This window comes from Gobius niger, assembly GCF_951799975.1.
Source record: "Gobius niger genome assembly, chromosome: 15".
Lineage (NCBI taxonomy): Eukaryota > Metazoa > Chordata > Actinopteri > Gobiiformes > Gobiidae > Gobius > Gobius niger.
In genome coordinates this window covers 26,954,156-27,242,513 of record NC_136866.1, presented here as the reverse complement: position 1 = coordinate 27,242,513, position 288,358 = coordinate 26,954,156, and the positions used below count along the sequence as shown (strand labels likewise).

General features: G+C 42.3%; 13 protein-coding genes and 1 long non-coding RNA gene across 15 annotated transcripts in view; 5 read left to right on the top strand and 9 right to left on the bottom strand.

Moving 5' to 3' along the window:
* Positions 1–876, top strand: part of chga (chromogranin A) — a 26,748-nt gene extending 25,872 nt beyond the window's left edge. Inside the window, exon 9 of the mRNA XM_079572815.1 lies at positions 628–876. Coding sequence (XP_079428941.1) covers positions 628–729 — 102 coding nt within the window. The 3' untranslated portion in view covers positions 730–876. The remainder of the gene's footprint in view (positions 1–627) is intronic.
* Positions 877–8,780: 7,904 nt separating this feature from the next.
* On the bottom strand, positions 8,781–12,675 carry ccn2a (cellular communication network factor 2a). Its single transcript, XM_079572326.1, has 5 exons — positions 12,521–12,675; positions 12,216–12,432; positions 11,478–11,732; positions 10,301–10,512; positions 8,781–9,133 (listed from the first exon to the last, which is right to left on the bottom strand). Exons 1-5 carry the CDS (start codon positions 12,575–12,577, stop codon positions 8,837–8,839), a joined length of 1,038 nt encoding a protein of 345 aa, XP_079428452.1. The 5' UTR covers positions 12,578–12,675; the 3' UTR covers positions 8,781–8,836.
* A 72,294-nt stretch (positions 12,676–84,969) lies between these two features.
* Positions 84,970–87,858, top strand: LOC306975076 (jeltraxin-like; the record flags this gene model as incomplete). Its single annotated transcript, XM_079572496.1, has 3 exons — positions 84,970–85,016; positions 85,376–85,676; positions 87,646–87,858. The coding sequence occupies 3 exons, from the start codon at positions 84,970–84,972 to the stop codon at positions 87,856–87,858; spliced, it is 561 nt and encodes a 186-aa protein (XP_079428622.1).
* Positions 87,859–114,267: 26,409 nt separating this feature from the next.
* On the bottom strand, positions 114,268–130,071 carry LOC306975316 (syntaxin-7-like). Its single transcript, XM_079572833.1, has 10 exons — positions 130,028–130,071; positions 129,253–129,343; positions 126,762–126,831; positions 126,590–126,680; positions 124,547–124,699; positions 122,029–122,075; positions 121,870–121,960; positions 121,727–121,799; positions 119,380–119,462; positions 114,268–114,406 (listed from the first exon to the last, which is right to left on the bottom strand). Exons 2-10 carry the CDS (start codon positions 129,332–129,334, stop codon positions 114,305–114,307), a joined length of 792 nt encoding a protein of 263 aa, XP_079428959.1. The 5' UTR covers positions 129,335–129,343; positions 130,028–130,071; the 3' UTR covers positions 114,268–114,304.
* Positions 130,072–132,490: 2,419 nt separating this feature from the next.
* Positions 132,491–144,423, top strand: LOC306974840 (protein LEG1 homolog). The gene is made up of 8 exons (XM_079572234.1): positions 132,491–132,878; positions 134,653–134,736; positions 134,813–134,886; positions 135,235–135,339; positions 137,576–137,703; positions 140,812–140,953; positions 141,183–141,279; positions 144,233–144,423. Exons 1-8 carry the CDS (start codon positions 132,539–132,541, stop codon positions 144,397–144,399), a joined length of 1,137 nt encoding a protein of 378 aa, XP_079428360.1. The 5' UTR covers positions 132,491–132,538; the 3' UTR covers positions 144,400–144,423.
* A 4,832-nt stretch (positions 144,424–149,255) lies between these two features.
* Positions 149,256–149,765, bottom strand: LOC306974886. The gene is made up of 3 exons (XR_013793671.1): positions 149,728–149,765; positions 149,446–149,465; positions 149,256–149,330 (listed from the first exon to the last, which is right to left on the bottom strand). It is a non-coding gene; the product is annotated as an uncharacterized lncRNA (long non-coding RNA).
* A 443-nt stretch (positions 149,766–150,208) lies between these two features.
* dpf3 (double PHD fingers 3) lies at positions 150,209–213,867 on the bottom strand. 2 transcript variants are annotated; one of them, XM_079572791.1, is made up of 12 exons: positions 213,714–213,867; positions 192,347–192,507; positions 182,108–182,215; positions 166,965–167,095; positions 165,111–165,206; positions 164,928–165,000; positions 160,156–160,197; positions 155,258–155,395; positions 153,402–153,530; positions 152,576–152,688; positions 152,372–152,453; positions 150,209–150,741 (listed from the first exon to the last, which is right to left on the bottom strand). In XM_079572791.1, exons 1-12 carry the CDS (start codon positions 213,743–213,745, stop codon positions 150,674–150,676), a joined length of 1,173 nt encoding a protein of 390 aa, XP_079428917.1. In that variant the 5' UTR covers positions 213,746–213,867; the 3' UTR covers positions 150,209–150,673. The 2 variants fall into 2 exon arrangements, with proteins under 2 accessions (XP_079428917.1, XP_079428918.1); XM_079572792.1 differs by lacking the exon at positions 160,156–160,197 and having other exon boundaries at positions 150,210–150,741; positions 213,714–213,865.
* A 742-nt stretch (positions 213,868–214,609) lies between these two features.
* wdr21 (WD repeat domain 21) lies at positions 214,610–225,694 on the top strand. The gene is made up of 13 exons (XM_079572754.1): positions 214,610–214,991; positions 215,145–215,266; positions 216,396–216,553; positions 216,646–216,728; positions 217,933–218,035; positions 218,216–218,359; positions 218,521–218,570; positions 219,846–219,925; positions 220,000–220,092; positions 220,165–220,262; positions 220,976–221,152; positions 221,229–221,343; positions 225,392–225,694. Exons 1-13 carry the CDS (start codon positions 214,894–214,896, stop codon positions 225,613–225,615), a joined length of 1,545 nt encoding a protein of 514 aa, XP_079428880.1. The 5' UTR covers positions 214,610–214,893; the 3' UTR covers positions 225,616–225,694.
* A 5,343-nt stretch (positions 225,695–231,037) lies between these two features.
* zfyve1 (zinc finger, FYVE domain containing 1) lies at positions 231,038–244,226 on the bottom strand. Its single transcript, XM_079572705.1, has 13 exons — positions 243,766–244,226; positions 241,778–241,978; positions 241,415–241,658; positions 240,522–240,782; positions 237,858–238,072; positions 237,654–237,760; positions 237,471–237,579; positions 236,192–236,289; positions 235,813–235,930; positions 234,199–234,369; positions 233,139–233,319; positions 232,954–233,067; positions 231,038–231,459 (listed from the first exon to the last, which is right to left on the bottom strand). Exons 1-13 carry the CDS (start codon positions 244,045–244,047, stop codon positions 231,227–231,229), a joined length of 2,334 nt encoding a protein of 777 aa, XP_079428831.1. The 5' UTR covers positions 244,048–244,226; the 3' UTR covers positions 231,038–231,226.
* Positions 244,227–245,496: 1,270 nt separating this feature from the next.
* pigh (phosphatidylinositol glycan anchor biosynthesis, class H) lies at positions 245,497–247,523 on the top strand. Its single transcript, XM_079571677.1, has 4 exons — positions 245,497–245,920; positions 246,366–246,575; positions 247,235–247,318; positions 247,391–247,523. The coding sequence occupies exons 1-4, from the start codon at positions 245,744–245,746 to the stop codon at positions 247,463–247,465; spliced, it is 546 nt and encodes a 181-aa protein (XP_079427803.1). The 5' UTR covers positions 245,497–245,743; the 3' UTR covers positions 247,466–247,523.
* Positions 247,524–247,971: 448 nt separating this feature from the next.
* Positions 247,972–249,482, bottom strand: LOC306975075 (C-reactive protein-like; the record flags this gene model as incomplete). Its single annotated transcript, XM_079572495.1, has 2 exons — positions 247,972–248,381; positions 249,246–249,482. The coding sequence occupies 2 exons, from the start codon at positions 249,480–249,482 to the stop codon at positions 248,154–248,156; spliced, it is 465 nt and encodes a 154-aa protein (XP_079428621.1). The 3' UTR covers positions 247,972–248,153.
* Positions 249,483–259,482: 10,000 nt separating this feature from the next.
* Positions 259,483–280,532, bottom strand: LOC306975331 (serum amyloid P-component-like). The gene is made up of 6 exons (XM_079572851.1): positions 280,519–280,532; positions 280,426–280,443; positions 280,260–280,322; positions 262,492–262,594; positions 261,876–262,173; positions 259,483–259,808 (listed from the first exon to the last, which is right to left on the bottom strand). The coding sequence occupies exons 3-6, from the start codon at positions 280,300–280,302 to the stop codon at positions 259,581–259,583; spliced, it is 672 nt and encodes a 223-aa protein (XP_079428977.1). The 5' UTR covers positions 280,303–280,322; positions 280,426–280,443; positions 280,519–280,532; the 3' UTR covers positions 259,483–259,580.
* On the bottom strand, positions 270,518–272,971 carry LOC306975335 (serum amyloid P-component-like). The gene is made up of 6 exons (XM_079572855.1): positions 272,957–272,971; positions 272,860–272,877; positions 272,710–272,751; positions 272,465–272,567; positions 271,788–272,085; positions 270,518–270,920 (listed from the first exon to the last, which is right to left on the bottom strand). Exons 3-6 carry the CDS (start codon positions 272,723–272,725, stop codon positions 270,693–270,695), a joined length of 645 nt encoding a protein of 214 aa, XP_079428981.1. The 5' UTR covers positions 272,726–272,751; positions 272,860–272,877; positions 272,957–272,971; the 3' UTR covers positions 270,518–270,692.
* Positions 278,210–279,632, bottom strand: LOC306975343 (C-reactive protein-like). The gene is made up of 2 exons (XM_079572863.1): positions 279,316–279,632; positions 278,210–278,476 (listed from the first exon to the last, which is right to left on the bottom strand). Exons 1-2 carry the CDS (start codon positions 279,553–279,555, stop codon positions 278,249–278,251), a joined length of 468 nt encoding a protein of 155 aa, XP_079428989.1. The 5' UTR covers positions 279,556–279,632; the 3' UTR covers positions 278,210–278,248.
* Positions 280,533–288,358: the final 7,826 nt, after the last annotated feature.

Here is a 288,358-nt window from a genome sequence, read left to right as displayed (position 1 = left end):
TTTTACTAAAGTGTATAAACACTTCATTTTCTTGAATCTAATTCTTAAAATTACAGTTATTTTGGTTCTTGTGACTCAGTATGAGTTTAAAATAAAGCTATTTTAATATAATATGGGGTCAATATCCTATAAGTGAACAGTGTACGTTTAAGTCTTTACGATTTGTTTTTAACTGGTAGCCCTCGAACAACTGTATGCTCTTCAAGTAGCCCTCAGCTGAAATAAGGTTGGTGACCCCTGGTTTAGAGAGTTCTGTTTCCTCTAAAAGTGCGATGAAAAACGAGACGTTAAAAGGGATTGAAAACGAAAAAGCAACAAAAACGCAATAAAAATGTCACAAAAACCTGGCAAAAACTCAACAAAAACGTGACAAAATTGCGACAAAAACTCAACAAAAAAGTGCGGAAACAATGCGGTCTCGGCTTTCAAATGAGGCGTATAGGCTTTAAACTCCAGTCAAGAAGCTTTAAGATGGGTGGATTTGGGTAGAGCTGAACTTGAGAAAATGTGCCCGGTTAAGGTGGGGGGTAAGAGGTTAAAACTGCAAATCACGGCACTCATTTCAGCCCATGATTGTCTTTGTTGACCTTCCATGTGAACTGGTCTTTTCGATCTCTCTCTCTGTAGCTGGACATCGAGAGCCTGGCCACCATCGAGTCCGAGTTGGAGAGCGTGGCCCAGAAGCTGCACCAGCTGAGCCGGACAGACAGGGGGCAGCAGCGCGCCTGACCACTCCACTGAGGTCATCCCCAAACATAGACTGAGCTACATGAGTTTCAAAGACTTGGATTCAGGATAAGTCTCTGGGGAGAGGGTTGGGGAGGGGGGGGTCACCTGTGAGGTCCCGGGCCGACTCCCAGCTGTCCTCCTCTCCACCAGCCTCTTTTAGCACCTTTTAGCCCATCTTTAGTACTGGTTTAGCCCCTTTATAGCCTTAGTTTTAGCCCCTTTTTAGCCTCTCTATAGCCCCGGAGTAGCCCTGGTAAACCCCCTGTATCCCCTGGATTATCCCGTCTTTAGCACTGCTTTAGCTAATCATGTTTTAGCCCTAGTTTAGTCTCTCTTTAGCACTGTTTTAGCATCTATTCTATTAGCTCTTTTGCTCCTGGATTAGCTCCACTATACCTCTGGTTTAGACCCCCCTTTAGCCCCTCTTTAGCCCTAGTTCAGTCCATGTTTAGCCCTAGTTTAGTCCATGTTTAGCACTGTTTTAGCATCTCTTTTGCTCCTGGTTTAGCTCCACTATACCTCTGGTTTAGAACCTCCTTTATCCCCTCTTTAGCCCTAGTTTAGTCCATGTTTAGCCCTAGTTTAGGCCATCTTTAGCCCTGTTTTATCATCTCTTTTGTCCCTGGTTTAGCTTCATTATAGCTCCGGTTTAGAACCCCCTTTAGCCCCTCTTGTAACCCCTCTTTAGCCCTGTTGCAACCCCTCTTTAGCCCTGTTTTATCATCTCTTTTGCCCCTGGTTTAGCTCCACTATGGCTCCGGTTCAGAACCCCCTTTAGCCCCTCTTTAACCCCAGTTTAGCCCCTCTTTAGCCCTAGTTTAGCCCCTCTTTAGCACTATTTTAGCCAGTGTTTGGTGGTAACGTATTCCAAAAGCAACGAGTTACAAACATATATTACTTTTTTTCAGTAACTAAGGAATAAAACACATTAATTACAAAAAAAGGTCATATATTGTCCTTACAATTGACGTAACTCGATTTACAAGAACCTTTAAATGGAATAATAAGAAGAAGAAGAAGAAGAAGGAGAAGGAGAAGGAGAAGGAGGAGGAGAAGAAGAGAATGGAGAAGTAGGAGGAGGAGGAGGGGGGAAGAAGAAGAAGAAGAAGAAGAAGAATTATAGTTATAATAATAATAATAAAATGCAGCACCAAATCCAGTTGATGTACAGTGGGGAAAACAGTACTATATAATCCAATAGAAAGTCTATGGGGAACAAACCAAATACCTTTTTTTCTCCACTGTATAAGATCTGCAGTTGTTTGCAGCTAATGTCGCCAAAACAAAACACCAGAGAATGGAGCCATTATTACTATTTTCAATTTATATTGTGCAAAAAGTAACTCAGAAGTAACTCAAAGTGTAACTTAAACCTGTAACTTGCCCAACACTGGGTTTAGCCCCATTTACTCTGAGTTTTTGTTCTTCTTTCCACCCTCTCTAGTTCCCGACACAAAGAAAAATAAATCTTAATCACTTCCTGTTTCAAAGTTATGTGTGAAAGTCTTTAACGCTGTCAGAAAACTCAAGCTTACACCCTCGACTGTCACCTGGTTCGCCTATGCCCTCCTCTTCTGAATTCAGCTCTTTGTAACTCATGCAGCTCCGTCAGGTCCAGGTCTTGTGTCTCACCAGGGTAAACTCTCGCCTCGTGATGTTTAGATTAAGCCTCGAGAGCTAGATTAAAAGTGATTTTTTTAAACGCAGTATCAGGTAGCTATGGCCGACGACAGCAAACCTTATGTTCCGTTCCTGTTTTCTGTTCTGTAACTTCGAAGCTTCTAACTCTGCTAACTGTGTGGAGGATTTGTGCAGAAATCGTGCGGTCCTGTTGGAAAAACAAGCGTAGGAGATTAACCGCATGTGGAGACCAGTAGTTGCTTTTCTCACCGTAGACAGATTAACCCCTTAACTCCCACCTGAACCGAGCACATTTTCTCCAGTTTGGCTTCACCCCAGTCCAAAAGCTTCTGGAAAAAAGCTGTGAAAATTGCAACAAAACTGAGACAAAAACAATGATGGAAATGTGACAAAAAAGTGAGAAAACATTGACAAAAAAGTGAGGAAATATTGATGAAAAAGTGGCAAAAATGTCACAAAAATGTCACAAGAAATTGACAAAAAATTGACAAAGAAATGACAAAAATGTGACAAAATGTGACAAAAAAATTGCAAAAATTTGATAAAAAATGGACAAAAAAATGACAAAAATATGACAAAAAAGTGACAAAAAATTACAAAAAATTGCTTAAAAAATTGATGAAAAAATGACAAAAATGTGACAAAAATTTAATTAAAATCTGACAAGAAAATTACAAAAATGTGACAAGAAAGTGACGAAAAAATTGACGAAAAATTGACAAAAATGTAAATGACAAAAATGTAAATGACAAAAAATTGTGACAAAAAAATGACAATGAAAAAGATCCTCTCGGTTCAGGCGGGAGTTAAGAGGTTAATCTGAGGCAATAAACAGCTAGAGGATGAATAACAATCAAACTGTACAAATTCTATTAAATAAAAGGTTCTGTTTTGTTGAGAAATGTCTGTTGTGTTTTTGGATTTCTCTCTCATTGACATGTTAGGATGTTTGGTGCATCCGATATGAATCACCGTTATTCTGAAGGCCATTGTTCAGTCTGACGGCAGAGTGTGGGTGAACCGTGACTCATTCTGTACATTCGACAATAACTTCCTGTCGTCGTTCTTCCACAGAGACACCTACAGGAATAAAACTGGGTCAAACTGAGTCACACCTGCCGGGAAAACAACATGTACAAGAGTTAAAGGGATGTTTCAGGATTTTTGACATAGGGCCTCATGTCCTAGTTATCCAGAGTGTTGCTGATTTCTGGAGATATTTTTTGTTGTAATTCATGCAGTTCTTATATTTGAAGAGTTAGGTGGCGCTAGGCTAGTGCAAGGCTAGTGCATTTCTATGGTATCAGCTAGCTTGTATTAAAAACAGTGTGACCCGCTCCACAGAGCACCTGAGGCAAATCCCTTATAACACCAGACTAACCATATAAATGTCTGTGTCCATAGAGTAATGTTTGGAATATAACTGACCTGAATCACATGAACAATCGCATTTTGAGGGACTATTTTCTAGCAGATCACTCCACCGCCGCATAGCTTATACAACCACAAAGCTGATGCTGCTCAAATATAAGATATTTTAAATGCAAAATGGTTAAAATTACTCTATGGACACGAACATTTATATGGTGAGAAAGTGACAAAAGCTCAACAAAAATGTGACAAAAATTAAACAAAAATATGACAAAAACTCAACAAAAATTCAACAAAAATTCAACAAAAATTCAACAAAAAAGGGACAAAAATTCAACAAAGATGTGACAAAAACTCAACAAAAATGTGACAAAAATTCAACAAAAATCCAACAAAAATATGACAAAAACTCAACGAAAATGTGACAAAAATACAACAAAAATTCAACAAAAAATGAACAAAAATTCAACAAAAATATAACAAAAATTCAACAAAAATGTGACAAAAACTCAACAAAAATGTGACAAAAAAAAAAAAAAAAACATACAACAGGTGACACAACAGCAACAACGCGAGGAAAAATATCACTTTTGTGGGTCTTAGCTTTCAAATGAGGTGTTACACAGCCAAAAGAGGACAGAATGCATTTGGTTTAAGCGGGTGGTGAGAGGTTAAAGAGCTTTTGAGACTTTGGGTCCCTGACTACAATGATTCTATGGACACAGACATCTATATGGTTAGTCTGGTGTTATAAGTGATTTGCCTCAGGTGCTCTGTGGAGCGGGTCACACTGTTTTTAATGCAGGCTAGCTGATACCATAGACATGCACTAGCCTTGCATTAGCCTAGCGCCCTGAAACTCTTCAAACATAAGAACTGCATGAATTACAACAAAAAATATCTCCAGAAATCAGCAACACTCTGGAAAACTAGGAAATGAGGCCCTATGTCAAAATCCTGAAATGTCCCTTTAAGTAAACCTGAATGGGATTAGCAGCAAAGAGCAGTGGTTCCAAAACTTTTCACACGCCTCATTTCACCTTCTAAGTATGAGCTAATCCGGACTAAATCAGGTCTGAAATGGATCAGAAATGGATTGAATTAGGGTTAATCTGTGTGTAAACCAGTAAATGAAATGCTGGGCAAGACAGAAGCCTTCACCTCATCAGTAAAAGCTGTAAATAAAACTGCTCCTGATGCAAGAATACAGTCAGGAGGGAGGAGATGTGATGAATTATTGAAGAAGGCCAGCAGGGGGCGACATTTGACTGTGGCGCTTCCTCTGCAAAGGTGAGTCACATTGATGCTTTATAAAGAAAGTGTCTGGAAAAGGAAGGGCTCATAATGTACAAAACACATTTCTTGAAATAAAATCAGGTTATGTACGTAAGCAGATTCTGAGGATTTGTACTGTTCTTATTTTCACTTAACACACATTTGAAAAATATATATAATCCGTTCTATTCTACTTTCATAAAGGCCCCAAAGTAAAAAGTACATTTGGCCGTGTACATTTAAATAACGGCAGCCACAGTACTCGCAATACCTGTGAAATGAGCCAAAACATTATGACAGAGAAGCTTTTTACACAAACTACCCTCAGATCAATGGCAGGGCTAAACCAGGCCTAAACTGGGACTAAACCAGGTGTAAACTGGGGCTAAACCAGGCCCAAACTGGGACTAAACCAGGTGTAAACTGGGGCTAAACCAGGCCCAAACTGGGACTAAACCAGGTGTAAACTGGGGCTAAACCAGGCCTAAAATGGGGCTAAACCAGGCCTAAACTGGGGCTAAACCAGGTGTAAACTGGGACTAAACCAGGTCCAAACTGGGACTAAACCAGGCCTAAAATGGGACTAAACCAGGTCCAAACTGGGACTAAACCAGGTCCAAACTGGGACTAAACCAGGTGTAAACTGGGACTAAACCAGGCCTAAAATGGGACTAAACCAGGCCTAAACTGGGCTAAACCAGGCCTACACTGGTGCTAAACCAGGCCTACACTGGGACTAAACCAGGTCCAAACTGGGACTAAACCAGGCCTAAAATGGGACTAAACCAGGCCTAAACTGGGCTAAACCAGGCCTACACTGGTGCTAAACCAGGACTAAACTGGGACTAAACCAGGCCTAAACTGGGTCTAAACCAGGCCTAAACTGGGTCTAAACCAGGCCTAAACTGGGACTAAATCTGGCCTAAACTGGACCTAAACTGGGACTAAATTGGGACTAAACCAGGGCCTAAACTGGGACTATACCAGGCCTAAACTGGGACTAAACCAGGCCTAAACTGGGACTATACCAGGCCTAAACTGGGTCTAAACCAGGCCTAAACTGGGACTGAATCTGGCCTAAACTGGACCAAAACTGGGACTAAATTGGGACTAAACCAGGGCCTAAACTGGGACTATACCAGGCCTAAACTGGGACTAAACCAGGCCTAAACTGGGACTGGTTTGGTTCCAATTTAAAAGCTTTACAATCACTCTCCAGAACAGTAGGTGGCGCTGTCTAATGCCATTGTGTGAACAAAAATGGTTTGTTGCCATTATGTTTCCATAGAGAGGGGAACATTGGTGTAGTTGAAGCTGCAACAATGTTATGCACAACACTTCACAGAGTTTAAAAATGTTTAAACTAAGTATTTTCCTCCCCCTACATGTTCCTCCATGTCCTAATGTGTAGAATGAGCCCAGACCTGTTCACCACAACTGCCTCTAAAATCCTGCACTGTCAGAAAGGTGTTAATTCGGGTTTGAAGTGCCGTCATGCACGAGCTTAATATAGAAGCTGCAGTTACACGTATGACCTGAGGTGGCAGCAGTGAGTATAAAATGGCCAACTTGCATCCAGTCTCTTTAACTATAATCTTCAGCAAATGTGACCACCACATACTGGAAAAATGCCATCTTATCATTGAAAAAAAAAGTTTTAAAATGCATTAAGAACATTTATGCTCATTTTCAGAAGGTTTGAACCGTCTTAAAATAAGTCAAAGTCAAAGGCCAGAACAATCATTCTTGATCCATTGGCTGTAATTTAGTCCAAATCAGCACAAATCCCAATATGTGAAGCACTTTTGAGTCATTGTATCGAAAACAAGATAAACATTAGCATAACTTGGCACCACTTTTAAGTTTTAAAGTAATATCGTTCCATCACATTATGTAATAAAACTACAAAGGTACAGTTCAGGGACACAAAAATGTCGGTTTCTATTTGAAAATGATTGACACAGGAATAAAAAAGCATCAGGGCACAAGTTTGTATAAAAATATAACATTTTATTTCCAGCTACAAAGTGAAACATGTAACATTCTTGTCACATTTCTCAATAAAATAGTACAAAATACTGTCCAAAATACACTATCGGTACATTTAGGAAGCACAGGACGAAATTAAATTAACTTTACACATATTTACAGCATTTACAGAACACACAAAAACAAAGGAATGAACACACCATTCTTCCAGTTGTCTTTTTAGTTTTTTTTTTTCCTAAGGTTCTCTCTTTCAAACCTGAATCAGTTTTAAGTAAATTTATCTTCAGTGCCGTGGAAAAATGTCCACTGTGTACAATATTTCATAAAGCTGCTTCCTTTCGCTCTCCCTCGTCTCGATTCGGACGGAAAATCCAGGTCAGTAATAGTTTTAAAAGCTAATTTTAACTTCAGGTACCACCGTTTGGCTTCCCAGGACCAAACTTTGTCCATTTTGTGCTAAATCCACGACTGCACTGCAAAAAACAAATATCAATCATGGTTTAAATGACTTGAATTAGAATGTTAATCTTGTTTTGAGCTGTTTTCACTCATTTGACTTCATACGTTGCTGTTTCTTCACTGGTTTTAAGGTGAAGTCGCTTAAAGTGAAATAAAGTAGGGGAAACTTAATCGTAACTAGTCAAAACAACTCAAACAGATTAACATCCTGCATTTAAGACATTCAAGCACATCTAAATACTACTCCTTTGCCGTGAAACGGGGCTAAATCTGGTCCAAACCAGATCTAACCCTGGTCTAACCTGAGTCCCACCTCAAACCTCGGGGACAAGGCGAACATTCAGCGCTCACTCGTCCACACACTGAGCCCATTGAGCCCTGTTTGTGGGAGGGAGGGGTCCCGGCCTCACAGCTGTATTCATTTTACAGTTTACCCTCTTCAAACGCGGGGCGGGGGGTGTTTTCAGACACCTCGTTCACCCGGGTCACGGTTTAGATAAGGTTTAAAAAAACGGCATTCACGCTACAGAAAATGACACCTGTATGAGTTGAAAATGGCTCATTGAGTTGGCGTGACTAGTCCAATTAAGTTTCTTGAACTTGCTGTTTTTTTTTAGTGTGAACTAGGATTAAAGCATGGAAATCAGCTGCAAAAATGGGAAAAGTTTACAAAAAGGACTCATTTGGACAGGGTTTGGACGTTGAGATTCTTAAGAAACCCAGTCCAGATGAATGTTTTTTGAAAACTTTCGCCACATTGAGGACCGAGAGCTCACGCAAACGCCAAGAAAGGTCTAATAAAACCGTCCGACAAATCAAAATCTTTAAGTAAATAAGTCTGAACTAGTCATGAGTTCTCATAACAAGATCTTTTAAGTCGTGTCGATGTTTTTTGCAGTGCGGTCAACTGGACGGGTTTCATTGAAATGGCAGTAGGTTGTTCCAAAGTCAGATAGTGCAGAGTCTCTCGGAGCCGCGACGCAACTCTCTGTCTGAGTTTTAGCCGGAAAAACTCCAGCCGTACAAAACTTACGCTTAAACACGTAGCGCTTTTTGCTACTTTTACGCTGCAGCAAAACATTGAGTTAAAGCGACTTGAAATCTTGAGTTGGTTGGACTAGCGTAGATTGAATCAGGCCTAAATCATCTGACGGTTTTTGAGGTGTTTATTTCAAGCTAAAGTATCGTCTAATTGGAGGACGGTTTCTGTTTTTCCTTCAAGTGCAATATCTTCAAAAGCTCAAGTCCAAATTACTCATAAATTTCAAGTCGCTTAAAGTGATATCAAGCTGCAAACATGAGATGGTTTTCTCAGTTTTCAAGTCATAAGCTGCCCATTGTCTGCGTTTTTTTTTCTTCTTTCCCGTTTCCCTCACGCCATGTCGCCGAGCATCTTCTTGTAGTACATGGATTCGAAGATGTCGTTCTCCCCGGGGCAGTTGTGGTGGCAGGCGCACGACTTGACGAACATCATGTACTTCTTCATGACCTGTCCGTCGGGGCACTTGAACTCCATGGGCAGCGTGGTGGTTCGGTGAGGGGTGCAGCAGCGGCCGTCCAGGCACACGCCGCAGAACTTGGGCCGGTAGGACTTGGTGGTGGTGCAGCCGGAGATCTCGAACTTCATGGGCTTGGAGACCCGTGGCGTGCGGATGCATTTTTTACCTTTCTGTGGGGAAAAAAAAAGAAGACATAAGGTTGTTAGTCGGTGTTCATTTTGAGTACCAGAGACATTTCCTTTATTTGGTTGTACAAAGTTTCAATTAAATCAGAATATCGAGTTCTGTCAAAGTTCAAACACTGCAAAAAGTAACTAGGTAAGTATAATCATCTCAATTTGAGCATGATAATCCAAATTTTGGTTGTTTTGACTAGTTAAAGGGACTAGATGCAAGTTGGCCATAATATGCTCACTACTGCCACCTCAGGTCTTTTGTGTAACTGCAGGTTCTATATCATTTCTGACTCATTTCAATACATTTCGTCCTTATTTCAGTGTCCTCAAACAAGCAAAGTAAACAGGAAAAATGTCTAAATTGGTGAAAACCGCTCAAAACAAGATACATTTCCTCAATTCAAGTAATTTAAGGCAATGCTTGATGTTTACTTTTTTGCAGTGAAGTGGTTTCTGAGTATTTTATGAATCTCCAGTCAGCAAAGAATTGTTTCTTTTTCAAGTATTTACTTTCTTTTGACAATTTTCTCCATCCACAGATAGTTTGAAATAAGGTAGACTTTATTGCCTTATTATCCACTGCACTACAAAAAGTAAACATGAAGAACTGGCTTAAATGACTTGAACTGAGGAAATATATCTTTCACTCATTTAGACCTTTTTCCTGATCTGACCAAGATTATTTCTGCTAGTTTGAGGACATTTAAGATGGTTCTATGGTAAATCTTGCTTGAAATAAGAAAGTAAAACTGCCAATGGGACAAGACCATATTTCTTACCCCATTGGCAGAGAAACTTACTTGAAATAACGGCAAAATGTATTGAAACGAGTCAGAAACATTTCAGAACAAGTGAAATAATCTACATCTTAACTAATGAAAACAACAAAAAATTGGATTATTATGCTCCAATTGAGACATCTAAACTGATCTATTACTTTTTGCAGTGTGCATTTGCTATTATCTTTTTATGAGACAATATATTGATGTTTTGCTCGTCTTTCTTCTAGAACTTTCATGTTTTCGTCCAATATTAGGCCTAGTTTCGTCCTATAACAGACCAGGCTTTGATCTGGGTGGTATTTGATGAGAAAAGTCATAGCTACTCAAGATTCCTAGTTCATTCTAACTCCTACAGCTGTATTAGTGTTTAAGGACTCACCCTGATGCTCTGCTCCAGCTGGGACTCGCAGGGCCGCACCATGCACAGCCGGGTTTGCTTCTCCAGCCTGCAGTCGCGGTTGTCGTTGGTGACTCTGGTGGAAATGCCCAGGCCGCACGTTTTGGAGCAGGCGCTCCACTCGGTCGTCTGGATCAGGCAGTTCTCCCGCATCAGTGAAAGATCTGGGCCGTACGTCTCCTCCTGCCTGTAAGCTGCAATGAGAGGAGGAAACACGGTTAGTATCTATGTTTCTATCCACACTTCAGTTATGTAGTGGGTTTGCTTGTGAATCTTCAGTAGTTTCAACTTGTTTAGATTTGTTTCATCAGATTTCACTCCAATTCACTCTACTCTTCTTCACTCTTCTATCATTCTGGTTTTAATACCTTTAATAGTTTGCTCAACCGTTTGGTAGAGCAAACTTTATCGAATCATGTGCTGTTTCTAATTCTGCCGATCGCTACCATTCGGTTCAAGTTTGTAATACTCAAAAGATCTAGTATAAGTTGGGGTTAGAATAGTTTGGACTGGACTATGCTGGTTTAGATCAGGTTTGGGCCAGTTCCGACCTGTACTGGTTTAGACCAAGTTTGGACTGGTTTAGACCAGGTTTGTACTGGTTTAGACCAGGTTTGTACTGGTTTAGACCTGGTTTGGACTGGTTTAGACCAGGTTTGGACTGGTTTCGACCTAGTTGTACTGGTTTAGACCAAGTTTGGACTGGTTTAGACAAGGTTTGAACTGGTTTAGAGCAGGTTTGGACTGGTTTTGACAGATATAGAGCAGTTTTTTCCTGGTTTAGAGGAGTTGTCGATTGCTTTCGACCAGGTTTAGATCAGGTCTGGCTGGACTGGTTTGTGCTGGTTTAGATCAGGTTTGGACTGGTTTAATGCAGGTAACTCAGAGGTCTATAAAAAAAAAATGCTTATAAAATACAAAGAATGGTGTCGGGAGTAACATTAAAGGGTTAAACATTCTGGTTTAAACACATTTTGAATTCAAAAGGTTGATGAAAGAAGTCCTTGTGAAGTGCTTGAGAACCACCAGGGGGCCCCGTTGCACTTATGGTTGGGAAACACTGGCCTACTCTAGATTCTCATGTTTAATATTCACTTATGCCACATCTTCCATCAGTGTAATGCGACATCAGAAACAGAATATTGGAAATGAAACTCACCAGGCAGGACAGAACCCATGAAGGGGTCCAGGACCTTGGGGGTATCGCAGACCCACTCCTCGCAGCACTTCCCAGGCACTTTGATCCTGCGGGGCATGGGGCAGTCGGGGCTGGGCAGGCGCACGTCCATGGAGCAGAGGGGCACGCAGCCCACGCCGCCGTCCAGGCACGTGCACTGGTACTTGCAGCTGCTCTGGAAGCTCTCGCCGCTCTTGTAGACCATCCCGTTGAAGATGCAAGTGGCTCCTTCCCTGGCTGCATCGAGAAGAGGAGAAGAAGCCCAGCTTAGGGCAGGAAACTTGATGCGAATAAAGAAGGACTGAGTGGAGAGCCTTGTCGTGTCCCCTTACAAGTATTTTGCCTATAACTTTTTTCATTTTAGGCATAGGACAGTTGTTCTCCTGCTGTGGTACTTCTTTAGGTAGTGCTCACGGTTTGCAATTTTGCTATTCATTATAGTTTGGGATACTTTTCATCCTTCAGCATTTCATCTAAGTCATGATTTCTAGTTTATACAACCCAAGATTAGTCCCATTCAAGTTTCTTTTAGACCTGATTTTGTCCTAATTTGATCTAAGACTGGTGGTACTTGGATGGTCTCATGAGGTAGAATTTAGGTTAATGAGAGTCTAGTTTACAGATATAAGTGTCTACAAGATAATTTAGGTCGAAATAACAAAGAAAGTCTATCGAAGAGTACTTTTTGACGGCAAATATTTCAAAATCTTCCCAGCTTACCTGTGCAAACGCCGATCCTCCTGTTGATGGGGGATCCGAAGTCGCAGTAGAGGCCCTTGTGCGGGTCGCAGACGTCCTTGTCGGCGCACAGCTCGCCCATTTGCTTGGCGCACACCCTGCAGCACCCGCACCCGTCCAGGACGAGGCTCACCCCGGGCGGGCACTGAGGCGGCGCGGAGGGGCACGAGCACTGGCCGTTGCACTCCTGACCAGCAACCTTAGCATCGAAACAACAAAATGTAAGTTTGACGGTAATGGCAACAAACATCTAGAAGTCGTTTTGATAGAGATGTTTTCAGGCTTACCAGGTCGGACAGCGCGACGCACAGGAACGGCACCAAAATCCTTATCGCAGCAACCATCTTGTCTTGTCAATGAACTTCTCCTTTAAACCTTCTATGTAAAGTCGTTGGATAATCTCAATAAAAGCGAGGATTTCTTCTTCCGATCAATCTCTTGTCTCTTCGGGTCGGTCGTCCGGTGGTAGCTCCTGTTCCTGCTGGGGGTGAAAGCCGGACTCGAGCTCGTGTTGTTGCTTGTTCTGTTCTGAGCTGTGAGTGAGGAGCGTGCTTGCCTTTATACCCGAGCTCCGCGTGGAGGAGCCAGGGCTGGACAAACAGGGACATACTTGGCATTCTTTCCTGGCTTCCTGAACCCCCCCCCTCCTCATAACTCCCCCCCCACCCACCCCCACCCTCCCCCTTTACTCCAGACATCCCACATTCCAGCTGTCTGAGAGAGAAGGCCGCGCTGCCAAACAACACCACCCCGACCCCCGTCCACCCCTCCCTCTATGCTCCCCCTGTTTCCCTCCCCATCCCTCCCTGACTGCGAGAAAAAGATGCCTTGATGCGTTTGAATGACTTTGTAGTTTTATTTAAGTGATTTTGTCTTTTTAAGTTTAAAAAGACTGCTGGGGAAAGAGTGTTATTGCACTTGAAGTAAGAAAAATAAAGTCTAATTTCACATAATTCTAATTGCAAATAAGATACTATACATTCAAAAACAAACAAAAATATGTTTTTGGATTTACATTAAGAAAATCTATATTATCTAGATTTAAGGTTATTTTGCTCAAATCAAGGGACATCAAATCATTGATAATTTTGCTTACTTTTAGATTGCAGTGCTACTCTCTCTCCATTTCTCTCTCCATCTTTCTGCTCTCCCCCTCTCTTCAGTCTTCTCTCTCTCTCTACATCCTCTCTTTTCCACATTATCTTCTTCCCTCTCCTCACTCTTCCCTCTATCTCTATTCTTTCCTTTCTCCTCTCCCCCTCTCTTCGCTCTTCCCTCTCTCCATTTTACTCTCCAGTCTCTTTGCTCTTCTCTCTCCATTCTCTCCTTTCTCCTCTCCCCCCTCTCTTTGCTCTTCTCTCTCTCCTTTCTCCTCTCCCCCTCTCTTTACTCTTCTCTCTCCTTTCTCCTCTCCCCCTCTCTTTGCTCTTCTCTCTCCATTCTCTCCTTTCTCCTCTCCCCCCTCTCTTTGCTCTTCTCTCTCTCCTTTCTCCTCTCCCCCTCTCTTTGCTCTTCTCTCTCCTTTCTCCTCTCCCCCTCTCTTTGCTCTTCTCTCTCCTTTCTCCTCTCCCCCTCTCTTTGCTCTTCTCTCTCCTTTCTCCTCTCCCCCTCTTTGCTCTTCTCTCTCTCTTGCCTTTCTCTCCCCCTCTCTTTACTCCTCTCTCCTTTCTCCTCTCCCCCTCTCTTTGCTCTTCTCTCTCCTTTCTCCTCTCCCCCTCTTTGCTCTTCTCTCTCCTTTCTCCTCCCCCCTCTCTCTGCTCTTCTCTCTCCTTTCTCCTCTCCCCCTCTTTGCTCTTCTCTCTCCTTTCTCCTCCCCCCTCTCTCTGCTCTTCTCTCTCCTTTCTCCTCCCCCCTCTCTTTACTCTTCTCTCTCCTTTCTCCTCTCCCCCTCTCTTTGCTCTTCTCTCTCCTTTCTCTCCTTTCTCCTCTCCCCCCTCTCTTTGCTCTTCTCTCTCTCCTTTCTCCTCTCCCCCTCTCTTTACTCCTCTCTCCTTTCTCCTCTCCCCCTCTCTTTGCTCTTCTCTCTCCTTTCTCCTCTCCCCCTCTTTGCTCTTCTCTCTCTCTTGCCTTTCTCTCCCCCTCTCTTTACTCCTCTCTCCTTTCTCCTCTCCCCCTCTTTGCTCTTCTCTCTCCTTTCTCCTCTCCCCCTCTTTGCTCTTCTCTCTCCTTTCTCCTCCCCCCTCTCTCTGCTCTTCTCTCTCCTTTCTCCTCTCCCCCTCTTTGCTCTTCTCTCTCCTTTCTCCTCCCCCCTCTCTCTGCTCTTCTCTCTCCTTTCTCCTCTCCCCCTCTTTGCTCTTCTCTCTCCTTTCTCCTCCCCCCTCTCTCTGCTCTTCTCTCTCCTTTCTCCTCCCCCCTCTCTTTACTCTTCTCTCTCCTTTCTCCTCTCCCCCTCTCTTTGCTCTTCTCTCTCCTTTCTCTCCTTTCTCCTCTCCCCCCTCTCTTTGCTCTTCTCTCTCTCCTTTCTCCTCTCCCCCTCTCTTTACTCCTCTCTCCTTTCTCCTCTCCCCCTCTCTTTGCTCTTCTCTCTCCTTTCTCCTCTCCCCCCTTTGCTCTTCTCTCTCTCTTGCCTTTCTCTCCCCCTCTCTTTACTCCTCTCTCCTTTCTCCTCTCCCCCTCTCTTTGCTCTTCTCTCTCCTTTCTCCTCTCCCCCTCTTTGCTCTTCTCTCTCTCTTGCCTTTCTCTCCCCCTCTCTTTACTCCTCTCTCCTTTCTCCTCTCCCCCTCTCTTTGCTCTTCTCTCTCCTTTCTCCTCCCCCCTCTCTCTGCTCTTCTCTCTCCTTTCTCCTCTCCCCCTCTCTTTGCTCTTCTCTCTCCTTTCTCCTCTCCCCCTCTCTTTGCTCTTCTCTCTCCTTTCTCTCCTTTCTCCTCTCCCCCCTCTCTTTGCTCTTCTCTCTCTCCTTTCTCCTCTCCCCCTCTCTTTACTCCTCTCTCCTTTCTCCTCTCCCCCTCTCTTTGCTCTTCTCTCTCCTTTCTCCTCTCCCCCCTTTGCTCTTCTCTCTCTCTTGCCTTTCTCTCCCCCTCTCTTTACTCCTCTCTCCTTTCTCCTCTCCCCCTCTCTTTGCTCTTCTCTCTCCTTTCTCCTCTCCCCCTCTTTGCTCTTCTCTCTCTCTTGCCTTTCTCTCCCCCTCTCTTTACTCCTCTCTCCTTTCTCCTCTCCCCCTCTCTTTGCTCTTCTCTCTCCTTTCTCCTCCCCCCTCTCTCTGCTCTTCTCTCTCCTTTCTCCTCTCCCCCTCTCTTTGCTCTTCTCTCTCCTTTCTCCTCTCCCCCTCTCTTTGCTCTTCTCTCTCCTTTCTCCTCTCCCCCCTCTCTTTAATCTTCTCTCTCCTTTCTCCTCTCCCCCTCTCTTTACTCTTCTCTCTCCTTTCTCCTCTCCCCCTCTCTTTACTCTTCTCTCTCTCCTCTCCCCCTCTCTTTGCTCTTCTCTCTCCTTTCTCTCCTTTCTCCTCTCCCCCCTCTCTTTGCTCTTCTCTCTCTCCTTTCTCCTCTCCCCCTCTCTTTACTCCTCTCTCCTTTCTCCTCTCCCCCTCTCTTTGCTCTTCTCTCTCCTTTCTCCTCTCCCCCCTTTGCTCTTCTCTCTCTCTTGCCTTTCTCTCCCCCTCTCTTTACTTCTCTCTCCTTTCTCCTCTCCCCCTCTCTTTGCTCTTCTCTCTCCTTTCTCCTCTCCCCCTCTTTGCTCTTCTCTCTCTCTTGCCTTTCTCTCCCCCTCTCTTTACTCCTCTCTCCTTTCTCCTCTCCCCCTCTCTTTGCTCTTCTCTCTCCTTTCTCCTCCCCCCTCTCTCTGCTCTTCTCTCTCCTTTCTCCTCTCCCCCTCTCTTTGCTCTTCTCTCTCCTTTCTCCTCTCCCCCTCTCTTTGCTCTTCTCTCTCCTTTCTCCTCTCCCCCCTCTCTTTAATCTTCTCTCTCCTTTCTCCTCTCCCCCTCTCTTTACTCTTCTCTCTCCTTTCTCCTCTCCCCCTCTCTTTACTCTTCTCTCTCTCCTCTCCCCCTGTCTTTGCTCTTCTCTCTCTCCTTTCTCCTCTCCCCCTCTCTTTACTCTTCTCTCTCCTTTCTCCTCTCCCCCTCTCTTTACTCTTCTCTCTCTCCTTTCTCCTCTCCCCCCTCTCTTTACTCTTCTCTCTCCTTTCTCCTCTCCCCCTCTCTTTGCTCTTCTCTCTCCTTTCTCCTCTCCCCCTCTCTTTACTCTTCTCTCTCCTTTCTCCTCTCCCCCTCTCTTTACTCTTCTCTCTCTCCTCTCCCCCTGTCTTTGCTCTTCTCTCTCTCCTTTCTCCTCTCCCCCTCTCTTTACTCTTCTCTCTCCTTTCTCCTCTCCCCCTCTCTTTACTCTTCTCTCTCTCCTTTCTCCTCTCCCCCCTCTCTTTACTCTTCTCTCTCCTTTCTCCTCTCCCCCTCTCTTTGCTCTTCTCTCTCCTTTCTCCTCTCCCCCTCTCTCTGCTCTTCTCTCTCCTTTCTCCTCTCCCCCTCTCTCTGCTCTCCCCACTCTCCATCTTTCCTCCCACTTCCATCCCTCGGACCCCACACTGTGAATTCCTGCAGACTGACTTCACAAACCGACAGCCGGGGCCTATAAATAATATTTTCTTTTAAAAGCCGGCGGCGTCACAAGTGGCACAGTTCAAAGCGAACGCCGCGGCGCAGGTTACGGTAAAAAGCAGAGCCGTTAAAACAATGGCCGCTCTGTTGTAAAAGAAGTGAGAACAGGCATCAGGACAGGTGCAGCTGCCAAAACCTACACACAGCAGCAGCAGCAGTGGTCGAGCCGCTTCCCCCAGATGTAAGAACGTGATGCAAAGGTGGGTCAGTTTTACATTTTAGTCCAATCGTTACCAAGACGATAGTTAGGACTCTAAATCCAAAATCCCCTCTAAAAAAATCTTTGTAACTATTATGGCACAAAATAAAACCGCAAATTCAAACCTGGTTCTATCCACTCTTTATAAAGTTTAGAATCACTATTTGAGTCTGTTAAAGAGACTAGATGCAAGTTGGTCTCATTATACTCACTACTGCCACCTCAGGTCTTATGCGTAACTGCAGCTTCTATATTAACCCCTTAACTCCCACCTGAACCGAGCCAATTTTCTCCAGTTTGGCTTTACCCTAGTCCAAAAGCTTCTGGAAAAAAGCTGTGAAAATAGCGACAGAACTGAGATGAAAACAAGGATGAAGATGTGACAAAAAAGTGAGAAAAGTTTGACAAAATTTTTTTAAAAAGTGGCAAAAATGTCACAAAAATGACAAAAAAATGACAAAAAATTACCAAAAAAATGACAGAAATGTGACAAAAATTTGATATAAATTTGACCAAAAAATGACACAAAAAAGTGATAGAAAATGTATAAAAATTTGACAAAAAAGTAACAAAAAGAGTTTTCAAAAATTAGTTGAATACCCAACAAAAAAATGATGGAAAAAAAAATCTGATGACGTGAGGAAAAAGATCCTCTCGGTTCAGGCGGGAGTTAAGAGGTTAAAGGGACTATATGGAGTTTAAAAATGTTAAAATTAAGTATTTTCCTCCCCCTACATGTTCCAACAATGTCCTAATGTGTAGAAAGCGCTCCTGCACGAGCTTAACATAGAAGGTGCAGTTACACGTATGACCTGAGGTGGCAGTAGTGTGTATAAAATGGCCAACTTGCATCTAGCCCCTTTAAGCTCGTGCATGACGGATATTCGGACCCGAAGTAACAACTTTCTGAGTGACAGTGCAGGATTTTAGAGGCAGTTGTGGTGAACAGGTCTGAGCTCATTCTACACATTAGGACATGGAGGAACATGTAGGGGGAGGGAAATACTTACTTAAACTCTGTATAGTCCCTTTAAAATGACCAGCTGCTTTCATCATAATTTCAGTTTTTTTGGCTTATTTAGTGCTTATTTAACAATATTTGAGGAAAAGACAATCGTCGTTTTTAAGTCGTTTTTAAGTCATGGCTTGTCACCCCAGGGTGATTGTTGGTCCCGACGCCAAACTGGTTGAGACCCATTGATTAAAGGGTCTATCTCAGGGGCCAGGAGACTGATTGATTGATTGATTGATTGATTGATTGTTTATTCCGAGTTTGATATACATTACATACACACTATACAGAGTTCAAAAATGGTAAAATTGTCTAATTTCCTCCCCCCCCATGTTCCAGGCATGTGTAGAATGAGCCCAGACCTGTTCACCACGACTGCCTCTAAAATCTCTAAAAGTTGTTACTTCGGGTCCGAATTGACGTCATGCACAAGCTTAATATAGAAGCTGCAGTTACACGTATGACCTGAGGTGGCAGTAGTGAGTATTTAACATGCATTCATGACATTTCCACATGTTTCCATATACTATACTGTACAAAAACTCAAAAAGGAGTGGGAGGAAGTAAACTTACTTCCCTGTAAGTATCATAATTTCATTAATGTTATTGGATCCAGTAGCAGGGCCATTTCGACAACCTGACGGCAACAAACAGCACAACGACCCCGGCCAATCCCAACCACACGAGACCAGCTGGAGACTAGTTGGCCGGTCAAGTTGCCGCGGACTTTTTCAAGACGCTACTATTTGTTATCCAGTCCTCACCCTGTGGGACGTTTCGGTGACGTCCCGGCAAAGTCTCCGATACCTGTCGAACAACAAGGAGATCTGAAAGAGACTCCATACACTCTGAGGTCTCGGAGTTGCCACAGCTGCTTGAGACCTTGGAGACTCAGCTGAAATTGTTTGTTTTCACCGAGACCTGGAGACTCTCCTTATCTTCACGGGACCTCTCTACCGCACCCTATAGTAGATGTCATCACTGAAAATATAGGCAATTCTGACACTTTTTTTTACCCATACTTATGTCAGTAACCCAGCAACAGTTTCAAATTGATATCTTAGAATAAAAATGTTTCCCCCTATTCCCTTTCCCTGTGGTCATGTTTGATCCACTGCAAAAAATGGCCTCAGGAAATGACACGGGGAGGCTGTGGTGATGCTCCGTTTGTAATGCGTAGTTTGAAGGAGCAGTAATAATGTGCGACTGAGGGGTCTGTGCGTGTGAACATCATTCTTTGGCGCCGGCTTCAAAACCGCCTCGAATGTAAACAAGCGTTTGGCGGTTTTGCCAGTGGAACGTTCTGGGCTATCTCCCGCGCTGACGGCCTCTCTCCTCTGTCTTCCTCTGTCTGCCGCTCGTGTGGTAACGTCTGGGCGAAGGTAGGACATACTTTGGCCCTGACATCAGCGGAGCACAGGAGCAGCAGTGTACTGTAAAAGCACCCGCTGAACACGCTGTACCACCGACGGGCTGGGGGGGCTGGAGGGGCTGGGGGGGCTGGTGTTGTGGAAAACCTTTGGCTTTTGTTTTTGTTTTGACACAGGAGTTGTACTGTACGCAGAGGAAAGTTCTGCCAACAGCTGTCTCTCTCATTGAGGTCCACAGGAGTCATTCTCATTCAGTTTGTTCTTACGTAAAAGGTCCAGGCGTGGAGGTCATGGGTTTGATGTGTGTGTGTTGGTGTGAGTGGAGTGGAGTTGTTTTGTGTTTTGTTTTATTTCACTGGAAAATGTGAGAATGAAGTCTTGGCTTGTTTCAATTAGCATCTGTAATGTCAAAAGATCCAGCTTTATTCTTCACCAAGATCTTGTGTTACTGAAGGCTTAGGCTTCTCCAGCAAGAAGATTTTCTGTGGGGTTAAGGTCTGGAGACTGTGGCGGCCGATCCATCTCATGCTCCCTGAACCGCTCTTACATAATGTGAGTCTGAGGAATCCTGGCATTGTCTTCTTGGAATATGCCCGTTCCATGAGGGAAGAAGAAAAATATATTGAGGGAATGGAAGCTTACTTGTATAGAGCTTTTCCTTCATACTGGCCTGTTGTACATGTTTTTAGTGGTAGGGGAAACCAGAGTACCCGGAGGAAGCCTATGCAGACACGGGGAGAACATCCACTCCACATAGAATTGCCCCGTCCAGGTGGAAATCGAACCCGGGACCCTCTTGCTGTGAAGTGCCTCCCAGAGAGGGAGGGAATCCCATGTCATTGAGGATGTGGGATCTCATTCTTTGGGCACATAGTGTTGACGAACTGCAGCAAACCCAGATCATAACATGTGGGTTAAATGTTAGACTTTTGTTTGGGTCAGACAGTGAAGTCTTAATGTTCAGGGGAATCTGAAGCTCTGGTGAGTTCACAGAAAAAAGGATCTTTGTCCATAAGTGTTCCTTTAATGTGATGTGGCAGGAGTTTGTCTGATGGGACGAGAGCACAGAGTGAGGCCGATGGGCAACTGTTCACAAGGAGAGCTTCATGATCTGGCTAATGGCGGGGGCACACGGCGCGATTTTACGATACTGTACGATCACTAGTCGTGGGGAAAACCTTAGGTCGTAGCTGAAACTTGCAGGTCTAAGGTCGTAAAGTGAAACAAGGACAAAGATTTATAATAGAACCGTCGTACGACTGAAGACGAGCGTCGACCGTCATCAGATGGTATCTGATATTATAGAACACTCGTCGTAGAGCGAGCCTCCTCTCGCTGCAGAGAGGATCTCTGCCAGAGTCACGTCAACGCCGTCAGAGTCAGAGCAACAGAGGCCAGGCATGAGCGGGTCCAACTCTGCATTTCTACAGGACTTTCCCTGCACTTTTCCGAGGAAACAAACACCGCTAGCATGTGGCGCTCGCCTCAGCAAAAACGTCTGACGCCTGAAACTGCTACGACAAAACTTTGATCGAAGCTACGACTGTCTCTTTGAACAATTTTACCATCACCACATCTAAAAATCTGACACTAAAGGCTACACCAGCCATAAGAACCATGTTCTGGAAGGTCAAGGCACCAGAAGGACAGTACGACAAGGGGGAAACGCTACAGTATTGTTTGTAGATACAAGGGGTTAAACATGGGGGATTTATGTTCATGCTTTGGCTTTTGCATTGAACATAAGATATCTTTATGATACTATTAAGTATTTGACATTTACCTGGTTGTTCTCTGATTACACATTTTTCGGATTATTTGCACCTCTTTGTATTCATAAGAGCTGAACTCAACTTCCCCATGTCTATCTTATCTTTTCTTGTAAACAAAACCGTCAACATTTTGTACATTGACACATGGGTTGCCATTATTTACTCAGAGATCCAGTTGTTCCTGAAATGGTGAGATGTTCCGTCCTCTTTGATCAGACAGATTTACTTCTCCTTCTCAAGCGATGTCAAGACTCATGAGAACAGCAGGTGCTTCTCCAAGTGTTTACTTTTCCTTTTTTTTTCCACCAGAAAATCCCACTGAGATTCAGAATCTCTTTTTCAGACGTTTTCTGACCCCAGATCTGAACTTTTGTCCATGTTTTTTGCAGTCGGGGAAGCCAGAGCACCTAGAGGGATCATTAAACCCCACCTGCCCAAAGATCAAACCAAGAAGAACAAGAACAAAAGCATTTCTTGCAAGTTCAGGCTTTTCGTACGATAGGAACTCACTTGTTTAACTTCCACAAACCTGAAATACCAGAGTGAAGTTGTACAGAAGAGCGTAGTCTGAGGCCCTGTAGTGAAGTTTAGTCTGACTTGAAGCGTCCAGGTGCAGCGTGTCCTTGGCCCATTGACTCATTTCACTCCATCAAAACCAGGAGCGGAAAGCGGCGAGACGAGTCAGAGTTTTTCTTTCTCGGTGAATGGTGGGATCACATCGGGGCCAGCAGACGCTTATGAAAGACGGCCCTGCTCCTTCTGCAGCCGGGAAGAAAAACAAGCTCTGAGGTTTGCACGCGGCAAACAGACACGGCGTTTCCTCGACTGATCTGAGGCGACTGCGCCGAGTCTTCCACCGATTGAACTCAAATGTTTCATTCACTCTTTTGACATGTCACAAGTGTATATACTTGCAGATTAGTAAAGAGGCTCAGGGGTTTGAACAGTGTTTTGTAGTTTAGTTTATAGGAATCACTCTCCGCTTTTGACCAAATGACTCTCTGCGTTAAACCCAATGACTGTCTACGTTAAACCCAATGACTTTCTGCGTTAACCCAATGACGTTAAACCCAATGACTTTCTGCGTTAAACCCAATGACTTTCTGCGTTAAACCCAATGACTCTCTGCGTTAAACCCAATGACTCTCTGCGTTAAACCCAATGACTCTCTGCGTTAAACCCAATGACTTTCTGCGTTAAACCCAAAGACTTTCTGCGTTAAACCCAATGATTCTCTGCGTTAAACCCAATGACTCTCTGCGTTAAACCCAAGGACTCTCTGCGTTAAACCCAATGACTCTCTGCGTTAAACCCAATGACTTTCTGCGTTAACCCAATGACGTTAAACCCAATGACTTTCCGCGTTAAACCCTATGACTCTCTGCGTTAAACCCAATGACTTTCTGCGTTAAACCCAATGATTCTCTGCGTTAAACCCAATGACTCTCTGCGTTAAACCCAAGGACTCTCTGCGTTAAACCCAATGACTCTCTGCGTTAAACCCAATGACTCTCCACGTTTAACCCAATGACTCTCCGCGTTAAACCCAATGACTCTCTTCGTTACACTGAATAACTCTCCGCGTTAAACTAAACTAAACTAAAACTAAAAGTCTTGTATAGCGTTTTTCAAGGAAATCAAAGACGCTTTACAAATGAGAGGTTGTAGGTCAGCTGAAACAAGTGAGTTTTCAGCAGCTTTTTGTAGATGGTCTTTGAGTCCGAGTTTCTAATGTGGATGGGGAGTGAGTTGCAGAGGGTGGGGGCGGCAATGGCGAAGGCTCGGTCCTCCAAGGTTCTGTGCGTTGATTTGGTGATGGGTTTGAGAAGCCGGCAGAGCGGAGGTGGCGTTGTTGGAGGTCTGTGAGGTATGGAGGGGCCAGGTTGTTAAAGGGCTTTGTAGGTAATGAGCAGAACTTTGTAATGAATGTGCTTGAGCCAGTGAAGCTGTTGGAGGACGGCTTCACCGGAGTACCTGAAGGAAACCTACGCAGACACGGGGAGAACATGCAAACTCCACACAGAAAAGAGTTTGCATGTGGGAATCGAACCCGGACCTCCACTGTGGTACCGTACTGCCCAGTGTGTAGGGTTTGACAACAAGGTCGATTTCATATATTTTTAAATACTTACACTGGGGAAACAACCATCACATGAGATAAAGATCACTGTCTACTTATATTATGTAAGTATTTTCCTTGGCAAATACTTGATTATTAACCCCCTTTAGTTGTAAGTATTTGCTGTTTTCCTCCTTGTTTATGATGCTTTTTTCCAGAAGCTTTTACGTTTGGGTGAAGCCATGTTTAACCTCTTAACTCCCACCTGAACCGAGAGGATCTTTTTCCTCACGTCATCAGATTTTTTCCCATAATTTTTTGTTGGGTATTCAACTCGTTTTTTTTTTTTTTTTAATTAAACTTTTTTTGTCATTTTATTGTCATTTTTTCGTCCATTTTTTCATCACATTTTTTGGTCATTTTTTTGTCACATTTTTACCACATTTTTGTTATTTTTTTGTCACATTTTTTGTCATTTTTTTTGTCATTTTTTGTCACATTTTTGTCACATTTCTGTCATTTTTTTGTATTTTTTTTGTCAAAGTTTTGTCATTTTTTTGTCAATTTTTGTCAATTTCTTGTGACATTTTTGTGACATTTTTGCCACTTTTTCATCCATTTTTCATCACTTTTTTGTCAATTATTTCTCACTTTTTTGTCACATTTCCATCATTGTTTTTGTCTCAACAGTTTTGTTGCTATTTTCACAGCTTTTTCCAGAAGCTTTTGGACTGGGGTAAAGCCAAACTGGAGAAACTGCTCGGTTCAGGTGGGAGTTAAGGGGTTAAGAGGTTAACACAAACCATCGTTCCTGACTCTGGACAGAAGTCTAAAATGTTACATCATCCGAGACTCCGCAGTGGAATTCTTTGACATAATAACACGGGCATCTCAGCAAATAAAAGCTGCTTCCTCCTGATAAAGCTCCTGTTATTTCTCCCACAGTTATTTTGACAGACGCTCTGCAGAATGTGCTCTCTGCCGTTACTGTACTGAGCCAGCATTCACAGAAACATGGCCATATTTGGGGAAAGAACAGTCGGCCTTATTTGGAGAGACTTCCTGTTGTAACAGCTCTGTCTGCTTGGCTTCGGCCTCGCATTCCTCCGACAGCAGACTCTCGAGAAAAAAAAGAGAAGAAGAAAAGAAAAAAAGGTTAGTTTTTTCCCCCCCCTTTCCATTTCCGAATCGCAGAAGACGGACGAGAGAAAGAGCAGGGCCCGGCTTTCATAACAGTCTGCTGCGTGGCCTGTGTGTGATCCCTTAGAAATAAGTTTATTTACAGTAAATACAAGTATGGTTGTTTTTGCTTCAGCACCTGAAACTCACAGATGTTTTTAGCTGCAGTTCTCAAACTTTCATACAAAGTACCCACGTTTGTTAACTAACAGATGGCACCAATTCAAACCTCTGCAAGAATATTACCGACATCGTGAGTTGATGTGAAATAAATGGTGTTCCTTTGATACAACCTATCCCACTACCGGGGCCGGTTGTAACACATGATGGGGTGAGTTGTAGCAGTTTAACGAACAGGCCACCGTTTTTCCGTACTGAGATGTGTTCATACCTGAGCTTGTACGCATTTAGCCTCTCCCAGCATATTCCTATGGCTCCAAACGGGGGTAAAGTAAGAAGCGACCAAGCTCACTGCAAAATGTAATTAACTTGATTAGTATAAACATCTCAATTTGAGCATAATAATCCACATTTTAGTTGTTTTGACTCGGTAAGTTGTTTTGGGCATTTTTTGTCCTAGATTATTTCACTTGTTCTGAGATGTTTCTGACTCGTTTCAATACATTTCGTTCTTAAATCAGGTAATTTTCTTTGCAAATGGGGTGAGAAAATTGGTCTTATCTCACTGGCAATTTTACTTTCTTATTTCAAGCGAGATTGACCTTAGAACCAGTCTGAAATGTCCTCAAACAAGCAAAATAAACTTGGTCCGATAAGGAAAAATGTCTAAATTAGCCAAAAACGCTCAAAAAACAAGATATATTTCCTCAATTAAGTAATCTTCACTTTACTGCGCAGTAATCTTCACTTTACTGTGCGGATGCCAAATTACTCCTGGTATTATTACGCCTTACATTACAGTTCCCCCTTTTATCCGCTTAGAAAATCCACATTGTTTAATTTTGTGTAATTATACTTCGTAGTGTAGCTAAGGTAAGAACATATCTCAGCATGTAAAAACGGTGGCCTATTCCTTTAAGAACTTATACTTATACTACTACCCTCCACTACATTTGAAAGATGAATATAAACTTTCTACTCATTTCTCTAAAGCAGGGGTGTCCAAACTTTTTTCATGGGGGGCCGCATATTGAAGCGTACACGGGGTGAAGGGCCGTAGATCAGTAGTTAGTGCCGCAAAACCTTCGACTAGCAGAGGTTTAAATTGTGCCCCATACCTCTATTTAAGCTTAAAACCTTCATGCCAGCTCTGTCTCACAGTAAAATGTTAGTTGTTCGGCTAGAATTGTATAGAATTATTACATTTCAAATAAAAAGGTCCATCTCTGGTGATGTGTACCGATACAGCAAGAGGCCGACGGCCACCATAAATTGGTCTGAGGGCCGCACTTGGCCCCCGGGCCGCACTTTGGACACCCCTGCTCTAAAGGCTCCAAAGTAAAAAGCAAAATATTCCATGTGTTTTGTTTCTGTTGCACACTCAGTACTCGGCTACACAGCGGCTGCTTCTGCATAAATCCTGACCTGGAAAAGCTTTTACGCAGCGAGTGACGTCGTGGTTAAATTGGGCTATTATTAGTTTGTTTCCCTTTTCAGCCTGAAGCGACTGGTGTGAGTAAAACAGGAGCAAAGTGGAAAAAGTCGATCCGACCTGGTGTTATTCATGTCACTGTTACACTAGGTACAGTTAAAGTTTGTTTCCACACGAACAGCCGCCCGGATTATCCCCTCAGCTCTGACAGGACTTACATCACTGTTTCCCCACCGCAGGCTCATTAGTGTTTATTATAGACACTGTTGTACGTGTTTTGGTAGCACAGTGGTGATAGGATGAAAATAGAAGCTAACAGGAGCTCATGTGTGAGATGTTTTCCATTTCCCCCTTAACTTTATTTGTATTAGCCAATCAGACATTATACGTCAACTAAAGAGAAGTGTCTATGATCAATGTCCGAATATCGAAATCAAAGATGTGGACATAGTAATACGTTGGAACAAATGGCAGTTCTGGCGGCCATCTTGTGACTGGCCCTGCTAACCCTGTCCAATGTAATCAAATGGAAACACCACTTATTTCCTTCATATTGTTTTGATCTATTTTGAGTATATATCTGGCAAGAAAATAACGTTTTTGTAGTTTTTCTAATGTTATTCCAGTTCAATAGGAGGAACCGACTTTAGCTCCATTTGTTCCTTCAAATCACTCCTATCACTCCTATTTATATCAAATATAACATTTGTTTCCTACTTTAAAACAGTTTTTTTTTGTACTTTTTGAGTACCAAGACCAATATTTATGAAACACGGGACAGTGATCCTCTCCTGGAGCCGCCGCCTTAACGTGGTGGAGGGGTTTGAGCACCTGAAAGATCCTGGAGCTCTGTTGTCGGGGGCTTCGTGCCCCTGTAGGGTCTCCCAGGGCAAACAGGTCCTAAGTGACGGGTCAGACAGAGAGAGGTTCTGACGTCTCTTATGAGAGACCAACAGGCCCGGTGTGAACCATGAGGCCGTCCTTCTGTGGACCCACCACCTGCAGGAGGAGCCATAAGGGGCTGGTGCAATGTGATTTGGGCAGCTCCAACAGCTGACCCGGCAACGGACAAATGGAAGAAAATGGATGGATAGTTGGCTGGTGATACACTGAATGCTAATCACTGAACCCTGGGAATTTTCAAGAAGCTTTTCAATTTGGGTAAAGCCAAACCGGTTCAGGTGGAGGTTAAGAGGTTGATGGACAAAACAATGCTAATTTGAGGCAACTCCTACAGCAGGGGTCGGCAGGTGTGCTCGGTGGAGGGCCGGGTTTCTTCATTGTCAAAAGACCAAGGGCCGGACCCTCCAATTAGAGCAATTAGTAAAGCATCACTTTCTACATATGCCAGTGTTGTACATCACATACACTGGAAACATGTCCATCTTAAATTAGATAAATTACTAAAATTCACTTGAATAAAGTTTTTTTTTATGTTAAATTTGAGTCGGTTTGAACTCATCTAAGATCAGGTAAAAACACCAATGCTAATGGAACAAATATAAATCCAACTGGAAATCATACAAATTAACTTTACTGTATTTTTTTTAATTTATTTTTTACTTGAAATTATACAAAATAATCTGAATTAAGAAAAAACTTGTGCTTGTTCCAATGGCAAGAATAAGTTTCATCTGCTTTAAGGCCAGACCAAATCAGCTCAAGCTTTAGATTTAATCTCTTAATTCAAGTAGATTTAAGTCATTTCTTAGTATTCTTAGAGCATTCTTGTAGGATTATGGCCCAAAAGGGTGCTCTGCTGAGACATTTTAAGGAATTGACAGTATTTTTCACATTTCTAGAGTACTTTAACAGGCATTTGATCTTTGATTTGGGTCATGATATTTCTCAAAATCATCTCGAGGGCCAGGGTTTGATGATGGAGGGCCGGTTTTGGCCCCCGGGCCTGATGTTGCCTACCCCTGACACATACTCTGTGTCGTCAGGACTCACACATGACCGACAGAATCCTCAGCCAATCAAAATTCGACGTGCAGTGACAGTGCGTCCCCCCAGTCCCCGCTGTGTCTCAGCAGCGCGGGACTGCGAACGCCGAAAAAGCCTCCCACATAGCACCAAACTGTAAGACTTTGGATTTTGTGTTTGGGTTGATCTCCACTGTCTCGCTCTATCAACAAGACAAGTGTGTTTCTGCTGCTTTGGTTTGGTTGTTTTCTCCATCCTTTTCTACGCTCGAGTTAAGTGCGTCTGAGTGAGTGAACCCAGGTGGCTCCTGAAGGCCCTGCGAATGCTCGACCTTCTCCAATGTTGTTTTTCACCTGCCGGCTCGCTGCACAGACAAAGGGGAGATTCTTGAATGATCCGAACTTCAAGGTTTTCCAAAAGCATGAAGGATTTATGAGAAATATCGACCGCAAGAATGTGACTCCATGTCCAAGTCTGCTGCTCTGGCCCCACACAGTCAATTCATCCATGTCCCGCGTAATCCAAACCCGAGTATCCCTCATGGGCCGCGCCTGAGAAAGACCAAATTTCAAGCATTTTTCCAAACCCTGCGCTTTAAATAGACGCCGTTTCCATCGATCGACTGAAGGACATTGTAAAGTCTCGACAAATCATCCCATTCTTGCGATATTAGCTTTCACGGCTGGGTCTTTTTAACGGCGGAGCGCTCTATTGACTTTCCAACTCTTTGATCGCACGAGTGAGTGACCGGTCCCCAGCGAGCCGTAAAATGTCCAAAGATCGCAATGTTCCCCTTTAAAAAGTGTTACTGCGGGATCAGAGCGGCGCGGCATTCGCTTTGATTCTGAGGCGATACTGATATTTACTGTGTCATGCAGACATTAAGGTGGAAGGATCCTGGATAATCAAGGTTGTGGGCGCATTAGCATTGATAATATACATTAGAATTTTGTTTTTCGACCAGGAAGTATTCATGGTAGCAGAAGATATGCAAAATCACAATCTGTTTAAAGGTAAGGCACATACACAAAAACATCAAGATATGGGGAATACACAGTACACGAGGTCACGTGAAGGATTGGGGCGGGGCTAGGGAGGGGATGTGTATGCAGTTATTTGCATAGTCCTTGTAATGAATGTCATTACTGTTTAGATATTCAGTCACACGGCCACAGTCCTGATCTGGTTTAGGTCCATGTCTGTGAAGGACAGAAAACAGGTCCAGCTGCTTCAAACCCATCCCAGGAGGAAAATCATTTTTCTGGTAGTTCATAAATGTATAATGCATTAGCTTTTTCTTGGTCTCAGCATTTGTTCAGTTCTCCAGAGCAGGTAGTTCCCTCCACGGTTCTCTTCTTGTGATCCCCAACGAGGTCCCACCCCCAAAACCACTGGTCTACAGTCAATATCGAAATTGCTGTTTGGAAGATATTGAGTCGCTGCTCCTTCACGTCGAAAGGAGCAGCTGAGGTGGCTCGGGCATCTGTTCCGGATACCTCCTGGTCGCCTAATGCGGGAGGTGTTCCAGGCATGTCCTATCGGGAGGAGGCCTCGTGGAAGACCCAGGACACACTGGTGGGACGATGTCTCCGAGCTGGCCTGGTGTGGCCTCGGGGTCAGAACAGCTGGAGGAGGTGTGTGTGGATCGGGAAGTCTGGGCATCTCTGCTGAGACTGGAGCCCCCGCGAACCGGCCCCGGATACAGCGGAAGAAAATGGATGGATGGAAAATATTGAGTATATCAACAAAAAAGTGGCAAAAACTGCTCCTCTTTTGTAGTTTGTTGTTCAGTGGTGCAGCTGGTAGAGCGGGTCATCCAGTGTCTGCAGACTGATGTATGAATGAGAGTGAACGGGTGAGTGGTTCCTTGATGTAAAACACTTTAAGTCTCTAAAGCAGGTAGATCGGTGCTATACAGTAAATGTGACCATGTACCATTTTGTGCTACATATTTCTAAAAGTCCCCAAAGACACTGAGACGTTCGTTTTTGTCAACATTTCCCCGCCGGAGCTTAAACTCGTTTCTGCCACCTGCGTCTGTACAACTCTCAGACGCTCTTCAAGAAAAGGTCCGTTCCAGGCACATCCCGTTATTTGCTTCTGCTGCAGTTACTGGAACGACTCTCACACCCTTCAGACTCCCAATCCCTCGATTTTCCAAAACACCGCTCCATTAAACCCGCCGCCCGTTCATGTGGTGCGCCTCGGCCGCTGCAGCCGCGTCCAGGAGTTCAAAAAGCTGCAGAAATATTCAGAGGGAAGGCGGGGGGAAAAAGCGTTTTGATCCATGTTGGGTTTGCACATCAAGTCTACGGGCGAAAACCGCGGAACATTCCTCAAACGGGCTGCCAGGGACCGCTAATGGAATTAAGTGCGACGGACGGCTGACTGGAGGTAAGCGAGCGCCCAGACCGCGTTTAATGTGGGTGGAAACGGGGAAGACTGGGATGTTTTGATCGTTTTTACGCATACCTGGATCCCATCTGAACGCCCAGGACCGGCTTTCTGGGGCAAAAATCAAAGAGCGGAGCGCGGATTAGTCGGGTTGACTATTTTGGCGACGAGCTTCTGGACTAATATGCAGAGGGCAGGAGGCGAACGTCAAAACAGACCCGGGTTGTTCATGTGGTTCCAATGAGAAATGAATCGATCTGTGTAGACGTTTTAAATTAGGGATGCACCGATACCACTTTTTCTAAAACCGATACGAGTATTTCGATTTAAGTACTCGCCGATACCGAATACCGATACGAGTACATTTTCTTCAACATTCTTACTTTTTCACAGCAGATTGGTTTGTAATTAGTTAATTTACTCATTTACATTTCCTTAAGTAAAGTAGGCGACACTTTTAGAGCAGTTATATTAGAATTGTGCTGATGCCATTTATTTATTTATTTTAATTCTCATTCAATATAATTTTTAATTTTTATTGCTGTCCATCATAGACAGAAGAGCCCATGTCCTAAAGCTCCCCAATGCCTGTGCTTTATTCATTTATGTGTTTTTATTTAACGATAGTATTGAGATGTTACTTAAATGGTCTCTTTTCGTCTTTACTTCAGCTCCTGTAGATTTTCTCGTGCGTTTTCATTGTTCTGCTGCAGCTCATTTTGGCTCAATATAAACATGCTGTATCTCTTTATTTTGTATTTTCTGAGGACTCGCGGGGTTGTTTTTCAGAAGAACGCCCCTGGGCATAAAACGGCGTCAGAATGGCCAAAACTGTTAGCCGCGAGTTAGCAACGTTAGCCTGTATGTTGTAAACACTGCAGACGCTGCAGCACTAACAGCATTAAGCACATTTTTGTTGAGTTTTTGTCACATTTTTGTTGATTTTTTGTCACATTTTTGTTGAATTTTTGTCAATTTTTTGTCAAATTTTTGTAGAATTTTTGATGATTTTTTGTTGATTTTTTTGTCACTTTTTGGTTGAATTTTTGATGATTTTTTGTCACATTTTTGTTGATTTTTTGTCACATTTTTGTTGAGTTTTTGTTGATTTTTTTGTCACATTTTTGTTGAATTTATGTCACATTTTTATTGCGTTTACATCCTTGTTTTCTTCTCATTTTTTGTGGCTGTTTTGGTGCTTTTTTCCCCAAGAAGCTTTTTGATTAGGGTAAAGCCAAATTGGAGAAAATGGGATCCGTTCAGGTGGGAGCAGGTTAACAGGTTCTGGTGTTGAAAGTCGAAGCCTCGGAGGCCGGTGGTCTTATTACACATAAAACCTGCTCACACATTCTTTGCTTCTTGTTTTTAGCTCCTTTGATCTCCTCACAGATGGCCGGAGCAGATGCTTCGCTGTCTATTTTTGGAAAACTCTCAGACCTCTGCAGTTCAGAGGTCGATGGAACGTAACGTACACAGGGAGGACCACCTGACTCTGCAGCGGCGTGTGTGGCTCCGGAGATGAGCTCATGCTGCACATTCTCATCAGTGCTCTGAGTGTGTGTGGACTCCTCTGAGTGTATGTGGACCCCTCTGAGTACATGTGGACTCCTCTGAGTGTATGTGGACTCCTCTGAGTGTATGTGGACCCCTCTGAGTGTATGTGGACCCCTCTGAGTATATGTGGACCCCTCTGAGTGTATGTGGACCCCTCTGAGTGTATGTGGACTCCTCTGAATGTATGTGGACTCCTCTGAGTGTATGTGGACCCCTCTGAGTGTATGTGGACCCCTCTGAGTGTATGTGGACCCCTCTGAGTGTATGTGGACCCCTCTGAGTGTGCCCCCATCATACGGACTTCCTCTAGCACCTGCCCCACCTCCGGCAGTCCACCCCCACACCGGTCCCCCCCTCACTCCCCCCTCTCCATCACACCGGACCAGGTGAGGAGGGAGCTGAGGCGACTGAAGCGGGGGAAAGCTGCAGGACCAGATGGCATCAGTCCCAGGCTGCTGAGGACCTGCGCAGACCAGCTCTCCGAGGTCCTCTGCCACATCTACAACCTGAGCCTCAGCCTGGAGAAGGTCCCTGTCCTGTGGAAGACCTCCTGTCTGATTCCAGTTCCTAAAACAGCGCACGCCAGGGAACCGGCCCACTACAGACCAGTCGCCCTGACCTCCCACCTGATGAAGACGATGGAGCGGCTCATCCTCACCCACCTCCGCTCTGTGGTAAGCCCCACCCTTGACCCGCTGCAGTTTGCTTACAGACCCAACATCGGAGTGGAGGACGCTGTCATCTACCTGTCGGAGCGGGCGCTCACGCACCTGGAGCACGCCGGGAACGCTGTGAGGGTCATGTTCTTTGACTTCTCCAGTGCCTTCAACACCATCAGGCCGGCGCTGCTGCGGGGGAAGCTGGAGGACGCGGGAGTGGATGAACATCTCACCGCATGGACCATCGACTACCTCACGGACCGACCACAGTATGTGCGGCTGCGCAGCTGTGAGTCTGAGGTGGTCGTCTGCAGCACCGGGGCCCCTCAGGGCACCGTCCTCTCACCGTTTCTCTTCACCATCTATACATCGGACTTCACATACAACACGGACAGTTGTCATCTCCAGAAGTTCTCCGACGACTCCGCCATCGTGGGCTGTGTGTCTAAGGGGAACGACCTGGAGTACCGGTCAGTCATCATAGACTTTGTGGACTGGTGTGAGCGCAACCACCTGTGCTTGAACATCAGTAAGACGAAGGAGATGGTGATCGACTTCACGAGGAAGCCACTGCCGTACACACCGCTGAACATCCAGGGGGAGGACATTGAGGAGGTGGACAGTTTCAAGTACCTGGGTGTTCACCTCAACAATAAACTGGACTGGTCCCACAACACCAACGCCCTGTACAAGAAGGGCCAAAGTCGCCTCCACCTTCTGAGGAGACTGAGGTCGTTCGGAGTGAGCAGGCCTCTGCTCAGGACTTTTTATGACTCTGTGGTGGCCTCTGCTCTCCACTACGCTGCAATGTGCTGGGCCCCGGGCAGCACAGAGCGGGACAAGAACAGACTGAACAAGCTGGTCAGGAGGGCCAGCTCCGTCCTGGGCTGCCCCCTGGACTCTGTGGAGGAGGTGAGGGACAGGAGGGTGTTAGCCAAGCTCACCTCCATCATGGACAACACCTCCCACCCACTGCACGGGACTGTAGAAGAGCTGTGCAGCTCTCTCAGTGGCAGACTGAGACACCCTCAGTGCAGGACGGAGCGCTACCGCAAAGCCTTCATCCCCACTGCTGTCAGACTGTACAATAAGACTGTGAAGTAACGCCGACTGTAACAAGTGAATTTCTCCTTTGTGAGATGAATAAAGGTTTATCTTATCTTATCTTATCTTATCTTATGTGGACTCCTCTGAATGTATGTGGACCCCTCTGAATGTATGTGGACCCCTCTGAGTGTATGTGGACCCCTCTGAGTGTATGTGGACCCCTCTGAGTGTATGTGGACCCCTCTGAGTGTATGTGGACCCCTCTGAGTGTATGTGGACTCCTCTGAATGTATGTGGACCCCTCTGAGTGTATGTGGACTCCTCTGAATGTATGTGGACTCCTCTGAGTGTGTGTGGATCCCTCTGAGTAAATGTGGACCCCTCTGAGTGTATGTGGACCCCTCTGAGTGTATGTGGACCCCTCTGAGTGTATGTGGACCCCTCTGAGTAACTTGCTAAACTTCTGTAATAGAGATGGCAGAGCCGCGGTCTGAGCCAGGACTGAGCCAGGACTAAACCAGGACTGAATAAGAAACTTGAGCTTTTAGGCAAACTGAAAAGCGAAGGAGAGCAATGAAAAGAAAGACTCTTTACCTTTAGCGACAGACCTGGAGGCGGAGCTTACGTCAGCGAGAGGAATATCACAGATTGTTTGTGGAATAGTGAGCGCTCACTCTGTATTAGACATTGTTGGTCCAGTTTTGGTAAATTGTGAGAGTGAGCGCTCACACCATGTAAGGATCTTTGAGTGTGAAGTTGTTGTTGTGTTTAGAAAAGTTTATGATTTATTTCTTTGTTCTGAGCCAAAACAGTCACAACAGCAAAGGATTGAACTGAACCAGTCATATCATTCTGGTTTAGGTTCTATTTGTCATTTAAGTATTAATTTTAAATGTTGTTTATGTTTTTGATTTCACATTAACATTGTTTAATTAACCAGTTAAAGTAATATCATTTTAATTGACCAATTAATTATATAAAACAACCAGTTTTAGAAATGTATATTGATTGAAATACATTCACCCATATGAAATGACCAGTATCGGTATCGGTATCGACAAAAAAGACCCCAAAAGTATCGGTATCGGTATCGTATCGATTCCAAAAAATGTGGTATCGCCCATCCCTAATAAACGGTGCCTGATGTGGATCTGTCTCTGCAGCTCAGGAGGTAAAAGGAAAAAAAAAAACGAACGATTCCCATACCTAGATTCGAACCCTCGACCTTCCGATCATGAGACGACCCGCTCGACCAACTGTGCCAAACGCCCACAGCCCAGAAAGTGCTTTATTACAGTCCTTAACAATTGTAGCTGCATGTTTTTGATCATACACCACTTTTCTGCATGAATAGAATGTGAATCAAAAGTATTCTAAGTATTCAGAATGCAGTACTCTGACTCGACTAAAAGGCAGGTATTACATTTCCCGGATCCTTCCCCCCTTACAAAACTATGCCTCCATCATCTATAAAGGGGGAAAATGTGCTTCTATTTGAGCAGCCTGTACAGACAAACAGCTGACTCAGGCCTTCCACTTGCTACCAAAGAGCAAATAACTTGAAAGTCAGAGTGAGAGAGCATTTAGGGCCCCGGCCGTGCTAAAAGTGTCCGGTGAGAGTCTAAAAGGGTCTGCAGAAGGACGTGCCGTTCCTCTGGGCTCGCTGACCAGGCTTCACCGCGCGTTTGAAGTCCACCTTCCTGTTTGGGTTTGACGGATCCGCAGAGAGCGCGAGGGGAGCGTGACTGAGCGAACTGAATGTGCTCAGTGTCCGCTCGGCTTCAGGAACACACGGAAACATCTGCGGAGAACACAGGAGCTCAGTGTGGTGGAGTCTGGCAGCAGAAGAGGGATGTGTAAAAGTGTTCAGAGACAGAACCTTACACAATAAGGACTTCTCTGGGGTCAGGACTTCCCTTCACACACACTCTCCGGGTTTAAAAAGGCCACATAATCTGAAGGCAATAGGAGTCCAATCAAAGCACATTTCAAGACTCGGAGCTGACATTTTGTCCTTTAACCTCTTAACTCCCGCCTGAACCGAGAGCATTTTTTCCAGTTTGGCTTTACCCCAGTCCAAAAGCTTCTGGAAAAAAAGCTGTGAAAATAGCAACAAAACTGAGACGAAAACAATGATGGAAATGTGACAAAAAAGTGAGAAAATTGTGACAAAAAAATCTGATGACGTGAGGAAGAAGATCGTTTTAAGTTAATTAGACACTATTCCAAACCAGGCTGCCCTCTTGTACATGCACGCTATGATATTTTCACATATATCATACTGTATGACAGCATGGGCCCAGGCCACTCCCTCAGTCACTAAACGCATTGGATCTTTATACAATCAAACAATAAAAATCATGGACAAAAAAACAATCCGTTACCATCACTGCAATGTTCTCGAGAAGCATAAACTGCTAAACTTTGAAAACTTTGGCAAGTTGTGTCTTCTCAAACTAATATTCAAATGTGTCAATGATCTTGCACCTGAGCCACTCAGCTCATTTATACAGAGACAAAACAGTAATAGAGTCACCAGAGGCTCCATCAATCACAACTGTACCATTCCACACCGTAAAACTGCATTTGGTCAGTCTGCCATTTCCTTCTCTGGTCCGAAGCTGTGGAACTCACTACCCACAGAACTTAAAACCATATCTGAGTTTAAAATGTTCACTTCTAGGGTTAAGTCCTGGCTAAAAACAAACCAAAGGTGTACCCATTTGTAAATAGCACTGAGTCTGTGTGAATGTAGGCGTGAGCGTACACAGCGTGTATGAGTGTGACTGACAAAGTTTTATGCAAATGTTGTATTTATGTATTTTATTATTGTAAACTGTGTAGAAAGGCCCAACCAGGGACATGAGCTGCGAACTAGCACTAGCTACAAGCTCTTCATGCATCGCATCAGCTGCAAATATCAATTGTAACTATGTTGATTGTATCGTCCCTGATAAATAAATAAATAAATAAAATAAAATTGTTTTGAATGGAAAAGCTATTAACATTATATTTTGCCCCCCAGAAATGAAAACTATTATTTTTGTATTATAGCTTCATCTGAACTTTGAACAATTGATCACTCCAAAATATCTGGGGAACCTGAAATGCCACGAAAGGTCCAGGGATCCACAAAACCGAAAGTTATTTTTACCGGCGTTACTTTATGAGGTAAACTGGGCCCTCGCCGTCCCGGGAACGCCGCGGGAAAAAGCCTTCGCTGCCGAGCTCCGCCGTGTCCCCTCCCACGCACCAAAGTAGGAAACTCCTGAGCTGACAGCCATGAGGTCATGACGCTGCCGCTGCTGTATCTGAGCCATGCCAGCTATGCGGCCAATGCAGTATTTTTGCAGAGGAATGCAAAACATGTCGGGGTTAACTGGGACCGCGCGGGATCGGGAACGCCGGAGCTGCTAAACCCCCGTCCTGTCATCTCCCTGCGCCCCATAGATGGAGCCTCCAGCTGACAACGCAGTGAGGTCATGATGCCGAAACGAGAAATACGCGACGACTTCTGACACTGTGATACTGATGCAGCCCCTCGAGGACTTTAACCACGTTCCTGCGACACGGCGGGATCATCGGTATGTCTGACAGTGTTTAACTCACGGTGGGATAAATAAAGTTTGTAGTTTGTCCTGCCCCACCGTCCCCCCTCGCCCTGACAGACTCTCCCACCCCCATCTCCATCGTGGACTCCTTCACCATCACCCAGGACCTCAAATGGGAGCCAACCATCAGCTCCCTCATCAAGAAGGCCCAGCAGAGGATGTTCTCCCTGGGGCAGCTGAGGAAACCTATGCCGACCAAGATGCTGGTGCAGTTCTACACGGCCATCATCGAGTCCATCCCAGTTACTTCTTTTGTAATACATTACCCCAACACAGGTTGTATTATTCTAATTAGACTGATTCATGTCTCGGTATCTCAGTCAGAAACAGGTCATTTCTTTGAAACGTCTCGTTTTTTAGTTGTGTTGTTTAGCCGTGTTAATCAAGCAATGGTTTTATAGCCCCCCTCCTGGAACCGCCACCTTAACGTGGTGGAGGGGTTTGAGCGCCTGAATGATCCTGGGAGCTCTGTTGTCGGGGGTTTCGTGCCATAGGGTCTCCCAGGGCAAACAGATCCTATAGGTGACGGGTCAGACAAAGAGCGGGTCAGAAGCCCCGTATGAGAGACCAACAGGCCTGAGAACAGTGAGGCCGTCCTTCTGTGGACCCTCCACCTGCAGGAGGAGCCGTAGGGGCTGGTGCAATGGGATTTGTGCTCCAACAGCTGCTCCCACGACCCGGCAACGGACAAGTGGAAGAAAATGGATGTATGGATGGACTCATATATTTTAATGAAAAAAAACCGATTAAGTTCGCAACGTCATCAAGAGTCGACGCCTGCACCACCTCATGACATCAGCAGGTGATCCAGAGCATCGTGATCCAGAGCATCGTGAACCAGAGCATCATGATCCAGAGCATCGCTAACCAGAGCATCGTGAACCAGAGCATCGTGATCCAGAGCATCGTGAACCAGAGCATCGTGATCCAGAGCATCGTGATCCAGAGCATCGTGATCCAGAGCATCGCTAACCAGAGCATCGTGAACCAGAGCATCGTGATCCAGAGCATCGTGATCCAGAGCATCGTGATCCAGAGCATCGCTAACCAGAGCATCGTGATCCAGAGCATCGCTAACCAGAGCATCATGATCCAGAGCATCATGATCCAGAGCATCGTGATCCAGAGCGTCGTGATCCAGAGCATCGTGATCCAGAGCGTCGTGATCCAGAGCATCATGATCCAGAGCATCGTGATCCAGAGCGTCGTGATCCAGAGCATCATGATCCAGAGCGTCGTGATCCAGAGCATCGTGATCCAGAGCATCGTGATCCAGAGCATCATGATCCAGAGCATCGTGATCCAGAGCATCGTGATCCAGAGCGTCGTGATCCAGAGCATCATGATCCAGAGCATCGTGATCCAGAGCGTCGTGATCCAGAGTGTCGTGATCCAGAGCATCGTGAACCAGAGCATCGCTAACCAGAGCATCATGATCCAGAGCATCGTGATCCAGAGCATCGTGATCCAGAGCATCGCTAACCAGAGCATCGTGATCCAGAGCATCGTGATCCAGAGCGTCGTGATCCAGAGCATCGTGATCCAGAGCATCGTGATCCAGAGCGTCGTGATCCAGAGCATCGTGATCCAGAGCGTCGTGATCCAGAGCATCATGATCCAGAGCATCGTGATCCAGAGCGTCGTGATCCAGAGCATCATGATCCAGAGCATCGTGATCCAGAGCATCGTGATCCAGAGCATCATGATCCAGAGCATCGTGATCCAGAGCGTCGTGAACCAGAGCATCGCTAACCAGAGCATCATGATCCAGAGCATCGCTAACCAGAGCATCGTGATCCAGAGCATCGTGATCCAGAGCATCGCTAACCAGAGCATCGCTAACCTGAGCATCGTGATCCAGAGCATCGTGATCCAGAGCATCGTGATCCAGAGCATCGCTAACCAGAGCATCGTGATCCAGAGCATCGCTAACCTGAGCATCGCTAACCTGAGCATCATGATCCAGAGCATCGCTAACCAGAGCATCGTGATCCAGAGCATCGTGATCCAGAGCATCGTGATCCAGAGCATCGCTAACCAGAGCATCGCTAACCAGAGCATCATGATCCAGAGCATCGTGATCCAGAGCATCGTGATCCAGAGCATCGTGATCCAGAGCATCGCTAACCTGAGCATCGCTAACCTGAGCATCGTGATCCAGAGCATCGTGATCCAGAGCATCGTGACCCAGAGCATCGCTAACCAGAGCATCGCTAACCTGAGCATCGTGATCCAGAGCATTGTGATCCAGAGCATCGTGATCCAGAGCATCGTGATCCAGAGCATCGTGATCCAGAGCATCGTGATCCAGAGCATCGTGATCCAGAGCATCGTGATCCAGAGCATCGCTAACCAGAGCATCGCTAACCAGAGCATCATGATCCAGAGCATCATGATCCAGAGCATCACTAACCAGAGCATCGTGATCCAGAGCATCGTGATCCAGAGCATCGTGATCCAGAGCATCGCTAACCTGAGCATCGCTAACCTGAGCATCGTGATCCAGAGCATCGTGATCCAGAGCATCGTGATCCAGAGCATCGCTAACCAGAGCATCGCTAACCTGAGCATCGTGATCCAGAGCATCGTGATCCAGAGCATCGTGATCCAGAGCATCGTGATCCAGAGCATCGTGATCCAGAGCATCGTGATCCAGAGCATCGTGATCCAGAGCATCGTGATCCAGAGCATCGTGATCCAGAGCATCGTGATCCAGAGCATCGTGATCCAGAGCATCGTGATCCCTCACACTCGCAGGAGAGGCATGTTGAGGGAACGACGTAGTTAAAGCTCAAAGGGCTCGGCGCGGTGACTCAGAAATAGCTCCAGTTCCTGTAAAACGCCTCTGGAGTCGTCGAGGTCCGTTATGAGGTCGCGAGCTTTGACCCCGCAGATAAACTGACCTCTGCAGGTGTTTCTCTCCAAATATAGAACCCTCTTCTGCCAAAGCATGACAGCACGGGGCAAACAGCTACACATGCAGATGAAAGAGTGTTTATCCAGCGTGAGCTTTGGGGTTTTCTATGGTCACAATCATCCAAAAAGGAATGAGCCCCAGTTAGGAGTTGATTGGGGAGTAGTGCTGTAGGATTTTGATATACTTTAGGTCTTGTGACTGGAGGATCAGAGGTTCAAATGCATTGGTTTTATATAGCACTTTCCAAGACATTCAAAGACACTTTACATTGCAGTATTCATTCATTCCATACACGGTGGTCCACAGCTGCCCTGGGGTAGACTGACGGAAGTGAGGCGACCAGTCTGCGCCATCGGACCCTCCGACCACCACCAGCCACTCACTACATTCACAAAGGCCAAGTACCGACCAGGCCCTTCCCTGCTTAACCTCTTAACCCCCACCTGAACCCGGACCGAGCACATTCTCTCCAGTTCAGCTTTACCCAGATTTAAAAGCTGCTTGAAAGAAGTGTCAAAACAGCAACGAAAATGAGAATGAAAATGATGAAAAGCAATGAAAATCTCAACAAAATACAACACAAAAAGAGATGAAATCATGACTAAAGAGCGATGAAGATGCAACATAAAAGCGATGAAAAAGCAACAAAAAACGGCAACAACGTGACAAAAAAGTTCAGTTTTGCAGGTCTTAGCTTTCAAATGAGGCATTACACTGGTCAAGGTCTCCAGTGGAGAAGCTTAGGAAGACTTGGGTGAAGCCGAACTGGAGAAAATGCATTTAGTGAAAGCAGTACTAAGTAATTCCTGCCCCTAGAGGCCATAAACGCCACCGCAGGTTTCATAACATGTTACGGCTTTTTAACCTTTAATTGTCCGTGAGAGTAAATACTACGCTGACAGAAAAGACAAAGGGACAGAGGGATATTGTTCATCCAATATCCAAATACTGTTTAAGTGGCGCTAGCCCGCAGTTAGCTTTGCCCGTAAGCCTGTTAGCTTCTTCTTTGTGATTCCATTAGTGTGTATTGGAGACTCTGACCCAGTGGCAGTCAAGTTGCAAGCATGTTTTTTCTGGTCAGAGACACCAGGGGGAGATGAAAGACCCCCCAGCCATCCCATTAACCCCTTAACTCCCACCTGAACCGAGCACATTTTCTCCAGTTTGGCTTTACCCCAGTCCAAAAGCTTCTGGAAAAAAGCTGTGAAAATAGCAACAAAACTGGAACAATGATGGAAATGTGACAACAAAGTGAGAAAACATTGACAAAAAAAGTGACGAAAAATTGATGAAAAGTGGCAAAAATGTCACAAGAAATTGACAAAAAATGACGAAAATTTGATTAAAAAATGGACGAAAAAATGACAAAAATGTGACAAAAAATGACAAAAATGTGACAAAAAATGACAAAAAAGTTACAAAAATTAAAATGATGGAAAAAAAATCTGATGACGTGAGGAAAAAGATCCTCCCGGTTCAGGCGGGAGTGAAGAGGTTAACACTTGTATTACCCCCAGAGGGACTACGGAAAGGATTTATTAAGGTAAACAAGTTACTTAGTTCTGCTTTAAAGGGGTTAAGAGGTTAAAACACACCCAAACCGTGACCTGGAAAAGTCAAAAAGCCAATGAGACTCTAGCATCAAAACATTTGCCCATTCCTGTTAAAGACCTTCCATACCGTCATTATTCAGACTTCATTCCTTGTTGTTTTTCTTGTACAAAATAAAACTGGACGTTACATGGCGATTATATCTGAGAAAACCCCAAAATGCCTGAACTCCTCAGTATCAGACCCTGTGTCCGCTTGGCACACGACCACATACCGCGGCTAATTGGCTTCCTGAAAACCTCCTGGCTCCAAACGCCGGCTTTAATCAAGTGCATGCTTTGTGCCGCCCCGCTGCCAAGGTAAACGCGCCTTCAGTGATGGGAAAAGGGCGACGTGTTTAAACCTCCCCGACAGGTGCGGGTCGTGCTCGTGCTCCGGTGTAAAGGCTGTTTTTGTAGAACGGGACTTTGAAGGGCCTTTGATTGGGATTGAGGCGTGTGTTTCTTCGAGGAGGCAGCTGCTGGTCGTCCCGGGACGCGGCGGACACAGTGTACCTGCTGTGTGCTGGGATGTCCCGCGCTGTAATGTGAAACAGCTGCGAGTGAGTGAACGCCAGGCACAGGGTCATGTGATGTCATTACTGTCACCGAGAGTTTGAACTGACGAGTGTGGGCAGGAGATGTTTGTGTCAACATTTCCAAAACATGTCCGAGCTGCGTCCATTTGAGGTTAACCTTTATATATATAAATATAATAATGTTGATTTATTCACACAAACAAAAACATGTTGCTCGATGTAAATGCTGATTACAGTTAAAGTGCATTTGACACATTAGACACAATTTTTGCTGAAACATAGTTTACACAATTATATTTGTTTTGATTGTATTGGCCACCATTTTTGTGATGATTATTGACCTTTATTTAACCAGGATAGTCCCACTGAGATTAAGAATGTCTATTTTAGGGGAGTCCTGGCCCCAGAGGGGAATCTATTGTACATGTTTTTAGTGGTAGGGGAAACCGGAGCACCCCCGCAGACACGGGGAGAACATGCAAACTCCACACAGAAAGGCCCCGTCCAGGTGGGAATCGAACCCGGGACCTTATAGCTGTGAGGCGTGAGCGCTAACTGCTGTGACACTGTGCCGCCCAGATTATAGTTTCACTTCCTTATTGGACACCGACAGGAAGTGACATAGATACAGACGGCATATCGTCATAGAAGGGGGCGTGGCTTCGCCGAGGGGGGAAATAGAATCTTTAGAGAAACACAATTTCCACTCTTTTTAGCCATTTTCTTGGTGGAATATACACTTATTTATCACATAAATAAAGTCAAGTGTAAATCAGACCCATATGGATATTTTCTCACATCAGATTGTTCAGTAGAAGTGAAAAAAATGCAGTTGTAGCAAGAGCTAGCTAACCGCTAGCATTAGCCCGATGCTAACATGTAGCATCAAGTTAGCATTCTCCGTTATTTGTGTATTTATGGGCTGTTGAACCACTTTGCTCCTCTCCATGTCTTTGTATCATTATTTAGTAGGAAACTATGTTCATAATTCAGCATTTGTTACAGTAGTTTTTGAATAATCAAAGAAAGTTTAGATTTTTCTCCAGATTGTTTTCCCCCTTAACTGTTTTCAAAAATGACCATATATGGGCGATAAATAAAGATACAAAGACATGGAGAGGAGCAAAATGGTACAACAGCCCATAAAAACATAAATAACGGATTGCGCTAATGCTAACTAGCGCTAGACTGTCGTTTTTCACTTCTGCTGAACAATCTACTGTGAATAAACATCCATATGGACCCGGTTTACACTTGACTTTATAAAGAAGTTTATATTTTGCCAGAATTGATAAAAAGAGTGAAAAATTGTGTTTCCCTAAAGATTCTGTTTTCCCCCCCGGCGAGGCCACGCCCCTTTCTACAACGAGATACCGTCTGTATAGATAGAGGTAAACCATTTTAAACTGTTGCCGTGCCGACCATGGGATTAAATTACGTTTCTGCCCAACATTTTTTTTTAATTAGTCATATTTTCAAAAGCATTAAAACCAGTCATATGCACTTAAAGGCACTTCATGTATAAAAATTGCATTTATGTTCAGCAGCAAAACCTAAATAATGGATCAAGTTGCAATTCATGGTTTCCTTTTGTTGATACATTAGTAAGAAATTTCAAAATGGATTTGGGATCTTGTTTGGCTTTTGAATGAGGCATTTATAATTGAAAAAAAGGAAAAAAAATCTAATGTTGCTGTCTTTTTGGGGGGTTCAAAGCTCAATACATGTGTGAATAATGGGCTTATGGGGCAATAACATAATCATAAAGAGTGAATCATCTTTGAGTGAGAGCTGCTGCTTTTGCCAAACCCCGTCCCGCCTCGTGTCTACAAACAAAACTCCCCCAAAATGTCAAACTCCCGCTCGGCACCAGCTCCTCACACGTCAGACACAGAGCGAGGGGAAAGTGCAAACAAACTTTCTCCAAACTCTATAGAACGTGAGAAAACACACAGCGACCCGAGCGTTGTCGAAGAATGTACGAAAACCCCGAGGCTGAGGCGACCCAGAGCCTTCAGTCCTTCGGTCCAGATTCCTGCGGTTTGGGAGAAGCGAGTGAAGTTTCAGCGTTTAACGGCGAGCAGCAGGAGACGCCATTAAGAGGAGCTTTACGAGGACAGTTTAGCTCCGATAATCTGAAGAAGAAGAACGTTCTCTTCCTCCGAGGACTGTTTGTCATCCTGTCCAACGTGAAACTCGTATTAGAGCTTTAAGATACCAAAATGTTTGCTCATGTGCAAAACAAGAAGTGGATGAGCAGGAGAGTCATTTGTGTATTTTTTTATCCACACTGCATTGTCTCATTTACATTTCCTGTTTGGTTAACGTTACTCTTAAAGGGATAGTTCAGGATTTTTGACATCGGGCCTCATTTCCTCGTTATCCAGAGTGTTGCTGATTTCTGGAGATATATTTTTTTTGTAATTCATGCAGTTCTTATATTTTAAGAGTTTCGTGGTGCTAGGCTAATGCAGGGCTAGTGCATGTCTATGGTATCAGCTAGCCTGGATTAAAAACAGTGTGACCCGCTCCACAGAGCACCTGAGGCAAATCACTTATAACACAAGACTTACCATATAAATGTCTGTGTCCATAGAGTAATGTTTGGAATATAACTGACCTTGCATCACATGAATGATCGCATTTTGAGGGACTATTTTCTAGCAGATCACTCCGCCGCCGCGTAGCTTATATAACCACAAAGCTGATGCTGCTCAAATATAAGGTATTTTGGTTAAAATGATTCTATAGACACAAACATTTATATGGTTAGTCTGGTGTTATAAGTGATATGGCTACTAGTTACCATAGACATGCACTAGCCTAGCATTAGCCTAGCACCACTAAACTCTTCAAATACAAGGAATGCATGAATTAAAAAAAAAAAAAAAACATCTCTGGATAACTAGGAAATGAGGCCCTATGTCAAAAACCCTGAAACATCCCTTTAAGACATCTCCCCAAACCGGGGTTCGATCCCTGGACGGGGCCTTTCTGTGTGGATAAAACCTCTGACCCCAAAGAGATTTTTTTTTTATTCTGTATTATAATTTTTTGTTTCTAGCTCTCACAATCCCTGTGTATCCGAATTGTTGAAAGAATTTTATTATATACACGTTAGAATCATTTTTGGAATACAGCTGACCTTGCATCACACGAATGACCGCATTTTGAGGGACTATTTTCTAGCAGATCACTCCGCCGCTGCGTAGCTTATACAACCACGAAGCTGATGCTGCTCAAATATAAGTTATTTTAAATGCAAAATGGTAAAAATGATTCTATTACCACAGACATTTATATGGTTAGTCTGGTGTTATGTTGTCCCACTTTATGATATGACATTGTCCCACTTTATATGATATTGTCCCACTTTATGATATGATATTGTCTCACTTTATATGATATTGTCCCACTTTATGATATGATATTGTCTCACTTTATGATATGACATTTACCCACTTTATGATATGACATTGTCCCACTTTATGATATGATCTTGCCCCACTTTATGATATGATCTTGTCCCACTTTATGATATGACATTGTCCCGCTTTATGATATGACATTGTCCCACTTTATGATATGACATTGTCTCACTTTATGATATGACATTGTCTCACTTTATATGATATTGTCTCACTTTATGATATGATATTGTCCCACTTTATGATATGATATTGTCCCACTTTATGATATGATATTGTCCCACTTTATGATATGATATTGTCCCACTTTATGATATGACATTGTCCCACTTTATGATATGACATTGTCCCACTTTATGATATGACATTGTCTCACTTTATGATATGACATTGTCTCACTTTATATGATATTGTCTCACTTTATGATATGATATTGTCCCACTTTATGATATGATATTGTCCCACTTTATGATATGATATTGTCCCACTTTATGATATGATATTGTCCCACTTTATGATATGACATTGTCCCACTTTATGATATGACATTGTCCCACTTTATGATATGATCTTGTCCCACTTTATTCCTCCATCCTCACCACAGTCATGTGACCTCAGGATCATCACATCCTCCTCTGAATCTCAGCGTTTCCATTCCTTCCTGTAACGGGACAGTCCTCCCCCTGTTCGCCGAGTCGTCCCCGTGACGTGTTGTTTTTGAGCCGGGCCGTGCGGGCCTGGCCTCGCTCCCTCGGCCCGGACGGAGGTGTGAAGTCTGGGTCGTCTGCTGAGCGTTTGACACCTGCCTGATCATCTGCGTCACGGCTTCCTCCTCACCGCGCGGAGGAACCGTCCGGGTTCCGTGTTTTTGTCCAAAAGGTGCAGAGGCAGAGTTTCCACCGAGCGTCTGGGAAAGTCTGACACGTGAGGAAAGCTGCCAACGGGGGAGGATTTACACCAGAGTCACTGATATTATGTGGAATGAAAAGCAGCTCCTCCAGGTCAGCCTCTAGGTCAGAGTAGCACCTCATTTGAAAGCTAAGACCAACAAAAGTCGTTGAAATGGATCTTTTGTCCTCGCGCCGTTGTCACTTTTATTTTGCTTTTTTGTTGGGTTTTCATCACATTTTATGCTCTTTTTTTTTTGCATTTTCATACCCGTTTTTGTCGCATTTCTTTCAAGACCCTTTTAGATTTGGGTAAAGCCAAACTGGAGAAAAAGTGCTCGGTTCAGGCGAGAGGTTACACCGAGCACAATTTCTTCAGTTTGGCTTTACCCAAATCTAAAAGATTCTTGAAAAAAAGGGTCAAAATAGCGACAAAAACAAGGATGAAAACATGACCAAAAAGTTAGAATCACTTTTGTAGGCCTTAGCTTTCAAATGAGGCGTTACACTGTTGCTCTCAAATCGAGAATCTTTTAGATTTGGGTAAAGCTGAACTGGAGAAAATGCCCTCGGTTCAGGATATGAGTTAATTGAGTCAATATTTTTATTTATTCTCTTTTATCATTATGATATGACATTGTCCCACTTTATGATATCATAATGTCCCACTTTATGATATGATATTGTCACACTGTATGATATGATGTTGTCCCACTTGATGATATGATATTGTCCCATTTTATGATATGATGTTGTCACACTGTATGATATGATGTTGTCCCACTTTATGATATGATATTGTCCCACTTTATGATATGATATTGTCCTATTTTATGATATGATGTTGTCCCACTTTATGATATGATATTGTCCCACTTTATGATATGATGTTGTCCCACTTTATGATATGATATTGTCCCACTTTATGATATGATATTGTCCCACTTTATGATATGATATTGTCCCACTTTATGATATGATATTGTGTAGCCTATTGATATGACAGGTTTTAATATTCTTGAAAATACGACTTATTTAGATGAATAACATCTGTTCTCATAACCACCATTTTATTCCAGTGAAGCAGCAGAAATGAAAAAAGAAAGCTGTTTTTATTTGAATTTTTAAGCCGCTGACAGGAAGTGACATAGATAAAGGTAAAGTTGACTTAACATGGTCGGCACGGCAACAGTTAAAATAGTTTGCCTTCGTCGATGTCACTTCCTGTTGGTGTCCAATAAGGAAGTGAAACTAAAAACATCACAAAGAAAAGAAAACTGGGAAGAATCTTTAGCAAAATCTTGTGTCTAGTTCTTGAAGGCTGTAGCACAAGTTACTTTTTTACTTGAGTAAAAGCAAATATACGCCCTTACAATGTTACTCAGGTAGAAGTAAAAAGTACTGAATGATATAACTACTCTGATAAGTACAGTGTGAGGGGGAACACAGCTCAGGTCTGTTTCTAGTGAGAGAACAACACAGTAACATGGTAAAGCGTAACACTTCTCCTTTAAATGACCTCAGTCTAATATTCAGTGACTGAACATGTAAGTCCACGGTCAGAACCTAAAGTCCAGGGTGAAACCAGGCTGTGCAGACGTCTCTGTGTCAGATCACACCTCAGACAGACTGACCTTCACAGCCCAGAGCGAGTTTACTGTACGTCCCGACTCAGACGGAGACAGGGAGGGGGGAAATCTGGAAACGATCAGACAGATGGGAAACCCCGAAAAGTGGAGCCGTGACCTGGATTCACAATATGAGATCTGATGAGTTTACACTTTCAGTTCTTCTCTGTTAGATGCAGCCGCAGGTCACGTTTAAAACATCGTAGTATTGATTCTGCTGAACTATACACAGATTTATCACACACACATAAAGCCAAAGTCAAAATCAGGTCGTTATGGATGTTTTCACACAGTAGATTGTTCAGTAGAGGCGAAAAACCGGTGCACAAAACTAGCATTAGCATGTAGCATGAAGCTAACGCTAGCTTCCTGGTTAGCGTTGTCCGTTTCTTCAGTATTTATGGGCTGTTGAACCACTTTACTCCCCTCCATGTCGCTGTATCTTTATTTAGTAGAAACATATTCATAATGTGGCGCTGTAAAAGTAGTTTGGGAGTAATTGGTGAAGAGTAAGATAGTTTTTAATTTTTTTCCCTGAGGCAGCTTTGAATCTAGTCCGGGATACTTTTAGCGTTAGCTTGCTCGATGTATTTTTTCCTATAGCATAAGTGTGTCTGAGGGAACGACCTGGAGGACCGGTCAGTTATCATGGACTTTGTGGACTGGTGTGAGCGCCACCACCTGGGCTTGAGCACCAGCAAGACGAAGGAGATGGTGATCGACTTCAGGAGGAAGCCACTACCGCACACACCGCTGAACATCCAGGGGGAGGACATGAGGAGGTGGACAGTTTCACCTGGGTGTTCACCTCAGTAAAAAACTGGACTGGTCCCACAACCAACGTCCTGTACAAGAAGGGCCAGAGTCACCTCCACCTTCTGAGGAGACTGGGGTCCTTTTGAGGAGACTGAGGTCCTTCTGAGGAGACTGAGGTCCTTCTGAGGAGACTGAGGCCCTTCTGAAGAGACTGAGGTCCTTCTGAGGAGACTGAGGCCCTTCTGAAGAGACTGAGGTCCTTCTGAAGAGACTGAGGTCCTTCTGAAGAGACTGAGGTCCTTCTGAGGAGAGTGAGGTCCTTCTGAGGAGACTGAGGTCCTTCTGAGGAGAGTGAGGTCCTTCTGAAGAGACTGAGGTCCTTCTGAGGAGAGTGAGGTCCTTCTGAGGAGACTGAGTTCCTTCTGAAGAGACTGAGGTCCTTCTGAGGAGACTGAGTTCCTTCTGAGGAGACTGAGTTCCTTCTGAGGAGACTGAGGTCCTTCTGAGGAGACTGAGGTCCTTCTGAAGAGACTGAGGTCCTTTTGAGGAGACTGAGGTCCTTCTGAGGAGACTGAGGTCCTTCTGAAGAGACTGAGGTCCTTCTGAGGAGAGTGAGGTCCTTCTGAGGAGAGTGAGGTCCTTCTGAGGAGAGTGAGGTCCTTCTGAAGAGACTGAGGTCCTTCTGAGGAGAGTGAGGTCCTTCTGAGGAGACTGAGGTCCTTCTGAGGAGAGTGAGGTCCTTCTGAGGAGAGTGAGGTCCTTCTGAGGAGAGTGAGGTCCTTCTGAGGAGACTGAGGTCCTTCTGAAGAGACTGAGGTCCTTCTGAGGAGAGTGAGGTCCTTCTGAGGAGACTGAGGTCCTTCTGAGGAGAGTGAGGTCCTTCTGAGGAGAGTGAGGTCCTTCTGAGGAGAGTGAGGTCCTTCTGAGGAGACTGAGGTCCTTCGGAGTGAGCCGGCCTCTTCTCTCCACTACGCTGCCATGTGCTGGGCCCCGGGCAGCACAGAGCGGGACAAGAACAGACTGAACAAGCGGGTCAGGAGGGCCAGCTCCGTCCTGGGCTGCCCCCTGGACTCTCCCACCCACTGCACGGGACTGTAGAGGAGCTGAGCAGCTCTTTCAGTGGCAGACTGAGGCCCCCTCAGGTCCTCCAGCCCCACTGTCAGACTGTACAACAAGACTGTAAAGTAACATGTGCAATAATCCTTGTATTTAAATCACTTCTGCGTCACTTTATCAACCACTTGCACCGTGATGTAAACCTGCACTGCCAACACTGACATTTATTTGACATTTATAGTCTGTTTACTTAATTATTTACTATTATACTTTTGTCCCCACAAAGTCCTTGGTAGTCATTGTACATAAGATACTACTATTTTACTATTTCATCGTTTTTTGTTTATTTTCTCACATTGTCTGCCTGTTTGAGTGTTTCTAAGATCTGAATGTAACAAGTACACTTCTCCATTGCGAGATCAATAAAGGCTTGTCTTATATTATTATTAAAAACATGCCATGAAAAGGACAAAACATACCAATTTGAACAGGTCTGGGCACTGCCAGCTAAAAAAATGTGCACATTTGCCGGAACAGGCTCAGATTCTACAGGCATTTCTATTATTTCTATGATTACAAAGATATCAACCAAAAACCAAGTCCGACAATCAGTCTTTTGACGGTTAATTACATTTTAAACTCTAGGCTAGACAATGATTGATCCCAGACTAAACACCTTTGTAGAGCGAGTGGTCTGACAGAGAGAGATCATGAGCCTGATCGCTGACGTAAGGGCTCTGTTTGGTCATTTGGCGACTTTAAGTTTGGATAATGGGTTTACACAGGTATCAGCAAGTCCGATTGAGAGTCTGAAACACATGTTCTTGTCTACACGGCAGCATAACTCCGCAAAGGATTAACGAAGAAGCGCTGAGTCTCGCTGGCCCGGTGTGATTTCTCTGTTTCTCACGCCTCGCTCTGTTGTCGTTTAAGCCCCGGTTTCTCCTCACGCCCAGCAGAAGGAAAGGCCTTGAGGAGCCATGTTTGCACAGCTGCTCGTGAGGAACGGGTCTCAGCTCTGATCCTTCACCAACGCCTTCCATCGGATTCGTCATCTCCAAAGAGGCACGTTCAGCGTTTCATCAAAGGCGGGACACGCACTCCTGCTGTCTCAGAAAACGCAAAAGAGAAGGGGATTTCTGTCAGAGGGAGCAGGTCACCAGCACCTCACAGTAAGAGGATCCAGGGCCACTTGAGGCTCTCCGAGGGTCTTGGGCTTCTACGCTTTTGTGCCGTTTCAACCAAATACTGGTGACTTTACAAGCAAAGTAGGAAGTAGAGCCGTTACCTACCAACCTCTTGTTTTATGGAGACAACTTGCAGCTTCCTGTGACAGTCTGAAAGTCTTTGCAGAGTCATTACTATCAAAAACTCGTTCCCTGGTGAATCCAACACAACGGGTCGTCTCATGATCGGAAGTTCAAGTCGGAAGTTCGAATCTCGGCTCCTGCAGATGCACATTGTTATTGTGTTCTTGCCTCCAGTGTCATTGGTGTATGAGTGTGAATGGGTGACTGGTTCCACTACTAATACATTGTGATTCATTTGGAACTTCCGTCCTCCTGTTTGTCACCCAATTTCTCTGTGTCCTTAGTGTCTGTTACAGGTAAAAAGTCTGTGTTCTCTTGAAAAATGTCACTATTTAACCTCTTAACCCCCACATTGACCAAACTAACAGATCTTTTTCCTCATGTTGTCGCTGTGTTGTCGTCACTTTTTTTAAACATTTTGTTTCATTGTGTTTTTGTCCAATTATTTGCCACATTTTTGTTGTGTTATTGTCACACTTTTCCGTCATGACATTTTCATGACTTTTTGTCACTTTTTCCTTTACTTTGCCATGACTTTTTGTCACCTTTAGATGACTTTTTCATGACTTTTCTGTCACTTTTTCCTTGACTTTTTCATGTCTTTTCAATTACTTTTTTGTCACTTTTTCATGACTTTGTCATGACTTTTTAATGACTTTTCTGTCACCTTTTCATAACTTTTTTGTCACTTTTCCCTTGACTTTTTCATTTCTTTTCAATGACTTTTTGTCACTTTTTCATGACTTTTTAAAATCACTTTTTCGTGACTTTTTAATGACTTTTCTGTCACTTTTTTATGACTTTTTTTGTCACTTTTCCTTGACTTTTTCATTTCTTTTCAATGACTTTTTGTCACTTTTTCATGACTTTTTCAAATCACTTTTTAATGACTTTTTAATGACTTTTTGGTCACTTTTCCAAGACATTCTGATGACATTCTCGTGACTTTTCCCATGACGTTTTTTGTCACTTTTCATGACTTTTGTTGCTTTTCTGACACTCTTTTCAAGAAGCTTTAAGATTTGGTTAAAGTCGAAATTGAGAAAATGTGCTCAGTTCAGGTGAGAGGTTCACCAATCCCCTCAAGACTTTCACATAGATACACCCTCTCACCCCTCCGTCTTCCTGCCATCTCAGCTCCTACACTCCCACCACCTCACATCCACCGCAGCAGCGCCTCCATCATCCTCCTCAACCTCTCCGTCACCCGCCACCCTTCAATCCCCAAAGTTTATCCACGCTAAAATGCAATTCAACAGACTTTCTAACCTCCTCGTCTGGCCTTTGTTGCTTTTGCCAGTGTTTTGACGAGGTTCCACTGGCTCCTCACTCACTCCACACTTTCCTAATAAGAACTCTCTGCGGCTCGGAGACTTTTACGTCCAGCGTCACATGCAATTCTGCGGATTTACGACACGGCCATGTTATTAGACCCATAAAGCGCTCACATTTAATCATGGAAGGGCTGCGGACGGGAGCGCGGGTCATTCGGGGGAAGGAACAGAGTGGAAAAACATTGTCTTACATAAAGTAGATACATGAGGGCTTATATACGGCGGGGTTACGCGTAAATCTGGAGCGGGGTTGTTTTCACAGGCGTAAATCTGTAAATCGGGATGTGAGCGTTGAAGAAACAGAACGGCTTTGTGCTCCTTACGGCGGAAAACCAACTGTACGGACTTTACATGCAGAGTGTAAAGTGCTTATGGTGAGAGTTTGAGCAGTACTTTGGACAGAAGACAAGTTTTAAAGGGTTATTAGCATAAAAAGGCCTTTAATCTTAAAGGCCTTAGAGCAGGGGGAGGCAAGTTTGCGTCATAGAAGCTGATTTGCATCATTGCCTAAACACCCAAGGGCCAAACCTCAACATAATAGCCTAAAGTAAAGAACTATTTTCTGCAAATGCCAATGTTTATCAGTTTATCAGTGTTTCCCAGGTGGCTTTGGGACCCACCATTACCCTCGGATGTCATTTGTCATATATCGTATAAAATATTGTATTTTCCACACAAGTTTTTGTTGAACAAGCAGTCGATATCCCTTTGAAACTGAAATTATGATCAAAACAACCCAATAACATTCATTTTAACAGACACAGTTAGTGTTTCCATGCAGTTTCAGGTGGAAAATATTGAATAAAAGTTCCCACTACTCACAACCCACTGAAAATGGTTCCATGACCCACTTTTAGGTCCCAACCCACCAGTAGAGAATCACTGTTTAACATTATATATGACCAAGCGGGATGTTCTGACAGGACATTTTTATAATACTGACACTATTTGTCACATTTTTAGACTATTTTAACAGGTATTTGATCTTTTATTTGCAAAATAATATTTCTCAAAATCATCTCAGGGGCCAGAGGTTCTGTGCTGGAGGGCCGGATTTGGCCCCCGGGCCTGACATTGCCTACCCCTGCCATAGAGGAACAGGCCACGTTTTTTCCATACTGAGACATGTTCTTACCTGAGCTTAGACGAGTTGATGTGTACCTGTCTGGTCTTTGTGTGTGCCCTCAGTCACGCACAAAGACCAGACATGTTGTTAGCATTTAGCCTCTTCTTGTATATCGTGTATAGCTAAATGCTAACATCATCTTTGGTCTATTTGCGTGACTGAGCGCACGCACAAAGACCAGACAGCTACATATCAACTCGTCTAAGCTCAGGTAAGAACATATCTCAGTGTGGAAAAACGGTGGCCTGTTCCTTTAAGATTCTATCAGATTTTATCAGAAGCAGAGCCAGGATTAAATATATGGTTTTATTTTGTTCCTATCTCAGACTCTTTGCAACTCCGACTGATTGCATACATACAAAGGGCCTATCTCACTTGCCTGGAGACTAGTTGGAGACTCGAGTCACGGAGATGTCTCTGAGACGTCCCTTGGAGATAAGGCGAGTCTCCAGGTAGTCTCTGTGAAAACGAACATGTTCAATATCAGGCACTGTTCATACAAAGTCAAGCTGAGGACCAAAGGCAAAGATATTTCATCAATCCAGTGTATCGTCCATACGCGCCTGGTGTTTTTTGGGGTCTGTAAACGGACATTTTCCAAACTAGGTTCCAGAGTGGAAAGATCTGAAAAAGCCGTTTACGTGGCTCCGTTGTTACGATGTCTCGATGACATCACAGCTCCAGAGTCTGTGATCCATAATCTACTGACCTTATAATGAGTTTTCCTCATGGATCTATGGTGGCTTGACTCCGCTCCTCTTTGCTCCACTGCCGTCCACAAGCCACAGGTGACAAGAAGAAGAACACGAGTCAGTCTGTGTTTCTGAACTGACAGTCAAAGTCACTGACTGAATAAACTCCTCGTCTCTTCTGTAGATCCTAAATCCTTCAATCAGTTTCATTTTCACTGTTTACATTCCACAAAGGTTTACTGCACCTGCGCCTCTACATCTTGTTCTATTATCTGTGTTAGATCACAGCGCCTCACACAGGCCTGGAGGATGAATCACACCGTTTTCACAGACCTGAGTCGACCCATGTGGACGCTCACGTTTACTGAGCTGCTTCAGGCTCACAAAGAAAGTTTTGTCTTGGTGTGGATATAGCCTTAGTGTAGTCTCCGAGAGGTCTACGTGGTCTCAAGCTGTTGTGGCAACATTGCAAACACTATTTGTTGTCCTCAACCTGTGAGATGATTCTGTGACGTCCCTTCAATGTCTCCGAGACCTGTCGGATACAAGGAGACCACGGAGACCTCACGGAGACCACGCTGAAATCAAACCTGTCCGTTTTCACCGAGAGTACCTGGAGGGGACGTCTCAGAGACATCTTTGTGACCAGCGGCGACTCGAGTCTCCAACTAGTCTCCAGGCCGGTGAGAAAAGCCCTTTAGCTACACATTTTGGAGTTATTAGTGGAAAAACTTCAAATGTTGCCTTGCTTTTTGTGCTTCAAAGCAAAAAAAAATATGTATTACACATACTATATAACATAATATAATATAACACATTACACCTGTGCTAAAGTCTCTCCATTGGCTTCCTGTTGAGTTTAGAATAAAATTTATAATCCTGCTCCTCACATTTAAATCCATAAAGGGTTTAGCTCCGCTCTATCTCCAAGACGCTGTCATTCCATATCAGCCAACCAGAGACTGCGCTCTCAAAACTCAGGGCAACTAGTAATTCCTCGAGTCTCCAAAATCACTGTAGGAGGCAAAGCCTTTAGGTACCAAGCTCCAGTTTTATGGAATAAACTCCCAGCCCACGTTAAAGAAGCAGACACAGTCCCTACATTTAAGACTAGGCTGAAAACGTACCTCTTCGAATTAGCTTATGATCAGGTCAGTTAGGTAAAGCTCTAACCCACAGTAAAGCTGCCTGAGGAGAAACACTGCTGTGGGAAGTACGGTCCACTGAGCGCTATCCTCTTCTTCTTACTGCACACTTTGTCTTATTATGATACAATATTCAATTTATCTGTAGTCTGTTCATCACTATTCACATGGTGATCCTGTCCCACTCCCCCTCGGGTCAAGATCGAAACAGAGGAACCCGGCTGAACGGAGGAACCCTGCATTCTGGAATCCGAGGACTGGACAGTCTGTGATCTTGGCCCGTCTGCTGAGGGATCCTTCGGCCCTGGGTCTCTATAGCCTGTCCGTCCATGGGAGTGGATCTCTCCTTCTGTGGTTCTCCCCAAGGTTTCTCTTTTCTCCTGCCGGGTTTTTGAGTTTTTCCTCGCCGTGCTGGAGAGTCTAAGGACGGGGGACACCCACGCCGCTCGTTGCTACCTGCTGCCGACGCTTATTGGACATTTATATTTGGATTCAGCTGAACTCATATTTATTGCTCTGTTTTATTGCCTTAAAGGAATAGGCCACCGTTTTTACATACTGAGGTACATAAAGGTTATTGACGGAAGTGAGCGGGGGAAGTCTTTAGGAGTTACTGCGCGGACGTTTTGCTCCTCGTATCATTACACCTCACAATATAGTCCCCCTTTTTATTTGCTTATAAAATCGACATGCTACATTTCTGTGTAAATATACTTTGCATGAAAACATTTCACGTAACTTTATTTAAATAGGGAACACGTGGAAGAGCTTGGTAGCTTCTATCGTGAGCTTTTTTGGAGCTATGTGACATGTGGGAGAGGCTGCGTATGTGCTCCGTTTGCCTGGCAGAGCACACGGACAAAGACCAGACGGGGATATATTAACTCGGCTAAAGTGAGGTAAGAGCATATCTCAGTTGGTAAAAACGGTGGCCTATTCCTTTAATGTTTGGTGCAGCCCTGTGAGGCGACTTCTGCTGTGATATTGGGCAATACAAAACCATTAATAAATTAATAAACTTAAACTGTATTGAAAAATCCCCACTAAAGTCAGCTGTCTCCCAGGAAGAAAATGACCATATTTGGATTTCAGAGTCATCGCGGTCGCCACAGATGGATACCAAACAGTATTGGTGAATGAATACGCGTGGGAAAAATCAGGGAGTGCCGCCATGTTGGAGCGATTTACTGGAAAACCTCGCCTAACAGGCAAAACGTCACAAACTAAACATTGTATATGGTGAGTTTTTTTTTTTTTTTTTGGTCTGAGATGATAAAGGAGAAAACCTGACGTTGGAGTTTGGGTCTTTATCTCTGAGCCACTGCCCTCCCGGTCAGCAACATCTGTGCAGACTCCGGTGATGTCAGGCCTGAAACAGCTGGACTGAAAAAAGCGCTGATGTCATTTGTTTGATGCGGCGAGGATGACGTGGATGATCGAGAGCCGATGTCTTGGCAGATACCTGTGATAGTTCTGCGAGTGCGTCACGGACTCTTCGCGTCCCGGAGATGAGCGGTTTATAAACAGGAGAAGAGCGGAGTCAGCCGGCGCATAGCTCAGAGATGAGGCAAACTGTCCTGGAACGGAATCATCGAGTAAACTGACTGAAGTGCTGGACTAAAGTAGAGTTTCTGAGGACCTGCACTTTACTTGAGTAGTATTTGTGAGTGAACGCCACTATATTTGAAAGATAAATACAACACTTTCTGCTCCACTACATATAAACACTCCAAAGTAAAGTACAAGTGTCCATGTGTCAATAATGCACACTCCAGAACAGTAGGTGGCGCTGTGGAACAAGGAATATGGCTGTAGAGATGTACTGTCAACAAGGAATAACCCTAACCCTTTTGAAGCTGCGAAGTTACAGTATAATTCCTAACACTGATCCGTACCTTTAACTTTAACTAATACTTAAGTAATTTTAACTTACCGCCTTTGCTCGGCCTGGTCCCGTCAGATCTCGAAGCTAAGCAGGAAGGCCTGGTTTGTAGATGGGAGACCGTTTGGGGAACACTAGGAAGCCTGGGTGAATTTAGTGTGCGTGTGTGTGTGTGTGTTCTTGTAATTACGACGTTGTGAGGACCAGTTTGAGTTTTTAACCAACAGAGTGAGGACATTTTTATAAAAGTGAGGACATTTTGGGTGGTCCTCACTTCTCTGAAGGACTGTTTGAGGGTCAAGATGTGGTTCTAGGGTTAGGGTTAGAATTGGGTTGGGATTAGGGTTAGAGTTAAAGGGGGGGTATTATGCAAAATCGACTTTTTCAATCTTTACATCATGTTACTATGTCATTCCCTCATTAAAAACATGCCTGAAGTGTTGCCTTGGCACATTCACGTATTTCTGAGTAATCTGTAAAAACTCTGATGGCGGCCATTTTAGGGATAGGTTTGCCTGAGTCCTCCTAGGAACGCCCCCACCTCCTGGAGACGCCTCCGAGCTTTCGTCACCAGCCGAGTAACCAACCACTGCTCCTCAGCAGAACCCCCTCCCCACTGATGCCACAGACAGCGTGTGGAGGGGGCGTGTCGGAAAGGCTCAGAGGGTCTTAAAGAGACAGAGGCCTATTTCAAGACATTCACTACAGCCATTTTGAGAGAGCAATTTTATACAAGGCAGTTATTCTAATTTACTGCATTTACAGACCAACAGAAGGTTTCGTCATCATTGTAGTGTGCTATAGACTGGTGCTATGTGATTGAAAAAAGCATAATACCCCCTCTTTAAGATTAAGGTTAGGAGCTTAGGGTTCAGGGTTAGGATTGTGCTCTGCCCAATCCCATCAGACCTTGGAAGCTAAGCAGGGAAGGGCCTGGTTGGTACTGGGATTGGAGAACGTTTGGGAACACCAGGAAGCCAAGCGAATGTAGTGAGTGAGTGTTTGGTGGTGGTCAGAGGGGCCGATGGCGCAGATGGCCTCGCTTCCGTCAGTCTACCCCAGGGCAGCTGTGGCTACAACAGCAGCTTACCACCACCAAGAATGGAGTGAATGAGTGCAATGAATAGTGTCCAGAAAATATTAATATTTCAGTACTTTCACTTAAAGCCACGCTGCGAAACATTTCACCCAATGAATAGGATTTATTGGGTGAAATGTGAAGCATTTATTTTATTACAGATATTTTTATTGTTGGAAAAACACCCCCAAAAATTTGAACAGAGATTTGTCTTTGCAGGAGGAGCTCAGGAACCCTGTCTTTCCCGGAAGCAGGACGTCTCCTGTTCGTTTCCATGGAGATGTCGACTAAAGGCAGCCAAATATGAGAATTAAATAGGCTAGGTAAGAGTTTAAATCTATTCTTCGATTACCCCCAATTTTCTATGTATAACTGGTCATTAGGCGCATGTTTTGTATTTGTAGCAAAGGTATGATCCAAAATGTTACACACAGCAACTTTTACTTTATTTGGAGTAATATTTGACTAATAGGATTCAGTACTTCAACTCAAGTAATGAAATCAAGTACTTTGACCGTGTTTGTGGGTGATATTTTACACAATGTGAGAAAATACATTTTGAGAGAGTGGACCTTGAAGATACAATAATCAAACAGATATAAAATGTAAAAATGTAGTGAGGTCAAAGTAAAAAGTACCTCAAACTTAAACTTTTTTCGATCCAAAGCCGTGTTTTCAGTGGACTCTGGACTTTCTGTGACCCCCCCTCGTTCCTCCCGCACCTCGACGTTTGAAATGGTTTTCACATTGGTGGATTTGCCTGTTTCTCTTGGACGTGGGCGCTCTCGGTTTCGTGCAAGTCGGACCTGCGTGACATTATTCCCCGTGGAGCTCTTCTCTTACACAGACTTCGCCGTGATTGAAGGCAGCGACAGTTATGTAACCCGGAGGTGCCTGGGATCCCCGCTCCAGACGGGGCTTTTGTAACGCACGGGCCAACTGGGACTGAACAAGGTCTAAACGGGGAGCGAGAACTTAACCCACTCATGTCCGTGACCCAGTCGTCTGCAACATCGCACAAGCCTCCTCTCTACCACCTGCACTGTAGTTACATCACAAATAAGATGTGGCTCACACCTTTTGTCAACACCCCATGGAAATATGCACTTCCTGTTGTGTGGTCAGATCTAGGTTCAGCAACACTATAGAATGAGATCAGCTGAACATCCTGAATGACCAGGTTATTCCATCAATAGATTTATTTATTTATTTATTTCACGTGGACATTGCACGACAAATGTGTTGCACAGACCGGATGGCTTACCTGAGCTTAGACGGGTTGATACGTACCTGTCTGGTCTTTGTGCCCGTGAAAGACCATGGTTTCAGCTTCTAACTTCACCACGTTTGGAGCCATAGGAATATACTGGGAGAGGCCAAATGCTAGCAACATCCTTGGTCTTTTTGCGTGACTGAGGGCACACAGTTCTTTCATACCGTGACATGTTCTTACCTGAGCTTAGACGACTTGATGTGTACCTGTCTGGTCTTTTTTTTGTGCCTGTGAAAGGGCGTGGCAGCTTCCAACTTCACCCCCATTTTGAGCTATGGGAATATAGCTCCAAATTCTAGCAACAATTAGTAACAACATCTTTGGTCGTTTTGCGTGACTGAGCGCACACAGAAAGACCAGACAGGTACGCATCAACTCGTCTAAGCTCAGGTAAGAACATATCTCAGTATGGAAAAACTGTGGCCTGTTCCTTTAAGAGTTCGTTCAAAATATAAAATACAGATCAGGCATCAACAAGAAGCACCGGCAGAAGGATCGCTGCAACTATAGACCAAATGCAAGACTGTAACTTGGTTATCTACATATTTGAAATATTCGAACATCTGAAAATACCATGATTACCAGGTTTGATGTTTCAACCATTTTGTTCTAGTTACCTTTAAAGTGTGCTACACACCCTCGAACTGTAAATGGAGAGTTCCACATCCCTTGAGCGTTGACAGAGAAACTTCTGTCCAAATGTTGAGGACTTAAAGTTGACTCTAGACGAGGCTCGTGTTGTTCTGAGTCCAGCTTCTTCACCAGATTTCTGATATTCCAAGACGACAATGCCAGGATTGATCAGGCCCACATTGTGAAAGAGCGGTTCAGGGAGTATGAGATGGATCGGCCTCCATAGACTCCAGACCTGAACCCCTTTGGGATGTGCTGGAGAAGACTTGGTGGTCACATCATCAAAACGAGATATTGGTGAAACATTTGATATTTTGACATGGCAGAAGCTTATTGTAACAAGGCCAGAGTGAATGTGTGCTGTAATCAAAGCTAACGGCGCTACAACCAAAAGATTAGAGCATGTGACCGTTATTTCTTATTGGTCAGGCCGTGTAAATTATTACTGTCAGTCTTCTGTTTGCAGGTCTACTTTGATGAGGTGGACAACTTCGGAAAATGGTGTGAGGAGCATCAGCGGCTTCTAAACACTGAAAAAAAAAACAAAGACATCATTTGATTTGAAATTGAACTCCATTAAGTTCTTCTTCGGCTTATGAAGGATGGAAAAATATCCAAACCAGGCCTAACCCGAGACTTCCATAACCCTCCGTGCCCTGTGAAGCCCTTTGACTTTAAAATGGGCTGTTTTTTCTGTCCGAGAGGCGCTTTGTGATCGTATGTCAGTCTAAAACCCTGTCTCACTGCTCCCACAGGTTCTTCCTCTTCGTCCCCGATGTTTCTGTGGGACTTCATTAGTTCCAGTTTCCAGATGTTTGATTTTCCACTAATCCTATAGGAGCGCTTGCTTTTTTTTCTCCTGTTTGCTTTTTCTGCTGATGGAGAACTCTGCCCGGCCTCTGTAATTGCAGCAAATGTAGGTCGACTGTAAAAACGAGTCCTTCACTAAATGTTTCTGTACCCATGTTGTAAAGCTCAGTGTCTCGCCTTCAGCTTTAAATGATTTGGGCTGAAAAGTTTGACAATAGAAAAAAACATGGGCCCGTCACATTTTCTGCTTCCTCTGCAATGAAACCCGTCCAAAACCCGCTGAGAAGGTCGAGCGTCTCTCCTTGAGCTGTCACCAGAACCTTCTGTGGTCCCCCCGCCTTCCCCTCCCCGGCCCTTTGACTTCGGCGCTGAGGAAATGCCTTCCGTGGGCTTGTCCCGCCGAGCTGCCACACAGAGGCCGGCCCTGGTTTAAGGCTTCGCTCTGAAAAAAGCCCCTCAAAGGGAAAAAATGTCCCACACCTGCAAAAACACGGGCGGCCAGGCACGTTAGCCGGGCACGCTAACGTTAGCCAGGCACGCTAACGCTAACGCACAAGGCCGAGCAGCAACAACAACATACCTGAGGAGAGGAGGTGGGACGTCCTGAACAGAGCAGAGGGGGAGGAGGAGGTATCTGGGAAGAACTGTGTATCTTTCAACATAAAAACTTGATTATTATTTTTTTCATATTAAACTTGATTTTTTGGGTGTTGTAGAATACATTTATTTTGACCACCTCAGAGTATGTTGTAAACACAGAAACACAGACCTTGTTGTATTGTCTTCACCTAAAGTTTACTGAGCAGTGGATGATAGAACTCTAATGTAATGAGTGTCATTTACCTTGGGGGTGTGGCCGCCACTGCTTCACTTTGTCACCTCTCAATGCTGTATGTGCATAATTACATTCTTTGAACAAGTTGAATACACAGGAGAGACTATGAGAGCTAGAAACAAGTTTGGGCCAAAACAAAAAATGTCACTGAACAGAAAAAATCATGTACTCCAGCTTTAAAACTATATTTTTTATTTAAGTGGACAAATCCTGCACATGGAGCTTTAAAGCTTATCATTTTATATGTTTAAGATAATAACTCTGAAACACAGGGGCCAGGACTGTTCAGGAGTTTGCGTAGAGCTCCCCCTGCAGACAGCAGTGGGAATAAGAGTTAGGAAATGGGATCTTTCTCCTGCCCTCTTTCGTTTGTATCACAGAGGATGGGAAAAACCAAACAAAAGGAGTAACAAGAAGAGGGCGCTTTTTGCCAAGTTCTGAATCTGTGTCCTCCCGATTGCACTGGGGCGGCCTGTACACCGCCCCATCACTAGGGGTGTGACAATACACCATACCATGGTGCACTGCGGTGCAAAAATTGGAAGATATGCATCATACAAAAGTGATGCGGCAAGTTTTAGTCTCTATTTCTTCATATTTAAGCTCCATGACGCGGGTCATGCGTGTGTGTGCACTCACATGTGTGTCCTCATCACTAACCGCTAAACTGAAGCCTGCAGACACTCAACACCTGCACAGTTACATCCTCCAAAAACTCATGAAATGAGTGTGGCTGTAAAGGTTTTTCCTGCAGACGACCAGACTGTGGTGAATGAGAGATCCAGTGCAGCGTCAGAGGTGCAGATCAATCTTGGTCGTGATCCGCCTCAAAAACACAAAGAGCCTCAAAACAGCTGTGCTGCTCTGTGCGCGTTTTAGCTGCGTCTATAAAGAAACCAAACTCTGTGTTGCTTTTTTTATTTTTAACTTGAGAACAATTTGTTTTCCATGTTGTTTTGTATTATAAAGCAGCTTTGCTTTAAAAGAATTGAAATCATTGCCAATTTTGCTCTGACTTGCACCGTGAGTGCAATAGCTGAACTGTTACCAATCACTATTCAGCAAAAAAGCATCACATCACGCCCCCTCCTCTGAAAAGCAGCTTCACACTTTAGCCAATCAGAGCCTGCATTTTCCAAGCAGAGCTTCACTAGGCTTCAATGGGATTTCCCAAAGAGCTTCCATGCAGCTTTTCGATGACAGAGGAACCTCCTCATGAAATGGAGCACATTCTTGCAGACTTTTAACAATGAACACACAGTCTTTGAGCCATGACACATTGATTTTGCTTGATGGGTCATTTTAATACCACAGAAATACAAAGTCCTGTCACTGCGGCCCCTAAACCGTACATGCAGAGTTTGTTGTGTTTTCCTGCAGACCCCAGTCGGCCGTAAATGCCGCTAATGCCGTAAAGGCGCGTGTGAATGGGCGTCTGTGCTGCGGGCGGCGCGTTAACACTGCCGACCTGTCCGAGGTGTTGTGCCTTATATAATGGGACCTTAATGCCAGGTCTGTGAGGCTTTACAGCTCCTGGAGTTGGTCTGAACGGGGCGGAGCTTCAGCAACAGGACTACAGTGGCTCAGTGGTTAGATAACTCATGCACAGATCTGGCCTAGACATTCCTCTGAGGTAGTACCTAAACTCATAACGGATTGTCGCCCATTCTTCTTTACAAAAGTATCCATTTATTCTCTTTCAGGTCCATCCACTGGTTTTCAATGATGTTTAGATCAGGAAACTAAAAGCCACGGAAAAAACTTCAGCCTGTGCCTCTTGAGAGTTTGTTGGAATTTCATTTAACCCATTCTACCGTATTACTTTAAGTGAAATTGCAAGTTCATCAGGAATTATCAGGGTAGAAGACAAACAACAAACAAGTTCATTATGTCTCTAAGAGGAAGTAAGTGAATAATTGCGTAGACCAGGGTTAGTCCAGAGCCGCTTTGAGCCGACCTGAGCAGCTTGTTTTTGGAGGTCAGGGAAACCGGAGTACGGGCTTCAGTCTCCCCTGGGTTTGTCCCTGTTTCAGAGCGTGGTGTCCTGCACTGGTCAGCTCCACCTCCTTCCTCTTACTCCTGCGTAGCTCCCTCCGCTCCACAACAGTCTTTCACCATCTTCTGGGAAGAGCAGAGCAGACGAATATAATCTGTCTTCTTCTCCAGTGAACGAACATTATCCAGAACAATAGGGATAGAAGAATTGTGTGGCTTAGCTGCGAGTCTTGCCCGGATACCTCCTTGCTTGTCCCTTTTTAGTTTCCTGTAGCTCCTCTTGTGATGCCTCCACTGGAGCCCCTTCATTGTTTCAGAAGAAGAAATATGTAGGTCTCAAATGTCTTTAGCTCATAAGCTAGCTTTGTGTTTACTTTTTAAAACCTTTATGGCTAATACGGTAGTAAGAAATCCATTGAATCGCACAAAAACACAGCAAAGATGTACAAAAGCATCCAGTCAAACCCTGCAGTACCAAGAGAGAGAGAGGTTGCTGCTTTTTTATGCGCCGCTATGACAAAACCTGCAAAAACTTTGTTGTTTAGACGTATCCAGCCGAGGACCATGGATTACAGATTTGGAAGTGCTGATTTTCATCTCACTTGGTTTCAAACGAAGAAGCCGATAGTCGACACTCACTTCTTGAATCAACCTGCAACGTTTTGACACAATAGTGAGTAAATAAGTACCTGTTTATTCATTTAACTTGACGGAAAGGCATCAAGTCAAGATGTTAAAGGGATATTCCAGGATTTTTGACATAGGGCCTCATTTCCTAGTTATGTTGCTGATTTCTGGAGATATTTTTCTTATATTTGAAGAGTTTCGTGGCGCTAGGCTAATGCAAGGCTAGTGCATGTCTATGGTATCAGCTAGCCTGCATTAAAAACAGTCTGACCCGCTCCACAGAGCACCTGAGGCAAATCACTTATAACACCAGACTAACCATATAAATGTCTGTGTCCATAGAGTAATTTTTGGAATATAACTGACCTTGTATCACATGAATGATCGCATTTTGAGGGACTATTTTCTGGCAGATCACTCCGCCGCTGCGTAGCTTAAACAACCAGGAAGCTGATGCTGCTCAAATATGAGGTATTTTAAATGCAAAATGGTTAAGATTACTCTATGGACACAGACATTTATATGGTTAGTCTGGTGTTATAAGTGATTTGCCTCAGGTGCTCTGTGGAGCGGGTCAGACTGTTTTTAATGCAGGCTAGCTGATACCATAGAAATGCACTAGCCTTGCATTAGCCTAGCGCCACCTAACTCTTCAAATATAAGAACTGCATGAATTACAAAAACAAAAAAAATCTCCAGAAATCAGCAACACTCTGGATAACGAGGAAATGAGGCCCTATGTCAGAAATCCTGAAATATCCCTTTAACAAGACAAGAAGTCAACGCCAAATATTTTCAATCTTTAGCTGCAAATTCTATCAGATATTGCAGAGCTCTGGGTAAATTTATAGCGAGTATGCAGATGATGTTCCGGTGCGCTCCCTCTGTCGGCCGTCCGTTGTGGAATGCGCTGTTGGACAAATTGCGCCGCCGGGGCTGGAATCCGAAGCAGCGCTGATAGAAAACATTCGTCTTGTCACTGGATCTGAGCGCCGAGCTCCACATAAAAATGCCTGCGATTCCTGGTTTTGCGATCAGAAAAACGCATTAAAATACCAGGACGGGGATCGCTGGTGCTGAGAGAAAATCCTCCGTCTGGGCTCGGCTAATAATCTGTGAACTGAAAAACAGGACCTGTGGCTGCGGAGCGCGGGTTCGTGTCCAACAGGCTTTTATCTGACCACTCAAGTTAAAGCCGCCTAAAGATATATTAGGAAATACAACATGGAGAACGTATTTCCACTGTTGCTCCAGAGTCTCTTTGTTAGCTTACTGTCCACTCTTGCACACGCTACATCACAGTTCATGTACTCTTGGCACTTTCTGCTCGAAGGTAATTTGATTGTTTCTAATGGGAGAACGTGGAGAACATAACATGGGACGAAACAAAAGAGGTCAAAGGGAAAAAGTTTCACTTCAGGATTATGATTCGAAAATATGGCTTCTGGTCATCATAAGCCATACTTTCACGTTCTTCCTGTTCAGCGGTCTGCTCAAAGTCAGTCCAGAAAATCATTCCCCGCACCTTTATTTAGGTCTAGACTAGAACATTAATGGACATATCATGCAAAACTCACTTTCTTGAAGTTTAAACCATGTTTTAACACTGTTCCTCGTCAAAAACAGACCTGGAGTTCACGCAGTTTTGAGTTAATGCTCGGACAAAGAAGAAGAAATTTACCGGTTTCTTCTTCTACGGTGTCAATGCCTCGCTCTGTACTTCCAGACTACACTCGCACCATTGCCAAAAACGGTCACTTTTAAAGCACATAATCCAATATTCTGTGCCGTACGCCCAACCTGGAAAATATGCCAGTGTCTTTTGTGTGCTGTTATACATGTTTTGTTTTCAGATTGTCATCCAAGAAGAAAAAAAAAATCATCTTAATTTTGCATTCTTAGCTTCCATTCTCAACATATTGTTTTTATAATTGATTTCTTTAAATTGAATTAAGGTTTTACTTTTAGCTCTTGGTCCGACTCACTCCACACATTAATACAGAAACAGAAACACAAAGTTGCTTTGCACTCGTTCTCACATGTGTTTTTCGGAAATTATAAACACCGGCTCGTGTTTCCCCAAACTTCTAGGCCATGGGTCATGAAATGATTCCTCTAGCTGCCAGCAGGAGGAGCCCTAGCCAAGATCTTCACCAGCTCTTTCACCTGCACTCCATAGTTAATATTTAATTCTTACAGAGACATACCATATACCAAAGTTGAGGCTCCAAAATCCGTTTTTTTAAAGAAGGGGTATTATGCTTTTTTCAATCACATAGCACCAGTCTATATCACACTACAATGATGACCAAACCTTCTGTTGGTCTGTAAATGCAGTAAATTAGAATAACTGCCTTGTATAAAATGTCTCTCTCAAAATGGCTGTAGTGAATGTCTTGAAATAGGCCTCTGTCTCTTTAAGAACCTCTGACCCTTTCAGACACGCCCCCTCCACACGCTGTCTGTGGCATCAGTGGGGAGGGGGTTCTGCTGAGGAGCAGTGGTTGGTTACTCGGCTGGTGACGAAAGCTCGGAGGCGTCTCCAGGAGGTGGGGGCGTTCCTAGGAGGACTCAGGCAAACCTATCCCTAAAATGGCCGCCATCAGAGTTTTTACAGATAACTCAAAAATACGTGAAGTACATGATGAAAAAATACATGATGTAAAGCTTGAAAAAGTCGATTTTGCATAATACTCCCCCTTTAAGTGTATTTTTAAGCTCTACATGCATGACATGCCCACTTTAAGAGATGTTGAAATCATTCCCACCTTTATTTAGGCCTAGAACCTTAATGCCAGTTTTGACCAACAACAAACTGTACTTTCTGAGGTTTGAACTGTGGGAAGTTACAGTATTAAACTTACAGTAAAAGGTCCCATTCCTGCCTCAGGGCTGCATCCGACCCTCAGGCCACACTTTGGACACCCCTGATTTAGACTTCATTCCTTTGACAGCGCTCTGCCCCGGCCCTGAGTGAGCCCTTTGGCCCAGACCGGTCCGAACCGCCCCCGTCCCGCCGCCGCAGCATCAAACAGTATTTTTAATCAAGCGGTCGGAGGCGGCGAGTGCACAAACATTCTAAAGTAGCTTAGGTCAACAGCGCTCCGTGTGCCGCTCTGTGGACAGGAATGCTCCGTAACACTGGCCTCTTTGTGCCGCGCTGGAATCCTGTTTGTTTTCCCTCACATTTCTCAGCCGGGCTCGGGCGCAGCAGCAGTGGACCGTGCGCGGCGGGACGGACAGTGGGCGTGTGTGCAGGCGCTCATAGTGGACGGACTGTAAACGCCAACTCATTATTGACGGGACACACGTAATCACACGCTTTTAGATCAGTTCAGCTGCTTTATCGGCAAATCCTACCACACAGAAAGCGGAGAGTCTAAACTGGGTTCACTTTTTTTTGCTAGGCTAGTGCTAGGCTAGTGCTAGGCTAGTGCATGTCTATGGTAGCAGCTAGCTCCACAGTGCACCTGAGGGAAATCACTTATAACACCAGACTACCCATATACAATTTAATGTCTGTGACGATAGAATAATTTTTGGAATATAACTGACCTGCATCACGTGAATTCCTGCATTTTGAGGGACTATTTTCTAGCAGATCACTCCGCCGCTGTAGCTTATACAACCAGGAAGCTGATGCTGCTCAAATATAAGTTCTTTTAACCTCTTAACTCCCACCAGAACGGATACCATTTTCTCCAGTTTGGCTTTACCCTAATCAAAAAGCTTCTTGGGGAAAAAAGCACCAAAACAGCCACAAAAAATGAGAAGAAAACAAGGATGTAAACGCAACAAAAAGTGACAAAAGCTCAACAAAGATGTGACAAAAATGTGACAAATACTCAACAAAAATGTGACAAAAATTCAACAAAAATGTGACAAAAACTCAACAAAAATGTGACAAAAATTCAACAAAAATTCAACAAAAATTCAACAAAAATTCAACAAAAATGTGACAAAAACTCAACAAAAATGTGATAAAAATTCAACAAAAATGTGACAAAAATTCAACAAAAATTTGACAAAAGCTCAACAAAAATGTGACAAAAATTCAACACAAAAATGACAAAAATTCAACAAAAATGTGACAAAAAATCAACAAAAATGTGACAAAAATTCAACCAAAATGACAAAAATTCAACAAAAATGTGACAAAAATTCAACAAAAATGACAAAAATTCAACAAAAATGTGACATAAATGTGACAAAAACTCAACAAAAATGGGGGGAAAAAAGAAAAGAAAAAAAACATACAAAAGGTGACACAACACAGCAACAGCGTGAGGAAAAAGATCAGTTTTGTGGGTCTTAGCTTTCAAATGAGGTGTTACACAGCCAAAAGAGGACAGAATGCATTTGGTTTAGGCGGGTGGTAAGAGGATAAATGCAAAATGGTTATATTTAAAACATTATTCAGTCGACACAGACATTTCTATGGTTAGTCTGGTGTTATAAGTGATTTGCCTCAGGTGCTCTGTGGAGCTAGCTGTTGCCATAGACATGCACTAGCCTAGCACTAGCCACTAAACTCTTCAAATATAAGAACTGCATGAATAAAATAAATAAAATATATCTCCAGAAATCAACAACACTGGATAACTAGGAAATTAGGCCCTATGTGAAAAATCCAGAAATGTCTCAAATATATTAAGGTGAACAATTCGAACCGGATCTAAAGTGTGAAAAGAGCCATATCTTATTAAGGTGTGCTCATGAAGTATTAGTAGTCATTTTAGGGTTAGGGTAAGGGTTGGCTATGAATAAGCGTATACTTAATGGCCTATTAGTATATTAACAGATAAAAGTGTATTAATACTTTACGAGCATATTATTAATCAATACTTAAAGAGCACACCTCAATATAAAGTGTTACCGATCTTTTTTTTTTTTTTTTCAGTTTTACCCAGAACAAGTGAAGCTTTTTACACTGAAGTCAAAGCTTCATCCACTAAGAAAGGATTTGTCAAACAGTTGCAGCCTTTTTTTAATAGTCGTGGTGCAAGATTTGATTCACAAACCCGTTTTTTCAAAGCTTTATTATCAGTCCCATTGTGATTTCGGATTATTTAAGTTTTTAAAAAGTGCCTTTTATTGATCACGTCTTAGACATTGTGAGTTTTCAGGCAGGCGAGGGGATTGTAAATCGACAGTGAGCGTTGATGTACGGATTGAAAAACTCAGGGATTTTATTCTGTAAAGCACTTTGTATTGCAATACTGTGTATGAAAAGCACTTCATAGACACTAAGTACTGTATTTAAGTATTGGTTTTGAGGATCTGTACTTGACAAGAGTAATATTTTTGTTGAGAACATATTATTTCCTCTGCTACACATCTATAAAGGCTCCAAAGTAAAAGTTAATTTGTCCAAGTGTTTTAAAACCCTCACTCCAGAACAGCAGGTGGCGCTGTGGTGATGTAGCTGTCAATGCCAATGACTCTCAATGAGGAAGAAGGTTTGTCCCCGTCGTGTTGCCGTACAAAGAGGATTTCCGGCAATTTTCTGTTGTTTTGAAGCCGCAAAGTTATTACTAGTGTTAGACTAAAACAAATTTGGATGGATTTACTTTCTACTTTGAATATTTGACTATTATGTACAGCAAATACTAAAGCAATTATTTGACCGAGCAGGTTTTCTCTCTTTGATGAACATCAGGTAGAATTTCAGCCGTTTCCCTTTGACGTTCCCTCAAGGCGAGACAAACCGATTTACGGGAAACTTAAAGTGAAGATGAACACTGTCTCTTCTAAAGCCGGTGTCCTTGTGGGTCTTTCACTGATGTCCAGGCGGGGCGGCCCGGGCTGTGGACGGATGAAAGGCCCGTGTGTGCGAGTGCAAACACGGCCGGGATAATTGCTGCAGAATCGGGGCAAACGTCTGGTTTTGATGTGGAGCCGAGTCAGTCTTTGAGGGTCAGAATCTGAATCTTTTTGAAGCACGGGAGACATTCATTAAGTTTACATCTAAAGTCTAGTCCGAGGAGGCTAAAGATTCAACTCTAAATCACTCTTTAGAGTCTGGGATTGTGAGTAGCTTTTGGGAGCAGCATGAGCGCTGGTTTGGAGCTAACTAGTTCCTCTGTAATGTCAAATCCGGCCCTCCAGCACAGAACCCTCAAGATCAATTTGAGAAACATTATGACACAAATCAGAAAGTACTTTAACATTTTTAGGGTTCAATGGGAGGAATACTGTTACTACACCCATATAGGTCATATTATGCACAACTCTGGCATTTATAGAAAGTGCACTGGAAAAAGAATAATAATTTTAAGGAAGAAATGACACCTACTTGAATTAACCTCTTAACTCCCGCCTGAACTGAGAGGATCTTTTTCCTCACGTCATCAGATTTTTTTTCCATAATTTTTTTGTTGGGTATTCAACTCATTTTTGTAACTTTTTTGTAATTTTTTGTCACATTTTTTGTCATTTTTTCGTCAATTTTTTCGTCATTTTTTTGTAATTTTTTGTCAAATTTTTATCAATTTTTTGTCTTTTTTTTTGTCACATTTTTGTCATTTTTTTGTCACATTTTGTCACATTTTTGTCATTTTTTTGTCACATTTTTGTCATTTTTCTGTTCATTTTTTGTCAATTTCTTGTGACATTTTTGCCACTCTTTCATACATTTTTCGTCACTTTTTGTCAATGTTTTCTCGCTTTTTTGTCACATTTCCATCATTGTTTTCGTCTCAGTTTTGTCGCTATTTTCACAGCTTTTTTCCAGAAGCTTTTGGACTGGGGTAAAGCCAAACTGGAGAAAATGTGCTCGGTTCAGGTGGGAGTTAAGGGGGTTAAGAGATTCAGTCTAAAGCTTGAGTAGATTTGGTCTTAGATCAGATAACACATCTTATCACCAATGGAACAAGTCATTATTCTCTAAATTCGGATTATATTGTATAATTTCAAGCTCAAATTCATTTGTCTGATTTCAAAGTGGGTTTTATGCTTGCTCAATTGACATCAGCATTTGTATCTTTATCTTAGATTAGTCCAAACATACAGTAAAGCAATTTTTAGTCATTTATCTCATTTAAGATGGTCATTTTTCCAGTGTGGTGCTTTACTTTGGCCTAAAATTGGCGGCTTCGGCCCTCGGTCTTTTTACAATGAAAAAATAGTCCGTCCGTTAAGAAAACTCGCCTCCGCCTGGGGTATATGATACTATGATATGATGTCATTAATGTGTGTATCATTGTAGTTTTACACATCTGATGACTGTTCTTAGCACAAAGAAAAAGAAAAGGGTCTGTTTTTTATTTGCTGAGTGTATCATAAACTACGTAACTTTTTTCAGGGCAGTTTTGTGCAGGGACTGACTGAAACCTGCAGGTGCTGAATCTGTATGTATTATGTATGAAGCCTATGGGACGTGGATCTGGGGCTGCACCTCCACAGCTCGACAGCGGGGATGGCCCTCCCTCCTGGAGCCTCTGATCTCTGTCCTCAGATCGCCTCATGACTCTGGGACGCCCTCGCACAGCTTCAGTGTAATCTTCATTCTCTGTATTTTAAACCCAATTCTAAATAACGGTCGATTAAATTCCGCCATTCATGCTCCTCTGTGTGCGGATGATGATGATAGTGAAGAGTCCATGCCATAGACGTCATAGATTTTTTTCCCATCAGAACATTCCTGTAAAGTCTGAATTCTCCGACACGAGCCGTAAACGCAGAAACAGAAACAGGTCTGACGACGGTGAAGTGGAAAAAGTGGCAGAAACGTGACGTACATGTCGCCCTGGTGCGAGACCAGGACGTGTTTGCTCAGGTCTGTGCCCCGGTGTCGAGGACTACAACTCCCATGATCCACGACCCCTGACCCCTATGACCCCCCCCCCCACAAAAATACTACAAAAGGGCATAATAATACACTTTCCACATTTTCCCCAATTTCTTTCATTTTATTTTCTCAATTTCCCCCGTATTTTTGTGCCAATGTTTTAACTTTTTTTTCTCCTACATTTTTCCCCCATTTTTTCTAAATTTTCCCAATTTGTTTCTAAATGTGTATGCCCATTTTTTATCTTTTTTTTTTCGAAAAAAAAAATCCCCAATTATTTCCTCAAAGTTCCCCCCATTATTATTATTTTTTTCCCAAATTTTTTCTGCCATTTTTCCTTATTTTTTTTCCCATATTTCTTGACATTGTCTCAATATTTGCATTTCATCCAAACAGCAAAGTTTGGAAAGTCCCAAAAAGAACAACAAAAGGGCATAATAATACACTTTCCACATTTTCCCCAATTTCTTTCATTTTATTTTCTCAATTTCCCCCAATATTTTTTGCCAATGTTTTAACTTTTTTTCCACCTACATTTTCCCCCCGATTTTTTTCTAAATTTTCCCAATTTGTTTCTAAATTTGCATGCCCATTTGTTGTCCTTATTAAAAATGATTATTTTCCCATTTTTTCTAAAAAAAAATCCCCAATTGTTGCCTCAAATTTCCCCCCATAAATATTTTTTTTCCCCCCACATTTTCTCTCCCATTTTTCCTTATTTCTTCACATATTTCTTGACATTGTCTCAATATTTGCATTTCCTCCAAACAGCAAAGTTTTGGAACTACAAAAGGGCATAATAATACACTTTCCACATTTTCCCCAATTTCTTTCAATTTATTTTCTCAATTTCCCCCAATATTACATTTTTTTTTTGCCAATGGTTTCACTTTTTTTCCAATATTTTCCCCTATTTTTTTCAAAATTTTCCACATTTGTTTCTAAATTTATATGCCAATTTTTTTGTATTTTTTTTTGCACTTTTGTTCCTTTTTTTGTTCCTTTTTTTTTCCTTTTCCGATTTGTCCCAAAAAATTCCCCCAATTGTTTCCTCAAATTTCCCCACAATTGTTTCTACTTTTGTATGCCCAATTTTTTTCATATTTTTCTCTTTTTTTTTCTTCTTATTTTCCCATTTTTTCCCAAATTTTCCCCCATTATTTAAAAAAAAAAAAAATCCTAATTTTTTCTCCCATTCTTCCTTATTTCTTCCCATATTTCTTGACATAGTCTCAATAATGTGCATATAGGATCTTGTCGCTGATGTATTTCCCACATCACATATAATTTGTGGACTTTACTTCATTTTTTGTCATATCTTCTTTGTTCAGACTCAACCCTCCTTTGCTGTTGTTAAAAATGCTCGACAAACTGGCCTCAGACTTTGTTTCATGAAGCACAAATGCGATGTAATACGTGCAGAAAAGCCGCTGCCAAAGCCCTGTGGAAAATCCCGTACCTTTGGCCTCTTAATTACTCCCAATTATGCGCGTCTTCTGTGAGCGGAAGCTTAAACCTTCAGGCATGTTTATCCCGGTTTATCCAAGTTCCCGTGAGCTACAGCAGGAACCGGACGCCGCGGCCAAAGCACTCTCCGTCCGAGCGTGGCGAGGTTTAATAAGAGTCACAGAGCCGGACTGTGCGTGCAACAATAACAGAGCGGCCGCGTGTGGTCTCGCCGGCCGCCACATCCTCGCCAAGATGGCCGACGACGAAGGAGACGCCCTCTCGCCCCTGACGTCCTGCCCTTTTCAACACCGGGATAAACTGTTGTGTGAGGTCGTGTGAGGTTCTCCCGGTTCAGGGAATGTGCCCGAACTGGTAATGCTTTATATTAAGGTGAGCTCATTAAAAATTCATGAGGTGTTAATGAGCATGAATAATAATAAGGTCATGAATAATATGCTTGTATAGATATTAATAATATGCTTTCTATTCTATTACCTAATATGCTTATTCATGGCTTACCCTAATTCTAAGCTTAACCCTAACCTTAAGCAGATTATTAATGCTTATTAAAACCTTATTAATACTTAACGAGCACACTTTAATATGAAGCAATGCCCTGACACTTTATACCTGAAATTTGTATTTTTGGCATATTTTCATGTTTTTTTTCTATTTCCTTCTTCTTCACAGCTAGCAGGTCCTGGGTTCGAGCCTTTCTGCCAAGGTTCCCTCTGGGTTCTCCAGTTTCCCCTACCACTAAAAACATGTACAACAGGTGAATCCTCCAGCCGTTTCTGACCACCCGCCTGGCGTCTGGAGGTCGAGGGATGGGTCAAATGCAGAGGACACATTTGGTTGTGCAGTTGTATGAATAAGCACCAGATCCCGGAAGCTCAGCACGAGGGGCCTGCCTGGGGAAGCACCCGGAAGCCAGGGGTGTTGAGTGAGTGTTGGTCGGAGGGGCCAATGGTGCAGATTCATTGCCGTGCTTCCGTCAGTCTACCCCAGGGCAGACTGCAGCTGTGGCTACATTAGGAGCTTTCCCCCACCAAGTATGGAGTCAATGAATAATGCAATATAAAGCGTCTTTGAGTACCCAGAAAAGCGCTTGATAAAACCAAAGCATTATTACTATTATTATTGGCGGCATTATTGGTTAGCCTTCAGGTCGGTGGGGAGTCCTTACCTCAAGTGGAGGAGTTCAAGTATCTCGGGGTCTTGTTCTCAGTGAGGGACGGATGGAGCGTGAGATCGATAGACGGATCGGTGCGGCGTCAGCAGTGATGCGGTCGCTGTATCGGTCTGTCGTGGTGAAGAGGGAGCTGAGTCGGGGCAAAGCTCTCGATTTACCGATCGATCTACGTTCCCACCCTCACCTATGGTCATGAGATTTGGGTCATGACCGAAAGGACAAGATCGCGAATACAAGCGGAGTGAGTTTCCTTCGCAGGGTGGCTGGGCGCACCCTCCGAGATCGGGTGAGGAGCTCAGTTACCCGGGAGGAGCTCGGAGTAGAGTCGCTGCTCCTTCACGTCGAAAGGAGCCAGCTGAGGTGGCTCGGGCATCTGTTCCGGATGCCTCCTGGTCGCCTCCTGCGGGAGGTGTTCCATGCATGTCCTAGTGGGACAAGGCCTCGTGGAAGGCCCAGGACACGGTGGTGGGACTATGTCTCCGAGCTGGCCTGGTGTGGCCTCGGGGTCCCCCCAGAACAGCTGGAGGAGGTGTGTGTGGATCGGGAAGGTTGGGCATCTCTGCTGAGACTGCTGCCCCCGCGACCCGGCCCCGGATAAAGCGGAAGAAAATGGATGGATGGTTAGCGCCTCCACTTCACAGCTAGAAGGTCCCAGGTTCGATTCCCACCTGGACGGGCCTTTCTGTATGGAGTTTGCATGTTCTCCCCATGTCTGCGTAGGTTTCCTCCGGGTACTCCGGTTTCCCCTACCACTAAAAACATGTACAATAGGTGAATCCTCCAGCCAGGTGATTCTGACCCTCAGCCTGGCTCCATATAATGGAGACGGGTCCCCGACTGAATTTATCAGTGCTTTTTGTTGGGGTAATGTTTCTGACTGTATCAAAAAGCATGAATTGTGTTCAGATTTGTTTCATCACTTCATCCTGGTCTTTAATGTGCATTTAACTTGTATGTATGGAATGTGTGGTTGATATCTGCAAAACAATTGTGTTGATGGCCCGTATGTAAATTGGTCTCTGCCACAGTCGTTCAGCAGTGATGCTGCCCACTGCTCCTTACGGGTCGCCCCAGCGGCATCGAAGGATGGGTCAAATGCAGGTGATAAATTTCCCTACGGGGACAATAAAGTAAACAAACAAACAAACAAACAAACAAACAAGCGTCTTTGAGTGTCCAGAAAAGCGCTTTATGAAACCAATGCATTATTACTACATTATTGTGCTGTTTTCTGATTTTTGATGACAAATGTTTTAGTGTAGGTATAAATAAGTATCATTTAAGTATCGTTATCAAAAACCAATCATGTTAAAGTACTGGTATAAAAAAAATGTTACGGAGACTCCATTTTTCCCCCTTGTGTCGGGTTAAAAATGGTTTAACCTCAAAAAAAGAAAATAACATCACAAAAACAAGTTGCAGTAGTTGTTTCTTTCAGAACATCTTGAACAAGTCATAAATCATAGGCTTAAAAGTCCAAAGTCCGTTCTTGTGTGTCGGTTCTTTCCTCCGGTGGGCGATAGAGCTGCTGACGTGGGACGCCTCGCTTCAGTTTGCTCGGCCTCGTTTCTTCCCAGCATCGACTCTCCTCTGAACAAACGGCCCCGTCGGACGGCCCGGCTGACATTTGCAGAGCACACACGTCTTTTAATGAGTTTACTCTGAGCTTTTGTGGCAGGACGAGGGAAGCGACTGCAATTAGTGTTTGTTTTCTTGTAAATTCACCGCCTTGGACATATTTTACGGCTCTCGGAAGCAGAAGGTTCCTTTAGAGGAGCGAGGAGGTCCGTGACGTGACTTCATTTCAGGAGAGAACGCGAAACCACGAGGTCAGACTGTGAAGGAACAGAGTGTCCGCCTAAGATCGTGAATTCACCTCCCGCCAGCGGAGATACCAGGCTATTTTCATCTGTGGACGTGGAAAAGGCCCACCCAGGATCATCCAAATACTGCGCTGGTGGTTTTAACTTCCATTTTTCATCAAACCAGAACCAGACGGAAATAAGGGGCTAAACTTAGACACGTTATTCTCTGACCTCCAGCACGTTCCTCAGACTGTAGAGCAGGAGATAAACAGAACATGGTCCAGTCGTGTGAGGTTTGAGGATCTCACGCTTGTTTTCGTCAATGATCCATCAGGATTTGGTTTATCAGACGATATCAGGGTTAATTTCTCTGGGGGCCAAAATAAGTCAGAAGTGTATTGTTGGGGTCCATAAACAAACTTATACTATAATGGAGAATGTAATCAGGAAAATTAGGGATTAGGCCAGGGATAGGCAAGTTTTCTTAACAGAGGGCCATTTTTTGTTCATTGTAAAATGACCGAGGCCCAAAGTAAAGCACTACACTGGAAAAAATACCATCTTAAATTAGATAAATGAGATAAATTGCTTGAATAAAGGTTCTTTATGTTGAATTTGAGTGTTTGGACTGATCTAAGATAAAGATACAAACGCTAATGCCAATGGGACAAGCATGAAATCCACTTTGAAATAAGACAAATTAACTTTTACTTTTAAAAAGATTTGTTTTTCACTTCAAATTATACAATATAATCTGAGTTAAGAGAATAATGACTTGTTCCATTGGTGATAAGATGTTTTATCTGATCTAAGACCAGACCAAATCTACTCAAACTTTAGATTGAATCTCTTCATTCAAGTAGGTTTCTGTCATTTCTTCTATAATTTTGTATCTATTTTTTTCCAGTGCACTTTCTACAAATGCCAGAGTTGTACATGGTATGACCTAATTGGGTGTATTGACAGTATTTCTCCCATTTAACCTTTAAAATGTTAAAGTACTTTGTGATTTGCGTCATAATATTTCTCAAAATCACCTTGAGGGCCAGAGGTTCTGCGCTGGAGGGCCGGATTTGGCCCCCGGGCCTGACGTTGCCTACCCCTGGATTAGGCTAAAACTAACTCAGCAACTGAATTCTCCAGGTTAAAGGAACAGACCACCGTTCTTCCATACTGATATGTTCCTACCTGAGCTTAGACGAGTTGATACGTACCTGCAGCTTCTAACTTCACCCCGTTTGGAGCCATAGGAATATACTGGGAGAGGCCAAATGCTAACAACACCTTTGGTTGTTTTGTATGACTGAGTGGACGCATAAAGACCAGACAGGTACACATCAACTCGTCTAAGCTCAGGTAAGAGCATATCTCAGTATGGAGAAAATGTGGCCTGTTCCTTTAAGAGCTTCAAAATGAGGCACAGCAAGTCCATATTCATGTATTGGTTCAGGATCGTGATGTCACAGCGCTAAGCATCATGGGATTTGCAGCAATAATAAACAAATGGAGATTTTAAACGGTAAAATAATGGAGTTATTGTTCACATTAAAACACTCAAACTCACCGTGGAGTCACAGTGAGTCATTATTGGTAAATACGTCTAATATTCACCTATGACTCAGCGGCAAACGGAGTTGTTCCATGGCTAAGCTAATGTTAGTGGACAATGTTTGCTAACAGTCACAAACATGGCGGATTTCCATGGTAACTGTGAATTTCCCCAAACTCTATTGGTTCAGAATAGATTTCAGAAAAATAACTGTTTTCAGCCTGGATTTGAACATTGTCAGAGTTGAGGCCTGTCTCACATCCTCGTGAAGACTGTTCCAGCCTCAGCGTGTTTAGTCCTGACTCTGGAACCACCGGGAGAAGATGGTTCATACACGGCTCTAACATGTCAGTGATGGACTTTGGTGCTAAACCATGATGTTTTAAATTCTATTCTCTGAGTGACAGGAAGCCGGTGCAGAGACCAGAGCACTGGACTAATATGGTCGTATTTCCTGGTTCTGGACGTTCTGCAGCCGTTACAGTCGTCTAACCTGCTGGAGACAAACACATGGATAAGTCTCTCTAAGTCTGCTTTTGACACTTTATGCTTTGATGTGGCTGTTTAAGTTCAGGTCCACGATCACTCCTAGATTTCTAGCCTGATTTTTCGGTTTTAACATCTTAACCCCCGCCACTGAGTGCATTTTTTTTAAAGTCAGCCTTACCCAAATCTAAAAACTTCTCAACTGAAGAGTTTACAGCCAGAGTAACACTTAATTTGAAAAGCTAAGACCTATACAACCCGAGACTTTTTTTTTTTTAATCACTTTTTCGTAATTTTTTCATCATTTTTTTTGTCATTTATTGTCACTTTTTTGATAACTTTTAAATAACTTTTTCATCATTTTTTGCCACTATTTTTTAATCACTTTTTCGTAATTTTTTCATCATTTTTTTTGTCATTTGTCACTTTTTTGATAACCTTTAAATATTTTTTTCATTATTTTTTTGTCATTTATTGTCACTTTTTTGATAACCTTTAAATTATTTTTTGATTATTTTTTTGTCATTTGTCACTTTTTTGATAACTTTTAAATAACTTTTTCATCATTTTTTTGTCATTTATTGTCACTTTTTTGATAACTTTTAAATAACTTTTTCATCATTTTTTTGTCATTTATTGTCACTTTTTTGATAACTTTTAAATACTTTTTTCATCATTTTTTGCCATTTATTGTCACTTTTTTGATAACTTTTAAATAACTTTTTCATCATTTTTTGTCATTTATTGTAACTTTTTTTAATAACTTTCAAATAACTTTTTCATCATTTTTTTTGTCATTTATTGTCACTTTTTTGATAACTTTTAAATAACTTTTTCATCATTTTTTTTTTGTCATTTATTGTCACTTTTTTGATAACTTTTAAATAACTTTTTCATCATTTTTTTTTGTCATTTATTGTCACTTTTTTGATAACTTTTAAATAACTTTTTCATCATTTTTTGTCATTTATTGTCACTTTTTTTATAACTTTTTCGTTATTTTTTTATCATTTTTTTGTCATTTATTGTCACTTTTTGATAACTTTTAAATAACTTTTTCATATTTTTTTATTTATTGTCACTGTTTTATAACTTTTAAATAACTTTTTCATCATTTTTTTATCCCTTATTCTTAATATTTTGTCATCTTTTTGTCTTTTTTTGTCACTTTTTTATCACTTTTTTGATAACTTTTTCATCATTTTTGTGTCATTTATTGTCACTTTTTTGATGATTTTTAAATAACTTTTTCCTCATTTTTTTGTCATTTATTGTCACTTTTTTTGCTATCTTTTAAATAACTTTTTCATCATTATTTATCATCTTTTTGTTAATTTTTTGTCATCTTTTTGTCTTTTTTTTGTGTCACTTTTTTAAAACTTAATACATTTTTCGTCATTTTTTAATCACTTTTTCTTCCTCGTTTTCGTCTTGTTTTTGTCGCTATTTTGACACTTTGTGCTGGGTTCAGGTGGGAGTCAGGAGGTTAAAGGAGAGAGACTCGAGGTGACCGACGACAACACTTTCTCTCTGTGTCTCCGAAACAATTTAATTTCAGTGACGCATCGTGGTCTGTATTGAACCCGTGTGGCATCACTGACATGACGCAGCAACACATCACCAGGAAAGCTCCGCAGTGTGGCTTTAAACTCCTCCTTACAGTCTGCTTTTGAACTAGATTAGACTTTACCTTTGGCCTCTTTCGTCTTACCCGACAGCCGGTTCAAACCTCGCACCAACCCTGTAAGACTCCATTCAGCGCGGCGTCCCCTCTGTAAACAACACATGCACTTCCACGTGAGCCGATTCAGAGGCCGCACATTAAGCCGCCCCCAAACATCGGCATTTATTTCAAACTGTAAAATATTTGTTGACATTTCTGCGCGGTGGATGTAAACAGGTGCACATTTCTGACTTTGAAAACCGACTTCCTCTTCGAAAAAAAACATCAATATTTACCCCGGGGAAGTGGAGCCGCGAGCGTTTTTTTAGTTGCGCTGCCAGCCGGTGTTCTCATCTTTATTCATGATGTGCTTTTTCACATGAATTCTTTCTTCAAACTTGCACGGAAAACATGTTTTGACGACAAACTCCTCGCATAGTTGTGAGCTGCAGGACGCCAAGGTAAAGTTGACACTTGCAGACAGCGGAGAGAGAATGCTGCAGGCTGGAGGAGCCCGGAGTCAGAGGGAGCAGCGGGCCGGCCTGGGGGGGGGGGCGGCCTGGGGGGGCTCAGATGAAAGGAATGGAGGTTTATGTGAGGCGTCCTGTTAGAGAGACGTCCACAGATACTGGTCAGACCTGGAGATGAGGTTATAATGTTTTCTAATGGCTCCTGTGCTGAATGTATTGGCGTTATCTGGGACAACGCTGCCTCCTGCTGGATGGAAGCGCAATGTGACGTTCATGACCGACCGACTCTTTTTGAACAGCTTTTCCAATCTCTTAACTCCCACCTGAGCCGAGCACATTTTCTCCAGTTTGGCTTGACCCCAGTCCAAAAGCTTCTGGAAAAAAGCTGTGAAAATAGCAACAAAACTGAGACGAAAACACTGATGGAAATGTGACAAAAAAGTGACAAAAAATGGATGAAAAAGTGGCAAAAATGTCACAAGAAATTGACAAAAAATGGACGAAAATATGACAAAAATGTGATAGAAAATTGACGAAAAAATGAAAAAAAATGTGACAAAAAATGACCAAAATGTAACAGAAAATTGAAAAAAATTTGATAAAAAGTTGGCGAGAAAATGAAAAAAAAAGTGACAAAAAATGACCAAAATGTAACAGAAAAATGACAAAAATTTGATTAAAAATTGACGAAAAAATAATTTAAAAAAAAGACAAAAATTTGACAAAAAACTTTACAAAGAATTTATGAAAAAAATGACAAAAAAGTTACAAAAATGAGTTGAATACCCAACAAAAAAATAATGGAAAAAAAATCTGATGAGGTGAGGAAAAAGATCCAAGTGCATTTTTTCCAGTTTGGCTTTACCCAAATCTAAAAGCTTCTTGAAAAAAAACCTTCAAAATAGCGACAAAAACAAAGATGAAAAGTGGCAAAAAGGTCCCTGAAAAGCAACAATAACAAAATAAAAAACACAACAAAAAAAGAGTAGAAACGCTTCAAAAAAATGGCATAAACGCGGTGACAACGCGACAAGAAAAATTACTACGATCCGTTTTGTGGTTCTTAGCTTTCAAATGAGGCGTTACTATAGGCCTATGGGCTGTGAGCTCTCCGGTAGAGAAGCTTTTAGATTTTACCCAGAAATCCCCCGAAGCTAAATGCACCAAAAATATTTGTCAGACAGTTGCAGACGAGATCACGGATGCAAGCGGCCGAAATGAGTTACCTGGGAGGAGCTCGGAGTAGAGTCACTGCTCCTTCATGTGGCTCGGGCATCTGTTCCGGATACCTCCTGGTCGCCTCTCTCGGGAGGTGTTCTAGACATGTCCTTAAAATAAATCGTACTGGAAAAGCAATGAAAAACAACAAAGAAACCTGCGAAAACACGACAAACAAAGAGACAAAAACGCTTAAAGAATGTGGCAAAAACGTGGCACAAAAAAGTTACTATCAGTTCTGTTGGTCTTAGTTTTCAAATGCGGCGTTACACTGGCTGCAAGATGTCCTGTACAGAAGCTTTGGGTAGAGCTGAACTGTAGAGAAGAGATTAAGGAGAAAGTATTTTAAATCAATGTAAATAAGTTTTATGAAAAATAACTTTGCAGCTTCAACAACATGAAAGTTGCGCCTGAATCCAGCCTCTCTACGGCAACACGTCAGGGACAAACCTTCTTCTTTGGTGCGAGTCTGAGGCATTGACAGTGCACCTGCACAGCGCCACCTACTGTTCATAAAGTGTGCAATTTTAGGCTTTTAAAATGAATAAAACACATGGACAAATTCAATATTTTCCTTTGGAGCCTTAGAATGTAGAGAAGTACAACAATTATATCTTTCAAATATATAATGTGGATATGTGGAGTAAAAATATAAAGTTCTCAGCACAAATAAGTACAGACCTTTGTAAACTGTGCTCAAGTACAGGACTTAAGTTAGTTTACTTTGTTACAGACTAACTCAGGTATTATATATACCGCGTTCCAAATTATTATGCAAATTGTATTTCAGTGTCAAAAAGGTGAAACTCATGGATGTGTCTCTTTGAATCACTGACATTAATCTCAGAGACCTGGGATGATTAGTTTTCAGGTTAAGCCCAGTGAAGGGAAAAACTACTGAAAAAGGACCTTCCACTTTATTAAGCAGATCATAATTTTCAAGCAATATGGGAAAGAAAAAGGGTCTCTCTGCTGATGAAAAGTGTGAAATAGTTGAATGCCTTTCCTGGTCTAGGTATGAAAACCTTCGATATTTCATGAAAGATTAAGCGTAATCATCACACACGGTTTCTGCCAGACAAACACATCAGATTAAGAGAACAGATGCTACAAAACAGCAGACAGGTATTTGAAGCTGCTGGTTCCTCTGGAGTCTCCCGAACATCAAGGTGCAGTTGTGCATAAACCTTCTCTCCGGCCTCCACTAAACTGTTCATTAAATGGCTGCAGTGGCTCAGAAATACACAAGGACTCATTTTCAAACAGTCTTGTTCACTGATCATCATGAAGGAAACGTTGACCTAAACCTAATAAACTATAATAAGTCAATAAAATGGTGGAAGCATTTTATTGACTTTTGAGAGAGCAGAGTAAGAACAAAATAGGAGAAATAAAAACCTTTTAAAGTTTAGAGATAAACTTGTTAAAGTTTAACAGTGTATGTTTTAGGGCGTGTGATCTCATGAACATAAAACTTAGTCATTAGATATTAGATAACGTAGGTCTCAACACTCAGACTCTTCAGACACTGCTGAGTCCGGACACAGGTGAGAACTTTCATTACATAAAGACATTGGAATAATAACAAACATTTGCTTTTTTATTGTAATCAACGAAGCTCTTCATTTAATTGCAACGTGTCGAGACGATGGAGTCAAGAACAGGAGAAAAACAACCATGCGGTAAATATAAGTTCTCTTTTTACTAGGATTTTTCCAAGTTACAAAGCTAAAGAAAAAAAAAAAGCTTGACAGTAATTCATAATTATGAATTTTAAAGACATAATTATTAGTTTTAAAGACACACGTCTTCTCAACCTCTTACCACCCGCCTAAACCAAATGCATTCTGTCCTCTTTGGCTATTATATAGGCCAGTGTAACACCTCATTTGAAAGCTAAGACTCACAAAACTGATCTTTTTTCTCGCGTTGTTGCTGTGTTGTGTCACATTTTGTATGTTTTTTTCTTTCTTTCTTTATTTCCATTTTTGTCATTTTTTGTTGAGTTTTTGTCACTTTTTGGTTGAGTTTTTTGTCACTTTTTTGTTGAATTTTTGTCACTTTTTGTTGAATTTTTGTCAGTTTTTTGTTGAATTTTTGTCATTTTTTTGTTGAGTTTTTGTCACTTTTTTGTTGAATTTTTGTCTTTTTTTGTTGAATTTTTGTCATTTTTTTGTTGAGTTTTTGTCACATTTGTTTTGAATTTTTGTCACTTTTTCGGTTGAGTTTTTTGTCTCATTTTTGTTGAATTTTTGTCACATTTTTGTTTGTTTACATCCTTGTTTTCTTCTCATTTTTTGTGGCTATTTTGGTGCTTTTGTCCCAAGAAACTTTTTGATTGACTGGAGAAAATGGGATGCGTTCAGGTGGGACTTGAGAGGTTAATTTTGAAATTATGACTTTCTTTCAACTTTTTATTTCATTATAAATGGGGTAAACAGGCCTCCATGACAAATTCATTTGCTCTTGGAAAGATTTAGTGAAATAAGAACGTGCAGAGTATATAATCATTAAGCTGGGTGTGGCCTGGCTCGCTGTAATTAAGACTTATGTTTTAAACACAAATACAGAGAGTAACGATCTCCTTCTTTATTCAGATATGTCAGGAAAAATGTTCATTTTCCCACAAGCGACCGTCACGGCTCACGTGAGAATGAGCCCGACTCAGGAGAACTTCACATCAGTGACCGTCTGCCACAGGTGAGCTCAGGGTTTCTATATTTGTCTTTGCAGATCGTTTGGTTGGGTTTATGGCTCATATCTCTGTAATGCCTGAACCTAATCAAAATGGAAACATAAAATCAGTCTCAAAGTTCACCGTCTTCTGCATCGGCACGTACGAGCTGAGATAATGCAATAATGATTAGGAAAAACATTGGAGATTTTCTGTTTGGAAATGAGTTATCTGAGACTATAACTTGAACCTCAACAAGATAATTATTCCTAAAAAAAAAAAGTATTTTGTTGGTTTGAGCTCCGGCGCCAAATTATGAACAAAGTAAGTTCCATCTTGTACCAGAGCATATACTTTCTTAGACCTCATTATTTTGTGTTTACAGAACTTTCACAGACCTCAAAAGACTCCACGCCATCTTTTCTCTGGCCACGCCCTCTTCAGTCGGTGGCAATGGCTTCCACACTTGGATGGATTACAAAAGGCAGTCACTTGCAGCCAGTATCCAGAATATCCCGGTTCATTTTGATGGAATCGCGTACGCACCCAATAAATGGCACTCCACCTGCACCACATGGGACTCGGCCACAGGACTGACCCAGATGTGGCTGGACGGGGAGCCGCTGACCATCAAATACAGCGCTGAGAAACCGCTCACTGGGAAGCCCATCGTCGCTCTGGGACAGGTATTGATGTATTGATGTACTGATGCCAACACATGTGTTCCCCAGAGGTGTCGTGATGTTTCTGTGATGTGTCCAGTTTTATGTACTGTTTACTTGTCTATTGTACATGTTCCCTGGGGTCTGTTCCCAAACGCACAGCTAGACTCTACCAGACTAACCAAAGACCCCTCCTGGAACCGCCACCTTAACGTGGTGAATCGTGAGGCCGTCCTTCTGTGGACCCACCACCTGCAAGAAGAGGCAGAGAGGCTGGTGCCATGTGATTTGGGCAGCTCCAACATCTGCCCCCGTGACCCGGCAACGGACAAGTGGAAGAAAATGGATGCATGGGTGGATGGACTAACCAAAGAAGAGAATTTACCCAGTAGTGCAACAGCATGACTACTTAAGGGAGCTCCTGGTTCTGGGATATTTCTGGGATTTCCTATCACGAAGAAGAAGGAGAAGAAGAAGGAGAAGGAGTAGAAGAAGAAGAAGAAGAAGAGAATGAGAAGAAAAAGGAGAAGAGAATAAGGAGAAGAAGGAGGTGGAGGAGAACGAGAAGAAGAAAAGGAGAAGAAGAAGGAGAAGAAGGAGAAGAAGGAGAAGAAGAAGAAGAAGAAGAAAAGGGAGAAGAAGGAGGAGTAGAAGAAGAGAATGAGAAGAAGGAGGAGAAGAAGAAGTGGAAGAAGAAGAAGAAGCAGAAGAAGAAGAAGGAGAAGAAGAAGGAGGAGAAGAGGAAGTGGAAGAAGAAGAAGAAGAAGGAGAAAAAGGAGAAGAAGGAGGAGAAGAAGAAGTAGAAGAAGGAGGAGAAGAAGAAGTAGAAGAAGGAGGAGAAGAAGAAGAAGAAGAAGAAGAAGAAGGAGGAGAAGAAGAAGTGGGAGAAGAAGGAGAAGGAGGAGAAGAAGAAGAAGGAGAAGGAGAAGGAGGAGAAGAAGAAGAAGAAAAAGGAGAAGAAGAGAATGAGGAGAAGGAGAAGAAAAGGAGGAGAACGAGAAGAAGAAAAGGAGAAGAAGAAGGAGAAGAAGGAGAAGAAGGAGAAGAAGAAGAAGAAGAAGAAAAGGGAGAAGAAGGAGGAGTAGAAGAAGAGAATGAGAAGAAGGAGGAGAAGAAGAAGTGGAAGAAGAAGAAGCAGAAGAAGAAGAAGGAGAAGAAGAAGGAGGAGAAGAGGAAGTGGAAGAAGAAGAAGAAGAAGGAGAAAAAGGAGAAGAAGGAGGAGAAGAAGAAGTAGAAGAAGGAGGAGAAGAAGAAGTAGAAGAAGGAGGAGAAGAAGAAGTGGGAGAAGAAGGAGAAGGAGGAGAAGAAGAAGAAGAAGAAGAAGAAGAAGAAGAAGAAGGAGGAGAAGAAGAAGTGGGAGAAGAAGGAGAAGGAGGAGAAGAAGAAGAAGGAGAAGGAGAAGGAGGAGAAGAAGAAGAAGAAAAAGGAGAAGAAGAGAATGAGGAGAAGGAGAAGAAAAGGAGGAGAAGGAGAAGAAGGAGGAGGAGAAGAGGAAGTGGAAGAAGAAGAAGAAGGAGAAAAAGGAGAAGAAGAAGTAGAAGAAGAAGGAGGAGAACGAGGAGAAGAAGGAGAAGAAGAAGAAGAAGAAGAAGAAGAAGAAAAAGGAGAAGAAGAAGAAAAAGGAGGAGAAGAAGAAGAGAATGAGAAGAACTTCATTTATATAGCAGCTTTCACAGACATGGTCACAAAGCGCTTTACAAGAGACAATTGTACATTCACTCCTCACTCGGTGGTGGTGAGATGCGTTTGTAGCTTCAGTTTCCCCTGGGGGAGACTGACTGAAGCACCAACGGTCCCTCTGACCACCATACATTCACTCACACATCATTCATCCTGGCCTATTGTACATGTTTTTTTGTTTTTTTAAATGGGACAACTCTGGCTACTTGGAGTGAAATCCTTCCCTTGTGTGAAAAGCACCACACAAATACGATTCCCTTCGGTGAAATGTTGATTCGGCTTTTTTAAATGTTTTTTTTGTCTGGTTTCTCAGGACCAGGACACTTACGGCGGAGGCTTCGATGCCAGCGCGTCCTTCGTGGGGATGATGACCGACGTGCACATGTGGGACTATGTGCTCTCGCCCTGTGAGATCCAGAGGTTCATGAGGGGCCAGAGCTTCAAACCGGGAAACGTGCTGAACTGGGCAGCGCTCGACTGTGACATTAAAGGCAGAGTCGTGATCGGAGGCACACAAACGAGCTGAGGATCTACTGTATGTGAAGGTGTTTCTAGTATGACGTCTTCAAACAGGATTAATCTGTGGGAGATGTAACAATATGTAATCCATATCTGATTATTTGATAACTGAGAGGATCCTCAATATATTAAATCATGAGTTGGAACAGAATAGTTTAGGTGTATATTCCCTACAGGCGTGCAAAGCCACTGCGGTGTACCTCAGGGATCAATGCTTGGCCCGAAGTTGTTTTTGCTGCACATGAATGATTTTTTTGAATGATTAAAAAATATATATATATATGGTGTGCATTCTTTGTTGATGAAACCACAACCTTGTATTTAGGAAAGAATCTGCAGCACATTTATATGGTTAGTCTGGGGTTATAAGTTATTTGCCTCAGGTCAGACTGTTTCTAATGCAGGCAACTAGTTACCATAGACATGCACTAGCCTTGCACTAGCCTAGCGCCACGTAGCTCTTCAAATATAAGAACTGCGTGAATTACAAAAAAAAATATATATATCTCCAGAAATCAGCAACACTCTGGATAACTAGGAAACGAGGCCCTATGTCAAAAATCCTGAAATATCCCTTTAACCCCTTAACTCCCACCTGAACCGAGCACATTTTCTCCAGTTTGGCTTTACCCCAGTCCAAAAGCTTCTGGAAAAAAGCTGTGAAAATAGCAACAAAACTGAGACGAAAGCAATGATGGAAATGTGACAAAAAAGTGAGAAAACATTGACAAAAAAGTGACGAAAAATGGATGAAAAAGTGGCAAAAATGTCACAAGAAATTGACAAAAAATGGAAGAAAAATGTGACCAAAAAATGACAAAATATGACCAAAAAATGACAAAAATGTGACAAAAATGTGCTAAAAAAATGGATTAGTTTTTAAGTCTTTGAAATATGTAGGCTATGCGTAATTACATTTTTATGTTTTGCTCTATGAAGCTTCTGCGCAGATTCAACCTGGAAGATCTGTCAGCTGCATTCACTCATCACCTTATAACCGCCAGCTCTTCTCCAATCATCCAATCACAGTGCCAGCCCAAGCCGTGCCTTGACGTCAGCCAATCATCAGTGTCTCACTCCTGCTCCAGCCACTCATCACCCAGGTTCCCCTTCTTAAGGTTCCTGGTCAATTTAAAGCTTTAACTTTGTCAGCTATAGTATAGATAATTCATTTACATTTTTGTGACATGTTGCAGCACATTTGTTCTGTGGTCAAATTAGGGGTGGGTAATATTGAAGAAATAGAATGATTGTGACTATACATTATTTTATATTGATAAATTATATATATATATATATATATATATATATATATATATATATATATATATATATATATATATATATATACAGTGCCTCTCGAAAGTATTCATACACCTTGAACTTTTGCACATTTTGTCATGTTTACAACCCTAAACATAAAAATGTTATTTTTATTTTTTTACTGAACGTTCACACACAAGTAACCGACAACTGTGAAGTGAAAGCAAAATGATACATGATTCTGTTATTTTTCAAAAAATAGAAAAGTGAAAAGTGGGGCGTGAATACTTTGTGGAACCCCCTTTTACTGCAATAACAGCAGCAAGTCTTTTGGGGTTTGACTCTACAAGATTTGCACATGTAGAGAGTGACATTTTAGCCCATTCCTCTTTACAAAACAACTCAAGCTCTGTCACATTAGAAGGAGAGCGTTTGTGAACAGCAGTTTTCAGATTATTCCACAGATTTTCAATAGGATTTAGGTCAGGACTTTGACTGGGCCATTCTAACACATTAATATGTTTGTCTTTAAACCATTCCATTGTAGATTTATCTTTGTGCTCCGGGTCATTGTCCTGCTGAAGGTGAATCTCCGCCCCAGCCTCAGTTCTCTTTCTGACTCCAGCAGGTTTTCCTCCAAAATATCCCTGTATTTGGCTCCATCCATGTTCCCAACTATTCTTACAGTCTCCCCAGTCCCCGCTGAGGAAAAGCAGCCCCACAGCATGATGCTCCCCCTGAATATTTAACACTGGGGATGGTGCACTCAGGACGATGAGCAGTGTTTGGTTTGCTCCATACATAACGTTTTGCATCTGAGCCAAAAAGTTACATTTTTGTCTCATCTGACCAAAGCACCTTCTTCCACATGGAGCTGTGTCCTCGATATGACTTCTAGCAAACTTCAAACGGTATTTTTTATGGCCTCCTTTCAATAATGGCTTTCTTCTTCCACTCGTCCATGAAGGCCAGATTTGTGTAGATACGACTTATAGTTGTCCCATGCACAGATTCCCCCAGCTCAGCGGCAGGACTTCACAGCTCCTCCAGAGTTATCTTGGGGCACTTGGTTGAATTTCTCACCAGTGCTCTCCTTGTTTGGTCTGTTAGTTTAGGTGAACATCCGTGTCTTGGTAAGTCTGCAGTGGTACTTTACTCTTTCCATTTCTGAATGATGGATTGAACAGTTGCTCCGGGAGATGTTTAAATCTTGGGAAATGTTTGTATAACTTAAGGCTGCTTTAAACTTCTCCAGAACTTTATCCCTGACCTCTCTGGTGCTCCTTGGCCTTCATGATGTTGTTTAGTGACCAATACACTCCAACCACAGCTCTGAGGGCCTAAAAGAACAGCTGAAATTAGAAGAAGAATTCTAATTTCATTGAAGAATAAAATCTTTATGTTTAGGGTTGTAAACATGACAATATATATATATATATATATATATATATATATATATATATATATATATATATATATATATATATATATATATATATATATATATATATATATATATATATAAAATACACATTGAACACAAAGTATATTCATAACTGTGATAATCTATAGTCAACTTGTATTGTAAATTTTCCATGTGAGCAAACACTGTGAAGATGATCCAAGTTTGTGTCTACAAGATGCCACCGACTTGACACCACCTCTGCGTAAAATGGTTAGTCTGATGCTTGCCGGTAGCCTCAGTCTTCTTCTCTCATCACAGAGGAAAACTTTGAATCTGCAGAAATGTGTCATATTTGACAGAAAGTGCCAAGGATGCTGTCCAACATGTACAGTTAAGCTATTAACCTAACCTTTACCTAATTCAAAGATGTAAACTGTTTGAGGAGTAGTATTCTTTGTTGATAAGTGGGAGAAATAGAAATGCGTTCACAACTTAAAAACTTTTATTACAAAAAATATATATATATAATGGGCATCAGGGCGGGGCCCTTGCATGACGTGGTTTGTGCTGCTCCAACAGTCCGACCCTCAGTTCCAGCTGTGTCAGGATATTGGCAACAGCAATGCATGGCATACACCCCTGAGAGCTGCAGAGGTGCGAGGAAAAGGCCGCAAGATTGTCAAAAGGCATGCCTACATTTATTATAAAAACAACATTAGACAAAACAGTAGGTGCTTTTTTAAATAAAAAAGGCCAAAAAGCCAGCTTCAAAGGCAGTGACAATGACCAGCATGTCAAGGCGTTTGAAGCAGGTCTTTAAGACAGACAACTAAACTATTTATGAAAATGTCATAACCCCTAGGGGAGAAATGAACTTGGTCTATGAAAAGCGCCTCATTGTCATGTCTAATGTCAGGGTGTGCAACAGTCACACCACCAACGTTTACAATAAATGTAGCCATAATGCTGTTGACAAACTTGCAGGCCTTCTCGAGCTTTGCCGGGTTTGCTCCAGCCCTATACCCGCGCCGCTGGGGTATAGCAGATAAAATAATCTGCATCCCAGGGTGCAGGCGATGGAGCTGGAGCAAGTCCTCCTTCATCGCATTGACGAGTTTGACACTGGACAAGTGGCCTGCTTGGTCAGCTCAGGATCTATACAATCCAGTACAAATACTTTGTTACTTCAACTGCACCATTTTTAATGCTAACAATATTCTCTATATTTTTAATGATTGTCATCATAAAACAATGACCAGAGATGCTTTACTTATGCTTGGGGCCAGGCAGGCGGCTTGTCCCAGGCTCGCCTGCGTGGGGTTGGGGGGGGACCAGCTCAGGTTGGCGGCCATCAGGGTCTGAACAATCCAGATGACTTTGTTACTTCAACTGCACCATTTTTAATGCTAACAATATTCTGTATATTTTCAATTATTGTTATAATAAAACAATGAACAGAGATGCTTTACTTACTTTACTTGGGGCCAGGCTGGCAGCTTGTCCCAGGCTCGCCTGCGTGGGGCTGGGGGACCAGCTTAGGTTGGCGGCCATCAGGGTCTGAACAAGAGTACTTCATTACCAATCTGTACCTCTTCTAAAATGCAGTATTCCTGGGCTCAAGCGTAAATGTACTTACTGTTTTTCTTCTGGTTAGTGTTCATGTCTGGAGAGTAGAATTTAAATCATTATTAAATTACAATTATTACTATATTACTTCATTCAGAGCGGCACACGCCAGAGGCACTTTCATTCACATGCCTTCTACAGTACACAGAACGCACTTTTCATACAGGGAATTTAATACTTGACATATTACACACATTTCAACATATTGCAGATTAGACGAGGCTAATACAAATCCCCCAATAGCCTTTACATACATTTTGTCTGACAGAACAACAGTCTGTACTTTTAGTGTTTTTTATCCAATTCTCTTCGATATCACATGGTGATAATTCAGTTTAAAATGCTATATTTCGTGGACTTTAGATATAGTAACACTACCTGTTAATAATCATGTCACGTTACGAGTTCTTACCTTTTGGTTTTTAAAGAGTTCCGCCGTCGGAGGAGCGTGTGGTGGTAGCAGTGGTAGCTGCTTCAAAAGCACGGGGCTATTAGCCTTTAGCTTAGCTTAGCTAGCCAAGTTTAGCATCAGAGCTAAAGCGCGGGAGCAGAATGGGCGCGATTACAACCGAAGTACACGCCCCACGAGGGCCGAGTCCACAGTGAAGATCCCTCTGATGTCCTTTTTAGGAACATGCTTCGTCAGAGCTGGGGAGGAGGAGTCTGTAAATCCTCCATGAATTCCCCCACGACCGTGGTCATTATAGTAAACGGGGAGGAGTGAGCATAATACGTCCATTTTTTTTACAGTCTATGGTCAGGGACCAGAGGTAAGAGAATGACACCATTTGCTATTTACCATTTTAAAAAGTGGGGGAAATAGACTAGTGCCGTCCTAAATACCAGTCTCACAGTGGTTTAGTGGTTAGTGGTTCTCACACATGGGGGCAGGGCCTGAATTGAGGTCTGTATGTTCCACTTCTGCCCTGCTCTGCTGCACAGTGGAACTGTTTTTGACCGTAAATGGATTCGCTCTTCGTCGAATAGCCATGGGACGCGCACTGTAGGGCCCCCGTGTGGATTTTTGCTTAGGGCCCCAGAAGGGCCAGCACCGGCTCTGGGGCTATCGTCCCGAGACCGTCCCGGGTAGGATCTCATCTCGTCCCGTGCATTTTTTTTTTCGTCCCCGGGAGACGGGACTATGTTAGTCTCGAGCCCTGGCAATAGGAATCAGCCGACCCACACGTCTCACAAGACGACCCGCCGATCCTCCGGCCGTGATTTGCATACATTAAGAGAAATACAGAAATAAAAAAATAAATACAAAAATAAATATATAAATAAATAAATGCACTTATTAAAATAAATGCATGCATTTCTTTGCAAATTTGATCTTTATTTTATTTTCATTTTTATATTTATATTTATATACAGCCACGGTCCTCCATAGCCACGGTCCTCCATATGCACGACTCTTTGGAGGAAAAAGATCATGCTGTCTACATTGTTATATTGCTATATTGCTTTTTTTAAATGTTGTGGTTACAGTAGTGACTGAGTGAAAGTTAATGAGACGTTCACTAAGATTAGATGAGATAGGATAAGCCTTTATTGATCTCACAATCGAGAAATTCACTTGTTAAATCAGCTCTCAAAAAAAGGCCGGAAATGTGCAATCAATTAAATAGTAAATACAGGTTTCTTATATACAATGAATACAAATAATAAAAAATAAAGTTAAAGCACACTATAAAATATATGTCAAGCATGTACTGTGTATAGGCTACATAATATATGTTTTACAATTTAGGATACAGTTCATACTATACAGAATAATTGTAATTTTTACAAATGTAATTTCAAGTTGAATTGGGCCTGTCCTGGACAGAAAGTCTCACCAGCTGTTCCAACCTTGGACTGACTTATTTCTATGGGAGAGGCTCATATGAGGTGGACATTCTTTAACTTCATGACTCACATTGAGGCTTTACAGCAGGGGTGTCAAACTCAAATACACAGTGGGCCAAAATGTAAAACTTGAACAAAGTCGCGGGCCACCATTGAACAAATGAACCTTTTAATATGGAATATGGAATATGGAACAAGCAACACTTATTACTATACAATATATAACTTAATAGTCCAGATATGCAAAATCTGAAAAAAAATGTATAATACCGGTGGGCCAGCTCGAGTAGTCATTTGGTATAGCCTCGCGGGCCAAATATAATTACATTGCGGGCCAAATTTGGCCCCCGGGCCAGAGTTTGACACGTATGCTTTACAGTACTGACATGTTATACATTTCCTGAATCCTCAGAGTCTAGAGAGTTACCCAGTATCAAACATTTGTGTCTGTGAAGAAACCGCGTTAAACCACTCACTCACTCACTCAGTCCATTCACCCAGGCTTCCTGGTGTTTCCAGTGTCTTATCCAAGTACAGACCAGGCCCTTCCCTGCTGAGCTTCCAAAGTCTGACAGGATCAGGCCGAGCAAAGGCCACAGTGTAATCCAACAAAAAGTGTTTTTTTATGTTGAAAATCAAGTCTCTAAGCCTAAAGTACCACATCTGAGTAAAGTCTTTGAGAAAGATTGCAGAATTTGAAGATATCCACAGAGGTTAAGTGGAGGCAACCTGACTCTCACCACAGTTCAGAAAACTCAACGGAGCAATTTTCTGTCATAGGTTTATTGTGAGTAGCTAATCGCGGCTTGTAGTTTGGTTTCAGCTGTGAACGGCTTGTGTTCCCACATAGTTTACATTACAGTCTACTTGCAAGCCGGTCATACCGGAAGGCTCATGGGACGGAGGAATAAATTCTATATCAGTCGAAGGGCAAGTGGCAATACAACTCTATGGGAGAGAAATTTAAAAGACACTTCCAAAAAGTGTAAGGAATCTGACCATATATGGGCAATTCCAAAGGTAGGCGCTTTAGAATTTTGTGCCCTGTTGCCGTGGTGACTGTCATGCATTTGCACAGAGTTCTCTGGACACATCACTTTCGAGGTGTTTTAAGATAAGATAATCCTTTATTGATCTCACAAAGGAGAACTTGTTACAGTCGGCGTTCAAGAAGATCACTCAGAGTTAATAACGTGCAGCTGATACAGAGATTACAGAGGCTATGACGCAAAGCATTGCAGATGTGAAAGACAAAATGTCAGCAGGCCTGCTGCGTGAGTTCAAAGGCGAACCAAGTACGAAAGAGGAAGCCATGAGGAAAGTTGTACAGAGGCAGCTGAATGCAAAACAGCTGCATCTACAGCAAGCACTGCAGTTTAGCAGAGATTACGCAGAGCAGAAGGCTTTGGAGAAACAATGCAACCCTCAGCGTCCTCAAGCTCAAGGAAACAAGGATGAAGTTTCACCAAAGACGCACGAACGCAATCTTTGCGCTTGGAACCTGGCCCAAAAGAACAAATGCATTGCAAAAGAGCATCACATTGATGCTCAGATAGAGGAGGACTCCATTCGTGCCAACGCTGACCGAAACGCTAAGTACAAAGCCCGGAATCTCCAAAAACAAGAGAAATTGGAGAGACACCAGAGTCGCAATGAGGCAGTTTCTAGAAATCTGTCTAAAGTCAAAGAGCAGATCGCGGCTAAAGCTGGCAGAGACAACCAGAAGCAGTCGGACCGAGTGATCGCAGAAAACATTTCCAAGCAGCAACAGAGAGAGAGAAAAGAAGCCATTAAAGATGCCGCTACTGAAGAAACCGTGGCATACTGGAACACACAGATGCAACACAGGGATGAGCTGATTGAAGCTGAGGAAAAAGAAAAGCTGCAGGAAAAACAGAAGAACATGGAGGATGACTTGCAAGGCAAACAAAAGCAGTGTCTGAAAGATGAGCAGAGGAGACAGGAGGCCATCCTCTGCACTCAGTTCAACGACAATTTCAGGAAAGAGAGACGCAAAGCGGCTGAGTACCGGACAATGGTGGAGCGGGTGGAGCAGTCGCAGCGAGAGCATAAGGAAACACATTCCCCAGGCATGGAGAAGATGATCATAATCCCTCAGCAAACTAAAAGAGAAGTTATGGAGGCAAAGGCAAAGCATGACCAAAAAATACAGGAAAAAAAGGACAGAAAGCCTGTCGATGCAAAAGAAGAAGTGTTTTACTGGGAGCAACAAAAGCAACATAAAGAACAGCTGAAAAAGGCCGAGCAAAACGAAAGTCAGCAGCTTCGATTGAGGCAGATGGAGGATGAGATGGTGTACCAGAAGGAAAAGCAGAAAGCTGAGAAGATGAGACAGGAGGCCATCCACCTCTGTCAGGCAAATGAAAAGCTCCTGAAACAGAGAGCTGAACGCCAGAGGGAGGAGCAAGAAAAAGAGAGAGAGGCAGACAGGCTAGTGAGCCAGGCATTGGTCGATAAGCGTGTCGTGTTAGGGAAGATGGGGAACCAAACTGATGACAGTTTGTACGTCATGAGACCAGGACACAGACAAGTGCCAAGAATCGCAACTCGCAAGGCAAGCTCCAGGTTCCCTCTGCTCAAGGACAAAGACGACAGAATGTACATTCTCAGAGGAGAGAAAATAGATTCATTGCCAAGAATGACGACTCAAGAAGCAAGGGGGAAAAAACATTTTGACCCAATGACGACTCGTGAAACGGAGCGTACAGAAGATCTTGACCAGCAGCAGCAGGAGTTTAACCCAGACGAGGCTCTTGTGGAAGAAATGTCCTATGAGGAAGAAGAGGGTATGAGCAGGGTTCCAAGTTCTAGAAGTGAATGCTCTTCAACATCCAACCATAAAGACAGTCTACGCTTGAAGAGATTAAGAGTGTCTCCCTGGGAGCAACAAAAGCAACACAAAGAACAGCTGGAAAAGGCCAAGCAAAACGAAAGTCAGGAGCTTCGATCGAGGCACATTGATGCTCAGATAGAGGAGGACTCCATTCGTGCCGACGCTGACCGAAACGCTAAGTACAAAGCCCGGAATCTCCAAAAACAAGAGAAATTGGAGAGACACCAGAGTCGCAATGAGGCAGTTTCTAAAAATCTGTCTAAAGTCAAAGAGCAGATCGCGGCTAAAGCTAGCAGAGACGACCAGAAGCAGTCGGACCAAGTGATCGCAGAAAACATTTCCAAGCAGCAACAGAGAGAGAGAAAAGAAGCCATTAAAGATGCCGCTACTGAAGAAACCGTGGCATACTGGCACACACAGATGCAACACAGGGATGAGCTGATTGAAGCTGAGGAAAAAGAAAAGCTGCAGGAAAAACAGAAGAACATGGAGGATGACTTGCAGGGCAAACAAAAGCAGCGTCTGAAAGATGAGCAGAGGAGACAGGAGGCCATCCTCTGCACTCAGTTCAACGACAATTTCAGGAAAGAGAGACGCAAAGCGGCTGAGTACCGGACAATGGTGGAGCGGGTGGAGCAGTCGCAGCAAGAGCATGAGGAAACAGATTCCCCAGGCATGGAGAAGATGATCATAATCCCTCAGCAAACTAAAAGAGAAGTTATGGAGGCAAAGGCAAAGCATGACCAAAAAATACAGGAAAAAAAGGACAGAAAGCCTGTCGATGCAAAAGAAGAAGTGTTTTACTGGGAGCAACAAAAGCAACACAAAGAACAGCTGGAAAAGGCCGGGCAAAACGAAAGTCAGGAGCTTCGATCGAGGCACATTGATGCTCAGATAGAGGAGGACTCCATTCGTGCCGACGCTGACCGAAACGCTAAGTACAAAGCCCGGAATCTCCAAAAACAAGAGAAATTGGAGAGACACCAGAGTCGCAATGAGGCAGTTTCTAAAAATCTGTCTAAAGTCAAAGAGCAGATCGCGGCTAAAGCTGGCAGAGACGACCTGAAGCAGTCGGACCGAGTGATCGCAGAAAACATTTCCAAGCAGCAACAGAGAGAGAGAAAAGAAGCCATTAAAGATGCCGCTACTGAAGAAACCGTGGCATACTGGCACACACAGATGCAACACAGGGATGAGCTGATTGAAGCTGAGGAAAAAGAAAAGCTGCAGGAAAAACAGAAGAACATGGAGGATGACTTGCAGGGCAAACAAAAGCAGCGTCTGAAAGATGAGCAGAGGAGACAGGAGGCCATCCTCTGCACTCAGTTCAACGACAATTTCAGGAAAGAGAGACGCAAAGCGGCTGAGTACCGGACAATGGTGGAGCGGGTGGAGCAGTCGCAGCGAGAGCATGAGGAAACACATTCCCCAGGTATGGAGAAGATGATCATAATCCCTCAGCAAACTAAAAGAGAAGTTATGGAGGCAAAGGCAAAGCATGACCAAAAAATACAGGAAAAAAAGGACAGAAAGCCTGTCGATGCAAAAGAAGAAGTGTTTTACTGGGAGCAACAAAAGCAACACAAAGAACAGCTGGAAAAGGCCGAGCAAAACGAAAGTCAGGAGCTTCGATCGAGGCACATTGATACTCAGATAGAGGAGGACTCCATTCGTGCCGACGCTGACCGAAACGCTAAGTACAAAGCCCGGAATCTCCAAAAACAAGAGAAATTGGAGAGACACCAGAGTCGCAATGAGGCAGTTTCTAGAAATCTGTCTAAAGTCAAAGAGCAGATCGCGGCTAAAGCTAGCAGAGACGACCAGAAGCAGTCGGAACGAGTGATCGCAGAAAACATTTCCAAGCAGCAACAGAGAGAGAGAAAAGAAGCCATTAAAGATGCCGCTACTGAAGAAACCGTGGCATACTGGCACACACAGATGCAACACAGGGATGAGCTGATTGAAGCTGAGGAAAAAGAAAAGCTGCAGGAAAAACAGAAGAACATGGAGGATGACTTGCAGGGCAAACAAAAGCAGCGTCTGAAAGATGAGCAGAGGAGACAGGAGGCCATCCTCTGCACTCAGTTCAACGACAATTTCAGGAAAGAGAGACGCAAAGCGGCTGAGTACCGGACAATGGTGGAGCGGGTGGAGCAGTCGCAGCAAGAGCATGAGGAAACACATTCCCCAGGCATGGAGAAGATGATCATAATCCCTCAGCAAACTAAAAGAGAAGTTATGGAGGCAAAGGCAAAGCATGACCAAAAAATACAGGAAAAAAAGGACAGAAAGCCTGTCGATGCAAAAGAAGAAGTGTTTTACTGGGAGCAACAAAAGCAACACAAAGAACAGCTGGAAAAGGCCGAGCAAAACGAAAGTCAGGAGCTTCGATCGAGGCACATTGATACTCAGATAGAGGAGGACTCCATTCGTGCCGACGCTGACCGAAACGCTAAGTACAAAGCCCGGAATCTCCAAAAACAAGAGAAATTGGAGAGACACCAGAGTCGCAATGAGGCAGTTTCTAGAAATCTGTCTAAAGTCAAAGAGCAGATCGCGGCTAAAGCTGGCAGAGACGACCAGAAGCAGTCGGAACGAGTGATCGCAGAAAACATTTCCAAGCAGCAACAGAGAGAGAGAAAAGAAGCCATTAAAGATGCCGCTACTGAAGAAACCGTGGCATACTGGCACACACAGATGCAACACAGGGATGAGCTGATTGAAGCTGAGGAAAAAGAAAAGCTGCAGGAAAAACAGAAGAACATGGAGGATGACTTGCAGGGCAAACAAAAGCAGCGTCTGAAAGATGAGCAGAGGAGACAGGAGGCCATCTTCTGCACTCAGTTCAACGACAATTTCAGGAAAGAGAGACGCAAAGTGGCTGAGTACCGCACAATGGTGGAGCGGGTGGAGCAGTCGCAGCGAGAGCATGAGGAAACACATTCCCCAGGCATGGAGAAGATGATCATAATCCCTCAGCAAACTAAAAGAGAAGTTATGGAGGCAAAGGCAAAGCATGACCAAAAAATACAGGAAAGGAAGGACAGAAAGCCTGTCGATGCAAAAGAAGAAGTGTTTTACTGGGAGCAACAAAAGCAACATAAAGAACAGCTGAAAAAGGCCGAGCAAAACGAAAGTCAGCAGCTTCGATTGAGGCAGATGGAGGATGAGATGGTGTACCAGAAGGAGGAAAAGCAGAAAGCTGAGAAGATGAGACAGGAGGCCATCCACCTCTGTCAGGCAAATGAAAAGCTCCTGAAACAGGAGGAGCAAGAAACAGAGAGAGAGGTAGACAGGCTAGTGAGCCAGGCATTGGCCGATAAGCAAGTCGTGTTTGGGAAGATGGGACACAGACAACTGCCAAGAATCGCAACTCGCAAGGCAAGCTCCAGGTTCCCTCTGCTTGAGGACAAAGACGACTATGAGGAAGAAGAGGGTGTGAGCAGGGTTCCAAGTTCTAGAAGTGAATGCTCTTCAACATCCAACCATAAAGACAGTCTACGCTTGAAGAGATTAAGAGTGTCTCCCAATCAGACCATTGCAGAGCATGCACCAAAACCCCCTAACCTCTCTCCTAAGAAAACACCATTGCGATTGTCCAGGGCTCCAGTTGCCCTTGAGGAACCAACTGAGCCTGCTGGCTTAAAGAAGACTCATGAAGTCCCTAAAGAGAAGGTCATCGTTCCACCGAGAGTCCCAAATGCAACGCCTGCTTTCAATCAGGCCTGTCCTGCTAAACTCACACCTAAATATGTGACCCTGCCTCCCATTGGGTCTGGATGTGTTCCTGTAATAGTGATGCCCCAAAACAGGCAGTCACTGACTCCTCAATCTATGAGGGATGGTACAGCCAAAACCTCTTCCCATCCCACAGACAAACCTCCAAGCAAAAGGCTTTCAAAGTACCTGACCAACCGCCCCATTCTCCCATGCATCGTGACCACCGTTGCAGCCAGTGATCCATGTAACGCTATGAAAATTACCCCCATCAAACACCAGCCGAGGTTTTAGATTAGCCTGTGAGAGAGTAAAAGTGAGCAGTAGACGTGGCCATCGGCAGACCCAGGCACTCACAAACGCAGATGCTTAGGTCCTTACAAGCACAGGGAAGGCTTATTTATAGCTAAACCCATCTATAGGTGGCGCTGTATGTGATAGTAGTTGAGCAATGGCCAAATCGACATGTGTATCTGGGCTATGCGCAAAGATGTGTAGTGTTGCTATGAAGCAGTTAGACTTTCAGAATGTGTAGCAGGACATATTCTAAAGGTACTGATTGCTGCATAGTGGCTCCCTAAACATGTTGACTTTGAACCACTTTTTAGAAGACTATCACAGACAGCCCTGGACGGATGTGGGTTTCTATCTTAAAGGAATAGGCCACCGTTTTTACATACTGACTTTACATATGTTCTTACCTTAGCTTTGACGAGTTCTTTAGGACCTGTCTGGTCTTCCCCCGTGCCTTCAGTCATGTAAACACAGCGCAGACGGCGTTAGCATTTAGCCTCTCCCTCTCTCCATTATAGCTCCAAAACAGGTCAAGATAGAAGCTACCAAGCTCTTCCACGCACAGTAATCTTCACTTTACTGTGCGGATGCCAAACTACTCCTGGTATTATTACGCCTTACAATAGAGTTCCCCCTTTTATCCGCTTAGAAAATCCACATTGTTTAATTTTGTGTAATTATACTTTGTAGCGTAACACTTCACATAACCATATTTAAATAGGGAAAACGTGGAGGAGCTTGGTAGCTTCTATCTTGACCTGTTTTGGAGCTATAGTGGAGGAGAGGCTAAATGCTAACGCCGTCTGCGCTGTGTTTACGTGATTGAAGGCACGGGGGAAGACCAGACAGGTCCTAAAGAACTCGTCAAAGCTAAGGTAAGAACATATCTCAGTATGTAAAAACGGCGGCCTATTCCTTTAAACAATCATCGAGCGCTTTCTCTTTGTACAATTAGCTCTTTATGCAAATGATAAAGTTGTAATTGGGTGTTGATGCTTATGGGCACGTCTACACTTTTCCTGTCACATATTTGGCCATACCACCTTTGCTCTGCCCAATCCCGTCAGACCTTGGAAGCTAAGCAGGAAGGGCCTGGTCGGTACTTTGATGGGGGACCGTTTGGAAAACACCAGGAAGCCTGGGTGAATGTAGTTAGTGAGTGAGTGAGTGGTTGGTGGTGATAGGAGGGCCCGATGGTGCAGTCTGGTTGCCTCGCTTCCATCAGTCTACCCCAGGGCAGCTGTGGCTACATACGTTGGTGACATCATGGGCGGCACGGTAGCACAGCGGTTAGTGCTTGTGCTTCACAGCTAGAAGGTCCGGGTTTGATTCCCACCAAGGACGGGGCCTTTCTGTGTGGAGTTGCATGTTCTCCCCGTGTCTGCGTAGGTTTCCCCTACCGCTAAAAACATGTACAATAGGCCAGGATGTATGAGAGTGTGTTTGAGAGTGCGCATGGGGGACGACGGATGAAAATCCGGTGTGGCTTGTTTATTAACTTGCATTGTCCCTACCAAATAAACCATAAATAAAATAAAATAAATCACAGCTCTACTTCCGGGGTCGTAGATGTGTGAGAAACTACAAAAAACTCTTTAATACCACAATCAATATTTCTGAAACTCAACAGAAAGTTACTGAACATACTTATTTATAAGGCCCAGCAGTCAAAAGTGCTGTACCTACTGCTAAAAAAGTAATATTTACCAAAATCGGTACTTCCGGTTAAGTGGAGAGAAATGCTAATGCCGCAGCAGCTACGCTAACCCCGGAAGTACCGACTTTAGTAAAAATTACTTTTATAGCAGTAGGTGCGGCATTTTTGGCTGATGAGTCTGAGAAATAAGTAGGTTCAGTCACTCCCCGTTGAGTTTCAGAAATATTGATTGTTGTACTAATTGTTGGGCGGCACGGTAGCGCAGCGGTTAGTGCTCTCGCTTCACAGCCAGAAGGTCCGGGTTCGATTCCCACCTGCCTTTCTGTGTGGAGTTTGCATGTTCGGCCTTTCTGTGTGGAGTTTGCATGTTCTCCCCGTGTCTGCGTAGGTTTCCCCTACCACTAAAAACATGCACAACAGGCCAGGATGAATGATGTGTGTGTGAGTGAATGTATGGTGGTGGTCAGAGGGTCTGTTGGCGCAGACGTGTGTAGTCGCGAAAGCGCCTCTGACAGTCTCCCCCAGGGGAAACTGGGGCTCTTTCCACCACTGAGTATGGAATGAATGTACAATTGTCTCATGTAAAGCGCTTTGTGACTATATGTCTGTGAAAGACGCTATATAAATAAAGATCTTCTTCTTCTTCTAAAGAGTTTTTAATGTTTAATGTTTTTCTCGGCGGTATGCTAGGACCCGGAAACGGAAGTCGTGACGTCACACTTAACAAACTTACTACCCTACTGACTGGCGCCTTCTCCAGGACGGTATCCCAGGTGTGGGATAAGGTGTACGCTCCCTCGTCCCGGTTCATAGATGTTGATGCACGTTTCCTGATCTCGATGGCTAGGTAAGCTCTCCCTAGTGACTGAAAAATCCATGTAAGCTGCCTACGACACGTCACCTCCACCACCAGGTGTCGCTTCTGAGGAAGATCACAGGAAGTGATCGAAACTAGTCAAGCAGGTAAAACTAAACCCTCTGTCTTACTAAAAGAAACAAAACTGTAATATAACACAGAGTTTAGCTAAAAAACTTTAAACTATAAGTACTAATGGTAAATGGTCTCAACTTATATAGCGCTTTTCCACCTACATTAGGCACTCAAAGCGCTTTACAGCAAGGATCCACTCACCTATTCACCCTCTCATTCATACACCAATGTACGCAGACACTGGGGGCAATGTGGAACCCCCGACCTTCCGATCACGAGATAACCCGCTCTACCATCTGCGCCACTGTCGCCCCTTAATACACATCATTCCATTGTGCCTGTAGAGGAGAACGGAGGAGAGAGAGGAGTTAATCAGAAAGGAGAGTGTTGCATAAACCATGCAATAACTCAATTTCTAGAAAAATAATCATTGATTTTTTTTATCAAAACTAGGCTCTGTAGGAACCTAGTTTGAGAGGCAGGAACTGTCGTGCCACGTAGAATTAAACTTCACCTACGGAGAACTTAGGGCCTCAGCTTTCAAACGAGCCATAGCATGTGCCCATAGCTATAACATAGAATATGTTGTAGTGCTACAAATCTCATGAAAAACACCTCACTCCACAATCAAGGATGAGAGAACAACCATTCACATGGTTTGACAAATAAAGAATCTTGAATCTCGGGGCGACAGTGGCACAGATGGTAGACTGGGTCGTCTCATGATCGGAAGGTCGGGGGTTCGAATCCCACCTCCTGAAAGTGCACATTGTCGTTGTGTCCTCGGGCAAGACACTTCACCTGAGCTTCAGCAGAACATTTCAAGATGCTGTCTCCAGTCAGGACCTACTTCACCTGAATAAAAGTACTCATTTAAAAAGACTCTATGAAGCTGTTCTCTGTCCTCATCATGGACATAAGGACAGGTGTTTCTTTATGAGAGTGAAATGTTGCTGCTTTTGGGACAAACTGATAAGAAATAAAGAACGAATGGTGCTATTTCTAGCAGAAAAATCCTTTGTTTAAAACTATGTTTTTTATTATACGATGAATTGATTAATTTATGTATATAATTGATGTAAATAATTGATGGACTAATCGATTACTAAAATAATCGATAGTTGCAGCCCTACACTAGAGGTCTGTGCGGGACAGATTTTTTATAAGGCACAGGAGGAGACAGAGCGGCCATTAAGGTTCACACAGGACTCAGGAACCTTTTCAATGAATGGGCTATCTATGATGAAAACACAATAAAAAAGCAACAAAAAATGCGATGGGGAAAAAACACAAATGTGACAACAATATGACAAAAATGCAAGGGAAAAAGCAAAGAAAAAAACAGTTTGTAAGTTTTACCTTTCAAATGAGGCATTACTCTGGCATATATACGCCCCATTTGAAAGCTAAGACTGATCTAAACTGATTGGCTGCCCTTTTTGATTTTTTTGTTCCTATTTTGTCTTGTTTTGTCGCTATTTTGACACTTTGGCTAAACCCAAATTTAAAAAGCTTTTGGAACAAACTGGAGAAAATGTGTTTGGTTCAGGTGGGGATAGGAGGTTAAGCAACATTGTGTAAAAAACAGGCTTAACAAAAAAAAAACACTAAATCAAGGCTAAAATGGAGCTAAATTAGAAAATCAACAAAATGTGTAAATCAGGTCAGATGGAAGACATTTTGGGTTCTTGGCGATTTGTATTGTGCTTTACAGTATTAAGGCGAGACAGCTGTAATTATGGGGCTCTTTTCTTTGTTATGCAATTATTTCTTTGTTATGCTAATAACGTGTAAACAAAATTATCATAATTAAATTATTTCACACCTCCCCAATCCACGTGGTGTCCTAGACGCGATGGCGCCACTGCAGATGCATGGCCACCGGTTCACACCTCAGCAGATACCTCTCCCCTCCCCTGTTGCATTCCATATTGAAATGATCTCGCTCCTCCATCCCACGTGACATCATAGTAGACAGCTATGCTTTAAGAGCTATGCTTCAATGTTTTATTTTATTAGTCTTAACTTAGTTATACTATCTAGTTTTGGCTATTCCAAAGTCATTTTTGATTGTTAGTTTGTAAGCAATAATAACAATAATAATAATAATAATAATAATAATAATAATAATAATAATAATAATAATTCTATGGACGTACGACATACAAGGACCGAGACGTCGCCCGGCATGGCGCAGCCGGGGCCCCACCCTGGAGCCAGACCTGGGGTTGGGGCCCGAACGCGAGCGTCTCGTGGCCGGGTCTCTGCCCACGGGGCCCGGCCGGGCAGAGCCCGAAGGGACGACGTGGGCCCGCCCTCCTGTGGACCCACCACCCGCAGAGGGATCCGTAGGGGTCGGGTGCGGAGAGGACTGGGTGGCAGTCAGAGGCAGGTGCCTCGACGACCTGGTCCACATGCGCAGCTTCTGGTGTTCGGGACTTGGAACGTCACCTCGCTGGGGGGGAAGGAGCCTGAGCTTGTGCGGGAGGTTGAGAGATACCGGCTAGATATAGTCGGGCTCACCTCCACGCACAGCTTGGGTTCCGGATCCCAACTCCTGGAGAGAGGCTGGACTCTCCATTTTTCTGGAGTTGCCCGCGGGGAGAGGCGGCGGGCTGGAGTGGGTTTGCTCATATCCCCCCAGCTCAGCCGTCACGTGTTGGAGTTCACCCCCGGTGGACGAGAGGGTCGCCTTCGGGTTGGGGACAGGTCTCTCACCGTTGTCTCGGCCTACGGGCCCAACATCGGTGCAGAGTACCCGGCCTTTTTGGAGTCCCTGGGAGGGGTACTAAATAGTGCTCCGACTGGGGACTCCATTGTTCTGCTGGGGGACTTCAACGCCCACGTGGGTAACGACAGTGACACCTGGGGGGGAGTGATTGGGAGGAACGGCCTCCCCGATCTGAACCCGAGTGGTGTTCTGTTGTTGGACTTCTGTGCTAGTCGCAGTTTGTCCATAACGAACACCATGTTCGAGCACAAGGGTGTCCATAAGTGCACGTGGCACCAGGACACCCTAGGCAGGAGGTCAATGATCGACTTTGTAGTTGTGTCGTCTGACCTCCGGCCGCGTGTCTCGGACACTCGGGTAAAGAGAGGGGCTGAGCTGTCAACTGATCACCACCTGGTGGTGAGCTGGATCCGCTGGCAGGGGAGGAAGCCGGTCAGACCTGGCAGGCCCAAGCGTGTTGTGAGGGTCTGCTGGGAACATCTGGTGGATCCCTTTGTCGGTGGGGTCTTCAACTCCCACCTCCGGAAGAGCTTCACCCAGATTCCGAGGGAGGCTGGGGACAAGGAGTCCGAGTGGACTCTGTTCTCCTCATCCATTGTCGATGCGGCTGCTCGTAGTTGTGGCCGTAAGGTCTCTGGTGCCTGTCGCGGCGGCAATCCCCGAACCCGGTGGTGGCGCCCGGAAGTAAGGGATGCCGTCAAGCTGAAGAAGGAGTCCTACCTGGCCTTGTTGGCTTGTGGGACTCCTGAGGCAGCTGAGAGGTACCGGCAGGCCAAGCGTGCTGCAGCTCGTGCGGTCGCGGAGGCTAAAACTCGGGTCTGGGAGGAGTTCGGGGAGGCCATGGAGGAAGACTATTGGTCGGCCTCGAAGAGATTTTGGCAAACCGTCCGGCGCCTCAGGAGGGGGAAGCGGTGCTTCACCAACACTGTTTACAGTGCGGGTGGGGGGCTGCTGACCTCGACTGGGGATGTCGTCGGACAGTGGAAGGAGTACTTCGAGGACCTCCTCAATTCCGTCGTCATGTCTTCCAATGAGGAAGCAGAGGCTGGGGACTCGGAGGTGGGCTCGTCCATCACCCAAGCTGAAGTCACCGAGGTGATGAGAAAGCTCCTCGGTGGCGGGGCTCCGGGGGTGGATGAAATTCGCCCTGAGTACCTTAAGTCTCTGGATGTTGTAGGACTGTCTTGGCTGACACGTCTCTGCAACATCGCGTGGCGGTCGGGGACAGTGCCCCTGGATTGGGAGACCGGGGTGGTGGTCCCTCTCTTTAAAAAGGGGGATCGGAGGGTGTGTTCCAATTACAGAGGAATCACCCTCCTTAGCCTCCCCGTTAAGGTCTACTCCAGGGTGCTGGAGAGGAGGATCCGGCCGATGGTTGAACCTCGGATCCAGGAGGAACAATGCGGTTTTCGTCCTGGTCGTGGCACACTGGACCAACTCTATACCCTTCATCGCGTGCTCGAGGGTTTGTGGGAGTTCGCCCAACCAGTCCACATGTGTTTTGTGGATCTGGAGAAAGCGTTCGACCGCGTCCCTCGTGGTGCCCTGTGGGGGGTGCTCCGGGAGTATGGGGTCCGGGGCCCTCTGTTAAGGGCAGTCCGTTCCCTGTATGACCGCAGCAGGAGCTTGGTTCGCATTGCCGGCAGTAAGTCAGACCTGTTCCCGGTGCGTGTTGGTCTCCGCCAGGGCTGCCCTTTGTCACCGGTTCTGTTCATTACCTTTATGGACAGAATTTCTAGGCGCAGCCAGGGGCCGGAGGGTGTCCGGTTTGGGAGCCTCAGGATCTCATCTCTGCTGTTTGCGGACGATGTTGTTCTGATGGCTTCAACGAACCAGGACCTTCAGCTGCTCTGGGGCGGTTTGCAGCCGAGTGTGTAGCGGCCGGGATGGGGATCAGCACCTCCAAATCTGAGGCCATGGTTCTCCACCGGAAAAAGGTGGCTTCCCCTCTACAGGTCGGTGGGGAGTCCTTGCCTCAAGTGGAGGAGTTCAAGTATCTCGGGGTCTCTTTTCACGAGTGAGGGACGGATGGAGCGTGAGATGGATAGACGGATCGGTGCGGCGTCAGCAGTGATGCGGTCGCTGTATCGGTCTGTCGTGGTGAAGAGGGAGCTGAGTCGGAGGGCAAAGCTCTCGATTTACCGATCGATCTACGTTCCCACCCTCACCTATGGTCATGAGATTTGGGTAATGACCGAAAGGACAAGATCGCGAATACAGACGGCCGAAATGAGTTTCCTTCGCAGGGTGGCTGGGCGCACCCTCCGAGATCGGGTGAGGAGCTCGGTTACCCGGGAGGAGCTCGGAGTAGAGTCGCTGCTCCTTCACGTCGAAAGGAGCCAGCTGAGGTGGCTCGGGCATCTGTTCCGGATGCCTCCTGGTCGCCTCCCGCGGGAGGTGTTCCAGGCATGTCCTAGTGGGACGAGGCCTCGTGGAAGGTCCAGGACACGGTGGTGGGACTATGTGTCCGAGCTGGCCTGGTGTCGCCTCGGGGTCCCCCCAGAACAGCTGGAGGAGGTGTGTGTGGACCGGGAAGTTGGGGCATCTCTGCTGAGACTGCTGCCCCCGCGACCCGGCCCCGGATAAAGCGGAAGAAAATGGATGGATGGATGTTTTTTTATTGATTTTTTATTGATTACCTTGTAAATTACCTTGTGTATGACTTGTGCCTTTATTGACCATCAGCTACACTACTTTTCAAAATGCATTGTTGGAAATTTTGAGTGCACTTTTTTGTCTCTGGACATTCGGATTCGGAGCCCATTTCTACAGATTTATTTCCATTTGAAAAATACTCTGTAAGTAAGTAAGTAAGTAAGTAATGTTTATTTATATAGCACCTTTCACAGACAAAAGTCACAAAGTGCTTCACAAAAATACAAAATATAAATACAAAGTACATTTACATTGACAGTCACAGAAAACTCTGATGGAATCCATGGAAACTAAAGTATATTTGCTTGTTTTATTTTAAAGTTTGTTACCACGGCAACGCATCTCTCTAACTGTTGTGAGTGAACAGCTGTTATTTCAGGAGATTTTACAGGTAAGCTTGTGTTTAATTGATCCCAAATGTTATATAAGAGTTTTTATCCTTGAGATTTGGATTTTGTGTGTTTGCTCTGTGTTGAATGATGGTATAACTGAAGAAACTAAGATTTTACAAACTGAAACACTGAAGTTCACACCGATGAACTGATATATATAATTTTTGCTAATAAACTATAGAGTTCAGGACTGTAATGTCACATGGCTAAGCAATAATAAACTAATGGAGATTTTAAAAGGTAAAATACTGGAGATATTGTTCACATTAAAACACTTGGACGTCACAGTGAGTTAGATGTTTTACCAATAGTGACTCAACATTTAACAGTTGTTCCTTTTATACAGTTTTTAGCTAAAGTTAGTTAGATAATGTTTACTAACAGCCACAAACATGGCTGGTCTCCATGGTAACAGTGGATTTTCCTGAACTCTACTTTTGTCAGTTTGTCTCCATCACTAATGGGTCGTCATGTCTTTGCAGTTAAATCTGATTGTTTCTGTGTCATCTCTGTCCAGGCTGAAGCTTCACCTGTTTGAGTTTGTGAAAATGTCTAAAGTCCAAACGCTCAGAGCTTTGGTGATCGAGCGTCTGGCGGCGGCTGAAGACATTTCTGCGCTGTTTGAAAGAGCCACAGCGGAGCATGAGGAGGAACTGTGTGTCTCTGAGGATGAGAACATGAGGACACAGCGGCTCCTGGACCAGGCTCTGAGGAGAAGAGTCCTGATGAACCCGGGTCTGAACCAGGACTTTACAGAGACTGCCTGGATTAAAGAGGAGCCAGAGGAGCAGAGCGTCTCTCAGGAGGAGGAGCAGCTGCCAGTGTAGGCTCCAACACTTTACAACACGTCACACTGATGTTTCACTCTGTGTTGCTTTAAATGATTTTCAGGTCTGTCCCAGAGTCCGGTGCTGTCAGAGTGAAGACTGAAGAGTCCTCAGAGCTTCAGCAAAGACACACTGAGCATCGAGAGGACGTCAGCTCAGAGACACATGTCCACCCAGAGACTGAGGGACACACTGAGGACTCGTCTGACACTGACGACGATGACGACTGGCCTCCCAGCTTTACAACGCTAAGAAGCACAAGCTTATATCCCAAATTCAAGTTTCCACAGAGACCACCGTCCACAAAGACGACTTGAAGTCTGTTGTTCAGTTTGTGACACTGCAATAAAGAATTGTCTGCATATTTTTGAGCCTCAGATTTCACTGTAATATTTTCTTGTTATTTTATGCAACTGTCGCAGCAAGAAGGTCCCGGGTTCGATTCCCACCTGGACGGGGCCTTTCTGTGTGGAGTTTGCACGTTCTCCCCGTGTCCGCGTCGGTTTCCCCCAACACTAAAACATGTACAATAAACTCCCCACTGGGGCCAGGGCTCCTCTGAAAAAAGTACTTTTGAAGAACACAACGACAGAAGGTTCGAGTCGGAGCCGTCTTAAAGTGATTTATTCTTCACATCGCAGCGATACTTTACAAATGTACATCATGGATAAATATTTGTGGAATGTACAGGACAAACTTTACCAGAGAGAATGTGGAAAACGTCGGCACGAACACCGTCACCAACAATCAAAATCAGTGACTAAAGTGATACATTACTAATAATCTGAGTTATATTGACCCTTCGATTCATTACAGTGACTTTCAACTTAAAAAAGAACAAAATGCAGCTGAAAGACATCGTTACAGAACAAATAATAAGTTCATTTCTCAGATTTCCATCGAACAAACTGTATTTAGTGCATATGATTAAAACTTCTGTTAAACTTCATTATTAGACAGTATTAGAACATGATTGTAATTGTCTGGAATATTGCAATAACTTTTAATAGATGTCTCTTAACCCCATCTGAACCGAGCACATTTTCTCCGCTTTGGTTTTACCCAAATCTAAAAGCTTCTTGAAAAAAAGTGTCCAAAAAAAGTGACGGATTCAAGGATGAAAACCAATGGGCGAGGAACGTGCTACTGTATGGTCCTTATGGTGGGGAGCTGACACTGCTGTAATACCGCCCCCTGGTGGTCAGGGGCGACTCCAAAAGACATTGGGAGCATTGATTCTAATGGGACTTCAAACACCCCAAGAACAGCTTAAAAGTCTGGCTCCAAAGAGTTTTTCTTTTTCTAAAAATCGCTATGACCCATGTGACCACGCTGGGGGAGGTGAAATATTTTTAACCACGCTCGTTTTTGTTTATCAGCCCGAAATTTGGAATCATTTTCAGTGCAGTGACTGGCTCCAGAGCTTGTCAATCAAGCTCTGTGGAGGCTCCGCCCACCCCTCGAGCGCAGGGCTTCCCGCCTTTTTGCCCTTTTAAGGCACAGGAGGAGACTGAGCGGCCATTAAGGTTCACACAGGAACCTTTTTCAATGAATGGGGCGGAATGGGACCCGCTCGTCTTTATTATATAATATCTATGATGAAAACACAACAAAAAAGCAACAAAAAATGCGATGGGGAAAAACCACAAAAGTGACCACAATATGACAAAAATGCAAGGGAAAAAGCGAACAAAAAATCAGTTTGTAGGTGTTAGCTTTCAAATGAGGCATCACTCTGGCATATATACTCGCCTCAATTGAAAGCTAAGACCTACAAAACTGATCTAAACTGATTTGTTGCCCTTTTTTGATTTTTTTGTTCCTCTTTTGTCTTGTTTTTGCGCTATTTTGACACTTTGGAAGTTTAAAACCTTTTGGAACAAACTGGAGAAAATGTGCTTGGTTCAGGTGGGGTTAGGAGGTTAAGCAACATTGTGTCGAGGCTTAAAAAAAACACTAAATCAAGGCTAAAATGGAGCTATATTAGAAAAACAACAAAATGTATAAATCCCGGTCAGATGGAAGACATTTTGGGTTCTTGGCGATTTGTATTGTGCTTTACAGTATTAAACAGTGCAGTGTAGGAAGAGTGTCTGTGCAGCCAGCTTTACTGTGATATAAAAATACAGATTAATATAGAGAAACCACGTCCCTTTAAGATCCAGATGAACAAATAAAATGCTTCACAATAAAGTGTTTAATTATTGCACTGATTCAACATTTCCCCAAAGATTTATCTGGGAATCCCTCGTGTCTAGAGGTCGACTGATGTGACGCGTCTATAATCCTCTTCTGAACTGTCACATGTGTCAGTGTTGAACTGTGACAGCAGGGGGCGCTAAAGGCATAAAGCTGAAGGAACTTCCCTGGCATTAACCTCTTAACTCCCGCCAGTTCAGCTTTACCCAAATCCTGTAGGCCAGTGTAACGCCTCATTTGAAAGCAAAGATCTACAAAAATCATCTAAATGGATATTTTTCCTCACGTCATCAGATTTTTTTCCCATCATTTTTTGGGGGGGTTTTCAACAAATTTTTTTAACTTTTTGGTAATTTTTTTGTCACTTTTTGTCACATGTTCATCATTTTTTTGGTAAATTTTTCGTCTTTTTTTTGTCCTTTTTTTGTCCGTTTTATGTCAGTTTTTTGTCACATCTTCATCATTATTTTCGTCTCAGTTCTGTCGCTATTTTCTCATCTTTTTTCCAGAAGCTTTTACATTTGGGTCAAGTCAAATTAGAGAAAATGTGCTCGGTTCAGGTGGGAGTTAAGGGGTTAACCTCTTACCCACCGCCTTTAACCGAGCACATTTTCTCCAGTTTGACTTGACCCAAATGTAAAAGCTTCTGGAACAAAGTGTCAAAATAGCGAGAAAAAAAAATGGGACGAAAAATGAGACGAAAAATAGGTAAAAACGAGGATGAAAACGCAACTAAAGAGCGACAAAAAAGTGACAAATGTGTTATAAAAAATGAAAAAAATGTCAATGTCAATGCTGTAAGCTCCAGTCGAATAGCTTTCAGATGTGGGTAAAGCTGGAGAAAATGGACTCGGTTTACAGCGGGGAGTAAGAAGTTAAAGAAATGCAAAAAAGATTTAGATATTACTGATGTGGGATATTTGATTTGAAGAAACATAAAAATTATTTGTAAAACTGAATATTTAGAAAGTTGGACATAAATATAATAAACAGACTGATACTTCAGAGGGAGCTTGTTTGAAAGTTTCTGTCTCGTACGGTTATGAAATATATCGTATTTTCCGGACTATAAGACGCACTAGCCATAAAATGAGAAAAAAAACAACAGGCTGAATAGGCGTAGGGTTTGCTAATGTAACAGTTCAGAAACTATAGCATAAAGAACAGACCACTGCACTGTTGACAAGCCTCTCCCGGCAGCAGGTTTTTCAATCTCTTATTTGTGAAGTCGTTCCCCTCGCTGATTAGCTTTGTTTTGTTTTCTTTATTGTGTTTTAAGAGGAACCTCTGCTTTCTCGCTCACTCCAATCTTTCTTTCTGCTGCTCGATTAGCCTGCAGCGCCCTCTAGCGGCATGTGAAATTATATATTTCTAGGAAGTTAACAATTTAGAAGTCTAGGAAGTTGTGGGAGGCTCATTTTAAGGCTCTGACTGAGAAGTAAAAAACATGAAGCGTCTGTCACTTTGGGTTCCGGAGATATCTGCCTTTTATCGGCATTATATCGGCCGATATCCGATATTGTAAAATACCCAAATACTGATGCGATATATCAGTCGACCTCGACTCGTGGCCACAAAATGTGCTCTTTGAGAAGCTCCAAACTTCCCGGTACTTTTTCAATCCTTTCTAATTCCTGCCTCGTTTATTGAGCTTTGAACAACCGATAAACAAGGGAAACATTATTTTTGACAGATTTTTTCATTTCATAAACAGCAAATTCACTCAAAAACTAATAGATCAACAACAACAAAAATCATAAATTTGAACCTAACTCTATTAATTCACATTTCATTGACAAAAACAAAGGCAATCTTGGCCATAGTTACGCATAGTCGATCTTATTTTAGTATGAAAATGTTAAATAACAGAAAACTTGCATATTTATGTGACTGATCTACAGCAAAGATTTTAAAATGCTATTTTCACTTTCAGAGTGAAAAAGTCCACAGCAAACACAAACTTTACCATCGTACTCGTGCAGTTGGAGTCCACACTCGTCTGGTTTCCGCTGCTGTGACGTCATCTGCATACCCTCCAGAGTGTTCCCGTCCTCCTAAAACTTGTTGGACACGGCGCCCCAGATGATGAGCCCGATGGCCACGGCCACCAGGACCCCGATGAGCACCAGGATGCAGATCTTCCTCCGCGAGCTGCTCTGGAGGAGGAAACACAAGACGACCAAGGGGTGAACGGGCAAATCCTCCAGCTCGGCTTTACCCAAATCTAAAACGTTACAACAGCCTATAGGCCAGAGTGACATCATTTCATTCGCTCATATGAAAAACCTACAAATTGTCAGGTTTTTGTTATTTTTTCAACACTTTTTTTTGGTCTTGTTTGTTGCATCTTATGTGTGGTTTTGTGGAGCTCTGTGATGAACAGAACTGAAATAAATGTATTTAATCACAACGGGGCAGAAATGACCACGGCCCTCGTTAGTTCATCATGTGTTTCCAAAGCTCTCCTATTTTATCTCAATATTTCAGCTCTATATTCTCTTAAAACAACATGAAACTCACGCCCAGACATTCTCAATAGTCAGTGTTCTTTTCTTAAGCTCCTGTTTTCAGCCAAAGCCCAGTGAAGAGAATGAAATGAGGGAGACAGTTGTGTTTCATAAAACACACAATAACTTCTTTTCTAGAAATACAATCTGTGATTTTGATCAAAACTAGCCTCTGTTAACCTAGGATTTCTCAGGAATCGAGGCACATAGAATTAAACTGTTTTCACCTACAGAGAGCTTAGAGCAGGGGTGTCAAACATACGGCCCGCGGGCCTGATCCGGCTCGCGAGATGATTTAATCCGGCCCCTGCCCTGTAGAGCATACATTCCAGAGTATGTAAGAAAAAAAAAAAAAGCCCATTCTTGAGCAGAGTTATACATTTTTATAGAATAAATGCTCACTCTAGCCACTAGGGGGCATTCAATTTTAAAAAAGGAAAGAGTTCCACACGTGTCCAGCAGAGGGCACTGACATAATAAGAGCTCAGGATATGAACAACACATTATATAGCCACATGGTAAATGGACAGTCTGCCCCAGGGTGGCTGTGGCTTCAATAACGCCTAATTATGACTAAAATCGCTTCCTGTTCGGAAACACGACGGGGACAAACGCTCTTCCTTGTGAGTCAGAGGCATTTGACAGTACGTCTGCACAGCGCCACCTACTGTTGTGGAGTGTGCGTTATCAGGCTTTTAATATGAACAAAACACATGGACAAATTAGATGTTTTACTTTGGATCCTAGAAAGTATTATATTTATCTTTAAAATGTAGTGGAGTAAAAGCAACAAGTTCTACCCTCGATAGTGATCATTTGCTGGTATATTACACACAGAAGCTCTGTGTTTTTTATAAGTGTAATCGTGACTCAGAGGCCGGTTTTAACCTTCTCCGTCAAACATACCACAGCAAACCTGACACGGCGGCGTTTGTAAAGCCGGTGTGGTCCTTAAAAAGCACAGCAAACACTGGGAAATGTTGCGCGGAGGAATCTTTCGTGTAATAAACCGAAATAAACCACAGTCTATTTAGCCTGAATGAGCTCTTACACGAGTCCCGTTGTGTCATCGGCTCCAGTGCCCTCACCTACCAACGGCTCAACAGCTCCTCCACAAACAAACACAAACAGCCACCATGCCAAACGTGAGTCACATCTGAAATTTGGAAAAAGGTTCACTCTAAACAGCAGGGGCGCCAGATCCACCATCAATAAAACTAGAAAAACACATGCAGAACACCATAAAATAAGCATCGTAAAGGGTGAGTCTGGTCTATTCTTCTGCCGACATCAAAGCTAAGATAAAGAAAAAAACGTTTACCCGGCAAATACTAAATATCCCTGGCTGCATCCGAAACCATCAAATTATGTCCTGATCCGAGCTTCTAATCCTTAACCTTTCATGGGGTCGACTGTTAGATCCCTATGCAGTTAGTGAACTAGAGCTTCAGCAGCATTTGTCCAATTCGACCGTACTTACACAGGGGAAGGGGAAGTGACATCACCAACAGCTGCTGTTCTTCTTCTTTAATGTTATTGGCAGACTGCAGGCAAACAAAAGCACATGCTGCCTCCTACTGTACTGCATATGCAACAACATAGTGCCCAAATAAAGACATTTAAGGAGAAAAAACAAGAAAAATCCAGATGAGCATCACATTTTCCTTTAGTGCTGTTTCATAAAGCTACAGTAAGTTTCTACTTAATGAAAGCAAAAGCACAAACTGTCTTCATTTAATCCGTTTACTGAGGCGGCTCTTTAACACACTGACATGTGACTGAGCTGTGATGACGACAACATATTTAGTAAAGTTTGGCTTGTGCAGAATCTTATTCCATATTTTTTTTATTAATGTGCTCCTGTCAATCAACAGTGGTTGCCAGGAATCACTCGAGGGTGGGGCCGAGAGGGGTGGGAGGATTGGCGGTGCAGTGGCTTATGGGATGGCACATAGCTCCTAATCACAGGTTAGTTAGCACCAAAGGTCCCTATGCTAAAGTGGCTATGATAGTTAGCATTGAGGCTCCTTTTCCTAACTCCTTCCTAACTGACAGCCTAAGTCGGGGGCTTCTTATCATGGCGGACGTTGACGAACATCCGGTTTGGCGTTAGACCTTTTACCAATCTGCTCGTTTTAAAAGGGGCCCCAGAGTCTCGAAGACGCCTTATTACGAGTAAAACATGTTCTGCAAATCCTGTAGTTTTTAGGGATGGCCGATATATCGGTGCCGCCGATATTATCGGCCGATATTTGTCCTTTTTTCCCATATCGGTATCGGTCCGATATGGGAAAATATCGGCCGATTTTTTTTTTCTTCTTTGAATTATTTACTACACCGTAATGTCATAGCGCACCTGAAAGCAGCAGCAGTGTAGACGGGCTGCACTGACCTGACTGGGGCAACAATTTATTCAAAATATCTCAAATAAACAGTGGCTCCTAAAAATAAAGAACCTCCAGCATAAATTCACACGTCTCCAAAAGAAAGTATGTTTTTACTAAGTTTAAACAAACTGGAGCGGACACTTGGACACCACAGAGATGCAGAGCCACAAGTTACTGCTGCAACAAACTGGACTAAAACTGCCTCCATGGACATGATTCTGAGTCAGGATTAACAGGAATCATTTTCTGATGGATTATTTGTCGCTACATCTGAGGTGAGTTTTGCAAAAGTTTCTCCGTCCTGACGCCAGATTTATAACTTTGTTTGTTAGCGCTAGCATAGCTGCTAACAGGCTAAAGGCTACGACACGTAAACATGACCTTTCTGTCATCTAACTACAGTAATGATAATGTCTGTATTCATGTTTACTCTGCCCACTTCTGTCATGTTAATGACCTGTGAAAACGAGGCGTTATGTCATGTCGCATTTTCGCGCATATTTAATTAGACGCATTTGCGATCGTTCGCGCATTTATCATTGAAAACAATGCAGTTCAAAGCTCATGCTAATCTTGTAAATCTACTGTTTGCTTTTTGCCAGCTCTAAACCAACTCTAAATATTCAGTCTGGCCTCATAAGTTCATATAAGGTGCTGTTAAAGTGACATTATGATATTTCCAACTCCAAAGCTTCATACAGAGCAATGTGTCCTTTATCAGATTTGTTTAAAGTTAAAACATGTAGCTTAAATAACATGGTAGGCTACATATTTTAATAAAAAATGCAATAAATAGTAGCCTAGCATATTCCCAGTGTCAGTGTTTCCCATTAATAGAGGACATGGGTGAAAGTATAATAATAAGTAGGTCTGAGTAAATATTTAGCCAAAAACAAAATGACATTTCACTCCAGCATTGCAATTGGTCTTTTTAATATTTTTCTAATAAAAAGGATTGTTTCATCCTGGTGTGTGAGATGTGTCCCAGGCATAAGCATAAGACATTCCAATAATGGAACAATTTACAAACTTTACCACATTTGAGTAAGCCTTTCTATTGATTTTTAACGTTGAAATAAATATCGGCAAATATCGGATATCGGCCACACCAGTGAGGCAAATATCGGATATCGGTATCGGCAGAAAATTTTCATATCGGACCATCCCTAGTAGTTTTCACAAAGTTATTCACTCAAGATGCCACAATGTATCGTATAATCACTGACAGAGATTTGTACATCTGTTTTGCAAAGAAATGCAGCCTAAAAATGTACATGGCAACATAAGAAACAATTTAGAACAATTACAGCTACAGCTTTTGGACCATATCGTTGTGTTTTTGACGAACCTTTGCAGCAAAAACTCACGCAGTATCCCTATTAGGGCTGAACGATGAATCGCATTTGCGATAATATCGCGATATTACACAACGCGATTTCGAAATCGCAGAGGCACGCGATTTCGGCCCATGCAGCTGATGCCGCGGCCCAAAGAAGTGAATGTAGTGGCGAGAGACGCCCGCTCCGCGCTCCACCGTGTGCTTTTGTTTACTTCTCCGTTTACTTAAGGTGCGCGGTAGATCGTGGATGTACTGTGAAAATATCAGCGTGTGTAATGCAGCCACTGCTAAGTACTATTGCTGTTTCCTCCGTTAGCATTGCGCTAGCTGCAGCGCTACACGCTCTGATGCTCTGATCACAGAAACTTTCCTCCGGATTCACACGTCTCGGCCTCCACAGAGATGAAGCTGAGCCTGAGCTGCTTGTTGAGAGTCCTGGCTCACTTTTGGAGGATTATGTTTGGGGATGTTTTGGATAAAGATAAGAACTTCACAACCATCTGACTAAAACACAGGAGCAAATAGCAAGACATTATTTAGGCTATTTCCAAAAAAATAATAATAAGAATAAAATATAAGTTTATTGGAAACTATGTCGGCTAAATGACTATGTGGACTATTTGGAATTATATTCCATGTGATTATAAAGGATTTAAGAGTATGTAATACTTTATTAAATCAGTTGTAAATATTTAATTGTATTGCAACAAAAAGTTATTAGCGGAAAATCGCAATAAAATCGAAATCGCAATATTGATTTTTGGCAAAATCGTTCAGCCCTAGTCCCTATTCTCACACAAGTTTAGATCTAAGGCTAGTTGAGTCTAAGTTGATGCTGTTTGATGTCATGTAAGGCCTTTACTTTGTCAGGATGGCGTCGTGTGCGGCGTGTTTACCTGGTACTGCGCTGCACGTGCGAGCTGCTGCATCCCGCTGGTGATGTTGTGGTCGGTGCGCTCCACGTTGGCCTCGATACTGTCTGTGGACACAAGCAGCAAACATTTACACATGTTCAGCAGCTCAGGTCAGTGTCCCGGGACAGATTAAACACGCGTGTTTGCTGAGGTAATGCTGTATAATGATGAGGAGTCCTATTACAGACGAGAGGCGCCAAACGTTCTGTCCTGGAGCGACTCTTAAGGCGAGACGCTGCAGGTGAACAGAGAAGAGATAAATACATTTAGGGGGACAGGTGCTGACTAGGAAGTGCAAAATAGCATACAGATATTTGTGGGCATGTTTGAAATGACTGTATTACTGTTTGTGGGCCCCAAATCTGATACGAAAAGAGAATGTTGCATGAAGAAAAATGGGTTAAAGAGGGGGTATTATGCTTTTTTCAATCACATAGCACCAGTCTATAGCACACTACAATGATGACCAAACCTTCTGTTGGTCTGTAAATGCAGTAAATTAGAAGAACTGCCTTGTATAAAATTGCTCTCTCAAAATGGCTGTAGTGAATGTCTTGAAATAGGCCTCTGTCTCTTTAAGAACCTCTGACCCTTTCAGACACGCCCCCTCCACACGCTGTCTGTGGCATCAGTGGGGAGGGGGTTCTGCTGAGGAGCAGTGGTTGGTTACTCGGCTGGTGACGAAAGCTCGGAGGCGTCTCCAGGAGGTGGGGGCGTTCCTAGGAGGACTCAGGCAAACCTATCCCTAAAATGGCCGCCATCAGAGTTTTTACAGATTACTCAGAAATACGTGAATGTGCCAAGGCAACACTTCAGGCATGTTTTTAATGAGGGAATGACATAATAACATGATGTAAAGCTTGAAAAAGTCGATTTTGCATAATACCCCCCCTTTAATGACTCACACATGCTGCACATGCTACTTGTTTTGCACATGAGCAAACACTTGGTAAATGACCCCCTCAGAGAGATCAATTTGAAACTTCAGCTGTAGATTACTGAAACAAATGTTTTACTTATGTTTCCATGTATAAATAAGACATTTTAAGGTTTAGTTTTTAGTTTATTTGACAGAGACAATGTACAATACATTCATCTTAAAGGGACTATACAGAGTTTAATAATGTAATAATTATGTATTTTCCTCCCCCTACATGTTCCAGCCATGTCCTAATGTGTAGAATGAGCTCAGACCCGTTCACCACAACTGCCTCTAAAATCCTGCACTGTCACTCAGAAAGTGTTAATTCGGGTCTGAAGTGCCGTCATGCACGAGCTTAATATAGAAGCTGCAGTTACATGTATGACCTGAGGTGGCAGCAGTGAGTATAATATGACAAACTTGCATCTAGCCCCTTTAATAAATATAAATAAATATAATATTAAAATATTTAGCTCATGCTAATTTCCATCTACACGTGAAGATGCAAAATATTAAAACTAAAATGTTAAACTCCGATATTAACCAATACCGAGAGACTTTCTTTCTCTAACATTAGCATCGAGGACGTCTCTGTGTTTGTCCAACATGTTTTACATTGAGATGGTATTTTAGACTTGAGTAACTACGGTGGAAGCAGAACTCTTTTTGCACATCTTACACACAGCAGTACAGCTGACTATCGTCCCAACAGAACGTTTTTTAAAACAAAACTGAGTCCTCAAAGGCCCGTGTGAAGCGTCTAATAGACAAAGTGATAAAATGACCTGATCATTACATCTTGTGCATTACAAATATGTAAGGTCAGTTATGCTTTAGCAGCATTTCATAAAACACAGGTGAAAACTAGCTCAGTGATTGAATTCTCCAGCTTCAGAATGAGGTACAGCACGTTCATATTCACTTAGATTTAGTCGGTGCATGTTGTGTTATTAAAGCAGAACTAAGTAACTTGTTTACTTTAATAAATCCTTCCCGTAGTCCCTCTAGGAGTAATACAAGTGTTAATGGGTTGATTGGGGGGTCTTTCATCTCTCCCTGGTGTCTCGGGCCAGAAAACCAGGCCTGCAGCTTTCCCTGCACCGGGTCAAAGGCGCAATACACACCAATGGAATCACGAAGAAGGAGCTAACAGGCTAACGGGCAAAGCTAACTGTGGGCTAGCGCCACTTAAAGTTTATTTACAGCCAAGTTTGAGGGAATAAAATGTATCTCCATTGTGTAAGTCTTGTGGCACAATGTACAATATCCCTCTGTCCCTTTGTCTTATATGTCAGCGTAGTATTTACTCTCATTCCTAGTGAATTTATTTTTCGGATGTGACAGGAATAAAGCAGATGTGGACGACACGTTTGAGTTGATAAGACGAAACTGGAACACATCACTCACCGATCATCTCTCCTTGATCGTGGACCATCACCCCCAGGTCTTTGAAGATGTCATTGATGTCCACGATGTCGGACTGCACCGAACCACAAAAACACAGCGGGTTTGTGAACGTTAAATCTGGGCGTGGCTCATGACGCTCTCACCTCCAGCTGCCTGATGGCCTGCTCGCGCTCCTGGATCATCTGCAGGTCCTCCACACTCATGGCCTGCTCCTCCGCCTGCAGCTGCATCTCACTGCACAACAATCAGTTTATTTATCACGTGACGATGTGAACCACAGGTAAAAGAAACATCACACAGACCTCGAAAGAGCCGGGACATTTCTGAAGTCGTCCTCGGCCTGGCCTCCCTGAAAGAAGGAAGCAAAGACTGGGTTCATCTTGTACTTTTATCAAGTCTTTACAAATGTGAAGGTCGTGCTTAAAGGGATATTTCAGGATTCTTGACACAGGGCCTCATTTCCTAGATATCCAGAGTGTTGTTCATTTCTGGAGATTTTTTAATTCATGCAGTCCATAAATGTGAAGAGTTTAGTGGTGCTAGGCTGGTGCTAGGCTAGTGCATGTCTATGGTAACTAGTAGCCTTCATTAAAAACCTCTGCAAAATCATGGGCTCGTCCTCCAAACGTTGCCATATCTGATTTGTAGAAAGCTCCTTTGTGAATTCCACGTGTAGTAATGGCGGCCGCAGGTAAACGAACTACTGTAGATCCGGTAACCGAGCAGATCACTCCGCCGCTGCGTAGCTACAACCAGGAAGCTGCTGCTGCTCAAATATCAGTTCTTTTAAATGCAAAATGGTTATATTTCGAAACTCATTCAGTCAACACAGACATTTATATGGTTACTCTGGTGTTATAAGTGATTTGCCTCAGGTGCACTGTGCTCGGGTCAGGCTGTTTTTAATGCAGGCTACTAGTTACCATAGACATGCATTAGCCTAGCACTAGCCTAGCACCGCTAAACTCTTCAAATATAAGGACTGCATGAATTAAAAATGTAAAAAACTCCAGAAATCAACAACATGGTAACTAGGAAATGAGGCCTTATGTCAAAAATCCAGAAATATCCCTTTAAAGCGACTAAATGCAAGTTGGCCATTTGATTGGGACATTGCTGGGGGAGGAAAATACATCATTTTAACATTTTTAAAGTAGAGATAACCATTTGAAACATCTGCTGTAGATTATTGTAGATATGAGGAAAAATGCAAGTGTAAGTTATTGTTCTTTCTTTTATTTTATTTTTATTCATTATGTCTTCTTGAGTAATAAACTTTAGTTTTTTGGTTTCTTTTTGAAAGACACTAGGTAGAAACAAAAATGTTTAGATACCTTACGCGTTTCGACGGAAGACGGAAGTATTTCCTTGTCCGTCGAAACGCGTAAGGTATCTAAACATTTTTGTTTCTACCTAGTGTCTTTCAAAAAGAAACCAAAAAACTAAAGTTTGTAAGTTCTTGTCATTTTATGTTTTCATATAAAAAATAAGGCATCGATTATGTAAAAAAAAAAAAAGGCCAAAATGCCAATATTTTTGACTACCCGATATTAATCTGAACCGAGCACATTTTTTCCAGTTTGGCTTTACCCAAATCTAGAAGCTTCTTGAACAAAGAGTCAAAATAGCGACGAAAACGAGGATGAAAATACAACAAAAAAAAAGCAACTAAAGAGCGACAGAAACACAATAAACAAGCGATAAAACACAACTAAAAAATGATAAAAACGTGACGAAAACATGACAAAAAAAAGAGTCAAAAAGCAAGGGGGAAAAATGACAAAAAGACGACAAAAAACCATGAAAATATCACAAAAAAGTTGCGATCAGTATCGTATGTAAATGAGACGTTACACTGGCCTGTCGTCTGCAACCTTTTAGTTTTGGGTAAAGCTGAACAGGCAGGTGGTAAGAGGTTAAAAATGGACAGGGCCAGGTTTCGATTTATGATTCTGGGGTGGGACTAAAGGAATTCCTGGGTGAATGTGTGAGTGAGTGGTACTAATTACAAAGATGTTCTAAAGACGGGACTTTGGATCTGGTTTAGTTTTTGAGCATTATTTGAACATTAGTAAAAATAAATCTGTAGAAATTTTAATTTCGCCTTGTTCCATAAGAGGCAGGAATCAGATACAGCGACTAAAGTGGAGCTGTATATCCTTGCGGCAGCTGGCGACTTACACAAGAAATTACCTTATTTGGATAATGGAGTGTTGTCTGATGTCATTTTTTTATTTTCACATTAAAACTAAGATGTTTAGGGAGAAAACTGGGTATAAACCTCTGAACTCCCCACTGCTTTCCCACGTCTCACCTGAAATGTGTTCCTTTTGGCTCTAACAGACTTCAAATTAAACCCACATAGAGAAAAATAAAGTGCATTTAAGAAGCTCTCTGGCTACATCTACTGGACAAAGTGAGTATTGCAACCACACGTTTCCCAGTTCAGTTTTTGTTTCACGTAAACAGCTTTGTGAAGGGGAAGTGATCCCATGAGGAACAAACCTAGAGACTGACATTTGACTTCATGCAATTTCCCAGACATTCATCTTGAAAAGCAGCTTTTTTAGATCATTTTTGGTTGAATTAAGGAAATAACAACTTCTATTCTACTCCTACTTTCTCATTCCTCAAACTATCTCTCTTAAAAATGACGGTAAAACATTTAGTAATGACCTATTGAGCAACAGGAACTAGATTGTGGGACCTGGTATATTCCTCCAAACCTGAATTGCCCTGTCAAATATTTGTCCGCGGGGCAAAGCGTCTGAGATTTGTTTTCCCAGACAGTTCACACTAGGAGCTCGTCTGTGTCCTCACCCCGGACTGGCCGATGGAGATCCGGGAGCTGGCTCGGACTCGGGAGATGAACTCGCGCTCCTTGTTCGCCGCCTGACGCTGGATTTTCTGGAAACTGTTCAGGGCGGTGGAGAAGTCGTTCAGGAGCCGCTCTTTTTGGAGCTTCCTCTGTCTCTGCACAAACACAAAGGAGGTTCAAACCAATGAGGGTTTGTTACAGTAAAATCCAACACGGTGAAGTCATTATTTAAAGAGACTAGATGCAAGTTGGCCATTTTAGACTCACTACTGCCACCTCTGGTCATATGTGTAACTGCAGCTTCTATATTAAGCTAAAAACACATAAAACAGGGTACTCTCTGGACTTCATGATTGTGGTTTATAAAGCTGCTTCGGGGCTAATCTAGAAGGAAGGACTTTTTGTGTAGCGCCATTCACAGACTCGGTCACATAGTCAATTTACATTCACATTTGGGGTCAGACCAGGACATATCTGCACCAACTGACCCTGACCATTCGCTCACACACCCTTTATCAGGGCCAATGTACATGTTTTTAGTGGTAGGAGAAACCAGAGGATCCAGAGGAAACCTACACAGACACGGGGAGAACATGGAAACTCCAGAAAAGGTGCTTTCGCACAAGAGCTCAATGACGTCGTGTGGCCTTGGCCCGCGCTAACCTGTCATTACTGTTAACAAAACAAACTTTAAAGCCGGCGTCCCAAGGCTCCAGATCAATAAATCGCTATTGAGCAAGAAATACAGCGAGCAACGAGTGGGGTTTGTACAGAAAACAAGGATTCACGGAGTTATATATCGCTTCATTTCATGTTGAATCTTGAAATTAGCAGCTGCATTGTGCGTTGTGATAAATACAGAGAAAGAAAACCTAAAAGGATCTGTATCATTCTATTTTAGCCATTTCAAAGTTAAGTATAGGCATTTATATGATATATTGTACCTCTACCACTATGGAGTACTCATTATTGTGATAAATATAAGTGTTTTCTGGCGGTATTTTTCAAACCCGGAAGACAAGACGCTTGGATTCAGTTAACTCCGCCCCCCTGTCTCCGAGTTGATACAGCCGAATCAACTTTTGAAGTAGTAGAAATATAAACATCACAGCAAAAAGTGCAGTTAATCCGTTTTGGCTGTGGCGAAGGTTCACCAAACATCCATCAGTGAAGTGAGAGTCACAGAAAAACACTATTTTGGTGATAGTGGCAGAAACCCGGAAAGAAATTCCAACTCCTGGCGAGTGGCCTCTTCTTTAGGAAAGCTGAATAAAGTCCTGTCCTCGTAAACGCGCTTTTCTCCATGACATTATCATTAGGTAAGAAAAAAGAACAGGCGTGTCCAGAGTAGGTTAGAAAGAGCTCCTTCTTCACAGATTTCGGAGAAAACATGACATCTGTTCAGACGCTCAGGGGTGCGTTTGTTTTCCCTGCAGGGGCAGCGCGGACGGGTCGGGCACTTCCTGTTTGACACTATGATGTAAAGTGTCACAATTCAGTCGTTTTCCAGAAGAGGGCGGATCTGCCGCAGGATTCAGGAGAAATGCTCAGAACTGCGTGAATGAAGCCAAAAACCACTCTGGGGGTGTTTTTCTTTATAAGGAAATAGCATAATAACATGGACAAAAGCTCCAAGAAGTCGAATTTGCATGATATAGGTCCTTTAAATACATATCTTGCTACAAAACAAAATCCTGGTCTGACTAAAAAGTACTACCTTCCAGGGCAGGAGCTGATAAAGTTCCTCCAAAAGTGGCCCAGTCCCAGTTCTGGAGCTGGTACCTACGCCTAACGAAAGGGCCTGTGCGGCCGGGGATCGAACCCGGGACCTTCTGGCTGTGAAGTGCTAACTGCTGCGATACAATACCGCCCGTCTCACATCTACATAGATATTTCACATTTCATGACTGAAAATACTTTCTGATCGTGGAAAGACAGACTAAGGATTTGCATTTTATTGTTTGCTTAGGGAGCCCTCTGTAGGCAGCAGTGGGAATTGTCTGTCAAAGAAAATGCAAGCTTTAATTATTTATCTTATTGTTCACCTGGTCGGGCCCCGCTGGGAGCGCGGCGAAGGCCTTGATCTGTCGGTCCGTGTCTTTGGCCAGCTGGTTTCCCTGCTGCTGCTTCTGCTGGCTTTAAAAACACGTGAAAGCACAGTTATTACATTTACTACACGTTGATGATCCCCGTTATTCACGTTTTTGTGAGGCTTACAGAGAGTTGCTCAGCTGGTTGTCGTCCTGGGCCGTCCCGACGAGAGACACTGCCCTCTGGAGGTCATTAGCTGCAAACGTAAGGTTAAAAATGATTCTTGGATATTTTAAGATATTGGGTATAGGTTCATACGAGCTTAACCTCTTAACTCCCGCCTTACCCGAGAGGATCTTTTTCCTCACGTCATCAGATTTTTTTTCCATCATGTTTTGTTGGGTATTCAACTCATTTTTGCAATTTTTTTGACATTTTTTTGTCATTTTTTATCACATTTTTGTCATTTTCTTTGTCACATTTTTGTCATTTTTTTGTCAAATTTTTGTCAATTTCTTGTGACATTTTTGCCACTTTTTCATACATTTTTTATCACTTTTTTGTCAATGTTTTCTCACTTTTTTGTCACATTTCCATCATTGTTTTCTTCTCAGTTTTGTTGCTTTTTTCACTGCTTTTTTCCAGAAGCTTTTGGACTGGGGTAAAGCCAAACTGGAGAAAATGTGCTTAGTTCAGGTGGGAGTTAAGGGGTTAAACTATGGAGACGAAAAACTCTTGGGTTAAAACTCCATTGTCTTGTTGGAGCATGAAGAAATCACAACCTTTACTATAATTATTATTATTTTTGTTTTCGTATAACTTCAGTTCACGTCCAGGAGCATTAGCATTTGAGAAAGAGACTGAAATACAACCGACTGAACAAACACAGGAACCACATGCTTTTAAATCATGTTTGCAGAGTCTAAACTACACACAATAATAATCCAGAGAGACACAAGATACTATGTTTGCAAAGGATATTGTATTGCCTGAGTTAATGTTGCCTTTGCGATTAGCACCTTTTCAGACTGCAGTTAAGGCGAGACGCTCAAGGTGAATAGGGAAAAAAATAAGTAGACAAATACTGAGAGGTGAGTGCTTCAAATGGCTCTGATGGCAAGGGATAGGCCGGACAGAACACTAAAGCAGAAGAGATGGTTTCAGCGAGATGCAAGTTGGTCATTTTATACTCACTACTGCCACCTCAGGTCTTACGTGTAACTGCAGTTTCTATATTAAGCTCGTGATTGACGGCACTTCAGACCCGAAGTAATAACTTTTCGAGTGACAGTGCAGGATTTTAGAGGCAGTCATGTTGAATAGGTCCGGGCCTTGTTTTTTGGATTCAGAGCTCAACAAATCAGGCAGGACTTCCATATGAAAAAATCTTTCAATTATTGTTACGTATGTAGAAAACTGTACTGTGTGGAATCTGTAGGAGATACTGACGTGGAGATATCGTTGCAAGAGTGGAATGAAAATTTTGAGATCTAAAATTTGCAATCTAAAATTTTGCAGTGTGTGTATATAGAGCTCCACAGTCCCGCCCCTTGTGGTCCTGTTGCTCCGGAAGCAAAAAATCCCCGTCTACACGACCGTCGATTTTCCAAAAATTTAAATATTAAGAGTTTAACGCCACTGCAAAAGCTAATCAGCTATGTAGCAATTTGTGACCATAAAATGTTTCATTTCAATCCAAAAAGACGACGTAATGTTGAAGAAAAGGCAAAGGTACAAGGCTGTGACATCATTCACTTCCTGACTATAGAAACTCCGTATCCCAAGAACCATTGCAACATCGCGCCCGCTGGTCAAGGCAACCAGGTTTTCAGCAAACACGGTGAGTTTCTTTTACTTTGCAGACAACAGTTATATATTATTTCACTATTAAACAATCTGAATCAGGCTAATGGGAATAAAAATGATCGGTGGTTCGTTTAATTGGATCGTTGGGAACATTTTTTTGATCCATCTGACGTTTTTCTTACTCTCAGTGTTAGATATGGATAAAACTATCTGCCTGCATTATGTTTTAATACATTGTTTATAATATGTCGTCTACATTACAATAAATAAATACATGTGGGAACGTGAAGCTCCACCAATCAAAAGCCTCGTAGTAGATCATGGGACTCCCGAGCATCCTGGGTAATGTAGTTCTAGGATGAAGGCTCGCAGTTAAACTGTATTTTTTCGTGAACTAGATGGATCTCATACGTGCTTTTTTCACCTGCGTCTGACTTTGCGGTCACTTTATAACCACAGATGGATTCAGCCCAAGCTGACGGAGTTACAGAGTTAAAGACTTTATTCCAAATCAATACGGTCTCAAAGCAAGGGGAGTTTTACTTCCGGACCGGAGAGGAGGCGGGACATGTCAGTATTTGCGAATTAATCAGCGTGGTAAAGACCAGGGAGCGCTGCCATGTTGGGGGGATTCCTGAAAAACTACGGCGAGTGAGTTGACAAAAAAAAAAAAAAACATTTAAAAAAACATATTAAAGGGTGAGTTTGGCCCTTTTCTATTCTGACACTAAAACTAAGATGTAAAGGGAGAAAACTAGATCCAAATCTCAACCACTACGCGTTGAGTGAGTGAAGAAAAACCTGTGAACATTGGATTATGATATATCATTACATTCATAACAGGAGCAGACGGACTAAAGTGAGAACGTACTGAGCTGTGAAAGCTTCTGGATGTTGTTGGTGATGCTGTTGACCAAAGCGTTGGCATCAGGATACCCCGCCTGGTACGACATGACGGACGTCTGAAAACACAAGGATTATCAACAGTCAAAATCGTTCAGATGATCAATCAATCTTGTGGCTTTAAGTCCAGCAATGTGAAATCTCAGTGGGATTGACCTGGTTAAACAAGGAACAAATGAGCAAATATTGAATTCTTATCAACAGTATACTTCTGTTTGCATGGGTGTGTTAACCATCACTGCCCACTGGAGCCCGGTCATGCACACTTCCTGCGTCCCTAAAGCCCTAAAGCACTTGCTAAACACAGCAAAACAAAAAATAACTCACCCATTATTTATCTGAAAGCTGGTGACACAAAAATACTTCCAAAACGTTCATACTTTTCTGCAACTTTACGAGCCTCTGCGCCTTTAAATGAAACTACGAGGCTGAGAAAATGCGGAAATCAGTGCAACTTAAGAAACAACTTGTACCAAAAGTAACATCAACGTTAAAATTGGCTCGAATCGCTAAAATTCTTCCTTATTATCCACTTTATTACGCAGGAAGTGGGAAAAACCGGGCAACAATCACAGTAGCGTTACGTTTTAACGGTTTTCTTCACAATTGTCGCTCAAAATGACGATGTCAGCGTCACTTGCGCCACTTTATAAACATTACAAAAGTTTGTCGTAACATCACAGTGCCGAGTATCTTAAAAATGTCAGAGAATTTATGAGAAAATGAGATTCGTAAAAGTTTACCTTTCCTGGAGCAGCGGCGCTTTGTATTTCCGGGCTGTGCGTCACGCCCCCGTCACGTGACCTGGCCCGGAACGTAAACCTCTAAACCCCCGCCTGAACCGAGAGCATTTTCCTCCAGTTTGGCTTTACCTAAACTTCCTTAAAGCTTCTTGAAAAAACGAGCGACATAATGGAGACGAAAACGAGGATTAAAACGTAAAAAAAAAGTGACAAAAGCGCGAAAAAAAAGGGACAAAAAAGCGAAAACATTTGACAAAAATGCAACAGAAAAGCGACAAAAGAGCAACAAAAAGTGACATAAAGCGATGGAAAAAAATCGCAAAAAATTGATTAAAAAAAAAAAGGACATGAAAAATGGGACGACAACGCAGCAATAACGCAAGGTAAAAGATCCATTTACATCAGTTTTGTAAGTCTTAGCTTTCAAATGAGGCGTTACGTGGGCGTTACACTGGCCTATAGGCTGTAAGCTCCAGTCTAAAAGCTTTTAGATTTGGGTAAAGCCGAACTGGAGAAAATGCACACGGTTAAGGCGGGGGTTAAGAGGTTATAAAAGAGTTTGTAAAATAAGTAATGGTGACCAAGAGGTAGGATTGCGTTTCATACACAGATTTTACTTTAGTTTTTTCTGATTTAGACCTTGATGCACATAATTTAGGTCCATTTTTGACCGATTTAACCTCTTAACCCCCGCATTAACCTAGTGCATTTTCTGCAGTTGAGCGTTGCAGTGTGGCCTACTCTGCCTTATTTGAAAGCTAAGATCAGATGGAAATGCTAACGCCAGTGGAACAATCACTTGAAATTAGGGGTGGGAACCTCAGGGTACCTCACGATCCGATACACGCTCACAATAACAATAATGCCGATACTGCGATAATCGATGTATATTGCACAAAAATAACCTACGATACATCACATTTTTTTAACATATGATTTTTAACCTACTACATATTGATATAATTTACATTTGTTTTCATGCGCTTTGCATTTTTCTTCAATAATAAGTGAATAAAGGAACCCAGACTTAAAGGGGCTGGATGCAAGTTGGCCATTTTATACTCACTACTGCCACCTCAGGCCATATGTGTAACTGCACCTTCTATATTAAGCTCGTGCATGACGGCAATTCAGGCCGAAGTGACACCTTTTTGAGTGACAGTGCAGGATTTTAGAAGCAGTTGTGGTGAACAGGTCTGAGCTCATTCTACACATTAGGCCATGGCTGGAAGGGGGAGGAAAATACTTCATTTTAACATTTTTAAACTCCGTATAGTCCCTTTAAAGGAACAGGCCACCGTTTTGCATATTGAGATGTTCCTACCTGAGCTTACACGAGTCGATTCATATCTTTATACGTGCGCTCATCAAAATTCCGAAGAAGTTGTTAGAATTTAGCCTCTTCTCGTCTCCGCTATGGGGCCAAACACAAAATTAAACATGTCAATGTTCTAAGCGGATGAAAAGAAGTGCCGTATTGTAAGGAATAATAATACCTAAAAGCTAAATGGTAGCAACATCTTTGGTCTTTTTGCATGACTGAGCGCACACGTGAAGACCAGACAGTAATGTTATCTCTGTATGCAAAAACGGCGGCCATTTCCTTTAAAAGGGACTATACGGAGTTTAAAAATGAAGTATTTTCCTCCCCCTACATGTTCCTCCATGTTCTAATGTGTAGAATGACCCAGACCTGTTCACCACAACTGCCTCTAAAATCCTGCACTGTCGCTCAAAACGTTGTTACTTCGGGTCAAAGTGTCGTCATGCATGAGCTTAATATAGAAGGTGCAGTTACACGTATGACCTGAGGTGGCAGTAGTGAGCATAAAATGGCCAACTTGCATCTAGTCTCTTTAAACACTGTTAAAATGGCTCTATTAATATGTCTGTGACTTCAATAAATCAACCACAAATAAATCTTATCCATAAAGTTATCATTAAAGGTGATATATTTGTGTGTTTTAAGTGTTTGGTCCAAGTGCTTAAAACTACTACCAAAACTACTCAAACTTTAGATTTCCTCTCTGAAACCTGTGTCATGTCTTCCTCAAGATGATTATTCTTCTGCAGCCAGAAACACGTTTTATACTTTACACAGTTAGCTGGTCCTGGTCAGATTTTCAAACAAAAGTTACCCCGGTCTAAACCGTTTGAACCGTGTTTTGTAATCCACATATGGAGTGATGATCCAGTCCAAACTCCACTATCGGCGTTTTGGAGTCGGTCTGTGGGCGGAGGTCAGCGGTCTCCCAACATGCACTTTACGAACACACGGCTGCTTCTGTGGCACGGCCGAAACCGCTCTGAAAAAGGTTTACGAGGATTTTCAATCGGTTCACGCTGCCATTTTCTCAGGGACAGCATGAAATTGTTCTTTGGGTGATTGATTTTTGAGCCTCGTGTTGTTGCCAAAGTGCAGGTTCTTATCTGAACAAAGGTCACGTAGCCTCACATGGACAGGGTCTGTTTGCAGAGAGGAGGGGCTGTCCTGTCAGGGGTATTAAAGTGATGTCCCAGGGCCTCTCTCCGACTCGTCCCCTGTCGCCCAGAGCCATGCACGCCCCGCTCGTCTGCCTGCTGCTGTCCTGCGCCGTGGCCCTCTCCGGGGCCGGCGTGGTGCTGGACGGTGGACTTCCCATCATGTGGGCCCACAGCACGGGGACGCTGACGGACTTACCCGTCATCGACGGAAAGCTGGCCCCGGACCCCTGGCACTACCTGCAGCGCATGAGCCTCTATCGCCTCATCATCGCCCAGACGGACTCCTTCATGGGCCCCATGGGCCCCGGGGAGAACCAGAGCCCGCTGTGGGGCCTGCCTCTGCAGGTCGGATGGATGCTCAGCTCAGGTAAGAACAACACAAGCCCTCAGTGGACAAAGAAAAAGCATCTTCAGGAAGAAATGACATAAATTCACTTCATTTAAGTCTAAAGTTTGAGTCTTAGATAGTTTTGTAAAGGTCCAACAAATTACCGACACATTTTCCGAAAACGTTCAATGGGAACTTCAGCTTGGAAGTTTGGGGAATTTTTAAAAAATGAAAACTGTCAAAAGAACACTATTGCAAATAGATTTATGTGATTTTCATTATGATGGTTTATCTGAGTGTCCTGGGTCTCTGGGCTTCAGCTTTGTCTTTGACATCTTTGATGGCCTGGGTGTTTTAATCCAAAACACACTTATTCCTACAGACACATGTTTGCGATTGTGATAGAAGGCAGGGGAGGGTTAGTGTATTTAATCAGGTTCTTTCTTTTAAGAAAAAATATTCTTTGTCTGATGCTGAAGAAGATTCAAAGTCTTTCTTTCTTGTTACAAGAAAAAAATAGCAAATCCCCTCCCTTACCCAGTCTGCAGCTGAAATCCTCATCCACGCATTCATCACATCCAGACTCGACTCCTGCAACAGCCTCCTCTACGGACTTCCTACCATCATCTCCAAAAACTGCAATACATCCAGAACTCTGCTGCCGCCTCCTCACCCACCCCTGGTCCAGACTAGCTTTTCCTTAAACCCCTTTTTTGTTTTGTTTTATTCCACATGTAAAGCATCTTTGAGTGTCCAAAAAGCACTATACAAGTTTGATGTATTATTATTATGATGTTTTTTTGCAAATATATCTGAAGAAGAAATGGCTAGATTTTATTTCCTAAAATAAGATTTTTTTTATCAAGAAAACTTTGCTCGGCAAGACATTATTACTTTTTAAGGAAAACATAAGAACCTATTTCTTAAAGTAAGAAATGTTTTACTTGCTTAGAATCCACTTTTTGCAGTGTAGATTTATGTCATTTCTTCCTTAAAGGGGCTAGATGCAAGTTGGCAATTTTATACTCACTACTGCCACCTCAGGCCATATGTGTAACTACACCTTCTATATTGAGATCGTGCATGACGGCAATTCAGGCCGAAGTGACACCTTTTTGAGTGACAGTGCAGGATTTTAGAGGCAGTTGTGGTGAACAGGTCTGAGCTCATTCTACACATTAGGACATGGTTGGAACATGTAGGGGGAGGAAAATACTTAATTTTAACATTTTTAACCTCTTAACTCCCGCCTGAACCGAGAGGATCTTTTTCCTCACGTCATCAGATTTTTTTTTCCATCATGTTTTTGTTGGGTATTCAACTCATTTTTGTAACTTTTTTGTCATTTTTTGTCACATTTTTGTCATTTTTTCGTAGTTTTTTTTTCTTCACATTTTTGTCATTTTTTTGTCACATTTTGTCAATTTTTTGTCATTTTTTGGTCAAATTTTTATCACATTTTTGTCACATTTTTGTCTTTTTTTTATTTTATTTTTTGTCATTTTTTTGACAATTTTTCGTCAATTTCTTGTGACATTTTTGCCACTTTTTCATCAATTTTTCATCACTTTTTTGTCAATGTTTTCTCACTTTTTTGTCACATTTCCATCATTGTTTTGGTCTCAGTTTTGTTGCTATTTTCACAGCTTTTTTCCAGAAGCTTTTGGACTGGGGTAAAGCCAAACTGGAGAAAATGTGCTCGGTTCAGGTGGGAGTTAAGGGGTTAAACTCACTATAGTCCCTTTAAGATGTTGATGTTCTGTGTGATTTTATACATCGATGTTGTAATAAAAGTATTTGTGTTTTCCCGCAGGTCGTCTGGTGGATCCGACGGGCGCGACCACGTGCGGCAATCTTGAGAACAACATGTGCATCTCGCCCAGCAGCTGGTGGGGCTGTGAGTAACATCTCAACATCTTCACCTTCAAATGAGTAAAGCCGCATCAGCCGACGCCCTTTTTCATCTTCTCCAGGTGTGAACTACTTCAGCTCCGTCCTGCCCTTCCTGTCCGCAGCACATAAGGAGTTCTTCGGAGCGGGCGTTCCTGTACGTGACCTTAATTTGAGTAATTCTGACCTGCTAAGTTTAAAAGTATTCGGACAGATAGGTCAGCTTGTTTAAGTGCATGAAAACTTATTCTATAGGCAGATGAACGTGAACTATTCTCATTTCAAGACAATTGACCATATTTGTGCAGTAAAAACAGTAGCAGTAGTCAACTCTCAAACTCTAAAACGATACCGAAAACAAGTGGGTTTCAAGAAGGAAGTGAATAATAACTTAAGTGTTGTTCCTCTTTCGCCCCAGCGTTGTCGTTAAACCATTAAATATCATGAACACGTGCAGTATCTTGAAATTGTTTGAATATTATAGAATTCCCTGAATGTTTCGCAGGTCGAGATGCAAATCCCGGCTGGATTGGAAGGATACTGCACGACCTACGACACCTGCAAAACCGCCCACCCCGACGCCATGAACAAGTGGGACGCCTTTTACCAAGTGGGTTCTGAAAGTTTACCTCCGTCTTGTCAGGGTTTATACAAGTTTATGCCCTTAACTCCCACCTGAACCGAGCACATTTTCTCCAGTTTGGCTTTACCCCAGTCCAAAAGCTTCTGGAAAAAAGCTGTGATAATAGCAACAAAACTGAGACGAAAACAATGATGGAAATGTGACAAAAAAGTGAGAAAACATTGACAAAAAAGTGACCAAAAATTGATGAAAAAGTGGCAAAAATGTCACAAGAAATTGACAAGAAATTGACAAGAAATTTACGAAAAATGACAAAAATGTGACAAAAAAATGAAAAAAAATTGATTAAAAAAAAAGACGAAAAAATTACCAAAATGTGATAAAAAATTGACCAAAAAATTGACAAAAAATTACGAAAAAATGACAAAAATGTGACAAAAGAGTGAGAAAACATTGACAAAAAAGTGACCAAAAATGTATGAAAAAGTAGCAAAAATGTCACTAGAAATTGACAAGAAATTGACAAAAAATTACGAAAAAATGACAAAAATGTGACATAAAAAGACAAAAAAAAAAGACAAAAAAGTTCGGTTCAGGTGGGACTTTAGAGGTTAAATAAGTATATAAAACTATATATATTGGTAAATGGACTCAACTTATACAGCGCTTTTCTATCTTTATCAGCCGCTTTACAGTAAGGAACCAGTCACCCATTCACTCTCATTCACTCTCAGTGTACGCACACACTGGAGGCAAGTAGGGTGAAGTGTCTTGCCCAAGGACACAGTGACAGTGTGCAATTGCGGGAGCTGAACCCCCACAATCACTCAACCAACAACTCACTCCTTCTGTAAAATGTAATCAGTATTTATGATCATTTAACCTCTTAACTCCCATTTTTGTAAAAAAAAAAAAATGTTTTTGTCATTTTTTTTAATCAATTTTTTGTTATTTTTTTGTCACATTTTTGTCATTTTTTTGTCAATTTTTTGTCATGTTTTTGTCATATTTCTGTCATTTTTTGGTCATTTTTTCGTGACATTATTGTTATTTTTTGTCAATTTCTTGTGACATTTTTGCCACTTTTTTCATCAATTTTTCCTCACTTATTTGTCAATCTTTTCTCACTTTTTTGTCACATTTCCATCATTGTTTTCGTCTCAGTTTTGTTTTCACAGCTTTTTTCCAGAAGCTTTTGGATTGGGGTAAAGCCAAACTGGAGAAAATGTGCTCGGTTCAGGCTCCCACCTGAACCAAGCACATTAAGGGGTTAAAGGGCCAAGATGCAAGTTTTCATTTTTATACTCACTACTGCCACCTCAGGTCTTACGTGTAGGGGGAGTACATAATTTTTACATTTTTAAACTCCGTATAGTCCCTTTAAAGGCCCTATACCTGATTTTTTCATTTCAAACAATGAAAGAGGAAGCCACTAACATATTTGTAGCATCCCAATTCTTAACAGGGAAATGTTTAAAGGCACATTTCACTACTTGCAGGGTCACTTTTCAGGGTCACTTTCACAAGAATGCTAGAAAACTCGCCTCCAAGTTCATGAAATTGAAACAAATGCTTTATAATTAGATCTACAGTGTTTTCCCCACAAATGTCTCAGTTTACAATATACTTCATGAAGACAAAACAAATTTCATTCCATAACTAGAAAAGAAATCAGGTATAGCTCCTTTAAGGAATAAAAACCAGAGGTCGACTAATATATCGGGCCGATATTTGGGAGTTTCACTATATTGGCTATCGGCCGATCTGACGCCGATAGAAGCCGATATCTAAATATATCAACATCAACCTTCCTGAAAGCTGATCGGTCAAGATGCGCTTTATCCAGCAGAGGGCGCACTATCACTGTGGATTCGCTTCATGGTGGATCTGCAGCAGCTTATTCATCAAGGCTGGGACAAAAAGTATGACTGGATCACGTAAAGAAAAATCAAATAGGTAAAAAAAAATCGGACACTGCTGTGGTGGCCAAGTATTTGTATTTTAGTTTATGAAATAACTGATATATATATAGCCCAGGCATTGGAAAATATCGGCCAAAAATATCGACCAAATATATCAGTTATCGAAATTGGACTCTCCCTTATTAAAACCCATACCCATATAATTTCCAATAAATCTAGATTTGATGCCATTTTGAATCCAATTTAATGCTTTTTAATGACATTTAAGGCCTTGATTTTGGCACAGTTACGATAATGACCCTGTAAAATTGATTGTTATGTCGTTGCTTCGATGTTTTTAGGGCCTGATCGACTCCAAAACCTCCACATTGACGGATATTGAGAAGAAAGACGCGATCCTGGGTCTGTACTGGGACGCAGCGCTGGCCTCGACCCACGCCTCCTCCCCCGCCGCCGTCTGCGGGGACAAGTACGTATAAATAATCATAAAACCTCCATCATTCTATGGCAAACAGTGAATGTAGAGGACCCAGAGTAGTCCCAGTAAGTTTGTCGACAGCCCTGGTTAGCACAGTTTTAGCATTAGCGTGTTGCTCTTGGACGCCCATAAATGGTCACGTTTGATACTGCCAGAGGGAAAACAAAGGGGGAAAAGAACTACTACTACTTTCACCGACTACTCCACTACTACAACACATTATGGATGTATTTTCTTCCAAATAAAGACACACAAGGAGAAAACACCACATAATCCAGGGGTAGGCAAGCTTTCTTAACAGAGGGCCATTTTTTTTTCATTGTAAAATGACCAAGGGCCAAAGAAAAGCACTACACGGGAAAAAAATACCATCTTAAATGAGATAAATGACTTAAAATTGCTTGAATAAAGGTTCTTTATGTTGAATTTGAGTGTTTGGACTGATCTAAGATAAAGATACAAACGCTAATGCCAATGGGACAAGCATGAAATCCACTTTGAAATCAGACAAATGAACTTTTACTTTTAAAAGATTTGTTTTTCACTTGAAATTATACAATATAATCGATATACATAGAGTTAAGAGAATAATGACTTGTTCCATTGGCGATAAGATGTTTTATCTGATCTAAAACCAGACCAAATCTACTCAAACTTTAGATTGAATCTCTTAATTCAAGTAGGTTTCTGTCATCTCTTCTATAATCTATTTTATTTTTCCAGTGCACTTTCTACAAATGCCAGAGTTGTACATGATATGACCTAATTGGGTGTATTGACAGTATTTCTCCCATTTAACCTTAAAAATGTTAAAGTACTTTCTGATTTGTGTCATAATATTTCTCAAAATCACCTTGAGGGCCAGAGGTTCTGTGCTGGAGGGCCGGATTTGGTCCCCGGGCCTGACGTTGCCTACCCCTGCCATAAACACATAAATAATGGAGACCGCTAACCGGGGGCGGACCATAGCCATATGTCCACTCTGGAAGAGCACAGAAGGGCCACTGGCTCTAGGGCCACCAGTCCCGCCTCAACTGAGCTTTACCCAAATCTAAAAGCTAAAAAGAAAAGCATCAAAATAGCAAGAAAAAGAAGATGAAAACAAAACAAAAATGTGCTGTAAAAGCAACAAAAAAAGTGACAAAAATGTGGCGAAAAGGCAACAAAAACATGAGAAAAACACGGACAAAAAAACGTGACAAAAACACAACATAAAATGATAGAAAAAATAATGAAAAAAAACAACAAAAATATGACAAAAAATGACAATCACTTTTGTAGGTCTTAGCTTTCAAATGAGGCATTACATTGTTGCTCTCCAGTCGAGAAGCTTTTAGATTTGGGTAAAGCCCAGTATGAAAAATTGTGAATCTAAAAGGCATTCCGTGGAGTATGGTGTACCACAAGGTTCAATTTTGGGACCATTATTATTTATTATTTATATTAATGATTTGGCTTCTGTTTCTATGACCACCTTCCAGTTCTTTTTGCTGATGATACCAATAAAAAAAACCTGGGGAAAATGCACTGGGTTAAGGCGGGTGGTTAGAGGTTCCATCCATCCATCCATTTTCTTCCGCTTTATCCGGGGCCGGGTCGCGGGGGCAGCAGTCTCAGCAGAGATGCCCAAACTTCCCGATCCACACACACCTCCTCCAGCTGTTCTGGGGGGACCCCGAGGCGACACCAGGCCAGCTCGGATACATAGTCCCACCACCGTGTCCTGGGTCTTCCACGAGACCTTGTCCCACTAGGACATGCCTGGAACACCTCCCGCGGGAGGCGACCAGGAGGCATCCGGAACAGATGCCCGAGCCACCTCAGCTGGCTCCTTTTGATGTGAAGGAGCAGCGACTCTACTCCGAGCTCCTCCCGGGTAACTGAGCTCCTCACCCGATCTCGGAGGGTGTGCCCAGCCACCCTGCGAAGGAAACTCATTTCGGCCGCCTGTATTCGCGATCTTGTCCTTTCGGTCATGACCCAAATCTCATGACCATAGGTGAGGGTGGGAACGTAGATCGATCGGTAAATCGAGAGCTTTGCCCCAACTCAGCTCCCTCTTCACCACGACAGACCGATACAGCGACCGCATCACTGCTGACGCCGCACCGATCCGTCTGTCCTTCTCACGCTCCATCCGTCCCTCACTCGTGAACAAGACCCCGAGATACTTGAACTCCTCCACTTGAGGTAAGGACTCCCCACCGACCTGAAGAGGGGAAGCCACCTTTTTCCGGTGGAGAACCATGGCCTCAGATTTGGAGGTGCTGATCCCCATCCCGGCCGCTACACACTCGGCTGCAAACCGCCCCAGAGCAGCTGAAGGTCCTGGTTCGTTGAAGCCATCAGAACAACATCATCTGCAAACAGCAGAGATGAGACTCTGAGGCTCCCAAACCGGACACCCTCCGGCCCCTGGCTGTGCCGAGAAATTCTGTCCATAAAAGTGATGAACAGAACCGGTGACAAAGGGCAGCCCTGGCGGAGACCAACACGCACCGGGAACAGGTCTGACTTACTACCGGCAATGCGAACCAAGCTCCTGCTGCGGTCATACAGGGAACGGACAGCCCTTAGCAGAGGGCCCCGGACCCCATACTCCCGGAGCACCCCCCACAGGGCACCACGAGGGACACGGTCGAACGCCTTCTCCAGGTCCACAAAACACATGTGGACTGGTTGGGCGAACTCCCATGAACCCTCGAGCACCCGACGGAGGGTATAGAGCTGGTCCAGTGTGCCACGACCAGGACGAAAACCGCATTGTTCCTCCTGGATCCGAGGTTCAACTATCGGCCGGATCCTCCTCTCCAGCACCCTGGAGTAGACCTTACCGGGGAGGCTAGAGGTTAAAATATGTATTTGTGAAAGTGCACAATTATGCTAACTTGGGCCAGGCTGGTCAGAGTCCAGGGCTGTTTTTCAGTCCCAGTCCGCCCCTGCCGCTAACCGGAATGATAACGTTAGCTCCAGGCTACATGCTAACTGCTAGCTTTGAGGGACAGTTTCTCACTTCTTCCAGTTATACTATAGTTTAGAAGTCGACCGATAGGCTCTGGGTTTTTTCTAATGCTGATATATTGCTCGTCCTCTGCGCAGGTTGAACTCCTACTCCGGCCAAGAGAAAGCGTTCGCTCAGAGCTGGCAGAACGCCGGCGAGTACGTGGCTGCGGTGTATTTCCAGTCCAGTTTGGATCTGGCCGCGCAGTTCATGGCTCCTCTGCCCGGACGCATCCTCAAGGTACGACACGCCGTGGATCCTACATTCGCAAAGACATTCAGGTTTAATACCAGGGGGAATCGTTTAAAGCCCTAATGCCTTGTGTTGTTGAAAGGTCAGACTTGGTGAGTAAAGTTTAAGAACCTGTAGGATCAGATCGTTTCCTGGATTCAAAGGCTGCTCTTAATTCTGTCCCAGGTCCATGTTCATACTGTGTGTCTTTAAGCCTCTCTTGTGGGTTTTCGTGCAGGAAGAAGACAGTCCGCCCAACATCCCTGACCTGACCGCGGAGGAGAACCACTCGCTCTACATTTTCTCCTGGATACAAAGCATGGACAGTTTAATGGGTGAGCAGGAAACGCCATGTGTGACTGAAGTTTGTGAACATTCAGGTTCTTCAACATCGATATCTTAATCTATATTGAAATAATATCAATTATTTAACTATTTATTTGCATTTAAAGGGGCTAGATGCAAGTTGGCCATTTTATTCTCACTACTGCCACCCCAGGTCATACGTGTAACTGCACCTTCTATATTAAGCTCGTGCATGACGGGAATTTGGACCCAGAGTAACATGTTTTTGAGTGACAGTGCAGGATTTTAGAGGCAGTTGTGGTGAACAGGTCTGGGCTCATTCTACACCTGAAGACATGGCTGGAACGTGTAGGGCAGGGGTCGGCAAGTTTGTTCGGTGGAGGGCCGGTTTTCTACATCGTCAAAAGACCAAGGGCCGGACCCTCCAATTGACGTAAAGCAACACTTTCTACATATGCCAGTGCTGTACCATATACATTGGGAAAATGTCCATCTTAAATTAGATAAATTACTTAAAATCGCTTGAATAAATTTGAGTCGGTTTGAACTAATCTAAGATCAGATAAAAACCCTAATGCCAATCGGACAAATAGAAGTTCCACTGGAAATCAGACAAATGAACTTTTGCTGTAAAAAATATTTATCACTGGAAATTATCCAAAATAATCTGAATTAAGAAAAAACTTGAACAAAACGTGCTTGTTCCATTGGCAATAAGTTTCATCTGCTTTAAGGACAGACCAAATCTACTCAAACTTTAGATTTAATCGCTTAATTCAAGTAGATTTAAGTCATTTCTTCCTGATGATGATTATTCTTTTAGGATTATGGCCTAAAAGGGTGCTCTGCTAAGACATTTTAAGGAATTGACAGTATTTTTCATATTTCTAGAGTACTTTAACAGGCATTTGATCTCTGATTTGAGTCATAATCATCTCAAGGGCCAGAGTTTGATGACAGAGGGCCGGTTTTGGCCCCCGGGCCTGACGTTGCCTACCCCTGATGTAGGGGGAGGAAAATACATAATTTTTACATTTTGAAACTCTGTATAGTCCCTTATTGAATATTTTAAAAAATATTCTGGCACTTATGGTTTTAGAGAAATTGGCTAAAAAACATTACCCTCGATTTAATCGTCCTGTTTTGCTTTTTTGCAAATCCAGATATTTAGGTTACAAATATATCCCCATCTGATGGTAAATGGTCTCAACTTATAAAGCGCTTTTCCACCTATAGGCACTCAAAGAGCTTTACAGCAAGGATCCACTCACTCATTCATACTCTCATTCATACACCAATGTACGCAGACACTGGGGGCAATGTGGGTGAAGTGTCTTGCCCAAGGACACAACGACAGTGTGCACTTCTAGGAGGTGGGATTCGCCCTGATAAATGATATAACACCCAAATATATTTTTGTAACGCTCCATTTTATAAACATGCCAAAGAGCGAGTTATTTTCAAGCCAATTTAAGAAATGTCACGTTTAGTGAGATGAAATGATGTAATACTCTTTTCCAGTGGTTCTCAACAGGTGGGCTGAGACCCAAAAGTGGGTTGTGAATAGTGCTGAAGCAACTAATCGATTATTCGACAACTGATTATTGAGGGAACTTTGTTTGTGTAGCTACAAAGCGCTTTACATGAGACTATTTTACACTCTCCACACTTGGTGTGCGGTTTCCCCTGGGGGAGACCTACGCAGACACGGGGAGAACATGCAATCTCCTGGTTATTCCTAAAGTCAACAAAAAGACTCACGGTGAGGCGTCTTTCCAATATTACGGCCCTCGCCTCTGGAACCACCTGAGGAGGAGCTCAGGGCTGCAGAGAACGTTCAGGTTTTTAAGAGCAGCTCAAGACCCACCTTTAGTTTAGCTTTGAACTGATATTTATTTTTGCTTGACCCATTTATTTATCAGCACCTTATAATTAATTAAATTGATATTTAACTGTTATTAATATTTTTTTGTATTTATGTATTTGTATGTATCTTGTTTTAAAGGGACTATACAGAGTTTAAAAATGTTAAAATTATGTATTTTCCTCCCCCTACATGTTCCAGCCATGTCCTAATGTATAGAATGAGCTCAGACCTGTTCACCACAACTGCCTCTAAAATCCTGCACTGTCACTCAAAAAGCTGTTAATTCGGGTCCAAAGTGCCGTCATGCACGAGCTTAATATAGAAGCTGCAGTTACGCATACGGCCTGAGGTGGCAGTAGAGAGCATAAAATGGCTAACTTGCATCTAGCCCCTTTAATGTTGTACATTTCTCTCGCAATTATGTGACTCCGAGGAACAGTTCACACTAGACTAAAGAAAGCAGCAGAGTTTAACTAAAAAGCTTGTATTAGACGATAAAAATCTGATTTCCGCGGTCAGGTCCGGCCCAGTTTTTTGCCCCAGTTGAGCGAGTGTTTATGTGCGTTTGAAGAGAGTCCACATGAACGCGACATAAGCCACTTCCTGTCAGTAGCAAAACAAAATACTTACTTTTAACATTTTTCATATTTTTAGTCCCTTTAAGGATGAACACAAGGCAGCGCGATGTAAACGAGGAAATGAATGTCAGTGGTGCTCCCATCAGAGCAGTCACCTCCTCTTGGGACTATACAAGCTTCTAAATTGTTAAAATTATGTATTTTCCTCCCCCTACATTTTCCAGCCATGTCCTAATGTGTAGAATGACCCAGACCTGTTCACTACAACTGCCTCTAAAATCCTGCACTGTCACTTAAAGCTGTTAATTTGGGTCCGAAGTGCTGTCATGCATGAGCTTAATATAGAAGCTGCAGTTACACGCATGACCTGAGGTGTCAGTAGTGAGTATAAAATCACAAACTTGCATCTAGTCTCTTTAACAACAGCAAACAAAATCAGAGTGTCTAAGAATAAGAGACAACCAGCCAGACCATTTTCCTCTCAAAGGTGCTCGTATGAGTCGCATGCTGACGCCGTGTTTTGTATTTCGTCCCCAGCGAGCACTTTCGGGGGCACTCTTGTGGGCACGTGGCGCCAAGCCATGTGCTCGGTGGCGGCGCGAGAGAGCGGGCGCGAGATGCTGACGAATCTGCTGTTGACCCAAGACGGTGCTACGGCCAACTTCCTCTCCATCGTCTCAACGATGTCCCTGAGCTGCAGCTGAGCAGGAGCTACCACCGTTAATGTCATTATTATTACAGCTATGACAGATATTTTTCATCAACTTATAAAAGTTAAATAAAAATGAAAACATTTTCATCAACAGAGAAGGGCTGAAACTAAAGTAAAATGTTAATGTTAATTAACATTGTAAACTAGAGCTATAAACGCGGACAAAGCTATTCATTTTTATAATGATAATGTATGTATTATGATACTGAATGTATTTTACATTACGTTTGAATGATTTTAGGAAAAGAACATTGTTTGGAACTTAAATAGCTCCACCCGGTGGCCATCTTCAATTAAGGTTTTTTACTTTACGTTTTAATTTCCATGTTCTCAAAAGCTTTGGAAAATGTTACAAAATAAATGAATTTGAAAACAGATATAACAAACTCCACTCACTCTTCAATCCAATAGCCAGATTCTTCAGACAATTGTTTCCAGAGCTTTGAGGAACCTGGAGAGGCCGCCAAATTGCATTGGATCTTTTTTTTAGCAACCGAGAAAGGGCTGAAGAGATCCTGGTTATAATCTGTTGGGCTTTTCCCAAATGAAACTGAATATTTGGTTAAAATTAAATGTGCAATCAATGATCAAATGCTTTAAATTTAAGTGTATTATGTTGGACAAGAGATTGACGGTCCTAGTTTTTTTGTGCTCTTTGTTACCTTTTGTGTTAAAGCAGTACTAAATAACTTGTTTACCTTAATAAATCCTTTCCGTAGTCCCTCTGGGGGTAATACAAGAGTTAATGGGAGGATTGGAGGGTCTTTCATCTCCCCCTGTTGTCTCTGGCCAGAAAACCACAATTGCAACTTCCCTGCCACCGGGTAGGAGTCACCAATACACACTAATGGAATCACGAAGAAGAAGCTAACAGGCTAACGGGCAAAGTTAACCACTTTAACAGTATTTACAGCCAAGTTTGACTGAAAAAAATGATCTCCAGTGTGTAATTGGATGAACAATATCCCTCTGTCCCTTTGTCTTTTCTGTCAGTGTAGTATTTACTCTCACGGACAAATAATGAGTCAAAAAACACAACATGCTACACCACCTGCAGTGGCGCTTATGGCCTCTAGGGGCATTGAGTTACTTAGTACTGCTTTAATGCACTTTTCAATCTCAACACTTCAACAGTCAAATGGCATTTGGTTTATGAACTTTGGGCACTTGACTTTGTACACATTTTAAGGTAAACATATTGTTTATCATAATTACTTGGATCGGCCCCTGAGTATCGTGATACATATCGGATCGTGACAAAAGTGACAATAGTACATACTTGTGTACAATAAGAAGACAACTTTTTACAAACATTTGTGGAAAAAGATCTTTAATTATTTCAACACAAAACGTAACAACACTGTAACAAAGGACAACATCCACCTTTGACTAACGGAGCGGCAACCATTTTACCGACGACATTTTCATGAAGGGAAGACCGCTGCCCTCTGCTTCCTTAACAACAGAATCTAGGCTAAAACAATGATTGTCCGTGGAAAAAAAACAATATAAAACGCACAAAACAAGAGGAAATCCTTCTGTTTTTCATGAGAACAAAACAGTATACGGCTAAAATACTGGAACATTTTTCTTTTTTTTTTTCTTTTTTAGCAAACGCAGAAACACAATCTGGCTCTGTAAAAACAAATATCTGAACTGGTTAAAGTGACTTGAAATTGAGGCTTATTTCTTCTACTTCGAAGCAACACAAGATTAAAAAGGGGGCATATTAATAAGGAACATTTGGTATTTTGCTTCATTCACACAGATTTGAGTAATCTTGATCACTTTGGTTGCCTCTACTTCTGCTGCTGAAACTCCTATCTATATTTTCTTATACACATTTTTCAACTACCTGTTCATCTATAACTCCACCACTACTTTAACAAATACAGAATTAAGTATGTATTTTCTAGCAAATGAAGATTCTGAAACATGGAGGTGTGCAAAGTTGTTCAAAAGCCCATAAATACATAAATAACAAAGAATGCTAACAGTTATGCTAACGGCGTCATGATACATGCTAACGGCTAGCTTCGGGCGCCGTTTTTTTCATTTCTACTTGACAATCTGCTTAATTTCCTCAAACAAGAATGATATAAAACATTCACAAGGACCCGAGTTTGACCTGACTTTATTTGTGTGTGCTAAATGTTATCATAGTCTGCCAGAAAATGTGGGAAAAGAGTGGAAAAAATGTTAATGCTAACAACTTCCTTATCTATCAGAGCTCCAGCAGCAGAAGAAGAAATGACAAAAAGTGAAGAGGATTTCTCAAAACTGTTTAAATGAAGTGAAATACTACTCCAGGTTTGTTTATGACTTGGAAAAGAATGTCGTAACATGGTTAAAAGCGCAAAAAAGTGGATTTGGCTTGATGGATCTCATTCAATTCAATCACAATCATTTTCCAGGATTGGTTTAAGCCATTTTAATGCCTCAATACTATATTTCCAATTAGACAAACGTCCAAAAATCTATGAATTTATCAGACTTTCACCTATTCTAGTAAAAAAAAAGTTTATATTTAACCCTGAAACACTATTGCTGAGCAAATAGATTTATGTGATTTTCATTATGATGGTTTATCTGAGTGTCCTGGGTCTCTGGGCTTCAGCTTTGTCTTGGGGGTTTTCCTACAGGCACATGTTTGCAATAGTGATAGAAGGCAGGGTAGGGTTAGTGTATTTAATCAGGCTCTTTCCCCCTTTCAAGGTTGACATTCAGGGCTGCCACATTTATTTTGCCGACTTCAACTCCAGCTTTGCTCCTGTCGCAGAGCTCGTGTCTCTGGCCTCACAGTAAATGAGTAACACAGTTATTTAGTCAGCTGCTCATTTATACCCATTCAAAATATACATATTTAGTTTCTCTCTCCTGTGGCTGTTTGTGCCGAGGACACTGAGCTTCACCAGGGAAGTCTCACATGTCCCAGGAATGGATGGACCAAAAACCAAGTTTCCATCTTCATTATTTTATTTTTTTAGGAATTTTTTGTTCCCAAATTCCTAATTTTCCAGTAATTTTGGAGCATTTTTATCTGGTCCTCTCATGATGCTTTTCTTTAACTTTATTAGACATGACACAATTTAATATAAAAGAACACGACTCACATGTGTCATGTATTGTCATGTTTTGATAGATTTTGATGAAGTACTTTTTATCGTGTGTATTATCTCGGGTAAAAGATTAGTGATGGTGTTATGAATTTGAGCGATAGTGTTCTAGGGTTAAAAGCAAATTGGACATAATGAGAAACTTGAGCAAAAGGGAAAGAAAATGTATGAAAAGCTGCAAATGAATGTGTTTTTGGACCATTTTCCACAAACCTCTGGTATTAAACAAACCAAAAAGGAATGTCACTATGAATTTAAGCACAAGTCATATCAATTAGTTCAGATTCATGTCACTTTAACTGGAGATATTTGCTTCTACGACGAGCGTAAAAGCTTGAATCCCATTTATTTTTTTCTTACATTGAGCATTACACATGTACACATTTCAAAAAGTTACAAAAGTTCAGATGCAAAATAAACCCCCGAAAGAAATAAAAAAAGATAACCATGCAGAAACGTGACCAAGGCAAACGTTTGTTTTGCGAAAAGACATAAATATCCTAAAAGTTTGAAAGATGGCGCTGCTACGTGAACACTGAGCCTCTCCAGATCTGAAACAGGAATGTCTAAACACGTGGAGGAGACTTAAACAACAGTCGATCAAACCATGAGCTGAAACGCAAAAAGGTCAGACATTTCCCTTTATTCTGGCTTTGGAAACTATCCTTTGGAGGCATTGACTTTCATATTTTGTGTTTGATATATTAAGGCGAGGTGAATATGTAACAAAACTCAATGTGGAGATATGAATTTGAAACTTTAGCTGAAGAATACTGACAAAAGTAAGCAGATCATATGAGGTGAAGCAGATGACTCCTCCGTGATGGTGTGCCCTCTGCTGGAAAAGCGGATCTAGACCGATCAGCTTTTTGGAAGGTTGATGTTGATCATGTGAGAAGTCAGTAACTGAATCTTATGAACAAATTAGAAACGAGATGCTTCTGTTGATTGATAAAGATAACATAACCTCAATGGCACATGGATTGCTTGTTATTTTTGTTCCCAAACGACCCTAAACCTAATCATTACGACTCTGACTGGACCCTGACTGAACCCTAATCTCAACGGCCATAACCTAAGCTAACCCTTATGACTCTAACCTAACCTAACCCTCATCCTAATGACCCCAAACCTAACCCTATTGACTCTAACCTAACCTAACCTAACCCTCATCCTAATGACCCCAAACCTAACCCTATTGACTCTAACCTAACCTAACCCTCATCCTAATGACTCTAAACCTAACGCTATTGACTCTAACCTAACCTAACCTAACCTAACCCTCATCCTAATGACCCCAAACCTAACGCCATTGACTCTAACCTAACCTAGCCTAACCCTCATCCTAATGACCCTAAACCTAACCCTATTGACTCTAACCTAAGCTAACCCTAGTGACTCTAACCTAGCCTAACCCTAATGACTCTAACCTAACCTAACCCTAATGACTCTAACCTAACCCTAATGACTCTAACCTAACCTAATCCTACTGACCTTAAACCTAACCCTAATGACCCTAAACCTGACCCTACTGACTCTAACCTAACCTAACCCTCATCCTAATGACCCTAAACCTAACCCTAATGACCCTAAACCTGACCCTACTGACTCTAACCTAACCTAACCCTCATCCTAATGACCCTAAACCTGACCCTACTGACTCTAACCTAACCTAACCCTCATCCTAATGACCCTAAACCTAACCCTAACGACCCTAAACCTAACCCTATTGACCCTAAACCTAACCCTAATGGCCCTAAACCTGACCCTATTGACTCTAACCTAACCCTAATGACTCTAACCTAACCTAACCCTCATCCTAATGACCCTAAACCTAACCCTAATGACCCTAAACCTTACCCTAATGACCCTAAACCTAACCCTGATGACCCTAAACCTAAGCCTATTTACCCTAACCTAACCCTAATGACTCAAACCTAAGCTAACCCCAATGACACTAACCTAACCTAACCCTAATCCTAGCGACCCTAAATCTAACCCTAACAACCCTAGTGACTCTAACCCTAATCCTAACGACCCTAAACCTAGCACTATTGACTCTAACCTAATCTTAACAACCCTAACCTAACCCTAGAGACCCTAAACTAACCCTAACAACCCTGACCTAACTCTAATGACTCTAACCCTAATCCTAACGACCCTAATCTAACCGCAATCCACACGACCCTAAACCTAACCCGAACCCTAATGATCCTAACCTAACCTTAATCCTAACGACCCTGACCTAACCTAACAATATAACTGTAAAACATAAAACATATTAACAAATAATACCGTTGTGGATCAGATCGCTCCAGCAGAGGGCGCACTGTCACAGCGAATCAGTTTCACTGTCTTGTATTTGATGCAGATTTCTATTATTGTTTTTAAGTGTGCATCAATGATGAAATAAAAAAATGGATTTTTGAGAAATCCCTCTGAAAAAACCTTTAAAAATCTTCTCAAGCACAAGTTTAAAGTGGAGACTTTGATGCAACAATGTGAAAGAAAAAAACGCATTTAGAGAAAATTGTTACTATTTCCCATATAAATCTATGGAGAACGTGTCGGTCAATGAATCAGATGATAAAATAATCAAAGAAGATATATTGCCCATCATTTGTTCTGGTCTTTGTACAAAACACCACCGTTGTCAGAAAAGGCCAAATGTGGTTAAAAATAGTGTAATTGGGGCTGAAAATAATTGCTGAAGGGGAAACGGAAAATTACAGCATGGTCGAAAGCTCAAAAAAAGCAAAATGTAGGACCTTTAAGCAGGAAAAACAAGTGTAACGTGACAGATACAGGGAAAAACTATGCATTTTTTTGTGTTCAGATCTCACTTAGGCTTTTGGCCGTCTGCTGAGTGACGAGGTAGAAAGAAAAAACTAAAAACGTCGAAACTGTTATTGCTGCAAAACCGTTTCATCCTTTTGCGACAATAACAGCTCCATATAACACTAAATGTGGATGCTAATGGGTGAGATGCGGTGTGTGTGTGTGTGTGTGTGTGTGGTACTTGGCCAATTGAGAGGTAGAAGATTGACCCTGAGCCTGAGAATGCACTGGTGTGAGTGTAGAAGGTCTGTGTACGTGTGTGAGTGCGAAACAATGGCATGTTTACAGTAGATATGTACAGATGCTTTTCGTTTACGCCTCTCCAAACGCTGACGCCTTGTCTTTCAACAGGTCCAGACACAGGTGACAGCTCCAGCTCCCTGCGGACAGAGACTCATGTTAACCTCCTGCAGGACGGCTTTCAAAACACAACAATTAGGTACTTTTGATGAGTTCTGTCTGTGTCTCATCCAATCAGAAGGCGGAATTGGCACAAAGAGCCTCCTACAAACGCTCACTGTAAGTTTACTCCATCAATCAATCAATCAATCAAACTTTATTTATAAAGCGCTTTTCATACCGAAAGGCATCACAAAGTGCTCTTTTGCTATTTTGCTTTTCCTCCATCTCCTCTCGGCCTTCCTGCAATTTCTCTTCAGTTGTTTTAGCTCCCCGTTTCTCCAAGGGGGAAGGGGTTTAGGATTAATCTTTTTAAGTTTGCATGGTGAAACTGTATCGAGGGCAGTGAGTAGTTTACTGTTAAAGTTGTCAACAATAAAATCACAGTTAGCAGGTAAAGTCACTGGAGGAATTTGTTGTAAATCATCAATACATTTTGCAGCCACTTCAGGGGTGAAACTACGTTTGCTGTGGACTTTCGCTGAATCAAACCGGTGACATTAAAAAACACGCAGTAATGGTCAGAGACAGCCAAGTCGAGGACACAGTAGTGGACAGGCCATACGTGATGACCAGGTCCAGACTGAGTCCTTTCTCGTGAGTTGCGTGACGTGTTGTGTGAAGTCCATAAAATTAAGAACATTCAGAAACTCGGTTGAAATGGGGTCTAAGAGGTTGTCTATGTGTAGGTTAAAATTACCGGTTAGAATTATCATATTAAAAGAGCTATGTAAAATTGAAAGAAACTCTGAGAATTCATTAATAAAGAGGGGACATCTTTTGGGCGGTCTATAGATAGTGACGCATAAAATCGGGGGGTTGCTAAAAATAATTGGATGGTGCTCGAAACTCGAGTATTGATCAAATAAAATACTTTTTGCCCAATATCGATACTTAAAAAGTAGCCGTTTGGTATTGATATATCGATACTTTGGTATCGATCCGCCCATCCCTACTTTTAAGCCAGAATTTGGGCGCACAGGAAAAGCTTTGGTGATTTTACCGACCCAGGAGTGAACATACGGAAAGCAGCGGCCAATGACAGAAACCATACGCACAGAAAAACACTGTAGCTGCCTCCGTTTTATTTCTCTAGCTCTTTCCCATAGCGAGCCCCACAAAGACCATCCCAAACAGCACAGCATTAAATCACTATAAACTGCATTTGGCAACACTTACTGTGCCTGCTTCTTAGTGCCGCCTACTTTTAAAGGGACTATACAGAGTTTAAAAATGTGTAGAATGAGCTCAGACCTGTTCACCACAACTGCCTCTAAAATCCTGCACTGTCACTCAAAAGGTTGTTAATTTGGGTCCAAAGTGCCGTCATGCACAAGCTTAATATAGAAGCTGCAGTTACACATATGACCTGAGGTGGCAGTAGTGAGTATAAAATGGCCAACTTGCATCTAGCCCCTTTAACTCCAGAGAACTGTAAAGGAGTTCAGGAAGACTTGCGCTGCTAAACTGTGTTTTGCCGACACGGATCACATGACACTGTTGACCAATCGGGACACATGTGTTTCCCATGCTATCTATCTTGGCGGATCTGGGGTCAGTTTTTCTCCTCCAAAAAGGGCATATTCCAGAAGACATAAAAACCTGTCGTACCTTCCGGGGGTTGCGTCATGGGCGGCTTGAGGCAGTACATGTGGTATCCTCTGTCGCAGTCGTCACAGAACAACAGCTGGTCCTGGATCGGGAGGAGACTCGGTTTAAAAACTCTCACAAATGCCAAAAAATGTAAAGAAAGTTCTATGTTAAACTGATTCTTTAAAGAAACGTGGTTTTATAATATAAGTGTGTCGTCCTCACGTCGTTCTCGGAGGTGCCGCAGAGGGTGCAGGACTTGCACTCGATGCACTGCCACTGGTACGTCCTCACGGCCTGCATCATGTTCTCTGTGAACTGCAGACACGACGGGTGGCCTGTAGGGGGCAGTCACGCAGACAACAGCAGAACAACACAAGAGTCAGCGAACTCTGGTGATGTTAACCCCTTAACTCCCACCTGAACCGAGCACATTTTCTCCAGTTTGGCTTAACCCCAGTTCAAAAGCTTCTGGAAAAAAGCTGTGAAAATAGCAACAAAACTGAGACGAAAACAATGATGGAAATGTGACAAAAAAGTGAGAAAACATTGACAAAAAAGTGACGAAAAATGTATGAAAAAGTGGCAAAAATGTCACAAGAAATTGACAAAACAATTGACAAAAAAATGTGACAAAATGTGACAATAAAATTACAAAAATATGACAAAAATGTGATAAAAAATTGATAAAAAAATTACAAAAATGTGATAAACATTTTACGAAAAAAATGGATAAAAATAAAAATGGATGGATAAAATAAAAAAACGAAAAATGTGACAAAAATGTGACAAAAAATGACAAAAAAAAACCCCACAAATAAAATCACAAAAATGTGATAAAAAATTGACGAAGAAATGACAAATATGTGACAAAAAATGACAAAAAATAACAAAAAAGTTACAAAAATTAGTTGAATACCCAACAAAAAAATGATGGAAAAAAAATCTGATGACGTGAGGAAAAAGATCCTCTCGGTTCAGGCGGGAGTTAAGAGGTTAAATGCCTTCATTTTTATGGCATGTCTAAATGGACAAACACAGCCCCACTGACCGGAGCGTCCGCAGTCGGAGCAGGACACCAGCTCCTCGGCCTGTCCCGTCTTCCTGTTGGAGTCCTGGTCGCCCAAACAGAAGTCGCAGTAGTCGTTGGGGATGATCGATCCGTCTGCGGCTTTCTGAGCTGCACGGACAAAGTACACACATTGGTTTTTGCAAGGAAAGCCGTATGAACCAATCTCGGGCCCTGAGAACTTCAGGGAGGGGTCTCCTGGTGGCTCCCAGAGTCAGGACTAAACACGGTGAGGCTGCGTTTCAGTTTCACGCAGCTAAAATCTGGAATAGTCTTCATGAGGATGTCAGACAGGCCTCAACTCTGACAGTGTTTAAATCAATGGCCGCTGGTTACTCTGCTTTATGACCGTGATGCGAGGGGCCGTCATCGCTGCAGTACTTCCATATGTGGGCGGCAAAACAAACTAGTTTTCCATTAGTTAGCATTGCACTTTCCACATGTTTAAAGCAACTGTTAAGCCTGGTTTCTAACTTTTCGGAACTTTCTACAGCTAGATATTGCTCCTGTGATAACGCTGGGTTAGGTTTCGAGGGTGGAGTCTACAGTGAAGATCCCGCCCTTATGCCCTTTTTAGGAACATGCTCCGTCAGAGCTGGGTGGGAGGAGTCTGTAAATCCGCCATGATTTCCCCCTCGAACAAATGCCCCTTCCGAAACCAGTAAATTGGCAAGAGCTCTTACGCCAAACCGGATGTGCGTCAGCGTCCGCCATGACAAGAAGCTTCCGAATTGGGCTGTCAGTTAGGAAGGAGTTAGGAAAAGGAGCCTTAATGCTAACTATCATAGCCACTTTAGCATAGGGACCTCTGATGCTAACTCACCGGTGATTAGGAGCTATGTGCCGTCCCATAAGCCACTGCGCCAATCCCACAACCCCCCTCGCCCCCACCCTCGAGTGATTCATGCGCAACCACTGTTGATCGACAGGAGCACATTTAATAAATACAAAAATATAGGATAAGATTCTGCACAAGCCAAACTTTATAAAAGTGACAAAATCCATGTTGTCGTCTCCCCAGCTCAGTCACATGTCAGTGAGTTAAAGAGTAAACTCAGTAAACGGATTAAATGAGGATTAAATGTTTGTGCTTTTGCTTTCATTTAGTAGAAACTTAAACCACATGGCTAATTTGCTACTGTAGCTTCATGAAACAGCTGTTGAGATAAAAATAACACTAAAGGGAAATGTGATGCTCATCTGGATTTTTCTTTTTTTTTTCTCCTTAAATGTCTTTATTTGGACACTATGTTGTTGCATATGCAATACAGTAGGGGGCGACATGCGCTTCTCCTTAAAGAAGAAGAAGTGCTGTTGGTGATGTCACTTCCCCTTTCCCTGGGTAAGGACGGTCGAATTGGGTAAACGCTGCTGAAGCTCTAGTTCACTAACTGCATAGAGATCTAACAGTCAACCCCATGAAAGGTTAGTTGCTAGTGTTAGTGCTTAGAGGCTATAATTTGATGGTTTCGGGCGGAGCCGCTGTTATTATGGTAAACGGGGAGGAGTGAGGAGAAGCTGTCTAATAATATTATGTCTGTGGTTCAAAACAGTTCTTTTTACCTGTGCATATGACACTGAAAGTATCTGCACCCTTTGCTTTTTACTGTAATTAATACATTTTTGTGTTCGATGTCTTGTTAATTTATTATATCTGCTTTCTTGTAATTTCATGCAACTGTGAAGCACTTTGAATGGCCTTGTGCATGAACTGTGCCTTAATTTCATATTGTGATTTCTGACATTGTTTTAATATGGTTCTGCTAATGCTGCATGTAGCTTGTTTTTAATGAAAGATACATTTTTTTGCAGTGTTTGCGGTGTTTGTGTGGCCTCACGTTTGTGGTTGTCGGAGCTCTGCGGCGGGGACGGCGGTATCTCGGGCTCCTTCTCCTCCTCGCCCTCCTCCTCGGCCAGGTGAGTGTGGGTGTAGTGGTAACTCAGCCCCGGGCGGTTTTTATAGCGCTTCCCACAAACTGAACATATCACAAAAAAACATCTTAAAATTAAACATGAAAAAGGAAGAGAAAGACACACACAAATACAAACAATCACTTATTCATTTTGGACACAATCAACTGCTATGTATGCGCTTCTAAACATATGTAAGTGCAAATATGTGAGATTTTATGATCAGGTTTGAATTACAGTGTATTAGTCGTGGTAGTAACGGTCTTTAGTAACTGGTCCTCATCTTATCAAACATTAACATTTTACAGTTTCGAACAAGTAAAAAGACAAATCTGATTTAATGTCTGGACTTTCACACACAGCTCGGAGATGATCAGAGTGGTCCGAGTTCAGGCACGAGGTGAAGAAGTGGAGAAGTGAAGTTAATGATAAAACTAGTGATGTGACGTTCATGACTAACTGGCTCTTTAAAGGGCTAGATGCAAGTTGGTCATTTTATACTCACTACTGCCACCTCAGGTCTTACATGTAACTGCAGCTTCTTTATTAAGCTTCGGCACTTCGGACTCGAATTAATAACTTTTGGAGTGACAGTGCAGGATTTTAGAGGCAGTTGTGGTGAACAGGTCTGAGCTCATTCTACACATTAGGACATGGCTGGAACATGTAGGGAAAGAAAAATACTTAATTTTAACATTTTTAAACCCCCGTAGAGTCCCTTTAACCCCTTAACTCCCACCTGAACCAAGCACATTTTCTCCAGTTTGGCTTTACTCCAATCCAAAAGCTTCTGGAAAAAAGGTGTGAAAATAGCGACAAAACTGAGACGAAAACAATGATGAAAATGTCACAAAAATTGAGAAGAAAATTGACAAAAATGTGACCAAAAAATGACAAAAATGTGACAAAAAAATGACAAAAATGTGACAAAATGTGACAAAAGAAATAACAAAAAAAAGACTAAAATGTGATAAAAAATTGACAAGAAAATTACAAAAATGTGACAAAAAAATTACAAAAAAATTACAAAAATGTGACAAAAATGTGATAAAAAATTGACAAAGTTACAAAAATGAGTTGAATACCCAACAAAAAAATGATGGAGAAAAAAATCTGATGACGTGAGGAAAAAAATCTCTCGGTTCAGGCGGGAGTTAAGAGGTTAAGGTGAACGGCTCTGGAGCCATTCAATGCACTGAAAAGGCTTCCAAATTTCAGGCTAAACTAAAACTAGCGTGGTTAAAAATATTTCACCTCCCCCAGTGTGGTCACATGGGTCATAGCGATTTTTAGAAAAAGGAAAACTCTTTGGAGCCAGGCTTTTAAACCGTTCTTGGGACGTTTGAAGTCCCATTAGAATCAATGCTCCCAAGTGTCTCTTGGAGTCGCCCCTGACCACCAGGGGGTGGTGTTACAGCAGTGTCAGCTCTCTGCTATAAGGACCATAGAGAAGCACGTTCCTCGCCCATTGGTTTCTCCACATTAGATATAATTCAAAATCTACACAACGTTATATTAAAGGCTATGACCACAAGTAACGTTCACTTCACTGATGTGGTTTTGTTTAAGTGTTATCATTAGCTGCACTTCTCCACTGGGGGGCGCCTTTGCTGTCGTCATCTGTATCTGAACTCGGGCCACTCTGATCATCTCCGAGTTTACATGTTGTAATAACCAGTTCGAGCGGCGTTCTGAGGCATTTTACTGCTACATCCGATCTATATAGTTAATTAGACTTCCAAAGCAACTACATTTACAGCCAGAAATGTTGGCCACATTGACAAACATGACACTAGAATCTTTACATACAACTTACAAATGGCTTCCAAAATGTCTGTCCTCTTCAAACAATGTCTCATGTCCATTAAATCCCTCAGCCCTACCGCTAAGAACCCTCATCATATTTACTACATGTGTGAACTTAAGCACAATGAGGCAAAACTGAAAGTAAACTTGTCAAATACCAACACAGGCATTAACTTTGCGCTTTAGGTTCTGGGGTGAAATCATTACAGCTGTAGCCATTATGAAGTCTCTCCCGAATGTAAATATATCAAGCTAATTTATAATTATTATTGGGCGCTGTTCTTTCTGCTTCTACAATGGCTACACGTGAAGAGCTGGAGAGCACGTGAGGCCTGGAGAACATGCTAAAGAAGCGTAACTTTCATGCCTCTCAGCCGCGTTAGTTTAAGTAGCGTTAGTGTCATGCAGCGCGACGCCGCAAAGAGAGACTTGTCTGCATGAGGGAAAGGACGTGAATTCAGGATCTTGATCGAAGAAGTTTGGATCGATTTGTTATTTTACGGGTGGGACTGTAAAGAGGATCTACGATGGACTAATGCAGGGGTTGGGGAGGGAGGTGCTGATTTGTAGGTGGTGCATCTAGTGATGTAATATGGAGAACTGAAGCTCCAACAAGGACTGGACGTTCTGCCATCTTGGCCCGTCAGCCATGGGTCTATCTATAGCCTGTCTGTCCATGGGAGTGCATCTCCTTCTGTGGTTCTCCCCAAGGTTTCTTTTTTTCCCCACAAGTTTTTCCCCTAAGGACAGGGGACACCCATGCGTTTCTTCACCACTTATTTGGACTTCATATTTGCCTGGATACTTCATCTGCCTGAACTTTACATTGTCTACTTTATTGTTTTGTTTCATTGCTTTAATGTTTGTACACTCCTGTGATATTGGGCTCCACAAAACCATTGATGGATAGATATGGGACTGCAACAGGTACTCATGGACATAAAACATAATTGAAGATTTGTCTAAAACGCTATAAACTGAAAAGTTATAAATCATGTTGCCCTATTTTCAAGCTTTGAGTGTTTTCTTTCTTGTAAAATATCCATGCAATGGTTGGTAGTTAGCACAGTATCAGCTCTGTGCTAACTACCAACCATTGCATGGATACACAAGAAAGAAAACACTCAATGCCGTTGTTGGGGCTTTTTAACTCTTAAAGCCGTGATTTTTTTTTTTTCAAACTGTGACATTTTATTGTTTTGGCCCAAACTCGTTTCTAGCTCTCACAATCGCTCCTGCACACACAAATTAATTACCGTTTTTTCCGGACTATAAGTCACACTTTTTTTCACAGTTTGACAGGGGGTCTTATTCCCCAGAACAACTGATTTTAATTCAAATATATAGATTCACTGCAGGCTAATCGAGCAGCAGAAAGAAAGTTTGGAGGTTACAAAACAAAGCTAATCACGGGCTAAAAGCTCGATGGCCACAGCTAAAGGAACGAGTTCGCAAATGAGAGCTTGAAAAACGTGCTGCCGGGAGAGGCTTGTCAACGGTGCAGTTACGCCACCACGCCTAGTTCGTTGTTTATACTTCATGTAGCTAACCATCAATGTGTTACGTTAGCATACCGTACGCCTATTCAGCCTGTTGTTTTTTTCTTCATCAGGTATATTTTGGCTGGTGCGTCTTATAGTCCGGAAAATACAGTACATGCAGCTTTGAGCGGCGGCAAAATAAACGGCCCTAATTCAGATTCTACTTCTGTCTTCCATCGCTCAATAAAATGTTCAGTGAAGACATTGCAACAAGGTCTGTCTTTGCTGTGTTTACAACATAAGATGACTTTACAACAACAAAAAGTCAGGAGCATCAGCTTTAATGTTGCTTTAATATTTTTTTGTTTCTTTTATATTTGTGATATAGATGTATGTATTCACTGTTATACACTGCTTTCTCTATACAGTGATGTACATCTGGTGCCTCATTCATCTTGATCTCCTGAATATTGCTCTGTTTTAAAGTTCTCCATGGATTGTGAAGAAACATTGTAAATATTTGTAAATAATAATTATTTTTTTGTCATATGACTTCCGATCACATGATCTCATTTTAAAAGGGCCACACCTGGTGCTAATTATTATGCCCTGACGAAGACACGTTGTGTCGAAACGCATGTCCAATCTTTCCATTAAAGGACTTCTTTATGGTTACTTCGCCTCCTGCACTTGCTCTATAGATACTAATCAAGGCAAATCCTTCCTGATCTTGCAGTCTTGGAAGAGCACCTGTTGGTTAGCCTTCTACAACTACACGGACCCTCAGAAGCACTCACGTTTCCTGTTTTGAACATCAGCTTTAATAAAATAAAAATAAAATTAATAATACAATTTATGCTAAAAATAAATGGCATATTTGACATCCAAACCCCAGAGTGGCTGTAAAGAAACAGAGACATGGAGACAGCCCATAAACACTTAAAAAACGGACAATGCTTACCAGGAAGCTACGTTGGCTTCATGCTACATATCGTTAGCCACATAGCATAATCGCCTAAGCCATTTTGTATTGTTAAAATGTCAATAAGAGAAAAACAATGTGTTTCCTATAAAACAAAACGAAAAATGGTTATACAATTATGCTATGTGGCTAACGATATGCTAACGTTAGCAACAAGGACCCGATTTTGGCTTTCCTGTATTTGTGTGTGATAAATATGTTTATAGTCTGACAGAAAACAGGTAAAAATAGGCCACGCTCCTTGTAATGATGCCGTCTTTGTCTGTAGCCTTTCCTTTTGTGAAGTATATTGTTTATGGACTTAGTAACTCCATCGATCTAAACTTGTGGACTAATATTCTGAATTCACATCCTTTTCCTCATGGAGATTGTCTTTTTGCAGCGTTAGTTTGAGTGACATCTACAGCACAGCGTTAAAAGCAGCGCGTTGGAGCAAAGGACCGGGTCATTCCGGCGCCGCGTCGCTTCTAAACAAAGCCAAGTCAACGGGAGGGACAGTTCATTCAGCGGAGCAAACCCATAGAAAGACAAGATGGCGGACAGATTTGAGAGATACCTTCTTCAGCCCTTTTTGAGTTATGCTTTTGTTTGTATCTATCTGGAACAGAGAAGACACAAAAAAGCAACAAAATAAAAACGATAAACGAAAAAAAAAAAATGAAAACAGAACAAGGACACAACACAAAAGATGAGGTACATTTCGGACACAGCAAACGACTCTGAACGTGACATGCGACTGTCGCTCTCCATGCCGGAAAGGAAGGCTACAGGGGGAAAGGGAGAGAGATGAGCCGATGGGAATGTTCATGAGACAATGTGGTTTTAAACTTGGAGAAAGAGGGAGGTTTCTTTAAGGTCTGGAGACAGTAATGTGGGTTTTTGAGGATTACGCTGCAGATAATAAAACACACAAGGGTTAAATGACTTGAATTCAAAATAATCTGAAGTGAGTGAATGAGTGAATCTTAAACTGCGACTTAAACTGATATTCAACTGTACTTTTTGTTTAAGGAGTCAGAGTTAATTCAAGTGTAAAGTCGTGGCTTTATGAAAACTGCCTTCAGTTGAATTCTAAAAAGACTGAGACTTTAATAATTACTCCAGAGCAGAAAATCTCCTCGATTGTGAACCACCTTGGTTCTCTGGGCTCCTCGGTTCAGTCGAGCATCAGAAATCTTGGCGTTTGGTTTGACCAATCTTTGGGCCAGATCTTGTGGTTCATAGCGCAGGCTGTAGAGCAGACGACTGCGCAGATGGGTGGCGCTCCTTGCAATTTTCAGTGTCATACCTGGCGCAAAAAGTGGGCAGGACAGGAAGGGGGGACAGACTCACAATCCGCCCCCTCCCCATGCTTTCCCCAGACCTGCGGAAGGCGGTGGGTTTGCGAGGGGGGGTTCTCCTGTACACGCGTAACATGCATGATGCAGCGTGCAATGTTTAGTAAAGATTAAAGAAATAAAACTGTCCCGCCGCTGCTGCAGCCACTCACTGCAGATCCAAGGTGAGCGGGCGGGACAGAGAGGCAGCAGCCTCGCGCTGGACACCATTCGAATGCGCAAAGTTACGAAATGTACAGGATTTAATTGATCAGAAACTGTCATATCGGCTGTGGAGGAGTTGCAGAGTTATGAAGCAGTTGCAAGAAAATTGTCAGATATTGGAACATTTGCGCTACAGCTGCAGGAGCGGCTGAATTGGAAAACAAAAAAAAAGCTATGCGCCTTATAATCCGCTTCTTTCTTTTGGACTGAGCTGTGGCCACACAAGGAGCATCATCAGGAGGTAAAGACTGACACACGATGGAAATGTCACCTTAAAACACAGATTAGACCTGGTGTTGTGGCAGTTGAGGCACGTGTGGTTTATTTATGGAAAACTGTTGTTTTGGTGTTAGGGGTGTGTTTAGTGTTAGGGGCGTGTTTGGTGTTAGGGGTGTGTGTGTTGATCTACTGTATCAAAGTAAACCCGTGCGTAACCGACGCTCAAACAGACTTTTCAAGGGAATTTTGCTTTTGTTTTCAATTTGACGTCGATTCTAAGGAAGAAGACAAGGCTGCGCGATGTAAAGAGGAACATAATGTGAAGGTTGCCACAGAAGAGCAGTGCGAGTGCTGCTTGTAATGAACCACGCCTCAGTCGGCCTCTTTTTCTTAAATAACGCCCTGTCCCTCGTGGCGCAGCCTTTAGCGCCACATGCAAGATCGCGCATGTACTATGTTGCGTTTCGAGTTGCGCACGGACTGCGCCAGTCACAAGATCTGGCCCTTTGTCTCTGGAAGCCACTCGAGGCACCTGGTGAAAAACTGTTTTTTCCATTTGAGAAACATTGCGGCCAATTTTATCCAACCCTGATCTAGAATTGGTGATTCATGCTTTTATCTCATCTTGTTTAAATTATAGTAACTCCCTTTTTACTTGTTTTAACAAATCTGCTTTCAATCGTCTTCAAATGGTTCAAAATGCTGCAGCGCGGCTTTAACAGGATCTCGCAGACGGTCACACATTACTCCCATTTTATCCTCTCTGCACTGGCTCCCCATCAAATTTCGAATTGAATTTAAAATTTTAGTTTTCACTTTTGTCTGACCTGCTGTGCCCCGACTCCTCGGGTCGCACCCTTAGGTCCTCGAGCCAGAACCTCCTCACTGTCCCAGGACCCACTTTAAAACCAGAGGTGATCTGTCCTTTGAAGCAAATGATGTAATGTGCTAAATAAAGTTGCTTCTTCTTCTTCTCCTTCTTCTTTTCCTTCTTCTCCTTCTTCTCCTTCTTCTCCTTCTTCTCCTTCTCCTTCTCCTTCTTCTCCTTCTTCTTAAACGGATTGTTTCTGAATGTAACCACAGCAGTTTGGGCTGAAGAGACCGGCTGAAACAGGTGTCTCTCTCGGAGCAGCTCCCGTCGCCCCTGGAGTCGGGATGACCCAGTTTCGGTTTCATTCCTATTATTTATAATGAACGCGGGGCTGCAGGACGGGACGTTTGGAATATTTCTCCGAACTGGATCAACATGGTTTTAGTGCAAATCGAAACGTAACATGGAGATGATTGAGACCTACTGGAGTCTCGTGGGGTTTCAAATGTAAGTAATATGCAAGGTATAAGTGCATTTAACCTTTTAACCCCCACCTTAACCGAGTGCATTTTCTCCTGTTCAGCTTTACCCAAATCTAAAATGCAAACAGCCTGTAGGTCAGTGTAACCATAGATATCATATAATAAATGTCTAGATGTCTCGTAGGCGCTGCTGGCCAATGGAATGGAAGTCGACGTCCACACACGGCGACCATCTTGCCACAGGGGGCTCGTAACAATGTGCTTTATGGTGCATTTTGAAGTAAGGGATAATGTATAGAACGCTGGTCATTATCGGGAAAGTAAGAACCCTGAAGGCGATTCCTCCGTTCAAAAGGAGGAATGGGGGCGGATCTCTGGGTAAGTTGAAAGTCGGACTCACGTTAGAGACGAGGACAGAGACAGTGTCCTCGACTACTACACGCGGAGTGATATGAAAGACCTGTGTTACAAGCACGAACTCCGTTGCCATTGGCAGCGGTCATTATTTTTTTCAGAGGTCCTCAGAAAATAATGATCGGTAGAATGTTGGAAAATCCCATTCAAGTCAAGGGAGCTTCTACTTACGTTGTGAAGAACCGTATAATAAATAACCATAACTTGCTAAATTTTGCACCGATTCAAGCGGTTTGGTTTGTTGTACACGTCAGAGCTGTAGTTATGACACTGCATACACAGTAGGGCTGCAACCAACGATTTTTTTGTAATCGATTAATCTATCGATTATTTTTACAATTAATCGATTAATCGCTTGGCTGTGAATGGTGTAGGAATTTTTTTCTTTTTTTTATCACGTTTTAGCTTAAGTGGCACTGTTTGAGGATGTGTTGATGGAGTAAATTAAAGGGAAATGTTTTTTGAAGGCTCTATTAATGAAATTTACAATGTACAAAACACTACAGACCCTAAATATAAAATCAAAGTAGATTTTCATCAAAAATACTACATTTTTATGTCATTTTTGCTCCATTTTAGTCTTTGTGAAACAGAAAACGATTAATCGATTACTGAAATAGTTGTCGACTATTTCAATAATCGATTAGTCGTTGATTAATCGATTAGTCGTTTCAGCCCTAAAACACATGAATAAAAAAAGAAAATCTGAAATATCAACATGCTCCAGAAATATAGCCACGTCAATAACGTTTGTAAGAAACCAAACCGTTTGTAAATCTGTCAAGATTTCAGCGAGATAAGAGGATGTGTGTTGGTACTAGGGCTGGGCAATATATCGATATTTAAGATATATCAATATATTTTTAAATGAGATATGGAATTAGACCATATCGTGTATATTGGGACATTTCAAATTCAGATAAGCTATTAAGTTGGTCCATCCATTCCTACCCAGGACACTCACTAGTTCGTGCCTTACTTCAGATACCACAGAGCTCACCAGAAAGCTTCCCTGTGGCAAGATGGCCGCCAGTGATGCCTAGCCTAATATATGATACCTATGATTGCAACGCCTCATTTGAAAGCTAAGACTGACAAAACTTATCATTTTCCTCATGTTGTTGCCGCGTTGTCGTCACGTTTTTGCCTCTTTTTTAATAGCTTTTTTGTTGCACATTTTTATCATGTTTTTGTCGCTCTTTTGACTGTTTTTTAAGACGCTTTTAGATTTGGGTACAGCCAAACTGGAGAAAATGAGCTTGGTTAAGGCGGGGGTTAAAGCAGAACTAAGTAACTCTTTCCCCTAGAGGCCATAAACGCCACTGCATGTGTTGTGTTTTCACTCAAACTTGGCTGTAAATACTGTTTAAGTGGTGCTAGCCCGCAGTTAGCTTTGCCCGTTAGCCTGTTAGCTTCTTCTTTGTGATTCTATTGTGTGTATTGGTGACTCTGACCCAGTGGCAGCGAAGTTGCAATTGTGGTTTTCTGGCCAGAGACACCAGGGGGAGACGAAAGACCCTCCAATCATCCCATTAACACTTGTATTACCCCCACAGGGACTACGGGAAGGATTTATTAAGGTAAACAAGTCACTTAGTACTGCTTTAAGAGATTATTATTTTCAGTTTATATTTTGTCAAAAGTAACTTAGCTACACATTTGAAACGCTCTTAGTTGTGATTCAAACTCATTTCTCATCCTTCTTGATATTAAAACATCTGAAGCCAAATATGTTGCTTGTTGAATTCTAAGCACCTAATATTCTGAATTCAAGTCATTTTAAGTCACACATTGTTTTCAGGGTCAAAGGAAACATCAAACATCACAGGGAGGAAGAACAAAATGGCGGCGCGTCTCTTACTGTCACAGACGTAGGGTTTGTCCTGGTCGTCGTTGTTCACCGGTTCAGTTCTCCGGCGGCTCGAGCCTCTGTTCTGGAGATCGGATGAGAAATGATAATGAATGAAATACAATACCAGGAAAGTATACTGGAGGTTTTTAGGCTAATTCAAGAATTCAAGACGTGGAATAGTTCTTGACTCACTTTGCCTCTGTTCCGGTTCTTTCTCTTCGGGGTGTCCAGGTCAAAGTCTTCGTCGTCCTGGAACGCGTCGCCGTTTTCCTCGGCCTCTAAAACTCTCTGACGTGAAAAGAAACAAAGCAAATAGTTTGAACTGTAGTATTCCCTTGTTACAATAAAAAACGATGTGAAATGATCCAGGCCATGTTGAGCTTAAGGCGAGACGCTGCAACTGAAAACATTGCTTTTTCACGGTGGTCAATGTTGAGATATTTGCTAGTTTTCTCCCTCGACATCTTACGTTTATTGTCAGAGGACGAAATAGACCAAACTCTCCCTTTAGGATGTTTTTTTAATGACGTTTCGTCCGCTAGTATAAATTGCTTAACCTCTTAACTCCCACTTGAACGGCTTTTCATGTATTGGGTCTTGATTTATGAATAAAAGTTTCTTCAAAATTCTCTTGGGGCCAAAGGTTTTATGTATAAAAAATAGTGCTCAAGACAGAGCGAAATAATGCTCAAGACAGAGCGAGTCAAAACAAGACTTAAAAATGCATATAACTGAAAGTATTTTATCTACACTCTTGCCTCTTACTGTAATTGATTAATTTTATGTTGATGTTTTTATTGATTGTATTTGTTTTTCTTATATTTTATGCTGCTTTAACTGTGAAGCACTTTGAATTGCCTTGTGTATGAATTGTGCTCTACAAATAAACTTGCCTTGCCTTGCCTTATGCTGGAGTGCCGAATTTGGCCCCCGGGCCTGACGTTGCCTACCCCTGTTGTAAGACGTAATAACACCTTAGGAGCACTTTGACTTTACAGCGTGGACGTTGAAGTGCTCCTAAGGCCTTGATTTTGGCACAATTCATTTAATGACTTTTAAAGGGACTAGATGCAAGTTGGTCATGTTATACTCACTACTGCCACCTCAGGTCATACATGTAACTGCACCTTCTATATTAAGCTCGTGCATGACGGCATTTCGGACCCGAATTAACAACTTTTTGTGTGATAGGATTTTAGAGGCAGTTGTGGTGAACAGGTCTGAGCTCATTCTACACATTAGGACATGGCTGGAACATGTGGGGGTAGTTTTAGTTTAAAATCCATATAGTCCCTTTAATCCCTTTGGCTTGGCTTTACCCCAGTCCAAAAGCTTCTGGAAAAAAGCTGTGAAAATAGCAACAAAACTGAGACGAAAACAATGATGGAAATGTGACAAAAAAGTGAGAAAACATTGACAAAAAATTGATGAAAAAGTGGCAAAAATGTCACAAAAATGTCACAAGAAATTGACATAAAATGAGAAAAATGTGACAAAAGAAATGACAAAAAATGTACAAAAATGTGACGAAAAAATGACAAAAATGTGACAAAAAAATTACAAAAATGTGACAAAAAAATGACTATAATTTGATAAAACAATGACAAAAAATGTGACAAAAAAATTACAAAAATGTGATAAAAAATGGATGAAAAAATCCAAAAATGTCACAAAAAGTGACAAAAAATGACAAAATTATGACTAAAAAAACCCCCCAAAATTACAAAAATGTGAAAAAATAAATCAAAAATGTGATAAAAAATTACAAAAATGTGACAAAAAAAGAACAAAAAGTTACAAAAATGAGTTGAATACCCAACAAAAAAATGATGGAAAAAAAATCTGATGACGTGAGGAAAAAGATCCTCTCAGTTCAGGCGGGAGTTAAGAGGTTAATGCCCTGATATCAACAAAACAAAACCATAATTCCATCCTGGCTCTGTCCATTATTAAAATGTCGTCCCTGACAATATTGGCTTTTTTGGCCATGACAGAAAACTCGCCTTCAGGAGTTTCTTAAGGAATGGATGTCCGTGTGGGTCGTACCTGTATCTCCAGCAGCGTCTCCTCGTCTTTGTTCAGGCTCTTCTTCTCCAGCAGATTGTCTCCTCTCAGAAGAGCCTCCAGAGCCGTGGCCTCCCCCGGGGGCCCCTCACGCTTAGGGGCCAACTCCGCCTCTGAATCAGGGAGACAGAGAGATATTAACCAGTGAGTGCATTCGTCCAGGTTAGAACCTCTTTCTTACACTTTATCTTTTAGCAAATAATTCACATTTCTCCAGAGGGTTTGTGGATGCGTACTTCTTCTTCTGAACAGTCTGGATTGTCAAAGCAAATGACAAGACATAGGTGACACTTTATTCATTTTAATTAGAATGCAGCTTGAGCGCTGAAATGTCCATTAAAGACATATGGAATCTATAATCACAGACATATGACAGCTTGTTTCTGTGATGTACATATCGAAAGTCTTATCTTATATAAACTAAGCAGCTTTATGCGGTTCGACTTCAATAATGATGTGATGGTGTGTTTAGAGTCCGTGGGAAAATGCGGCGCCGCCTTTGCCCCTGATGGTTTTCTATTTTTACGTGGATGTGGGCGGAGAGCTTTACTTCAATCGAATACATCTACAGGAGTTCGGTGACCCACATTCACTGAGTTAATCTTTGATTTGAAAAACCTTGTGTTAATCCTGCGGTGTTTTTATTTGATCTGACGTCACCAGGATGAATCGGTGCCACAGAGAAACTCACTCACATATGATTTTTCTACACCGGTCCTGTTTCATCACGCAGCTCCATTACAAAGTGTGTTCGGTCATGGACGAGGGGAAAGGCAGATCTCTGGGGCGTTTCTGTGTGGAGTTTGCATGTTCTCCCAGTGTCTGCGTAGGTTTCCTCCGGGTACTCCGGTTTCCCCTACCACTAAAAACATGTGAATCCTCCAGCCAGGTGATTCTGACCATCAGCTGGCCCTACATCAGGAGATGGGTCCCCGGGCGCGGCACTGCTGTCGCCCACTGCTCCTTACAGGTTCCAACAACGGCATCGAAGGATGGGTCAGATGAAGCTAACGGCTAACACGAATTCACAATTAAAATGGCAATAATATTTTGATCGAGCCTGCACAAAAAAATTATCTGTCTTTAGTATAAATACTCCCTCCTGGAACCGCCACCTGAACGTGGTGGAGGGTTTGAGCGCCTGAATGATCCTGGAGCTCTGTTGTCGGGGGCTTCGTGCCCCTGGTAGGGTCTCCCAGGGCAAACAGGTCCTATAGGTGACGGGGCAGACAAAGAGCCGCTCAGAAGCCCCTTATGAGAGACCAACAGGCCAGGTTAATTGTGAGGCCGTCCTTCTGTGGACCCACCACCTGCAGGAGGAGCCATTAGGGCTGGTGCAGTGTGATTTGGGCAGCTCCAACATCTGCTCCCACGACCCGGCAACGGAAAAGTGGAAGATAATGGATGAATGGATGAATGGATGTATGGATGGATGGATGGATGGAGGGATGGATGGATGGAGGGAGGGAGGGAGGGATGGATGGAGGGAGGGAGGGAGGGAGGGAGGGAGGGAGGGAGGGAGGGATGGATGGATGGATGGATGGATGGATGGATGGATGGATGGATGGATGGATGGATGGATGGATGGTATAAATACTTTTTAGTTGTTGTAATTTCTGTGGTGGTGTTTTTTGATACTAGCCGTTAGCTCTGAGATAAAACGTCCTACCTCAAAAAACAAAGCCGTTTCAGTCAAGAATTTACATCCAGCGTTAGGGATGGGCGACATTTTTTGGAATCGATACGATACCGATACTTTTGGGGTCATTTTTGTCGTTACCGATACCGATACTGGTCATTTCATATGGGTAAATGTATTTCAATCAATATACATCTCTAAAACTGGTTATTATATATAATTAACTGGTCAGTTAAAATTATATTACTTTAACTGGTTAATTAAACAATACTAATGTGAAATTGAATACATAAACAAAATTTAAATTAACACTTAAATGACAAATAGAACCTAAACCAGAATCATATGCCCGGCTCAGTTCAATCCTTTGCTGTTGTGACTGTTTTGGCTCAGAACAAAGAAATAAATCATCCTTTTGTGTTGATAATTGCTGCCCCGCCTTCTTTTTACATATGCAAATTAGTATCAATACTTTTAGTTTAGCATAGCTTAGCATAGCTTAGCATCGTAGCCTTTAGCCGCTAGCCACAAGCGCTAAACGTAAGGACTTCTCGATCACTGACACAAACATCTGCAGGAATGTGAATAGATTTGGCTCTAAATATGTCAAAGTAACATCTCTGTTAACGTTTGAAGAACTCACAACACTTTAATCCACACAGCGCGACATTTCACCCGATAAACAGCAAAGAAATCCAAACATCAACGTTTCCTAACCTGCTTCTCTAAAACCACCACCGCCCCCTCTTTCACCGCGCCGCCTCTGTTTTCTTTCTGTTTACTTTTTCTTTCAGTGGCTCTGACTTTTCTCCGCGTCTCCGGGGCAAACGTGGACCTTAAACGCTTTAGCAGCTCAGGATCCAGCGCTCACAGCTTCATACGGACGCCGCCAAATGAGAAACACATTGTCGTCGTGAGCCTCGACTGAACCGATTCAGCGGAATAAAAGCAAATGTTTGTGCCACATTTTAGAAGCTTCTTTAACGCGGTTTATCCGTTTACTGATCCTTTGGTGATATTTTTTTTAACTAGCCTTGTCTATGAACTGTTTATAAGTTAAGGCGAGACGCTGCAGGTGGATTAACGCCTGAGATGTTAATAAATAACATTCGATTAGATTCAAACTGGCAGTTTGGAAGTTCAGGACCTTTTTCCTCGAGGGCCGCATATTGAAGTGTGTATGTGTATATGGAGGACCACAGATTCAACTGGGAGCATTTAACACATACACTGTAAAGTGCCAACAATCGTTTGTATGATATTGGTAGCACCATCCATCCATTTTCTTCCACTTGTCCGTTGCCGGGTCGTGGGGGCAGATGTTGGAGTCCAAATCACACTGCACCAGCCCCTTATGGCTCCTCCTGCAGGTGGTGGGTCCACAGAAGGACGGCCTCACAATTAACCGGGCCTGTTGGTCTCTCATAAGGGGCTTCTGACCTGCTCTTTGTCTGACCCGTCACCTATAGGACCTGTTTGCCCTGGGAGACCCTACCAGGGCACGAAGCCCCCGACAACAGAGCTCCAGGATCATTCAGGCGCTCAAACCCTCCACCACGTTCAGGTGGCGGTTCCAGGAGAGGATATTGGTAGCACCACCACAGCATATTCTATGTTATAGCTATGGACACATGCTATGGCTGATTTGAAAGCTGAGACTCTAAGCTCTCTGTAGGTGAAAACAATTTAATTCTACGAAAAATTCAAAGCTAAACAGAGGCTAGTTTTGATCAAAATCACTGATTTTTTTTCTAGTTCCGGAGATGTTTTATGCAACTCTCACCTCTCTGGACGGACACTATCGTTATGTGAAGAGGCAAATGCCTAAATATATTAGTCAATCTTCAACGACAACATTGTTGACATGTTTTGAAACACGCGTGTTCTCAATCTCTTTTTATGGCGTGTGCATTTAAACAGCCTGGTTCTGGATTGAACACTTTAACAGGATGTTTCTCAGTCGTCCTTGGACCGATTTTAACCATTTAAAAACTCTGAGAAATGTTAAAATCTCAACTGTTTCGATCTGTATATGGGACAGACGTGGGACGCAACACCACGCCCCCTCAGACTAACACCACGCCCCCTCAGACTAACACCACACCCCCTCAGACTAACACCACGCCCCCTCAGACTAACACTACGCCCCCTCAGACTAACACCACGCCCCTCAGACTAACACCACGCCCCTCAGACTAACACCACGCCCCCTCAGACTAACACCACGCCCCTCAGACTAACACCACGCCCCTCAGACTAACACCACGCCCCCTCAGACTAACACCACACCCCCTCAGACTAACACCACGCCCCCTCAGACTAACACCACGCCCCCTCAGACTAAAAAAAAACAGAAAAGAAACGCAGTAACATATGAAATGTCCAGATGTGACTTTTCACAAGTTTTTGATCGCCATTTATTTCACTTCTGTTCATCCCAGAGCTACAAAACCACACATAAGGTGTTTTAGAGTGTCTACTTTCACAAAAAATAGAAAAAGATTGGTCTGAGGGCTGCATTAGGCACCACTGATTTAGTTATATATGTGATATATGAGCTACAAAGATTTTTCAGAGGGGTCTTGTTTTGTTTTTGAATAAGCTACAAATGTAGGAGCTGCTAAAGTAGAGATAAAGAGTGGAATGAAAACCTCATTTGGAGAAAACGGCCCTAAAGATTAGATTACGGTGTCATTATTCAGTATTTGTGAATGAATAAGCGTGACGAAAAGAAGAAGAAAGAGCCTCAACATTATGGATTATGGGTTTTAAAAATGTGGAGGACACTTACATATTCAATCTAAGATGGAACAGAATCCAGGAAACACAGCTGTGAATGTTATAAAGTGGATAAAAGCTGAAAAAGTGTTGATATTGTACCATTTAAACTAAGCTCAGGCGAGGTTCTGCTTCGTGTCCTCTCCACAGATAAACCTCTCACTCAGGAAGCATTAAATAAACATCAAGCATTTCCACAGAAACACAGGCGGCGCTGCATTCCTCATGCCGTGTTTTGATAGATATCTGGGCCAAGCGCCGCACACCAGCGACACAGGGCTGCAAAAAAAACACACTCCGCCCAGAGAGACACAAGGAGCCCTTCTGTCTCAACAACACACACGCTAACGAAACATGGGATTAGCATGTAACTGAACCAGGGCCATGGGTTTATGGTTTATCTCTCTGTGAGGGCTGGACACATCAGCATGAAACCAAAAGTGGATCTGAGGTCACATGATGTTCAAAAGGATGTGCTCGATGCTGGTCAGATGAAAGGACTTTGTGCCAGGAGAGGAATGTGGCAGGTTTAGACTTGGACAATGTGGGATCATTGATTTGAACAAAGGGTTTAAGGTATACAGGCAGCAGCAGGTCAAACCAAATATAAAACTATCTTATAAATATATTTACCTGGAGACATGGTGAGATATATTATTCTAATTAGGTGTAAATCTGTTTTGGGCCTTTAATCTGTTGTTATTTCAGCAGCAGATTCAGATAAGGTTGTATCGCAGCCAGGGGCACAGGGAACATTTCTTACGTAGAACCAAGAATGGATTAAATACTTTGAGAAAGTGTGACATCACACAGCAAAAAACACAACTTTATCTGAATCTGCTGCTGAAATAACAACAGACAAAAGGATAAACAGTTTTACACCTAATTAGAATAATATAACTTATAATTTCTCCAGGTAAAAATAAGATATTTTAATATTTAAAATAAGCCTTCATTGTGTATGAATATTAATTTGATAATTAATGCCAGAAAAACTTACTAAAGAAAATCCAGAGTGATAGTAATATTTTTTTACGATCAGATGTTTTTTACAACTACAAGGCTTCTAAAATCAGCTGTAAAATCAGCTAAATCCCGTTATAATGAATAGGGCTAAAGCTCTGTTGGACCCGGAAGTAGAGCGATGACATCATCACTTAACAAACGTATTGCAAGTTGCCTTTGCATTTTGGGTGTATCCATCCATCCATCTATTTTGTTCCGCTTTATCCGGGGCCGGGTCGAGGGGGCAGCAGTCTCAGCAGAGACGCCCAGACTTCCCGATCCACACACACCTCAACCAGCTGTTCTGACCCTGAGGCCACACCAGGCCAGCTCGGAGACATAGTCCCACCAGCGTGTCCTGGGTCTTCCATGAGGCCTTGTCCCACTAGGACATGCCTGGAGCGAACAGGAGGTATCCGGAACAGATGCCCGAGCCACCTCAGCTGCTCCTTTCGACGTGAATGAGCAGCGACTCTACTCCGAGCTCCTCCCGGGTAACTGAGCTCCTCACCCGACCTCGCAGGGTGCGCCCAGACACCCTGCGAAGGAAACTCATTTCGGCCGCTTGTATTCGCGATCTCGTCCTTTCGGTCATTACCCAGATCTCATGACCATAGGTGAGGGCGGGAACGTAGATCGATCGGTAAATCGAGAGCAGATTCAGCTCCCTCTTTACCACGACAGACCGATACAGCACATTTTGGGTGTAAAGTTTCTTAAATTTTCAACTTAATCTGAATAATGGATAGATTTATGACAGGTTTAAATTCGTGTGTGTATGACTTATTTAGATGCAAAACATCTGTTGTGAATAGTAATAATTATTTCCTAAGAGGGTCTAAACGCAGCCAATGGAGAGTCACATGATCAGTGGAGCTCCAGACTTCCATTTATTGATTGACTGCGGAATTCTTCCGCAGTCAATTATTGGTTTTCATGTTCTTTATTGATTTACTGCGGAATTCTTCCGTTCTTTATTATTATTCCTCTTCCATCTTTTTCCCGATTTTCTCCAGCTTTCAGCACTTTCATGCTTTGTGCAATTTATGCAAGTTATGCATCAAAATGTTCCGCATGTTGAGGAGAAGGGTGCTATTACTTTTGGGACTTCTGCAATTTATGGTTTTTCCGCAATCGGCCAAAATGTCGGAGATTTTTCCCATTGACTTATAATGGGGCTGCCGCAAATCCATGCTTTTCTGCACTTTTTTCTGCATTTTATGCAATTTCTGCACTTTGTGCATGTTCAGCTTCTGCAACTTGTGGGTTTTGAGAAAAAATTGGCCTTCTGCAGTTTTCCAGTTTTTGAGTTTGAAATTTTTGCATTAGTGTGTATGTGCGAATCCAGCCAATCGGGAGACTCCAAGACTTTCAGCCATTTGTGCAGCTTCTGCCAATCAAGCACTGAGGCCATTTCAACAGTTTGACCAGTTTATGGAATTTAAAAAGTTTATGCAACATTAATAATTTATGCAAAGTAACCACTTTATGGGATTTAACCAGTTTATGCATTTTAAAGCGTTTATGCAATTTACATAATTTATGCAAATTAACCCATTCATGCATTTTACCACTTTATGCAGTTTATACAGTTAATGCAACATGACATTTTATGCATTTTACCAGTTGATGCAAATTAGATTATGCATGCAAATTAAGCAATTTATGCAATTTGAACAGTTTATGCAATTTCTGCATTCACTTCCCGCAATTCCGCAGTCAATCGCAATGGCGCAGCCATTGCATTTCTAGTTTAAATTAATCTCAATAAAATCCCTTTTGTAAACTCTATACTAGAGGTTAGGTTTAGGGATTAGTTTAAGATATCGTTGTCCTGCAGAGGTGACGTCATTTCCTGTGGAGAACTGGAGCTCCACTGATCATGTGACCCTCCATTGGCATTGACAGTTTAAAATCGTCCTCATGTGTCACTTCCTGTCAGTGTCCAATAAGGAAGTGAAACTACAATATTTCATCTGTCTGAAGATCTCACTGCAGTTGTATCGTCCACAAAGGAAACGACCATATTTGGATTCCAGAGCGTTGTGAAGGAGAGTGCGATCTATGGAACCTGCAGTGTGTCCAGCTCTCCCTCCTGTTTGTGTGTGTGCTCAGTCTGTTGGGAGTTATTGTATTTTTTCTCCGCAGAGGAATGCCCCAGGAACCCGATAAGGGCTGAACTATAGGCGCGTCTTTGTTTCTGCTCCTCCACTGCCATTGTTGCCTTGTCAAGCGCTTCCAGACGCAACGTAATACTCCAGAGCTTTCAGCCACTCGGCTCGGACACAGAAACAAGGAAAGTGTCCGTGGACCAAAGACAGAACGAAAAGGAGATTTACATTCCAGTAAACGGAGGCATGCTGGAAAAGTGAATTGTATTCAGCTGGAAAACATTAACATTATCATTTTTGTCTTTTTTTAATTACATTTCTGGTGTAAATAAGTGCTAAATTAGGATCCAATACTGGTATCGGATATTGGAGCCAATACCAGGAAAAATACAATACTGGATAATATACTATCGTATAGTATATAGCAGGGGTAGGCAACGTCAGGCCCGGGGGCCAAATCCAGCCCTCCAGCATAGAACCTTTGGCCCTCAAGATGATAATAACTTTACACAAATCGAAGGTACTTTAACCGCTGTAGAGTTTAACCCCTGCCTTAAAGGGGCTAGATGCAAGTTGGCCATTTTATACTCACTACTGCCACCTCAGGTCATACGTGTAACTGCACCTTCTATATTAAGCTCGTGCATGACAGATATTCTGACCCGAAGTAACAACTTTTTGAGTGACAGTGCAGGATTTTAGAGGCAGTTGTGGTGAACAGGTCGGGGCTCATTCTACACATTAGGACATGGCTGGAACATGTAGGGGGAGGAAAACACTTAATTTTAACATTTTTAAACTCCGTATAGTCCCTTTAACCAAGCACATTTTCTCCAGTTTGGCTTTACCCAAATCTAAAGAGCCTCTCGACTGGAGCCTACAGCCATAGGAGTAACGCCTCATTTGAAAGCTTAGACCATCAAAAGTGATCTACGATTTTTTCCTCTGGTTGCTGCCGCGTTTTATTTTTGTTGCATTTTTGTTGCATTTTGCTGCTTTTCTTATTATGTTTTTGTCTCTTTTTTGTTGCTTTTTCATACATTTTTGTTGCGAGTTTTTTGTGTGTTTTGGTTGATCTTTTGATGCTTTTTTTTTCAAGAAGCTTTTTAGATTTGGGAAAATCGAACTGGAGAAAATGTGTTAGCTTAAGGGGGTAAGTACTGTAAAAATGTGAGAAATACTGTTAAAATTAACTTACAAACAGAAGTAAGTAAGTAAGGTAAGGAATACTTTATTAATCCCCGTAGGGAAATTCATTCTCTGCATTTGACCCATCCTCAATGCCGCTGGGGCGACCCGTAAGGAGCAGTGAGCTGCCAGTGTGGGCCGGCGCTCGGGACCCATCTCCACGATGTGCAGCCAGGCTGGCGGTCAGAAACACCTGGCTGGAGGATTCACCTATTGTACATGTTTTTAGTGGTAGGGGAAACCGGAGTACCCAGAGGAGACCTACGCAGACGCGGGGAGAACATGGAAACTCCACACAGAAGGTGGGTCCAGATGGGAATTGAACCTGGGACCTTCTAGCTGTGAACCCCACCCCCCCTAATTATAGCCTAGTTGTAGTTCTATAAGGTTAAATGACAAGAATATGTTTAATTAAAAAAAAAGAGAGACAGAGAGAGAGAAAAGCTGACACTGACTGTAGAACCCGGGCCTTAAAAAAACATATTTATCACTGAATTAATCTTCCCTATAAGCGTAACTGGGATTTTGAAGTAATTTGTCCATTGTCGATTATAATGTCAAATATATCGATATCGTGATGTTTCTTTTCAATATCGTGATATCGATTTTAGGCCATATCGCCATGCCTTAAGCATCAGTATTGGGAATAAAACAGTTGGATCTCTAGCTAAAATCAATGTGATAATGTGATAACGATCATTTTCCGGTATATCTTGCAGCCGCGGCTCAGATGGACAAAGGAACTCCTGCAGACATGTTTTGCAGCGTGTCATACGACTCCCGTGCGCCGGACTCGCTCCTGGACAGATGATTACAGAGGCCCGTTCAGGGTTCCGGCAGCGGAGACGCAGTTTTGGAGCGATTTGAGCCGCTGAGAATGAACCGCGCGACCTGCAGCTCTAACCACAGCCACATGGTCAGAGCGAGAGTCACCGGCGCGGCTGCAAACTGCTGCAAACGGCTGCAAACGGCTGCAAACCGCTGCAAACCGCTGCTGGCATCGGAGTCCGCCGCACATTGTTCTAAGACAGGCTCATATCAGAATAAATTAACATTGTTTATGCTTCTGACCGCGAAGAAATGTTGCTCCCTCGTCAAAAACAAAGCCAGTCTGTCTCCAAACACTCTGTTCCACCTGCTGATGTCATGAGGTGGGAGCCTGACACTCTTTATAATAAGGTGTCTTTGTTAATAAGATAATAATTAGCATTAGCAATCAGCTCAAGGTAGGCCATGAATAAGCATATTGTTATTATTGTTATGTTGTAGGTGCACTGAGTTGCATGGTATAAATAAAGTTTACTTGCCTATTCATGACCTATTAGTATGTTAATAGATAATAAGCGGCTCATTAATATCTATACAAGTATATTATTCAAGGCCTATTAATTATTAATGCGTATAAATACCTTATTAATTACTCTTACCACCCGCCTTTAACCAAGCACATTATCTCCAGCTTGGCTTTAATCTAAAAGCTTCGCGACTGGAGCTTACAGACTATAGGCCAGTGTTACGCCGTATTTGAAAGCTAAGACCTACAAAACTGATCTTCGATTTTTCCTGGCGATGTTGCTGCTTCGTCATCAATGTTTAGTCATATTTTCTCAGTACTTTTGTCGTGTTTTGTCACTTTTTCATCACATTGTTGCCACCTTTTTGTCGCTCTTTCGTGGCTTTCCTGTTGATTCTTTGTTGCTTTTTCATCACTCTTTAGTCGTGTGTTATTGTCACTTTTTTGTTTTGTTATTGTCGCTTTTCAGGCACGTTTCTGTCGATCTTTTGCTTGGTTCAGACGGGGGTTAAGAGGTTAACACTTAATGAGCACATCTTCATATAATGCGTTACCAATCACTCAAAACAGTGAGAATGATCTGCTGCACTGGTAAAATATATAAAAGGAAACATCTGAAAATACTGTGAGCGGCACATCTATAATCTTTCAAAGACTCAAATTGAACATATTTGCTTATTGTATCGAACGAGCTGTTGCATCCCTAGTAACTGTGGTTCTATGAATCCTGGATGACCCTCAGAAGCTGGAGAAGTTCAGGAGACTGAGCTGGTGTCACGAGGCTGTGTAGAGGCTGGATTGGTATCGGCGAACCAGCACAGTTGCCGATATATCTTGCAGGCTCAAATCGGATCGTTCCACATAGGCTACGTGCATGTATCGACTCCATCCCGCACACCATTCTGTTTCCGCCCCCAAGGAGGAGCGCGCTGTACAGATCGTCATTAAAACAACAACAAATGTGGACGTACTGCCCTCTGGTGGGACTTATGGAATCATTCAGAGGAGCCAAGCTGTATTAAAACAGAAAAGAAACCGCTAAATACAACTATGATGGACTTTAACTCAAATTCAAATCCTCAACACACCAATCCTAGAAACAGAACTTTACAACTCCCTAAAAAAAATGCCCAATAATAAATCTCCAGGTCCCGATGGCTTCCCTGCTGAGTTCTACAAACACTTCTGGCCCATCTTAAACCCCCTGTTTCAAAGGCTAATCTCAGAAATTAAGCAAAGCTCCATTCTCCCCGCTAACATGAACCAAGCCATAATCACATTACTTCTAAAGCCTAATAAAGACCCCACCATCCCTTCCAGCTATCGCCCCATTTCACTGTTAAATGTTGATCTTAAAATAATTACAAAAACCCTCGCCCACCGATTAGAAAATATCCTCCCAATCATTATTCACCCAGATCAGACAGGTTTTATTAAAGGTAGGTCCTCTTCAAACAATACTCGTAGACTTTTTAACATTATAGACCATACTCAACAGAAAAATATACCTACTGCTATTGTGACACTGGATGCAGAGAAGGCATTTGACAAAGTTGCTTGGGGATTTCTCTTCTCCACATTATATAAGTTTGGCTTCGGGGAGTCATTTGTTAATTGGGTCAAAATCTTATATACCTCACCTACAGCTACAATAACTACTAACGGGCTAACATCACAACGCTTTACACTTCACAGGGGGACCAGGCAAGGCTGTCCACTTTCTCCCCTCCTCTTCACTATCTTTATTGAACCGCTAGCTGCAGCAATCCGCAAAGATCCCAACATTACGGGCTTACAAACACAGACACATCATCATAAAATCAGCCTATATGCAGATGACATAATTCTCTTTTTACAAAACCCACAATCCTCAATAAATCAAACAATGAATTTAATTGAACATTTTTCTAAGGTTTCCGATTATTCCATCAACTGGCACAAGTCTTCAATTCTTCCCCTCCAAAAAGACCTTTGGGATGTGACAGCCTACACACCCCCTATCCCTATCTGCACAAACCATATTACTTACCTGGGTGTGAGGGTCTCCTCCAGGCTGTCAGAATTGATAAACCTCAACTTCACTCCCCTACTTAAAACAATAAACGACAATCTTCTCCGCTGGTTGAATTTACCTCTCTCTCTCATCGGCAGAATAAATACTGTTAAAATGATGATCCTCCCCAAAATCAATTATCTGTTTAGTATGATTCCAACTCACCCCCCTACATCCTGGTTCACAACTTTAGATTCAGCAGTTTCAAAATTTTACTGGAAAAGCAAACCGCCACGCATTAAGTTAAGTACATTGCAAAAATCGAAAACCAGAGGAGGACTTACAGCTCCGAACTTCAGTCTTTACTCAATTGCGAACCAACTACAATACATCCTCAAATGGATTCACCCTCAAAATTCAGACAATATATGGTTAGATATCGAGCAAACTTTATGCAATCCATTTAGAATTTCAGATCTTCCGTTCCTCAGTCAATCAATCAAAAAATACCCCCCCTTCAAATCACTGACAATATCTTTGACTCTGACGGCCTGGTGGAGATTCCACAAAATAACTAACACTAACATAACTCCATCAGATCACACTCCAATTTGGCAGAACCCTGACTTCCTCTGCAACAAAAAAACAGTTAACTTCACTACATGGGCAGAAAAAGGTATCACTCACTTAAAACACATCATACACCACAGTAAACTGGTCCCTTTTTCCTATTTAGTCCAGGAGTATGACATCGAGAGCAAACAATTTTTCAAATACCTTCAGCTTAAATCATCCATCACCTCCGCATTTACAACCACTACCATCAACTTAAATCTCCCTCCATTAACATCAGAAATAGTTAACATTATCACAACGAAAAAACGTCTCTCAAAGATATACAGAACTATATTACAGGCTGACAAATCAATTTCCGTCCCTTCAATCAAATGGGAAGAAGACCTAGGTTTTGCTCTCGATGCCAACTCCTGGACTCAAATCTGTCAAAACATCTTCTCAATGACAAAAAACACAAATTTACAGCTAATCCAATATAAAATTGTACATAGAACACACTACACAGGCCATAGAATGTTCAGAATGGGTTTTTCATCGGACACTTGCACCAATTGCACTCAAAATACACCGGACACCTATACCCATGCCCTTTGGTTTTGCCCACCCATTTTACAATTCTGGAAAACAGTCACATCTTCCATCTCTTCACTTCTAGGCTGCCACATCCCAATGTCCCCCTCCCTTTGCTTACTTGGTGAGCTTACTCAGCTAGGTACCACACAACCAAATAAAAACATCCTACTGGTAGCGCTAACCATCGCCAAGAAAACTATCCTCATGAATTGGAAATCAAGGTTAAAAATAAACATTGCAATGTGGAAAAACATGTTGAGTGAACATATATCATTAGAGAACCCACAAAATTGTCCCAACCATCCCACTATAGAACCCGTCTGCCTCTGGTCATCGATTACTACATCACTACACGACTCCTCTAAATTGTAAACTGTTATTATCTCTTCCTATGAACATACATTATTTATTTATTTATTTATTTATTTAGTTTTACTTATTTAATTTTATTATAATTATTATTTATCCTTTTGTTACTTTGTCTTCCTTGTCTTCAAATCCCTCTATTTATTTTATATATCTTATTTTATATGTCTTGTTTGTATTTTTATATTGAGTTATCTGTATCATTTTGTTTGCATATATTCGTATCATTACTCTATGACTATAATGTGATTATATTATTATGATTATTACTATTATTATTATTATTACTATTACAATTACTACAACTATTATTTATATTATTATTATTATTACTATTATTTCTTGTATAACAAATTCCACGTTGGTAAATCATGGTAAATCATGTTAAGTATCATTAGTATCATAGGCCGAATCATAATTTTACAAATAAAAAGAGGAAGAAAGGAGGCCAGTCAATAAGAATAATAATAACAATAATAAACAAATGAATTATTTTATATTTTATAAAATAAAACATTAAGGAGCTCTGGAATAAGGCTCCCCCACCTGCATCATGTACTACCCTATGAGTTTTTAACTGCACCACATACCACAAAGTTTTTAATGCACCACACAAGGACAGAGATGCAGGTGGGGGTGGGCAGAACTTAATATTGTAGTTTCCTGTTTGTTCTCTCCCTTTTCTTCCTCCAATCTTGAATGTTTACCCTTCCTCATGTTCATTACCCCATTCAGTTTACCTTTACCTCATTATTATTGTGTCCTTACTATTATTTGTTACTATCATCATTTTTCATGTTCCACGATTTGTTTCCCATGATTTATTATTTGCTTTCATCTTTTTTGTTGTGTTTTCTCTCTTACTCATATTGCACACCTACTCAGCACACACACCACACATCCACGCAGAACCCAAGAACGAATAATCAAATATGTACCCTACCCTTATGTGTCTTCCCTTTGTCTATGTGCTATTTGTAAGCTGTGTTTTATGTCAATAAAAAAAAAAAAAAAAAAAAAAAAAAAAACTATGATGGTAAGCTACATGCTAATGTTATGCTAACGCCAGCTAAAACTGCGCTAACAGCGGCTAAATGCTAATATCGGCAAAATCCCCTTCTAGCACAGCGGTATCTTGTTGTGAAATATGAAATCCTATGACCTGCGTGTTAATCGTGAGGGCTGTCCACTCTCTCGTAGCCAATCAGAGGCCAGAGTCTGTTCACGTCAGATCACGGGTCACAGCCAGAGGTCGGTCCCAAAACCTCTACCTGGTCAGACCGGTTTGGCCCTGGCCTTTTTTATGGAAGAGCTCGACAAAGCAGGTGAAAGAACCATTCGTCTGACATGTGGAAAGACACCTAAAGTGAAAGAACGGTGAGCAGAATCTCCTGAGCCTGTGCTTAGCGACTCACATATCGGTCCAGGCCTCTTTCATCTTAACGACTGAGAAACACAAACCCCCCCATATCGAACTGGTCTCAAGTGACCAGCTCCTGTCGAAAAGGGGCTTTAGATCCGCATGAGCCACCGGTTATTGTCACGAGACCCTCGACCTGCTTAAAGATGATTATCCAGAGCTTGAGATAGAAAGCGTGTTACCTAGTCGCAGCTCACAGAGGCGGAGCTGAGGGTCAAGTGGAGGGTGCAGTCGTCTCTTCTTCCTCCAGCAGCGAGCGGGATACGTGTACATCTGCCCCGCCGCCCGCCCTGCACAGAAACAAGGAACAATCAGAGAGACATGTGCAAAAAGACAAAGGCTAAATGGTCCAAGCTTTGACCCATGTCTTCTAATACCGTAAATGCTCTAATATAGGCCGGGGCCTTTATTTACTCAAGGGCATCTAGGACCAGGCCTTTATTGGAACCAGGCCACAATTAGAGACAGGCCTTTATTTCTATTTGAGCAAAACGGACGACCAGGAAAATGAATAAAAACGAGATTTGTGTCCATTTGCACCTAAAATATTAGGTTCATTTCTTAATTAACATTTCAAACCCTCTCCCAACGGCTGGAACATTGACGCCTTTATTTTGTCGGGACAACAGGAAGTGTTTCGTTGCTGTTAGCGGAACATTGACATCAATGTCACTGCAGGTTTCTGTTTCGTTTTTACTGGACCGGATTATTTGTTGTTATCTTGTGTAAAAGTTGAGTTTAGACGGAGCGTTTGTGTTTGTGATCGATTATGAGACTGACCCGAGAGAAGACGAGACGCTCGCGCTGATGGGAGGAGTTATTTTGAGGCGCGGGACTGACCTGCACACGGAGCAGCTGGACGTGCTTTGAAGACGCGATGGAGACTTTATTAAAACCCTGGAGCGTCACACAACATTTGTTGCCCTGTTTCCACAAACAGTCACAGGAGGTTTGAAAAGTGGCTAAATCTGTGTCAAAGTTACGCTCGTCCCCATCGGCCTGGGTTCCCGTTTGTTTACTTCCTGCACGTGAGTTTTCATTTACACCAGTATGAGACTAATTCCTAACATGGGGAATATTTCTACCGCTATAGTTTCTAATAAAAGCCCCGGCCTGTTTTAGAGACCAGCTTTAATTTGCCTCCGCCAGCCGCGAACCCGGCCTCTGTGTAGCGACTCTAAGCCTATGTCGCTAATATAGAAAGGGAAAGGGTCCTGTACCTTAGATGACGCGCTGCGTTTGTTGTAAGAGGCACGTATGAATCGCGTCTTGCTTTTGCTGATATAACGTTAAAACAGCGGCTTCGTGGTTTAGATGGATTACCAGTTAAATAGAATCGTGTACACGGTTCAGAATGCGTGGTCACAAACTAACAAAACGGTCAACGAAAAATACGGCTACCCAGGTTCCCTCTCTAGCCATTACCTGGGCGCTGTTGAGGTGCCCTATTTGAAAACTACGGCATTCACCGCCTACGTCCACGTGACTGACGCCCCCCAAGCGTTGCCGAGCAACCAGCCATGTGACATGATGGCTGTGGTACTGTGTGGCTCCTACACACCAGCCCCTTAATTATTACCCAATAATTATCTTTTATATAAGTAGGAGACATAAGACTTGTAATATCTCCAAGTGAGGACAGACTGACTAATAGCGACTTTAAACTACTCTTTATCTTTAGAATTAGGCATTGAGGATTACTTTTGAACGTCTTTTGGACTTTTGAATGGCACTTTGAACTCTGGGCTATGGCCATTTAACTAGCCTCTGACTCCTGCAAGAGACAGATCTTCGTTATAGGTCGATCCAAACAACTGGTCCGAGTCTTTATCCGCACCTGACGGACAAATCCTTTTTGATCTGGGAAGGTTTGCATCACTCGTCCCATTGGCCACGAGTTTCGAGGTGCTGTGTTGTCCACGATGAGGACAAGATCTCCGACCACAAGGTTTCTACTTGTTCCTGTCCATCGCTGGCGCTCCTGAAGTTGAGGCAAGTATTCCTTCACCCACCTCTTCCAAAACAAGTCAGACATATATTGTATCTGCTTCCATCTCCTAGTAGCGTACTTATCTGTGGTCTCAAACACTCCAGGTGGTAATGATGGAGAGGTTTTCAACAACAGGATGTGATTTGGAGTCAATGCTTCAAGATCGTTCAAATCCAAGGAGGCCTTTGTGATTGGTCGACTGTTTATTGTGGCCTCGGCCTCGCAAAGCATAGTATACAGGCCTTCTTCATCTAGGCTTTGCACTCGCAAGGTAGAATTGAGGACTTTTCGGACAGATCTTATAAGTCTTTCCCACGGCCCCCCATGGTGTGAGCCAGTTGGAGGATTAAAACTCCATTTTATTTCCTTTTGCAGCATGACATCACTGATTTGCTTCAGGTTCCAGTTCTCAATGGCAGCTCTTAGTTCTCTCTCTGCTCCTACGAAGTTAGTGCCATTATCCGAACGGATCTCTCTGACTTGGCCTCTCCTGGCAATAAAGCGTCGGAGCGAATTGATGAATGAGTCAGTGTCCAATGATTGTGCCACTTCTATATGGACTGCTCTAATGGCCAAACAGGTGAAGATTACGCCGTATCGCTTTACCATGCTTCTCCTACTCTTAACTTCAAACGGCCCAAAGCAGTCCACTCCAACGCGAGTAAAAGGTGGCTCATCAGGCACAATTCGATCGCAAGGCAAGTCTGCCATCTTCTGGTGAACAGGTGGAGCGTTTAAGCGACGACAGATGATACACTTGGACAACACCTTCCTTATTGCTGTGCTCACATTAGTTATCCAGTACCGCTCTCTCAATTTAGACAACATATGATTACGACCACCGTGTCCCACCTCCTGGTGTACATGCCAAAGGAGGAGCTCTGAAACATGGAGATGTTTTGCCATTATTATGGGATGTTTTATTTCCACAGGCATAGAGGACCTACTGAGTCTTCCACCAACTCTCAAGATTCCATCTTGCAGCTGTGGGCTGAGCTTGCGGAGATGACTAGACGTTTTCACAGACTGTCCTTTCTCAAGACTAGCCAATTCGTCCGGAAATGTCTTCTGCTGGCAATACTTTACAATAGCCAATTCAGCGTTCTCCAGTTCTCCAACTGTAAGACTGGATACCACAGCAGTCCTCTTAATCTTTCTTATTTCATTTTCCGGAGTATCTTCGTTTCTCAAGTCAGACTGACGTGTACCTTGCTTTCTCTTCTTTGCCCTGGAAAGAAGCGAGTCTTTAACCCTCAGGATCCATGCCACAGCTTTCTTTAAGCGCATCCAAGTGGAAAAATACTGAATCAGTTTAGACACTGGCTCTTCCTCTGCCTGTATAACATTCACTACAGCTGCTCTTTTCACTTCAGGATCTTCAGGGGAAAGCCTTCCAATTATTTGTGGACTGACCGGCCACTGACTCTCAGGCTGTAAGAGAAAGCAAGGCCCCGACAGCCACGTGAGGTGTTTAATAAAAACCTCAACTTTCACCCCTCTGGAGGCCATGTCTGCAGGATTACTGGTGGTGTCCACATGTTTCCACTGAGCAGCACGGGAAGCCTTGAGGATCTGTGACACTCTGTTTGCCACAAACACTTTGTATCGTGAGGTCTCATTATTAATGTATTTGAGCACAGATTCGCTATCTGTCCAAAAGACTGAATCCAGAAGGTCTAACTGCAGCTCCTTTCTCCAGAGAACATCCATACGACTGGCCATAGTTGCAGCTATGAGCTCCATTCTTGGGATAGTTACACACTTGAGAGGTGCAACACGAGATTTTCCCATTACAAATGCACTGTGCAGTTCAGAGTTCTTGTTTTTAGACACCAGGTAGGTCACTGTTCCATATCCATTCTCGCTGGCGTCACAGAAATGATGTAGTTGGGCTGTGCACACTTCTCCAAACTGTGGTGGCTTCAAACACCTGCTAACCTCAAATTTGTCCAGCAGGTGGAGCTGTTGGATAAACTTTAACCATTCCAGGGAGACAGATTCGGGGACAGGGTCATCCCAACCCACTTCTCTACTACACAGGTCTCTCAAAATCTTCTTGGCTGTCAATATTACAGGGCTCAACATTCCTAGAGGATCATATATGGAAGCGACAGTTGAGAGTATCCCTCTTCTGGTGAGAGGTCGGTCTTTCAAATTGACCTTGAATTTGAATGAGTCAGATTTAATAGACCACTCCACTCCCAACACTCTTTCCACAGCCATGGGATCGAACTCCATGTTCAGCTGCTCCATACATTTTGCCCTGCGACTTACAGGGATGACATCAAGCACGGCAGGTCTGTTACAAATCCATTTGGTAAGAGAAAATCCTCCTTCTGAGCATAGAGAGACCAGTTCATGATGTAGGGACACTGCCTTTTCCTCCGTTGTCACTGAGAGTAGGCAATCATCAACATAAAAACAATGGCGCAGGCAGTTTATAGCTTCATTGCTGTAGAGATGTCCATAATCCTCAGCACACCTTCTGAGAGCGTAGTTTGCACAGCTCGGTGATGATGTGGCCCCAAACAAATGCACCCTCATCCTGTACACAGTGGGCGGTTGTTCCAGATCTCCATCATGCCACCAGAGGAACCGGAGCAGGTCCGTATCGTCAGGTGTGACCTGTACCTGATGAAACATGGACTCAATGTCAGCCATCATCACCACTGGCTCTTTTCTAAAGCGAGTTACCACACCAATTAAAGAGCTGGTCAAATCGGGGCCCTGCAGGAGTTGAGCATTCAGCGATGTTCCCTGATAAGTAACTCCACAATCAAATACAACTCTTATCTTATTTTTTATGGGATGGTAAACTCCATGGTGCGGGATATACCACACTTTTCCATCATCACGGTACAGCTCCTCTTCCGGCACCTTTTCAGCATAACCTTTGACAAACAGCTCATTCATAAAGTTGTAGTACTCCTGGAAAAATACTGAATCTTTCTGCAGACGCCGCTTAAGATGCTGCAAACGCTGCTCAACGATCTTTCGGTTATTTGGCATGCATACTGCGCTGTGCCGTAGAGGTAAACTGATTTGATAATGGTCATTCAAATGCCTCACTGTATTCATGACAGAGTCCATAAATTTCAAATCTTCTCTGGACATTGCAGGTTGCTCATCCAAACTGGTTTCCGGGAAGTCATTTTTATACTGTTGCTGCCACAGATCCTCGAGGTTAACCACAGAAACCCGGTTGACAGTTACATGCGGCTGTTTACAATCATCTGTCTCTCCACTGCCTCCTCCCAAAGGTCCATTCACGGTCCATCCCAACATTGTTCTTGTGGCAAACGGACCTCCATCCACACTACAAACCACTTCTAGTGGCTCCAAAGCCTTCGGTACGTTGGTTCCTATTAGGAGTTCAATTCCTTCGTTGACTTGTGGTAGGTGAATGTGTCGCAGATGAGGCCATTTATTGATGTCACTCTTTGTTGGAATATTCCCTTTATAAACCGGCATGGACTCTTGCGTGTACACTTTTGGCAGCTCGAGAAAATCACCTCCGCCTAATGCTGCAACCTCCAGTCCAGAAACAATATTGCTACTTACAACCTTCTCCTGGCCCATTGTCCGTAGCAGGATGTGGCTCTTTTTTCCCATTACGTTGAGCTTATGCATAAGGCTCTCTGTACAAAATACAGCAGTGCTTCCTTGATCCAGGAAAGCATAGGTGGTAACTATTTTGCTTCCCTTTTTTGACTTCACCTGCACAGGAACAATTGGTAGTTTACAGTCTTGGTCTCCAGCCCCTGTAAGGCCACTTGACACCAGCATATCGCACACTTCTGTGCTTGTTTCTTGTGACTCAGCATCAGGCACAGTTTCTTTGTGGAGGACAGTGGGGTGCTTCCGACTGCACTTTGAACAGGAAAGTCTTTTACGACAATGCTTACTCATGTGTCCTGTGCATAGACAGCCAAAGCAAATGCCATGTTCCTTCAACAGATTTATCTTCTGGTCATGTGTCATTCTTCCCAACTGTGCACAATTAATCAACGTGTGTCCTGCTCCACAGCAAATGCATGCTCTCCTGGCTGGTGCATTCACTTCATCTTCCCTTGTAGCAGACCAAGATCTATTCCCCACTGTACCAACGGTGGTGGCAAAGCTGGCTCCTTTAGCTCTGGGCTGTAGTTTAGGTTTGTTCATATTAGGAGAGTCCTGAATATTTCCGAAAACTGGGTCTGTAAGTATATTCACCTGCTTCTCAATGAAGTCAGCGATATCATAGAATCGAGCTCTTCGTTGCTGTCGTTCTTGTAGCTCACATGCTTGGCTCCTCCATCTATCTCGAAACTTATATGGCAGCTTTTTTATGATGTTTAACATATTGGAAGGCATGTCTAAGTCTTGGAGATATTGAACATCCTCCATCGCGTTACAACATCCCCTGAGGAAAAGACTATAGTCTTGCAATGCCTTCACATCTTCAGTCCGAATTGGTGGCCAAGACAGGGCCTTTTCTATATAACAAGAGGCAACCTTTTGTTCATTACCGAACTTCTGTCTTAATAAAGTCTTTGCTCTCAAATAACCATGCTCTGGGTTTATATATTGACAACTTTTAACCAGCTCTTTGGCAGAACCCAGGGTATGCTGCTCCAGGAAATACAAACGATCAGAATTATTTGATGTATTCCTCTCAACTGTGTTCTCAAAGGCTTTTATGAATGCATGGTATTTTAACGGATCACCATCAAACATTGGGATTTCCCTCTTTGGTAAAGCTGTCAGACATTGCTGCTGTACCAACAAGGTTGTTATCTCATTTTGCTTCTTCATAATGCCAAGAACATTATTTTCGTTATTCACATCCAGTTTATTTGCATCACAGTCTAAAGCAAATTGTTTGTGCCGCGTAATGACTGGCTCTGCGTCAAAGATTACATCTTGTTCTGTATCCTTGAAAGATGTCTTTACAATGTGTTTATCACTTTGTTTAGTCGATGCAAGGATAAATTCAGCCGCATTCACATTTAAAGATTTGGGGGATTTTTTCAAATGAGATTTTCTTCCATCTGAAATCTTTGACCTTCCACTTAATGTGCTTTGAGAGCTTTTAAGGATTTCAAGTTTTGCTGTTTTTTCTGCTATTTCAGTTTCCAGTTTTAAGTTCTCTTTTCTTTTTCGCAGCCGCTCTTCCTCTTCTTCCAACGCATGCCTTTCTTTCAGTAGTTGTTGTCTTGTGGCTAATGCAGCAAGCTCAGCCTCTGTTTTTAAGCATGCAGAGGACGCTGTAGAGCTCTGAGATGACGTAGATTTTTGAGTCCCAGCATTGGAAGCGCTATCACATGGATTTATGTCTTCAGCCCGGTTCAAAGTGTTCGATAGATGCTTATTTGTTTCAGTTGGTTCCAAAGGGCATATGATTTCATTAATTTCAACTGGGCCTTCTTGTTCACATGCGTTTTGTTCAGTTGGTATATCGTTGACCCATTTTATAATGTCTTGTTCATGTGAAGTTTGTTGTTCAATTTCATCCACCCACTGGTAAACATCATTTTGAAATGCTTCTGTATATTTCATTACACTGGAAAACCAATCTTCTTGCTTTAGAGTTTCGTCGTGTGGCAATAAAGGCAACAGATTGTCATGAGCGGCATTAGCGCTTTCGCATAATTTGTTCAACTTTCCCATAGAATCTTTGATTTGAGACACATTATCCTTCCGTTTCATAAGCCCTTTCATTTCTGGTATCAGTGCCTTCATTCTATTGACAAACCCTTTGCGATCCTTTTGGAGTGTTTCAATCTTATGTCGTAAGAACTTTTCCGTGGGTTTACGTGGTCTTTTCCCAGACTCCATTTCAGGCCGCGCGGCCGCACCATTAGCGTCACTCATCCTTTTTTTTTTTTTTTTTTTAATTATAAAACAGTAGATTATGAAATCGATTCACTTTATCGAATGCACAGTGGGTGACTAATACAGCATTCAGTTCAACAAAGTGACATAATACTTTCCAGTGAAACTCCAAAGCTTCGCATTATTTAATCCACACTCAATAGACATCAATCAAAGCGCGCAGCGCAGCATCCATCAGAGCGCACTGGACAATCTTTAACATCTGAGCACCATTTCTTCATCTAAATGTCCCAAACACAGGCACTTCAGGAACAATGCACAGATTCCGTATCCAAAAGCAAACTGCAACAGGTTAGCTTACCTGTGCTCCAGGAAATGGCGTGTGGATGTGGCTTTGTCCAGCGAAACTGTGGCGCAGCCTTACTCACTTGATGTCGTCCGCTTATGTTGTAGTTAATATTGCGAGCGATGGCTTTCATTGAATGGCCTTTTTCGTTGACAAATGTAGCGACTCTAAGCCTATGTCGCTAATATAGAAAGGGAAAGGGTCCTGTACCTTAGATGACGCGCTGCGTTTGTTGTAAGAGGCACGTATGAATCGCGTCTTGCTTTTGCTGATATAACGTTAAAACAGCGGCTTCGTGGTTTAGATGGATTACCAGTTAAATAGAATCGTGTACACGGTTCAGAATGCGTGGTCACAAACTAACAAAACGGTCAACGAAAAATACGGCTACCCAGGTTCCCTCTCTAGCCATTACCTGGGCGCTGTTGAGGTGCCCTATTTGAAAACTACGGCATTCACCGCCTACGTCCACGTGACTGACGCCCCCCAAGCGTTGCCGAGCAACCAGCCATGTGACATGATGGCTGTGGTACTGTGTGGCTCCTACACTCTGTTAGAGAACCGGCCACTGTCAGAGACCCGGCCTCTGTTAGAGACCCAGCCGCTAATGGAATACAGGCCAGTATTAGAGAATTTACGGTATATTCCTTTAAGCCTTTAGATTTCGACTTCCTCACCTCACATGACATTGTAAAGCAGCGTATCCTGAAAAAAAAGTTTCAATGCCATAGTAAATGCATGAGGTGAAGCGAGCGTCCACTAAGTACAGGGTGTGTCTCTGCGTTGGAGATGGAGCCGGGTCTATTTCTGCCTCTGACGGAGTGTGGTTCCCTTCGGCCAAACGGGCGACCGACCCGAGCGCTTTCTACAGAAAACAACAAGTGGCAGACGAAGACTTTCACTTACTGAAGCCTCGTGCAGCGCTGATTAAGACCAGACGCTGCAAAGGGAAAGGTAGGAAATGTAGAGATGAGAGATGATTCAATTTGGAAAGTTTGGAGTCTGTCGGCGCTACTAAAGTGGAGATGTTGTTGCAAGAGTAAAGAAAACCATTCCCATATGTGTCTGAAAGCATCATCTCGCTCTGGATACCAAACATAAATAAGCGTGGGAAAGAGGAACGGGCGCTGCGTTCAGGCTGCAGGTCAGTGCGTGTGCAGCAGACGGCACATCGCTGCTGTTTCAGGACGTAAACAGGAAACAGCACCGCGGATCTGGCAACGCAAAAGTTTTAGGAAGCCAACGGAGCGAGTCCAGCAAGAACCAAATCATTTTAAGAAGGAAGAGGGACCATTTTTTTGGACTATGGACATGTCTTATTATGTCTGAACCGAGAGATCTTTTTCCTCATGTTATCAGATTTGTTTTTCCATCATTTTTTTGTTGGGTATTCAACTCATTTTTGTCACATTTTTGTCCAATTTTTTTGTCATTTTTTTGGTCACATTTTGTCACATTTTAGTCAATTTTTGTCACATTTTTGTCAATTTCTTGTGACATTTTTGTGACATTTTCACCATTGTTTTCGTCTCAGTTTTGTCGCTAATTTCACGCCTTTATTCCAGAAGCTTTTGGATTGGGGTAAAGCCAAACTGGAGAAAATGTGCTCGGTTCAGGTGGGAGTTAAGGCAGTTAAAGCAGTACTAAGTGACTTGTTTACCTTAATAAATCCTTTCCGTAGTCCCTCTGGGGGTAATACAAGTGTTAATGGGCTGCCACCCAGTCGGAGGTCCCAATACACACTAATGGAATCACGAAGAAGAAGCTAACAGGCGTTAGCAAAGCTAACTGCGGGCTAGGGCCACTTAAACAGTATTTACTAGTGATGGACAAAAAACTGGGCGCTCTGAAGCTTGTGTTGCTCTTCCTGAAGCAGATGCTTTGAAACTCTGCATCGGAGCCTCTTTCAGTAACATCTGGTCACGTGACTGTCTCGAAAACTGCTTCATTCTGTGAGTTGCGTATCGTGTTTTAAAGCGGGTCATCGGCTCAGAGCGTCTCACTGAGCTGCCTTCAGCGGCGAGGCCTAAACAACGGAGGCTTCCTCGTCCATATAGTGATAATTAAATGTGCTGTATTTTACCCATTTGACCGCGTTCATGTGGAGAAAGTGCCAGAATACATTTTGTATGTTATATATTTTGTAAGGAGCTCCATCTACAGCAAACAGAGCCCAAATGAGCTCTGAGTGAATGAAGTATAAAGATCGCACACTGATGTCCAGCCTTTTAGCAACGTATCGTGTATTTGTCCGTCTTTAGTGGTGTTTACCTGGCCGCCGGTGCTGCTTCTCCATCCAGATGTAGCAGTTGTTTTGGGCGACCCCTGTCTGCGAGTCGAGGAACGGCATGCGCACGCTCCGCTCCGCACAGAGGCGCGCGTTGTAGCTGCGGCAGTGCTCGATGGCCTCCCGGTAGAACTGGTCCCCGAGGCTGGAAGACAAGAGGAGGAAGCATTAGAGGAACGGCAGGCTCTCTTTTCATTTTAAACTTTAAAGTGGACATTTTTTGGTGAAATTGATGTTTTACAGGCAAGGCAAGGCAAGGCAAGTTTATTTGTAGAGCGCAATTCATACACAAGGCAATTCAAAGTGCTTCACAGTTGCTGTCTTGAGCTCTATTTTTAATTCTTGTTGTGACTCGCTCTGTCTTGAGCACAATTTTTCTTGCTCGTTCACACAAAGTTACCTAACCTCTGTTTTTGTCGCTCCTTCTCCTCTGGACATCAACATAAAATTAATCAATTACAGTAAAAGGCAAGAGTGTAGATAAAATACATTCAGTCATATGCACGGGCAAACAGAACTGTTTTCAGCCTGGATTTGAACATTGTCAGAGTTGAGGCCTGTCTCACATCCTCGTGAAGACTGTTCCAGATTTTAGCTGCATGAAACTGAAACGCAGCCTCACCGTGTTTATTATTGACTCTGGGAACCACCAGGAGGCCCCTCCCTGAAGTTCTCAGGGCCCGAGATGGTTCATACGGCTCTAACATGTCAGAGATGTACCATGAAAAGACTTGTAACAATCAGAGCTGTTTTAAAGTCTATTCTCTGAGTGACAGGAAGCCAGTGCAGAGACCGGAGCACTGGACTAATATGGTCGTATTTCCTGGTTCTTGTCAGGACTCGAGCAGCAGCGTTCTGGATGTTCTGCAGCTCTGATAGCTCGTTTAGAGAGGCCAGTGAGCAGGCCGTTACAGTAGTCTAACCTGCTGGAGACAAATGCATGGATAAGTCTCTCTAAGTCTGGTTTTGACACTATTCCTCTGATCTTAGCAATGTTTTTCAGATGGTAAAAAGCTGCTGATGTTATTGCTTTGATTTGGCTGTTTAAGTTCGAGTACAGAACAGTGACTCATTAAATTCTTGCATTTCTGTGACAGTGACTCTGAAAAATTACCGTGCAAGTTGTAAAAAAGTGCCGATAAATTTCTGTTAAGATTGGTGATAATACAAATATGTTAGGAAAGAGTTGGGACACTTCATCTGTTTGTAATTTGTAAAAAAAAAAAACGTAAACTAAAACTTGAAAATTCTCTTCTGTACAGCAAAACGATGTAAGAGGGTCGAAATGTGGCCGATGGAGACTCACGTGATCAGTGAGACTTCCACAGGAAATGTGGCGTCATTTATTTAAATTAATCTCAGTAAAACGCCTTAAAGGGACTATACAGAGTTTCAAAAAGGTTAAAAGTAAGTATTTTCCTCCCCCTACATGTTCCAGCCATGTCCTAATGTGTAGAATGAGCCCAGACCTGTTCACCACAACTGCCTCTGCCTGTACCATAGGTGAATAATATTCTCCTATTGTACATGTTTTTATTCTAGGGGAAATCGTTGTACCAGGAGCAGACCTACGCAGACACGGGGGGAACATGGTCACAGAAAGGCCCAGTCCAGGAATCAAACCTTACTGATATTTGGACTAATTTCACTAAAATCTGCTGCTTTCAATCAAAAATACATGAAATTCAACGTCCAAATGTACAAAATGTTGCCTCAAAATTAACTTGCGTCCCCCACTTCTGTGTCTCACGACCCTCCAGAGGGTCCTGACCCCCACTTTGTGAAGCACTGCTCTAAAACACAGAGGCCAGGGCTGCTGAGGGGTCGCCTGGAGCGCCTGCACAGACGGTGGTGAGATTTAACATTTTGGTTAATTTAACCTCTTAACTCCCGCCTGATCCGAGAGCATTTTCTCCAGTTCAGCTTTACCCAAATCAAGTAGGCCAGCGTAACACCTCATTTGAAAGCTAAGATCTACAAAACTCATCTAAATGGATCTTTTTCCTCACGTCATCAGATTTTTTTCTCCATCATTTTTGGGAGGGTTTCAACTCATTTTTGTAACATTTTTGTCATTTTTTGGTCTTTTTTGTCCATTTTTTTAAATCACATTTTCGTCCATTGTTTTTGCTACTTTTTCATCATCTTTTCATCATTTTTTGTCACATTTTTGTCATTTTGTGTGACATTTTTGCCACTTTTTCATAATTTTTTTGGGGTCAAATTTTTGTCCATTTTTTTGACAATTTTTTGTCAGTTTTTTGTCTAAGTTTTCTCACTTTTTTGTCACATCTTCATCATTGTTTTCAACTCAGTTCTGTCGCTATTTTCTCACCTTTTTTCCAGAAGCTTTTGGATTGGGGTAAAGCCAAACTGGAGAAAATGTGCTCAGTTCAGGTGGGAGTTAAGGGGTTAAGAGTAAATAAACTGACCCTATGGATATATTTCTTTATTTCTTTAAATGAGTGAATCTAAATGAGGCCCAGTTTACTTATTACTTTTCAAAAACCACTGCTTCCTGCTGCATCTGAGAGAGAGACATCAGCACATTCTGTCTCTAAAATCGATGGACAAATGCCCGGGTTGTTTGAGTCGGGTTTTTTGTAGATCCTCGGCTCAGAAATGTAAAGAATGCCAGAGTGGACATAAGTGCCCGGGTCGCGCTCTGAATCTCACAAAGATGTGCAGTGTTTGAACACGGAGGAGGAGGCGAGAGGGCACACGGATTTCCTGCTCCAGACGTGGACAAAGTGGAAGATACAAATATGGAACTTAAAGCACTGGATTTCACTACATGAGTAAAAGTACAGATACTACTGATCACATATACGTTTGTTAAGTGTGACATTAAGAACGATAATACGACACTTCCGGGTCCAGAGTATTGAGAGCTCCATAGATAAACACATTAAAGACTTTATCTGAGTCTCCTGCTGATAAACAGATCATTTGATAATTAATATCAGAAAAGCAACACTCAAGAAAACCCAGAGTGTGATCAGATGTTTAACCTCTTACCACCCGCCTGAACCAAATGCATTCTGTCCTCTTTGGCCATTATATAGGTCTGTGTAACACCTCATTTGGAAGCTAAGACCCACAAAACTGATCTTTTTCCTCGCGTTGTTGCTGTGTTGTGTCACCTTTTTTTATGTTTTTTTTTCTTTTTCTTTTTGGTCAAATTTTTGTTGAGTTTTTGTATTATTTTTTTTTAGTTTTTGTCACATTTTAGTTGAATTTTTGTCACTTTTTATTTTTTAATTGTGTCACTTTTTTGTTAAGTTTTTGTCACATTTTTGTTGAATTTTTGTCACATTTTATTTTTTATTTTTGTCACTTTTTGGTTAAGTTTTTGTCACATTTTTGTTGAATTTTTGTCACATTTTTGTTTAATCTTTTTCACTTTTTTGTTTAATTTTTTTCACTTTTTGGTTGAATTTTTGTCACATTTTTGTTGAGTTTTCATCACTTTTTTGTTGCGTTTACATCCTTGTTTTCTTCTCATTTTTTGTGGCTGTTTTGGTGCTTTTTTCCCAAGAAGCTTTTTGATTAGGGTAAAGCCAAACTGGAGAAAATGGGTTCCGTTCAGGTGGGAGTTAAGAGGTTAAAAAGAGCCTGTAGTTTAGCCGATTTCTGGCAGTCTATAATATAGCCCAAAATTTAGTCCATATGATGTTCTTTCGCAGCACATGGTTCAGAACAATAGAAGCGATAAACGACGTTTCCTTACATTAGCATATGTAGCATGAAGCTAACGCTAGCTTCCTGGTTAGCACTGTCCGTTTTTAAAGTATTTATGGTCTGTTGAACCACTTTGCTCCTCTTCATTTCTCTGATAATTCAACTTTGGTTTGTGAAAGAGCTCTTGGATGCTCCACAGCACTACTGGCAAAATATTCTGTGGACGGATTAACCCAAAGTTGAAAAGTTTGGGAGGAACAAACGACCTCATGTGTGGAGGACAAATGAAACGGCACGGCAACATCTAAACCAGGGGCGTCAAACATACAGAGCCTGATCCAGCCCGAGAGAGGATTTAATGATTTAATCCCCTGCCCTGTAGAGCATAAATTCCAGAGTATGTAAAAAAAAAGTATCTCAAGCCCATTCCTGTGCGGAGTTATGCATTAACCTCTTACCACCCGCCTAAACCAAATGCATTCTGTCCTCTTTTGGTTGTGTAACACCTCATTTGAAAGCTAAGACCCACAAAACTGATCTTTTTCCTCGCGTTGTTGCTGTGTTGTCACCTTTTGTATGTTTTTTTTCTTCTTTTTTTTTTTGTTGTCACATTTTTGTTGAGTTTTTGTGACATTTTTGTTGAATTTTTGTCACTTTTTGTTGAATTTTGGTCACATTTTTGTTGAATTTTTGTCACATTTTTGTTGAATTTTTGTCACATTTTTGTTGATTTTTTGTCATATTTTGTTGAATTTTTGTCACTTTTTGTTGAATTTTGGTCATTTTTTTTGTTGAATTTTTGTGACATTTTTGTTGAGTTTTTGTGACATTTTTGTTGAATTTTTGTCACTTTTTGTGGAATTTTTGTCATTTTTGTTGTTGAATTTTTGTCACATTTTTGTTGAATTTTTGTCACATTTTTGTTGAATTTTTGTCACTCTTTGGTTGAATTTTTGTCACATTTTTGTCACAATTTGTTTGAAGCTTTTTGATTAGGGTAAAGCCAAACTGGAGAAAATGGGATACGTTCAGGTGGGAGTTAAGAGGTTAAAGAATAACCAGCATGTTCATTCTAGCCACTAGGGGGCATTAAATAAATAAAAAAAGGAAGAGTTCCACATGTGTCCAGCAGAGACATCATTAGAGCTCAGGACATGAACAACACATTATATAACCACGTGGTAAATGTACAGTCTACCCCAGGGCACCTATGGCTTCAATAACAGCTTACCACCACCTTTGGAAATTCCAAAGCGTTCACATACATTTTCCTCCCACTGTGTATATCTATAAAAGTACTACTGAACTATATGCAGTAAAGGTATAAGTGTAATGGAAATCAACTTTGCAGCTTCATAAACACAAAAACTGTGCCTGGATTCACTCTCTGTACAAGGACAAACAAACCTTCCTCTTTGTTGTGGCATTAACAGTACATCTGCACAGCGCCACCTACTGTTCTGGAGTCTGCATTTTAAGAACAAAATATGGACAAATGTACTTTTTCCTTTGGAGCCTTTAATAGAAATGTAGCGGGGTAGAAAGTTTCAGATGTGATCTTTTGAAAAATAAGGCAGCACTTTGCACTTCTTGAAGCCAAAAGGGAAGTGTCACAAACTTGCGTTGAAATAGCATCATTAGACACATCCGCTATTTCCCCAAAAAGAACCTGCACAAGCTCGGATTCTTGATAACATGCCTCAGCCACTGAAATCAACAAACCTAAACCTGGACAGATATTTACTGGCGTTTTCGCTCAAAGATGTGTGTTGTTTTGTGACTGTGTCCAGCCCTGTCACACCAGTCACTTTCACGAAGATAAATCTCTCTTGTCGCTGTCCAAAACCCGTTCTTTCTGTGTCTGTGGGCTGTCGCTTCACATTTCTCAGCTCTTTCTCCCAAACAACATCTCGGTTTGTGAAACATCCCAGGGCAGAACGAGAAAAGCCTCACATTAGAGGTAGAGAGATATACTGTCTGTGAGGATAATATCAAAAATGCTGTTTGGAAGAAATGGAAATTTACAATATCGAGTTTATCTCCAAGAAATGTGGAAAACAAAGTGGGGAAAGAAATAAAAAAAATACATTGAGGAAAAAAAAATGGGAAAAATTTAAATGGGAGGAAAAATAAGAAAACAATATAAATTGATAAATTGATTTTTGGAAAAATTGTGAAAAAAAAAAATAATAATTGTGAAAAATCGGGAAAAAGAGTGAAAAAAAAGTGAAAAAAATTGGGAAAGAAATTTAAAAAATAAATTGAGGAAAAAAATGGGAAAAAGTTAAATGGGAGGATAAATAAGAAAACAATATAAATGATTTTTGGGGGAAAAAAATGTGAAAAAAAACAATTGGGGAAAATATTGTCAATAAATGGGGGGGGGGAGTGGAAAAAATGGGGAGAGAAATTAAAAAATAAATTGAGGAAAATAATTAAAAATGGGAAAAATTAAAATAGGAGGAATAATAAGAAAACAATATAAATTGCTAAATTGATTTTTGGAGAAATTGTGAAAAAAAAATATTGTGAAAAACTGGGGAAAAGAAATTACAAAATACATTGAGGAAAAAATTGAAAAATGGGAGAAATAATTTATGGGAGGACAAAATAAGAAAACAATATGAAACAAACAACAAAACAACAAAAATCATTTTCCAAAAACAAAATGATTTTTGGAAAAATGTGAAAAAATGGGGGAAGAAATTAAAAAAAATACATTGAGGAAAAAAAATTAAAATGTGAAAAAGAAAAAAGAAAAGAGAAAAATTGGGGGAAATATTTTGTCATCTGTCCAAGGCAGTTACCTTTTTGAGCTACAAAGCAATGTAAATGTAGATGTTCCCACCACATTTTTGCTTATTTCTGATGGTTTGCAAAAATATCACTTCATAATCGTTATCGAGAAAGTCTGTTTTTAATGCAGGCAACTAGTTACCATAGACATGCACTAGCCTAGCACTAGCCTAGCATCACTAAACTCTTCTTCTTCAAATACAAGGACTGCATGAATTAAAATATATATATATATATATATATATATATATATATATATATATATATATATATATATATATATATATATATATATATATATATATATATATATCCGCAGCCTTATGTCAAAAACTCTGAAACATACATTATAAAAATGTAAAAGATGTTGACCGAGAGACTCTATTCTTGCTTGTAAGAAAGAGCGTCTGGTTTGCTTTGTTGATAATGGCCTTTGGTTAAGTCCGGTCACTGGGGAACACACTCTACTTCCTGGTTTCTGATGGAATCTACAGCCATCAAGAGTTTTTCTGCGTCAGCCGTTAAACGCCCAGACTCCTGTGGCACATGTGGCATTCACAGCTGCTCATGTTCAAATATTCACCACTAAAGATTAAAGCCTGGGACAAACTGGAGGGTTTCAAAGGATCGATATTTGATTTTCTAACCAACAAAGTGTAAGACAGTGATAAAGATGTGTTTGAGATTATTGCCAAATAACTGAAAAGCATATTGCCCTGTCTTGAAGATCGTTTTGAGATCTTAAAAGGGCAGTTTTCTCACGTATGAAGCCACAGACTAAACGATTCTGACAAGTGCGAGACGCGATGAGAGACGCACTTCCCGTTTTCTGCTCATTTTTGCATCACTTCGTCTTTCACAGGCATTTGAACTATAACTATTGACATGTTTGGTATCCTCGTTTAAGTAAAACCTAAACAACATCCTAAATCCCCTCTGAGAGAAAAATAATGTAATAAATCAACAAAATAAAACTATACATTTAAACCTGGTTCGATCCATTATTCAGATTTATTTGATGAAGAAGAAGAAGAAGAAGAAGAAGAAGAAGAAGAAGAAGAAGAAGAAGAAGAAGAAGAAGAAGAAGAAGAAGAAGAAGAAGAAGAAGAAGAAGATCTCTATTTATATATCCCCAGGGGAAACTATTTATAGAGTTTCCCCTGGGGGAGACTGACAGAAGCGCTTTCGCAACTGCACTCGTCTGCGCCAACGGTCCCTCAGACACCACCATACATTCACCATACATTCACTCACACACATCATTCATCGTGGCCTTTTGTGCATGTTTTTAGTAGTAGGGGAAACCGGAGTACCCGGAGGAAACCTACGCAGGCACGGGGAGAACAAACTCCACTCAGAAAGGCCCCGTCCTGGTGGGAATCGAACCCGGACCTGCTAGCTGTGAAGCGAGAGCGCTAACCGCTGCTCTACCGTGCTGTATAAAAGATATTGTTTATAATCTAATGCTAAAGCGGCCCATTCCTCTTGACAAAAAGCCTCCAGTTTCTGTAAGTTCCCGGGTTGTCTTCCATGAACTGCACGTTTGAGATCTCCCCACAGTGGTTCAATGACATTGAGGTCAGGAGACTGAGGCCCTGTCCATACGAAGTCAAGCCAAGGACCAAACGCAAAGATATTTTATCAATCCAGTGTATCATCCATACGAGCCCGGCGTTTTGTTGGTCTGTAAACGAACATTTTCCAAACTAGGTCCCAGAGTGGAAAGATCTCAAAACGCTGTTTACGTGGCGCCTTCGTTACCGACGTCTCGATGACATCACAGCTCCAGAGTCTGTGATCCATAATCTACTGACCTTGTAATGAGTTTTCCTCATGGATCTGTGATGGTTTGAATCCTCCCCTCTTTGCTCCACTGCAGTCCACAAGCCACAGGTGACAAGTAGAAAACCACGAGTCAGTCTGTGTTTTTGGACTGACAGTAAAAGTCACTGACAGGTTTTTACGTCTGAAGAATAAACTCTCCTCCTCATCTCTTCTGTAGATCCTAAATCCTTGAATCAGTTTAATTTTCATTGTTTACATTCCACATAAGTTTACTGCACCGGCGCCTCTACATCTTGTTCTATTATCTGTGTTAGCGTCACAGCGCCTCACACAGGCCTGGAAGATGAATTGCACCGTTTCCACAGACCTGAGTCGACCCATGTGGACGCACATATTTACTGAGCTGCTTCAGGCTTACAAAGAAAGTTTCTGAAAATATAAGCATTTTGTCTTCATGTGGATATAGCCTGAGATGGCACTAACAGGACCTTCACTTTATTCTGCTGGAGCCACTGGCATCAGCACCTCCATACTTCACAGTAGGTGTGGTGCACTTTTCATCACAGATATTTTCCCCAATAAATGGCTTCACAACATCATAAACCATGAGTGACAAAAAAAAGCTTGTAGGTTTTCATTCATATTCTTTGAGAAATGGCCTAAATAATCTAAAAATCCACCCGGGTGTGTAAACTTATTGGCACAGCTGTAGATGTGAAGTGAGAGTTCAGCTTTGAAGGAGAAAAAGCCTTTTATTCTCCGCCGTATCCCCCAGCTTCTGTCCGCTTGAGCTTTAAAGTTGCTATTAGCCTTCGTCTGTCAGTTTCCTGAACACGGGTTTGGACAGACGCCCCCTAAAGGCAGCACAGCCCGGGACCACGCAGCTCCTCTGAATTCTGAAGACAGAGAACCGCCCTAGTCCTGGTTTGGACCCGGTTTTGATCAGTTTTAGTCCCGGTTCAGTCTTTGTTTCAGAGGCGGAGTCCGGAGCGTCCCACAGCGCACAAGAAATATTCAAATGCAGCTTTTTCTAATCCTTCCGTGAGGAGCCGGGAACGGTCTTCTATTATTCAGCCGGGCTTTGATGTGCGTCGCCGCTCATTTTCAATTTAAATCCGACGTTTGTGCTTTTGTATTTGACACATTAGAAGCATTTATTATCGAGAAGGGCTGTTTTATTAATAAACTCAGCGTACGACGGATAGACTGGCCTAGTTTTCATTAATAAACATGCTTCAAAACAGGAAGGTCCTTTCTGAATGATGTTCTCACTAGAGGTCGACCGATATATCGGGCCGATATTTGGGGACTTTACAATATCAGCTATCGGCCGGTCTATAACGCAGATAAAAGCCGATATCTCGGGACTGAAAGGGATAGAGACTTCCTGTTTGCATTGGAAAGAGCAAAGTCAGGGCTTTAAAATTAGTATTCCCATAACTCAGGGGAACAGAGAAACATCGCGATGAAAATTGGTTCGCTACAAGTTTGTTAAAGTTTCACTAAACTTCAGTCAATATGGAAATGCTGCATGTCATTTTGAAGCACAGAACCTGGAGAATTCAATCGCTGAGGTTGCTTTAACATACGCACTTGTATTTTTGATAGCAGCGCTAAATGCCATGGCTAGCAACAGCATGCTAATGCTAACGGCAACTAATCAAAGCTAGGACAGAAACTATGGCTGCGTCCGAAACGAGCAGATTGGTAAGAGCTTTTACGCCAAACCGGATGTGCGTCAGCGTCTGCCATGACAAGAAGCTTCCGAATTGGTCTGTCGGTCAGGAAGGAGTTAGGAAAAGGAGCCTTGATGCTAACTATCATGGCCACTTTAGCATAGGGACCTCTGGTGCTAACTAACCGGTGATTAGGAGCTATGCGCCATCCCATAAGCCACTGCGCCGCCAATCCCCCCCACCCTGGAGTGATTCATGCGCTACCACTGTTGATTGACAGGTGCACATTTAATAATAAAATAATAATAAAACAAAATCCATGTTGTCCCCACAGCTCAGTCACATGTCAGTGTTAAAGAGTAAACTCAGGAAACGGATTAAATGCTTTTGTTTTCATTTAGTAAAAAACTTAAGCCACATGGATCATTTGCTGCTGTAGCTTTAAGAAACAGCTGTTGAGATAAAATAACACTAAAGGGAAACGTATGGATCATTTGGATTTTTTTTCTCCTTAAATGTCTTTAAATGTTTGGACACTATGTTGTTGTTGGACACTGTACAGTAGGGGGCGACATGCACTTTTGTTTGGCCTGCACTCCACCTATAACTTTAAAGAAGAAGAAAAACAGCTGTTGGTGATGTCACTTCCCTTTCCCCTGTTTAAGGGCGGACGGATTGTGCAAAATGCTGCTGAAGCTCCAGTTCACTAACTGCATAGATCTAACAGTCGGCCCCATGAAAGGTTAAGGAGTTAGATGCTAGTGTTTGTGCTTCGAGGCTACAATTTGATGGTTTCAGACGCAGCCTGTGACACGTTTGTTGTGGTGACGTCACAGCTCTACCTCCGGGTCTCCAAGATGTGCGAGAAACTAAATATCAATATTTCTGAAACTCAACAGAAAGTTGGTGAACATACTTACTACAAGTAGCCAAAAATGCTGCACCTACTGCTATAAGTAATATTTATTAAAATCACTACATCCGGGTTAGTGGAGATAAATGCTAACGGCGCAGCAGCTATGCTAACCCCGGAAGTAGTGACTTTAGTAAATATGACTTTTTTTATCAGTAGGTACGGCATTTTTGGCTGATGAGTCTGAGAAATAAGTATGTCCAGTAACTACTCTCCGTTGAGTTTCACAAATATTGATGGTTGTTTTTAAGAGTTTTTGTTTTTTTCTCGCATATTTGCCGGTCTGCTCGGACCCGGAAGCGGAAGTCGTGACGTCACACTTAACAGACGCATTCGACACATCGAGTATCCCCTTTCAACCAAAAAACATGCCCAATAGGCTCCTGCTTGATGCTTCTGACCAAGATCCCTCACCAGATCTCACCAACAGCTCTCTCTCCAATTGTGGACCATTTAGCCTTTAAATTTAGTTTTGACTGATAGACTTTGATAGAACAAGTCTCTTTGGAAACACTTCAGATGGAAAAGTCAAGTTTTATTTTATTATAAGCATTTTTAAATAAAAACATAGGGCACAACAGGATATTGTAAATGACCCATGAGCTTATTGCATTTATTTATTAACAATTGCAATGAGAATATGCCAGATTATAACAAAGACTTGTTTCTGTCTAGTCCCAGGTGACAGACGTGTGTGATGGGTCTGAAGCCGCCGCATGAGCCCAAGACAGATTCCTCCATTGAGGGACAATAAAGTACCAAACTATTTGGGCCATGATTGGAAGGTTCAGCCGACGCCGAGGAAAATCATCCGACTGCCGCTTTACAACAGCGCGTCCACTGTGATTCATCTTTCTCCTTTACAAAATATAAATAAGCCGCCTCTCCTTTTCCGCAGAGCACATTCGTACAAACGTGTGTCCGGGCCCAACGCTTCACCGAACAGGCAATAAAGAGGAGCCGTAAAACACGATTCTGTAATAGAGCGAGTGATGCGGAGCGGTGTCATGGCCGCGGTACAGCCTCGAATCTTCAAATGTGTTTTTTTCTGGGAGGAAGAACAAGAGTCTGTGAGGAGGGAAGACACCTGCCTGATGAGCGGTGAGAGGAGCTGCCGTCCCTTTTGTTAAGAGTTTGTTCTTGGTTCTACATTTTGAAAGTTTGTTTTTATGTTCAAATATTGACACTTTTCTCCACTCAATGCCAGGATTAAACCAGAACCAGAAGAAGGAAACTAGATCTAAAATCACGGACTGAATCTGGATTAAACAGGGACTAAACCAAGAAGTGAACCAGACGAAAGCAGAGACTGAAATCAAGATCGAAAAAAAGTATATCCAGGACTAAACCCAAGGACTCGATGAGAAACAAAGAGAAAACTGGGTCTAAATCTGGACAATATCACGGACTGAACCAGGACTAAACCATGAGGGAAGCATGTCAAAACTATGTAAGGCAGAAACTCGGACTAAACCAGGACTAAAGCAGGACTAAAGCAGGACGGAAAGCAGGTCCAAACGCAAGGACTGAATCGGAAACAAACAAAGAGAAACCTGGGTCTAAATCGGGCCAAAACCTGGACAATATCACGGACTGAACCAGGACTAAACCATGAGGGAAGCATGTCAAAACTCTTATGAACTTAAACTCGGACTAAACCAGGTCCAAACTCAAGGACTCAATTAGTAAAGAAAAGGTCTAAACGTAGACAATAGCACAGACTGAACCAGGACAAAATCCAACGACTCAATCAGAAATAAACCAGAGGAAACTGGGTCTAAATCTGGACAATATCACGGACTGAACCAGGACTAAACCAGGACAAAATCCAACGACAAATAAACCAAGAGGAAACTGGGTCTAAATCAGGTCTAAACTTGGACAACTGAACCAGGATTAAACTGGGACTAAAGCAAGAAGTGAACCAGACTAAAGCAAAGAGTGGAAACAAGGTCTAAACCAGGACCAGACTAAAAAGGACTCAACCAGGGACAAAACAAAACGAGGAATATCCGGGACTAAACCCAAAGAAAACTGGGTCTAAATATGGACAATATTACGGACTGAACCAGGATTAAACCATGAGGGAAGCATGTCAAAACTATGTAAGGCAGAAACTCGGACTAAACCAGGACTAAACCAGGACTAAAGCAGGTCCAAACGCAAGGACTCAATCAGAAACAAACAAAGAGAAACCTGGGTCTGAACCAGGACTAAACCATGAGGGAAGCATGTCAAAACTATTATGAACTTAAACTCGGACTAGACCAGGTCCAAACAATCAATTAGTAAAGAAAAGGTCTAAACTTAGACAATAGCACAGACTGAGCCAGGACAAAACCAGGACAAAATCCAGCGACTCTATCAGAAATAAACCAGAGGAAACTGGGTCTAAATCAGGTCTAAACTTGGACAACTGAACCAGGATTAAACTGGGACTAAACCAAGAAGTGAACCAGACTAAAGCAAAGAGTGGAAACAAGGTCTAAACCAGGACCAGACTAAAAAGGACTCAACCAGGGACCAAACAAAACGAGGAATATCCAGGACTAAACCCAAGGACTCAATCAGAAACAAAGAGAAAACTGGGTCTACACCTGGACAATATCGCGGACTGAACCAGGACTAAACCATGAGGGAAGCATGTCAAAAGTATGTAAGGCAGAAACTCGGACTAAACCAGGACTAAAGCAGGACTTAAGCAGGACGGAAAGCAGGTCCAAACGCAAGGACTGAATCAGAAAAAAAAGGTCTAAACTTAGACAATAGCACAGACTGAACAAGGACTAAACCAGGACAAAATCCAACGACTCAATCAGAAATAAACCAAGAGGAAACTGGGTCTTAATCAGGTCTAAACTTGGACAACTGAACCAGGATTAAACTGGGACTAAAACAAGAAGTGAACCAGACTAAAGCAGAGACTAGAAACAAGGTCTAAACCAGGACCAGACTAAAAAGGACTCAACCAGGGACAAAACAAAACAAGGAATATCCAGGACTAAACCCAAGGACTCAATGAGAAACAAAGAGAAAACTGTGTCTAAACCTGGACAATATCGCGGACTGAACCAGGACTAAACCATGAGGGAAGCATGTCCAAACTATGTAAGGCAGAAACTCGGACTAAAACAGGTCTAAACCAAGACTAAACCAGGTCTAAAGCAGGACTAAACGACTCAATCAGAAATAAACCGAGAGGAAACTGGGTCTAAATCAGGTTTAAACTTGGACAATAATACGAACAGAACCAGGATTAAACAGAGACTAAACCAAGAAGTGAACCAGACTAAAGCAGAGACTAAAAACAAGGTCTAAACCAGGACCAGACTAAAAAGGACTCAACCAGGGACAAAACAAAACGAGGAATATCCTGGACTAAACCCAAGGACTCAATCAGAAATAAACCAGAAGAAACTGGGTCTAAACCTGGACAATATCACGGACTGAACCAGGACTAAACCATGAGGGAAGCATGTCAAAACGATGTAAGGCAGAAACCCAGACTAAACCAGGACTAAAGCAGGTCCAAGCTCAAGGACTGAATCAGAAACAAACAAAGAGAAACCTGGGTCTAAATCAGGTCTAACCCTGGACAATATCACGGACTGAACCAGGATTAAACCATGAGGGAACTTTGTCAAAACTATGAATACAAACTTAAACTCAGACTCAACCAGGACTAAACTCATCATTAAAAAAAAACAAAAAAAAACCATGAGAGGTCTAAACTTAGACCATAGCACAGACTGAACCAGGACTTCCAGAATCACATAAAGCTAAAGTGCCGCTGCTCGAAGACATGTTGATGGAGTCAACTTAAAGTGAGTGTTTGTGGAGGCTCATAGCCCTAAAATACAGCAGAAGTTTCAAAGTGATATCACTACATTTAAAACGCTTCCCCATTCACCTGCAGCATCTCACCTTAAGTACAGTGGTTAATCTCTTAACTCCCACCTGAACGGATCCCATTTTCTCCAGGCTTTACCCTAATTAAAAAGCACCAAAACAGCCACAAAAAATGAGAAGAAAACAAGAATGTAAACCAACCATAAAGTGACAAAAACTCAACAAAAATGTGACAAAAACTCAACCAAAAAGTGACGAAAATACTACAAAAATGAGACAAAAATTCAACAAAAAGGTGACAAAAACTCTGCAGCTCATTTTATTTGGGATTTTCTGAGGACTTTTTAGTCGCTGGGTTAGTTTTTCAGAAGAATAAACCCCTGGGCATAAAACGGCGTCAGAATGGCCAAAACTGCGCTAGCCGCGAGTTAGCAACGTTAGCCTGTATGTTGTAAACACTGCAGACGCTGCAGCACTAACAACATTTAGCTCTGGTTAAATCCAGCTCAGACTCTGGTTTAGAGAGCGCAGTCTGTGATAAAGTCAACTCTATGTGGATTATTGTATTTACACTTAAGATTTCTCCAGTTTGTTGCTATTTTCTCTCCTCAGCTGAGAGCTGCGCCTCGTAGGTGCGCTGGACGCACGTCAAATGGTATCGGTTTCTGGTATCGGGACCTCATGAATGAGTACGAGTATGAGTACAAGCATGTGGTATCGGCCCGATACCCAATACTGGTATCGGTATCGGTGCATCCCTAAAAAAAACACATGAAGTGAACACAAACCAACTGAGGGACAATGACGTCACATCTTCAGCATAAGCTCCACAGCAGCTTGACTCACTTGACATGACAGTTTAAAATACTTTTCCTCCATCGATGTCACTTCCTGTCAGTGTCCAATGAGGAAGTGAAACTATAAACATCACAAAAATGGTCAACCTAAAGAAAGCTGGGTCAGATTTTTAACAAATGCTTAGATATAATTGCAAATATGTCACATGCACTTTAAGTAAACTGACTTTGTTGCTGCCTCAGACCATAAACATGAGTGAGTATTCCTTATTTTATCTTTTTTTTGCGCCTTTCCGCACACTCCCAAACCAAACTGAATTCTCCTTTAGCCTGGAAATACATTTGGTCTTTATCTGACGCAAACAGAGCCCCGTCACAAAAGACCCGCACTCCCCCCCTCCTCCCTCCGCCGCCCCGTTCAGAACAAAAACACATGTACAAGAGAAACACGCTCCAGCCCAGTCAGACATTTAATTCCTTATGCCTGGAAATCCCTCACCCCCCCCCTTCTCTCCCCGTTAGACAAAGGCCAGGGCAGCCCCCGAATGTAGCAAAGGCCGCCGTGTGTGTGTGTGTGTGGAGATATATGCCATAAACGTGGCCAGACAGCCAGCCAACCCCCCCCCCCCCCTTTCAATAATACTCAATCTCCACCATTCACCCCCTCCCGCTCTCTCCCTTTGCCAAATTGGGGGAGGGGTCGCGGCACAGATGTATCAAACAAACAAAAAAATAGGCACTTACAAGCACAGATCCCTCCTCCTCCTCCTGACCCATATCACACTGACACAGGCCTCAGTATGTTCTTTAGATTCACCCACATCCACACGAACAAACCGGGGGGGGGGGACAGGCAGAGCTGGGAAATATATCGGCAAGTTATCGGTATCGTGATATTAAGTACTGCAGTGGTCATATCACAGAGTCATGCCTCTACAACGGCTCAGATCTGGAGTTTCTGCAGTTGAACGGATCTAGGTTTAGTGACAATGAGATCAGCTGACGGCCTGAGCACATCCTGAATGACCAGGCTATTTCATCAGTGGGTTTCTTCCTCCCTGACCGCACAGGCGTATTCCAAGATGACAATATGTCAAGATAAGAGGTCGACCGATACGGGTTTTTCTAAGCCCAATGCCAATACGCTCGGCCGATATTTATGCCCGATTATTCCAAATGTCTCGTCTACAGTCCTGTAAAAGAAGCCTCTAAACTGTAAAATGTGTCAGTGTTGAACTGTGACAGCAGGGGGCGCTGATTCATTCTAAACATTCTTGTTGTGGCTTTTTCTGAGTGAGAAAGTGAATAATCCTCTTTTCTCCAGAGTGAGATTAATGCAGTCTTTATTATTAGGGCTGGGACACATTATCGGATCGTATCTGGATTGGAATACTTTTTGCAGCAATACCAAGTATTAATACTTTATCTAGTATCGCAATACTTTCAATACTAGTCTTTGTAGGCATTCTTATCATATACTCCTTTGTTTCCCATTATAAGCACTTTGTTACATTGTGTGTTAATGCACTTTTCAATCTTAACACTTCAATAAATGTCATTTGGTTTAGAAACTTTGGACATATGACTGTTTTCTTTTTAGACATTTTAAGGCTAACATATTATTTATTATAATTACTCACTGTATCGCAATACGTATCTGATCGGCCCCTGAGTACGTATCGGATCGTGACAAAAGTGGATCGTCCCAGCCCTATTTATTACAGATCATTAATCAATTATATTCTTAATAAAGTAATGTAAAAACATTAAACAAGGATCACTGACAGGCTTTTAGGTTGCATTAATATAAATTTGATTTGATTTATTTATTTGAGCAGCTCAAAAGGAGTGGGCCGAAGCAAGAGCCTATAAGCGCCCCCCAAAATCTATACAAGTCTATACTTAGTCCACTAATTTGATCAACTAAATTACAAATACTTTGCCGCTCCAGCAGTGGCCGAGTAGCATTAGCATTTAACTTTAGCATGCTGTTGCTAGCCTCAACATTAAACTAACTCAGCGATTGAATCCTCCAGGTTCTGTGCTTCAAAATGAGGTGCAGATTGTCCAAGTTGAATGAGGTTTAGTTGATGACACTTGCGTTAAACAAACTTTTTAATCAAACATTTTAAAGCACAGACTGAGCTCGTTCCATTGCAAAAACACGGGAAGCCTCTATCACTTTCCGTTCCGGAGATATCGGCTTTTATCGGCATTAGATCAGCAGATAGCCGATACTAAAAAAATACAAAAATATCGGCCCGATATATCAGTTAACCTCTTGTCATTGGGGCTCACATTGTGAAAAAATCTTTAGGATGTGCTGGAGGAGGCTTTGCACAGTAGTCACGCTCTCCCATCTTCAATACAAGATCCAATAGTACAGTCGCTCTTCACCTTCACGCCTTTATGAGACAGTCATGTGACCTTAGTTCATTTGTGCTGAGAGAGAAGACGTTCAACTCTGTGACAGGTTTTGTTTCATGTGGATCAGTCCAGCCGTTACAGAGATGTCCAAGTCAGAAAAAAAAATCAGCATTCAGCGCGATAGAATTTGAATTTTACGGTTTGTATTTATATATTTTTTTAATATATATTTTTTTTCCATAAACTAGAATATTTTTGTCAATATTTTGAGCAACGCTACAATGTTAAAACGCACAAGGTATTTTCTCCACAGATTTTTTTCCTCATATTTAACAGCGTGCTATAGTTTCTGCAGGGCTCTGTGCAACAAGCAGCAGACTCTCTTCTCTTCTTTAGGCCGATCGTAGCAAAAGCTTTGAAAAAAGTTGAATTCAGAGCCAAACACGTCTGAATAGAATCAAACACTTTTTGGGGGGGAAATCTTTGCTCAAATGGTCTTATTGTGTAAAAAAAAAAAAACCTGCTGAGCCTGTGGTTTACGTTTTTTTTAAAAAGGCATGTGATTCCTATGCGAGCGGTTCATATTCCAGCCTTCTCTCAAAAATGAATGCTCCGGGGCGCGTTCATAATGTGCACCGCGCTCCGACAGAATCATCATTTTAAAAATAACCTCGGCTCGAATTCATGAATGTTAATGTGCGTTAGAGAAAGCGCAGGGGCAGATGTCACTCTCCTCTCCATAATAATCACAAGATGCAGAGCTGCTTCCCCCCCCCCCCCCCCCCCCCCCCCCCTCGGACCCTGGAGGATACCGGAGCAGCCCCGATCTGATGGAAATGCAACACACGCCTTCAGTACAAAGACGGGTCCGTGCGTGTGGTCTCGTTTTTGCGACCGGCTGCAGGAATCGTCCCCGAAACAAACATATCGACCAGAAACCTGCGGCGGGCGGCGGATGGTCGACGGAAAGGGGGCGTGGCCCTGAGGAGAACTCGGAAAACCCAACGGTATCTGGTTCTAGCTGCACTTGTAAGACCACACACTCCGGAGGGGGGTCACTGGGGGGCACATTCTGTCCTCTCTCCCCGACTGTCAAGGGCATTTCAGGAAAAAAAACAGTCTGTGAAGTTCAGATTAGTCTGTTTTGATGATGAAATATTACTCATAAAAGTGCCATGAATCCACTGGTGTTCCCGTGTAAACTGAGGCCATGTTAACTGGTGCAAAAAATGATTCGTCAGCGAAATGAATCCAGGATTGGGATACTTTTCCCTTTTTAAAGCCACACTGTGTGACTTTTTGGATTCTACTGTCGCCTTTACAAAACATGCTCCTTATAATCGGCTTGACACGAAAGAAAGAAAGAAAGAAAGAAAGAAAGAAAGAAAGAAAGAAAGAAAGAAAGAGAGAAAGAAAGAGAGAGAAAGAAAGAGAAAGAAAGAAAAAGAAATAGAAAGAAAGAAAGAAATAGAAAGAAAGAAAGAAAGAAAGAAAGAGAAAGAAAGAAAGAGAAAGAAAGAAAGAAATAGAAAGAAAGAAAGAAAGAGAAAGAAAGAAAGAGAAAGAAAGAGAAAGAAAGAAAAAGAAATAAAAAGAAAGAAAGAAAGAAAGAAAGAGAGAGAAAGAAAGAGAAAGAAAGAAAGAAAGAAAGAGAGAAAGAAAGAAAGAAAGAAAGAAAGAAAAAGAAAGAAAGACAAAGAAAGAAATAGAAAGAAAGGAAAGACAGAAAGAAAGAAAGAAAGAAAGAAAGAAAGAAAGAAAGAAAGAAAGAAAGAAAGAAAGAAAGAAAGAAAGAAAGAAAGAAAGAAAAGAAAATGGAAAATGGGAAAATAGTAATGCCCAGTGACGTGGATAAGTAACTTTAATCAGATTACAAATTTGAAAATAGCAATGCGTTAGATTACTTGTTTGCTGAAAAAAGTGTTCAGATTAAAGCCACTAAGCAGCGCGTTGCCAGATAAGCCATTAAGTTAAAGGGACTACACAGAGTTTAAAAATGTTAAAATAATGTATGTTTATCCCCCTACATGTTCCTGCCATGTCCTAATGTGTAGAATGAGCTCAGACCTGTTCACCACAACTGCCTCTAAAATCCTGCACTGTCACTCAGAAAGGTGTTACTTCGGGTCCAAAGTGCCGTCATGCACGAGCTTAATATAGAAGCTGCAGTTACACGTCTGACCTGAGGTGGCAGTAGTGAGTATAAAATGACCAACTTGCGTCTAGTCTATTTAACATAAAGAAACAGGTAATCTCAAGCTGATTTTTAAACAAGTTTGTTGTTAGTTTTCAATAAAACTACTCGCATTTGGCTTTGGCTTAACATTTCATATTCACAGCTCTCACTTTGCGGAAAACATATCGTGATATATATCGTATATCGATATTCAATCTAATATATGATATGAGTTTTGGTCCATATCGCCCAGCCCTACGTTACCGGCACCACTGTTTACAACACACATGACTAGTCCCGTCCGGGACCCTGTCAGCCCCCTTGAAGGGCCAAATGTGGCCCGCGTGCCACTCTTTGGGCACCCCCTGGAACTAGTGGACAGGTCTATGGTACATCATGTGTCTTTTAAATGACAAAATCCGGATGTTTGACTTAATTTCTGTGTATAATAATGATACAGGTTAAGAAAACCTCCGTTAAATCGCGTAAACGCCTGAATCTCCAGACTCTTTTACACTATTACACTTTTACAACACGGTCTATTTCTCTGTGTTGACGTGACCTCCTTCACTGATGCCTTTCTTGAGGTCAGCCAGTGTTGCGCAAAGGTCTCGAGGCCAAAGTTACGGTCGCCTCCACCGTTCAGCGCACACACGGCTTCACAGTCAAACGCTAATGCACGTTTCAGTCAATAATTCTGCAGCAATCATATCCCTGACAGAGAACAGCGCGCGCACAAGCTACGACTGCGGTGTTTTTACTCCCCCCCTCCCCTCCTCCTCCCCTCCCCTCCCACTGTGACACAATAACAATGATCATACAACAATAACGCGCCATTGTTTATCCAATTGACAGTAGAGAGGGGAGCGAGCGCTGCGCAGAGGAAACGTCGTGGTATCAATCAATGCTCGCTTTGTGCCGCTGTTATTACGCGCATTTTCTACGGGCTGCAAATCCCCCCCGCCCCCCCCCCACCGATCTTTCTCCGATAAAGTCCAGAAAGCAAACTTGAGGAGGCTAGCCTTGAGAAAACACTAACTTCGGTCCGCGTAAAGATGCCCCCCTCCGAAACGCGCGCATTTTTGCAAAGGTTTTGGAGATGTTCTGCAGAATGCGTAACGCTGCTTTCTACGCACACAATCAAACAAACACTAAGCGACGCCAAAATGATGCGATTATCTTCTATCGTAGCGTTTTGTTCCCATTCAAAAGGGCACAGATGTATCGTGCATCCAAAAGCGTTCAACCCCAAAAAAGCACGTTTAGGATAAGTGTATGGGAGAAGGGGGGGGTGAAGAAAAATGCACTTACGATTTCAAAGGATTATGAATGACAGTCGCCATTTTCCTGCTGGACTGTAACGTAATATTCCAACAAATCTCCGATGTGTGTGTAGTTTGGGACCCTTATGAAGAAAAAAAAAATGGAAAGAAAAACACAGCAGCCAATGCGCTCGTGTCCACTGCGCGCCCCCCACCAATGGCCGCAGCGGCATCAGGAAAGAAGGCGTGCACCGCGGGGTCGGAGAAAGCTGTCAAAAATCGTGTCCGCGATCAATCAAGGATAATGTGATGAGATGAAGCGTAAACCATTGATATTCTTTTCTTTTCTTTATTCTTATTGACCGTGCATATGCGTAAACGTTTTTTTTCCCCTGCCTTGTCCATACCATTCAGATCGATAAATAAAATTAAACCACTACACGCGCGCTACTATCAATAAAAAAACATTCAAGATGATTTTACGTTTACCACAAATTACGTAATTAATCAATTTATGCTGTTGTTGTTATTAACAACAATAAATAAAGGAATTTACTGTCAGTTGCGGTGCGTATCCAAAACGTGCTATATGAAAAATAATATAATAAATAAATAACAATACAATAAAATAAATATATACATTATTATATCACAACACGCCAAATGGAAAATAATAATAAATAATATAAATGTATTGCAAATTGTGGGATGTACCGAAAACACGCTATTTCACAATAAAAATAAATACATTTAAAAGTTTTTTTTTTTATTACAACACGCAGAATGGATAATAATGATAAACAATATAAACCCATAATAAATGTCGAAATGTGCCTTAAAACTACCATTTTAATAAAAGAAATAATACAAAATAAAATAAAACGTATTTACGCAAACGCTACTGCCGTAGATGAGCCAATCAGCGGCGTCTGTGGGAGGGACAAAATGGCGGCCGACATTAGCAGTTTGCCCATCATGCACAGAAACTAGTTCCTTTTTAGCTGTAAATTGCGTTAAAATACAAAATCTTTTATCTACGATTATTTCTCTTATATATATATTGACATTTCTTCGTGTTATATATACTGGTCGACTCTAGTTTCTGGCGGTATAGTCTATAAAAGCCTGAAAAGTGGACTGGTTGCTAACTGAGCTAACAGGAAACAGGCTAAAAACATCAGTATTTCATTAAACTTTTGTGGAAAAGGGCTCGGTTTTCTACCAGGATTATGAGGAGGTGGAACTGGAGAGATGGAGAGAGGCCGCACAGGAGACATCGGCATCCGGGCTGGAACAGGGGGAACCAGCAGAGACAAGAGGGTCAGAGGTGTGTTGGATGCAAACACTGCTACTATGTAAAGCTTGATATATTTTGGCTCTGGACGTGACTGTTTCCTGCTTTATTGGTACTGAAACATAATGTAATAGTGTGATGTAAAAATGTAAAGTAGTTCTATAGAGTTTTTGTTTTGTTTTGCAGACATGACCGTAATGATGAACAAACTCCGAGAAGAACTGAAAGTCAACCAGCTGCTTCATCATCATCTGCCGCCTCTTCATCACCTTCCTCTTCGTCTGCATCATCCAGCACATCTGCTCCAGGTATACAAGATAAGATCGGACTTTACTGACCTCACAATGGAGAAATTCACTTGTTCAGTCAGCTCTCAAGAAACCCTTGGGATGCAAAATGTGCAATCAAGTAATAATAACTGTCTTATATACAATTAATAGAAAAAATAATATATAATGAGAAAGATAAATTAAAAACAGAATCAAAAATAGAGAAATAAAAAAAATATCAAAAGTCAACATTGGCAGTGCAAAGTTTTACAGTCCTAGTCCAGGTGGTTGATAAAGGGACTCTGGGATTGAGGTTATTGCATAGAAGTTATTGCACATGAGTTTCTGTACAGTAGTGATGTACAGTCTGACCGGTGGGGATGTAGGACCTGTGGTAGCACTTCTACTTGCACTGAGAGTGTCTCAATATTCGTATCCCTTACGTTTAACCATAGTCTTTATTCAGAACATATCACAACATGCGCTTCTACTGCTAAAGGCTAAAGGCTAAAGGCTTATACTGCACGCTGAGCTCATTCTGCATAATAAAACTTCCATTAAGTGCACGCAGAGATCCTTTTTTCTTAACACTTGGAAATATATCTTGTATTATGGACACTCTATCGTATATGCGTATCGTGTTGGGAAGTTGTTGGCATTACCCAGCCCTACTTGTTACAGAGTAAGGTATTAAATGTGATAAACTCAATGTTACCACATAAAGCCACTGTTTAAGAAGGGCTTGCTTTAAGAAAATTTAAAACAAAAATGTGTATAGAGTCACCCACAGGTGTGGAAGAAGCCAGTGTGAGTTTTCCAACTGATGAAGATATTATCACAGAAGCATTTGATTAATCATCAAAACTGGCCCAGTTGACATTGTGTATTGTCCTTAACTGTCCATAGAGTCCAAACGGCAGCAATAAAATGCTAACAACTACTTAAATATTTAAAATCTCTATTTGTTTATTTTTATGGAATGTGCCAGGAATCCCCCAGATCTACAGTTTCATCGTCTCCACTTCCCTCCCTTTGTTGCCACTGACTTTTTGCACCTTCTTGCATTAACTTGCTCTATATTTGCTTTACATGTGGTAGAATTGACCTAAAAGAACTGAATACCTTTTTTTGCTATAACAAGTTCTTGCATCTGTGTTTCCGTTTGCAGAGTTGCCAGGTTTCTACTTCGACCCAGAGAAGAACCGATACTTTCGCCTTCTGCCGGGCCATAACAACTGCAACCCCCTGACCACGGAGCAGCTGCGAGAGAAGGAGCGAGAGAAGCAAAGGCAGAAGAGCCTCGCTGAAGATGAGAACCCCAGAAAGGTAAGCACTTTATGGGCTGGACACATCACCCACATGTCCATCGAAGCATCGTCTAACGAAGAGCGGATATAAGGTTACATATCTCTCTACAGAAAGCGCCCAGATCGGGACTAAACATGACGCTGCTTCTGCAAAAACGACAATTTGGAACTGTCCCCGGCAAATCCTACTGCAGGTACCCGGCCACACGTCTGTGAAGTTTTATTCATGTGTGAAGTAGGAATGTGACAACGATTTTGTAGCACAACACAACACCGATACGACACTGTTTATTCTGATATGGATACTTTTGATGACGTCATGCATGTTAACCCTAAAACACTATTGTTCTAATTCATAACAGCATCACTAACGCCAGGTGATTTTTACCCAAGATAAAACACCCGATAAAAAGTACTTCATCAAAATCTATCAAAACATGACAATACATGACACATTTGAGTCGTGTTCTTTTATATTAAACTGTGTCATGTCTAATAAAATGAAAGAAAAGCATCATGAAGGGACCATATACAAATGCTACAAAATTACTGGAGAATTTGGGAACGAAAAATTCCTAAAAAAAAGAAAATAATGAAGATGGAAACTTGGTTTTTGGTCCATCCATTCCTGGGATATGTGAGACTTCTCTGGTGAAGCTCAGGTCCTCGGCACAAACAGCCACAGGAGAGAGAAACTAAATATGTAATATTTTGAATGGGTATAAATGAGCAGCTGATGAAAATAACTATGTGTTACTCACTTGCTGTGAGGCCAGAGACACTAACTCTGCGACAGGAGCAAAGCTGGAGTTGAAGTCGCAAAGTAAATGTGTCAGTCCTGAATGTCAACCTGGAAAGGGGAAAGAGCCTGTTTAAATACACTAACCCTCCCCTACCTTCTATCACTATAACATGTGCCTGTAGGAAAAAGTGTGTTTTGGATTAAGAAAACACCCAGGCCATCAAACATGTCAAAGACAAAGCTGAAGCTCCTCAGAGACCCAGGACACCAGTGCTTCTCAGTCAATCAAGGCCGATAACGGTGAAGAACACATTCAGGACAGTAGAGGGCAGCACTTGGACCGAACACTGCCACACAAATGCGTTACTTTTAATAAGGATGTAGACAGAGGTGTTCAAGTAAGAGCAAAAAGGTACTTGGAGAAAGTGTTACTTGAGTACTGCGAGCACTGAGTAACTGTTTGGGCGTAAAAGTTTAGGTAATCACACCTGTATCACATATTTTCCTTTATTTGGTACAATGTATTGATTATCGTTGTATCAACATATAATTCATGAGCCATGTCTCACATATGACATTAAACTGTGAGGTATCCAGAGGTTCCCATCCCAGCATGAAGGCAGTTCCGCTTTAACCGAGTCGATGTGCTGTTGCAGATTGGCCCATGAGGTTAAAGTGAGTGGAATGAAGCGACAAAAACTGGACGTCTTCAACGCTGACAACAGCAATCAGAACACGGACAACTTCAGGCTCATAGTGGTAAGAACGACCCCTCAAATGTCTGAGAATAGATTTCCATGGAGTTTCTCTTGAGACCAGGAACCTTCAGTGAGCTAAACAAGTTCAAAAGTCTGATTTAAGTCATAATGTTGTACCACTGTAGCTTTATTGACCACGCTCACTGTTTGTTTGGATTTTTGCTCTCTGTGCTTGTCTTAGGGGGACTCGTCTTGCGAGCGAGTGTTTACCGTCAACGATGTGTCACACGGAGGAGCCAAGTACGGCATCATGAGCTTCAGCAGCAGCAGCCAGGGGGCACTCACCGTGGAGATGTGCGACAATCTGTTCTTCACCAACCGCAAGGTGAGACATTTCACCTCTACTCCTGTTTCACTTAGATAATGTTTTCCTCAATCATTTAGTGGAAAAGTCCATTACTCCTCTGTATTTCCCCAAATACCCACAAACAGCAGATTAACGATAGATATATAGAGCATGTGCCACTGACGCTTCTTTTCCTCCAGGTGAACTCCGTTTGCTGGGCCTCCGTCAACTTCCCGGACTCTCATGTCTTGTATCCTCTTCAACAGAGCAGGAAAGTTCATATGAAAAGTAAAAACAACAGCATTCACGAGGTGGATATTCTTTCTGTTCACGTGTCATGAGGCTGTCCATACATAAAGTCTTCTGTGCCTCGTAAAGAGCAAAGCAGCAGAAAGCCTTTTTATCATATTCTGTCTTTTGTCCTGAGGCCTCAACTGGTGAGCGTTTGAGCTGATATTTATCAAATGTAACAAATATTCAGGAGGGACATCAAGAAGAGCAGTAGAAAAGTCTTTCAATTCTTTCTTTTTTTCCCCATTCATTGTTAAAGTCTTCCAGAGCTGGGAGATTTCTGGGCTGTTTCTCACACACTGCTCTTTACAGATCTTCAATTGTTAAAGCAGCACTAAGTAACGTAACCTTAATAAATCCTTTCCATAGTCCCTGTGGGGGTAATACAAGTGTTAATGTGATGATTGGAGGGTCTGTCATCTCCCCCTGGTGTCTCTGGCCAGGAAACCATGCTTGCAACTTGACTGCCACCGGACCGGAGTCACCAATACACACTAATAGAATCAGAAATAAGAAGCTAACAGACAAAGCTAACTGCGGGCTAGCGTCACTTTAAACAAGACAATTAATAAGTTAAAAAATCGTAGCTTGTTACAACACCTGCAGTTGCGCTCATGTCTGTGTTAAAGCAGTACTAAGTAACTCATGCCTCTAGAGGCCATAAGCGCCACTGCAGGTGTCGTAGCATGTTGCATTTTTTTACTCATTAATTGTCCGTGAGAGTAAATACTACGCTGACAGAAAAGACAAAGGGACAGAGGGATATTGTACATCCAATTACACAATGAAGATCATTTGTTTCACTCAAACTTTGCTGTAAATGCTGTTTAAGTGGCGCTAGCCCACAGTTAGCTTTGCCCATTAGCCTGTTAGCTTCTCCTTCGTGATTCCATTAGTGTGTATTGGTGACTCCAACCTGGTTCAGGGAAGTTGCAATCGTGGTTTTCTGGCCAGAGACACCAGGGGGAGATGAAAGACCCTCCAATCATCCCTTTAACATTTGTATTACCCCCAGAGGAACTACGGGAAGGATTTATTAAGGTAAACAAGTTACTGCTTTAATGCAGTTGGCCCGATGATCTTTTAATGAAATTCTGTGCCTCGTATTTGCATCTCTCCAGTCAAAAAGTTCTATATTGTTTCTTGTTTTCCAAAATGAGGTTTGTCTAAATGTTAAATCTTCACACGCCACTGTAAGCGAGTGTTTATCATGGACCTTTACCGCGATGTTCAGACTGTGCCTGGTCGGAGGAGGAGACACTCCCGGATGTGTCAGTTTACTCCCTGCGTCTCTTTACAGCAACTCAAACCCAGGTGAAACGGCAAAGTCCCGACATGTCTCCATCAAAGCATCGTTAACGGTTTGTTAATGGTTTGTGTTTTTCCAGATCAGCCCGGGATGCTGTGCAGTTTCAAAATCGCCACGGCCTGGTCCTGCGCCTGGTGCCTCCACCCTCAGTTTGACAAAACCTTCAGCACCGGTGAGTTCAAAGAGGTGGAGCTGTGCAGGTTATCACCTCACCTGCTTCATGTGTTGCTGTGTTTGATTTCAGGCCTGTCTCGGAGGATTATTCTGAAAGACGCGGATAACGGCCGCACACAGACGTACAGCGTGTCCAGCGACGTCTTGGCTCAGCAGTTTTCTCTCAGGGTCAGTGCCTCCTAAGTGACTGACGGGTGAAAAGCGCCGTACAAATAACAGGGAGTTAAACTGAAGGATGCTTCTTTACAGACAGAAACTGAAGCGTAAAAACGGTGTTCGATAGTTCTACACTGAAATATCTATCACAGCAGAGAAGAAAGGCTTTAAAGAAATCCTTATATTCATCAATTTAAAAGTCTATCATTTAGATCTGTTCTGGGTCAGACACAGGCCACGCCCACTCTCTGTACATCACGTTTGTCATGATCTGAGTTAGACGAAGAAACAAGGTCATTATATAAAACTGCCTTATTAGAAAGAGTATAGAGCTCGACTTCCGGTCACTTGCCGGGGTCCTGATGTAAATGGATAAAATCAAATATTAAAGAGGGGGTATTATGTTTTAGCACCAGTCTATAGCACACTACAATGATGACGAAACCTTCTGTTGGTTTGTAAATGCAGTAAATTAGAATAACTGCCTTGAGGGGTATAACAAGTGAATTTCTCCTTTGTGAGATCAATAAAGGATGATCTTATCTTATCTTATCTTAAACCTTTACCTGTTATAATGGGGGTCGCAGCTCCAAAAGGTTGAGAACCACTGCTTTAGACCTGCACAAACATGAAATACTTCCGGAAAGCGTCATCTATATATTTATCTTCCGGCATAAATGAATTCGCTCCTCGGTGAGATTTTCAAACCCCGTCTCGTCTCGCAGGTCCCGGTGCTTTTCAACGGCTGCCGCTCGGGGGAGATCTTCAGTTTCGACCTGAGGCAGCGCGGTCGAAAAGGCCAGAGCTGGAAAACCCATCGCTTCCACCAGGAGTCGGCCGTCACCTCGGTGCGGATCCTGCAGGACGACAACTACCTGCTGGCGGCCGACATGAGCGGACAGGTCAGGCGCTCGTTCACAGGCGGCCTCATACATGTACGTTTAGATGTGTTTAATTATGTTTTGTGGCTGATTTTAGATAAAAATGTGGGACGTGCGGATGTCGAAGTCTGTGCTGCAGTACAGAGGACACTACAACGAACACGCCTATCTCCCCATCCACGTCTGCGAACCGGAGGGGCTGCTGCTCGCGGGTAAAGACTGTTTTACTTTGTAGAAATGTCTTCGCTCTAATTCTCGCTTTAATTAAAAAATCTGCGTGTTCCAAGCTTATTCATCGTCAATGCATTTATGCCTCCACTTGTTTCTCATGTCCAGCCTGTGTTGTCGAAACTTGCCACCAGAGGGCAGTGGAAGGCGGCACCTGCCATGTTTATTTTGCCCCTCAATCAATGAAGAATAGACGGTTTTAACCTCTTAACTCCCGCCTGAACCGAGAGGATCTTTTTCCTCACGTCATCATATTTTTTTCCCATCATTTTTTTTGTGGGGTATTCAACTCATTTTTGTAACTTTTTTGTCATTTTTTATCACATTTTTGTCATTTTTTTGTCATTTTTTCGGCAATTTTGTATCACATTTTGTCATTTTTTGTCACATTTTTGTTTATTTTTTGGTCAAATTTTTATCACATTTTTGTCATTTTTTTGTCATTTTTTCGTCAATTTTTGTAATTTTTTGTCACATTTTTGTATTTTTTTGTCAAATTTTATCTCATTTTTGTCACATTTTTGTATTTTTTTTGTCAAATTTTATCACATTTTTGTCACATTTTTGTAATTTTTTCATCAATTTTTCTCCAGAACTCCAGATAAACTTACACCAACGTTTCATTTAAAATCTACATTTCAAAACCGCTGAAATGCCTGAAACTTGTTGCGCAGTTTGATGCAAATTAGTGGTGTCAGAATTTCTCATGTCTTTACTCTTTTAATGGGGTCTCATTGTACTTTTCAATCGGATATCTCATCAAATTATTAGCCTATTGAAAACTGCTGTAGCATAGAAGGATTTACTGTCAATGTGAGATTTACTGTTTGTTAATCTGTGAAAGAGCTACAGTATCTATACAACGAGCTGGGTGTCCAATTCAATGTGTTTTACAGTATTGTTACCCTGCTGGTTTAGCAAAGTGATAAGTAACTTACCTTATAAGCCCAATGCCCATCTCGACTGCGCCATTGAAGTGTGTGTGAGCAAAGGGGGGGAGGGAAAAGTCAGGACGGCGGCTCCGTAGGCAGGAGCGGACCATAGTGGACCATAGTGGACCATAGCGGACCATAGCGGACCACAGCGGACAGGTGGACGACAGGACCTGGGATTAGCCTGACACAGACACCGCCACTTTCTAAATCATTGAAATTCATCTTGAAATCGCAGGAAAAAGTTTCAAAACGGTGTTGATGTTAAATATAGTGGGTACATTTCGATCTGTCAAATTAGCGATCGATTAGCCATGTTGTACCATCAGATCACCCGCAAAAAAATACAAATAAAGTCGATTTAGATGGCATAGCCTATATGTGCACGTGGATTTCTTTGGTCACAATAATAATAATTTAAAAAAGATTTCGTATACTGTCCACCTCCTTGTTGACAAAAAAAAAAAAAGAACTAGCCTACGTGTTTATTTCTCATTCCAGTTTAAATGTATTGAATATCGGTGACGTGAGGCCACAGTTTCAGACCCTGCACTTTGTCCAACAGTCGCTTTCGAGGGTCAGAAATGTTTTTCTCACATAGTTTTTTAAACTATGTGAACAAGGACTGGTCGTCACTTTGACAGCAGCTCATATGAGCGGCCGTTCAGTTCTTTCAGTTTCTGTCTATCTCCATTCGCAGCCCTGGTTGTAAAAATAGACTTCATGCTAATATCCAAACAAGCTCCATCAACTTTCTAGCGGTTAAAACGGTCCAAATCAGAGCTTTTTTCATTGCTTTACGCTAACTATCAATACTGTTTGGTAGCCGAAAGAGATTCCATTACCCATAATGCAACGGGCGACCCGAGATGGGCATTCGACTAATCATGACAATGAGAATATCCTTTCTTTTTGGTTGCCATACAGATGTATTCGATACCCATCCTGACTCAAAATATCTGTATGCATAAAGGCTTTTATGCTTTTAATGATTTTCCTGTGTATGAAGACGGAAAATCTATCAAGAAACTATGTACTATGTAAAAATCGCCGGAAGCGTGTCTGGGTGTGTAACATCCAATATTGACAGTTTGTTTGCGTATCGAAGTGCCGCATTTCCTTGTAAGTGAGTTGTAACAGATGTAGGTGAAAAAACACTGCATAATTGTGTGGCATCACGATCGTTTTCTGTTGCATTCGCCATTTTTCCCTTCAAAATGTCACGCGCTTTCATTTCTAGTCACGTGACTGGGAGACACCTATAGGTTGCGTTCACGACATTCTAGATCATCATGTCGCACTTTCAAATGGAGCCTATAAGATGGAACTCAATGGGAGAGAGACAGTTTCAGAAAGAAATAAGATGATCCTTTATAGATCTCACAATGGAGAAATTCACTTGTTAATTCAGCTCTCAAGAAACACTCGCAGTGTGCAAAAAAAGAGAGGAAATGTGCAATCAATGAACCCCACAACTCCCACCTGAACCGAGCACATTTTCTCCAGTTTGGCTTTACCCCAATCCAAAAGCTTCTGGAAAAAAGCTGTGAAAATAGCAACAAAACTGAGACGAAAACAATGATGGAAATGTGACAAAAAAGTGAGAAAACATTGACAAAAAAGTGACGAAAAATTTATGAAAAAGTGGCAAAAATGTCACAAGAAATTGACAAGAAATTGACGAAAAAATGCCAAAAATGTGACAAAATGTGACAAAAAATGCGATAAAAATTTGACAAAAAAGTGACAAAATGTGACCAAAAAAAGACAAAAATGTGAAAAAAATTGACCAAAAAATGACAAAAATTTGACAAAAATTACAAAATAATGTAACAAAAAAAGTTACAAAAATGAGTTGAACACCCAACAAAAAAATGATGGAAAAAAATCTGATGACGTGAGAAAAAAGATCCTCTCGGTTCAGACAGGAGTTAAGAGGTTAAATGGTCAATAAAGGTATCTTATGTACAATGAATGCAAATAATAAAAAATAAAGTTAGAGCAGACTATAAAAAATCTCAGCAGTGCAGGTAAAGTGACATTGATACAGAGATGTTTGCACCTTATTGCATTATTTACCTGATCATTATTGGGAAGTGACTGGATTCACAAACCTGCCACATTCATCTGACCAACATCAAGCACATAGTTTTGAATAGTGTCTCCACTTTCAGACGCCATTTGTGCTGAGAGAGAAGACGTTGGACTTTGTGACAGTTTTTGTTTCATGCGGATAGAGGCAGCTGTAACAGAGATATTTACCATTAACCAAGTCCAAATATTGGCAAAAAATGAATACCTCAATATTTTTGGGACTTTAAAGAGACTAGATGCAAGTTGGTAATTTTTATACTCACTACTGCCACCTCAGGTCACACGTGTAACTGCAGCTTCTATATTAAGCTCGTGCATGACCGGAAGTAACACCTTTTTGAGTGACAGTGCAGGATTTTAGAGGCAGATGTGGCGAAAAGACATTGCTGGAACATGTAGGGGGAGGAAAATACTTAATTTTAACATTTTAAACTCTGCATAGTCCCTTTTAAGGATAACGATGATTGAGCAATATTTTTGCAAACCGCCAGAAACATGATAAAATGGCTGCAAATACTTAAAGATGTTGTTGTCCTATATTCAATGTTTTAATGTTCTATTGTTTTTAGTGTATTAAAAGTATTTTAAAGTATCTTTTTATGTATTTATTTTTTAGAGTGTCAATTGGCTTTTAAGGTTTTATTGTTTTGAACTATTTATTGCTTCTGGATGGTCATATTTTACTTTCTTGTGCAGCACTTTTTGTTTATAAAATGTAACAGTTTCAACATCTTTCCCAATTTTTTTAACTTTTTTTTTTTAAATCTTTTTTTAACCCCATTTGTCTTTTCTTTTTAATCTTTTTTTTTCACCATTTTCTCTCCATTTCATCCACATTTCTTGACATTGGAGATAAACTCGTTTTTATAAAGTGTCTTCCCAACAGCAATATAAGTATCTCTTGTCGACGATATATTTCCCAGCTCTAGATGATTCTGTGATGATAATTAGAACGAGAAAAGTAATTGCATATTTAAATCCGTATTAATGCCCTGTGTTTCCTCAGTGGGCCAGGACTGCTACACGCGGATCTGGAGCCTCAGAGACGGCCGCCTGCTCAGGACCGTCCCGTCTCCTCACCGTGCGGCCAACGACCTCATCCCCAGCGTCGTCTTCTCTTCTAACTTGGGCGGACACAACGGGCCCCCGGGCCTCGTGATGGCGGTGAAAAACGACCTGTTCTACTTCCCGTACAACGCGGACTATGAGGAGATCCTGGAGGAGAGATGAGGTCTGAGAAGATGCAAAAACATCATGTTAGCCTTAACAAAGAGTCTGGACTAAACACTGTTTACACTGAAGAGCTATTTTTAAAGCAATACTTTCAATAAAAGTGTCAAAATATCAATTGTTTTCATCGTTTGTGATAATTATAAACAATTGTGTCTCAGAATTACATTTTTACTGATGGGTTGAAAGACTGCCCTCTTCCTTTTAGGAGTGGAACAGATTAATCAGATTTTTTCTGTGCCAATCCGTTCACTTTTTGTGATTACTCGATATAAATTCAGCATAAATTGTTGTAAAGCCTTACACTGGAAAAAAGTGGCCATCTACAATGTGATAAAATGCTTGAATAAAGGTTATTTATGTTGAATTTGTCGGTTTTAACGAATCTCATAAGATTTTTTTTTTAATGCTGATGCCAATGGAGGAAGCACTTGAAATCCATCCATCCATTTTCTTCCGCTTTATCCGGGCCGGGTCACGGCGGCAGCAGTCTCAGCAGAGATGCCCAAACTTCCCGATCCACGCACACCTCCTCCAGCTGTTCTGACCCCGAGGCGACTCCATGCCAGCTCGGAGACATAGTCCCACCAGCGTGTCCTGGGCCTTCCATGAGGCCTTGTCCCACTAGGACATTCCTGGAGGCGACCAGGAGGTATCCGGAACAGATGCCCGAGCCTTTCAACGTGAAGGAGCAGCGACTCTACTCCCGGGTAACTGAGCTCCTCACTCAATCTCGAAGGGTGCGCCCAGCCACCCTGCGAAGGAAACTCATTTCAGCCGCTTGTATTCATGACTTTGTCCTTTCGGACAAGATTGCGTCCTTGAAATCCAACAAATTAATTTTTACTTGGTAAAAATTTAGGAAGTGACAGAGGTAAAGTTTCAGAGCAGTGTGACCATGGATCTATTATATTAGAGTGTGACTCATTCCCCATCGACTTAACTTGGTCAGCATGGCAACAGTTTAAAATTGTTTGCTTCTGTCTATGTCACTTCCTGTCGGTGTCCAACAAGGAAGTGAAATTCTAAACAACGCAAATAATGGCCAAACTAAAGACAGCTGGGTATAATACTGCAGAATCTTAATTAGAATTGTTTTAACTATGTTTTAGCAAAAATGTGGTCAAATGTGTCATAATGCACTTTAAGATGATTCTTTTTCCAGTGTAAACACCAAGCAAGAGAAATGGATTTCAACAGGCAATACATCTAAATTTCATGAAAAAGTTATGACATTGCTTGACTATTATTACGGCCGACATAAAAAAAATGTTTCTTCCTCAAAAGTTTAATGTTGTGTCCATTTTACTTCTGAATATTGCACACTTGACTGTACACATACAAATAAAATATAGAGCTTTAAAAAACATTAACTTGGACTTGCTGCTGCCTGTGTACACCCCATAAAGTGTTTCCCGCCTTTTCCTCCCAGATTGCCACAGTAATAGACATAAAAGACACTCTCAGCGCTTCCTGCCGTTTAATACATGATAAACATACAAACGAATGGGTTTACATTTTTCGTGATCACATACAGAACATTTTCAGTCTTAAAACTACATTGTTCTAAGTTCATACGTCAAACCAAGCAGCTGCAGAACCCGCTCTCATTCAGCTCCACTGCATTAGTCACAGAAAGGCCCATATTAGAGTATTGCTAATGGTCGACAGTGTCTTTGAGGGACCAGCCTCTGCAGTCAATTCCCTTATTCTTCCATTATGACACTTTATATATAAACGCAATCCTTGTCCAGTTTATCTAACACAATAAGAGTAGGGTATAGTATATCCGCTAATAGTACAAAGTCTTTTTAAAGGCTATTTTAGCTCTTCTTCCAACAAAAAGAAATGTATGGAAGCATAATCTACAAAATAGTGCCACCAGCTGAGTATAAATCAGATTTCCATTCATTGTGATGCTAATTTGTTATGAAATTACAAGAGACTGGAGTACTGCTAACATGCTATGTGCACAGAATATTTTTGGCTAACTTCCTGTTGGCCTGTTAAGCGTAGCAACCACTTCCTGTCCACCTTCTTAAGTAAATTACAGATAAATTAAGATTCAAAAAGCTGAAGAAAAATTAAATAAATATCAACCAGAGTGTGTTCTATTAAAATAAGTCCAGATTGTGGAGCTAGTTTTACCTTTTGCTAGCATTGAAAAAACGCTAGCCTTTAGCTTCAAGGCTAAAGCAGCTACAGTTATAAACACAGCAGTCTCCTCCAATTAAATATTTACATCCTGAGTAAAGTCTATAACATGTTGTAAGTAATTATCCAACAGCTGCTTGTTTTCTGCTACGTATAGTTGAATATTTCTTTATTTCAGCGAGTCGCGGCTAACTCTTCATAGCTAACAAAACACGGACCAGGGCAGTTAGCATCATGTTGCTAGTCACATAGAAATAAAAAGGAGAAGCGATGTTAAATCCCAATATTAGCAAGATGGCTAGTCCAGGACAGTTTTCAGAGTCCATTAGCCTGCTCAATGTATTTTTCCTACAGCCGATTTACCTGGCTAACACCAGGCTGCTGTGTGCGCTCGAATTATTTCGAACTGCACAACAGCCTGGGGACCATGGCCGAAATCTCCGGTGGATTTGGGAACCAATCACAGAGCGAGGAGGGAAGGCAAGACGATGACGCGCTATTCGATATATGGAAGCTTGTAGTTTATTTACGGATAATAAAAAAAAAGTTTATTTACGGATCCAACATGACAGCAGCAGACACGATGGTATTTTTTGATCAAGCTTTAGACCTTGTTCTAAATAATTTAGCTCAAAAGTTTACAGCGGGTACGTCATACGTCATCTCAGACGCATGATAGACTTTTTTTTTTCTTTTTCGTATCGCCCAATAAACGAGTATGGACGATCGTAAACCACACCTCTCCTACGAGAAAATGAATTGGTGGTCCCCAGACTAAATATCACTTGTGATTTTAGTCTGGTGTTAGCCAGGCTAACAGCCGATAGCATTAGTCATCAAACATCGCAAATTATGAGCAATCTAAATGTTTTCAGCTGTCGTCAACCATCAAATCACATTTAGTTGAGGCCAAAGCCTAGTTAGAAATCTGTAATGAATGTACAGAACTTTTGAGATTTTGGTTTATATACAAATTAGCATAAAAAGGTGTCCTCTGAGCTAAATGCTACCTCAAATTCAGTCAGGTTTTTGCTTTTCGTGGGGCTGTATACACATCCAATAACCACTAAACACCATCTTATATTGTGTTAGTGAACAGGCTCAGAGAGCTAAAGGCATTTCTATACTAATCAACATTCCGTGCACAGAGCCTATGGTTTTTTCAAGATGTCGTGTTATTCATCTTGATCAGTGGATATCATTGAGAAAATGGAGCAATACTCGCTCGAGAAACTTTACCTCAAACATTAAGAAAAAAAATCTTTAAAATTAGAGCAAGGCCAGGGCACAAGCTTCCTTTAGTTTCATGGTCATTTCTATGTAAATGTCACTGAATTCCACTTGAAGCAATACTTTATACGTTAAGTACGTTACAAAAAGAAACCTAGAAATAAGTGACATTTTCTGGATATCAGTCAATTTGCCCCTGATTTAAGGAACTCATTTCAAAAACATTTTTTACACTTGAAAAACAGCCACTGGTGAAGATTCAAAGATCACTCAGAGATGTGCTAGTGGAAAAATATGTGCCCAATTGCTGGGTTGCAGGTTCTAGAATATTACAGGAGCCAGTTTTTCCTATTAACAGCATTACACTTTCACAAGTCGTAGCTAAAAAGAAAATATATGAATAAAAAAAATTATCATTAATATCAGTCACTGGGTCCATGATCTCTCTATACAAGACCAAAAATGTCCTCAAAAATAAAATAAATTTTCCTCTATATAATAGTATAGGCCTTTAGAATGCTGTGATGTCACCTGCAACCCAGCAATAGATACAGACAGCATAGAAGGGGGCGTGGCCTCGCCGAGGGGGGAAACAGAATATTTTGGGAAACAAAATTTTTCACTGTTTTTATCAATTTTCTGTTGAAATATCAACTTATTTATCACACAAATCAGGTCCTTATGGATTTTTATTCACAGCAGGTTGTTCAGTAGAAGTGAAAAAATGGCAGTCGTAGCTAGTGCTAGCCAGCGTTAGCATTAGCATGATGCTAACATGAAGCATCATGTTAGCATTGTCTGTTATTTATGGGCTGTTGAACCACTTTGCTCCTCTCCATGCCTTTGTATCTTTATTTAGTAGAAAACTATATTCATAATTCATAACTCTTTTGTTAAAGTTGTTTTTGAATAATTAGAGAAAGTTTAGATTTTTCTCCAAATTGTTTTCCCCCTTAACTGTTTTCAAACATGACCATATATGGGCGATTCCACAGATGCCGTCTGTATCTATGCATTGTACAAATGTATTGAATTTAGTTACTTAAATCAGGGGAAAATTTACATATTTCAAGAAAATTATACTAATTAACAGATTTTTTTGCAGTGTAGTTTATTATTATATATTTATATCTTATATATCTTTTTAAAAATGGGAATGTATATCAGGGATAATCAAGTCAAGACGTGCTTTTAGTTCTTCCTGAATTGTCCTTTTACCTGATAACAAAGAAGTACATTTTTCTGTTGTTCTCAAGCCGTCGTCTGTACTGGGTCTTTATCGGGGTTTTCTTTCTTCCCCTCGGCTGCAGTGGTAGGTTGTCAAGACGTAAAAAGTACAAATAGGTACTTTCACCTCAACGTAGCAAAGTAAAACTACCTGGTACAGACGACGGCTTGGTGTCTGCGATGGAAACGTCCTGTACGACTGACATTTTATTTAAAATCGTGAGCACATTCCTCCTTAATCCAGCTGAGGTGAAAGTACATTAAGAAGGTGCTGAAAGTACAAGTGCGTGGCAGTTACAGGGGATTGTCAAAAGGGGGCGGTGTTCGGGTCGTTTCGGGAAGCGCTACGAGTAGATCAGGGGAAGAACTTCTGTCAATCCATGAGAAGACGATCTACAGCAAAATAATGCAAATCCTTTCATAAATTTCAAGTTTTCACAGTGTTAAACGGGAGTTACCTAAAGGGACTGATGAAACGAACTGCGAAAATCTCGTAAAATGGCTTAACTTTCATGTCATTTTGGACTAGTTTAGGTTCATTTGCTTATTAGACCTATTTTATTGACCTGTTTAAAGATATTTCTATCAGAGCTGCACAACATATCACCAAATTATTGTTATCGCAATGTCCGCAAAAGCTTCCATCTGTAGAATATTGTAATGTCTTTCTTGTATCGTGTAGCCCTACTTTAAAGCTACTCACATATTCCGTCGAGTGGTGTACGAAATTGCACTTGAAATAAGATTCCACGTGTCGTAACCTGGACCTGAGGAGTAAACAGATCCAGGGAACCCGAAACAAGATCAATATTCTACTTTGTAACACATTTCTTTGTAGTGCAGCATGAAAACATCTCTCAAATCAGTTACAAAACGGCAAAAAAACAAAAACAGGATTTCAATGTCTGTAAACAAAAAAAACAAAACAATGGCCGCTCGATTCGTCCTCAAAGTTCGCTAAACTCTTGAAATGCGTTGCCGCCGCGGGGTCCCCTTTCGGTTATAGGTCCCCCGGTTTTTGGATGCAGGTCTTACACACTCGGACGGGATGGTCCCAGCCCCGCGAAGGCACGGCGCGCCTGTCCGTGGAGCAGGGGTCGCACACGCCCTGCCCACACGAGCGGCAGTGATGGATGGACAGTCGCGGCGTGAACTCCCGCTGGCAGACGCTGCACGAGTGGAGGTCCTGGTCCGGCACCCAGTACGCCGGGCGGGCCGCGTCTTTGACCAAACCTGAGAGGGAGAAAGGACAGACATACAGTGAATATGGACTGACTTTTCCGGCAAGTTTAGCTGTAGTTTAGGCCTTATGACACTTCGAAGCTTTCCAGGAAAAGTCTTATAAAGATTTGGAGCTTCAGAGCTGCTTCATTCTGTTTGAACACTGTGGATTTTACTATTGCAGCTTCTCATAAACACAACAAAAACGCCAACCAATGGAGGAGGTAAGCCCTTATCTTTGGTCCTCATAGCAGTGTGCTGACATTTATAATAATAATAATAATGCATCGGTTTTATATAGCGCTTTTCTGGACACTCAAAGACGCTTTACATTGCATTATTCATTTTTGGTGGCAAGCCACAGCTGCCCTGATGGACTAGACTGATGGAAGTGAGCCAACCAGTCTGTGCCATCGGCCCCTCTGACCACCACCAACCACTCACTCACTACATTCGCGAGGCTTCCTGGTGTTACCACACGGTCTCCCATCTAAGGCCCTTCCTGCTTAGCTCCCAAGGTCTGACGGGATGGGGCAGAGCAAAGGCAGTATGACCACATTGCTGTGATACCACCCCCTGGTGGCCAGGGGCGACTCCAAAAGACACTTGGTTAATCAGGATTCCAATAATGACTTTGCACCTTCCCTAGCACTGTTTAAAAGCCAGGCTCCAAAGATTTTCTTTTTCTACAAAATGCTATGACCCGTGTGACAGTGCTGGGCTGGGTAGCATACTTTTAATAATTTTGGCTTTTGTACAGCAGGAATAAAACGTTGAAGCCTAAAGTCTGTGTGGAGGCTCGTAGTCAGTCAGGAGCTGACAGCGGCATTCGAGCTCTTCCGGAGAGTGAAGTCATGTGACCTTAGTTCATATGTGCTGAGAGAGAAGATGCTGCACTTTGTGACAATTTTTGTTTCACACTGAAAGGCGTTGCAGAGATACAGTATTTATGTATTTATTTATTTATTAGTTTATGAGTTTATTGGTTGGACTGTTAGAGGATTAACAATGGTGTTTGAGAGGACAGATGAACAATAGGCAGCAGTCTGGATGTCTTGTAGAGGAGATGTTTATTTACCATCGGTGCGGGACCCGGAGACATGACCTCGAGACATTGCGCTTGTCCTGCCATTCAAGTCTGTCTATGCTTCTACAGAAAAGGGATAAATACCCTGAGTGGCTGAGAGTGAGTGTCTGAGCACCACAGTCAAGGCTATGACAGAGATAGTACGACTGTACAGCCTGACCCAGTGTGATAAATAGTGATTTAATGTTTTCCTCTAACAGGGACTGTGCATGTTAATGAACACACCACACCGGGTTGTAGCCATGGGCTAATTTGCATCCATTGTCCGACAGTCGCACTCTTAAACACACTCTCCTTCTGACCTATGTTTTTACATGTTTTTAACCATATAACAAAAAATCAGCATTTAGACAGTTACCACAGTTACCACAATAGAAATGTTGTGACACCGTGTGAACGTAAGAGTTGTTGTCGCTCACCTAGAGGTATATCAATAGCACCGACCACAGCGCCAAACGTGTTCTGGACGGCCTCTCCCACTTTCCGGGCGATCAGGGTCCCGCCCTCCTCCTCCAGCGCAGCGTCCAGCAGCTCTGAAGAGCAAATCGTAATGTAATAGTCATAATGATATATAATTATATAATGCATTAGCGACGGCACACACCGGTGGGGATGCCTCTGTTGGTGAAGCAGGCTTCACAGACTCGGACGGGGGCGAGGCCCCAGCCGCGCTCGGGCACCGGCCTGGACTGAGAGGAGCAGGGGTCGCAGAAGCCGTCCCCACACGAGCGGCAGTGGTGCTTCGTGTCGTTAGGCCCGAACTCCTGCTTACACTTGTGACAGTTCTACAGGAAAGACAGAACGGCAAAGTGGCAGAGTCATAGAATCATGTCAATCAAGTTTAACTTATTATTATATTATTATTAGAAGTCGACTGAAATGTGGCCGGTGTTTTGCCGGAGACAGTTATTTTTCTGTTTATAGCTCGGGAGTGCATCCCTATAACCACAATCTGGTTATTACTTCATCTGTACTCTGCAGTTGAAGTACTACACTTCAACTGCAGAGTACAGATAATGACTCAAGAACCCTCGTCTGGGATGGACAACTCCTGTACGACTAAGAGCCTCCACAGTCACGCTTAGCACTTGGTTAACTTGTTAACTCCCACCTGAACCGAGAGGATCTTTTTCCTCACGTCATCAGATTTTTTTTCCATCATTTTTTTGTTGGGCATTCAACAAATTTTTGTAACTTTGTAATTTTTTGATAATTTTGTCACATTTTTGTCACATTTTTGTCACATTTTTTTGTAATTTTTTGTCAAATTTGTGTAGGTTTTTTTGTCACATTTTTGTCATTTTCTTTTGTCATTTTTGTCACATTTTTTCGTCAATTTTTTGTTGCAATTTCGTCATTTTTTAGTCAATTTGTTTGTCAATTTCTTGTCACATTTTTGCCACTTTTTCATAAATTTTTCGTCACTTTTTTGTCAATGTTCTCTCACTTTTTTGTCACATTTCCATCATTGTTTTCGACTCAGTTTCGTTGCTATTTTCACAGCTTTTTTCCAGAAGCTTTTGGACTGGGGTAAAGCCAAACTGAAGAAAATGTGCTCAGTTCAGGTGGGAGTTAAGGGGTTAAACATGACAAAATTACGTTTATTTCTGATGTTAGGCTTCTGCTCCAGATCCCAGTTTGGGTCGTTTTGATGAAACACTGACCAGAATGAGGGAGTTGGGTTTCCAGTATCCCGGAGCGATCTGGTCCGTGAGCCACGCGGTCACAGCTTTGGCCGGAGTCACGCTGAGCTCGGACACAGACTGAGAGATGAACTTCACTCCGTCCAGAAGCCGCTGCGCCGCATTGTTATTGTCCTTCAGGAAACCGTCGCTCTGAGAAAACAAGGCAGAGTTTGGTCAAAATGAATGAATTACTTGGAATCAATCGGTTTATAATATGGTGCACAACACATTCAATTGCAGGTTTCGCCTTGAAATAGCCTCGATTTTCAGTGACATAATTTAAGCAATGGATAGAAGGGATTTTATAGTTTTTGAATAAGCTACTTTGTGGAAAGAAATCTGTAAAACTTCAAATTTTTCCTTGTTTTTTGCAGTTAAAGCTCAACAAATCAGGCTGGGAATTAGATAAGAAAAAATCCCTCAGAACAAACCTTCAAAATGTTGTCAAGTACAAGACTGTTAAGTGTGGATTCTGTAGGAGCGACTAAATTGGAGATGTTGTTAAAGAGTAGATTGAAAACTTCTCCTAGAAAGGAAATGACCATATTTGGATTACATCTCGGTCACAGCCTTTCATGCTACACGTGGATACCAAACAAAACATGTCAGAATTTGTGAATAAATAAGCGTGGGAAAGACGGGGGAGCACCGCCATGTAGGAGGGATTTCTTAACACATTGAGGCCGCGCTGTTTTGGGGATTTAGCTGTAGAGTGCCAACAATCCAGACCATTTTTCCTGATATTTGTAGCACTACAGTGTATTCTATGTTATAGCTATGGACACGTGCTACTCGTTTGAAAGGTGAGACTCTAAACTCTCTGTAGGTGAAAACAGTTTAATTGTACGTGCCTCGATTCCTGAGAAATCCAAAGTTAACAGAGGAATCACTGTTTATTTTCTAGAATCGGAGACATTATCTCCCTCATTTCACTCTCTTCACTGGGCTTTGGCTGAAAACAAGGAACATCGACTATTGAGAATGTCTGGGCGTGAGTTTCACGTAGTTTTAAGAGAATATAGAGCTGAAATATTGTGATAAAATAGGATGCGGCGGTGACCCGGCGCTCGCGTCTGACACAAGGTTTATTTTTAGATCAAACAAAACTGTTGGCTTGTTGACCTCATTAGCCTTCTGATAAAAAATAAAGAGCGATCTGAAGCACAAGGTGTGGAGATCGTTGTTCTGCAGGAGATCCCTCTGCTCTCGCTTTCTCTTTTCTATCTGAGCTGCTGCAGGACCGGTGGGCGGGGATTTGAAAACACACGATGAACCAACGAGGGGCGTGGTCATTTCTGCCGCGTTGTGATTAAATGCCCAGATCAAGTTGATGATCTTCATTTATTTCAGTTCTGTTCATCACAGAGCTCCCACAATCACACATAAGGTGTATTAGAGTGTCTAGTTAACAAACGCCAGAAAATAAGCATTACAACAAAAGGACAGTTCGGTCTACTTTTTACTCCAACATTAAAACCAAGATGTTAAGGGAGAAAACTAGTTAAAAATATTGACCACTGCATTAAAAAATCTATTTAGTAATGATAAATGCATTAAATAGGACCTGTATAAACCCTTTCATTCTCGCCTCACCCCGGGCCAGATGTGCTGAATCTCTGTCCGCACCACCGTCTCCACAGGGTCCTGGTTTCCGTACCAGTACTGCCTGCTCCTGTAGATCACGCCACAGTTCGGGCACTCGATCACATACCTGGATCACGAGACACGGAGAGGTCATTCATCCAACATGCATCGTTATGTTGCTGTATTTTACATATTTATTTATTGAAAAGCTCCTTGAGATGAATCCACACCCACAACGTTCACCTCCCCCAACAAAGCAAAGACAAAGGCCTGGAGGACGTTTATAGTCGTACAAACAAATATCAAAACCCTTATTCCTTCCAAAGTAGTTTCTGATCGCACAAAACAAAGAATAAAAACACCCTTATTTAAATGTGCCAAGACTTACCCAGACCAGGCGTAGATGGCCAGACCGAACCACGGCGAGTCGGAAGACGCTGTCGTCTTTGGAACGACGATCACCTCTTTACCTCCTTCATAACACGCCTGGAAACAAAATGAAGGTCCAAGGTTTAAGAGAAAGAAACTGTTTTCCACCTTCTCGTCACACAGTCAGGAGGACGGTTCCAGTGGCCTCTAAACCTCTGGGAATCTCTGTCCTGGATTAGCTTTGTTTAGTCCACGTCTAGTCCTCCTTTAGTCGTCCTTTAGTCGTCCTTAGGTCCTCCTTTAGTCCTCCTCAAGTCCTCCTCAAGACCTCCTCAAGTCCTCGTTGTCATCCTTAAGTCCTCCTTTAGTCGTCCTTTAGTCGTCCTTTAGTCGTCCTTTAGTCGTCCTTTAGTCGTCCTTTAGTCGTCCTTAGGTCCTCCTTTAGTCCGCCTCAAGTCCTCCTTTAGGCCTCCTTAAGTCCTCGTTTCGTCCTCCTTTAGTCCTCCTTAAGTCCTCCTCAAGTCCTCCCTTAGGTCCTCCTTTAGTCCTCCTTAAGTCCTCATTTCGTCCTCGTTTCGTCCTCCTTTAGTCCTCCATTAGGTCCTCCTTTAGTCCTCCTCTAGTCCTCCTTTAGTCCTCTTTTAGTCCTCCTCAAATCCTCCTTTAGTCCTCCTTAATTCCTCGTTTAGTCCTCATTTAGTCTTCCCTTAGGTCCTCCATTAGGTCCTCCTTTAGTCCTCTTTTAGTCCTCCTCAAGTCCTCCTTTAGTCCTCCTTTAGTCCTCCTCAAGTCCTCCTTAATTCCTTGTTTAGTCCTTGTTTAGTCCTCCTCTAGTCCTCCTCTAGTCCTCCTTTAGTCCTCTTTTAGTCCTCCTCAAGTCCTCCTTAATTCCTCGTTTAGTCCTCGTTTAGTCCTCCTTAAGTCCTCCTTTTGTCCACCTTAGGTCCTTGCTTAGTCCTCCTTTAGTCCTCCTATAGTCCTCCTTAATTCCTCAATTAGTCCTTGTTTAGTCCTCCTCTAGTCCTCCTTTGGTCTTCTTTTAGTCCTCCTCAAGTCCTCCTTTAGTCCTCCTCAAGTCCTCCTTTAGTCCTCCTCAAGTCCTCCTTAATTCCTCGCTTAGTCCTCCTTTAGTCCTCCTCAAGTCCTCCTATAGTCCTCCTTAATTCCTCGTTTAGTCCTCGTTTAGTCCTCCTTAAGTCCTCCTTTTGTCCACCTTAGGTCCTCGCTTAGTCCTCGTTTAGTCCTCCTTTAGTCCTCCTTTAGTCTCAGTTAGATCTCTGCAGGGGTGTGGTACAGACCTTGCAGGTGTAGATGCGATTGTCGTACTGGACCGAGTAGCGACATCGATGTTTGGCCTCGTGCTCGAGTCCCTCCTTCAAGTGATTCATGCTGCTCTTGCACCCGGACCTTTAACACAAACACACACAGGACGTCCGGTAGTAAGTTACACCAATATGACACTGGCGTTGGCAGAGACGCACCCGCAGCTGAGGCAGAGGCTGGAGCAGGTGAAGTACTCGTCAGGGAAGAAGCAGTTACTGTTCAGATGCTCGTCCTGGATCTCCCCACTGAAGCACTCACTCAGGGCCTGGCAAAAAAAGTACAAATATGACAAATATGTTAGCGTTCACCTTGTACAATCAGGCTTTTTACTCCTTCTTGAGTCACTACTTTTCACTCCGCACCTGCAGAGCCTTGTAGACGACGCTGGCGGACCGGGGCGAGCGCGTGGTGTTGTTGTCCAGCTGAAGCTCCAGGCTGCGCAGGAGCCCGCTGAAGTCCGTGGGCGGGTTGAAGGTCCGCGTGCCTCTGTACTGCACCGAGCTGAAGGCCTCGGGGAACACGCCCAGCCGCCGGAAACGCTCCTGCAGGAGGCGGTCGGCCGATTCTGACAGCTTATCTGCAGGGGAAACGAAGAAACGTGAGCGGACTTTAATCCTGGAGCATTTTGGGGATACATCTGGTACAGTCTATCTTCAGGATTTCTTCCCAGTAGGTGTCAGTAGTGAGCCCTGCACTGCCCCCGCTCCCTCACCTGATTTTGCCTCTCACTCCCTTTCACACACTGCCCTGATAGTGCATTCAATGGGAAATCTCTTCAACCTTGTGTGCTACATACATTTATCAACAGAATGAATAAGATATGTAGCAAAGTAAACATTTAAGAAAAATATGTTTTTTTAGGTTTATCAGTTCACTATCTTTTTTGAGGGTCGCTATGGGGAGCCTTTCTGAGTAGGTTTGTCTTCCCCTCTGGTTTTGTGAGTGCTGATTTGTTCAAATGTGAGTCATTTCCTAAAAAATAGAAATGAATGGTGTGGAGCTCGTCTTGGCTTCTGTGGGGAAAAGTTAACTCTATTTCGAAGATGGAGCATCGAGCTAGGCCATGTGGGAATGCAACACTAAGACGAATGCCTATCTTGGGTCATTATGGGACATTTTATTGGCTACCAAACAATATTGATAGTTAACGTGAAACAAAAAGGAAAGCCATGATATGGGCCATTTCAACCAGTGGAAAGATGATGATTTAAAGCATTTTTGTAGTCGCTGTGGAGCTTAAAGTCTATTTTTACAACCAGAACTGCCTACGGCGACAGACAGAAACGGAAAGAACTGAATGCTGCCAAAAGTGACGAGCAGTCCTTGTTCAAAGTTGGAGTAAAACATTTCTGAGCCTTGAAGGCGAGTCAGGCGACTGATGAAAGGGACATAGAATCCTTTTTGTGTCAATAAGGAGGTGGATAGTAAACATCTCTTTATAAATTGATAGATCCACCTACCCACATATTTGCCATTTAAATAGATTTTATTTGTTCCCATGTGATCCCATGTCCTGTCTCTCTACTCTCTCCCCTGCCCGCCATGGTCTGCTCCAGCCTACAGAGCAGCCTCTCTGAGCCTCTGTCTGTTCCCTCAGTTTCAAGATACTGACAACATAAATTTGTGCCAGAAATGTCACTTACAGTTTTTATACCAAAGCCTGTAAGCCTTACAGTTCACGGTTATGGCTCAATACACTTCAGTGTTCGCTGTCCAGTACCTGAACTCACTCACACATTTCAAAGGTGGTGTGGGTTGTTTAGGCTGAACTTTAGGAACCTGATTGACCAACACGTTCGCAGATACAATGGGCATTCTGGCAAAATGGAAGGGCTCTGGGCAACTTTAAGTTCATGAAATGCTCAAAATAAAGAATTATCGGCATGAGAAGATGGCAGTACAAAACATAACATAGCAACAATCTGATGATACTAGGGATGTCACGGTTACCGGTGTAGCGGTAAGCCCCGGTAAAATGTTGACAATAATAATTTAAAAATATTTTACCACGGTGGATTACCGCGCCCGCGGTTTAGGCAATGTGAGCCTCATGAGCCACCGTCTCATCTGCTGAAGTTGCCGCAGGCGCACTCTGTAGCTACAACCAAAACAAAACTTTCTCAAAGCTGGAATCATGTCCGAGACGACAGCGCGCAGGATCTATCAGCCTCAGAGACCGAGCCTGAAGTCTGGGCACATTTTGTGTATTTTAAGAAAGCCTAAGGACAGCTGACAGAAGACAGTTTTCCTGTTTGCGGAACGTGCCGGAAAAAGTGTCTCTAAAGCAGCAATACTTCAAACCTCTGACTCACCTGCATGACCGTCTCCCACAGCTCTATAGCAGTAAGCTAACGTTAGCGCTTTAGCTGAAATGCTGATGTGGGACTTTGGGTTGAGGGAGAATGTAACGAGTCGCCCATAGTGCGGCTGCAGCGCCACCGCCAGTATATAAGCCGTGTCCGGATACCTCCGTAAAATGGCACAATGCGTTACGGTGCTGCCAGTGGCAGATTGCAATAGATTCACTCTCACCGCAGTTTCATGAATTTAACAATGATCACTGTCTGATAGCATTTTCCCAAATCTACAAAGCGAAAGCTCACTGGAAGGACACTGATATAGACGGATTATCTAGTTCAAAAATATTCATCTTCTTTGTTTCTGGCGCTATAAATAGTACATGTAATACCTCGAAACGATCAACAACACGTCGTTATAGTTCCTTGACTTTGATGTGAAAAGTTGCACTTTTGATAAGGCTTTATCTGTATTTTTTTATTTATATAATAAACACTGTTAAACTTTTTAAAAACTATTTCAGTTTGTGTAGGACTATCAATGCTTTCTGAACATAATAACACACTTTAAAAAAATACCGCGATAACACCGAAAACCGTGATAATTTTGGTCACAATAACCGTGTGGTAAACTTTTCATACCATGACAGCCCTAGATGATACTAATGAACATCTGTATAGGGTTTTAACTCATGTGCAGAGTCCTTTTCTCGGCGCCTCGGTCTTTACCTGACCCCAGCAGTTTGGTGTGCACCGTCTCGTGGAAGATGATGACGGCGGGGCCCAGCGTGGACAGGGGCACGTCCAGGCCGCAGCGGGCCGTGGTGGCTTTGAGCTCCCGCGCGAAGTGCTTCAGATACGCCTCCGACGCGTCGCCCAGGAACTTGAACAGGTCGTCATGGAGACGGTCAGCGTGGGTCCGATAGATCACGATGTCGGAGATGGCCAGGACCTTGAGTAGCAGGCGGGTTCGCTGGCCCTGGTTCGCTCCTGGACACGGAGACGATGAAGATTAGCACATCATTTTCTACTTCCGGGACCGACAATGTAGCTTTACAGACAAGTATTTTGGATCTACTTTTTTTTCCTTAACCTCTTAACTCCCGCCTGAACCGAGAGGATCTTTTTCCTCACGTCATCAGATTTTTTTCCATCATTTTTTTGTTGAGTATACAACTCATTTTTGTAACATTTTTGTCATTTTTTGGTCATTTTTTGTCACTTTTTTTTTTTCTTTTTTTTGTCACATTTTTGACATTTTTGTCCAATTTTTATCACATATTTCAACATCTTTTTAGTCACATTTTGTCACATTTTTGTCATTTTTTTGTCATTTTTTTTGTCATTTTTTTGTCATTTTTTTGTCATTTTTTTGTCATTTTTTGTAATTTTTTTTGTCAATCTTTCGTCACTTTTTTGTCAATGTTTTCTTACTTTTTTGTCACATTTCCATCATTGTTTTCGTCTCAGTTTTGTTGCTATTTTCACAGCTTTTTTCCAGAAGCTTTTGGACTGGGGTAAAGCCAAACTGGAGAAAATGTGCTCGGTTCAGGTGGGAGTTAAGGGGTTAAACACAGCTCATATATCTATTCGAGCGTGAAAAATACTGTAAAGGTCTGTACCAGCTCCGAGCAGTCCCTCTGTGTCGATGACCACGACGTTGTGCGCCGGGTCCATGGCGGCCCACACGCCCACGGTGCACGAGTCCTGCGTCGGGGACGTCTTGAAAACCTCACGTCCGAGGAAAAACGTGTGGTTCAGCGTGTGGGACTTCCCTTCGCCCGTGTTCCCGAATATAGACACCACTTTGAGGAGCTCGTCCGCTCCGCAGCCCAGTCTCCCGACGAAATCGTCCTCGTCCCTCACCTGCAAAACACATGACAAGAAAAACAACCTATTCTGTGAAATATTATGGTAAGAGAAAGATCAAACTGATTCTGGTTATACAACACATAAGGTAAAATGTGTGAACTTGTTACACTTACATGCATCTCCTCCTTTTCGTCCACTAACAGGAAGCTGGAGACCTTTTCCAGAGCAGCTTTCAAGACCTCGGCCTCCGTCTCCCCAGTGCCGTCATCTTGGGGAGTCTTAGCGGGAGGATACGGCGTGAGGGGGTGCTTTTTCTTACTCATCCCGCTGTGGGTCCTCTTCTGGCAGTCCAGGCACAGGTTGATCTTGCACCCCTGACAATACAAGGTATGTCAAGAGTCATTTAGAAGACTTTAGAAACGGCAAAGTAGAGCAGCACGAATGGGACGAAATAAGTGCAATTGTGAATAGATGTGAAATTCAGCGCACGCTTTAAAAATGTTCAAAATATGTCAAAATATTACAAGAATCTTCAGCTCTAAACTATTGGGTTAGCAGTTTTTACACAAGGTCATTCATGAAAGATCCAGTAGCCAAACAGTTTTAGTGTTTCAATTAATTGTGCAGCTGGACTGCAGTGGCCAATGAGCCCGATGACTCAGGGAAGAAGAAATCCATTGATAGAATAACTATATTATACTACGAAGCTGGATGAACATGTCCTGGATTAGTTCCTCTGATCCGGGTCGACAAACCCAGATCAGTCAGTTGAGTTAACCCTGAGTTTCTCTGAGGATTTGTGAAACATGAGCGTGTTCATGTGAAACAGGACGTGTCAGCACCAAGCGGCCAATCACAGCAGAGGAAAAAGCATGTGAATGCTTTGGAATTTCTCACATTTCTGCCTAAATTGGTCATAAAATGTGGTCTGATCTTCATCAAAATCATAAGAATGAATAAACAGTGTCTGCTTAAACTAATACCACCCAAACATTTACATTTGATTGGTCCTAATATGTAAACATTCACAGGACAAGGAGGAAAAAGTAACTGAACCCAGGAATCTCGCTGAAATGCAGCAGTTTTGTAAAGAGGAATGGTCCAAGATTCATCCTGATCGTTGTGAGCGTCTAATCGACAACTACACAAAAGCAGCATTTGCTGCAAAAGAAGGATCAGCAGCTATTTAATACAAGGGTTCACTTATTTATTCCATGCTGTTGTAAATGTTTCAGGTTAATTTTTCCATTGATGATATCACATTGTCCAGGCCCTGAGGAAACAGCCCCACAACTTGATTCTCCCTGCACCATACTTCACAGTGAGGAGAGGGTTGTGTCCTTGGGCAAGACACTTCACCCAATGCCTCTGTGTGAGTGGTTGGTGGTGGTCGGAGGGACCGTTGGCGCAGATGTGAGCAGCCTCGCTTCTGTCAGTCTGCCCCAGGGGAAACTGTGGCTACAAATGTAGCTTATAATGAATAAAAGATCCACACAACTTTGTTTCGAAACGTCACTACTCGGTGAGCATTAAAAAAGCTTGGGAGCTACAAAGTTGTGCGGATCTTTTATTCTTTTATTATTTCTCATTCCTTGATCCTGCACACTTACTTAGACCTGTGGATGTGCGTGTCTTTACCTACAAATGTAGCTTACCACCATCAGCATGGAGTGAATGAAACCCCCTCCCTTTCATGTGTGAAGCGCTTTGGGTGTGGCTTGTGTCATATGAAAAGCGCTATACAAATAAGATTACCTTCCCTTCCCTTGGTTTGTGAAAAAGCACTTGGACAGATGAACCCAAAGTTTTTATTGTATTTTAATTCCATCTCTCGCCGCTGCTCAAGCTGCTTCCTCTTCACTCCCTTCGTTCACCAGAGTTTGGGCGACAATGAGATATTCTCTGCCAGAAAGTTATCCAGCTTTGTAGAACCGCAAACCCGGGACTTATCCTGAACTTACCCCGCTAACCCTCTAATCCTACTTCGTAGTTTACCCCTCTGGTCATTCAGGATGTTCAGCTGATCTCATTCTTTGGGCACATAGTGTTGCTGAACCTAGACCTGACAAACTGCAGCAAAACCCAGATCTCAACAGTTCGATAAATCCAGGTAAAGGACACTTTTGGTCAGTCAGTGTAAGACAGTGTTATTTGATCTTACCTGGCACCTGACCACAGCCCGCAGCCTCCCTCCGTTCACAGACCCGCTGCCGTCCCCTTTGCAGGAGTCGCAGTAAGGCACGTGTCCCGGGGCGATTCGGACGCGGTCGTGGTTTCTCATGCGCTCCTGGCGATGGAGCTCCAGTTCACAGCGGGTGCACTGCAGGCTGCCACACTCGTCACACTCAAAGGCCGCCTCGTCCGACCCCCCGCAGGCGTAACTCTCCTGGCAAACTAAAATCGTGTTCATGCCCTTATCTGTGACTGAACTTTGTCCGCTCATTGTTGTTCAACTGGGACTGTCGTCTTGAGTGGGGGCTGACAACTGACATGAACTTTCTGTGCTCCTTTGGTGATCCCTGTGGCTATAACTGTTCAAAAGCAACAGGACATTTAGGATTGTTACAATATATGATTGAAAAACAAGCCAATGCAATGTCACAATTACTTCTGACTACTGTAAATGTATTGTCACTTTGTCACTTTGTAATAACTTTAGACTGCAATTGTGGACTAAATACTTTTTCAAGATAACATTGGAAGACTATGTATTAAGAAACAACCATAAAATAGCTTATTAATAGTTATTTTCAGTCACTTTAGCGTCACAGATCATCAAAAACTTCAATCACAGTAAATTGGTAGATACAAGAGGGGAAATCTGGCTTAATAACTTGCCAAAACAGCTATAACAGTAAAAAACAAGGAGTAAAAATAAACCTTATGTTCAAGTTGTTCATATACAGTATTCTGAAATTATACTTAAATACGAGCCAATGATGTCAAGTTATTGCATCAACTTGAACATACTAGTAGCAAAAACAGCTGGCCAAGCACAACTTGCTAAGCTAAAATTAGCCCCTCAACCCTTTGTCAGAACTGATCAAAATTCTGACTTGTTTTGCGATGACAACTCGTGTAAACAACACTAAATGTTTCTGACAGCGCAACCCTTTCATGAACCGAGACGATTTCACTTCTCTTACGATGAACAAGGTTAATTTGAGTCGACTGCAGTGTCAAAACAACAACAGAGCGACGGGACAGCGGCTGCTAGCTTACAGATGGATCAAACTCTGCCACGACAGCGGATAAAATAGGCCGAAAAAACCTCAGTCCTGCGACGCGCCGCCTCGGAGAAACTGTCCGAGGGGAGAACAAAGTTGGCTGGCGTGTCTTTTTTTGTTTTGGAGCCCTGGGATTTGTTGTTTGTTGTCGCTTTTACGCCAGCTGATCAGCTTGTTTTTAAGCAGAGTTCAAAAGTCTTGCCGCGCGGTGCATTATGGGAGATTGAGTCTTTCTGCGCTCTGCTGCCAGCGCTACCGTCGAGTACCGAACACTATTTCTTGCTTTTTCGTTTAAAAAAAAAAATACCACTATTATTTTAGACGCGTTTACGGCTATGATGCGTTTTAGTAATAATTTATAACAACTTCTTGCTGTTTAAATATTAACTATAAACAAAGATTTCCCAGAAAGCCTTTCGTCTTCACGCCGCGAAAGGGTTAGCTTGAATTACAAACTGGCGTATCTAGATACTTACGACCAAAACGATTATAGAAAACGTAAACGTGTATCCTTTTACACATGGAACACAGTGAGTAACATCCTTTAATTACATTCTTGTGATGTAAATTATTTTAAAATGTAAACATTGTCGTAATGCGTTATGTTTTTATGTGTATCTGTCTGTATGGGACGCGCCTGTGTAGGAAACGAGAGCACACAACAGGTCATTTAGTTGTGGGTAAAATGAATGTCACTTGCTTCAACTTTTGCTCATAACTTATTTAAACCAGACTGGATTGCTTTAACATGTTAGATCTTGTTAATTTGTGATGAAAATTGACGAGCTACATTCAATAATCCTGAGCTAGCCACTTTTCAAGACTGTTAGCTTGGTGCTACTGCTAACAAACCAGTGTAGCTCACTCGTGCAAAGAATCGTCCAAACATTTTCGTTTATACTCGTTGCTGCGATGGAAGAAGAAGCCTTTACCGACATAGATGGCAAAGCTATTTCCCTGGACTGTCAGGATCACTCCAGTTTTTGCAAGGAGTTCATCGTGAGCGTCCCTAAAGTGTCGTTTTGGAAAGTGATGAGCTACACCTGCTCCGTGTGGCTCATCGCATACGGGATTTTCTTCTTCACTGAGGTTAGTTAATGATAACACAGTCACATCATTGCTATTAAAAAGTATATGTGTCATAGGTTATTCCAGTGGCTTGAAATCTCCATGAATCACTGCTGGACAAATGCACAAGTCTTACAAAAAAGTTCACTTCACAAAAGATAGCATGATTTTAGATAGGCATATGATATTATGTTCTGTTCAGTGACCATATGATAAGTTTGACTACCCACTAACTCTGTGCTTTGTCCATGTGGAGAACAAACATGAGGTGGAAGACCTTGATTAAATATGATTTAAGATTAATTACAGAGAGGATTATTTGACTAAATCTGACTAAAATTGAATGATATTTTCGCCAAAAGACGAAAACAGAAATTCTAATATTTTATCGAAATAAGCACTAACACAAAGATGGTACAATTTCAAAATAATCAATGGTGTTCTATTTATATCCGTTTACTTGCAGAACACAGCCGTCCTCTCGATGGCGATCCTGGTCACGCTGCTGGGGATGATTCTTCACATCCACTTTGTGAAGGTGGATCACGAGTCTCTGCTGGTCGTCGGCTCTTTGGGCATTCAGGTCTCCTACAGCTACGCCTCGGGCCGAGAAACCACCACTTTCATCGAGATGAGCAAAATCAAGGACATCGTTATCAATGAAGCCATTTATATGGTATGTTCTACTGTCTTTTTGTTTCTGCTACAGTATTTTTGCTTTTCTTACTTACAGTTCAGGGCTTCCTCCGAACATTTAGATATAGTGAACCATTTGTTAAAGAGGGGGTATTATGCTTTTTCAATCACATAGCACCAGTCTATAGCACACTACAATGATGACCAAACCTTCTGTTGGTCTGTAAATGCAGTAAATTAGAATAACTGCCTTGTATAAAATTGCTCTCTCAAAATGGCTGTAGCAAATGTCTTAAAATAGGCCTCTGTCTCTTTAAGAACCTCTGACCCTTTCCGACACGCCCCCTCCACACGCTGTCTGTGGCATCAGTGGGGAGGGGGTTCTGCTGAGGAGCAGTGGTTGGTTACTCGGCTGGTGACGAAAGCTCGGGGGCGTCTCCAGGAGGTGGGGGTGTTCCTAGGAGGACTCAGGCAAACCTATCCCTAAAATGGCCGCCATCAGAGTTTTTACAGATTACTCAAAAATACGTGAATGTGCCAAGGCAACACTTCAGGCATGTTTTTAATGCGGGAATGACATAATAACATGATGTTAAGCTTGAAAATGTCGATTTTGCATAAAACCCCCCCTTTAAGGATATTGCTGTAAAGCATAGGACATGAACTAACCATTAATTACTCTACTCTTTTCATTTGTAGCATCGCATCATCTACTATCTGTGCGTGTTACTGAAAGATCCGTCAGACCCCAGTGCAGTGTCGAGCGTCGTGCCGTTGTTCCAGGTACGGAAAGTTATTTTTACGGTATCGCCTTTATCCAGTGACTGAAATTAATTGGGGTTTTCTTTTCCTCAGAGTTCAAAGCCCAGGCTGAACTGTTTGGTGAAGGTTTACAAAAGCTGTCAGGAGATCCTTTCCAAATGTTCATGACTGCAATGATTTCTACAATTCAACCTATGCAACATTCTCCAGTGAATTCTAGTGCCTCCTTATATAACAGAGATTTTCTGTGATGTTAATGTTTCAGTGCCATTCACCTGCAATGATCCTATTTATTGAAGTCTTTATTATCCCTGTAGGGAATCTAGTTTTTGTTCCATTTTATTTATTAGTCATAGCACTAATTTCATTCTCATCATTGAAATGCCCCTTTTAAAACGGATATATATTTAATAAACAAGTTTTGTCACAAATGTGCTGCTGTATTGCTTCTTCACCAGTAGAGGGCAGCGTACACTTAAGAGCGTCAATAGGGTGGGATTAGTGACTTGAAAAACCATGAACATTATTCTGAACTGGCAGATCAGAGAGTGGAAAGAAGCCATAAATCATGAACAGAAGTGATCGCAGATAAATAACCAAGTCCGCGTTGAGTGTGGTCTCTTTAAGTGCTTTATTTTGAAGCAACATCAAATTGGAGTGAAGCAGTACTGTTACCCTCGAATGTGGTATTGTATAAAAGCAAGTAATTCAATTGCAGAGTTTGCAGTAAAATAATCAAAATGCAGATGTTTTGAAGTTTAGCGAGTCAGAATATACACATAAACGTATGAGCCTCTGACAGTTTACCAACATCAGATAATAGAAACACAGACTATTTAGATCAAGTGTTTACAGATCAGTTAAAGCAAGTGCAGCCTGTTTGTTTAGCTCCAGTAAAGACTTTGCCTTTAATGTCACAGTCGAGCGCTGCCCAGTTCAGCACGTTTCCCGGAGTGAAGCTCTGGCCCTTCATGAACTTCTGGATCTCACAGGGCGAGAGCACATAGTCCCACATGTGCACGTCGGTCATCATCCCCACGAAGGACTGATTGGCATCGAAGCCGCCGCCTTGATTGTCCTGGTCCTGTGAACCCAACAAATACAGGGTTAAGACACATCAATACTAGGAGGTGCTATGGTGGTGCCATATAAAGGGAGAGCCTCTCCTGTCTCCTGACCGCTTTACTGTGATGGATTTTAGCTTTTCTATGGAACTAATGAATTTGAATTTAAGATAGAGTAATGGACTGTTTAGATTTTGGCTCTGTATCTATTTTTTTTTTGAATGAAAGAAAGAACAATGAAAGAGGAAGCTGCAAAATGAAAATGTTTGTTGTGGTACATTCTCATCCCTAACTTTCCTAAAGGGCCTATTTCACTGGCCTGGAGACTAGTTGGAGACTAAGTCGCCGTTGGAGATGTCTTCGAGATGCCCCCTTGAAGGCAAGTCACAAGGTGGTCTCTGGGAAAACAAGTAGGATCAATTTAAGCGGTGTCTGCATGGTCTCCGAGAGGTCTATGTGGTCTCAAGTAGTTGTGTCGTGAATACTAGTTGTTGTCCTCAACCTGTGAGAGATTTCTGTGACGTCTCTGTAGTGTCTCTGAGATGTGTCAGACACCAAGGAGATCGCAAAGAAGAAATAGGGTTTGCAACGTTGCCACAGATGCTTGAGACTGCATTGACCTCTGAGGGACCATGCAGAGACACTGCTGAAATCTAACCTTTTCGTTCTCACAGAGTCTACCTGGAGACTTGCCTTATTGCCAAGGGACGTAATCGGAGAAATCTCCGTGACAATCGGCAACTCGAGTCTCCAACTATTCTCCTTTGTATGCGCGCAACCAACCCGAGTTGCAGCGATGTCTCTGCTACTCTTTGGTGAGATATGCCCTTAAAGGGAAGTGAGTGGGTCCAACATACAACATCAAACCACAGTTCTCCTCATACCTGTCCCAAAGTGACGATGGGCTTCCCAGTGATCGGTTTGTCAGTGCTGTATTTTATGATCAGCGGCTCCCCGTCCAGCCACATCTGGGTCAGTCCTGTGGCCGAGTCCCATGTCGAGCAAATGGAGTGCCATTTGTTGGGGGAATAGTCAATGCCATGAAAAGAAACCTTGTTATTCAGGACATTGGTTGAAAGACTACCATCCTTGTTCCACCAAGTGAGGAAGCCGTTGCCCATTTTAGCACCTGGCGTGGCCAGTGAGAAAAGGCCATGGTCACGTTTGAGGTCAGTGCAAGTCCTGTAACAAAGTGTAACAGTAGATTTGTGTGTTATTCATTTGATGTGCTTTGTCTATTAATTATTTTTGTCTGATTATTATTTAGAGAGAGAGAGAGAGAGAGGCAATATTTTCCTATTGGCTTTGTACATAAAGACAGCGGTACTACTAAGACTGACTAGATCATAGAATTGAATTGCTTTAAATTTGTAGAATACAAAATGTCAAGTGCCTTAACATATTGAAGTACAAATTAATTACTGCTGACTTGCGAGCTGTAGTCGACAACATTCACTTCGTGTGTTCCTTTTTTCTTTTCACTTTCTTTCACCAGCAGATAAAGCCTGTAGGTGTAAAGATTGTGAATAACTGAAAACACACCTGTGGCAGACTGTTACAGCAGTGAAGTCGTCCTGTTTCGGGGTCATCTTCACGTGAGCTGTCGCAGTTTGTTCCGGGAAAATGAACATTTTTCCCGTCATATCTAAAAAATACATAACAATAAGAAAAGATTAATACAGAAATAGTCATTCTATTTTGTATCAAGGCATGCCTCTTTTTCAGTAAACCCATACTTTGATTCCAATTCATCTACAAGGAAATTTTCATTAATTGAACTAATTCTTGCTGACCTTTTACCGAGGACATCTTCACGACGCGAGGAAACTCAAGAACTGCATTTGTTTCAACACAAAAAGGGGAAAAAACAGACACTTGTCACAGCATTGTTAAACTTAAATATCATTAAACAGATTCAACAAATTAAATTGATAAAGAAATACCTTGTGAACTTTGTGACTCTGAAAAAGTAAACATACTTTTTGTTACTAGCAACCATTCAAACGCATGAGTAACAATAATGTCATGTAAAGTTCTTACCTGTGTCCTCCTGGCTCAGTGTCCCTGAATAATGTAACTGTCAATGCTGTGAGCTTTATATACGCGCTTTTCACTGCAATGAGCCAAGTACAACATGTCTTTGCTGAACATCCCATCACTCAATCTGCTGCGGTTTTAATTATATGCTTAGTTATTGCCAAAAAGATACGATCTAGAGATATTATATATACTGGTTTTTAATGTGATGCAGCCTGTATACAGTACCTCTCTGTGTGTGCAGGCCTGATCACTGAACTAAGGCTTCACATGGTTTGAGAATTGAACCACAGAACTTCTAGCTCTGGGGCCTAAAGCGCTGCTAACCATTGGCCAACCAATAAGAGATATAAATGTCTGCAATATATTAATATTAATGACATACTTTAAGTAAGTCAGTAAGGGCTTGTGCAACACACTTGTGTTGGGTGTTGTGTCAGTCCTGAGCCGCCATTATGGGCCAATCTGACCTGCATGTTTTTGGAGATCGGAGAAACAGGAGCACAGCCTTCAGTCTCATTCTGGGTTTGTCCCTGTTTCAGAGCGTGGTGTCCTGCACTGGTCAGCTCCTCCTCCTCCTTTCTCCTGTGCAGCTCCCTCCGCTCCACAACAAAGGAGAAGATTAACTGCTAAGCTCTTCCCAGAAGATGGTGAAAGACTGTTGTGGGGCGGAGGAAGCTGCGCAGGAGGAAGAGGGAGGTGGGGCTGAACAGTGCAGGACACCACGCTCTGAAACTGGAACAAACCATGAGGCGCTGCACCATTTCAGAGGATCAGAGGAGACTGAAGACAGCCAGGTTTCTTCCAGGTGCTACGGTTTCCCCGACCTGCCAAAACATGCTGGTGCGGTTGGCCCACCGCGGTGGCTCAGTCGCAGCAGCTCAGGACTAACACCTGAACACAATATATATATATCACTATATCACTTCCTGTCAGTGTCCAATAAGGAAGTGCAATAAACATCACAATAAATGTCAAACTAAACATGTCATACATTTCTTACTTTTTTCTAAAAACTAGGCTGTTTCATAAATGTAAAAGCCAAACTGCTTGGCAAATCCAGACAGTGGTTTTCATGTTTAATCTATTTATACAAAAGATTCAGGTGCAGTAACTAATAAGTAAATTATGAAGAAGCGGCAATATGTTGGAGCCTGCCCTTTTACATTGCAGAAGAGTGTGGTTGCAACTCTGAAGTTAAGTGTGAAAGTCAAATTCAAAACAGTGTCCTCACTGTACTTCAAACCCGTAGCTGTGGGAACTTGCATTTGGTGAGTTGGTGCAGAGTTTCTTTTGGCTTGAAATTGTTGCCTTCCACACAGACCAGCCTGAGCATGTCAGGGATCATTGTCACGTCACTCTAAAGCAGAGATAGGCAACCTCAGGCCCGGGGGGTCAAATCCGGATCTCCAGCACAGAACCTCTGGCCCCCAAGATGATTTTGAGAAATAATATTGTGCAAATAAGAGATCAAATACCTGTTAAAGTAGTCTAAAAATGCAAGAAATACTGTCAGTATTATAAAAATGCTAGAACATCCCGCTTGGTCATTTATAATGTTAAACAGTGATTCTCTACCGGTGGGTCGGGACCCAAAAGTGGTCACGGAACCATTTTCAGTGGGTCTCGAGTCTATAGGGAACTTTTATTCAATATTTTCCATCTGAAACTGCATGGAAACGCTAACTGTGTCTATTAAAATTAATGTTGTTTTGATCATAATTTCAGTCTTAATGGGATATCTACTGCTTGTTCAACAAAAACTTGTGTGGAAAAGACAATATTATACGATATATGACAAATTACAGCTTTATTTGAGTCCTCGACTTGTCTTCCGAGAGTATTGGTGGGTCCCAAAGCCCTGCCACTTGGGAACCATGTAAAACATTGGCATTTGCAAACAGGGCGATGTCAAGTGTGAGACACTTATAACTGCAAATAATAAGTTACTTTATTTTCTTTTTCGGTAGCCTATACATTTGCATTTGATTCTATCTGCAAATACCATGCAACAGTAATATAAATATTAACTATGGCAAAAGCCGAGTTTTTGTAGAACAAAATCAACTATTGCAGCAATATAGTGCAAAATGTGAACAACACCTGTATCTACAGGATTTTAGAGGCAGTTGTGGTGAACAGGTCTGGGCTTGTTCTACACCTTAGGACATGTTGCAACGTGTAGGGGGAGGAAAATACTCTGTATAGTAAATGTGATATTAGATCATTTTGAAAATGTCAGTTCAGCATAAATGATTTAACCAGTACATTTTTAACATGTCAACAACCTTTGCAATAAAGTTGGTGTTACAACGGTCTGTGATAAACACCAAGACACCACAAGTGCTTCCTTAACTTTGCAAAAGGAGTGAAACAGCGCGCCCAATTTCTCATCCCTGACTTTCCTACAGGGCCGATCTCACCGGCCTGGAGACTGGTTGGAGCCTAAGTCGCCACTGGTCACGGAGATGTCTCTGAGACGTTCCCTGGAGAGAAGGCAAGTCACCAGGTAGTCTCTGGGAAAACAAGTATCGATTTAAGCGGTGTCTGCATGGTCTCCGAGAGGTCTACAGGGTCTCAAGCCGTTGTGTTGTGAATACTAATTGTTGTCCTCAGCCTGTGAGAGATTTCTGTGACGTCCCTGTAGGTGTGGCCAGTGAGAAGATGGCATGGTCCTGTTTGAGGTCAGTGAAAGTTCTGTAACAGAGCAACAGTTTTGTTTTTGACAGCAGCATGTCCAGACTTATTTCCCTGAGGTCGCCCTGACAGCATTAGTTAGTCTATGATCAATGACGGCACAGGTTTTTAAAGATTAAATCTGCATTTAAATGTAAACATTCTGGGGATCATTTCTATTCATTTACCCATTCTTATTGTTGGGTTTAATTACTTTTTCCAATTTGCACATCTCCCCCATTTATACCCCTTCATAACCTCTAACCACCTGAACCGAGCCCATTTTCTCCAGTTTGGCTTTACCCAGATTTAAAAGCGTCTAAGTAGCAACGAAAAGCTGCAAAATAGTGATAGCAAAAACAAAACAGAAGAGAAATGAAAAAGCAACATAAAAGCACCAAAAGACACTGATGAACACAAGACAAAAATATAGCCGCAAGCGGCGATTATCTGCCCTCGCCGACCGCCATGCCCAAAGCCCCTTTTGTCTCCCTCAATCTAAATTTACGGTATTGCTACTGCCTTTATCTTTGTTTGTTCCCTCATTTTTTCTCTAGGGTCTTAGTTTTAGGATTTTTGGAAAGCGCTAATGTGCCCTCTCGGTATCTGACAAAGTTTTTGTCAGAAAAAAAAACCCCAAAAAAAACGTTTTTTGACAATGCTGAGAACTCTGCTCTTAATATATGAAAAATGGGATTTAGAAATATGTGTACACCGCGTTCCAAATTATTATGCAAAGACATTTTTCTTTGATTTCTTCAAAAACTCAAATGAGAGTCAGCATCATTTTCAAGTCTTTAACTGGTAGAGGATCATATAAATGTGGTTGAAAAAATCTCCCAGTGATAACAGTATTTTTTTCAAAATTAAAATAGTAAAACAACTCAAAATCTACTGTTCCAAATTATTTTGCAACTCATTGTTTCGGCCTTCTTGGAGTCCCTGGGAGGGGTACTAGATGGTGCTCCGACTGGGGACTCCATTGTTCTGCTGGGGGACTTCAACGCCCACGTGGGTAACGACAGTGAGACCTGGGAGGGGGTGATTGGGAAGAACGGCCTCCCCGATCTGAACCCGAGTGGTGTTCTGTTATTGGACTTCTGTGCTAGTCACAGTTTGTCCATAACGAACACCATGTTCAAGCACAAGGGTGTCCATAAGTGCACGTGGCACCAGGACACCCTAGGCAGGAGGTCGATGATCGACTTTGTAGTTGTGTCGTCTGACCTCCGGCCGCGTGTCTCGGACACTCGGGTGAAGAGAGGGGCTGAGCTGTCAACTGATCACCACCTGGTGGTGAGCTGGATCCGCTGGCAGGGGAGGAAGCCGGTCAGACCTGGCAGGCCCAAGCGTGTTGTGAGGGTCTGCTGGGAACGTCTGGTGGATCCCTCTGTCAGTGGGGTCTTCAACTCCCACCTCCGGAAGAGCTTCACCCAGATTCCGGGGGAGGCGGGGGACATGGAGTCAGAGTGGACTCTGTTCTCCTCCTCCATTGTCGATGCGGCTGCTCGTAGTTGTGGCCGTAAGGTCTCTGGTGCCTGTCGCGGCGGCAATCCCCGAACCCGGTGGTGGCGCCCGGAAGTAAGGGATGCCGTCAAGCTGAAGAAGGAGTCCTACCTGGCCTTGTTGGCTTGTGGGACTCCTGAGGCAGCTGAGAGGTACCGGCAGGCCAAGCGTGCTGCAGCTCGTGCGGTCGCGGAGGCTAAAACTCGGGTCTGGGAGGAGTTCGGGGAGGCCATGGAGGAAGACTATCGGTCGGCCTCGAAGAGATTCTGGCAAACCATCCGGCGCCTCAGGAGGGGGAAGCAGTGCTTCACCAACACTGTGTACAGTGCGGGTGGGGAGCTGCTGACCTCGACTGGGGATGTCGTCGGGCGGTGGAAGGAGTACTTCGAGGACCTCCTCAATCCTGTCGTCACGTCTTCCAATGAGGAAGCAGAGGCTGAGGACTCGGAGGTGGGCTCGCCCATCACCGGGGCTGAAGTCACCAAGGTGGTGAGAAAGCTCCTTGGTGGCAAGGCTCCGGGGGTGGATGAGATTCGCCCTGAGTACCTTAAGTCTCTGGATGTTGTAGGACTGTCTTGGCTGACACGTCTCTGCAACATCGCGTGGCGGTCGGGGACAGTGCCCCTGGATTGGCAGACCGGGGTGGTGGTCCCTCTCTTTAAAAAGGGGGATCGGAGGGTGTGTTCCAATTACAGAGGAATCACCCTCCTTAGCCTCCCCGGTAAGGTCTATTCCGGGGTGCTGGAGAGGAGGATCCGGCCGATGGTTGAACCTCGGATCCAGGAGGAACAATGCGGTTTTCGTCCTGGTCGTGGCACACTGGACCAACTCTATACCCTTCATCGGGTACTCGAGGGTTCGTGGGAGTTCGCCCAACCAGTCCACATGTGTTTTGTGGATCTGGAGAAAGCGTTCGACCGCGTCCCTCGTGGTGCCCTGTGGGGGGTGCTCCGGGAGTATGGGGTCCGGGGCCCTCTGCTAAGGGCTGTCCGTTCCCTGTATGACCGCAGCAGGAGCTTGGTTCGCATTGCCGGCAGTAAGTCAGACCTGTTCCCGGTGCGTGTTGGTCTCCGCCAGGGCTGCCCTTTGTCACCGGTTCTGTTCATTACTTTTATGGACAGAATTTCTAGGCGCAGCCAGGGGCCGGAGGGTGTCCGGTTTGGGAGCCTCAGAGTCTCATCTCTGCTGTTTGCGGACGATGTTGTTCTGATGGCTTCAACGAACCAGGACCTTCAGCACGCACTGGGGCGGTTTGCAGCCGAGTGTGTAGTGGCCGGGATGAGGATCAGCACCTCCAAATCCGAGGCCATGGTTCTCCACCGGAAAAAGGTGGCTTCCCCTCTTCAGGTCGGTGGGGAGTCCTTGCCTCAAGTGGAGGAGTTCAAGTATCTCGGGGTCTTGTTCACGAGTGAGGGACGGATGGAGCGTGAGATCGATAGACGGATCGGTGCGGCGTCAGCAGTGATGCGTTCGCTGTATCGGTCTGTCGTGGTGAAGAGGGAGCTGAGTCGGAGGGCAAAGCTCTCGATTTACCGATCGATCTACGTTCCCACCCTCACCTATGGTCATGAGATTTGGGTCATGACCGAAAGGACAGGATCGCGAATACAAGCGGCCGAAATGAGTTTCCTTCGCAGGGTGGCTGGGCGCACCCTCCGAGATCGGGTGAGGAGCTCAGTTACCCGGGAGGAGCTCGGAGTAGAGTCGCTGCTCCTTCACGTCGAAAGGAGCCAGCTGAGGTGGCTCGGGCATCTGTTTCGGATGCCTCCTGGTCGCCTCCCGCGGGAGGTGTTCCAGGCATGTCCTAGTGGGACAAGGCCTCGTGGAAGACCCAGGACACGGTGGTGGGACTATGTCTCCGAGCTGGCCTGGTGTCGCCTCGGGGTCAGAACAGCTGGAGGAGGTGTGTGTGGATCGGGAAGTTTGGGCATCTCTGCTGAGACTGCTGCCCCCGCGACCCGGCCCCGGATAAAGCGGAAGAAAATGGATGGATGGATTGTTTCAATACATTTTAAAGCTTGTAATTAAGTGAAAATGGTCATTTTCTTTTATTGAATTTGCAGCATTAGGAGGTCATATTTACTGAAATCAAAAGCTATTTCAATCAAAAACATCTCAATAGGTCAAGTTATATTTTAACATAGGACCTTCTTTGAACAGCTTCAAAATTCTTAAATCCATTAAACTTGTGAGTTTTTGGAGAGTTTCTGCTTGGATTTGTTTGCAGGATGTTAGAATAGCCTCCCAGAGCTGCTGTTTGGATGAAAACTGCCTCCCACCCTCATAGATGTTCTGCTTGAGGCTCTAAAGGTTCTCAATAGGGCTGAGGTCAGGGGAGGAGGGCGTCCACATCATGAGTTTCTCTCCTTTTCTGCCCATAGCAGCCAGTGATGCAGAGGTATTCTTTACAGCAGGACATGGTGCGTTGTCATGATGAAGATGATTTTGTTCGGGAAAACACGCTCTTCTTTTTGTACCATAGAAGAAAGTGGTCAGTCAGGAAGAGGTCATTTTCACACCTTCAGGGATCCTAAAGGGGCCGACCAGCTCTCTCCCCATGATTCTGGCCCAAAACATGACTCCGCCCCCTCCTTACTGACGTGGGACATGGTGGCCATTGACCAACATACAGATTACTCAAAAATACGTGAATGTGCCAAGGCAACACTTCAGGCATGTTTTTAATGACGGGATGACATAATAACATGATGTAAAGCTTGAAAAAGTCGATTTTGCATAATACCCCCCCTTTAAGGATATTGCTGTAAAGCATTGAACATGAACTAACCATTAATTACTCTACTCTTTTCATTTGTAGCATCGCATCATCTACTATCTGTGCGTGTTACGGAAAGATCCGTCAGACCCCAGTGCAGTGTCGAGCGTCGTGCCGTTGTTCCAGGTACGAAAGTTATTATTACGGCATCGCCTTTATCCAGTGACTGAAATTAATTGGGATTTTCTTTTCCTCAGAGTTCAAAGCCCAGGCTGAACTGTTTGGTGAAGGTTTACAAAAGCTGTCAGGAGATCCTTTCCAAATGTTCATGACTACAATGATTTCTACAATTCAACCTATGCAACATTCGCCAGTGAATTCTAGTGCCTCCTTATACAGTGCCTCTCGAAAGTATTCATACACCTTGAACTTTTGCACATTTTGTCATGTTTACAACCCTAAACATAAAGATTTTATTTTGATTTTTTTACTGAACATTCACACACAAGTAACCGACAACTGTGAAGTGAAAGCGAAATGATACATGATTCTGTTATTTTTCAAAAAATAGAAAAGTGAAAAGTGGGGCTTGCTTAAGTATTCATACAGCATGCATGAATACTTTGTGGAACCCCCTTTTACTGCAATAACAGCAGAAAGTCTTTTGGGGTCTGACTCTACAAGATTTGCACATGTAGAGACTGACATTTTAGTCCATTCCTCTTTACAAAACAACTCAAGCTCTGTCAGACTAGAAGGAGAGTGTTTGTGAACAGCAGTTTTCAGATTATTCCACAGATTTTCAATAGCATTTAGGTCAGGACTTTGACTGGGCCATTCTAACACATTAATATGTTTTTATTGAACCATTCCATTGAAGATTTAGCTTTGTGCTCCGGGTCATTGTCCTGCTGGAAGGTGAATCTCCGTCCCAGCCTCAGTTCTCTTGCTGACTCCAGCAGGTTTTCCTCCAAAATGTTTCTGTATTTGACTCCATCCATCTTCACAACTATTCTTACAGTCTCCCCAGTCCCCGCTGAGGAAAAGCAGCCCCACAGCATGATGCTCCCCCTGAATATTTGACACTGGGGATGGTGCACTAAGGACGATGAGCAGTGTCAGGTTTGCTCCATACATAACGTGTTGCATTTGGGCCAAAAAGTTCAATTTTTCTCTCATCTGACCAAAGCTCCTTCTTCCACATGGAGCTGTGTCCTCCATATGACTTCTAGCAAACTTCAAACGGGATTTCTTATGGCCTCCTTTCAATAATGGCTTTCTTCTTCCACTCGTACATGAAGGCCAGCTTTGTGTAGAGTAAGACTTATAGTTGTCCCATGTACAGATTCCCCCAGCTCAGCGGCAGGACTTCACAGCTCCTCCAGAGTTATCTTGGGGCACTTGGTTGCATTTCTTACCAGTGCTCTCCTTGTTCAGTTTGTTAGTTTACGTGAACGGCCATGTCTTGGTAAGTCTGCAGTGGTGCTATACTCTTTCCATTTCTGAATGATGGACTGAACAGTGCTTCGTGAGATGTTTAAATCTTGGGAAATCTTTGTATAACTTAACGCTGCTAAAATCTTTATGTTTAGAGTTGTAAACATGACAAAATGTGCTAAAGTTCAAGGTGTATGAATACTTACGAGAGGCACTGTATAACAGAGATTTTCTGTGATGTTAATGTTTTAGTGCCATTCACCTGCAATGATCCTATTTATTGAAGTCAGACTTTATTATCCCTGTAGGGAATCTAGTTTTTGTTCCATTTTATTTATTAGTCATAGCACTAATTTCATTCTCATCATTGAAATGCCCCTTTTAAAACGGATATATATTTAATAAACAAGTTTTGTCACAAATGTGCTGCTGTTTTGATTCTTTACCAGTAGAGGGCAGCGTACACTTAAGAGTGTCAATAGGGTGGGATTAGTGACTTGAAAAACCATGAACATTATTCTGAACTGGCAGATCAGCGAGTGGAAAGAAGCCATAAATCATGAACAGAAGTGATCGCAGATAAATAACCAAGTCCGCGTTGAGTGTGGTCTCTTTAAGTGCTTTATTTTGAAGCAACATCAAATTAGAGTGAAGCAGTACTGTTACCCTCGAATGTGGTATTGTATAAAAGCAAATAATTCAATTGCAGAGTTTGCAGTAAAATAATCAAAATGCAGATGTTTTGAAATTTAGCGAGTCAGAATATACACATAAACGTATGAGCCTCTGACAGTTTAACAACATCAGATAATAGAAACACAGACTATTTAGATCAAGTGTTTACAGATCAGTTAAAGCAAGTGCAGCCTGTTTGTTTAGCTCCAGTAAAGACTTTGCCTTTAATGTCACAGTCGAGCGCTGCCCAGTTCAGCACGTTTCCCGGAGTGAAGCTCTGGCCCTTCATGAACTTCTGGATCTCACAGGGCGAGAGCACATAGTCCCACATGTGCACGTCGGTCATCATCCCCACGAAGGACTGATTGGCATCGAAGCCGCCGCCTTCATTGTCCTGGTCCTGTGAACCAAACAAATACAGGATTAAGACACATCAATACTAGGAGGTGCTATGGTGGTGCCATATAAAGGGAGAACCTCTCCTGTCTCCTGACCGCTTTACTGTGATGGATTTTAGCGTTTCTATGGAACTAACGAATTTGAATTTAAGTAATGGACTGTTTAGATTTTAGCTCTGTATCTATTTTTTTTTTTTGAATGAAAGAAAGAACAATGAAAGAGGAAGCTGCAAAATGAAAATGTTTGTTGTGGTACATTCTCATCCCTAACTTTCCTAAAGGGCCTATTTCACTGGCCTGGAGACTAGTTGGAGACTAAGTCGCCGTTGGAGATGTCTTCGAGATGCCCCCTTGAAGGCAAGTCACAAGGTGGTCTCTGGGAAAACAAGTAGGATTGATTTAAGCGGTGTCTGCATGGTCTCCGAGAGGTCTATGTGGTCTCAAGTAGTTGTGTCGTGAATACTAATTGTTGTCCTCAACCTGTGAGAGATTTCTGTGACGTCTCTGTAGTGTCTCTGAGACGTGTCAGACACCAAGTAGATCGCAAAGAAGAAATAGGGTTTGCAACGTTGCCACAGATGCTTGAGACTGCATTGACCTCTCGGAGAGCATGCAGAGACACTGCTGAAATCTAACCTTTTCGTTCTCACAGAGTCTACCTGGAGACTTGCCTTATTGCCAAGGGACGTCATCGGAGAAATCTCCGTGACCATCGGCAACTCGAGTCTCCAACTATTCTCCAGGCTGGTGAGATAGGGCCTTTGTATGCGTGCAACCAACCCGACTTGCAGCGATGTCTCTGCTACTCTTTGGTGAGATATGCCAACATACAACAGCTGCCAACCAGTTTGGCTTTAAACCAGAGCATGGTACTGATACATGTATTTTTGCCTTGAAGGATTTACTAGATAAATATCATTGCCAGGGCTCTACTTTATTTTTGTGTTTCCTTGATGCGTCTAAAGCATTTGATAGAATCAATCATGACAAACTATTTACAAAACTATCAAATAGAGGTGTTCCAGCTTATCTCATTAGAATTCTTATTTTCTGGTACTCTCAGCAGACCATGCAGGTGAAATGGGGTGACTCTGTGTCTGACTCCTTCAGGGTCAGCAATGGGGTCAGGCAGGGTGGGATACTGTCCCCACTGCTGTTTAATATTTACATGGACGATCTTTCTGTACAGCTCAATAACTGTAAGACTGGATGTGTCGCAGGAGGCTCTGTCATCAATCACCTCATGTATGCAGATGACCTGGTTGTGTTCTGTCCGTACAGCGCAGGACTTCAACATCTCCTGAATATCTGTTCACAATATGGCTTTGATAATGATATTAAATATAACGCTGTGAAAAGCTATATAATGATTGTGAGAACCAAGGATGACAGGTCTCTAACATTCCCTGAGTTCACCCTGTGTGGCAGTGTTCTTAACATCACAGATGAGATGAAGTATTTGGGTCATTATATCTGTAGTGATCTTACTGATGACCGGGACATGCACAGGCAGGTGTGTAAACTGTATGGTCAATCCAACATGCTGGTCAGGAAACTCTATATGTGTTCTGTAGATGTCAAAGTGACTCTGTTTAAAGCTTTTTGTTCTCCTCTGTACACTGCACAGCTGTGGCGAAGTTTTAAAAAGTCCAGCTTGCAGAGGCTCACAGTTGCATATAATGACTCTATGAGGCTGCTGTTAAAAATGCCCAGACATTGTAGTGCGAGTCAGATGTTTGCTGACTGTGGAGCTCACTCTTGTCCTGCTGCACTTCGTCATTGTTATTTTAAATTTATGTGTAGACTGAGCGACTCTCAGAACGGCATTATACGGACTCTGGTGTGTCCTGTGATCAGCTCAATGAGATTCACTTCAAAAATGTGGAATCATTGGCGCTCGTGTCTTTATGTGTGTGGCAGCTAGAGAATTGCTGGTGCCTTGTTTTGTTGCTGCAATGATCTGCAGTGTTTTAATATTTTTCTTTTAAACATAAATATGGATCATGTGTTCTCACTTGTGTCCTTAATAAAGATTGAATGAATGAATGAAACCACAGTTTTCCTCATACCTGTCCCAAAGTGACGATGGGCTTCCCAGTGAGCGGTTTGTCAGTGCTGTATTTTATGATCAGCGGCTCCCCGTCCAGCCACATCTGGGTCAGTCCTGTGGCCGAGTCCCATGTCGAGCAAATGGAGTGCCATTTGTTGGGGGAATAGTCAATGCCATGAAAAGAAACCTTGTTATTCAGGACATAGGTTGAAAGACTACCATCCTTGTTCCACCAAGTGAGGAAGCCGTTGCCCATTTTAGCACCTGGCGTGGCCAGTGAGAAAAGGCCATGGTCACGTTTGAGGTCAGTGCAAGTCCTGTAACAAAGTGTAACAGTAGATTTGTGTGTTATTCATTTGATGTGCTTTGTTTATTAATTATTTTGTCTGATTATTATTTAGAGAGAGAGAGAGAGGCAATATTTTCCTATTGGCTTTGTACATAAAGACAGCAGTACTACTAAGACTGACTAGATCATAGAATTGAATTGCTTTAAATTTGTAGAATACAAAATGTCAAGTGCCTTAACATATTGAAGTACAAATTAATAACTGCTGACTTGCGAGCTGTAGTCGACAACATTCACTTCGTGTGTTCCTTTTTTCTTTTCACTGAGTAAATAACTGAAAACAAACCTGTGGCAGACTGTTACAGCAGTGAAGTCGTCCTGTTTCGGGGTCATCTTCACGTGAGCTGTCGCAGTTTGTTCCGGGAAAATGAACATTTTTCCCGACATATCTAAAAAATACATAAAAATAAGAAAAGATTAATACAGAAATAGTCATTCTATTTTGTATTAAGGCATGCCTCTTTTTCAGTAAACCCATACTTTGATTCCAATTCATCTACAAGGAAATTTTCATTAATTGAACTAATTCCTGCTGACCTTTTACCGAGGACATCTTCACGACACGAGGAAACTCAAGAACTGCATTTGTTTCAACACAAAAAGTGGAAAAAACAGACACTTGTCACAGCATTGTTAAACTTAAAAATCATTAAACAGATTCAACAAATTAAATTGATAAAGAAATACCTTATGAACTTTGTGACTCTGAAAAAGTAAACATACTTTTTGTTACTAGCAACCATTCAAACGCATGAGTAACAATAATGTCATGTAAAGTTCTTACCTGTGTCCTCCTGGCTCAGTGTCCCTGAATAATGTAACTGTCAATGCTGTGAGCTTTATATACGCGCTTTTCACTGCAATGAGCCAAGTACAACATGTCTATACTGAACATCCCATTGCTCAATCTGCTGCGGTTTTAATTATATACTTAGTTCTTGCCAAAAAGATACGATCAAGAGATATTTTCTCGTTTTTAATGTGATGCAGCCTGTATACAGTACCTCTCTGTGTGTGCAGGCCTGATCACTGAACTAAGGCTTCACATGGTTTGAGAATTGAACCACAGAACTTCTAGCTCTGGGGCCTAAAGTGCTGCTAACCATTGGCCAACCAATAAGAGATATAAATGTCTACAATATATTAATATTAATGACATATTTTAAGTAAGTCAGTAAGGGCTTGTGCAACAAACTTGTGTTGGGTGTTGGGTCAGTCCTGAGCCGCCATTATGGGCCAATCTGACCAAACAGGAGCACAGCCTTCAATTTCCTTCTGGGTTTGTCCCTGTTCCAGAGCATGGTGTCCTGCACTGGTCAGCTCCTCCTCCTCCTTTCTCCTGTGCAGCTCCCTCCGCTCCACAACAAAGGAGAAGATTAACTGCTAAGCTCTTCCCAGAAGATGGTGAAAGACTGTTGTGGGGCGGAGGGAGCTGCGCAGGAGGAAGAGGGAGGTGGGGCTGAACAGTGCAGGACACCACGCTCTGAAACTGGAACAAACCATGAGGCGCTGCACCATTTCAGAGGATCAGAGGAGACTGAAGACAGCCAGGTTTCCTCCAGGTGCTACGGTTTCCCCGACCTGCAAAAACATGCTGGTCCGGTTGGCCCACCACGGTGGCTCAGTCGCAGCAGCTCAGGACTAACACCTGAACACAATATATATATATCACTATATCACTTCCTGTCAGTGTCCAATAAGGAAGTGCAATAAACATCACAATAAATGTCAAACTAAACATGTCATACATTTCTTACTTTTTTCTAAAAACTAGGCTGTTTCATAAATGTAAAAGCCAAACTGCTTGGCAAATCCAGACAGTGGTTTTCATGTTTAATCTATTTATACAAAAGATTCAGGTGCAGTAACTAATAAGTAAATTATGAAGAAGCGGCAATATGTTGGAGCCTGCCCTTTTACATTGCAGAAGAGTGTGGTTGCAACTCTGAAGTTAAGTGTGAAAGTCAAATTCAAAACCGTGTCCTCACTGTACTTCAAACCCGTAGCTGTGGGAACTTGCATTTGGTGAGTTGGTGCAGAGTTTCTTTTGGCTTGAAATTGTTGCCTTCCACACAGACCAGCCTGAGCATGTCAGGGATCATTGTCACGTCACTCTAAAGCAGGGGTAGGCAACCTCAGGCCCGGGGGCCAAATCCGGAACTCCAGCACAGAACCTCTGGCCCCCAACATGATTTTGAGAAATAATATTGTGCAAATAAGAGATCAAATACCTGTTAAAGTAGTCTAAAAATGCAAAAAAAATGCAAAAAAATGCTAGAACATCCCGCTTGGTCATTTATAATGTTAAACAGTGATTCTCTACCGGTGGGTCGGGACCCAAAAGTGGGTCACGGAACCATTTTCAGTGGGTCTCGAGTCTATAGGGAACTTTTATTCAAAATTTTCCATCTGAAACTGCATGGAAACGCTAACTGTGTCTATTAAAATTAATGTTGTTTTGATGATAATTTCAGTCTTAATGGGATATCTACTGCTTGTTCAACAAAAACTTGTGTGGAAAAGACAATATTTTATACAATATATGACAAATTACAGCTTTATTTGAGTCCTCGACTTGTCTTCCGAGAGTATTGGTGGGTCCCAAAGCCCTGCCACTTGGGAACCACTCATGTAAAACATTGGCATTTGCAAACAGGGCGATGTCAAGTGTGAGACACTTATAACTGCAAATAATAAGTTACTTTATTTTCTTTTTCGGTAGCCTATACATTTGCATTTGATTCTCTCTCTGCAAATACCATGCAACAGTAATATAAATATTAACTATGGCAAAAGCCCAGTTTTTGTAGAACAAAATCAACTATTGCAGCAATATAGTGCAAAATGTGAACAACACCTGTATCTACAGGATTTTAGAGGCAGTTGTGGTGAACAGGTCTGGGCTCGTTCTACACCTTAGGACATGTTGCAACGTGTAGGGGGAGGAAAATACTCTGTATAGTAAATGTGATATTAGATCATTTTGAAAATGCCAGTTCAGCATAAATTATTTAACAAGTACATTTTAACATGTCAATAACCTTTGCAATAAAAGTTGGTGTTACAACGGTCTGTGATGAACACCAAGACACCACAAGTGCTTCCTTAACTTTGCAAAAGGAGTGAAACAGCGCCCACAATTTCTCATCCCTAACTTTCCTACAGGGCCGATCTCACCGGCCTGGAGACTAGTTGGAGCCTAAGTCGCGGCTGGTCACGGAGATGTCTCTGAGACGTTCCCTGGAGAGAAGGCAAGTCACCAGGTAGTCTCTGGGAAAACAAGTATCGATTTAAGCGGTGTCTGCATGGTCTCCGAGAGGTCTACAGGGTCTCAAGCCGTTGTGTTGTGAATACTAATTGTTGCCTGTGAGCCTGTGAGAGATTTCTGTGACGTCCCTGTAGTGTCTCTGAGACGTGTCAGACACCAAGGAGATCCCAAAGAAGAAATAGGGTTTGGAACGTTGCCACAGATGCTTGAGACGGCATAGACCTCTCAGAGAACTTTGTGACTCTGAAAAAGTCACAAAGTTCACATGGTTCACATTTTTGTTACTGTCAGCTTTTCAAACACAGAAATAACAATCCTGGCTCAGTGTCTCAGAATAATGTGTCAATACTGTAAACTTTATATGCAGTTCTCACTGTGATGAGCCAAGTCAAGCGTGTCTTTACTGGAAATCCTGTTGCCCAAACTGTTGCGGATTGAATTAGACGCTTAGTTACTGCCAACACATGTAATCAGAGATTTATACAGCGGGAACTATATGTTACATACACTTTATGAAATCCCCACCAGCCAATCAGAATCGAGTATTCACCCAGACCATGGTATAATGATAAAGAAAGCACATGTACAGTATAAAAACGCCATGAAAAGGACTAAACATCTCTCGCCATAGTTTAGTATTGCCCCTGTCTTCCCTGTTCATTTGTACGGGGGATGGAAAGTTAAGATTTAATCAAGACCAGGATTCGACGGCAAAGGAAATGTGCACATTTGTAGGAACAGGCTCAGCGCTAAAGGCATTTCTGTGATTTCTATGGAGGGATAGTTCCATAGAGTTCTGTTCAAAATGGTTTGCCTCTATCTATGTCACTTCCTGTCAGTGTCCAATCAGGAAGTGCAACATTAAACATCACCAAAAAAAAGTAACATAAAGTTTTTAAGTATAATTGGGTTAACAAGTTAGGCTATTTCATGAATTTAAAAGCTAAACTGCTTGGCAAGTCTAGACTAGTCTAGTTTCCGATTAAATCCGACAGGTCTCAGAGACATTGCAGGGACGTCACAGAAACTTCTCACAGGTTGAGGATAATAAATAGTGTTTGTAACAGAGCTGCTTGAGAGTGCGTAGACCTCTCAGAGACCTGGAGACTCACCTTATCTCAAGTGGAGTCTCCAACTAGTCTCCAGGCCGGTGAGATCGGCACTTTGTACACTCGCAATCAATCCGAGACGGAGACTGCCAGTTCATAAAATGTATTAAAATGTTTTATAATTAGACGCACAATGTTTTTGCCGACGCATGTCTGAGTTTGCCCGTCCAGCCACATCTGGGTCAGTCCTGTGGCCGAGTCCCATGTGGTGCAAATGTCGTGCCAGTTGTTGAGGTAATAGTCGACTCCATGAAAATCAACCACTTTATCCACGACGGTGGTTGAAAATCTCTGATCCGGGTGCACCCAAGTGAGGAAGCTGTTAGAGAATGTAGGTGTGGACAGTGAGAAGATGGCATGCTCCCGTTTGAGGTCAGTGAAAGTCCTGTAACAGAGCAACAGTTTTGTCTTTGACAGCAGCATGTCCAGACTTATTTCCCTGAGGTCGCCCTGACAGCATTAGTTAGTCTATGATCAATGACGGCACAGGTTTTTAAAGATTAAATCTGCATTTAAATGTAAACATTCTGGGGATCATTTCTATTCATTTACCCATTCTTATTGTTGGGTTTAATTACTTTTTCCAATTTGCACCCTCCCCCCCATGTATACCCCTTCATAACCTCTAACCACCTGAACCGAGCACATTTTCTCCAGTTTGGCTTTACCCAGATGTAAAAGCGTCAAAGTAGCAACGAAAAGCGGCAAAATAGTGATAGCAAAAACAAAACAGAAGAGAAATGAAAAAGCAACATAAAAGCACCAAAAGACACTGATGAACACAAGACAAAAATATAGCCGCAAGCGGCGATTATCGGCCCTCGCCGACCGCCATGCCCAAAGCCCCTTTTGTCTCCCTCAATCTAAATTTACGGTATTGCTACTGCCTTTATCTTTGTTTGTTTCTTAATTTTTCCCCTAGGGTCTTAGTTTTAGGATTTTTGGAAAGCGCTAATGTGCCCTCTCGGTATCTGACAAAGTTTTTGTCAGAAAAAAAACAAAAAAAAAACGTTTTTTGACAATGCTGAGAACTCTGCTCTTAATATATGAAAAATGGGATTTAGAAATATTTGTACACCGCGTTCCAAATTATTATGCAAAGACATTTTTCTTTGATTTCTTCAAAAACTCAAATGAGAGTCAGCATCATTTTCAAGTCTTTAACTGGTAGAGGATCATATAAATGTGGTTGAAAAAATCTCCCAGTGATAACAGTATTTTTTTCAAAATTAAAATAGTAAAACAACTCAAAATCTACTGTTCCAAATTATTTTGCAACTCATCGTTTCAATACATTTTAAAGCTTGTAATTAAGTGAAAATTGTCATTTTCTTTTATTGAATTTGCAGCATTAGGAGGTCATTTTTACTGAAATCAAAAGCTATTTCAATCAAAAACATCTCAATAGGTCAAGTTATATTTTAACATAGGACCTTCTTTGAGCAGCTTCAAAATTCTTAAATCCATTAAACTTGTGAGTGTTTGGAGAGTTTCTGCTTGGATTTGTTTGCAGAATGTAAGAATAGCCTCCCAGAGCTGCTGTTTGGATGAAAACTGCCTCCCACCCTCATAGATGTTCTGCTTGAGGCTCTAAAGGTTCTCAATAGGGCTGAGGTCAGGGGAGGAGGGGGTCCACATCATGAGTTTCTCTCCTTTTCTGCCCATAGCAGCCAGTGATGCAGAGGTATTCTTTACAGCAGGACATGGTGCGTTGTCATGATGAAGATGATTTTGTTCGGGAAAACACGCTCTTCTTTTTGTACCATAGAAGAAAGTGGTCAGTCAGGAAGAGGTCATTTTCACACCTTCAGGGATCCTAAAGGGGCCGACCAGCTCTCTCCCCATGATTCTGGCCCAAAACATGACTCCGCCCCCTCCTTACTGACGTGGGACATGGTGGCCATTGACCAACATACAGATTACTCAAAAATACGTGAATGTGCCAAGGCAACACTTCAGGCATGTTTTTAATGACGGGATGACATAATAACATGATGTAAAGCTTGAAAAAGTCGATTTTGCATAATGCCCCCCCTTTAAGGATATTACTGTAAAGCATTGAACATGAACTAACCATTAATTACTCTACTCTTTTCATTTGTAGCATCGCATCATCTACTATCTGTGCGTGTTACGGAAAGATCCGTCAGACCCCAGTGCAGTGTCGAGCGTCGTGCCGTTGTTCCAGGTACGAAAGTTATTATTACGGCATCGCCTTTATCCAGTGACTGAAATTAATTGGGATTTTCTTTTCCTCAGAGTTCAAAGCCCAGGCTGAACTGTTTGGTGAAGGTTTACAAAAGCTGTCAGGAGATCCTTTCCAAATGTTCATGACTACAATGATTTGTACAATTCAACCTATGCAAAATTCGCCAGTGAATTCTAGTGAATCTCCGTCCCAGCCTCAGTTCTCTTGCTGACTCCAGCAGGTTTTCCTCCAAAATGTTTCTGTATTTGACTCCATCCATCTTCACAACTATTCTTACAGTCTCCCCAGTCCCCGCTGAGGAAAAGCAGCCCCACAGCATGATGCTCCCCCTGAATATTTGACACTGGGGATGGTGCACTAAGGACGATGAGCAGTGTCAGGTTTGCTCCATACATAACGTGTTGCATTTGGGCCAAAAAGTTCAATTTTTCTCTCATCTGACCAAAGCTCCTTCTTCCACATGGAGCTGTGTCCTCCATATGACTTCTAGCAAACTTCAAACGGGATTTCTTATGGCCTCCTTTCAATAATGGCTTTCTTCTTCCACTCGTACATGAAGGCCAGCTTTGTGTAGAGTAAGACTTATAGTTGTCCCATGTACAGATTCCCCCAGCTCAGCGGCGGGACTTCACAGCTCTTCCAGAGTTATCTTGGGGCACTTGGTTGCATTTCTTACCAGTGCTCTCCTTGTTCAGTTTGTTAGTTTACGTGAACGGCCATGTCTTGGTAAGTCTGCAGTGGTGCTATACGCTTTCCATTTCCGAATGATGGACTGAACAGTAAGATGTTTAAATCTTGGGAAATCTTTGTATAACTTAATGCTGCTTTACACTTCTACAGAACTTTATCCCTGACCTCTCTGGTGCTCCTTGACCTTCATGATGTTGTTTAGTGACCAATACACTCAGACCACAGCTCTGAGGGCCTAAAAGAACAGCTGATATTAAACTGAGAGTAGATTACACACAGGTGGCCTCTATTTAATGGTTAGGCCAAGGAGTGAACATTCTGGAGTCATTAGGAATGTCATAAAGGCAATTTAATGCACTCAGAAAATGCTGTATGAATACTTATGTACGCCCCACTTTTCACTTTTCAATTTTTTGAAAAATAACGGAATCATGTATCATTTTGCTTTCACTTCACAGATGTCTGTTACTTGTGTGTGAACGTTCAGTAAAAAAATCAAAATAAAATCTTTATGTTTAGAGTTGTAAACATGACAAAATGTGCTAAAGTTCAAGGTGTATGAATACTTACGAGAGGCACTGTATAACAGAGATTTTCTGTGATGTTAATGTTTTAGTGCCATTCACCTGCAATGATCCTATTTATTGAAGTCAGACTTTATTATCCCTGTAGGGAATCTAGTTTTTGTTCCATTTTATTTATTAGTCATAGCACTAATTTCATTCTCATCATTGAAATGCCCCTTTTAAAACTGATATATATTTAATAAACAAGTTTTGTCACAAATGTGCTGCTGTATTGCTTCTTTACCAGTAGAGGGCAGCGTACACTTAAGAGCGTCAATAGGGTGGGATTAGTGACTTGAAAAACCATGAACATTATTCTGAACTGGCAGATCAGCGAGTGGAAAGAAGCCATAAATCATGAACAGAAGTGATCGCAGATAAATAACCAAGTCCGCGTTGAGTGTGGTCTCTTTAAGTGCTTTATTTTGAAGTAACATCAAATTAGAGTGAAGCAGTACTGTTACCCTTGAATGTGGTATTGTATAAAAGCAAATAATTCAATTGCAGAGTTTGCAGTAAAATAATCAAAATGCAGATGTTTTGAAATTTAGCGAGTCAGAATATACACATAAACGTATGAGCCTCTGACAGTTTAACAACATCAGATAATAGAAACACAGACTATTTAGATCAAGTGTTTACAGATCAGTTAAAGCAAGTGCAGCCTGTTTGTTTAGCTCCAGTAAAGACTTTGCCTTTAATGTCACAGTCGAGCGCTGCCCAGTTCAGCACGTTTCCCGGAGTGAAGCTCTGGCCCTTCATGAACTTCTGGATCTCACAGGGTGAGAGCACATAGTCCCACATGTGCACGTCGGTCATCATCCCCACGAAGGACTGATTGGCATCGAAGCCGCCGCCTTCATTGTCCTGGTCCTGTGAACCCAACAAATACAGGATTAAGACACATCAATACTAGGAGGTGCTATGGTGGTGCCATATAAAGGGAGAGCCTCTCCTGTCTCCTGACCGCTTCACTGTGATGGATTTTAGCTTTTCTATGGAACTAACGAATTTGAATTTAAGATAGAGTAATGGACTGTTTAGATTTTGGCTCTGTATCTATTTTTTTTTTTTGAATGAAAGAAAGAACAATGAAAGAGGAAGCTGCAAAATGAAAATGTTTGTTGTGGTACATTCTCATCCCTAACTTTCCTAAAGGGCCTATTTCACTGGCCTGGAGACTAGTTGGAGACTAGTTCGAGATGCCCCCTTGAAGGCAAGTCACAAGGTGGTCTCTGGGAAAACAAGTAGGATTGATTTAAGCGGTGTCTGCATGGTCTCCGAGAGGTCTATGCGGTCTCAAGTAGTTGTGTCGTGAATGCTAATTGTTGTCCTCAACCTGTGAGAGATTTCTGTGACGTCTCTGTAGTGTCTCTGAGACGTGTCAGACACCAAGTAGATCGCAAAGAAGAAATAGGGTTTGCAACGTTGCCACAGATGCTTGAGACTGCATTGACCTCTCGGAGACCATGCAGAGACACAGCTGAAATCTAACCTTTTCGTTCTCACAGAGTCTACCTGGAGACTTGCCTTATTGCCAAGGGACGTAATCGGAGAAATCTCCGTGACCATCGGCAACTCGAGTCTCCAACTATTCTCCAGGCTGGTGAGATAGGGCCTTTGTATGCGCGCAACCAACCCGACTTGCAGCGATGTCTCTGCTACTCTTTGGTGAGATATGCCCTTAAAGGGAAGTGAGTGGGTCCAACATACAACATCAAACCACAGTTTTCCTCATACCTGTCCCAAAGTGACGATGGGCTTCCCAGTGATCGATTTGTCAGTGCTGTATTTTATGATCAGCGGCTCCCCGTCCAGCCACATCTGGGTCAGTCCTGTGGCCGAGTCCCATGTCGAGCAAATGGAGTGCCATTTGTTGGGGGAATAGTCAATGCCATGAAAAGAAACCTTGTTATTCAGGACATTGGTTGAAAGACTACCATCCTTGTTCCACCAAGTGAGGAAGCCGTTGCCCATTTTAGCACCTGGCGTGGCCAGTGAGAAAAGGCCATGGTCACGTTTGAGGTCAGTGCAAGTCCTGTAACAAAGTGTAACAGTAGATTTGTGTCATGTGTGTTATTCATTTGATGTGCTTTGTTTATTAATTATTTTGTCTGATTATTATTTAGAGAGAGAGAGAGACAGAGAGGCAATATTTTCCTATTGGCTTTGTACATAAAGACAGCGGTACTACTAAGACTGACTAGATCAAAGAATTGAATTGCTTTAAATTTGTAGAATACAAAATGTCAAGAGCCTTAACATATTGAAGTACAAATTGTACAAATTAATTACTGCTGACTTGCGAGCTGTAGTCGACAACATTCACTTCGTGTGTTCCTTTTTTCTTTTCACTTTCTTTCACCAGCAGATAAAGCCTGCAGAGGTGTAAAGATTGTGAATAACTGAAAACACACCTGTGGCAGACTGTTACAGCAGTGAAGTTGTCCTGTTTCGGGGTCATCTTCACGTGAGCTGTCGCAGTTTGTTCCGGGAAAATGAACATTTTTCCCGTCATATCTAAAAAATACATAAAAATAAGAAAAAAATAATACAGAAATAGTAATTCTATTTTGTATTAAGGAATGCCTCTTTTTCAGTAAACCCATACTTTGATTCTAATTCATTCAAATTTTCATTAATTGAACTAATTCTTGCTGACCTTTTACCGAGGACATCTTCACGACACGAGGAAAATCAAGAACTGCATTTGTTTCAACACGAAAAGGGGAAAAAACAGACACTTGTCACAGCATTGTTAAACTTAAATATCATTAAACAGATTCAACAAATTAAATTGATAAAGAAATACCTTGTGAACTTTGTGACTCTGAAAAAGTAAACATACCTTTTGTTACTAGCAACCATTCAAACGCATGAGTAACAATAATGTCATGTAAAGTTCTTACCTGTGTCCTCCTGGCTCAGTGTCTCTGAATAATGTGACTGCCCAAAGCTGTGAGCTTTATATACGCGCTTTTTACTGCAATGAGCCAAGTACAACATGTCTGTACTGCACATCCCATTGCTCAATCTGCTGCGGTTTTAATTATATGCTTAGTTATTGCCAAAAAGATACGATCAAGATATATTTTCTGTTTTTTAATGTGATGCAGCCTCTATACAGTACCTCTCTGTGTGTGCAGGCCTGATCACTGAATTAAGGCTTCACATGGTTTGAGAATTGAACCACAGAACTTCTAGCTCTGGGCCTAAAGCGCTGCTAACCATCGGCCAACCAATAAGAGATATAAATGTATGCAATATATTAATGTTAATGACATACTTTAAGTAAGTCAGTAAGGGCTTGTGCAACAAACTTGTGTTGGGTGTTGTGTCAGTCCTGAGCCGCCATTATGGGCCAATCTGACCAAACAGGAGCACTGCCTTCAGTCTCCTTCTGGGTTTGTCCCTGTTTCAGAGTGTGGTGTCCTGCACTGGTCAGCTCCTCCTCCTCCTTTCTCCTGTGCAGCTCCCTCCGCTCCACAACAAAGGAGAAGATTAACTGCTAAGCTCTTCCCAGAAGATGGTGAAAGACTGTTGTGGGGCGGAGGGAGCTGCGCAGGAGGAAGAGGGAGGTGGGACTGACCAGTGCAGGACACCACGCTCTGAAACTGGAACAAACCATGAGGCGCTGCACCATTTCAGAGGATCAGAGGAGACTGAAGACAGCCAGGTTTCCTCCAGGTGCTACGGTTTCCCCGACCTGCAAAAACATGCTGGTCCGGTTGGCCCACCGCGGTGGCTCAGTCGCAGCAGCTCAGGACTAACACCTGAACACAATATATATATCACTATATCACTTCCTGTCAGTGTCCAATAAGGAAGTGCAAAAACATCACAATAAATGTCAAACTAAACATGTCATACATTTCTTACTTTTTTCTAAAAACTAGGCTGTTTCATAAATGTAAAAGCCAAACTGCTTGGCAAATCCAGACAGTGGTTTTCATATTAAATCTATTCATACAAAATATTCAGGTGCAGTAATTATTAAGTAAATTATGAAGAAGCGGCAATATGTTGGAGACTGCCCTTTTACATTGCAGAAGAGTGTGGTTGCAACTCTGAAGTTGTGTGTGAAAGTCAAATTCAAAACAGTGTCCTCACTGTACTTCAAACCCGTATCTGTGGGAACTTGCATTTGGTGAGTTGGTGCAGAGTTTCTTTTGGCTTGAAATTGTTGCCTTCCACACAGACCAACCTGAGCATGTCAGGGATCATTGTCACGTCACTCTAAAGCAGAGATAGGCAACCTCAGGCCCGGGGTCAAATCCGGAACTCCAGCACAGAACCTCTGGCCCCCAAGATGATTTTGAGAAATAATATTGTGCAAATAAGAGATCAAATACCTGTTAAAGTAGTCTAAAAATGCAAGAAATACTGTCAGTATTATAAAAATGCTAGAACATCCCGCTTGGTCATTTATAATGTTAAACAGTGATTCTCTACTGGTGGGTCAGGACCCAAAAGTGGGTCACGGAACCATTTTCAGTGGGTCTCGAGTCTATAGGGAACTTTAATTCAATATTTTCCATCTGAAACTACATGGAAACGCTAACTGTGTCTATTAAAATTAATGTTGTTTTGATCATAATTTCAGTCTTAATGGGATATCTACTGCTTGTTCAACAAAAACTTGTGTGGAAAAGACAATATTATACGATATATGACAAATTACAGCTTTATTTGAGTCCTCCACTTGTCTTCCGAGGGCATTGGTGGGTCCCAAAGCCACTTGGGAACCACTCATGTAAAACATTGGCATTTGCAAACAGGGCGATGTCAAGTGTGAGACACTTATAACTGCAAATAATAAGTTACTTTATTTTCTTTTTCGGTAGCCTATACATTTGCATTTGATTCTATCTGCAAATACCATGCTACAGTAATATAAATATTAACTATGGCAAAAGCCGAGTTTTTGTAGAACAAAATCAACTATTGCAGCAATATAGTGCAAAATGTGAACAACACCTGTATCTGCAGGATTTTAGAGGCAGTTGTGGTGAACAGGTCCGGGCTCGTTCTACACCTTAGGACATGTTGCAACGTGTAGGGGGAGGAAAATACTCTGTATAGTAAATGTGATATTAGATCATTTTGAAAATGCCAGTTCAGCATAAATGATTTAACAAGTACATTTTTAACATGTCAATAACCTTTGCAATGAAAGTTGGTGTTACAACGGTCTGTGATGAACACCAAGACACCAAAAGTGCTTCCTTAACTTTGCAAAAGGAGTGAAACAGCGCCCACAATTTCTCATCCCTAACTTTCCTACAGGGCCGATCTCACCGGCCTGGAGACTAGTTGGAGCCTAAGTCGCCAATGGTCACGGAGATGTCTCTGAGACGTTCCCTGGAGAGAAGGCAAGTCACAAGGTGGTCTCTGGGAAAACAAGTATCGATTTAAGCGGTGTCTGCATGGTCTCCGAGAGGTCTACAGGGTCTCAAGCCGTTGTGTCGTGAATACTAATTGTTGTCCTCAGCCTGTGAGAGGTTTCTGTGACGTCCCTGTAGGTGTGGCCAGTGAGAAGATGGCATGGTCCTGTTTGAGGTCAGTGAAAGTCTTGTACCAGAGAAACAGTTTTGTTTTTTGACAGCAGCATGTCCACACTTATTTCCCTGAGGTCGCCCTGACAGCATTAGTTAGTCTATGATCAATGACGGCACAGGTTTTTAAAGATTAAATCTGCATTTAAATGTAAACATTCTGGGGATCATTTCTATTAATTTACCCATTCTTATTGTTGGGTTTAATTACTTTTTCCAATTTGCACATCTCACCCATTTATACCCCTTCATAACCTCTAACCACCTGAACCAAGCACATTTTCTCCAGTTTGGCTTTACCCAGATGTAAAAGCGTCTAAGTAGCAACGAAAAGCGGCAAAATAGTGATAGCAAAAACAAAACAGAAGAGAAATGAAAAAGCAACATAAAAGCACCAAAAGACACTGATGAACACAAGACAAAAATATAGCCGCAAGCGGTGATTATCGGCCCTCGCCGACCGCCATGCCCAAAGCCCCTTTTGTCTCCCTCAATCTAAATTTACGGTATTGCTACTGCCTTTATCTTTGTTTGTTTCTTAATTTTTCCCCTAGGGTCTTAGTTTTAGGATTTTTGGAAAGCGCTAATGTGCCCTCTCGGTATCTGACAAAGTTTTTGTCAGAAAAAAAACAAAAAAAAAACTCTGCTCTTAATTTATGAAAAATGGGATTTAGAAATATGTGTACACCGCGTTCCAAATTATTATGCACAGACATTTTTCTTTGATTTCCTCAAAAACTCAAATGAGAGTCAGCATCATTTTCAAGTCTTTAACTGGTAGAGGATCATATATATGTGGTTGAAAAAATCTCCCAGTGATAACAGTATTTTTTTCAAAATTAAAATAGTAAAACAACTCAAAATCTACTGTTCCAAATTATTTTGCAACTCATCGTTTCAATACATTTTTAAGCTTGTAATTAAGTGAAAATGGTCATTTTCTGTTATTGAATTTGCAGCATTAGGAGGTCATATTTACTGAAATCAAAAGCTATTTCAATCAAAAACATCTCAATAGGTCAAGTTATATTTTAACATAGGACCTTCTTTGAGCAGCTTCAAAATTCTTAAATCCATTAAACTTGTGAGTTTTGGAGAGTTTCTGCTTGGATTATTTTGCAGGATGTTAGAATAGCCTCCCTGAGCTGCTGTTTGGATGAAAACTGCCTACCACCCTCATAGATGTTCTGCTTGAGGCTCCAAAGGTTCTCAATAGGGCTGAGGTCAGGGGAGGAGGGGGTCCACATCATGAGTTTCTCTCCTTTTCTGCCCATAGCAGCCAGTGATGCAGAGGTATTCTTTACAGCAGGACATGGTGCGTTGTCATGATGAAGATGATTTTGTTCGGGAAAACACGCTCTTCTTTTTGTACCATAGAAGAAAGTGTTCAGTCAGGAAGAGGTCATTTTCACACCTTCAGGGATCCTAAAGGGGCCGACCAGCTCTCTCCCCATGATTCTGGCCCAAAACATGACTCCGCCCCCTCCTTACTGACGTCACAGCCTTGTTGGGACATGGTGGCCATTGACCAACATACAGATTACTCAAAAATACGTGAATGTGCCAAGGCAACACTTCAGGCATGTTTTTAATGACGGGATGACATAATAACATGATGTAAAGCTTGAAAAAGTCGATTTTGCATAATACCCCCCCCCCCTTTAAGGATATTACTGTAAAGCATTGAACATGAACTAACCATTAATTACTTTACTCTTTTCATTTGTAGCATCGCATCATCTACTATCTGTGCGTGTTACGGAAAGATCCGTCAGACCCCAGTGCAGTGTCGAGCGTCGTGCCGTTGTTCCAGGTACGGAAAGTTATTTTTACGGTATCGCCTTTATCCAGTGACTGAAATTAATTGGGATTTTCTTTTCCTCAGAGTTCAAAGCCCAGGCTGAACTGTTTGGTGAAGGTTTACAAAAGCTGTCAGGAGATCCTTTCAAAATGTTCATGACTACAATGATTTCTACAATTCAACCTATGCAACATTCGCCAGTGAATTCTAGTGCCTCCTTATAACAGAGATTTTCTGTGATGTTAATGTTTTAGTGCCATTCACCTGCAATGATCCTATTTATTGAAGTCTTTATTATCCCTGTAGGGAATCTAGTTTTTGTTCCATTTTATTTATTAGTCATAGCACTAATTTCATTCTCATCATTGAAATGCCCCTTTTAAAACTGATATATATTTAATAAACAAGTTTTGTCACAAATGTGCTGCTGTATTGCTTCTTTACCAGTAGAGGGCAGCGTACACTTAAGAGTGTCAATAGGGTGGGATTAGTGACTTGAAAAACCATGAACATTATTCTGAACTGGCAGATCAGCGAGTGGAAAGAAGCCATAAATCATGAACAGAAGTGATCGCAGATAAATAACCAAGTCTGCGTTGAGTGTGGTCTCTTTAAGTGCTTTATTTTGAAGCAACATCAAATTAGAGTGAAGCAGTACTGTTACCCTTGAATGTGGTATTGTATAAAAGCACATAATTCAATTTCAGAGTTTGCAGTAAAATAATCAAAATGCAGATGTTCTGAAGTTTAGCGAGTCAGAATATACACATAAACGTATGAGCCTCTGACAGTTTGACAACATCAGATAATAGAAACACAGACTATTTAGATCAAGTGTTTACAGATCAGTTAAAGCAAGTGCAGCCTGTTTGTTTAGCTCCAGTAAAGACTTTGCCTTTAATGTCACAGTCGAGCGCTGCCCAGTTCAGCACGTTTCCCGGAGTGAAGCTCTGGCCCTTCATGAACTTCTGGATCTCACAGGGTGAGAGCACATAGTCCCACATGTGCACGTCGGTCATCATCCCCACGAAGGACTGTTTGGCATCGAAGCCGCCGCCTTGATTGTCCTGGTCCTGTGAACCCAACAAATACAGGATTAAGACACATCAATACTAGGAGGTGCTATGGTGGTGCCATATAAAGGGGGAACCTCTCCTGTCTCCTGACCGCTTCACTGTGATGGATTTTAGCTTTTCTATGGAACTAATGAATTTGAATTTAAGATAGAGTAATGGACTGTTTAAATTTTGGCTCTGTATCTATTTTTTTAATTATTATAAACAACAATGAAAGAGGGGGCTGCAAAATGAAAATGTTTTTTTTGTGGTACATTCTCATCCCTAACTTTCCTAGACTAGTTGGAGACTAAGTCGCCGTTGGAGATGTCTTCGAGATGATCCCTTGAAGGCAAGTCACAAGGTGGTCTCTGGGAAAACAAGTAAGATCGATTTAAGCGGTGTCTGCATGGTCTCCGAGAGGTCTATGCGGTCTCAAGTAGTTGTGTCGTGAATACTAATTGTTGTCCTCAACCTGTGAGAGATTTCTGTGACGTCTCTGTAGTGTCTCTGAGACGTGTCAGACACCAAGTAGATCGCAAAGAAGAAATCGGGTTTGCAACGTTGCCACAGATGCTTGAGACTGCATTGACCTCTGAGGGACCATGCAGAGACACTGCTGAAATCTAACCTTTTCGTTCTCACAGAGTCTACCTGGAGACTTGCCTCATTGCCAAGGGACGTAATCTGAGAAATCTCCGTGACCATCGGCAACTCGAGTCTCCAACTATTCTCCTTTGTATGCGCGTAACCAACCCGAGTTGCAGCGATGTCTCTGCTACTCTTTGGTGAGATATGCCCTTAAAGGGAAGTGAGTGGGTCCAATATACAACATCAAACCACAGTTTTCCTCATACCTGTCCCAAAGTGACGATGGGCTTCCCAGTGATCGGTTTGTCAGTGCTGTATTTTATGATCAGCGGCTCCCCGTCCAGCCACATCTGGGTCAGTCCTGTGGCCGAGTCCCATGTCGAGCAAATGGAGTGCCATTTGTTGGGGGAATAGTCAATGCCATGAAAAGAAACCTTGTTATCCAGGACATAGGTTGAAAGACTACCATCCTTGTAGTTCCACCAAGTGAGGAAACCGTTGCCCATATTAGCACATGGCGTGGCCAGTGAGAAAAGGCCATGGTCACGTTTGAGGTCAGTGCAAGTCCTGTAACAAAGTGTAACAGTAGATTTGTGTCATGTGTGTTATTCATTTGATGTGCTTTGTCTATTAATTATTTTTGTCTGATTATTATTTAGAGAGATTTATTTTCCTATTGACATTGTACATAAAGACAGCGGTATTACTAAGACTGACTAGATTTTAGAATTTGTAGAATACAAAATGTCAAGTGCCTAAACATATTGAAGTACAAATTAATTACTGCTGACTTGCGAGTTGTTGTCGACAACATTCACTTCGTGAGTCCCTTTTTTTTCTTTTCACGTTCTTTTACCAGCAGCTAAAGCCTGTAGAGGTGTAAAGATTGTGAATAACTGAAAACACACCTGTGGCAGACTGTTACAGCAGTGAAGTTTTCCTTTTTCGGGGTCATCTTCACATGAGCTGTCGCAGTTTGTTCCGGGAAAATGAACATTTTTTCCGACATATCTAAAAATTACATAAAAATAAGAAAATATTAATACAGAAATAGTCATTCTATGTATTTGTATTGAAGGCATGATCCCTCTTTTTCACTAAGTCCAGCCACTCCCAGGTTTAGGCTCAAAAACTACGACCTATTACTTATACTTTGATTCCAATTAATCTGAGCAAATGAAGAGCATTAAATGAAGTAACTCTTGCTGACCTCGTGTAGATGCAGGACATCTTTCTGAGCAGGACATCTTCATGACACGAGGAAAATCAAGAACTGTAATTATTTCAACACAAAAAGCAAAAAGACACTTGTCACAGCATTGTTAAACTTAAATATCATTAAACAGATTCAACACATTAAAGTAATAAAGAAATACCTTGTGAACTTTGTGACTCTGAAAAAGTAAACATATTTTTTGTTACTATCAGCCATTCACATGTGATACAATAATGCCATGTAAAGTTCTTACCTGTGTCCTCCTGGCTCAGTGTCTCTCTGAATAATCTGACTGCCCAATGCTGTGAGCTTTATATCCGCGCTTTTCACTCCAATGAGCCATGTCAAAACATGTCTTTACTGGAAATCCCGTTGCCCAAAAGATGTGATCATGATCATGACGCAACCTTTATACTTCTGTGTAGGCCTAATCACCTCACTCAGGCCTCACTTGGTTTGAGAATTTGAACCACAGAACTTCTGATTGTGAAGCGAGAGTGCTCAGAGATTGATTGATTGATTGATTGATTGATTGATTGATTGATTGATTGATTGATTGATTGATTGATTGATTGATTGATTGATTGATTGATTTTATTGTCCTCAATGAGGATTTGTCTTGGGCTCATTGCCCACAGCTGCCATACATACAGTACAACCATTCATATAAAACCATTCAGTTAGTCAGTGCAGCCAGTACATCACAATAAAGCAATTCAGTTCATCTTAGTTATGACGGCCTCTTTCCCTGCTCTTTATCCTTTCGTTTGTTTAAAAGAGACATAGAGTTGGGGAGAAATGAGAGCTGGTATCTGTTGTTGTTGAAACTGTGTGCTCTGTACCGTCTTCCTGATGGGAGAAGTTTATATTCACCATTCAGAAAATGTGATGGATTCTCAATGATTTTCTGAACTTGGATGAGGACAGTGCTTTCAAAGGTTTCTTTCATGGATGGAAACTCTTTTTAGTTGGTCAGCTTCCTGGCCCTCAGGACGAGTCTCTCAATTTGTGTTTTGCTTTTCACAGTTAGAGGACCGTACCAGGCTACGATCCCGTACCGGATAATACTCTCTGGAATGGCATTGTAGAAGTGGGTCAACATTTCTGTGCTCACACCAAACAGACGCAGCCTCTTTGGGACAGTTTAGAACACAAATGCTCAATGTGCACATCCCACTTGAGCAGGTCATCAATGTGTACACCGAGATACTTGAAGGATTTGACCTGCTGAATTTGTTTGCCTCCAATCACCACAGCATCATGTTTTTGTGTAGCTCTCGGATCAAAAATGACCTCCTTTGTTTTGACTGCATTTAGTGACAGGTGCCCCTCCTGGAACCGCCACCTTAACGTGGTGGAGGGTTTGAGCACCCGAATGATCCTGGGAGCTCTGTTGTCGGGGGCTTCGTGCCCCTGGTAGGGTCTCCCAGGGCAAACAGGTCCTAGGTGACGGGTCAGCCAAAGAGCGGTTCAGAAGCTCCTTATGAGAGACCAACAGGCCCGGTTAATCGTGAGGCCGTCCTTCTGTGGACCCACCACCTGCAGGAGGAGCCATAAGGGGCTGGTGCAATGTGATTTGGGCAACTCCAACAGCTGCCCCCACGACCCAGAAACGGAAAAGTGGAAGAAGATGGATGGATGGATGGATGGATAGTGACAGGTGGAGGTCCTCACACCAGGAGATGAAGAAGTCTATCTCTGCGTAGTACGAGATATACAGCGGGAACTATATGTTACATACACTTTATAAAAAGGCACATTTTCTTCTCACTGTCTCACATGGAACCAGAATTAACTTTTTTTTTTTTTTAGGTCAATTACAATTTAATTTTTTTTTATATTTGTCAAATGCCAGAAGTATGAGTCTTAGAATTTTCTTCATTACTTTTTACAAATCCAAAGGTTTACATAGGCTACATTTCATTAATATTTGGTAGCATTTAGACTGTATAACTTGGGTCAAACGTTTTGGATATCTTTCCACAAGCTTCTCACAATAGTTGGCAGGAATTTTAGTCCATTCCTCCAAACAGAACTGTTTTTTTGTGGGTCGGATACATATCAAATGGCCTTTAATCATCATCTTATGAGATGTTAATGATAAAGAAACCATATGTACAGTATAAAAACGCCATCAAAAGGACAAAGCATAACTCACCATAGTTTAATATTGATCCTGTCTTCCCTGTTCATTTGTACGGGGGACAGAACGTTAAAATTTAATCAAGTCCAGGATTCGACGGCTAACGAAATGTGCACATTTGTAGGAACAGGCTCAGAGCTAAAGGCATGTCTGTGATTTCTATGGAGAGATAGTTCCATAGAATCTTGTTCAAATGGTTTGCCTTTATCTATGTCACTTCCTGTCAATGTCCAATAAGTGCAACAATAAACAAGAAAACAAAACCATCAAACTAAGGAAAACCGTTTTTTTAATATTTTTTTTATATCTTTATTTGAATTGGGACAGTGCACATTAATCAACATGTGTTTCTTCAACATGTAAATGTGCCGGAGTTAGCCATATAGGCTAATTTTCATCTGTAGTCCCATGGCAGGTTGATGTCATGACAGATAGGACAAACAACAGGCACAAACATACAGCAAAAACACCATCACAGAGACATAAAAAGACAGTGAATGATGAATGATAACATTAAAACGTTAAGTTTTTAGCAAAATCTTAAGTATAATAGGGTTAACGATAAGAAAGTGTGTCTAATATGTCATACATTGCTCACATCTCACTAAAAACTATGCTATTTCATAATTCTAAAAGCCAAACTGCTTGGCAAGTCGAGGCACTGGGTTTCCAGTTAAATCCATTCATTCAGGTGCCTCGGGTTGGCGCATGCCCTTTTACACTGGAAGAGTGTTTGTGCAACTCGGAGGTGAGCGGCGATGACCTGGTTGTTCCAGATACAAGAGCGTGCTAAAAAAACATGACATTCATTCTCGATTAATCCATGGCAACTGCACTCATTATTTTTGATCATTGTTTTACTTTGCAGTTGAATGTATTCTGTCAAAGTCGTCTTCAAAACAGTACCCTCACTGCACTTCAAACCCAGAGCCGTGGAAACTTGCAGGACTTTGGCGCGTAGTTGCTTTTGCATTGTAATCGTTGCCTTCCACACAGACCAGTCAGAGCATGTCGACTCTTCACTCTAAAGGTTCTCAGCTGAAAGCCAAAAACTATATCTGGTGATCTGGCCCCAGCTGGGAAGACAAACAGGTCATCAAACTCCTTGTCCAGCTGCCATTTCGCTCCTAAACTCTGAAGAAAGCAGCCATTGAGTATTGTTTTCTAATTGACCTTTTGCAAAACCCCTTCCCCCAAAACAGTCAATGTCCAATCATTCCTTATAATTAGGGGCAACAATGGTAGAGCGGGTCGTCTCATGATCGGAAGGTTGGGGATTGAAATCTCGCCTCCTGAAGATGCACACTGTCATGACGCCACTGCCAGAATGTATACATTTTCCTCTAAAAACTTTAGCAAACCTTAAAAACAGCGACAGGAGACACAAATTAGTGGACACATAACAGCACAGCTCCCTACGAGGGCAAAGGGAAAACAAAAGAAAAAAACGTCAACATTGGCGCAAATAAGTCAGTTTTTTTACAGGCCTACTTAACTTTAACTTCGTTTTACAGTTTATGATGATATTTGTGTGTTTCTGACATGTTTAAGCTTAAACAGGTGTTAGCTTAACTCATAGGGAGACTCGAGGAGCCGCAGTTGGTTCTTCTCAGTGAGGGACAGAGAAGGCCGCAGATCGTCTTCTGAGCTGTCTGTGCGTTTGCGTCATTACGCCTGGGCGGTTACGTGATGTAATGCGGCCAAACATTCGGACATATTGAGTCTCAACCCAGATGCATCTGAAAACTTTTGCACTGCTCCAATATCCTTCTCAACCTGACATTTATGCAGTATCATCTGCAAGTTGTGTTATTTTGATTTCTTTTCCAAAGATTTGTAAGTCTTTAATTTCAGGGTCATTTTTAATATAGATTGATACCATTTCTACCGCTAATAAAAACAGAAATGGGGCCACAGGACAACCCTGACGGACAGATCGAGTTATCGAGTATGGGGTTCCATTTGTGCCAAAAATAAGTTGCTGCAATATGTGTCGATATAGTTGGTCTATGTCATTGCTATGTGTCTTTGGTCTATGTTAACGGTGTACATGTTGTTGCCAAGTGTTGTTTGACATTTGTATGTAGATGATGCTTAAGTGTTTGTTGTATATGTGTATGTTGTATATGTGTTTGTTGTATATGTGTTTGTTGTATATGTGTGTGTTGTATATGTATTTGTTGCATATGTGTTTATTGTATGTGTTTGTTGTATATGTGTTTGTTGTATATGTGTTTGTTGCATAAGTGCATATGTGTTTGTTGTATATGTGTTTGTTGTATATGTGTTTGTTGCATATGTGTATACATAATGATGTAATCTGCGCCTGACTTAAGTGCCTGAGACGGTTCAATGCTGTTGTTCCTTGGTGGTTCATGTCGTTGCCCCCATGTGGTCAATTCATGTAATTATGTGCACATGTCTTGACAGTCTGTCGTTGTTCACTGCTCTCTGCTGTTGGTTCATGTCGTTGGTTCATGTCGTTGGTAGCTACTGTTGTTGCCTGCACTAGTGATGCGCGGGTTGCGGGTTCCACCGCGGGCCCCGCGGTCTGCCCGCGGTTCGGGTCGGGTCGGGTCGTGAAATTCTCCTTCGATCGCGGGGCGGGTTGGGGCGGGTCAAAAAATGCCGGTCGCGGGCACTCTATGCCTCCGTACGCGCATTCATTGAATTCATTCACAACTTATTCCGTCGTCTTTACAGCAGGTTTTTAGCGTAAATATACGTCGGATTTTCATAAAACAAGCAGCGTTTTGCAGCTTGTAATCCAGAGAACGCTTTTGTGGAGCTCATGTTTCCTATTTTCCACCGTATGTGCGACTGTGTGTGACTTCGCGTTAGGCCGACCTCTGCTCTCTTCCTCTCTCCCTCTTGCCCAGCGCTCTTCGGAGGGGGAGAGAGAGAGAGAGAGAGAGAGAGAGAGAGAGAGAGAGAGAGAGAGAGAGCGCGCGCGCGCGAGGGGCTGACACGGCGGTGCTGTTCATACGGATCATAGTTGTAACGCGTAATTTTTAATGGTTGCGGGTGCGGGTGCGGGGCGGGGCGGGGCGGGCTGTAAAAATAGAACAACGTTGCGGGGCGGGCCGGGTCGGGTTAGAACCTGCTCCAAATGCGGGACCCGCGGGTTGAAAAAAACCCTGACCCGCGCATCACTAGCCTGCACCCCTTGTCTATGGAGGACCGTGGCTGCCAAAACTATAAATATATACATAAATAAATAAATAAATAAATACAGAAATACAGAAATAAATAAATAAATGCAAAAATAAATAAATAAATAAATAGAGAAATGAATAAATAAATAGAGAAATAAATAAATAGATAAATAAATACATAAATAAATAAATGAATAGAGAAATAAATACATAAATAAATAAATAAATAGAAAAATAAATAAATAAATGCAAAAATAAATAAATAGAGAAATGAATAAATAAATAGAGAAATAAATAAATAGAGAGATAAATAAATAAATACAAAAATAAATACAGAAATAGATAAATAAATAGAGAAATACAGAAATAAATGTATAAATAAATACAAAAATAAATAAATAAACATATAAATAAATAAATACAGAAATAAATAAATATATAAATAAATACAGAAATAAATGCACTTATTCTCATAATTGCGTGCATTTCTTTGCAAATTGTATCTTTTTTTAATTTATTGATTTATTAATTTATTAATTTATTTATAGTTTTGGCAGCCACGGTCCTCCATAGACAAGGGGTGCAGGCAACAACAGTAGCTACCAACGACATGAACCAACGACATGAACCAACAGCAGAGAGCAACGGCAGTGAACAACGACAGACTGTCAAGACATGTGCAGATAATTACATGAATTGACCACATGGGGGCAACAACATGAACCACCAAGGAACAATAGCATTGAACCGTCTCAGGCACTTAAGTCACGCGCAGATTACATCATTATGTATACACATATGCAACAAACACATATACAACAAACACATATACAACAAACACATATGCACTTATGCAACAAACACATATGCACTTATGCAACAAACACATATACAACAAACACATATACAACAAACACATATACAACAAACATATACAACAAACACATATGCAACAAACACATATACAACAAACACATATGCAACAAACACATATACAACAAACACATATGCAACAAACACATATACAACAAACACATAAGCAATATCTACATACAAATGTCAAACAACACTTGGCAACAACATGTACACCGTTAACATAGACCAAAGACACATAGCAATGACATAGACCAACTATATCGACACATATTGCAGCTACTTATTTTTGGCACAAATGGAACCCCATAGAGGTAGTGTTGGGATAAAGCATGACACAGCTGTTGATATTTTTATAGAGTATTTTGATGGCAGATGTGAAATTTGGACCAAAACCGAAGGTTTGGATTGATTTGAAAAGAAAGAGATGTTCTACTGTGTCAAATGCTTTATAAAAATCAAGGAATACGATTAATGCTTGTGTGTTCAAGTATTCAGCATGATCCAATAAATCCAATATTAATCTAATATTTGAGCTTATGAGCCTATTAGACATAAACCCAGTTTGTGTTTCAGAGATAACATCATTGAGTCCCCTCTTCAGACGCTTAGCGAAAATTAGAGCGAGTATTTTATAGTCAACATTTAACAAAGTAATAGGTGTCCAGTTTTCGATTATCTGTGGGTCTTTTTGAGGTTTAGGGATTAAACACATAACCCCTTGTTTCATTGTGCTTGACGTTTCATTGTTTTCGATACATTGAGAAAGTGCTTCAAAAAGTGGGTGCTCAATGATATCCCAGAAATGGACGTAGAACTGGGAGTCCGTCGTTGCCAAGAGCTTTCCCTGTTTTCATAGATCTAACAGCGGTCCACATTTCTGTTTTGGTAATTGTTTGATCACATTGAGCACGAAATTGTCCTGAAATTTTAGGAATATGTTGTCCAATACACTGCATGAAGGAGTCACAAGCATCTGGTTGAGATTCAGAAGTATAAATCTTACCATAGAAGTTTCCAACATGTTTTGTTATCTCCCTTTAGAGAGGTGATACTGTTCCTTTTTTGGTTTCTTTTTTCTAACGCAAAAAAATACGCGGGATTCCTTTCTCCCTGCTCAAGCCATTTGCTCCTTGATCTGATAAATGCTCCTTTGGTTAATTCAACATACAAATTGTCAATCTCTTCTTTTAGTTTAGGTTAGTTTTGTTTAAGTATGCACTTAGTTCTTTCATTAAATGATTTTCCTTTGCAACATTATTGTTTTTTATTTCTATGCTCCGTCTTATAGCTATTTCTCTTATTTTAAATTTGAAGTAATCCCACTTTTAAATATGGTCAAGATTTGTCTTCTTAAAGATGCTTAAAGCGTTCATTTTGACCATATTACAAAAAGAGTCATCATTTAACAAATTAACGTTTATTTTCCAGTAACCTCTACAGCAATTGTTTTTAGTTCTTCCAAAGTGCAAAGTGACAGCATGATGGTCAGATAAAGGAGCATAGCTATGAGAAACATCTTTAACACATTGTATGCAGTTGGGTGAAATCAAGCACAGATCAATCCTTGAGCAGAGAGACTTGTTGACATTACTCCAGGTGAATTCGTTACAATTGGGGTTTAGGAACCGCCAAACATCTATAACATTCAATTCATCTATAGTGTAGAGTGTACTTTTAAATCTAGATTGTGGGTTGGCTTTAGGTGGGAATTTGGTCTCATACTGTTTGATTTTGGAGCAAAGTTGCACAAACATATTTCTCGCAAGAGGGATGTTATTGTAACTATAAAGATTGCAAGTAATAAAAGTATGGTTGCCTTGTTTTATGACTAAGATAATCCATCTACCTTCTTCTGATGCCTCGAATTCAACTACATCACCCCTGAGTTTATTAATGAAAATAGCGACCCCTGCTGATTG

Excerpts from the sequence above, each read along its gene's own strand:
- wdr21 (XM_079572754.1), top strand. The coding sequence starts at position 214,894 with ATGAGGAGGTGGAACTGGAGAGATGGAGAGAGGCCGCACAGGAGACAT. Across the intron at positions 218,360-218,520 it reads TGTTCTTCACCAACCGCAAG|GTGAACTCCGTTTGCTGGGC; the intron begins GTGAGACATTTC and ends CTTTTCCTCCAG. Across the intron at positions 220,263-220,975 it reads CTCAGCAGTTTTCTCTCAGG|GTCCCGGTGCTTTTCAACGG; the intron begins GTCAGTGCCTCC and ends CTCGTCTCGCAG.
- LOC306975316 (XM_079572833.1), bottom strand. The coding sequence starts at position 129,334 with ATGTCGTACCAGGCGGGGTATCCTGATGCCAACGCTTTGGTCAACAGC. Across the intron at positions 126,681-126,761 it reads AACCAGCTGAGCAACTCTCT|CCAGCAGAAGCAGCAGCAGG; the intron begins GTAAGCCTCACA and ends GTGTTTTTAAAG. Across the intron at positions 124,700-126,589 it reads TCCCAGCGGGGCCCGACCAG|AGACAGAGGAAGCTCCAAAA; the intron begins GTGAACAATAAG and ends GTGTTTGTGCAG.
- LOC306975343 (XM_079572863.1), bottom strand. The coding sequence starts at position 279,555 with ATGGGCAACGGTTTCCTCACTTGGTGGAACTACAAGGATGGTAGTCTT. Across the intron at positions 278,477-279,315 it reads CCATCGTCACTTTGGGACAG|GACCAGGACAATCAAGGCGG; the intron begins GTATGAGGAAAA and ends TTGGGTTCACAG.
- LOC306975331 (XM_079572851.1), bottom strand. The coding sequence starts at position 280,302 with ATGAAGATGTCCTGCTCAGAAAGATGTCCTGCATCTACACGAG. Across the intron at positions 262,595-280,259 it reads ATGTCCTGCATCTACACGAG|ATATGTCGGGAAAAATGTTC; the intron begins GTCAGCAAGAGT and ends TGTATTTTTTAG. Across the intron at positions 259,809-261,875 it reads CCATCGTCACTTTGGGACAG|GACCAGGACAATGAAGGCGG; the intron begins GTATGAGGAAAA and ends TTTGGTTCACAG.
- ccn2a (XM_079572326.1), bottom strand. The coding sequence starts at position 12,577 with ATGGTTGCTGCGATAAGGATTTTGGTGCCGTTCCTGTGCGTCGCGCTG. Across the intron at positions 11,733-12,215 it reads GAGGATCGGCGTTTGCACAG|CCAGGGAAGGAGCCACTTGC; the intron begins GTAAGCTGGGAA and ends TTCTCGATGCAG. Across the intron at positions 9,134-10,300 it reads AGCTGGAGCAGAGCATCAGG|AAAGGTAAAAAATGCATCCG; the intron begins GTGAGTCCTTAA and ends TTTTCCCCACAG.
- pigh (XM_079571677.1), top strand. The coding sequence starts at position 245,744 with ATGGAAGAAGAAGCCTTTACCGACATAGATGGCAAAGCTATTTCCCTG. Across the intron at positions 246,576-247,234 it reads TCAATGAAGCCATTTATATG|CATCGCATCATCTACTATCT; the intron begins GTATGTTCTACT and ends TTTCATTTGTAG. Across the intron at positions 247,319-247,390 it reads GCGTCGTGCCGTTGTTCCAG|AGTTCAAAGCCCAGGCTGAA; the intron begins GTACGGAAAGTT and ends TCTTTTCCTCAG.
- dpf3 (XM_079572791.1), bottom strand. The coding sequence starts at position 213,745 with ATGGCGACTGTCATTCATAATCCTTTGAAATC. Across the intron at positions 167,096-182,107 it reads CCTCTGTGAGCTGCGACTAG|AGGCGGAGTTGGCCCCTAAG; the intron begins GTAACACGCTTT and ends TCCCTGATTCAG. Across the intron at positions 150,742-152,371 it reads CATGACGCAACCCCCGGAAG|GGAGCTGGAGCTGTCACCTG; the intron begins GTACGACAGGTT and ends CTCTGTCCGCAG.
- zfyve1 (XM_079572705.1), bottom strand. The coding sequence starts at position 244,047 with ATGAGCGGACAAAGTTCAGTCACAGATAAGGGCATGAACACGATTTTA. Across the intron at positions 238,073-240,521 it reads CACCAAACTGCTGGGGTCAG|ATAAGCTGTCAGAATCGGCC; the intron begins GTAAAGACCGAG and ends TTTCCCCTGCAG. Across the intron at positions 233,068-233,138 it reads CAACAGAGGCATCCCCACCG|AGCTGCTGGACGCTGCGCTG; the intron begins GTGTGTGCCGTC and ends TTTGCTCTTCAG.
- LOC306974840 (XM_079572234.1), top strand. The coding sequence starts at position 132,539 with ATGTCCCAGGGCCTCTCTCCGACTCGTCCCCTGTCGCCCAGAGCCATG. Across the intron at positions 134,887-135,234 it reads TCTTCGGAGCGGGCGTTCCT|GTCGAGATGCAAATCCCGGC; the intron begins GTACGTGACCTT and ends AATGTTTCGCAG. Across the intron at positions 135,340-137,575 it reads AGTGGGACGCCTTTTACCAA|GGCCTGATCGACTCCAAAAC; the intron begins GTGGGTTCTGAA and ends CGATGTTTTTAG.
- LOC306975335 (XM_079572855.1), bottom strand. Across the intron at positions 272,086-272,464 it reads GCTGTAACAGTCTGCCACAG|GACTTGCACTGACCTCAAAC; the intron begins GTGTGTTTTCAG and ends ACTTTGTTACAG. Across the intron at positions 270,921-271,787 it reads CCATCGTCACTTTGGGACAG|GACCAGGACAATGAAGGCGG; the intron begins GTATGAGGAAAA and ends TTGGGTTCACAG.